The sequence below is a fragment of the Petromyzon marinus genome, chromosome 30 (assembly GCF_048934315.1).
Source record: "Petromyzon marinus isolate PM22_M1 ecotype Great Lakes invasive population chromosome 30, UKy_Petmar_22M1.pri1.0, whole genome shotgun sequence".
NCBI lineage: Eukaryota > Metazoa > Chordata > Hyperoartia > Petromyzontiformes > Petromyzontidae > Petromyzon > Petromyzon marinus.
Window position 1 is genome coordinate 4,917,966 of NC_133696.1, and position 256,853 is coordinate 5,174,818.

At 46.6% G+C, this 256,853-nt stretch overlaps 4 protein-coding genes across 6 annotated transcripts; 2 read left to right on the top strand and 2 right to left on the bottom strand.

Annotated features, from left to right (window-relative positions):
• The first annotated feature begins 35,620 nt into the window (after positions 1-35,620).
• Positions 35,621-181,844, top strand: LOC116947499 (synapsin-2-like). The gene is made up of 14 exons (XM_032963314.2): positions 35,621-36,421; positions 64,718-64,775; positions 82,985-83,076; positions 89,738-89,888; positions 93,502-93,591; positions 133,271-133,333; positions 136,791-136,933; positions 144,855-144,929; positions 155,011-155,113; positions 169,861-169,995; positions 171,124-171,199; positions 171,850-171,948; positions 174,745-175,078; positions 176,438-181,844. The coding sequence occupies exons 1-14, from the start codon at positions 36,078-36,080 to the stop codon at positions 176,568-176,570; spliced, it is 1,896 nt and encodes a 631-aa protein (XP_032819205.1). The 5' UTR covers positions 35,621-36,077; the 3' UTR covers positions 176,571-181,844.
• LOC116947500 (metalloproteinase inhibitor 3-like) lies at positions 97,830-120,567 on the bottom strand. Its single transcript, XM_032963316.2, has 6 exons — positions 120,484-120,567; positions 120,118-120,302; positions 107,077-107,180; positions 102,435-102,546; positions 100,527-100,648; positions 97,830-98,821 (listed from the first exon to the last, which is right to left on the bottom strand). Exons 2-6 carry the CDS (start codon positions 120,248-120,250, stop codon positions 98,624-98,626), a joined length of 669 nt encoding a protein of 222 aa, XP_032819207.1. The 5' UTR covers positions 120,251-120,302; positions 120,484-120,567; the 3' UTR covers positions 97,830-98,623.
• A 7,437-nt stretch (positions 181,845-189,281) lies between the features above and the next one.
• PPARD (peroxisome proliferator activated receptor delta) lies at positions 189,282-213,140 on the top strand. Of its 2 annotated transcripts, none has more exons than XM_032963317.2 (7): positions 189,282-189,843; positions 196,579-196,817; positions 198,132-198,270; positions 203,031-203,233; positions 204,115-204,306; positions 206,164-206,407; positions 207,509-213,140. In XM_032963317.2, exons 1-7 carry the CDS (start codon positions 189,609-189,611, stop codon positions 207,754-207,756), a joined length of 1,500 nt encoding a protein of 499 aa, XP_032819208.1. In that variant the 5' UTR covers positions 189,282-189,608; the 3' UTR covers positions 207,757-213,140. The 2 variants fall into 2 exon arrangements, with proteins under 2 accessions (XP_032819208.1, XP_075926751.1); XM_076070636.1 differs by having other exon boundaries at positions 189,282-189,827.
• Positions 213,141-222,786: 9,646 nt separating this feature from the next.
• Positions 222,787-254,227, bottom strand: LOC116947503 (serine/threonine-protein kinase B-raf-like). 2 transcript variants are annotated; one of them, XM_032963318.2, is made up of 18 exons: positions 254,083-254,227; positions 246,848-246,949; positions 246,174-246,455; positions 244,487-244,590; positions 240,876-240,978; positions 239,468-239,616; positions 238,455-238,574; positions 237,355-237,529; positions 235,797-235,839; positions 234,833-234,966; positions 234,114-234,231; positions 233,534-233,618; positions 232,451-232,627; positions 231,256-231,302; positions 230,097-230,215; positions 228,785-229,051; positions 228,162-228,302; positions 222,787-227,194 (listed from the first exon to the last, which is right to left on the bottom strand). In XM_032963318.2, the coding sequence occupies exons 1-18, from the start codon at positions 254,152-254,154 to the stop codon at positions 226,937-226,939; spliced, it is 2,496 nt and encodes an 831-aa protein (XP_032819209.1). In that variant the 5' UTR covers positions 254,155-254,227; the 3' UTR covers positions 222,787-226,936. The 2 variants fall into 2 exon arrangements, with proteins under 2 accessions (XP_032819209.1, XP_032819210.1); XM_032963319.2 differs by having other exon boundaries at positions 227,039-227,194; positions 228,149-228,302.
• Between the last annotated feature and the right edge of the window lie 2,626 nt (positions 254,228-256,853).

The window sequence follows — 256,853 nt, forward strand, 5'->3', positions numbered from 1 at the left end:
CAAGCAACCCCGACGACCAACATCGCGTCGAGCGGCATTCATCCAGCAATGGATTAACAGAGAGCTGTGCATTATTATTTGTATCAACCACATAGTCGTCTCTGCATACCACTGCGTCTTAAGTGAGACATCACTGCAGGGATTCATCTTCTTGGTTCTTTCGGTAAAGTCACGTAGAATGGAAAAAAAAATATAGAATCTTATTTTATTATGTTTATTTTTATTATTTTATTTCCATCATACGTGACTTTTTCCGAAAGAACCAAGAAGATGAGACATCACTGTCAGATAATGGCAGCAAGATGCCCTCTAGTGGCATGGGAGAGTTAACGCAGCGAATAAATATCCACTGCCTGTGCGGTGTCGACATTTGAAGTTGAAGGTACATTTCTCATCAAATCCTCTGGAATAATATTGAAAATAATTATTGTGCCAATGCACGCAGGTGGGAAATTAAAACAAATCATGTTTAATTTTCTTACAATATATATCTTGTGGATGACACTTTCGTCATTTGGCCACATGGCCTCCCAGCTTTTAACCTTTTCCTAGACCACATCAATTCCAGACACCCTTCCATTAAATTCACCATGGAAGTGGAGAAAGATGGCAAGCTGCCATTCTTGGATGTCCTGTTTGAGAGAAGGCCTGATGGCTCTTTGGGACATTCTGTTTACAGGAAGCCCACCCACACAGACTCCTACTTGAGACCTGATTCCCACCACCACCCGACTCAGAAGAATTATCTCATCAAAACGTTAATCCATAGGGCTCATTGCATTTCTGACAAACACCACCTGACCAGTGAATTAAAACATGTACATATGGCCCTCAAGATGAACGTCTACTCTGGCAGTACCATCCGCCAAGCTGTTTCTCCCACCACACAGAAACAACCACTTGACACTCCGATCAAAAGCATCACGTTACCATACATATCAGGCGTTACTAAAAATATTTCCAAAATTCTAAACAAACACAAGATCCAGGTCCGGTTCAACACAGTGCACAAAATCCGCGATCTTATCCCGTCAGTAAAGGATGTGATTCCTGACCTACAGTACCCCGGTGTTTACAAATTGAGTTGTACCTGCGGGGACTGCTATATCGGGGAGACGAAACGACATGTCTCTGACCGAATCCGCGAGCACAAATCAGATTTGAAACACGGCAGAACGAATTCTTCTGCCGTAGCTGATCATTGTTACAACGCTGTGGGTGATCATGATATTGTCTTCTCCGACACCAAGGTGCTCTGCACACCTACGGGCTATTATCAGAGATTTGTCCACGAGGCCATCCAGATTTACAAACACAGACACAATTTCAACCGAGAGGATGGTTTCAAATTTAGTAATCACTGGAAAGATGTTCTAAATCAAGTCAAACGTTAGCTGCTTTTCAATATTTTGTACAGCCATTCCTCAGTGGTTGTATATCATAGTGCCCTTTGATCGCGTTCACAGAAAGCTCGCATCGGGGAGCCCTTTGATGTGAGCTCGCACCGGGGGACCCTTTGATGTGAGCCCACATCGGGGGGCCCTTTGATGTGAGCTCTGAGAAGTGGGTGTTACCCGCAGCATTCTATCAAAAGGCTGCTTAGCCCAGCCCTCCCACCCACCCACGCCCCCTTGCTGACTCCTCCCCCCTCCTTTAACCTGTATATAATCCAAGGTCGTCTCTGAACTGTGCTCCTGACACAGATATTCTGCGTTGACTTTTCCACCTGAAGACGGAAGCTTGTGTTGCCTCTGAAACGTCGTGATTTAATTGTTTTATTATTATTATTTTTATCTACGTGACTTTACCGAATAAAACCAAAGAGTATGAATCCTTGCAGTCACGAAAGCTTCAAATCTAGACTATATATATCTTGCCGGTTATTTTGTTTGTTTACATTAACATCAGGTAAGATTTGCCGTTACATCGTTTAACCTGACGATGGCACTCTTTGAATCCAGTAAAAAAAAAGGATGGAAAATATAGACGAGGGAGGGAATGGGAGCATAGAAATAAAAAATGGAATGGATGATGTTTTTTAACGAAAGCACGGATATACACTGAAAGGTCGAAACTAAAATCCCGATGTTTTTTCATCGTTATCAAAACATTTAAAGGAAAGAACAGTGTAAATACGCAAAAGCTCAGTTTTTATTCTTCACGAAATGAATACGTAATAAAATAGTTTTTTTTTAAGTACAAAGAATGAAAAGGCTGTTGTTACAGCACCGAGGCTCGACACAGACGTACGTTACATTCCAGATATGCTGTAAAAAAAATAATACTGATCAATAATTTGATACAATGGCCCATTGCTGGGTCAATACTCAGCAAAGAGCAAGCTTGTGTCTACAATCGAAGAATATTAGCTTCATCCTATCCACAGTACTGTATACGCAACTGTCATTGACTTTTGTAGAGCGACCAAGTTTGCATTTTTATCAGTGAGCTGGAAAAAAATTGTCTGCCTTATTTTCTGCGTGAAAAAACACACAACTTGGAAGGGAAATCACAGAAATTACCGATGTAGCGACGTTTTATGCACATCCCGAACACATTGCCGTGCAAACGGAGCGATGGAATCATCTCGCGTGATGGTTGCATAGCGCGCCCCTGAGAAACGGAAATGGCATGGTAATTCTTCATCCAGCAGTGGACAAATGATGACCATCGTCCCTTCCAGCAACGTGTGTTGCCTAAGCCCGCTGACTTTTCTAAACAGTGAATATGATGTCTGGAACTTGTGTACGTTCTCCAAATCCATGTGCTCCTATATCTCTTAGTGCAATTACTAGCATGCGCCATGCTCGTGTGCCCGCTTTTCAGCTCTCAGTTCCATCCTCTTTGTCAACGGAGAGCGGATATGTGTACGTGACATTTTGTAAGAGTACTTATTGCCGCTGCCTCGTCCACAGTGGCCGGTTGGTGGCTCAAATATCTAGCAGCAGCGGACTTGTCGAATTGGGATTATTAATCTGTAGGTGAAGGGAGCTTGGGGTGCTTTTAGACAGGTGAACTTGATAATGAAAAGAATACATAGCAATGAGGCTAAATAATTAAGTGTATATTCAGTGTGTGCCATCTGCTTTTGACATGTTTCCGAAAAATATCAAGCTTAACAGTGCACAACAAGGCTTGCAATTACACTGAGAGAAAGAGGAAAACGTGGATAAGAGGACATACACAATTTCATGGCATCGTTCAAACTGTTAACAAAAGTGGGTCCCGAAACGACGTTGTCATTGCCATAAGCTGATGGTCAAAAATAACCGCGGTGTGCCAAGCCAAAGAATAGAACGTGTCCATGACGTTCACCGAGAAGGAGCAATAAAGTCAGTCAAGTGACAGGATTTTGAGAAGTGACAACGGATTGGCGAGGCCTTCATCCAGGAGTGCATTGGCCATGGCTGATCGCTGATATTAAACTTTTTGTTACGTCCACCAAGGACATGGTGTGATGAAATCAACTCGTGTGCAGGTCCTAGGCGGATTTCATCAGGAGAGATGGGTGGCAGCTTCGGGAGCCCTGTGTCTCGAAGTGCATTAATCGTGGCTGATGTCTCCACATCAAAAAGGTGGGCCTGGTTTTGTGGTGTTTGTTTAATACAAAGAGCAATTGATTCTGTAAATCGGTTTCGTATGTCCTTCCGTTTGTACCCATAATCTAGGTTTTCATGCTTGAATTTGCTAAAAAATATACGTTTTAGACTTAGTGGTTTTAATGCCATTTTCTAACAAAACTGCCCTCGTGGCTAGAAATGCTGTTGTACCACTTTCACAGCATGTTTTTGTTGAAGTTTGTTCTGAATTTACGTAAAACTACCGTTTGCCAGTAAAAACGTTGAATAACCGGTTTAAAGGCGTGAATTCCTGGGAAAAAAATTGTTCTTAATGAAAGAGCGCCCCTAGCGGCGAGAGGGCGCCCTCTGGTGGTGAGATAGTAAACAACACGTGAAAAATATTTTTTTTCCCTGCCACTTCATTGGTCCTTGTCACATCCATTTCACTTTGTCTCGTGGGTCTCCTTTGCGTCTTTCCATTTTTCTACATCAAGGTCTCTCCATCTCCAGGTGTCTGGCCTCCATCAATGGGCCCTGTCCCCACGAGTCTAGCTTTGTTATTCATTCACTTGCCGTTAAAAACCAGGATTCGCCCTCTCATCGTTCTGAGCCACCGTGGCTTCACTTAGACTTATGGGTCCTCTGTGTGGTGTAGAGATTGCACTGTGGGCACTGTATAAAACAAATCACACGCACTTTTGAAAATAATATTATGAAAGCAATAACGGGATTTGAACCCAGGCCACTTGCTGCAGAGACAATCACACTAACCAATGCTCTGGTTATTACTTCATTGCCCTGTTCAGTATTGTTGATGACAATTATTATTTTCACATGCATTTTGAAAAAAATAAGTAAATTGTTACCGCTTATTTTTTTTCTATTGTCATTGCGTTCATTTGCAAAAATAATAATTGAGAATAATGTTGGGTTTGAATTGGTGGCGCCATGACTAGCAGCCCCACATTCTCTCCACTAAACTACAGGGTTGGTGACGTCACTCGGCTTTGTTGCCCATGAAGTTGCAACAATAAATTGCCGGAAAATTCCTACAGAACATTCAAGAGGAACACTTTCAGAATAATTTTCTTCGGAGAGAATCTAAAACGAATCTATATATATATTTTTGTTTACTTTTACCAGGTAAGGCCCACGGCTATATAGCTCTTTTTCAGAAGCTACCTGGCTGTCACAAATGATAGCTCAACGAAGTGGCAGCTTACGTGGAAATTTATGAGAGCCGAATAATGTTTCTAAATGTGGAAGGGGAATAAACCGAAACGACCCGGAGACAAAATCCACGCGACCACGGGGGGCGGGGGGGGTGAGAGACGCACGAAAACTCCAAATATACAGCAGGCGTCGGGATGGAACCCACGACCTCCTGTGTACCAGGTCGCGGTAGTCAACATCTCGCCAACGTGAGATCACTCAACGCAGAGTCCCGATTGTCACGTAATTGTTGTATTGTGCTTTGCTGTACTGCACTCTGTGGGTGGGCCGTTTGGATAGATTGGGCATGGGGAGGCCTTTATCCTGCCAAATCATAATCAATGTCGTATAGAACGATTTCAACTCGTAACGCACCGACGCACAGTATTCACTCGCTCACAAGGCGAGAGAACCAGAGACGAGCCAGGAAATGAGCCAACACCAAATCTCCCCCTCCAAGCTCTGCGGTCCTCTAAATACAGCGTGCTTCAAAAAGAAGTTAACACTTACATGGGACTATCGTTTATAATGGAAAAATAACGGATAAGTCACTGTAACATGATAACGAATGTAATGTTAATAGCTTCAAAGAGTCTCCCACTTGTTCGCCATCATTGTCAACGCGTGGCCTGGAATCTTCTCCAGGTGGTCTCCAGAGCCAGGAGGAGGCAGCACATGTCACGTGGTGTTGTTGCAGTCTTTTTAAGCACCCTGTATGTATGAAGGTGTTGTCGGCCGATGAACGAGTGTTTAACTTGTGAGAGGCAACATGAGCGCCCCGAGAAAACCCACCCAACGCTGTCCCATACAGCATGCACAGCTGATATTAGTCCACACTTACCGTACTACCTCTACTACCTCAATGCACATGTGAAGGGAGTTTTACCGCATCTGTGTTTATCCACCAAATGACCTCACACCAACGATGGATTACAGGTGCGCATAGCCACCACTGGTCGACTAAACATAATACAGTATAATGCAACCCCCCCAAAGCCACAAGTGGTCACTGCATTCACCACAATATTGTACTATCCGTACATATATCAAATTGTAATTAATCATGACAATTGAATCACAGTTGCCCAGAATCGGGTATAGTGACTCACATCACACCTCTCAGTCAGCCATAGTTTCTTCCACAGTGGCCGAAGTGTATTTTAAAGTGTTGCACTTCTTTCGCACCGTACGTAGACAACCGTGCTAATCGGAGGTGATGGACGAGAGGCGACACGAACATTCTGGGTCCAATCCTTTGGCCTCCACGGTGCTCCTTGTAAATTTAATTTCAACGCTCATTTCCCGTTAGCTGCTCACAGATTCCCCATCGCCTTTGCCACGCACACCAATGCTCGAAACCCGGGCTCACCAGCAGAAGCTAGATCGAAACTAGCTGCGCAACAAAACAAGAAAAATCGTTTCACATATTCGTAGCTTGAATGCGATGAGTCTAACACGTATGCTTTCGCGACCAATGTCATCCATAATACGGGGGGGGGGGGGGGGGGTTTAGGTTAGATCGCGTAAACCCGCCACCACCCGACATTGGCTGTGTCGGGTGGTGGCGGCCATAACGACACTTTTATATATTTACGCGACCTAGCCCCCAAATAAAACCTGTGTTAATGAGACTAAATAATAATAACGCTTTCACAGCCCTTCGTCGGTCCACTGCTGGATGAGGGCCCTCCCTCCCCCACAGTGTCTCGGTCACGGGGCTTGTTGCTCAGTGCGGGGTTGGTTGATGCTCAAGGCCGGTGAAGGCATCACTCGCCACTGATGTTGGCCGTGCCCGGCAACGGAACTTATTGCTGCCGGGCTCATCGTGCGGTGTGCTGAACCACCGTACCACCACTGCTCCATGTGCATCCTTTTGTCAATGCACTGCTGGACGAGGGCCCTCCCCCCACGCCTTGCGGGTCGTGTAGATTATTTGACCAAACTTCACCACGGTGGTCATTGAGAGCTGTGGGTAGCATAGATATTGGAGGATGGTACAGTACAATAACAGATTATTATTCAGCAATGCGTTCTGGTAACAACGTAGCCACGAAGAAATGAGATCAGAGTTGAGAAAAAAAATCCGTAATGCAACAAGTCTAATGGTAAGTGGTGCCACTGCTACACGAGTGGTAAAGTGCCCTCATTCCCACAGCATGGCAAGGACATCACTGCAATTTGTGCAAAAAAGAAACCGAGATCAATCTCTCGGTCTCGTTTATTTCAATTCCTCCATTAGCGAGCGAGAGATAGAGTCTCACCCTCCAAGTGCTCTTAATGCCCGAGGGCCTATGCCGGGTTAACGATGATGACATTTCCTTTGTTTTTGTCGAGCGGCTTTTTCCATCACCGACTGAGATGCGATCCTGGCTGCCGTGTGCCCCGATCATCGCCAAATTTGCTGCAATTTCACGGCCGCCCCTTGCATTTGCTCCGGTGACCGGCGGCGCGATTCACGAGGCATATATGTGGAAGAACAGCCACACAACTGCTTGTTCTGCCCTGCGCATGATGGAGGCGGGCGAATGATCGGCAAATGTTTTATCTGCTCGTGTCGAGGTTGGTGGACGAGCAAGTGGGTTGCTTCGGGGCTAGCCTGGCGAACGTTTGATGCGGGGCAGCGGTGTGCTGCGTAGTTTATAGCTTTGAGATTTAAACTCGTCTGGAGATTCATAGATTTACGCAGAGATCCACAGACTTGCATTGACACCCATATGCTCACGAGGACGATTCTTCTTTCGTATGACAGCAGTGTAATGAATGCCCCCCTCCACCTGATGAAGAATTATCCCAGCAAATGCTCGAAGTGGACAGTGGTATACTATGCGATCCATGGTTTGAGATTTGTGAATGATACGGCGTGCTGAACATATTTGTAATAATTCAGTTATGACCATTGACACCTCCTCCTGACCTGCGCCCCTTGGACAAGGTCCAATTGCTAATGGGAAGGGGCAAGACATTTTGGAAAAAATGACAGCTTCGAATTCAAGGTGACGCCACTGAAAAGCATCGTATGATTACCGCAAGGACAGGATGTCTCATTCGCTGTATAATTCCTCCTAAAAGTCATTATACAAGGCGCGCAACCCTTATTAAGACCTGAAAAAGGTCAACGCTAATTACACGGGGCGTCGAGCGGTGCCGTTAATTTTCTCTGTCTGAAATAAGCTCTTTTTGTTTTATGGGGACTCGGTAATGAAAGTGCGAAACCGTGTAATTTGTGGTCGCGTGACACGGTGATGAGTGGCCATCTCTCGGTGAGCTCCAATGCACCTGCTTCGTTAGCGCAACGGATGGTTGTCTTCGCAGGGGGTAGAACATTTAACATCGAGTGTCCCGTGCCGCACGTTCCTCAACGGACATGGAGATCAGGTCAAGGCAGGGCAAGCTGAAGCTTGAGAATTGACAAGACCAGACGTGACCATTCCAACATAGTAAATACATGCACTTGCATAAAATACAACAATCTTGCTGATCCGAGTCTAAATTTTGATTTAAAGATTTCGTGACTGCAGGGATTCATATTCTTGGTTCTTTCGGTAAAGTCACTGAGAAGGGAAACAATGAAATAATAAAAATATAAAACAATAAAATTCTCACGACGTTTCGACTGCGACACAAGCAACCATCATCAGGTGTGAAAACCACAGCAAGGAAATTTTGTGGAAAAAAAATGATTGCTTGTGTTGCAGTCGAAACGTCGTGAGAATTTAATTGTTTAATATTTTTATTGTTTCCCTTCTACGTGATTTTACCGAAAGAACCAAGAATATGGATCCGAGTCTAGTTATATTCAATTGCGCTTTTGATCGACTTACACCTGCCACAGGAATGTGTAGTTTCCATTAATGGCGCAGTTGATAATTACATTGTTAAAAAAAAAATCCTGATAACCAGCTTAAATAGCCATATGAATAGTTACTTAAGAGTGGTTATTGAGTAGCATGCAGACTTCAATCATCAAACGGTATTGATAATGTAATTTATATAAAAAATAAAATGATAAAATGTGGCCTGCACATTGCATTGTGGGAAGGTTTGTTCTTATCCACCGGATTTTAAGACGTTTTCCCTGTATTTTAAAGACAGCCTTGGGAGTTTGTCTTATAATCTGGAGAATAAGGTAATAAGTGTTGCCTTGTGTCTAAAATCTAGTGGTAAAAGGGACATTTTTAAGAGTCCTAATGACACGCTTACCAGGCTCGCTTATTTTTAAATCCAACCTCGTAGTTCTCAGAAGAGTATTGTTGTGTGTGGCGCAGAGCCTTTAATGTGGCCTGCATTTTTGTGAGCTTTGAACAAATCCCCGTCCCACTTGCAGTAACGCATATCGTACAGCTGTGGATGTGCGACAGAGCCCAAGTCAAAGCTATCTTGTTGACAGAGTCAATATTGAGCACTGTTTTGCAGAGGGGATAGCTATTGCTGCCGGCAAACAGGCTTTTCGACTTAGGATACAATTGATTTGAAACCGAGTAAGCTTCACAAAACCTACAATGAAAAACCCACACACATACGGAAGGAGAGAGGGTGTGGATGGATTGGTGCAAATATCGGCAGTTTGTCTTTTGAAAAATATCGTGGCCGAGTTGTGACTAAAGTTCAGTTTGCACAGACGCACTACCAACTGCATTTTAATTTGGTCCTTTGAGTGAGCCAATAGGCCACGCATTGCTGTGCTCGGGAAATATTTCGTCCATGGGTCTCTCTGTCCGTCCGTTCATATTAAACAATAATGCAAAACCCCGATACCAAGTGCTACCAAACCGAGCACTCAGCTCAACAATAATCATTCCCAGATCCGTACGTTTTTGTTGGGGCATTGGCGAATTAAAACATGAGCACGCGAGCCTCAGCTTGCGGAGCACCTTTTACGGACCCGAGGCTCACTTAAGGCCTTGCCAGCTTGTTGAAACCTAAAAAATGCAATCGCACATCGGCGCTTTGCTAATTGGGATAATCCGTCACGAAACTGCTCATTCACCTCCACCACTCAGGGTCTTTGATGAATGTTTCAGATGCTTATGAACTCGCTGCCCGGCGGCTTCAAGCAAATAGCAAAACATTTATTACGGAACGAACTGTACGAACGGATGCTACACCACGACAATTAAACAGGGTTTTGGATCCGGCAGCCACGCATCAACCAGTCCATCGCTCCGTGCGCGTCCGTGTTGCTGGGGGCATATCGCTTCTTTATTTTTTTCGTTTAACTCGGTTAATATTTCTTCCACTTTCAATCACTTTTGCACGCAAAAAAAAGTTAATTATTCCATTGCCTGCCCAAAAAAAATGTGCGCATTAATCACAACGGGTGGAGGCATAGCGCTCACCGCACGGTGCGTGCCGAGAGGATGGGGGGGGGAGGGTGCAACCCCGCCTGGCCGTGCGCGCGTGTGGAACGCGCACCATGCCCTCCCCCGCTGCTGTAGATCCACGTGGCGGCAGATTCTCGCAGCCGCGTTCTAAATCAGCCTCATTCATTGCGAAAGCGCCCGGGGCCTCTCCCTGCCGTCCGTACAGAAAGCCGCTGGGGCTTTAAATGCGACCTCACCCGATGGGCGGCTGGATTTTAAAAAAATAATAATTTTAAACGTTTGGGTTTTTTTGTTTGTAGAGTGTGGACGTGCGGCGTTATTTATTGCATACATGTTGTTGTCGCTGATGATGGGATATATTAGCAACTTTTCGCGTTGAATATTCGCTTGAAAATGTATGCATCTCGGTGTGCGCTTCCGTGCGTGGTAGCTGTTGACGCAGAGCCAAACGAACGATAGCTGCACTTTTTTTTGTGTTGCCGTTGCGAGCGAAAGCAATTTCCTTCGTAAAAATTATTCCAACATCGAGACACTTAAGCATTCCTCAAACCTAGCGGGCAATGTGTTGATACGGGGGGGGGGGGGAGGGTACCGACGACAATTGTTCGTCGTGATGTGAATGTCCATCGTCGGTTCCCAACTGCAGCGCCTTAAATATTCCCTTCGCAGCTCTCCCACGTCCCAACTAATTTTTTTGTCTCTCGTGAAGCAAATTTCATCGGCTTGCGCAAACCCTATTTTTATATTTTTTTGTATTTCGTGTGCAGTCCCTCTCTCTCGCTCGACATAGCGGATGGTTGTTCATTGCCGAGTCGGGCAAGTGCCAACACGCGTTCGCTTCTCTTACGCACGTAACTTAACCCACCACCACCACGGCAGCATGTTCATTGAGTCGGTTTAAATAGAAAACAACAATAATGATGATGATGATCTTAGAATAGCAAAAGCTGTTTCGGTAATGGTAAGATTATGGAGAGAAGGGGGCGGGATGAGTAATGGTGGTGGTAGGATGTTGTCAATGAGCGGGGCGGGGGATATGAGCTTAGTATGCCTACTATAATCACCCAGGAATGTTTAACACGCAGGCTTTCATATTTACTTAAGAATGTCTGTGTCCCGCGCGTGACGTCACTCCACGTCGACCAGCCCCCCTATAATAATCATAAACAGTATATTCTTAGCTCTTTCGGTAAAGTCACGTTGAAGGGAAACAAAATAATAAAATATATATAAAACAATATTTTTATATTTTATTATATTATTGTTTCCCTTCAACGTGATTTTACCGAAAGAGCTAAGAATATGAATTACTGCAGTCACGAAAGCTTTAAATCAAAATCATAAACAGGTTACGTCCTCCACATGGACACCCCCCCCCCTCATTAATAATCATGAGCAGGTGACGTCACTCCACATGGAGCACCCTACCCCCTCATTAATAATCATGAGCAGGTAACGTCACTCAACATCGAACAGCCCCTCAATAATTACTGTAAGGCGACGTCCTCCAAATGGACACCCATCCATTAATAATAATTAGCGACTGACGTCACTCCACATGGGGGGGGGCGAGGCGCCTCCTCCCCCCTCATCGGCGTCAACTCACAACCCTCACTACAAAGGCAGAACCCTCACGTCACGTGATCTCCGTAACGCTGTTGAGACAAAGTAAAAAGGACGTCATGATGAACAAGGGATTATAACCTAAAAATGAAATGGGGCCGTCCATAAATGACGTCACACACCTGGGGGGTTTGAGAAATGTGACGTCACATCAAAATGCGCAACTTTAAATAGACACGTTCTAAATTTTGATTTAAAGCTTTCGTCACTGCAGTAATCCATATTCTTAGCTCTTTCGGTAAAGTCACGTTGAAGGGAAACAATAAAATAATAAAATATATAAAACAATAAAAATTCTCACGTTTCCAAAAATTATCACGACGTTTCGAAACGTCGTGAGACTTTTTATTGTTATATATTATTATTTTATTGTTTCCCTTCAACGTGACTTTACCGAAAGAGCTAATAATATAGACACGTTCTGCTTAATTAAATAGACTTAATAAATGTTTTCTCCTACAACATCAGAGTGCAGCGCCACATTAAATACGCACTACAATGACAATAGTTTAAAGCGATTTGAAGCACGTTTTATTTTTTGGGGTTGGAGGCAGAGCTTTGACGTCATCTTTGGGGGGGGGGTCTGACTTTGTGACGCCGTGTGACTAGGGGGGGGGGGGGGGCAAAAATCGTCCAAAATCGCGTGACGTCATTTATCGACGGCCCCAATAAATAGGTCTGTGTCACCGCGCCCTTACAAATTGCACACGCATTGATGCAGTGAATATCACGTCGCGGTCTGCTTTTCGCTTGCAAGTTTCAGATTTACTGCAATACACCCGCGTCCTTGGACGGGCAAAAGGCGAATTCTTCAGACCGAGGCTTTCCGCATTCCCGCTGTTACGTAAGGAACAGAGCCAGGCGACGTAAAATCTATCGCTTTGTGGCCAAGCGAGATTTACTGTGCCGCATGCACTGAACGTGTTTGTACCGACCGGTGTCTGAATATCAAGACCAGATTTAAATGCCTTTAAATCCGGTCAATGTTGCATTCGCCTTCGCGCATGATGCGATCCCTGAGAGAAGAGGAAGGAGGCTGTGGTGGAAGGGACGCCTGTGGAGGATGGAGAGGGGGCAGGGTTTACTCTCGGTCGTCAGTGGACTGTGGCGGGGGGGGGGGGGGACAGAGATCGAGAGGAAGCCCTAAAGCCGGATGGTGGCAATGATGAGACTGCACGCGCGGTGCTTCGAGGACAGGTGCATTGACTTCTCTAATGAGGGGAGCACCTCGCACCAAACCACGGGGCACTCCACCAAGAGGAGGAGGAGGAAGCGATTTTGAGGTGTGGTGGCATCGACCGCGTTGCCGTGATGACCTTTTGACCTTGACACGTAAAATTTGGAGTGGTTCTGATATTGCATAGAGGTATATTCAGGTGTGTGGGGGGGAGTTATCGAGTGCCCTGTTTTAACGACTGAATGCTTGAGATTTGAAAATAACAGTTTAAAAAAAGCTATCAGCCCAGTGACCTACGACCATTTGAATGCCGTCTATAACCTATAACATGATAATAACCACGTGTAATTTGGGTTTTCACTTAACTTGGCTAAACTGTCTCGTGGAATTTTAACTATCGGTCTGACTTACATGCGACGAACGTGTCTCTGCAAGTGCGTGTGGGAGAGGGCAGCTCTATAAGGAATCCCAGAAGCCTGTCTGATATCGCCTGGGTTGAAGGGAATTCATCAGCAGTTCTATGATATCATTCTTCTTCTTCCGTTCTGTGGCATGTGGTCACGCAGATTTTTCGAGCCAGCTCGGAGTGGACACTTCCATCCCGCGACGTCAACGCTGACAGCACAATTGGAAGAACAAAACTGGGGAGTGGGCGGGACAGACGAAATTTTGCGAACCGATTAACCCGACTCAAAGCTTGCATTACGGTCCGTTCTTCCCTCAATCCACGAAATTTTGTTGCATTTAAGTGTTCGTCCTGGGAGTAGCAGTTTTCATTTACTTTTACGAGCTCTTCTGGCCTCATTCGGTGGCGCACAATTTCACAGAAGTTCAACACATCATTAAATTACAGAGAGCAATCCAACACCCAACATCGAAACTTTGTTTTAAATGGGCTAATGCTGCATCCGAGAGTAACGATCGGGCCACTGGCAGATTTAATCTGCCACGGAGAAGGAAGCGAGCAAAACGGCATTCACTCTCCTCTTTTTAGTGTGTGCATTCTGGTAAAATCGCTCTGCTTGTAAAACTCACCGGTATTGTGTGCAACTTAATTGTCGTGAGCTTTGGAGCACTAAAATGCAAATGGAGCCACTCGGCTTGAACAACAGTTCCCTCCAGCATACACACCGTATACCCATGCTCGTATCCACGACGTCTGTGGAGTGTTTCGTTTCATCCGTTGCGCCGTTGATCATAGGAATCGGCGGATACATAAAAAATATATATATAGGAAAGTACGGCCCTTTTGTCAATCTACTACTGGTGGACGAAGGGCACCCCATAACATGACGGTCGTGGCGATTGTTTGACCATACTTCACCACGCTGGTCAGTGCCGGCGAGTGATAGGAGGTGGGGGAGGGGGCATTTCGGACATTACTCACCCCTGATGTTAGCAGTGGCATAAAAAAAAAGTATTGATTCAGTTACACTGTGGCGTTGCAGCTTGCACCGAATGTTTCAAAATAAGTATGAGCTAAAGAGCTGTCAGTTCAGGAGACTGGGTGGCTCAGAGGTCAGGGGTCACGGAGCACGAGTGTCACTGGTCGCCAGAGAAATAGCACACCGTGCAAACCACTGCGCCGTCACTCCGCTCGCAAACAGGTAGACAAATCTCACATCAGAACTCCCCCCTCGCCGCCGTGTGGTGCAAGGTGTGTTTTTTATATTTAGGCGTTATGGCTGTTCTATAAACGTGAGAATATAAAAAGGTTGCATTTGATGACCGCTATTGCGGAATTGTGAAATCAGTTTGTTTTGCAGTAATGTTTCAAATTACTTGCAATAACCCTATGGTTTAGACGGAAAAGCCTCACGGAATTGTAAGACTCTTTCAATGGTCAATTCCATTATCGAGTGTTTGACTTGCAAGAGGAAACCGCGTTTCCATGAATATGAGGGGGGTGGAGTGACACTCAACATTGCCATTTCCTGACCAACTCAGAGCCTCACAGTTACAGCACCTGGGCAAGCCCTGGTGATCGCCCATCTAATTACGAGAGAGGCTTCTGAGATATCAGATATAATCAGACTAAGTGCACCGAGGGTGATTTGGTCGTAGGCAATGTTGTGATCATATTGGAGCGTGATGGCAAACAGCACAAATGAGGCATCTTCAGGGACTTGCTTCAGGGTATTTTGCATGCAGAAAAATGCACGGCAACACTAAATTGCAACCTGTAATTCCCTAGCTATCCATACCATTAGTCAGCAATTCACATTCTCATAACGTTCTAGTAGGTGTGAAATGCAAGATATGATTGAAATGGGAAACTGAGTTGTCATGTAGCCTTTTTTCATTTATTATAAAAACTGATTTATATATGTATAAGCAGAATCCATGATATGGCTCTCCATAAAAATATATACTTAATCCATGGTTTATTGGCTCTGCAGACCAATGTTAATATTATAGCCTTTTTAAAATTAAAATGAATTCACAAATATATCCAGTATCTATATGTACATAAAAAATATTATTTTACATTATGTTGTTACAACAAAATTAATTACTGTAAACTATACATGCAAGTCTAAGCCATGCAAACGTACGCAAATCCACATATGTACGCAAACGGATCGATACAAAAAAAAAACATTTAGTCCTCGCATGAGAGTGCCCTGCACGCTCCGCGTCCTTTGTATTTATGCCCGGTATTCATAGATGCCGTGGGCACGTGGGCATTCAGCACAAATGGAAATATTGGCGGTGGTGTTGGTGGCGGCGGCGGCGATGCTACTGTGTGCTGTCTTGAGCGCGGGCAGCGCCGGTTTGCAACTGTGAAGGCATCATCATCTGGCATCGCTTTTTCCCCCAACGCTTCCAAGTTGATTGCTTTATCGATCCAACGCACTCGCAAGCCGTTACAAAGGCCATGAATGTATCCACCGTACCGCTGGACAGAGGCCGTCTCTCCTCTGAGCCGAGGGTTGGCAGATCACGAGCGGAATAGGTCTACGCCTGATGTTGCCGTTTGCGCGGATTGCTTAACTGTGGAGCACTCCATGATGGTTTCCAGATTGGGCCGAGTGCTGATGATGTCTCCTTACTTGATAGCAAACGAACAAAAAAAAAATCAATGAATACATTTCTCTCCCATCCCACGAGATGTGTAATGATTTTAAGTCACTGCAGAGTAACCCCGCGCGGCGATTTTGACCAGCGGTGGAAACTCACCGCCGTGAATATTTCACTGCTTATATTTGTTGCCGCCGGTTGGAGAGGCGGTGGTTTTTTTTTTATTTGCGCGCTCATAATGAATTACTTAACGAACGTCAAACGCTTTAAGGCAAACGTTGATGCTACAGTGCTACTCACGAAGAACGTCCACTGCCAGCAACACCAGCGTGTTGTACATTTTAAGGCCGTTCCAATTTACAAAACGTGGACGAATGTGGCAAGTCTGATTTTCGCTTCTATATACTGCTGCCAGTGTGAAGCCCTCAACTTTTTGGTCAGTATTCATCTTCTCTTCGTATTCTCTTACAATAGCGCTTCACTCTTTTCCTTTCGCTCTACAATGTGGAGTCTGATCACTGACCACTCGCCGAAAGCTAAGCAATGAATGCTATGACACAAACAAAAAATAAAAAACCGGACTGGCCATTAACACGGCCCTTAAAACAGACTAACATAAAGAGTTAATCAAGATTATTATATTACGTGGATACAGAGGCTCAAAGCTAACCATCAATGGCCTTCCTTAAATCTTATCCGAGGTAGCCACGGCAGGTGCAGTCGCCCTTTCCACACGTGACATTTGAAGAATCGCCCAAATTGATGCTGCGTCACAACGCCGCCAGCATTCCCCGGACAGCACGTGTGCTTATCCTCGTAAGCTAGAAGCTGGATTCACAACTTGGACATCGATTTCTAGTTTTGCCACTCCATTCATATCCAAACGAAAGTGCGCGGCAGAGGCAGAGTGCATAGCGCACTTCGTTATGCACCTGACGACATCAATTCGATTCGCGGTTAAAGCTCAGCTTCTGTGGCGAGTGACATCTGACCCAGTCTCAGGTCCCGTCCAAATCTGCACCGATCAGCGTGGTGCAGTGTACCGAGACAACTTCCACGACCAACAAAGGCAAGTCTTTTATCCAGCTGTGGATTAAATTATTAACGTGTCCTCCTTTTAGAGACCTCAGCAGCAGTGTGATAACATCTTGAGCGAGGTAATCTTTCTCACCAGGTTTTTAACGCGTCAGACAATCTCCCTCCGGAGCACAGAGATGGCAAATATGTGTTCACTGGTTCACAATTGGAGATCCATGTGCGGAGTCGCTGTGGTCACCTCCAGAGTCGTTTCACTCGCGGGCCAGAGCCGTTCCATTCGTGGACCAAGCACACTTGAAGTTTGTATTTTTTTTTAAACGCAATTAATATTTTTATGGCCATTGGATCTATCGTCTGTTGCAGGGCTAAATCAGACGTTGTTATATTGCTCTTAAAAGCACTTTAAGTGAAAGGTCATATTCCGTATTTATTTTGGCACTGATATGTAGAACGCGCCATGAAGTGCAGCACTTAAACTGCGCCAGCGTCCAGCCTCGATCAGACGAGACATCATAAGGACAAAATATTCACCGTTTGTTAACACAAAGGGTGGCCTAACAGTCAGGACACATCGGCTTATTTCATTTATTTTCACACTGGCATTAAAACATTTAAACTATTTATTCTTGAATATTTTTTTTATCTATTATCATTATTCATGTTTTTTTGCTACTTCCTGACCAAGAACTCGACCAGGAACCCCGAATGAATTGAGACACCACGTAATTAAAGTTCTAAGATTACCCATGTAACTAAAATATAATTCATGCACGCATTAACATGAATTTAAGTCAGTTCGAACATTTGTTAAAATAAAATCGCCATGCATGGGCCACGCTGTATATACACACACACAATCTACTTATCACTGGATGTGGAATGTTACCATGTCTGCACTCGTGTATTTACGTGACATGCTCCTCCAGTAAGTCTGGGCCAGCATGGAAGAGTAGACCAAATATGGGAGGGGGGGGGGGGAGGCTCAAATATGTAATTACAGGGCTGCACCTTTGTCACATTATAGAAACTAAACTATACGAAACTGTTTTTTTTACCAATATTTAGCCACTTGTTTATTTAACCAGGTCAGGGCCACCGAGCTATACAGCTCTTTTTCAGAAGTGACCTGGCCACAAATGACAGCTCAACGAAGCCAGAGGTGGCTACTGCATGGTGAAGGCCTTCATCTAACAGTGGATAGATCACGGCTGCTGATGCTGATGGCGGTGATGATTATATAATAAAGTAATACATTCAACAGGACGGGAATATCAGCAGCATTTGTAAGTGTAGTTGTAACAGCACATTTATAAACATTGAAGAAATTATTCCAGGCAGGGTAGAACCACTGCCCTTTTCTCTTGTAATTAGCGTATAGATATGTGCATCATTAAACCAGAATGAAAAAACATTTCCACTATGCTTACGTTAATGAATATCTTATTAATCCTGTCCCAACAACTTCATATCATAGCGAATGGCCTGAAAACAAATCTATTGTATTTCAATGAAGACAAGTGTGAATTAAGAATGTCCATTGCATTCTTAATTATGTTGCCCTGGAAACTGCGTACATATAAAGCAGAAACCTCACGTGAACCTATTGCATACGAAATAATATTTTGGAGGGGGAAAAAAATGTACATTAATTCTTAAACATTATGAATATGCATTGCTCGAATATTTCCTGCAGCTCATTCCCATTAGGCATTATATCGACTGTCATCAACAAATCCGAGGTGGTTAATGTTTAATTATTTTTAAAAAATGATGGTAATGGTGATACATTGTGATATGTCGACTATGGTGATTGTTTGCGCATATATCATTAGACCTCCTTTGCCAGTACCAAAATGTAATAGGGGTTTTCCCCTTTTTTCTGGCAACAAAACTGAAACCTTTTTACAAGGATTCATGTCTGCATTAACCATAATACCTGCAGTCAAAATGCAAACAAAAAAATGCAGACATGAATCCTTGTAAAAAAGGTTTACGTTTTGTTGCCAGAAAAAAGGGGAAAAACCCTATTATTACTGTTTGCGCATACTTCACCAGGCTGATCAGTGCGAGTTAATGATATAAGCAGTGGCCAGGAATCGACAATCTCAACTATTTTAATTACCAGTTAAAGCCCACCGAGCGATTCGCTCTTTTTCAGAGACGACCTGGCCACACGTGATGATAGCTCACCATCATATGTAGGAATTTATATCCGCCCCCAAATAATCTAAACTGGACGATTCTAAATGTGGAAGGGAAAAAACCGGAGGGACCCGGAGAAAAATCCACTCGACCACGGGCAGAGAGAACATTCAAAACTCCAAGATATTATCCATCTGGATGTCATATCGTAGCGCGTGACCAACCACTACCACCCCACCATCACCCAGGTTCAGTCGATAGATAATAGAGCGGTAAAAATTGCGTTGGGGTAGGGTGGCGATGGTCTAGAGTTACTCGGCCACGTCAACACGAGCGCACAAGCGAGCACGAAGAGCTAAACGGCAGCAGCTAAATATGACGTGGAGCAACAGGTGGTTGCATTGCGCAGCGTAAATCGGCGTTGTGAATTTGTTGGACTGTCCTGCAGTTAAATTTCGATTTAAAGCTTTCGTGACTGCAAGGATGATTCATCTTCTTTGGTTCTTTCGGTAAAGTCACGTAGAATGAGAATAAAATAATTGATAAAATAAAACAATAAAATTCTCACGACGTTTCGGCCACAACACAAGCGGCCTTCATCATGTGTTGCGGCCGAAACGTCGTGAGAATTTTATTGCGTTATTTTATTTTATCAATTGATTATTTTATTCTCATTCTACGTGACTTTACCGAAAGAACCAAAGAAGATGTCCTGCAGTTGTGAAATTTTTCCGCAGAATTCTTTTTTGCGGGTCCCTGGTATGACTGCAGTAGGTGGCACGTGACCGCTATTTTAGTCACAGCCATAGCGAGCGGGTGTACTGGATGTGGCGTGCCGTGCGCATAAACGTTTTCCCGAGTTGTGGACCAAGAGGCCCAGCCGAGTCCCGGGCGATCCACAAGTCCCGGCGATCCATCCAGCTTTGGAAAATTGTGGGCCCTGGTTAAAACTCGGAGTTATGAGCGTGAACTGTCGTGGCCTCGGATCGCATTTCCCTTGACGCTTCAGAATCGGGATCCGGAGGCAACAGTCACCATATTTCGGCTTTGTGCTCTCGCCATGAAAACATTTTAATTACTTCGAGGATTGCCCGTAGTGTGTGCATGGAGCGGTGGTGTAGCGGCTCGCGCGTTGTGCTACCAACCCATCGACCCGGGTTCGATTCCCACTCGCGGCTTAAAGGAGTGACGATTATCTGAACCCTTCCTGGGACTCCCCTAGGTCGACTCAACCTTAAATGATTACCTGGCACGATGTATAAACATCACCACTAGGAAGACAAAGGCGGCCAGGTGTGGTGCTGGCCCGCCACCCCTGGTGCGCTAAGATCACATGCCACAAATAGCTGTGAAGTCAACGATGGGGGATCATCGTCCCATGTTTTGCCATGCGGTTGGCAATGAATTATGAATTTACCCAATGCTGTTTGCGGTACGAACAGATGTTGGTGGTAGTCTGCATTCTGAAGGGTTACAAAAAAAATGTCCGTTGTTTAAATTGTTCATGATACTTTATCCTCGTCCAATTGAGTTTCATATCTTTGGCGATTTCATCCTGCTTCACCACCCACTCCACCCACATTTTTTAGTGGTTTTTTAAATATATTTTTGGGTCTCACTTGCAGTTCGGTTCACCCCGTTATCCCTGAACGTTCCATTCACGGACTAATTCGCGCAATATTAAGCGATCCCTTCTCACACGCACGACTCCATACGCATCACAAGAACCGAATGCAATCAATGCCTGCCTGGCCGCGATTCCCCAACGCGAGCGAAGCCTCGGTGGAACAGCGGCGTCTATCGATTGCGATCGAGTCGAGGACTCGCCCTGTGGATTTGGTTTGCCCCCCCCCCCCCCCACGTCATCTCAGCGCAGTTCGGCGCTCGCGACACGCAACCGCAAGGGGTCCTCAACAATTCGTCACGCGTGACCTTTGTGTGGGCGTCAACGCCGTGCGTGCTAATTCAACCGCCGCGTTGCCAGGCCCCCGACAAGGAAGACCTGGCTGGGCGACACAATGGCGAGACGTTAAATAGCTCGCCCGTTATGCAGGTGATCAGTGGGTTCGATCCCACACCCTTACGCCTGTATATTTGGAGTTTGCATGTTCTCTCTCCCCGTGTGGTCACGTGGGTTTTTTTTGTGGATACTTCCAGTTTTTCCCTCCACATTTAGAAACTTGCGTTCAGAGTATTTGGCTGTACTCTTTGGTTTTTTTTCGGTAAAGTCACGTAGAAATAAGAAATAATAAAATTACATAATAGCATACGACGTTTCGATTGCAACGCAAGCAATCATCATCAGGCATAGAAGAGCTACATTTAAGAGAGAGAGGAAACACAGAACTGCAGATATATATACAGACACCTAAGTAGAGGGAGTTAACACAGAGACACAAAGAGAGAGACAACGTATGGAGCACAGAGAGATAGGGTCTCTGTGCCGAGGCCTTAGCATGTAGGGGAGACAGATGGAGAAGCACATCAAATCGAACAAGATTTATTAAAATTTGGAAACAATATAATGCAAAGAGGGTCGGTCAAAACACAATTAAGGCATGGTCTGGCTGATTACGTTATTTCAAAGATTGCTAAATTATAGGTGAAGAGTGATAGAGTACAGATCGCAGACACGTATATAGACATCTAAGCAGAGAGAGAGTTAGCACAGAGACACACAGAGAGAGACACACATGCTCTTATGTAATTTTATTATTTCTTATTTTTATTTCTTATTTCTACGTGACTTTACCGAAAAAAACAAAGAGTAATTCCTGCAGTCACGAAAGTGCCAAATCATATTTGGCTGTACTTACATTTCCACTTGATGATAAGCCACTTTGTTGAGCTCTCATTTGTGGCCAGGTCACTTCTGAAAAACAGCTATATAGCTCAGTGGGCCTTACCTGCTAAAATAAAAACTCATAATTCATAATAAAGGTTTTTGGGTTAGATCGCGTTATTTATGTGTCGTAACTCTCCACCACCTGACACGGCCAAACAGTAAAATATGTGTCACGTTTACAAAGGACAAAAGTTCACTACTTTAGCCCACCGGTGTGTTGAAGAGTGAATCAACATCATTTAAAATTTGAGTACCACGTTTCGCTGGTAATTACATCCAGCACCATCGGGCAATTCGCCAGAATGGTAAAGCCCTCACTTGCTCCCGGTCTTAAATAGAGCAGCAGGGTGACGTCATCAAATATTAGCTCTAACGAAGCAAAAGCCTTAAGAGAGCTCCGTGTAAATAAAGATATCCAAATCCTGACAGCTGATAAAGGCCGCACTACTGTAGTGATATCATGAGCCAATTATGATTATAGAATTAGAAATTTACTATAGGAAAGTACCTACATTAAAATGAAACGAGATCCAACTAATACTTTAGAACGTAAGACTTCTGCAATAATTGCAAATTCATTAATCCCTAAGAATGAGCAATACCAAATTAAGCCAAGGGCCTCAAAACCACCTAAACTGAATGGGCTACCAAAGATTCATAAAATCGGCATCCCTTTACGACCCATAGTCAGTACAATTGGCTCTTCCACATATAAATTAGCAAAATATATAACCAAACAAATACAGCCCTACATCGGTAGGACATCTTCATTCATAAGAAATTCAGAACATCTTGTGAATGTGATTAAAGATATTAAACTTTATCCTAATGATATTCTGGTAAGTTTTGATGTGATTTCTCTATTCACTAAGGTTCCAGTGAACGAATCGCTTAAATTACTTGATACACTAGTCAAGAATGCAGGTTTACCAAAAGATATTCCAAAACTTGCTGACCATTGTTTAAATAACACTTACTTATGGAGAGGGGATTTCTTTAAACAAAAGGAAGGAGCAGCAATGGGGTCTCCTTTATCTCCTGCTATAGCAAATCTGCAATAGAGCACTTGCCTCGAGCACATTAAAACCATCTTTTTGGTTTAGATATGTGGATGACACTTTGGTTGTCTGGCCACATGCCAAAGATACTTAATAATTTTCTAAATCATCTCAATGCACAAAACCCGGCCATCCAGTTCACCATGGAAATGGAGGTGAATAACACTCCCATTCCTAGATATTTTGCTTGGACATGGCCTAAACGGTAAAATAACACAGCATTTACAGAAAGCAAACGCACACTGATGCCTATCTGAATGCAGATTCGCATCATCATCCAGCTCAGAAGTCCTCTCTTATCAAGAGGCTCATACATCAGGCTAAACGTGTCAGATGGTGAATGTCTAGTAAGAGAGATCAAACATGTTAAAGAAGCATTACGACAGAATGGCTATATTAATACTCAAATTAACAGAGCACTGAATGCCAAATCACGATCGCAAAGCAACACTGCTGAAAGCGATCAGATTGTTAAAACAATTAAAAGTCCATATATCTCAGGAGTAACTGACAAATTAGCCCGTGTTTTGCAAAAGCAAAACATTACAGTAATATTTGGTACAGTGCACAAAATTCAAAACCTAGTATCTTGCACTAAAGACGAATTACCTAAATTATCAACAGAAGGTGTATATCGGATTAATTGTTTATGTGGCAGATGCTATATTGGACAGACGGGACGTAACATCGGCATAAGATTAAAAGAACAAAGAAATATTAAATTATCTCAAACACAACTGTCGGCAGTGGCAGAACATGTTTGTCAACAAGGACACTCAATTGATTTTGATAACGTAGAAGTGTTGTGTAAAACTAATTATTACTGGCAAAGACTAATTAGAGAATCCATTGAAATTGAGAAAAATAACTTTAATCGCTCTGACAGCTACAGGCTTAGTGAGGCTTGGAAGCGTATTATCAAATAATACATACTACAATTCCTTATAGGGGAAACATACTAATTAACGGATTACTAACGTAGCATATAATCACAATAACACACATTACAACTAATTACTAATCTACAACTCATTACTAATAATAACCATTGACTGATTATATAATTACAACACCCCCCCCCCGGACGCCCCCCGGGGCTCGCGTTTGGCCGGTGGGGTGGCGCCCATCGTGTCGATCGCCGCCTGCTGCTGGCGCTTGTTGTTGGCGCGAACAGGGGCCACGTGCAGGAATGAACAGCAGCCCTGGCGGGGTCCGTCCGGTGTCCTTGCAGGATCACGAGTGGGCGGACTGAAAAATAACTGACCTGATTTTTGCGGGACCCTAGGGTCCCGCCAAATTATTCAATTGAGAAATGGTACAGTGTGGGTTGGTGAAGATGGGGAAGCCAAGGACCGGTTCAGATATCACTCACCACCGATGTTAGTCAGTCGCGGCCAGGAATCGAGCTCACGTCGCAGATTCCATAGCGCAGCGCACTAACCACGGCTCCCGCCACTCCACCCAATAATGTTAGAAAACAGAACATGTGTTTCTCGTGTATGTATTGATGTTTCAGTTATTTACGTGCTTAGGCACGTCCGCACGTGTTCACGCCTCTCGAAATGTTCAATTGTGGGGTTTTTTTATATTTCCACACACTGCCCCTATTTCATTTTATCTTTTATCCACCACTCATCAATCCACGCAGCTCGCGCTTTAGGGGCAATTCAATTCGAGGTGCATTAACCATCCTCAGCCTCACCTCGTGCAGGAGAACTCACGCTGACTTTGTCCAGTCCATTATTTGCTGCTGCTGCTCGTAAAGCAAAGCAGTTATTTTTTCTCTGCAGCGCCGGATAATGAACGCTTCCAAGCAAACGCTCGCGCCCCCTCCTCCCCACCAGCCAGAGAGAAACTAGATTTTTTTTTAAACCAATAAAGGTAACAAGAAATAATTGTTGAACAACATATCACATGTGATGTACCTCACACGGGCAAGCCTTCGCGTTTTTAAAAATGTGCTTGTGTTGAAAATGGAAGCAGAAGCTTTATGTTTTGTAATAACAATAATACGTTATGGCCTCTCCATAGCTGCTTGGTGTGGGATGGTGAGGGGGTTGGGGTAGCGTTGGTTCAGGCATCAGTTGAGACTTATTTTTACATGGCCAGGGACTGAACGGAGGTCTCTGGTTCCATATCGTAGCGCCTAAAAATTCGCCACCACTCTCCACCTTACAGTCCAGTCGCTAGATACTAATGAGACGATTTAGAAAATGATTTACGCCCTTTGTCAATCCACTGCCAGATGAAGACCTCAAAACGCTGTGTCGGTTGTGAGGGTTGCTGGACCATACTTCACCACGTCTGGTAAGTGGCTGGTAGGGGTGATGTTCCGGTTCAGACAACTGGATTCATAGTCCAGTGTGCAAACCACTGCACCACTACTCTCCACTCACATTTTTTATGGATTTTAAATTCCAAACTTTTTTCTCTCAGATGTCATTCAAAAATTAATGAGTTTTATTTTAAATGAGAATTAAGGATTATTTAAGGCATGAATAGCATGCCGACACAAAACCCACCAACAATGTAGCATCTGCCACATTCCTTTATGCAAATCATCTAAGGGCCTTCATTTTCTTCCATCCCGGTGTGAAAATGATACCATTCTCGTCAAAATTACATGAGACCAAGTTCGCACGTCATGGAAATGATTCCATCTTGAAAATCTACACCTGCTCTTTTAAATGCTTATTGTAGTAATTTCGACTAGTATTTCTGAACGAGCTATTATCATATCTATCTGTATTGCAAATTGGGTTGAGCGATTCCACAGTATGATTCGATTTGTTAAACCAAGGAAGGTGAATCGATTATTTTAGAAGAGTGGGTTTGCCCACCGTGAAAAGGAGTTTTGTAAAACGCATCCGTATGAGGTGGATCTACACCTAGACTGCATCGTCACGGACGATCTGTCGTTAATAAGGAGGTTCACAAATAGGGGGGGGGGGGTCTGCAAGCATCCCCCGGAGGACACGGGGCGCATTCAAGGGGGCCTTCAATAAAATACTGAGGAGTCTTCTGGGGGTCAGCAGAGTGTAGGTGATCGGAGGATGGAGGATTCATGAAGACCGAGGCCAATGAAGGTTGTTGCTCGAGAAAAGTCCTTTGTATTGAAAGGGTTGAGAATCACCGCTGCAATTCATTATATATATAAACCTTTCACATCTCACCGGGGTTTGCGCTGAAGTTTTAGAGCAGCTCAGCATTTTGCGCAGGTGAAGAAGCGATTGCGCGAAGCGGGTGGCTGTGCGACCGGCGATGCTGATAGCAGCAGCAGCAGCAGCGTTGTCGATGCATTGCCACACATCGCCACGTGCAGCCCATAAGCATCAACCAACGCCCCCTGCAAAATGTACAGCGGCTCCTCCAGAGCGGCCAGTTGGCTCAGAGGTCAGGGGCATCGAGCTGGGAACGGTGGAGGTGGTGTGTTCCAATACAGGTTAGCGCCGCCAAACATTTAGAAGCGTTTTATTTTATTCCATTTGATTACCGATACCAAGCTGAAAAGATAACTCTTATCAGATCTATGTGTTTTAAAGGGGCCCTCTAAAGGACTATCAAGTGGTAGTGGTCTCAGCCTGGTCACCAACGACCACGCGAAAAAAAATCCTCACCACTTTAATTTGGGTTCTTCACTTAATTCGGCTAAATTCCAGCAATGAGAACGACAAATATTGGCTTGTTATGAAAATACAATCCTCGAGCAGTGTGTGTGGGAGAGTATTTGTAAAATAACAAACACTAAAAAAATTGATGGGGAGATTTCAAAAAATATTCAAATAAAAGATAATTGAAATAATCATAAAATAAAACATCAATTTAAAGATGTATCCTTTTGGAATAAGTCCCAAAACATTATCTTCCGTACCTGTAAAACGTAGACTCGGGGCGATTCGCTGCTGTGAGATTTCCGAATGGATTCTTTCACATCACAAGATGCGCATAGAAATGGGAGAAAAATACTAAAACAACGTATTATATATATTTTTTAAACGCATGTAATTATCCATTTACAGAAAGCGAATCGATGACAAAAGGAATTGAGTAGGGCATACTTGCTCACATTAAAACCTGCTTCCTCCCCTTGTGTTATGCCTCCACAGTCAAGTGTATCTAGTATCGGGCTCATGATGACGATGTGGGCCGGGCTGTAACCCTGGAAAGGTCCTCCACGATGAACGGGCTTCCTCCAGGAGTCGACAGATCAACAGACTCTCCATGGTGTGTGTACCTCACCGCAGTCACACGTGCCAGTGTCGTTCGTGTGCAGTATGTCAAGAGGAGCTCATCAAGCTAAAGATGTTAGCACACTGCCGTCGATGAAGGCCTCCCTCAGACTTCGCCGAGCTAATCAAATATGCTTTGGAGAAGGGGAAGTGCCCGGGACCAATTTTAGATTTCACTCGCCACCGACTTGAGCCGAGGCCAGGAATCAAACTCGGGTCGCCGGGTTCGTAGCGACGTGCAATGAACCTACAGTGCGCGGCTGCGTTGCTCCCTATATTACACGAGAACCAACAGCATGGAATCCTGTAATGCTTTCCAACATGCATTCGTCCTCGGCAGTGTTTCATCGTTGATAACAGCGACTCCAGACGTAATGACGTCATTGGGAGCGGAGGTTTGGCAGATGACGTGCGATGACGTCACAGAATCGACCGAGGCTGCTTGGCCCCTCCCCCCCCCCCCCCATTATACGTGGTTAGCCATCACCAAGTTATTTTTTTTATCCCTTGATCAATTTGTTCAGTTTTCTCCAGCGTAAGCCCCTAAGAACAAGGCAACGTTATAGGAATATTTCATTTAACATTGGATTGTCTTGTACAGTGAGGGAAAAAAGTATTTGATCCCCTGCTGATTTTGTACGTTTGCCCACTGACAAAGAAATGGTCAGTCTATAATTTTAATGGTAGGTTTATTTGAATAGTGAGACAGAATGACAACAAAAAAATCCATAAAAACGCATGTCAAAAATTGTATAAATTGATTTGCATTTTAATAAGGGAAATACGTATTTGACCCTCTCTCAATCAGAAAGATTTCTGGCTCCCAGGTGTCTTTAATACAGGTAACGAGCTGAGATTAGGGGCACTCTTAAAGGGAGTGCTCCTAATCTCAGCTTTTTACCTGTATAAAAGACACCTGTCCACAGACGCAATCAATCAAATTCCAAACTCTCCACCATGGCCAAGACGAAAGAGCTCTCCAAGGATGTCAGGGACAAGATTGTAGACCTACACAAGGCTGGAATGGGCTACAAGACCATTGCCAAGCAGCTTGGTGAGAAGGTGACAGTTGGTGCGATTATTCGCAAATGGAAGAAACACAAAAGAACTGTCAATCTCCCTCAGCCTGGGGCTCCATGCAAGATCTCACCTCGTGGAGTTGCAATGATCATGAGAACGGTGAGGAATCAGCCCAGAATTAAACGGGAGGATCTTGTCAATGATCTCAAGGCAGCTGGGACCAGTCACCAAGAAAATAATTGGTAACACACTAACGCCGTGAAGGACTGAAATCCTGCATCGCCCGCAAGGTCCCCCTGCTCAAGAAAGCACATATACATGCCCGTCTGAAGTTTGCCAATGAACATCTGAATGATTCAGAGGACAACTGGGTGAAAGTGTTGTGGTGAGATGAGACCAAAATGGAGCTCTTTGGCATGAACTCAACTCGCCGCGTTTGGAGGAGGAGGAATGCTGCCTATGACCCCAAGAACACCATCCCCACCGTCAAACATGGAGGTGGAAACATTATGCTTTGGGGGTGTTTTTCTGCTAAGGGGACAGGACAACTTCACCGCATCAAAGGGACGACGGACGGTGCCATGTACCGTCAAATCTTGGGTGAGAACCTCCTTCCCTCAGCCAGGGCATTGAAAATGGGTCGTGGATGGGTATTCCAGCATGACAATGACCCATAACACATGGCCAAGGCAACAAAGGAGTGGCTCAAGAAGAAGCACATTAAGGTCCTGGAGTGGCCTAGCCAGTCTCCAGACCTTAATCCCATAGAAAATCTGTGGAGGGAGCTGAAGGTTCAAGTTGCCAAACGTCGGCCTCGAAACCTTAATGACTTGGAGAAGATCTGCAAAGAGGAGTGGGACAAAATCCCTCCTAAGATGTGTGCAAACCTGGTGGCCAACTACAGGAAACGTCTGACCTCTGTGATTGCCAACAAGGGTTTTGCCACCATGTACCAAGTCATGTTTTTCAGAGGGGTCAAATACTTATTTCCCTCACTAAAATGCAAATCAATTTATCAAATTTTTGAAATGCGTTTTTCTGAATTTTGTTGTTGTTATTCTATCTCTCATTTTTCGATTTAAAGCTTTCGTGCCTGCAAGGATTCGTCTTCTTTGGTTCTTTCGGTAAAGTCACGTAGAATGAGAATAAAATAATAAATTAATTAATAATTAATTCGATATGATGAAGGCCACTTGTGTTGTGGCCGAAACGTCGTGAGAATTTTATTGTGTTATTTTATTTTATTAATGTATTATTTTATTCTCATTCTAGCTGTCTCTCATTGTTCAAATAAACCTACCATTAAAATTATAGCCTGATCATTTCTTTGTCAGTGGGCAAACGTACAAAATCAGCAGGGGATCAAATACTTTTTTCCCCTCGCTGTACAAGAGCTATCGTTACCCCCATGTTACAGACCGACACAAGGCAGACTGATAGATGGACAGAGCTAATGTGCGAAAGGAAAAGCTATGGCGACTTTGGGTTGAGGTTGTTTCGTCAGCCGTAGAAACGAAAGGGACGATAACTCAAAGAGTTGTCATATTTTACACAACAATGTGCCTTCGCCATGAGAAACATAATTTTTTTTATCTATTTTGTTTCCCATCTTTAAACCACCCCCCCCCCCCGATCTCAGTGTTGTGCTAAGACTACAAAACAGCGTTCAACATTGCTACCTTGAAGTGCTTCGCTCGTTACAAATAAGCACCGATCTTGTTGAGAAAACCGCCGCATTTTTGTTGCTTTTCAAGTCTAATTACTTGGATTCATTATTCTGCTCTTTTACACTCTTGGAATTCATTTAACAATGGGGAAATGATTTTGACCTATGTTGTCACACCTTGTGATTAATCCGAGTGGCTTTTTCCTAATATTTGGCGTTTATATATTCTCTAAAAATGCTTACGAATCATAACTCGGTAAAGATTGTAATTGTTTAATTTTAAATGGAACGCGAGGTGAAGAACTATATTTGTTTACAAACAAAATAAATAATAGCCACTGGTAATAGAATATCTACGACTAATTTTCTAAAATTAAAACAATTCTCATCACGGTAATGGTTACAATTAATTACGGAACTAATTTGTTTTCATATTTTACCATTCACCCGAACGCTGTTGATGCAAATTGTGCCGAATGAAATGTCCATTCCGTCTTCATTAATTCTCCACTGCGCAAACATTAGACAGTTTAAAACGAGTGCCAATTCTTCCGCGGCAGGGTTACTGTATTGCATATTGTGTTAGCTTTGTGAATAATTTATCAGCGACTAAGACGGCAGGCATAGACGAAAATACAGTCTCTTTGTAGGCCCGTTAAGCGAACACTGTAACGTTGAAAGATTCCTTTTATGATGATTCAAAATGTCAACTACAATGCAGCTCTGAATCACAGAGCAGCGAGGCAGGGTTTTGTAGCGTCTATCTATGGAACATGTATTGTTCTCGTATAGCACTGGCACTAAGATGATAACATTGCATTCGTCTTTAAATGTTAAAAAAATCAATTAATTCTGTGCATCTTTAAATGTTCGAGGTGGAGTGGCGGCAGTGGTTAGCGCATTGCTACGCAATCCCGGCGATCTGAAATTTGATTCCTGGCCATTGGCGTGTAATAACCGAGTGCCCTGCTTTATCGACCCGTACCGATAAGCGTGGTGCAGTGTGATCGAACTACCACCACGATCCACATGATATGGGGGGTGGGGGGGGGGGAGGCCTTAATCCAGCAGTGGATTTGGCAAGGGGCTGCAGAGTTTTTGAATCTCAGTATTACTGGCGCGCAAGGACAAATTGAAATGTCACTACGCGGCTTCACACATCCATTGCAAATGCGCATATATAACATCATTTAAATTTCGTTTGCAAATGTAAAAAACACATTTGAGGAAAACATTTCCGATTCAGGTTATGGCCATTGATATCCGAGCGTAGTGTACCTGTTTGTCTGTGATCTAGAGACTGTGGAGCTGGGGGTTGGTGGATCACGGAGACTGTATAAGCAAAACACCCACTTACCTGCAGGACAGCCTGTATACGGCAGCAGAGCAAATAAGGTTGATCATCCATCTGTGTGCCGTTGGGAGTTCTCCTTCTTGTATGTATCGGTTATAAACACGGTACTCCAATTATATCACCAACACACACATTTTGAATTTCTCAAATATTTGAATCAAGCCTCTCCTGCAAACAGTTATCCACAAATACTCGAATACATTTGGTAACACCCCCCCCCCCCCCACTTTGGCTTCGAAGCAACGCTTGGCAATCTACTATATCACCCCCCCCCCGCCCCGATGGCTGCACAAATGAACTTCGTAATCCGTTTACTTCAGCCACTTAATCCGACGACTGTCAACAACAAAAACCCCTGCTTTTCTTGGACCATGACAGTTTTGCGTTGCTTCGGCAGCATGTTGTTCTTGTTTCCCTGTGCAATGCCATCTCTCGATCCGCAATTTTCCTCTATCAGCCATTACGTAATGTTGCTCTTCAGCTCCGTGGCATCGCTTATCGAACGTGTGTGCAGGCGGTGCAATTTCACGGGTGGAGCTGAGGATCTGAGAGGGCCAATGTGCCGGGCTAGGAAGAGGGAGACAATTGGACAGGGGGGAGGAGGGGGGGGGGCACTCCATTGAATTCCTTGCACCAGGGCCATGCCAAACGGCGGATGTCTAATTATTCGATAAGGTCGGTGCTATTTTAGGGGCCCTGTTATGTTAACTAGCCGTTTACAACAACACAAACGGACCCACCTAGACCGCGTGATCATTCTTTGGCGGTTGTTGGTTTCACACAGGCTTCACAGCGTGGAAGAAGCGTCAAAAGCAGTTTCGGTGAAATGTTGTCCTACGTTGGTGTTGAAAGCGCAGGAATGGAACGTTTTAAGCCCCCCCCACCCACCTCCTCCGTGTGGGTGCCTAATTGGTCAATTTGATCAATACGTATGAATAATATCTTTGTAAACGAGACAAGATTCTCCAGTGGTGGAGGGTTCGCGACAAGAATTTTAGCATGGAATGTACTTTGCGGCCCAATCCGAAAATAAATGTGAACCGTAGAATGGGCGAGTAAAAACCCCGACGTTCCAATTCGTTTACAACTCACTGCTTCGGCTTCAGATGCACGAGCTGCAAGTAGTCCACGGAGCAACTTAAGATTAAGTGAGGAGTCAGATTTTCCCCCACTGTCCGTTCCAGGAGCCACCGTGTGGAACATTCACGTGCTCGGTGGGGAGAAGCTTGTTCCGAGCAGTGACGTCACTCGGTGGAACCAAAACTTAAAAAAAACTTTTTTAAACAAAAAGCTCCACCGCGTCAAGCTACACGAATTTATTCGTCAAGATTCGAGCCAGCTGGCCAGGGTTAGGCAGAGACGTTGCCCGCGACCTTTGTATGCACGATGCACTTCTACACCGCGAGTAGGCCATACGTGCTAAATCGGAAGCAGCCTTTAGCAAGAGATGAGAAGGAGAATGAAAACTAAACCCTATCAAAATATTAAACAGTTCCATCATCAGCGCGCGCCGTGCGAGGCCCCCTTGTAACCACCGCGAGCACGGGGGTTGTGCCGGTGCCATGGTCAATCCTCGTGGAGGGGATTCGGGGATCGCAGCGGCGTGCGCTAGGCGGCTCCGACGGCGGGGAATGAATTTGTTTAATAAGCACAGAGCCTCGACGCGGGGCCGTGCTACTGGACGGATTGTGTCGGCCTCCCTTCCGCCCAAGCTGTCTCTCTCCATCTCTTTGCATGGCGTTATCCGTGGGTTATGGCCTGCCTTTCATTAGAATGGTGCCACACATTTAAACGGTGGTAAAAAATATATATATACGCCTTTTGATATCGGAACGGGCTGCACGGCTGCCGAAATGACGTTTCACGCACCCCCCCCGCCTCCCCGTTTTTAAACTTCCTCCGACGTCGGAATCCAATTGTGTGCCGGGCTGGAGGGCAAAATCCCTTCCTGCCAAATCTGGGTGGGACGGCCACGGATGAACGGAGGTCACCCTTTCAATGCACAGTGCTTGTCATCCCAATGTGAACACGTGCAGGGCACCTGGTTTTACTGCCAGAAAGGGGAAAACCTATTCTTATTTTTCATACTTTTGATTCTGGCAAAGAGGTCCCATGACATAGCTGCTCACCCCGAGCGAAAAAATGCTCCGATACGTGCATTGTCTTTGTACTGTTCGCCTTTTGGCGTTCTCTGGTCTGTCACGGGTGAGACAAGGCCATATATAGAAGGCTCTCTCTGGTGGAGGTCAATCAGTTAAGGACAAAGTAAATATTATTAGAGCATCTTTGTTTGCATGTTCACCACAGGTACGTGTGGTTGATGTAGACTTGATTCCTTGCAAAAGTATCTATTTGGTGTTTGAACATCTTAACACACGTTTTATTGCCAGAAAGGCTAAAACTCATTCTTATTTTTCATACTTGGAGGGCAGCGAGCAGTCTTGGACCCAATCCGCACGATGCATTGTGCCGTCCGCTACATCCAAGCAAATAGGCACGTAAAAGTGCTGACGATAGAAGCTGTGTACCACTTACAATTACTGCGAATTCGTGTTTGGGGAACATAAAATAAAAATTCAGTGTTGTGTGTGATTCCATGTTGCTTGCTGGGATTGAGAGAGACTCTCGGTTGAAAGTGTGTCTGTTTGTAAATCTGAGAGGATGGTTTCAAATTAAGCAATCATTGGAAACATGTTCTAAATCAAACATTAAACAAATTTTCAATGGTACAGTATATTTTTTCAAGTAGTGGTATCCCAAACTCACAGCTGCTTATTTCTCTCCACACCAACATTATGTAAACTCCCCCCCCCCCCCGCGCCTGGTCCATCATGGTCCCCCCCCCCCCCGCACCTGGTCCATCATGGTCCATCATGTACCTCCTACGTACATCATGCTCATTTTTATGCCAATTCTTTTGTCAAAGCGTTTTGTTTCCTCCCACACAGCTTCAAGGACGCGACCTGGGCTTGGCTGTTTTCACTCCAACGCTGTCCTCATGACAGCACGGCCCCTTCACCTGATGAAGGCCACTTGTGTTGTGGCCGCAACGTCGTGATTTTTGTTGTTTTATTTTTTACCTACGTGACTTTACCGAATAGAACCAAAGAGTATGGATTCTTGCAGTCACGAAAGCTTCAAATCTAGAACATCTATTACTTATCCACTCCATATATATTTTATATATTATTTATATGTTTTATATATATATACGAATGGCGCACATGCATAATGGTATTTTAAATTAAAACGGGGCAAGAGAGAGTCAGGCCCATTGTGAAATTAATAGGACTCGGTATGAATTATACTTCAGGACAAATCCCAGGGGGTTATTACAAGCAACACTTTAAAAAAACACACACACACAATGGAACATTATTGCAAATGAGTAATGGACAAAACTGCAGTCATCGTTTAAGATTTTTTTAACGAGCTGCACCAGGAGAATGTTACACAGCTCCCTTCCCCTTAGAGTCTGTCCTCCTATAATGCGTGTTGTTTTGACAACGCAAATTGGATAGAACGCAGTGTATTAGAAAACACATTTTGTTATAGCGCGGATGCAAATTAGATATAACGCGATCGAGCGAACAGAACGATGCCGCACGAGTAGGAACCAAGCGGTTGCAGCGGCTGACTCGGCGTAGCGCCACACAGGGCACTGGGATACTGCTGGATGCTTCTAGATGCTGCCCACGCGCCTCGGTCTTTGTTCAGCCTGCGTACGCACCTCACGTGTTATCGCGGGCTGTGCTTCACCCGATATTATTTACTATAAAACACGATTTTTTTTCTAGAACGCGGCGTTCTTCAGGAACGTAACTACTACCGCGTTATAAGAGAGCACACTGTACTTGTTAAAAAGAAGAAGGATCAACGAGACCTCTGCCAAAGGTGAAGCATAACGAGCAATTGGCCCTCTCATGTGCGCCCATTTTTCGTCGTGGCCCAAAACCAGATGCGCACTAATGGAGTGGAGGAAGTGGGTCCCTTTAATTTAATTTAACAGCGGATTAGCAAGGCGAGCGGGCGACTGGCGCGATAGCAGGCGGTGCTACTGCTGGCACGGCAGAGAGATTTGCCGAGCGGCGGGGCAGCAGACGTTTGCTATCGGAAACGGGGTGGGTGGGGATGTGGGGGGGAAAAGAAATGAGAGAGAGAGAGAGCGAGGAGGAGCCACCACCCCAGGCACCGCTGGCGATTGGACGCAAGAGCGCCGAGCGAGTGGCAGTCGATACGGATCTTTGCGCTGCGTGCGTGGGGTGCGTGCGCGCCCTGTAGTGAATGGTGCTCGGAGGTGGGAGGGCTGGAGAGAGAGAGGGAAGGAAGAGAGAGGGAGGGAGGGAGGGCTGGCTGAAAGTGGGTGTGGGTGATTGCAGGAGAGCAGCTGGTGCTCTGCTCGGCATTGAAAATCAACTGCTCGTGGCAGAGCGAGACAGCAGAACGCAGGACTCGAGCAGGAGGGAGGTGGCAGAGGACAAATCCGGGTCTCCGAGAGCCGAGACATTTCTGAAGAATCGAGGACTACTCCCGAGGCTTGCCCGGCTGCTGTGACTTCCTAAAGCCATACATAATTCATCCCTAACGCAAAGTATTTTTTTTTTCTAAGCAACCTTACATTTTCAATACTCCTCTTTGCATCTACGCCAAAACCCGATAGAAGGCTTTTGCCACCGTCACCACCCGTCGTCCTTTGGCGATATCTTCACCACAACGTCGTCCGTCTTGACGTCGTCACGCTCTCAACAAATTGCACTGTCGCCGACGCCGCCTCTGTCCCCGCGTCAAAAAAAAATCCCACGAGAGCAAACATGAATTTCCTCCGCCGCCGCCTCTCCGACAGCAACTTCATGACCAACCTCCCCAACGGATACATGATGGACCTGCAACGGCCCGACGGCACCACCGCCACCGGCGCCGCCGCCGCCGCCACCGCCACCTCCACCGCGACCTCGCCCGCCCCCGAGCGCCGGCAGTCCATGCAGACCGTCCCGTCCGCCTCCATGGCTCCGCCGGTGACCGGCAGCGGCGGTGGCTTTTTCAGTTCGCTGTCTCAGGCGGTGAAGCAGACGACCGGGCTGGGAGACCAGTCCTCATCTCACGCGGCCAAGCGGCCCAAGGTCCTGCTCGTCATCGACGATCGGCACACGGACTGGTAAGAAGCGACGCCTCGTTCTCCCGAGCGCTCTCCCCGTGCCGTTTCTCCGTTTGAACGTTTCAACACGAAGGGGGCTCCCCCCCCCCCCCCCATCACAACCGCCAACCCCTGGCGCACAGGAGACAACGCGCACGCACGAGCGAACGCACGGACGCGTATGTTGCGAACCTCTGCCGTGCACCACTATTTTTTCGTCCTTGCCACAATCCTCGTTAGTAGATTTCGTGAGCGCTTCCATGATGGGATTAAAGTAAACGTATTAGTCGTAGGAAACAAATTAAACGTCCGAGTGCCTCGAAGCAGCGTGGTCTGCCTTACCTAATGTGCAGCGCACGATATTAGCAGTGGGATGATTGGCTCTCCTGATGCCAGCATGTGTCTTTATTTTCCCAAATTTATGTAATTATCGAATGCTTTCTGAAATCCTTTTTTAAAAATCTGGCACTCATCTACAGAAGGTCTTGCCTCTCGTCTTCCACTGGTCGCAAACTTTTTCCCGCAAACTTTTGCCAACGAAGCGATTTTTTCAGACCCAATTGGGACATTTTGTTGGACTCGTTAGGCCAAGCGAGCATTGCGATTCCAACTAAAAACTTGTTGCCATCGTGTCAGACCGCCACCAATGCCTCCCATTATTCTGCTGTTGTACAGCAAAGGAGGGCGGTTGATCGGCAGTGGTGGTCATTAATGTCGAGACATGTGGAGTATGTACGGAGAACTCCTTTCGCACCGTACTCAGCCAGCCGTGCTAACCGGCCGTGCAGGGAAGGTGGCTGCAGAGGCGATGATGCTGGGTATCTGTGCTGTTCAATGGTCATTGCAGAGGAATGCATTTTTGATTATTTGGGCCATAGTTTGGCTCTTGTACACGGTCACAACGTGGGCTCTTTAATATTCCACCTGTGGTGCAGGAGATGGGGCGGCATCTACCTTGCGATGTTTGGACACGGTCGGTGTGGACGACATGCCTGCGATCATTTGTGCTAGCACTGGAGATGCGTCCACAGCGAAATACAAAGAGGGGGAGATTTACACGGCAACGATGAAAACTCCAGTCGCCGTTCACTTGGGTCGAATTAACGCACAGCAGTATAAATGATTTAGCGATGCGAGTGCGACCTCCAATATACCCTCCACTGCGGTAATGGGTTTCATTTTTAGCTTTAGATGCTGTGAGCAAGCGCTCCTTTTGTGCATTCGGCTCCGGTCAGCGGGCCTGCAGTGGGTGCCGTGGTGACGAGATGTTAACTACCTCGCCTGGTATACAAGGGGTTGCGGGTTTGGTCCCAACCCTGACGGTCGTGTATTTGAAGTGTGCGTGTGTGTCTCTCCCCGTGGTCGCTTGGGATTTTTTTTTTCGGGTCGCCTGGTTTTTCCCTCCACGTAATTAAATTTCCCCATCGTAAGCTACTTATAGTTGAGCTATCATTTGTGGCCAGGTCACTTCTGAAAAAGAGTTTATAGCTCTGTGGCCCTGACCTGGTTGAATAAACAAGTGGCTAAATATTGTTTTAAATACAACAGGTGGTGAAACACCACTTGCATGCATACATAACTTATTTCTCACCGTACGCAGCCAACCGTGCCCATCGGAGGCAGAAGCATCTCTCTAGACGGTATCTTCGGTCACACCTGGCAAGGGACCGCACACCACATTTGGGCTGCGGGGAAGAGCTTTGGTCAACCATGACTCTCTCTCTCTCGTGCCCCGAGAGCCCCGTGGATGACAAATTGACAGCGAAGGAGCCATTGGCGTTAACATTAATAGACTGCCGCCATTATTTTCGGAAACAAGCGTGACCTTTGGTCGTTACATCGGTGGTTCATTACAATAAGTGCCAGATTTCATGAAATGCTTTTGTTTTTTTGAGTTGCGTACAATTAACGTCGCACAAGACCGTTAGAGATAGCAATATATAAAGTGTGCCCCCTTTGTAAGCGCTGTGCACGATTGACGTCGCAAATGACAGTGGCTTTCGAAGTCTCCATCCAGCAGTGGGTAGGACCATGGCTAATGATGATCGTGGCCGATGATGATTTTGATATACACCTCAGTTCATATTACTGGTAGGAACCTCCTGGTTCCACCAGCCCACAGGGGATTATTGTGTCCGTCCGTGGTGCATCCAAAAATGGGAAGGGTGGGGCTGGGTGGAGAGGGAGGGTGGGGTGTGGGCTGGGTGGAGAGGGAGGGGCTGGGTGGGGAAGGCGGCCACGCACACACGAAGGGGTGGGTGGCCACCAACCACGTCCGGCCATCTTCACGACATTTTTCCCTCTACGTGGAGAAGCAACAACATGCGTTCCGGAGTATGCGGCTGCTCTCAATGTCTACATTATAAGCCGCAAAGCCCGCACTCAGTCGGGCATATTGTGCGGAATACACCACGTGGTGCCGCCGTTGACCCTGGCCATTGACCGAGCAACCCAACGTTCCTACTACCAGCTCCCTCCGCAGGAATGTGGTTTTTTTTTCTCAATGGGTGCCAGTGCATGATGGCAAGATCTCTCTGGGTCGGGCAAATTGCACGCAAGCGTATTAAAAATGAATACGCAGATACCCTGTGCCTGTAACAGAACGTGGCTCAACGGGCGTGTAGAGGCTTAGCCATGGTTCAGTTTTGTTTGGTGTTTAAGATCCCGAATGAAGATGAACACATTAATTGTGTCGTTAATCGCACACAGAGAGCGTACTGAATATTTATGAGTGCTTTGAATTATTCTGAGACAGGAAAAAGGAGCGGATGGATCTGAGCACATATCGACGGTTGTGGGCAGGACACACCATCGCTGGAAGAGACGATGGGGCGCAGTACGACTGAGAGCACGTTCACCCGCAGAGATAGAGCGATCAAATCAGACGGCGTATTACATCACGGTATTGCGAAATATTAGCAACGGCCCGGGGCAGCTTTCGTCCAACAGCGGATTGATCACGGTCGATGAGGATTATGACGATGCGAATTAGGCATCGTCACAATTCCACGGTCTCGGAATTACAGCAAAGACCCCGATGATCGCCGAATGTGACACGCGCCGCATTTGGGCTCCGTTAGCTTCTCAACGCTCTCGCACAGTGGGGAGGTGCGATGTGTTAAAATAACCGATCCCGTTGCTCACAATACGTTTGATATTCCCGCATTGTCCTTGTGATAGCTTTAAGGTGCAATCACCCTCGTGGTTAAACGAGTTACATCGCCAGCATCGTAATTGGTTGCTGTGTTGGGCCTTGTCGTAACTCGATTCGCGTCGGGGGGAAAAAAAGAAACAAACTTGAGAACCCGATTCTGTGCACCTGGTGTGCAGAGTCCCCATTAATATTTCATCCCAAACGAAGCAATGCGACTTCGCCCAGCCCAGGAGATAAGCTGCTCTTTTTAAATAGAAAAACAGGAGGCATTAAAACCATACCCCCCCACCCCCCTACGCCACCCCAAAACAAGATATTCATATTCGGGGTAAACATGCAAGGAGAAACGATTACAACAAATGTTTCGCCATTTATACATCACGACATGTACGTGAACGTTAAAGGTCCTGTTTAGCCACGTGCCTCGGCATGAGGGGGAGCAGCTCACAAGCCAAAGGGGTTGCAGGTTAAGAAGGTTAAGATCCTGGTTGGTGGGGGTTGAGTCCGCCCATCATCTCGTCTCCGGGGGGGGGGGGGGTCAACAAAATGACTACAACTTTGTGGACAAGTCTACCTTGGTTGTCCCAATCGAACGACTTGCCCCCTGCCCATTCGAACGGGGAATTTCCACCGACTCAGGCCTGTGTGCAGATGAGATGAGCAGTCTCTTGGTGCTCATTTGAGCAGGAAATCGCTTTGACTGCAGCTTCTTGTAAGGATGTTTATTAAAATCACGTACTACGACTTTCACGACCAATGTTATCCAGAGGGTTTTGGGTTAGATCACGTCAATATAGTTGTCGTTAAACCCACCACCACCCAACGCGACCAATTAAGGTCTGTGACGTAAACAAAATGTGCCAAAGTTACAAATTCACACCTGTGTGTTGGAGAGTAAATTGTAAATGTTGTGGGTTTACTCTCCAACACACCGGTGTGCTGAAACAGTAACCAATTGGCATGTTTCGTTTACATGACAAACCTTACTAATTGGCTGTGTCGGGTGGTGGCAGGTTTAACGACACATTTATATTTACGCGATCCAAGTCTAAACCCTCTATTCTTGTAAGGATGCTGGTAGCACAATCCAACTGGCCGACGCGGAACCTGGCAGTATCGAGATCACAGCGACGACCGAGAGAGACTTCACAGCGCCGACTCGTGCACCGTGCCAGTCTTGGCACGGTGCTAAGGGTGAACAGATGTCTCTGCCTTTGGTGTGACCTCTTAAAAAAAAACTAAAACACGAACAACGCCTACAGAAGCATGGAGGAAATCCACATTGCTTGGAATTACACCGGAGAGACGGGAAGAGGAAGGCGCGAACGAGAGAGCGCACGCGCTGGCTAGAAGACATTTCGACGGGTCAAGGAACGCTTGGGCAGGAGACGTCACTCGAAGGGGACGAGTGCTGCTGGTCGAGAGCAAAGGTGGAATGGCAGGCAAGGGAGGGGAACGCGCCCGCCGCCAAGGTGGAGTGATGAAATCCGGCTCGCGCGAAGGTACGGGCCGATGGCGATGGCCGGGTGGTGGGGAGTGGGGGGGCAGTTGGAGGGGGGGGGGCAGTTGGAGGGGGTGGGGGCCTTCATCCAGCAGTGAATTGCTCAAGGTAATTGTCGACCTCACCGTCGCCACACGCTCAGTCTGTGCCCCCCTCCCCTTTTGCATGGACACCCGACTGCGTGTTGTCGACGACACAAAATTGTTTTTTTGCCGTTGCTTCGACGAACATCGTCATTCATTTTCAACCGGCACAGGGGGGGGGGGGGGGTGGTTGAATTCCTCGACCAATTCGCTCGCGACGTTGGCGGACCACATTACTCTCACTGCTCGACGCGCAAGTCGCCGGCACGGTGATCAAATCAAAGCGGTACAATTTTGTGATGAAACATTAGACTTGTTTCCAGGGCGGCGGCGGCGGGATCAGGACAAGCCAGTCCATTGAAGGAGTCTGAATTTTATTGGGAGGATCCAATTTGCACGAATAAACCGTGTGCACAAAAAAATATATACACGCAGAGAGAGATGAACGCTAGGCAAGCGAGCTTACACATTCTTATTCGTGGTCACATTCTTACCCAAACTGGCACAGCAGTATATTACGTTTCTTTAAATAAATGAACGCTTCGAGTAACGGTATTGTTGCCGAAAGGTGGCCCAAGATTACAGATCGGGGTCATTTATGTTGGCAAGCTGGAAGGCGGAACGAATCCCGGATCTTTTCCCATCCCAGGCACTAGCCAGGCTAGTGCCTGGGATGGCTAACCGTGCATAACAGGTGTTATAGGCATCTGCTGCCGCGCTAAATGTTATGCAGCACGAGTCATTTTGGCTGCGATTGGCTCGGGAGTTTCGCCATTTTCAAGACGACAACGCGAAGCAGTCTTCAGATGGACGGACGCAATCCGCTCCTCCAAGCGTTGCTGTTGGCAGCCCCACTCGCTCCGATGAACACTGGCACAGCCGATAGACGATTACAGTTTGCGCCGTCTGCGTTGCTCCGAGCGCGAAGCTACGCGAGCCACTTTCTGGCGCGTGATTTAAAAAAAAAATAACTCGATCCCCTGCATTGCGACGCCGATTCTTTGTCCTTTTTTTTTTAAAAAGCACCAACGCTCACCAACCTCACGCCAAAAGACACTCCCCCGTGCGCCACGCCAGTCGGATTATCAAGAGCTGCGATCCACACCCCCCCCCCCCACCAGGGAAATTACATCAAGACAAGGTGTGAGAAATGTTATCCTTCAACAAAGAGGCATTGCGTGCGGAGGTGCAAAACATCGTGCTCCTCTCTAGTCCACGAGTCCCTCCGCGTCGTCGTTCACGTGCCACGCCGCCCTCCCACCCAATCCACCCCCCTCAACCCCCCCACCAACCCCCCCCCCCACCAATCCACCCCCCAACCCCTCCCAACCTCCCCCCTACTGGTTGGTAGATTTCAGTAGGTGGTGGACGTACGACTGTTAGTAGCGGCAGCCATAAATAAAAGGTATACCTGATGTGGTGTACCGGGTGCAGAGAAATGCCAGGCCGCTGGTAGACCGAGTACGTGGCACTTAACTCATTCCACAGCCGTAGATATTATGGATGTAGTATGCCGAGTGTGAAAATACTTTCCGTGTCGCCAGCCCGAAGGAAAATGAAAGCCCAGGTTGCGCCGCTGGTGTTGAAGCCATGCTGTGCGACAGTTCCGAGATCACAGCTATTAAAGTTTAACGTCCGTTTTAAATTGTATTTTGCTGTGCTCTTTAAATTAAAATGCTTCAGTGCCAGCTGCCCACCGTTGGTATCACTTCTTGGGTTAGACGTGAGAAATAATCACTTGTAGCGAGTACGGGGATGGAATAATGCATTGTTTTATCAATTAGTATGGATTTTTGTTTAATGAATCCATCAACGAGCACGTGGGAATACTGACAGCTGGCCTTAAATGGTGCCCATCAACTCGCTGCACGAGAGAACCCAGTGTAATCACAGGCCAGACTGCTCAAGATTCGAATCCAGGATCTTGGCGGCACCATATCAGCACGCTCCGACCTTGGGAGAGACAACCAATCCTCGGAACATGGATTTTTAAATCTCAAGACGCATGCATCACCTTGTGCGCGTACGTGTGTGCGTAAGAATCGATGCGTTTCTAAGTCGTGCGTATTTGTGGGCAGCATCAAGCAGGAAATTGATTTCAACAAGTATGACACGTTTGGTCCAATAGTCGCTTGGCCCTTTAGGGCTGCTAGGGACACTGCTTCGCTCAATCCATTGCCTCGTCTTTAAAAAAAAAACGCAGCTTCCAATCCTACCATTTGTCACTTCCAGAATGGTATATACTCTCCATGTAATTCATGGGCATGCCGTGGGTTTATTCTGCACCGGTGGGGTATTGTGGGGAAATAACATGCTCGGAGTAAAAAAAGTGCCACAGTAATATTTCGCTTATTTTTATATCCCATTATTTTCTCTACCTGTAATAAAAATGGTTAAGGGTCAAGAGGTCACTAGGACTGATTTTGTCGATGCCCCAGAACCTCGCTGTCACTTCCTTCTTCTCGATTTTATTACTGTAAAAAGGTTCCAGTTTAACCTCCAAAATCCACTTTACAATTCCATCACCACCATTCGGTCCAGGTTGTTGCAATTGATGCATCCTTCAAAAACGGGACACTTAACGGCCACCGTGGTCCCCGCACTATATCTTCTCTTGCATTGCCAACACCTCTGGGTGTATACGGTTGAATGTATTTGATTTTAGGGGGCAACTAATAAAATAGTGGACAGCATACTAAATAAAACACCCCCCCCCCCATATGATTGTATCGGAGAAGCAGACCCTGAAGGGCCCTCGATTGGGCTGCCAAACATTGTTAGGAGGCTGTGGGGGTATGTGGGCCAGCATCGACGACATCACATTACTTGTATGCTGCACCATCTATGCTCCCCCCATCACCAACACGCATCCAGTAGTGGCTTGAAAAAGGTCCTACACATTTTACACAGATAAATGCATATTATTTATGTGCACATCTTCCAGCCAGGTTCGTACTCTCGTGATCGAACCTTTAAACTGGCTGGCGCACGGCGACATTGTGGCAATTCCGTTTCCAGGGACCTCCGCCCTGAGCTGCGCCAATTAAAAAGCTGTCACCATCCATCATGCAAATGCCCCATTTCTGAACGGATGGCAAATTTAATGACAAAAACGACAGACGCTAATCAGCGTCTCTGCACTTTGGTGCCGCTCTGGATAGTAGGATCTGCTTTGTTTCCCCACTGTACTTTGGAGTCAACCACAGCAAATGTAATGTAGATTACTTAAAAAAGAAGTCAGGATCTGCAACCAGGGCCAGATTAATCTTGAGGGAAGCCCAGGGCTCTTGTAGTTTGGAGTGTCCACCTTTTGTTTAGTCAATTACTTCCCTACATAAATTGTACCAATAGGCCGTGCCAGATGGCAAACTCCACTATTGCAATTTTGGTTGCCAAAATGTGAGCCACAAATTCTTACAACTAAAACTAAACCCAATCAACCGGCTTCAATCCCAGCATGCCTGCTACCCATGACGATTGTCACCTTATTACTTTGTAGGGTTTAGGAACTCCACTAGTGCATCATGTTAAAAAATATTAGAGAGAAATCGGTTCTCCAGATATGTTTGTGGAGTCCATCAAAATCCAAGGCACTAGGGCCACAAACCGCGTTAATTTAGCTCTACCCACAAGATAAGAGTCCGCAGCTGTTGAGTAATAGCTCAACTGCAGACAACTTGTAATGTTTGCAGACCTACCTGGGGCCCAATCTCTCACCTCGCGAAGCCGCTCACCAACCCCCCTGTTCTTGCAACCCGTTTTTTTGGCTCCGCTGCCAATCTCATACTCTCCACCAACGAGAGGCTCTGGTTGGCTCAAGACACATTCACTTTTAATTCGACTATAGGTGTAATAATGGTGTAATAATCCAGGGTTGAGAGTGGGAAACTCGGGTGGTCTGTCTGTTTTGTAGACAAGGCAACCGTGGAGGGTTTCCCAACGGTGAATAAAGTTTAAGGGCGAGCAGAAGGTATGCACCACAATTAAATGAAACTCAAACACACACTGCACCCTAGCACATTCCCAAACTCACATCCGACAGACACGAGGTTGCCTCGCCCACTACGGCTGTTTTGGAATGGCTGCCGGATGTGCGTGGGGAGGTGGGGGGAAGAGGTCTCCCGCTACCCATAAAATTCGCAACACGCCGGGGTTTTACAACGCTCGTTATATTTTTCGGGTTCTGGAGTTCCATGTGGAGCCCTCGAGCTCACTTGCTACCCTCAAACCAGATCAGCTGTGACCACCCCAGCCACCCACAATGCAGCACAGAGGTGGCCCACACTGATAACAACAAAACAACTCACCATCCAGCAGTACTCCAAACCCCAGTCCACAGCACATTTGTTCCGTTTCGTAAGTTCGGAAGCACATTCTTTTTTTTTTGGCCACAGTCTTCGTGCAGTGAACTCCACGCTGCTCCACACTTGACCGGACTCTATTGACTGCCACTGCAATTCAGTGCGTTCCGAGTAAAATACCTCCAAAATCCCTGGCCTGGTGTACAGCGTATCAAACGACTATACGGTGTAGTATTGTATATGGGGGGGGGGGGGGGGGTCTCGGCGTAAAGCATAGCAGTTTCCAAATGGGTTGGGTGGGCCAGGAACTCCACTCACTTTTAGCCCTCACTGCTGCTGTCAATACTACTGGTAGCAAGGGCGCAGCTATGGGGGGGGGGGGGGGAAGATTGTTAAGCAGCATATGCGAAGCATAGGGGCCCCCGTCGGCCATAAGGTTGGGGGGGGGGGGGCGAATCAGTTAAGCAACATTTTATTTTAAAAAGTACTCATTAAAAAGTTACCCGTGGACCAAACCCGATTAACGCATCTAGCAATCGTTTCACTGGAGCATCATGAAGTTAGGCGATCCACCCACTTTAAAAAAAATCCGAGATAGATGGGCCGTCATGAACGAAAGACGCACGATAAATTAACTTCGAGTATTGTACATTTAAATATTATGTTTTATTAATACCGTCACCGAGACAGTCTTCCTCTAAACACAATACAACTAAAATAATATATTTATAGCCTACATATTGCATACGGGTTACAAACACCCGTGGCTCTTTCAGTAAAAGTGAGCTGAGACTGCACCCCTGACTGCTAACACCGCTCCCCTCCACCGAAATGAAAGCGATTACTTGTGCCTCCCAAACACCTGCTTTCGCAGGACTCTGAACGTTCCTTTTATAGACAGCTCCTATCCATCCCCAACCAATGGGAGAGTATCCCCCCCCCCACGCATAAGCCATCGCACCTGGCTGCCTGCATAATTGCTCCGAATCAGATCTCTGCGCGCGGTTTTCAGACAATCAGCCGCTTGATTTGATAAACATGCCAAATCAACCGATGTTGAGCAACAAATTGATCACCTGCTGGGGAGGCGAGTCATTCCCTCCGCCGTACGCGTCAAATCCCCACCGATCACTCGGCGAGGCGGTCGTGCCGCCGCTAACACGCGCGATCAACCACTTTCCCGCACGTGCTGGCTAAGCCAATTACAGCTCGGTCACACGCGCCTCGAACCCAATGGGTGCTGCGACCGCGCGACGGACGGATGCTCAGCCGTGGCCTCATCGAAGCAGTGGCGATGCGCAAGAGACAATTCGAGGCCACACAATGGCCCACGTCGACGGGCGCCTTGATCTGTGATCTCGATTGCAACGCCGTTCACCTCATCCGCGTCTGTCGTGGCGCACAGTCCACAGGATTCGTTGGCGAGTGTGAATTTCAGAAATCGGAACCTTTATTTTTTGTTGTGTTGGGACACATAAAAGAACAATGACCAACGTGAAATTTGCCCGAAACGTAAAACTAGCACGGCGTATGCGGGACTTGCAATCCAGAGGTCGCCGGTGGAATCCCCCGGCTCTGTAAGTGACACGGCGGCCCAAACTTCTCGTAACCACCCCTCACTCACCTCGCCTGTGCGCTCAGATAGGTACAGTGATTGAGGACACCACAGTTCGTCGATCGGCAAGTCGCCTGCGGTGGGGTAAAGTGTTGGGTACTGCCATATGTTTACATTATGAGACCTCCTTTGCCAGTAACAAGATATAGTAATAGGTTTTACCCTTTTAACTGGCACAAATACTGACACCTTTATTCAAGGCATCATGTTTTCAATAACCACAACAAAAGCAGTCAAAATGCAAACAAAAGAGACAACTGTGATAATAATATGCACTGTCCTTGAATTTGATTGGTACACACCCGAGACGGCTTTTCTTGCAAACATGATGCCTTGAATAAAGGTGTCAGTTTTTGTGCCAGTTAAAAGGGTAAAACCTATTACTATACTGCCATATATTTCAAGGTGTCTGGCAGCATGGAAGAGTAGGCCAAAACACCCCTTCGTAGAGGGGCTCCCGAGGGCTCCCTCTGGTGTAGGCCTTGCTGTGATGTGAACAATTGCAGGGCTGCGCCCGTACCACGTTTACCTTTTCAACCACGTGGTCCAATGTGTGAATCATCTCTACATTGTGTGCGTGTTCCCTAACAACCATTCGTCTCTTACAATGGAACACTTCTGCAGAAATTAAAATGGATTATGCGAGCAAAGATTGCCATTTGTATTCGTGTGGCTGCCGGCTACAATAAGGTAAAAAAAGTCATTTTTATCAGACCTTTTTCTGCCGCCATTGCAAATCTGATTGATTCAAATGGATTATCTTTCCTTGCGAAGATTCTCGTTAACGCGTCGCTGGAGCGATGTTGCGGGGGTAGGGGGAGATGTTTAGAACCTTGAGGCTTTTGCATTATAAGGTCCAAATGTGATCCGGTGGTGTTACATTTTCCCCGCAAGTTCTGTGCAAATGAAACGTTGCCTCGAAGCAAACAACAATATTTACATTTGAAAAAAGCGCCTGCGCGCATGTCCTATGCAGTGTCTTGTGAGCGGTAATATTAAATACGAGAGCACAAACAGCTTATATTAATCTAGCACAGACGCTTTTTTATCACGGGAATGCACTTAAAACGCGTGAGTTAAACAGAAGAGGTGGAACGATTCACCTTCTTGGCAATTCGATGAATTGTCGCGACCCATAGAGTCCATCGTGTTTCGATTCAACGGTCAAATCTTTGCAACGAATGGCGGCACCACTGGTGGCTACAGGACCCACGCAAAACCCCATTACATACAAGATCTGTGAATCGAAATTTTTAGATGCGTAACACGTCATTTGATGTGCGTATCACGAGACTGGGCATCGACATCAATCATTAATCCATCGTTAAACCCGTACGAAACAGAGGCGTTACGTTACCTCTTGTTTCTGCTGGCTTTTGGGAAGGCGCGTCGCTTACAGCCCGGGATGAAGGCCAGTGGTCTAGAATAACAACGGAGAGTTAGCCAGAGGAGGGAAAGACTCTTGAAACCAAGACGATCCATCCTACCGCGAGAGATGGTGGTGACTTGGGGAGGCCTTCGTTCAGCAGTGGGTGGATTATGGCTGATGATTATGATCGAGTAGTCGGGGTATCTGTATTGCAAGTCTGCTTTTAAACGAAATTGCCCGTTCTGTTGTTGTGTTGGGCCCTACCCGGTTACCGTATTCTCTGGATTACGAAGTCACGCGATTGGGGGTCTGTCTTACAATCCAGTAGGTGTGTGTGAGAGAGAGAGAGGCCAGATTTATCTAACTCTGTAGTCACCGAGCACAAGTTTGGGGAGAGTGTTACTTCCCGGAGGATCTTATAATCCAGAGAATACGCCATTTCCCCACCTTGTACCTCAATAGCACTGGCAGGAAAATATTTTATTTCCCCCTCGAAATGAGAATTTGCGTGAAAATTAATCACATGCTACCACAGAGGCGCGAGAGTTTGCAATTCCACCTGTCGGTCACTCACATATTTCACGTTTGTTGTTTTTGTGTTTAACGTGAGTGCGTTTGATGTACTGACGGGTGTCTCTTCCGTTGCCCCGCGAATGCCTCTCTTGTATTGGCGGCTCAACGTGGCGCCCCCACGCGCACGTTCTTTTTTTTAAGATGAATGGAATTTCAAAAGACAGCAATTGTGGAAGTGAATAAAGTGTCCTCTTGATCATTATTGCATGGGGGGGGGGGGGGGGGCTTTGATGTTGCAATGGTGAAACGTTCGCTTTAGACTTTGAAGAGAAATCGTCAAAAAATAATGGGAGTGATCATCATGACGCTGCTGCGGCGGTTGTAACCGTTAGCCCGCTGGACTTGCAATGCCCAAGGTCGCCGGTTCGATCGTACGGCGCGGCAGTTGAAACAACGGTGCAGGGTGATTGAAATCCCCACCCCCCCCCCCCCTGCAGCCCCCCCCCCACCCGTAGTACCCAGCAGCATAAATGTGGGTAAAACCACAGTCGACCAGGCAGGTCACGCAATGTGAGGTTTATGTTTGGCCATTTCCACCTCCTTCAAAGACGTCTGGGCCAGTGTGGAAGAGTGAGCGAAAAATGCCCTCTATAAGGGCTCTCTCTCGTGGAGCTCCATCCGCCAGCAGTTGCGTCAGCGGGCAATTGCAGGGATGCGCCTTTTCTTGATGCAGTATTTCACTATTTATAGGGCGAGTTGGCACTGCACTACAAATATCCGACAAAATAATTCCGCGTAAATAATAACAGTCGTGTTGGATTGCACAGCGTGAACAGCTTGATATTTTACACTTAAGAGTGGTTTACAAATTATCCAAAGCACACAGTGAAGATCCAAAACACCGATGCCAGACACCAAGACAAAGAACCACCGTATAGCCTTAACAGACTGGAGGGGCAAGTGCTGTTATCGAGCACCTCTGACGACCGGCACGGCACACGAAGGGGTGGGAGGCCAGCACCACGCCCAACCGCCTTTGTCTCCCAAGTGGTGATGTTTACACACCACACCAGGTACTAATTTGAGGCCGAATCGACCTAGGGGAAGCCCAGGACAGCTTTAAATAATCGTCACTCGTGTTCGCCGTGAGTGGGTATCGAACTCGGATCGCCGGGTTCTTAACGCAGCACCCTAACCGCTCCACCACCGCTACCCACAAGACTCCTCAACCACAACCGTTAACCGAGACCACGTCACCCCAAAAAACTCCGGGTCCCTCCACTGGCTCCCAACGCAATCTCTGATCAACTCCACGATCATAACCCTTCGTGGACTTGCCGCCGCCTAGCTCTTCCCTCTCGTCTCACTCTACTCGCCTCCAGACGCATTACGCTCCATCTATACCCAAAGGCTTTCGGCTAGCGGCTGCCCAAGTTAATCTCCTTCGCTCGGTGTGGGCCCTTGTCGGCTGTAACTCTCCTCTTCCCAGCCCCCCCCCACGCCTTTGACTGCCCGCCCCACTGTTCGAGTCCAAGCCTTACCTCGTCTCCTCTGCCTGTGACTCGCCGTCTCATCTCTTAAAACACTGCACATATATAGTACGCGTACCATTCACGCCTCCTTTGTAACCCATGGTAGACACGCTCCACTCTCCTCTCCAGCATATTGAGATGTAGTTTGTATTCTAGGCGCTATATGAATCCACATGGTGTTCGTGCAGCGGCGACGTGATTCGTGCACTGCACCAATACGTCAGCAACCCAGGTTCGATTCCTCACAATTCATAATAATAACAGCAACTGCAATCTGTATGTATGTATGTGGAACGTCATTCGCACCGTACGTAGTCAACCAAGCTAATCGGAGGTGCAGGGGAAGGACAGCAAGCGAAACCCAAAAGCCGATCCCGGTGTGCGCCTCCTCTAGATTGACTCGGCCTCAACAATATACTACAAGTAGTGTGTGTGTCAGTATTAGCTCTGGAGAGTGGATAGTACCAGAACCCGGCACTTGCTAACAGCGCTTGTCCAAAACGAGCTGTTGAAATGCTTCACGGGGATCTTTGTCTGTCTAATTGTGCACATCCTTTGAATGCAACCCCGCCCCCCGTCTTCTCTGCTCTGAAACATTAATGAATTTCTATTTTTTATTCGAATTCCATTTTATTTTCTCAGTGGGAAATGGGTTAGCCTTCGGATGCAGCCGGCAAGTCAATGGCTAAGGAACTGGAGCATTGGCGCTGCCCGGACAGATTACGAATGTGCGTCGTGCGTCGCTGGAATTGAATTTTGCCTTCCCGCCCATTGCGGTTTCCTGTCCCTCCGTTGCAGCGGAGATTGAGAGGAACATGTTTCTCATTGAAATCGACGTTTGCACCCCTTGTAATTTTGTGTGGTAAGCATGCATGATGACGTGTGCGTGGGCGTGCAAGCGAGATGTGTGCGTGGGGTGCGGTGGCGTAGCGGTTAGCGCGCTGCGCTATGAACTCGGTGCCTCGAGTTCGATTCCCGCTCACAGCCAACACCGGTGACGATTATCTGGAACCGGTCATGGGTCGACGCAGCCTCGCTAACAGCACTTGCCCCCCCAAAAAAAACATCTGTAAAGGCTATATGGGGGATCGTTTCCTTTGTTGTAAGAGGAACGATGATGGTACGACCTCGGCGATCCGAGTTCGATTTCCCCGCTCATGCTCAACATGAGCGATGAATATCTGAACCGGTCCTGGGGCCTCCCCTAGGTCGACTCAGCCTCAAACGAGTACCTGGTGTAATGTATCTTGTGCCGGCCTTCATATGTGCTCGCTCTCAGCATCATTTGCCCCCAGCGGCTTGTTGTCTTGGCGTGCGTGTACACATGCACGCGTGTACGCCAATTTTGAAGCTTAATGCCACACACACACACGAGTCTCAGTGTCTGACAGCCGACAGTGCGCAGTCAATTAGCGCAAACCTTATTAAAACCATGTGCACTCATGTCGCAAGCCATTGCATGATAAGATGGTATCCTATTATCTCTGTGACTGTGCACAATTACTACTGGGAAAGAAGCCTACAAATTGCAACTGGCAGCAACTACCACCGTATGGAGAAAAAAAATCCCAATGGTATCCAACTTTAAAAAAATCCCAAGAATAAAAAGAATGTTTGCATTATATGCACAGCGTTTAAACTGTATTTACAATGCCACCAACGTATTCTGCATGAAAATAACTGCAAATCAAATTAATTTGATGCACTATTGAATAAAGATTGATTTTCCACGTGTCAGTCATAATATTATGAATGTATTCATATACTCTACTCTATTTATAACTGGATGAGGGTGCATTGACAATGACCATCTCTTTCTTAAGAAAAAGGAAAGACGTGGGCTAAAATATATATCGCAATGCAGTGAACGAGCGATAAGAGGTCACCAGCAACAGTGCACGGATCTTCACTCAATTATCATCCACGATCAGTCCACTGCTGGATGAAGGTTATACCAAAGCCAACTGCCATCTCTCACAAATCTCGCGATGTTAATAATCCACCTGCAGAACCTGCACACGAGTTGATTCGTCCTCGTTCCTACTCGGTCGGTGGGCGCTCTCTTGGACGCGCTTCGTTACCTTTGGCTGCTGATCCGTTTATTATTCGTGGGCGTCGGGCATCATCACAAGCGTGTCCTCCCCAAGCCAGATGCCAGTGGCGTACTAACGGCCCCTGAACAAACCGTATATGTCAGATGTAAAAAAAGAGATATTGTCACAACAGAGTTTATCCTTTCTGGCAATAGAACGGTAAGATGTTCAAACACCAAACAGATACCCGTTGCAAGGCATCACGTCTGCACTAACCACGCTTGCTTGTGGCAAAACGTGCAAAAACACACGTGGCTCTGATCATAGATGGGCATTGTCTTTGAACTGATTGGCCTACACCATTACAGCAGCCTTCTTCATGGCCTTGTTTCAACAATGTTAGACTGGAGAACCCCAAAAGGTGAAACACCTGTTTTGATTGTCAGATAGGGGAAAGACTTTTTTTTTATATATATATACTCGCAGAAAAAGTCCCATGGATATGTCGGACGTGTTTAGCTGCCAAGAAAAAAAAGTCGACTCTATCCTTGACCATGGCCCACCGCTTGGTATTCATCCGAAGGACAGGTAACAATGTCAGTTATTTACCCAGCCTCACCGAGTCTCAAGACTTCCTTTTCCACGAGGGTCCTGCCTCGCAATGTATGGCCAATTCCAACTCTGAGCGTTTGGCACGCAGGGCGGGGGAGAAACTGTAGAACCCAAAATACAACCGACCACTGCCACACCTACAGCACCTGGCAAGCGCTAACCAAGCTCAACACCGCTTAGCTTGGAAGTTTCCAAAACCATTACGCACTCTACCGGTGATTAAGTAATGGGAAATGAGCTGAGGCAGGTCAAATTAAGTGTAAACATAAATTCGTGTGACGTGTGGTTTTTCTCGTGTTGTTATTAATGACTGCACGGAGACCATTAACTCTCTACACTTGAAAAACTGTCTTAATCACGGGTCACTGCTCGGCTTTGAACCCACGGCTTCAGCAGTGCTGGCTCATTTCTAGGATAGAATTAAAATCCCCCCGAGCCAGCCAGCTACCCATTGATAATCTATGGCTAATCTATGGCTTAACGATCGTGAACGCGGTGAGCACTATCCGTCCTGCTGATGCTGCCGTCTTCAAGCACGGCGCACCAACTCACGGCAAACCGGCCGTGTGGCTCACCGGGAGAGCGGAGTGGCTCGCAGTCGGAAGGTTGCGAGTTCACATCCTAGTTTGGGTGGGAGTGGACGGAGGGGTCGACTCAACCCGTCAACTCTTCGAGGTGGATAAAATGAACAGCGCTCTGTGGGAAAGTCAACAGCGGTCGTCCCATTTGGATAGACTCGTCGCCACCGTGGAATGTGGAATTTGCACAACCGCGGCGACACGAACCGCCTCAATGCTCGCTCGAGTTAAAGACGTCACAATACATCGCTTTGACTTTTTTTTAACAAATGGCAACGTGTGCCCGTGCTCAAGTATCACACGTCCCTTAACCGCTAATCATCTCCCCAACACCACCCCCCTTCCCATGTCAGGGGTACACCTCCTCGTCCTCCCCCGTTGTAACGCCCCACGGAAGACACCATCAGACCTCACGGAGCTCACTCACAGGTTACCCTGACCACACGTCGGCTAATGCGGAAACGTCGGTCGGTTGGACCCCCCCGCCCCGCCTCGCCCCGCCCGCATCGATGTATGCGTCGGAAATATGAACCCACCACCACCACAGCAGTGCGTTGTAACGGGCCTTCCGAGTTGTTGAAATAAATTGAAATAAATAAACGAATAAAAAGTATACTCTTTGGTTCTTTCGGTAAAGTCACGTAGGTAGAAAAATAATAGATCACGACGTTTCGATCGCAACACAAGCAATCGTCATCAGGTGGGACAACCACGGCAATACAAAATAAACTGCCTAAGTAGGCGAGAGATCTGCCGTGGCACGAGGTTATATCGTAGACCTCGGCAGTAAGGAGGGAAAGAGAAGGAGGGGGGGCAGAAATTGGACCCCGCAGCACATCCACACCAACGGCCCTAAAATTATCTACGGGGAGGGTTTTCACACATCTGTTAGTCAACAATTGTTGCTTGCTGTGGTTGTCCCACCTGATGACGGACGCTTGTGTTGCGCCTGAAACGTCGTGATTTAATTTATTTCATTTTATACCTACGTGACTTTACCGAAAGAACTTAGGGCTTCTATTATTTATCTACCGTGTGCACGTGTCCCTCAAGGCAAGCCACTTGAATTCTGACAGATGTCCCTTTTGTCTTTTTTTTTCATCTATTCACATCGGTGGGTCTCGGTCTCGACGATTACACCGCACGACGCTGAGCGTGGAGGTCACGGAGGGTTGTGAAGGAGATTGTGCACTATATTAGTATCGGGGTTTTGCAAAGCTGCGCGCAATTTGTTTCAGCCAGAATGAATGTAATGAGTGCAAATATGAAAACAGTTGCGATCAACCTTTCCTGGTGAATTTCTGTGTGTGTATCTATATACACGCTTGAATAACAATGTATTTCAATGGCAAGTGACGCAGTGAACTTCTAAACAGATTGAATTGTGCCATTCATCTAATGTATGTCTATCCCATGCATTCTCGCTTGATTGACACACAAAGATAAAAAAAACAATCCCCCCCTCCTCCCTGGCCAGATAGACTATTGTGGCTGGATGCTGTTGGCGAGCAGCTATTTAAGCCCTCTCTATATCGCATTCAAGTGGCTGATGTTGCTGCCAGCAGCACGCCCAACTACATTGATTTCCTTTTCTGCGTATGTGCACGCCATGGAGAAAGTCCCCCAGTTAAGGCTGACTAAACCCAGGAATGTCCAGGACAAGTTCGAATGCCGCTCACCACTCATTTTAGACATGGCCGAGAAATTGAAATCACGCGTTTCATAGCATAACGCTTCTAACCACAGCACCACCGCTCCACATGCACGACACTTACATAAATACACAGATGCACGCGGAGGCCCACATGCACACAACCGCGTCCGCACAAACCTTGGCAGATGCCGATACCTGATGCACGAATGGAAACTTGAAAACTCTCCAGCGTGCGACTGATTTCATCCAGAACACACATTACAACTCATAACGACCTAACGACCGATCCACAAGTAACGAAGGAGACATCACAGCGACGATACAACTCCGCTGATCCTCACGTGGTTATCTGGCTTGATCATCTGAATGCGAAATTGAAGTTGTTGCTCTGCATCTACATCAGCAGTCGTACGAAAGAAAAAGAAAGAAAACTGAGACGCATCCGTGAACTCAGGTTAGGAGGTCATGTCATGTGAGATTGATGAATAGAAGGGCTGGCATCAAATTTAACCACTGGACCAAACATTTGGGAATTCACGGGGCCAAACACGATTGTACTTGTTTCAATCTCAGCTGAAAGCAGAGTGATAGAGTTAATATTGGTGTCAGGTTAATATTTTATGGCAGCGTTTTTCAACTCCAGTCCTCATGGCGCCATCAGCCCCCCCCCCCCCTGCACAGAAAGGGTTGAGCCCAGATAGTGCTTGGATCGATGACCACCATTGGCGTTATAAGGCTGCTGCAGGGCAATATGATGGGCAGCATAGGGCAGTGCAGCAACATCCACTGCTTTACTGTACCCATGTTCCCACGTCCGTGCTCCCCGTCTTAACCAATCCCAGACTGACCCGCGTGGTGAATTGTGGCCAAATAACTCCGACGATTCACAGGGCATGGGGTGGCCCTCGTCCAGCAGTGAGATTGACAAAAAAAGGCTGTGCGTGAAAGAATTGTAATCACTCAAAAATTATTGTAAAAAAAAAATGTGACACCCCCCAAGTGGGTCAGAACACGGCCACGGAATAAATTGGGTCCGTGCGACACGTACAGAATCAGAATCGTTATTTACACTTGAGGAATCCGATGAGCTATGAAGCTCTTATCACATGTCCAGTAATAGGGGTGTGAACCCATATGCCTGCTCGAATTCAAGCTTGACAATTGTCGTTGAGGCCACCAACTCAACCGCTTTGAAAATACAGCCGCAGTGCCACGCCAGTAGGTCAGCGGCACCGCTGTGGATGCCGGATCCGTGGGACGCCGATGTAACACTTCGACTTTTGGTGTGTGCAGCAGGAGGCAGCATGCAGCCGTCTTTCAGGTTCATTTGGGCCGGCTGCACTGCATTCCGTAGCAGCTTCACTCCGGCGGGGGGTGGCGACTCAATCTCGGTGTTTGCATTGGCCAGTCCCATCCCTCGGTCTAAGACAGATGCTGCCGTGCCTACATTAGGTGTACGCTGGGGCAGATGACCCAAATGACATGAGAACAATTGTATTTCTTCAAACAGCAAGAGAGCCTTTATCCACTCCTGCGTAAACTTTTCACGGTCGTTCTGGGTAGTTCTGACGTTCCACTCCGCGCGCTTCGCCGCACCACCGATCAGCACAGCTGGCAACGTGCGGTGCCAGAGAAGTTCAACATGCAATGCGAAATGCCGAACAACATGCGGCACAACGCGAACACATCAGGGGGCCTTGTCCACTCTTATGTCTGGACCGTGAGAAAAAAACAAAAACCTAGCAAGAATATTTATTCAGTTTGAGTTTACAAATCAATTTTCTGCTCTCTTGAGTGTAACTGCAATGTCAACCATGTGTGATTTGGCCATGACAGTGTTAAAATAATTATCTTACTTCATTAAAGGTGAAGTGTGCGCGCGTGTGTGTGTCTGGTTGTGTGTGTGTGGGTAGCAATGGTGTAGCGGTCAGCGCGCCGCGCTACGAAACCGGCGACCCGAGTTCAATCGCCGGTCACACCGGTGACGATTATCCGAACCGGTCCTAGACCTCCCCTAGGTCGACTCAACCTCAAATGGGTACCTGGTGCGTTGTGTAAACATCGCCAACTGGGGAGACAAAGGCGGCCCAACGTGTGCCCCAACAGTCTGTTAAAGCTATGCAGGGAATCCCTGTCTTTGTGCACTTTCCTATGCGTGTGTTCAGGCGCGCACATATCGGGGTCAAAATAAAGGGACGGAGAGACTGGAAGTTGTGATCTTTCCGTAAAAGCCATTGGAAGCAGTTCACAGGATGAGGTCGGCGACCAGCACCACGCCTGGCCACCTTTGTAAAGTAAAGAGCCGTTCAATACTAGCGGTGAAGGAAAATGTTGTACCGTTCGGCCTGGAATGAATCGGAGTACAATCTTAAAACGATAAACTAAACTATTATTTATTTATTTCATTTGACGGGGTAAGGCCCACTGAGCTACGTAGCTTCTTTTTCCAGAAGCGACCTGGCTATCACAAATGATAGCTCAACAAAGTGTGGAAATGTATAGCAGACAGATACTCTCAACGCGTGTTGCTAAATGTGGAAGGAAAATCCTGGAGGACCCTGAGAAAATCGAAGAGACCACAGGGAGAGAGACACGCAAACTCCAAATATACAGCAGGTGTCGGGGTCGGGATCGAACCCACGACCTCCAGTATACCAGGCGAGATAGCAAACATCTCACCACGGGGCAGTCTTGCTCACGTGACCCTGTACACACGCATTAGTTGGAATGTGAACGTGTACATTATTTATCAAATGTGTGGCAAGGAGAAGCTGCGATCTGACCTCATCAAATTCGAGATTGACTTGCAGATCCACATGATTTTACAAGTATATTTCTCTTCTTGTTCTGGATTGCGCTTTATATTGGAGGACTCATAGCATCACGGTGCCAAGGCTCCCACATCCACTACAATGCCTGTGTTACGTGACTACTGAGCCTACATACCCGACCGCGATGGTTCTCTCAGTTATCTCACGCAGACATCTGATATAATTCACGTTCCGAATAAAAATGTCATGGCAGCGACAGGCCGTTTTTATTGCCACGTTTGAGTTCTGCTGGTCGACGTATTACGCGAGTTGGTGAGCGTGATTTGGCCTGTTGGCCATAGTGTTTTCATCCCTGATCTGGACAGACCGATGGACAGGATAACTGTGTGACCGTATGGCCTAGTGGGACAGCGCTCTTGCCAAGAAGACGATTTCACATATACTGGTATAGTCTAGTCACCTATAACGCGTGTTGTTTTCATGACATTCATTGGGACGCGATTAATGTATCAGGGAACACTTTTTTTATATATATAACGCGGATGCGAATTGCATATAACGCGATCGAGTGAACAGAACTACGTTGTGTGAGCAGTAATATGCGGTCGTACGGCTGCCTCGGCGTAGCGTCGCACAGGGCGGGATGTTGCTGGATGCTTCTAGACGCTACCCACGCACCTCGGTCTTTGTTCTGCATGTGTACGCGTCTCACAGGTCATCGCGGACTATGCTTCACCCTATATTATTTATTATAACGCGATTGTTCCATAATGCGGTGGTCTTTCAGAACGCAACTACCGCGTTATAGGAGAACAGGCTGTAGTAGTTTGGGGTCCCACCACAGAGAGAGCCTAGTACGTTGTGATTGGTTAAGGCCGTAATAGTCTATGAACAAGCCCAAATGGAAAATGATTCTCAACTAAATCATACAAATAACTGTCCTTTCGTGATTTAAATGATAATAATATATTTTAAAATGGGGTGGAGTAGTAGCGTAGTCGCTGATAACATTGGGTGTCATCAAAGTTCGATTCCTTGACAGTGGAAAGTGATATCTGAACAAGTCCTCCTGGCTGGCCGGGCAACCCGTTCACCCTCGCCAAATGTTGCCTCACTGGATGAGCATGTTGGAAGTACAGCACAAAACACTAGTGACTGCTACGGTGTGATGTTGGCCTTCGCCCACCAGCGGCTGCAAACGAATTAATATTGCATTAATATTAATTATCACTTGAATTAAAATCACTTGGACCTCTTTCAAAAGAGACGCAAAATCCCCGTGGCTCTCAGCGAGTTGCACATCACACATTGAATCGATTCGAATTGAAACTCGCGTGGATAGGTGGGTCGCGATCCTCGCCCCAATTCAAATCCCCACCAACCAGGGAGATGGAGGCGGGGCGCGAGGAATGTCGCTGTCGGTCGAGGTCGGGGCGACTTCAAAAGCCCCCCGCGCCGTTATCAATCTCTTGCCGCCCACACGGCTGGGCGACATTCCGAGCGGGTTGTGGCTCGCGCGGCGCCGCGATATCTCAGCGGAAAGGGCTCGCCGCCGATGGGGCAACGACCGCGGTGCCGCTGGGGGTGACACGGGTGGTGGCGCGGGTGGTGGCACGGGTGGTGGCGCGGGTGGTGGCACGGGTGGCGCGGGTGGCGCCGCTGGGGGTGGCACGGGTGGTGGCGCGGGTGGTGGCACGGGTGGCGCGGGTGGTGCCGCTGGGGGTGGCACGGGTGGTGCCGCTGGTGGTGGCACGGGTGATGCCGCTGGTGGTGGCACGGGTGGTGGTGCGGGTGGTGGCGTGGGAGCGGCGCAGCAGCGGTTGACACCGCTGCTGCGCCGCGAACCCCCCCGACGTCGCGATTCCCGTTCGCGGGCCAATTTGGATGGCGGTTTATCTGAACCGGTTCTGCGCCACCCTTAGGTCGACTCGGCCTCAAATGAGAACCTGGTTTCCGGTGTGTTGTGCCAACTTTCAAAGGTGCTCGCTAAAAGCACTTGGCCCAACGGTCTGCTGAAGGCTATTCGGGGGATCTTTGTCTTTGGTGTCGGTGGGTGGTGGGCAAGTGGTGAGGCTTTCACGGCGCCGAGGCTTGTGGAGGGCGGTAGTGTCGTGGTTACGAATCCAAGTTGGTTTCCCTCTCGCGGCAAACGTCAGTGATGAATATCTGAACTGAACCATTCCTGGGCTTCTCCTGTGTCGGCGCAGCCGTAAAAGTGTGCCTGGTGCCAGTGTGTGTGTGTGTGAGCAACAGCGCTGAGGAACCATAGGCGGATAGGGCATCGTGTTGGCCCCTATCCCTTCGTGTCGTTCCAGCCTTCATAGGTGCTCGCTAACAGCGCAGCGTGTAGGACTACAGCGAGGTCGAAATGTGTATGTGTGTTGAACTTCTTTCGCACCAGGTGCGGGGGTACGAGGTAATTCGCGTCATTTGGGTGACGAGGAGCGCGAGTGCGGCTGCTACGTCGACCCGGGCATAGCTTACAGAGCTTAACAACTGTCGTGGATGTTTGCGCACAAACCATCTATGTGCTTCGTTGCTCTAGAATGCGCATTCAGATCAATCGGTGTGTTGTTGCAACGATCCGTATGGAAAAAAAAACGTTGCACACTTTGGCACCTCATTAAAATCCGCGCTTCTGATCAATGTCAACCAAATTGGTCGGTCTGCTTCTTTTTTTTTACTGAACGTTAAGTGAGTAGCGGTGAGAAAAAAATACGAGAGCATGTCGATATGGGCAAGAGTAATTCTCTGGTGCTGACAAGCTAGTGTATATATGTATGCTGAACTTCTTTTCCCACCCTACGTAGCCAGCCATGCTAATCAGAGGCGTGGGGGAAGGCAAAACAAATGAAACACAAAAAGCAGTTCTAAAGAATTGAGTTTTCAATCTAGATTTTAAAAGTGCATTGCCACAGCGGCTTCCTATTATCGGAAGGAAGAGCGTTCCAGACAGCCATAGAAGCGCATCTGAAAGCGCGGTGCAGTGAACGTCTTTGTTCGATGGCTAGCCAAAAGCTGCTTCGAGGATGACCGGAGTTCACCCAATGGTGTTTGTTCCTTGTTTGATGATCATGATGACATGCTTATTAGTTCACATTGAACGTATCGGAAGAGCGTTCTAGGTGGCCCGATTCCAGGTGACTCATCGCTTGATGTAAAAAAACACATCACATTTGTTATGGTGTTCTTTCCAGTTGTGTGGGTGGCTTGGAAGCTGCCTTAGTTTAGTGAGGAGCGATGGTGTAGCGGTTAGCGCTACGCTGCGCTACGAACCTGACGACTCTAGTTCGATTCCCGCTCACGGCCAAAATCAGTGACGATTATCTGAACCGGTCCTCGGCCTCCCTTAGGTCGACTGAGCCTCAAATGAGTACCTGGTGCGGTATGTAAACATCGCCACTGGGGAGACAAAGGCGGCCGGGCGTGGTGCAGGCCACCCACCCCTCGCGTGCCGTTCTGGTCTTCATAGGTGCTCGCTAACATCACTTGCCCCAACAGTCTGTTACAGGCTATACAGGGGATCTTTGTCTTTTTTGCCTCTGTGTAACTCGCCACTCGAGCGCCTGTCTCTGTGTGTGCTCGTATCGAGCATGGGGAGCGCTACTGTGGCGGTCAGAGCGCTGGACTCCATACCTGGAGGCCGGAGTTCGATTCCCATTCACGGACCAACGCCGGTGACGATTATCTGAACCCGACCTGGGCCTCCCCTACGTCGACTCAGCCTCAAATGAGTACCTGGTGCACTGTGTAAATGTGGTCACTGGAGAGACAAAGGCGGTCGGGCCTGGTGCTGGCCACCCACCACCTCGTGTGCCGTGCCGGCCTTCATAGGTGGTCGCTAATAACACTTGCCCCAACAGTCTGTTAAGGCTATGCTGGAGATCTTTGTCTTTAACTAGCATAAGGATAGCATTTGCCATTGGGGAAGAGGCCATGCTTGTAGTGAGTCATGGGTCTTTCGAGGGAAAGTGAAATCACAGTCCACAAAGTACTCCAGGTGTAATGGTGAACCACTACTTGAGGACATTCTTTTCGTAAAAAATTTAAGAAATCAGTCATCTTGTATGTATGCTCCACATAATGTTCCACATAAATGCATGAGCTATACGGTATTGTGTTTTGCATTGAACAGGACCCCCGTCGAAACGTCGTGAGAATTTTATTGTTTTATATATATTTCATTATTTTATTGTTTCCCTTCAACGTGACTTTACCGAAAGAACCAAGAATATTAATATATAGGACCCCGTAGTTAAAGATTACTTGCCAAAAACACCTGATAACCCAGAAAATTGTTTAACAAGCCTAGCTCTGCTAATGAGACACAGAAGGTCAAAATAGGTCCATAGGTTGCTCACTTACACAAGTGATGCTGAATAATATTGGATGATATTGGTCTGCAAAGCCCATAGGTCGATGGACTAAAACGTATTTGTATGGTTGTGTGGAGATACAGAACGGAGTTCTGTTTTTATATGCGTCTATGCAAATGTTTTGTGCGGTCGTCATTATCTAGACAAAACACAATGAGGATACATATTGACTAAAGCACTATCTGCCTCGTTTGTCTCTCTATGAGAATCAATACAATACCCCAATGTTATGAATGTGAATGATGTCCTAACGTTACCGTCGGCGATTTAGACACAAGCTCAGCATTTCTGCTGCTGAGCCAAATATGGTCGAGTGGAACAAAACGACCCCAAAAGAGACATAAAACAAATCTGTTTGGTGTGCCCTCAATTTTCTTTAAGGCACACACAAGAGTTCACTCCTTCACACTGTGCGAATCGTTGTTCCACTCACACATCTGTTGATAAACGTGGCTTTAAATGCACCCGATGCTGCTTGGTCGTGGAAGCTTAGCAGGATTGAGCCTGGCTCAGTATCAGGATGGGAGAGTGCCTGGGAAGACGAGGCAGTGTATTCGCGTGCTGCAAGGTGGCCACAAAATGTCAGTACAGGACAGCGATGGTGCGGCCCTTTGAGTATTGTTTCCGTCATGTGTGTGGGGTTTCTCCAGCCCCTCTGGTTCCCGTCCAACAAACCAAATAATGCAGTGTCTAGAATTGATCAGTAATCCCGAGACAGGAGCTGACACAAAAAAGAGAGTCGTGAGACTCAGTGAGTGAGGCTTCTTTGTATAAATGAAAGTCTTATTTATGTGTGCCCCTATATATTTATTTATCTGCCTTTATTTATTTATTTCAAGCTGCTCACAGTGGGATAGGCTGGGCCAAACGGCATAAAAACCCGTATTCAAAGATGTATAATTTATTTTGTGCAGTCATCGATGACTGAGACACAAAGACTCCATTTCTCGGATGGCAGATCAGGCCTCATCCGTAGAATATCCATGCCGGTGATGGCTTGGCAATCTCACACAACCCTTTCATCCCTCTGAGATACTCGGGAAAATTTGCTGGTGCCTTCTTTTTTATTCCTCCCGACGGTGCACGTTGGGAAAGTCGCCGACCTTTGCCAGTGCCATAACACACAAAAAAAACACACACGGCAACACACGTGTAGCCGATGTACACAGGGCGGTCCAAGATGTTTTGTGAACCCCATTTTAATTCCATAAAAAAACGTAATAGTAAGGTTTATTTGATACTTAAATTAATATGCAAAGGCACAAAAATGCTAGGGGTCAACACAGAAGCCTTGAAAGCACATCGTGAGTGTGTGTTAATGCATTGAACAAAGTCCTGAGTTCATTTTCCTTGCATCCATTATTAAAGAACCACATTTTTCCCTCGGCCGGATCTGCCAGTAGGCCCAGATCCCATGGCCCCGTGCTCTATTGACACGAAGTGCCACACTATTACACGTGGATTATTAAATGCACCCGTCATGGCACAGAACGGGAGCCCGCAGGGGTTTAATAACTGTGATAGCACAGACGCTGCTGGTAAAGTGTAGCGGCTAAATCAAAATCAGTCAGGTCGGCGTTCTGTTTTCTTTCGCATTTCAAGTCCATACATGACAACTTTGAAGCGCGATCCATGCGGTTGTTTTCGTCGCCTTGTTTTGCACCGTCTCGTGTCCTATTTCTCATTGGCTCTGTCTCGTGCGTACACTTTTTAATGCGACGTGAGTCTGAAGGTAACGTTTGCGTATAACTTGCGGAAGTCCTAAGTAAATGTGACAGGCACAGGCCAAGTCAATACGTGAATTCTATGCGTAACAATCTATTTCAACAATTGAATCCATTCAGGGCACATTAAATTATAATCTTTAAGTGCTTCGTTGTGTATAATTGTTTTTTTATCTGTTCAAGGCTATATTTTTATAAAGCACCGGATTCTCAACAAGTACAAAAAGGCCACGATTTTAATGAGCTTCCATTTGAATATCAATATAATAATGTTCGATAAGTACGAAAACAAATTGTGTTGCCATCAAAATGCTACTTGCCATGAATTAATGTACTCTACATGTATTTACGTTTTTTTTATATTTCTCTTCAGGGAGACTTCACTGCCGTATGCCCCGGGGTAGTTTGGACTCCGGCAGTGAACTTTCAAATTCTCCAGCAGTGGCTTTAACGTGACTTTTTTTTTTTAAATCCACTTTTACATGTCCTTGCCTTTCGCAGGGCCAAGTTCTTCAAAGGCAAGAAGATACACGGAGAATACGACATCAAGGTGGAACAGGTGAGAATAAAGAGAACACACCCGGGGATTTCACCGCCGTAGCGAGGAGTTCGTTCTCACGGGAATTTGCGTGGGGACAATTTTGGTCGGGTGCAAATCAGCGCGCCGCTTCTAGTCCGGATGTGGGTGGCCTCTTCCAGCTCCATGTGACTACGGGTAAAGTTACGGCGACCAATTATTTGCGGCTTCTCCCCGTGGCCCTGTTTTCGCGTGGAACTCATCCACAGGATCTGTCGTCTGCTACGCACGTCACATACATCTGCCGGCAAAGGAAACGAGGGGGGTGGGGGGGGGGGAAGTGTGGAGAAAAGCCTCGTATGTGTTAATCACCACCTCGTCCTCGTGGCGCCTTTTGGAGAGCGCCCTCAGATGTGTCCCGTTTGAGACGAGTTTTGGGAATGCGACGGTGCGCCGTGCTTTCTTCAAGGGCTTGTGCACGGAGGGTTGTGATGACAGCTGGCCCGAGAGAGAAGCGTTTTCTTTTGAAGCGCGTTGGAGAGGAAGTCAAGAGCAACGTCATTTACTTTGACGTTTATTGTCTCTTTCCAACCAACTTTATCCCGATTATGATATCGCTATGATGTCAAACCGATATATTTGCTCATTACAGTTGGAAATTCAACCAATTTGATGCAGAACCGAATTTAATATGATTGGAGTTCTTTTTTTTCTGAGACATATCAACTCACTACACTTGAGAAATCACTTTAGAAACTGGGGCAGCTGCCTGGACCTCACAAATGTTATTTTAAAACTAGTAATTATAAACGTCATGCCGTTTTGTACTTCATACGTATTGCTGGAGCAAAGGCAGAAACTCATTGTTTTCACCATAATTATTATCCATCACAATATGCGCCTCTGTGTGACAGCAAAATGATTCTCCTTTTAAAGAGTTTGTCAAAAATGTATTGTAATTGCTATTAATAAAACATTTTTTTACGAAGTTTCAACCTAATTACTAGGGGCATAACTATTCACTCCCCTTGCGATGCAATGATTTGTTGCGTATTTCAATAATCTATTCCTTAACACTGTGGGCAATGTAGCAGCTTCTAGTGGCTGAGGTGGGTCAGGTGTAACACGTACGAATTGAAAAACGTCAATTCTTAGACAACACGGTTCATGCATTTATCCGTGCGCTTAAGAATCCATATTAATCGATTAATTATTACACCTCTGATAATTCCCTCTGTGCATTATCAGCGATGTTTATGGCTTTGGTGGTTCCCTTAGGATATTGTCGTGGCTGTTGGGAGAAGCAGTGGCGTAAACTAAACTATTTAAACGAAACTAATGTTTAATTTTACTAGGTAAGGCCCACTGAGCGACCTGGCTATCACAAATGATAAGCTGAACGAAGTGGCTTACCGTGTGGAAATGTATAGGGGCCAATTACTCTGAAGCGCGCGCCTATAAATATGGAGGCAAAAACCGGAGGACCCTTAGAAAAATCCACGCCACCACGGGAAGCGAGGGACACACAAACTCCAAATATACAGGTGTGACATCACATCGACAGCACAGTCGGGATAAATGTTTTATTTAAAACGTTTCATATATGAACACATAAAAGAAGAAACGTATAATGTGGTCCAAAAATGATTACACAACCACTGCCCTGTGAATCTGCTCACAATGCCACAGCCATGTGAACGGCCGACGTGTCACGGGCTCTGGGATTATGTGGCTTTGAGTGGCATTGTTGCCATACGCTTTGACCTTGAGCAGTACGAGCATTCGCTGGGGCAGAGGTCACAGTGCGCATTGCTTGCTTTTCAGTTGCTAACATAGTGGGCCCATGAAACATTTCATCCATCGCCATGCCAAGCCAGTGGTAGAGATTCCCTACGGCCAATTACAAAACGTGAAGTGCCTCTTGCCGTCCAGCTCTGATAATACTTACAGATACAGTACAAATACAAGGTGAGCAGTGACTTGTTTATTCCACTGCTGGCAGAAGGGCCTTCACCGGAGGGAGCTTTGTAGAGCTCCTGTCGATGGTATTTGGCCTACTCTTCCATACTGGTCAGATATCTTGTAAAAGGTGGGAGTACCAATGCACCATTTGCCACCACCGCAGGCAATTTGCCCCACCACAAGCAACGTGACGATCGACTAATAGTGGTGTACTCAAATTCTAAATGTTGTAGATTCACTCTTAAAACACACCGGTGTGCTGAAGAAGTAACTAATTGGCGTTTTGTTAACGGGACACATATATTTTACTGATTGGCCATGTCGAATGGTGGAGGGTTGCGACGCATTCATGCTTACGCGATCGAATCCGAAAGCCTTTATTATGAGTGGTGTACTCATTTATACGGTTGGCTGGACAGAGATTCGAGGAGATTTGAGAAACTTGCTCAATGTATTCAACTGCCGCACTGGGATATTGAACCGGAGATAAGCGAATTGCCGTTCCAGTCTGCGAGCTGTTACATCACAGCAGCAGCGCAGTTTAATACTAATTCGAGATTCAGTTGTGCTCGTGGTTTATTTTAAATGTTACGTAATTCGTAGTCGCTTGCCAATTATTCATAATTGATAGCCATTTGTCAATCGACCGAGGGACGAATGCTTCCAAAAACCATGTCTTTTGAGGGCAATGGTTGACCACACTTCACCACGCTGACCTGTGTGGGTTGTTGAAAAGGGCGAGCGCCCAGGATCGGTTCAGGTGTCAATCGCCACTGATGTTAGCCGTGCTCGGCAATGAAACTCATAGGTTAATCGTGCAGTGCACTAACCGCCACACCACCGCCCCACCCCACGTGATCCAATTATACAATTATAATGTACTGCACAGTGCCCTTCAGAGATAAATATGGCCGCAAAATTAAGTATACTCTTCATGCGATCAATTCTCCAAGCCTGCGTCTCCATCGATTTTATTTTAATGTTAAGCAGCATAGGCAATTACACACAATGTCACGAGTCCTGGGAGGTCTCTCGTTCAAGTAAAAAAGAATGAATGCCCTTCGACTAGCGGGGTAACTATTCACCCGCCCCAACGCGCACCCCCAGTCGGTAAATGAATGGTCACGCATCGCAGGGTCGGAATTTGATTTAAGAATGTATTCTTTCCTCTTTTCAGGGCCGCAATTTGATTTAAGAATGTATTATTCCCTTTTTTTAGCATTGAGTTGAATGTAGCGGCCTCCAGTGTCTGCAGGGATAGCGCGAACCCTTCACATACCAAATATTTCAGTTGAAAAACGTGCATTGTTACACGTGTGAGTCAATGCACGTATTGTTTAGCTTCATAATCAGTACGCAATTACACGCCTGCATTCAACCTTTCTAATTTTTCACAAGGATAATTAGATAAACTGATAAGTTCAATGTAAACGAATAAGCACAGCGTCATGATTATCAGACGTGATGTATCTACTGCTGGATGAAGGTCTTCTCAAACCACTACCATCTTCTGTGACCCCACGGTGTAACAATGCACCCAGAACCTGAACACCCAACACCTGCACACCCAACACCTGCACATCCCAACACCTGCACACCCAACACCTGAACACCAAACACCTGCACACCCAACACCTGAACACCCAATACCTGAACACCCAACACCTGAACACACAACACCTGCACACCCAACACCTGCACACACAACACGTGCACACACAACACCTGCACACCCAACACCTGAACACCCAACACCTGAACACCCAACACCTGCACACTCAACACCTGAACACCCAACACCTGCACACCCAACACCTGCACACCCAACACCTGCACACCCAACACCTGAACACCAAACACCTGCACACACAACACGTGCACACACAACACCTGCACACCCAACACCTGCACACCCAACACCTGAACACCAAACACCTGCACACCCAACACCTGAACACCCAATACCTGAACACCCAACACCTGAACACACAACACCTGCACACCCAACACCTGCACACACAACACGTGCACACACAACACCTGCACACCCAACACCTGCACACCCAACACCTGAACACCCAACACCTGCACACTCAACACCTGAACACCCAACACCTGCACACCCAACACCTGCACACCCAACACCTGCACACCCAACACCTGAACACCAAACACCTGCACACACAACACGTGCACACACAACACCTGCACACCCAACACCTGCACACCCAACACCTGAACACACAACACCTGAACACACAACACCTGCACACCCAACACCTGCACACCCAACACCTGCACACACAACACCTGAACACCCAACACCTACACACACAACACCTGCACACCCAACACCTGCACACCCAACACCTGCACACACAACACCTGAACACCCAACACCTACACACACAACACCTGTACACCCAACACCTAAACACACAACACCTAAACACACAACGCCTGCACCCCTAACACCTGCACACCCAACACCTGCACACCCCACACCTGCACATCCAACACCTGCACACCCAACACCTGCACCCCTAACACTACACGCTCAACACCTGCACACCCAACACCTGCACACACAACACGTGCACACACAACACCTGCACACCCAACACCTGCACACCCAATACCTGCACACACAACACCTACACACCCAACACCACCTGCACATCCAACACTTCAGGCACATACAGTGAGGGAACAAATTATTTGATCCCCTGCTGATTTTGTACGTTTGCCCACGGACAAAGAAATGATCAGTCTATAATTTTAATGGTAGGTTTATTTGAACAGTGAGAGACAGAATAACAACAACAAAATCCAGAAAAACACATGTCAAAAATGTTCTAAATTGATTTGTATTTTAATGAGGGAAATAAGTATTTGACCCCCTCTCAATCAGATTTCTGGCTCCCAGGTGTCTTTTATACAGGTAACGAGCTGAGATTAGGAGCACACTCTTAAAGGGAGTGCTCCTAATCTCAGCTTGTTACGTATATAAAATACACCTGTCCACAGAAGCAATCAATCAATCAGATTCCAAACTCTCCACCATGGCCAAGACCAAAGAGCTCTCCAAGGATGTCAGGGACAAGATTGTAGACCCACACAAGGCTGGAATGGGCTACAAGACCATTGCCAAGCAGCTTGGTGAGAAGGTGACAACAGTTGTTGCGATTATTCGCAAATGGAAGAAACACAAACGAACTGTCAATCTCCCTCAGCCTGGTGCTCCATGCAAGATCTCACCTCGTGGAGTTGCAATGATTATGAGAACGGTGATGAATCAGCCCAGAACTACACGGGAGGATCTTGTCAATGATTTCAAGGCAGCTGGGACAATAGTCACCAAGAAAACAATTGGTAACACACTACGCCATGAAGGACTGAAATCCTGCAGCGCCCGCAAGGTCCCCCTGCTCAAGAAAGCACATATACATGCCCGTCTGAAGTTTGTCAATGAACATCTGAATGATTCAGAGGACAACTGGGTGAAAGTGTTGTGGTGAGATGAGAACAAAATGGAGCTCTTTGGCATGAACTCAACTCGCCGTGTTTGGAGGAGGAGGAATGCTGCCTATGACCCCAAGAACACCATCCCCACCGTCAAACATGGAGGTGGAAACATGCTTTGGGGGTGTTTTTCTGCTAAGGGGACAGGACAACTTCACCGCATCAAAGGGACGATGGACGGGGCCATGTACCGTCAAATCTTGGGTGAGAACCTCCTTCCCTCAGCCAGGGTATTGAAAATTGGTCGTGGATGGGTATTCCAGCATGACAATGACCCAAAACACACGGCCAAGGCAACAAAGGAGTGGCTCAAAAAGAAGCACATTAAGGTCCTGGAGTGGCCTAGCCAGTCTCCAGACCTTAATCCCATAGAAAATCTGTGGAGGGAGCTAAAGGTTCGAGTTGCCAAACGTCAGCCTCGGAACCTTAATGACTTGGAAAAGATCTGCAAAGAGGAGTGGGACAAAATCCCTTCTGAGATGTGTGCAAACCTGGTGGCCAACTACAAGAAAGGTCTGACCTCTGTGATCGCCAACAAGGGTTTTGCCACCAAGTACTAAGTCAGAAGGGTCAAATACTTTTTTCCCTCATGAAAATGCAAATCAATTTATAACATTTTTTGACATGCGTTTGTCTGGATTTTGTTGTTGTTATTCTGTCTCTCACTGTTCAAATAAACCTACCATTAAAATTATAGACTGATCATTTCTTTGTCCGTGGGCAAACGTACAAAATCAGCAGGGGATCAAATACTGTTATCCCTCACTGTACACCACACTCCGTTCCACGGGAACAGAAAGACTTGCACAGCCCAGGGATTGTTCACCCAACGCAGTGGGGACGAAGCCTTCTTGAGCGCAGCCCCAAAAAATCTGGAGCTCCCCACTTGCCTGCCACCGGGCATCCGAAATGCACCGAGTGTCTCTCAATTCCGTGGTCTGGGCTAGACTCACCTACTCAGACTTGCCTTCCCATACAATCAAACAATGATTAAATAAAAACGGTCTCTTTAACTTTTCATTTATTTTATTTAATTTATGTTAATTTACTACTCATCTCTCTCATGCTATTCGTTGCGCGCTGTTGCACTTTATTTTGCGCGCGGTTGCAATTCACTCTGCTCGGTCGGTGCTAGCCGCAGAGGTCGCGGCGGGTTTCTTGATGGCATTCCTGTGGCTCCGTGCCCCCTGTGCAGTTCCCGTTCCGCTGCAATGTGCACCGATGCTTACTTTATTGAGGGCGATATTTGCCGAGTAAAATAAAGATCGATCCATTATCCTCTTCGTCGCCTCGGTGGACACCGATTGGACGCGTTCTACTCCTTGACCGCCACTCCAATCATTTGTCTTGGCCTTCGGCTGTCGTCCCTTCTCGTGACGGGATCCTGCCCATGCCCACTCACCTCTGTTTTAACAGTTTGAATGATGTCTTTAACGTGCATATGTTCTCTCGCCAATGGATTATTGTTTCCGTCTGTCTTTCAATGTACGTATTCTAAGCACGCAGCTGTCCGTGGGTTAAGAGTGTTTTTCGTTTAAAACAAGAATCACAATTTAGACGGTAAGGCATAAGTTACTTTAAAGAACGTTGATTTAATCGGGGAGCCTCACTGAGTCTCAAGTTGCTTTTTTCAAGATGGTTCTGCATTGCAATGTTCGACAAAACAACATGTTACCTAAAATAGGGCCCCACATATGGGACTTGAAATTGAAAAACACAAACTTTGCAACGCGCAGCATGTTTGAATGTTCTGCCTCTGCCAATGATCCAAAACTAAACAAACACCCCTGTGGGTTCGATGCCTCTGCATTTTGACTTTTGGGATTTATACATCACCAGATGCAGCTCTGTTTAATATCTTTTAAGTAGCTTTTTCATTTAAAGTCCAGGTGGCAGAGCTGATCAGCAGTGAATGCTGATCCGTATCGGGCTTTGGGGCAGCACCTCAGCAACGTATATGTTTAGATGTTTTAGATATGTTTTGAAAACATTCTGATATAATCCATTTAGCTTTGGATCTACATATTGAATGCTAGGGCCTAACCTCCACAATGAGATGGATATTTCCCTAATCCCATTGGCCAATTCCAGCTTCTCCCACGGAGTACCAGAGTACAAGAAGCCAGGATAAATCTCATTTTGCAAGAGTGACCCGAGTCACGAATTATCACGTGAGAAAACTCAAACAAAATTAAGTACCGTATGGCAACGAAGCAAAAATAACGACTGAGCGAAAGGAGAGCGAATTAATTTTAATCAAGCCGCCTTTCCAATAACAATGACAAGCTGCTGTGGCCAGGTGAGTTGGAAATGTTGAGTTTCCCCAGGGTTCGATTCCTGGATGACTAAAACCAGATTCCCATGTGCAGCGAGGTGACGGTCTCAGCCTGGTTACCAACGACAGGACTGCATTAAACATTTCAGATTTCCATATCATATAATTCCACCTCTTGTAAACACATTTTTTACTTGTGTTCGTAATTATCACGAGGATGACTTCTTTTTTTGTTATGTAAAGGATGGTTATGCTACCCATGCTTCATTCCGGTTGGCTTTCGTGAAAATGAAAACTAATCATCTCCAGATTTTGGATTTGTCTCATTTACATCCATTTAGAGCTAGATGACAATATGTCTTGCACAATAGAAATAATGTCGACGGAGAAAACAGAACGGTGATAATTGACCGCTACGTACAATCAGCTCTGGGCTACGTTGTTGTTCTTCTTAATGCTCCACAATAAGTAAAAATAACAAATGTCACCATAATTCGATCAAGATTGCGTGTTCTCTCGACACAACCCAACTTGGCCTTTTGCCTAACCGCCGAGTCATCTGACTTTCTTTAAGACTGTGTGGCCAACGTGATCACGTGAGACTGTGTGGCCAACGTGATCACGTGAGTGTTTGCGGTCGGCGCAGTGACAGCATGCCGAGGTCGATTCCCCGCCTGGGCGAACATTATTGATGATACGCTATGTTAACAGTGGTCACGTTTAAAAACTAAACAAAAAAACAAATATGCCTTATATAAAGGACGATGCCACGGTGGAACGGTTAGCACACCGGACTTGCAATCCAGAGGTCAGTTCAGTTTCCCCGCACAGCAGTCAAAGCATTCCTTAAATCCCCCTGGGCATCTTGGAAGAGCAGGACAACGTACCTCCGAGAAGAGCTCCCTCTTCCTGGAGGGCCCTTTCCACCAGCAGTGGTTGTGAGCCAGCGATTGTAGTTGCTGAAATGCTGTACCTTTGTTTTTGTAGGTTTTTTTTTACACGAAGTCAAACGGTACAACGTCAACAATTGCTACGCTCTCGACAACCCCTTTTTTTGATTGGTTCACGGAACTGGTGTGACCTGCCGCGCGCACGATCCGCATGTGATAATGGGCTCCCTCCTCGCCACGGTAGCAGCAGGCTGCAAGGTTTATTCTTGCCGTGAAGTTGCCACGACTGTTGTGTGTTTGTGTGTGTTACAACCACCAACAATCCCGCAGCGTGAACAACCAACCCCTCAATCCTCCCCAGCCCCCACCCCGGAATCGCCCCGCGTACTAGTTGTGATATAAGCAAACTCCCCCCCCCCCCAACACCACACAGATTTGTTCTAACGTGGGAAACGAGAGAGAGGGGGCGGGGGGGGCGTAGCAGTTGCTGGTAAAGTGGCACGGGCTGTGAGGAGCGCGTGATGCCGTCCAGAAGGACGGACGGGCTGATGTTGTGGACGCGTTGCGTTTGTAAGGGGGAAGCCGGGTGGTGTAGCGGTGAGCGCGCTGCGCTACGAACCCGGCGACACGAGTTCGACTCCAGCTTCACGGCCAACGTCGGCACCGGCGATGATTCTCTGAACCGGTTCTGGGCCTTACCCAAGGTCGACTCGGCCTCAAATGAGTAGCTGGTGCCATGTGTAAACATCACCACGAGGGAGGCAAAGGCGGCCGGGCGTGGTGCTGGCCACCCACCCCCTCGTGTGTGCTGTGCCGGCCTTCATAGGTGCTGCTCACTAACAGCACTTGCCCCAATATTCTGGTAAGGCTATACGGGGGATCTTTGTTTTTGGGGTTAGGGGTCGTGGTCGCGAGGATGGGTAGAAGATACGGGGTACAGATTGTCCCTCGGTTAACGATATTAATTGGTTCCACGAAAACCATCGTGAATTTAATGTATCGTTCATCGAATATAGGAAATACATGTTACGGGCTTAATGTGTTCCCAGACGAACGGAAGTTGACCTTTGTCGCCCTAAAAACACATAGTTTTCATATTTAAACACGCAATATTAATAAATAAACATTATAAGGACATATTAAAGCATTCAATTTAAGAGAAACATGGATAAGTAATGAATAAATAAAGCATTCAAATAAAAAGTATTATAATAATAGGGTTTTCCCCCTTTTTTCTGGCAACAAACTGAAACCTTTCACAAGGAATCATGCGTGCATTAGCCACAATACTTGTGGTCAAAATGCAAACAAAAAACATACGATGAAATGTATCGTTGATTCTTTAAAGGAAGCCGTCCCTGGTGTGGACTAAACAGTTTCAAGGACAATGCATATATTATCAGAGTGTGTCTTTTGTTTTGTATTTTGACCACAAGTATTGTGGTTAATGCACGCATGATTCCTTGTAAAAGGTTTCAGTTTTGATGCCAGAAAAAAGGGGAAAAACCCTATTATTACATTTTGGTACTGGCAAAGGAGGTCTTATGATAAAAAAAAGTATTACATTAGGCGAAGAAAATAAATGGCTTAAGCCAGTCAACTGCTCTCAAAACCGCGCATAAAACCGCTGTTCGCTGATTGGCTGATGTCTGCTGCTGAGTCCACTTATAGAAGCGCTACGATTGGCCGAAATTGGTGGGTCCGCATGATATCGTTAAACATCGTTAATCGAAAATGTATCGTTAATTGAAACAATGGGGACCCCTCTATGGGAGGCGGATCGTTCATTGAAATATCGTCAATTGATGGCATTGTAAACCGAGGGACCACTGAATAGGGTTTACCACCTGCCCTGTGTTTTCTCACGATGTTCCTTTCTCTTTGAGGTACTACTGTCTTCTCCAAGTTGTAAGACGTTGCGGAAAGTAAGGGGCCGTTCATAAATGACGTCACGCGATTTTGGACGATTTTTGACCCCCGCCCCCCCCCCCCCCCATCGTTACATGGCATCAAAAAAAAGTCAGACCCCCCCTCAAATATGACGTCACACAGCTCTGTCCCCCCCCCCCCCCAAAAAAAAATATATAAAATAACCTTCAAATCGTTTTAAACTATTGTCATTGTAGTGCGTATTTAATGTGACGCTGCACTCTGATGTTGTAGGATAAAACATTTATTAAAAATTTAGATTTACAGCTTTCATGACTGCAGGGATTCATATTCTTGGTTCTTGGTTCTTTCGGTAAAGTTACCGAAAGAACCAAGAATATTTATTAAAAAGTCTAGTTAATTAAGTAGAACGTGTTTATATTTATTTTGTTTTGATGTGACGTCACATTTCTCAAACCCCCTCCCCCCCCCTTTGTCACACATCGTCACAAATGTCTGACCCCCCCCTTCCCCCCGCTAGGTGCGTGACGTCATTTATGGACGGCCCCAAAGACGAACCCTTAAGAGTTGCGTACGGCGTTCATAAAGTTACGTAAAAATGCGTCGCAATATCCGTGTTTGCTACTTGTGTGTGTCACTGGACACCCATTGCCAATTGAGATGTTCCATCTTACGGTATTATCTATCTTGACTTAAAGCTTTTGTGACTGCAGCAATTCATATTATTTTGGTCTTTCGGTAAAATCACGTAGATCGGTTCTGAAGACGACCGCTTGTGTTGCGATCGAAACGTAGTTTTGGTTTTTTTGGAATTTTTTTAGTTATTATAGGTATTATCTATGTTAGATGTTGTAATATTTAAATCAATACAATAATAAACATGCACACACCGAACACACTTTAAGATGCACCCCCAACTATTGCTTTAAAACACAGAGGGGGGGAAACTCCCATCTTATCATCTGGAGAACACGCTAAGAGGCGCCACGGTGGCTAGGAGATGTTAACTACCTTGCCTGGTATACAGGAGGTCGTGGATTCAATCCCAACCCTGATGCCTGTAAGAATAGAGTTTGAATGCTTACCCCCTGGTCGCGTGGATGTTTTTCTCCGTGTCCTGCTGTTTTTCCCTCCACATTTAGAATCAACGTGCGTTAAGAATATTTGGCTGCTGATATTCATTTCCACATGATGAGCCACTTCGTTGACCTATCATTTGTGATGGGCAGGTCGCTTCTGAAAAAGAGCTAGATAGATCAGTGAGCCTTACCCGGTCAAATAAAATACAAACAGTTTAAAATCCACCACGCACATTAAGAGGGTGACACTTGGCAATGTCATCTTTGGGCCACCTGGCAGATCCCATGCCTACATCACGTGGCAAATCCTGATGAGAGAGGAGGGCTGGGTTATGGTTTGAGAGGCGGTGTTTTCTTCTGTTGTTTGACTTTATTTAGTGAGCTGAGGCAGACGGAGATCGCTGGGTTTCCGGCAAAGATGTTATTATAGTGGTGAATTTAGGCAGGCGAGCTAGAAATAAGTACGTGTAAATGCCACTTTCCTGCTGCCCGTGAGTGGTTTACACGTTTTGAGAACGACATCACTAAAGTTGGGGGTAAATTAATGATTCGTTTGCACCGAAACCTCACCCCCTCTGATGTCAATCAATCAGTTGCAGGGCCCAGCTGTCTATTATGAGACATTTGCCAGGTAGCCCTGCCGTCTGCTCCCAACGCCACGCCGAGTGCACATCCTCTCTCTCTCTCTGACATGCAAGTCACAAAGGTGTAATCATGCGAATAATGGCATTTATTTACCAGGGGAAGTTTCACTGTGGCTCAAGACTCTGTATTATTTTCACCCCCCCCCCCCCCAGGAGGATACCGCATTGGAGATGTTTGACCAATTGCATCGATCGGCGATTGGCACGTGGCAGGAAACCGGGATTAATCCAGAGACAACTCTGTGTTATAACAATCAAGGGGGTTTTCACACTCACATCTCCGCACGGCTCGAGTCGATTCATTGCAACTGCAATCTCCTCGCCACCTCGCAACCAAAACCTACAGACACCTGGTATCCCCCAGACAGTCTCCATTCCCAGTGCTCAGCCAGTTTATCTCGCGCAAAGGCCTATTGAGTTAAGAAGTTCTTCTTCAAAGGCGACCCTGCCCAAAAAGGCTGATGCGGTAACAAACCGCCGGGCTCAACGCAGCTGCTTCCCGAGACGTGACGAGAATCGTGAGCATGCCGAGTGATATCGTCGTACGCGTAGGCATAATAGGTGCACTGATGCCGGTGATAACGGTAAAAAAATATATATAACGTAATGAGCATGAATTTGCACGTACTTTGGATAAGCCATTCTCAGCAATGTTTTGTCTGCCTCCGTGCAAACCCAAGCGGCGCGAGAGTGTTTGAGAAAAAGACAAAACATTTAAGGACAAGAACGCCGTGCAGAGCGTGGGCTTGATGATATTTTGATTGCAGTCTGAGTTTATTTTTACAGCTTGATTATTTTTAAATGGACCAGTGAAGACTTGCTTGTGTTAGCGTCAGCTGCCTTGAAAAAAAGAACACAAAGCAATTGCTTGAATACCTCCGGTCAGTGGTAGAGACGTAGCAATTGAATATGCACCGATATCGAGTCATTGTTAATTCATCTGTGGGAGTTTTATTATTGGTTTTAAGTCGTAACTGAGTGTTTTTTTTTTCCAGACACATCATCCGGTGGGTGATGGCTATAGTGGCAGCTTTCAAAAATCCACTTGCCACCCCTTTTGGCAGAGGTGACCAAAACATCTCATAAATTATACATTGGTAGCATTTGAGCATGCATGGACAGACGTAAGGGATCGGTGCGTCTTTCGTGTATATTTCATGATGTGTTTATTTTATTTATCGTGGCTTTGCGCGCGCGCGTGTGTGTACATAGGAAGCTGTGGTGTAGTTGTGAGTGCACTGCACTATGAACCCAGCGACCTGACATCAGTTCCCAGCTACTCGGCCTTAAATGTGTATCTGATTCGGTGTGTAGACATCAGCACTTGGGGCCCGTTTGTGGTGCTCGCCACACCACCCCCTCTCGTGTGATGCATGTGCCTTAATATGTGCTCGCTAACAGCACTTGCCCCAACAGTCTGTTAAGTCAATACGTGGGGTCTTTGTCTTTGCTTGAGAGCGAGAGAGGTACAATCACAATGCGTTACACTGAGAAACAGGCAGAGGAGGACACGGATGAGAGAACACACCCAAGTTGACCATTCATCCCGAACGTTGCCCCTACGTGTGTAAGGGGGCAGTGAGCCTAATCGCTCTTCCCTCCCCAGGCCTCGGGCTTTTCGTCTGCGGAATATCCGTACCGCTTTCCCCAAGCGCTCGTGCTTTTGTAATGGGCCAACCGTGCTAATCGGAGGTGTGGGAGCGAAAGACAACAAACTAAACACTAAAAAGCAGTTCTACAGGAATGAGTTTTCAAACTTGTTCAATACAAAAATAAAAAAAAAATTACGTGGGGTTTGCACAGGACACGTCGCTACAAAGGTTCGATGGCCGGTGGTCGAGACGTACGACGGAGTCACAGGCGAAGAAGGGATTGTACCCGAAAGGGCGTGCACCGCAGAGATGGAACAATAAAATCAGCTCATGTGCAAGTACTGCATGTAATTTTCGCATCACAAGTCCGTGAGAAATGGCAACAACTCGGGGCTCATAGCTGATGATGATGGTGATGAGGAGTGTAATAACCTGCGTTATGGCCAAGGGTGTAACCAAAGTATGGCAGATGCGCTGCACAGGATACTTAATCCTTGTGAATTTACCCCCCTGAATGCCAACAGGCTGAATGCCTCCCACTGTTTGTACACGCAAAATAAGATTAGCTATATGTAGACTACATATTATATATACCGCTCCGTATGCTAGGATGTTTGTTGTTGAACCTAAATGAAAATATGTAAACGCTTACATTGCCAAGCACGACGCTATTTGTACGTGTCAGCTGTAAGTGTGTGGGCTGCAAACACCATCTCCTGTTTTAATTGTACGCCGTAGGTGCATTGGAATCATCTCGGAGTATTTTATGGCAACGCGCAGTGACATATTTGCTCCGCTGCAAAAAAAAAGGATCAACGCCTTTGGCGGAAGCCCAGTTTGGCCATCCACATCCCCCTGCTGCTCTTCGCTGTGGTGTAGCGTGGTTGGCATGCGCCCTAGCACAAGAAATAAAAATTCCCCCCCCCCTGCCCCATCCTGTCCAATTCTAATTCGCTTCATAGCCTGGCCCCTGCGTTCCTTTACAGGGCAGCCCAGATGTTTCTGGAAGCTCAGGGCTGGAGGGTCGGGGAAGAATTCCACATGGGGTCATCTTATTTATGAGCGACGAAAAAAAACCAGGCCCGTATGTTGGGCCCTCTTTTGTGTAAGTCCCGGAAGAAAATGTCCCTCTCCCCCTTCCTCTGGGTGGACCTGGCCCTCTGATCTGTGGGGCCCCAATGCAGTTGCACTGCCTACACACTTGATCTTGGATGGAGAGAAAAAAAACCCAAAACGAACATGGTGCATTTTGTTCCCCAGAGAAAGTGCCACGTGAAGTTACTGGGCAAGCGATGCACAGCTCATCAGTACATTCCTTTCAATAAACCAGTGCTAGGACTAAATTGTGATTTAAAGCTTTCGTGACGGCAGGGATTCATATTCTTGGTTCTTTCGGTAAAGTCACCACGTAGAAGGGAAACAATAAAAAAAATAAAAATATAAAACAATAAAATTCTCACCACGTTTCGACTGCAACACAAGCAATCATCACCAGGTGTGAAAACCACAACAAGAACATTTTCTTGTTCTTCTACGTGACTTTCTTCCCTTCTAAGTGACTTTACCGAAAGAACCAAGAATACAGTGCTAGGACTGTGAGCCATAAAATCCACCCGTAACGCGTTCAGACGCCTGGTTGAATGATGGCCGTAACAGTCGGTGCAGGGTATCGTAAATAACCCTGCTGGCCAATGGGTGAAGATTTACATTCAATTTTTATGCCAACACGTGCTTTTTTAAGTTTTTTTATGATAATCAGATATTGAAAAAACATCTATTTATCTCTTCGCATTTTCTACTCTTTCAGTTGCTTTCGGTAGAGCAACGTAGCTGCGTTTTTTTCCCTGAAAAATAATTGGGTGTGACTGGAAAAAGTAAGCAACTGCAATGGTATGGGTACACGAACCATGAATGAAAATCGTCAAAATGTTCCAAATGCATTAGAATGGTCCAGTTTTCTCACAGTCCCCAAGTATAAAGTGTGATCTCCAACAATGCCCTCTCTCTCTCGCTGTGCTCTGACGAAGAGCATTTGCGTGAAATATCAACCGACTTTATATTTGAGTTTTTTGTTGTAACGAACATATCCACGAACACCTGATGAAGGCCGCTTGTGTTGTGGCCGAAACGTCGTGATTTTTTGTTATTTTATTTTCACCTACGTGACTTTACCCAATAGAACCAAAGAGTATGTAACGAACATACTCGATTGTTCACTCGTAATAATGTTTCAAAACAATTAGCAATTCGAGGTTCAATGCCAGTACATTGGCTCCGATGACATTCTCCCATCCTTTGGAGGGCCACTAAAAACTCTCGTTTCTAAGCAACCACATCCGGTAACGAAATTTTCACATTCATGCTCAGGGTCAATGTCAAGAGGTCAACAGGGCCAATGCCGTTGATGCCATCACACCTCGTCATCGTTGCCCCTCCTCCGCTAGATTCCACAGCTCTTGCAAAGTCGACATCCGAACTCCCAAGGTCTGTCAGAAATCTTTCTTCTTCCCCCCCCCCCGGCCCCCCTCCCCCCAACCATACTCACCTGAGTAACCCAAAGGAGCTCGAGTGTTGGACTGTGGGCAACTGAGTGTAGAACGACGACCGACGAGGCAGATGGCTATCTAAGTAGATTGGTGACAGATTGAGACCATCACTCCGCGAGCAGACCTGGTTTAATCACGGGCAGATGCCTGGAAACAACCCACAGCACTCTGACCTCTGAGAAACACCCGGCCACCTTGTGCATTGTGTGTACTTTTTGATTTGTTTATAACCCACAACTAGAACATTTGCTTCTCGAAATTAAAATGGGCGTCTGCACCACGCCAATCATGGGCGCATTATCACAAATGAGCTTTGTAACAGCGACCACAAATTCATACTCCTCCAGCACCCATGGCGTGGGAATACACCACATGTGTTTGTTGTGGTCAAACAGCTGGCCTCAATGGAACCCCGAGTCCCAGAACAGCCCAAGTATTCGGTGCACGTGAAACAAGCCGAAGTGAGTGAATGTGCTCGCTCATTGGCATGCCTTGGAGTCATCCTTGAGCACGTGTACAGAACCTCCGTAGTGTTTTTAATCTTTAGTCATGTATCGTTAATGGAGGGCACAACTCGAAGGAATTTGTTTCAAAGCGATGTTATCTCTTTTATTGTTATTCTTGGTTCTTTCTTATTGTTTTATTATTTTTATATAAATTGTATTGTTTGATATTTTTATTATTTTATTGCTTCCCTTCTACGTGACTTTACCGAAAGAACCAAGAATATGAATCCCTGCAGTCACGAAAGCTTTAAATCAAAATCTTTTATTGTTGTTACACAACTGGTTCTATCTCAGGAGGTATTGTGCGTGCACTTGTGTGTGGATTTATTTTGTTTTGATTGCAACAACTTAAAAGCCAACTGCAAGCTGTTACTCTGACTAACGAGGCAGTGATGGCGACACTGTGTTCATGAGTTCTAATAAGGATGATACCGGTGTACTATTGCCTTGTTGTCCTGCTTCTGTGTAACACGAAGAGGCCACACTTTAAGCTCTCACGAACTGTCGCGACTAATTTTTTTTAATTAAGGTTGTATAGGTTAGGTAGCGTACAAATATATATGTCGTTAATCCACCACCACCCGACACAGCCAATTAGTAAGTTTCGTCACGTAAACAAAACGTGTCAATTAGTTACTACTTCAGCACACCGGTGTGTTGGAGGGTAAACCCACAACGTTTACAATTTGAGTACTGTGACGTTTCTTTAGAACTCCTGGCCAACGCAGGCTGTGTACAGATAATAATTGCAAGAATGGCGATGTAACCCTGACATGCAGAGCATGCTGGGAATTTGTGTTGTTCATTTGCTTTCTGAAACACCTGTTTGCATGTATGACTATTAATTTTAAAAACGTCCTAGCCCGATAAGTTTACAAATCTGCATTCATCGTCGTCACGACCTATCAACTGTTGGATGAAGGCCTCTCCCAAGGTTTCGGCCGTCTCTCTCACGGTCGCACGATGCAATGCAATAAAAAAATATATTCGCAATGACTCAGCCCAGTTTTTTTGGTGGCTGTTTCAGTGGCTTTACCGAAAGAACAAAGAGTAATTCCTGCAGTCACGAAAGATCCAAATCAAGTTTAAAGATACATCCCTGCAACGGCTCACAACACTGCTGGCCCCCCGCTAGAGGGAACTCTGAAGAATTCCCTCTTCAGGGTATGTGGCCTACTCTTGCATGCTAGCCGGGCAACTTCGAAGAGGTGGGGAGTATCCACACCAAACTCCCGATGCACGCGACCTGCCGATCGACGGGCTGTTTCAACGATAGTCGCATTACAGGCCATGCAAACAATTTCTAAACTTGTATATATATTTTTTTTGGCGTTTTCCACTGCAGGCGGAGTTTTCTGAGATCAACCTGGCCGCTTACACGGAGACTGGCTGTATGGTGGACATGCAGCTCATGAGGAACGGCACCAAGGTAGTGAGGTAAGCCACGATACCTACCACACATTCCTCACCCAGTAAATCCTCACCGAATTGTATGTATGAACTTATTTCGCACGTACGTAGCCAACCGTGCAAATCGGAGGTGCAGGGAAGGACACCAAACTAAACGCAAAAAAGCAGTTCTAAAGAAATTAATTTTCAATAAAGATGATGTAAAAGTGCAAAGCTCCAGTGGCTTCCTAATATCGGAAGAGCATTCCAGACGGCCACAGAAGCGTATCTGAAAACGCGCGGTGCAGTGACCGCCTTTGTTCGATGGATAGCCACAAGCCGGAGTGAGGATGAACGGAGTTCGTGTTGTGGTTTACACTCCTTGACGAGATTGTGAAGTAAAAAAAAAACATGAGAGATGGCTTGATTTTTTTTTATGCCTGCCGAAGCACTCACCCACACGCACACAGATACGGTCCAATCCGGGTTTATCGCTCAGCCAGAAAGGATGTCACGAACGTGGCAACAATTGACCATAGCTGGTGGAACGTTTGTCTGTTCCTTATTCTTCCCTGACAATCGTTCGTTTTTCGAATCGACGCTTCAATGATACTTTTATACAGAGTCGATATAATGATTTAAACTTTGTAACGCGCACAGGATTATTCGCTCACTCTTGTAGAGAAATAACGACTCGGAGACGCAAGGAACCAGACAAGCGGGAAAGGCTGCCACGTGGTGAGCCGGTGCCAAACTACCCCCCAACCTCCCCCCTCCCAGCCCCAAGCTCTGCAGTCCTCTATATATTACGGTGTTATTGGCCAGTTATTGATTGTTTACAATGTGGAAGGAAACCGGAGCACCTGAAAAGAAAGCCGTCCCTTGGTGTGGACCAATCAGTTTCAAGGACAATGCATATATTATCATAGTATGTTTTTTGTTTGCATTTTGACTGCAGGTATTGTGGTTAATGCAGACATGATTCCTAGTAAAAAGGTTTCAGTTTTGTTGCCAGAAAAAAGGGGAAAACCCCTATTATTACATTTTGGTACTGGCAAAGGAGGTCTAATGATGAAACATTTGTGTGATTCACCAACCCTTGCTTCCACAGTACTAAATTACAGGCATACGCCACCACCATTTAAATAAACTAAACTAAGCTTTTTATTTTACCAGGTAAGGTCCATTGAGTTATACAGCTCTTTTTCAAAAGTGGCTTGGCTGCAAATAATAACTCAACGAAGTGGCTTATCATGTGGCAGACTATACCAGACAAATACTCGAAACGTATGTTGCTAAATGTGGAAGGAAAGAAATCGGGGGACCCAGAGAAACCCGCACGTGATCATGATTACAATACGCAAATTCCAAATTTACAGGCATCAGCGTCGGGATCGAACACACGACCTCCTCTATACCAGGAAAGGTAGTTCACATCTCGCCACCGTGCCACCTATGATCAGTACGACTGACATACAAAAACTAAACAAAGGCTTGTATAGGGCTGTCAAAGACTGTTGGGGGTTGAATGCTGCCAGCGATCACCGATTAAGGCTGGCACGGCGCCCGAGTGGGAGTGGTGTGCCCGGCACCCACAACCAATCGCTGCCTCTGTCCCCCCTCGCTCCTGGTGCACCAGGTGCTCATGTTCGGCTGACTTTACTTAGAGGAGGACCAGATCATGTTCGCCACTGCTGTCAGCTGTGGTTGAGAATCGAACTCTAATTTCCAGGCTCATAGCGGCAGCGCGCTAACCGCTATTCCACCGCTCTCCATTTCCACCGCAATGCCACAAAATCACACGCGAGCGCACACAAAAATAAGCGCTTTTATTATTAGACACTTATTTTATATTCTTTGGACAGGCACACGGCCATACTTATGAAAGTAAATATACGCTCGCTCTGTGGGAATATTATTGGATTTGACGTTTGTTCTTTTTTGTGTGTGGGGGGGGGAGGGGGCGGGAATCGAAAAATTATTCGGAATTGAATTAAAAACGCCAGAGGGGAGAATCGTTCGGAAAAATAACCGCCCCCCCCACCATGTTTAACAACACAGGTGTGTTGTCAACAACAGCGACAACGCTCAGAGTGTGATGCTGGACAGATTGTGATGAATTGCATTGGCCATGTTTCACTTTAAACAAGTCGGTGTTTCGAGCCATTTCCGCGGTGAAATGTCTCGTGTAATTTTTTTTTAAACGACCGCGGGTGCTGTCCTGAAGACTGCGTTCAATTGTTTTTTTTAATTGAAGCGTCACTGCCTGGGGGATTGTTGGTATCCGTATTTACTTATGTTTATACGTATCGTTTAGGGATGCTTCATGGCGAAAACGATTGCTGTCGATGTAATGTCCAATACATTGGCACTTTGTACCTGCTATCTGCGTGTCCCTTGGGTAACATTAAAGCACGCACGTCCCGATAAAGTACGTTGGGAATGTGTTGTGTCCATTGCTTGGTCGTTATGAATGTAATTTATTTTGAGCTATACCCTGTGCCGGAGATAAAATGTGTCTCAGATGATAATTAATTCTGGATCATTGTTGTTTACTGTTAATGTATTGTTTTCCCCCTCTTGGGAAGCAGACTCGGTTTACATGAAGGATAAACATCTACATATCTAGCGAAAAGAAGAACGGTTTTAATCAGTTAATCAGAGCATACTGCCTGCTATGAAATGTGTGTCTTGGAGTCTACGTATGGTTTCTTGATGGGAGCCAACACAATTTGTGTTTATATAACGTCTGCATGCGACTGCATCTCACGATACTGTACACATAAACAGTGGCGATGTTTATCTTTCGATATAAAGAGGCAGTCATAAGCTCAAGGAAAGAAAGCCGTAAGCCTTGATTTTAACAGGCGCAGGGAGACCACAGCACGGATTACTTTGGAAAGGGAGTTTCTGGACTCCTATCCACAGAGCTTCCCGCTGTAGTTATCTCATGGCTGTTTCCCGCACCTTGGATTAACACGGGTGGCTACGTACGGTGCGAAAAAAGTTCAACATAATTGGGCGCCGCGGTGGTGAGATGTTAATTACCTCGCCTGGTATACAGGATGTCATGGGCTCGATCCCGACCCTGACACCTGCTGTATATTTGGAGTATGTGTGTCTCTCTCCGTGGTCGCGTGGATTTTTCTCCGGGTCCTCCGTTTTCCCTCCACAATTAGAATCAACGTGCGTTTAGAGTATTTGGCTGCTATAAATTTCCACCTGATAAGCCACTCCGTTGAGCTATCATGTGTGCCCAGATCGCTTCTGAAATAGAGCTATAGAGCTCAGTCGGTCTTACCTGGTAAAATAAAACAATTTATATTCTTAGTTTTTTCGGTAAAGTCACGTTGAAGAGAAACAACAAAATAACAAAATATATATAAAACAATAAAACATTCTCACGACGTTTCGACCATAACTCAAACGGTCATCATCACACCTGATGATGACCGTTTATTGTTTTATATATATATTTTGTTATTTTGTTGTTTCTCTTCAACGTGACTTTACCGAAAAAACTAAGAATATGAATTACTGCAGTCACGAAAGCTTTAAATCAAAAAATAAAACAATTTGTTTAGTTTTTAGTTTTAAGTGGCGGTGAAGTCACCACGGCGCTTGTGCCAGGCTATGTGCCCTTTTAGGCATATGCATATGTGCACACGATTGTGAAAGGAATAAAAACGTGCTCCGAGAGCCCTCTGGGTATGTTGGCCGTGGCACCTAAGGCACTAAAACGCAGCGTTGCGATAACGAGGCTGCGTTCAAGTTGATGCCGGCTTGGATTTCCCACACTGCACTGTGCTGGGTTTTTTTTTTGCGCGAACCATAGCGCTTTAGAAAATGTAAACACGCGAAGATAACAGCAGGTTCGGAGTTTAAAGGCGCGCTTATTTATTTGTACATCTCAAAAAGAATGTTTCCTAAACTTGCGTTAACAAAAAAAAACTTAGCCGCGATTGTTTCGGAAGACTGCTCGTTAGGCAAGCTGTCAATGTACAAGGCTCTCTCTTTGCAGCGCTTAGACTGTGAAAAATATATTATGCACACATCATAAACACATTGTCTTGCATTCTGCATCTCCAGATAAAAAAAAATATGAAATGTGTGTTTAGTCCACAGCCCGACTGACCTCGCAGACCTATACTTTAATCCCAGGAGCGCGTGGTTCAAGCGAACCGTTGCTGAACAGGCTTTTTTTCCATCTGAGTGAACTGATGCTATTGGTGAGTGCACTCCCTCTGTACGATGAGGCCATTTCATCAGGTGAAAAAAATACTCGTGGCAAAAAAAGAACATGAGTTTGGGGTCTCATTGAGCAAACTCTGACCCTGCCGAGAAGACCCTGATGTGCAATGCCAGTCCATACTTTTCCTTACCAAATGCTCCAGGAAATAAAAAAAAATATCAGAAAGTCCAATCAGTTGAGACACTGAACAATATTAGATGTTTATGTCAGGATAAAGACCTGACGCACGTTTATATAATTATTTAGTTTTACGGGGTCGCAGGAGAGAGCTCCATAAATAGTTTGCTAGTTTGTGTATCGCTAACACGCACGCCTTTTTTCACTACAGGTTGCGTAAAAGTATATTTGCGCTGTTTAAATTCAACCTACAAACTAGTGTGTCGTGACTCGCCCGAAATAAAGTCCCGCAGCATGACGAGGTTTTGTTTTGCTTTTTTTTAAGTCGAAAATGATCGTCAATCGTGAGCTCTGCTGCAATCAGGTGATTCACCGCTCCGTGTGACTTTTCAATTATCTCTTGAATGCTCTTGCGGTTCTAACGGCACCCACGTCGCCTTTAAGTGCAGAGTTGCCGGGCTGCCTCGGATCAACGCCCTACCACGAAATTCCCTCTCCCGTCCCTTAGGGTTTGAAACGGTGGCTTGCCAGGGGGCCACTGTGGCATGTGATGTTAGAAAATTAAACAACAATGAGAATCGCCTGAGAATATCATGCTGAACTCTTCACCTCTGCAAGCCTGGTCGATGTTAAAAAGGACTATACTGTATGAATTAATTTAATCGATTAATCGGTGCATCATTACATGCTTCATATGCAGGAGGATTGTATATCAATGCATCAACATGCATCCCCCCCCCCCCCCCAATTTCTATCCTGATTGTGCGATTCGCACCAAGAGCAGTCAGTGCAACCCTTCATTTTTTGTGAAAGGCCGATGGAAGCAGATATCACAGAACTACCTCTGAGATACGTTAAAACGACCTCTGGTCCACACACAGCAGTGCAACCCCGTGTGAGAATGGCCCGCACAAGCAGGTGTCACTGAACTACTTCCGAACGATATATTTCAGTGACCTCGTATCCACATTCACTGCTATTGACGAATGTTCGTCACGTCATATAATATTTTTACTTCGCAGAGCTGGAGGTTAACCGGATTAAGTACAGAACCACATTTGTATTTAATTGGTGACCTGGCTGACACCGTCAGCTCACCCACGGGCGGCTGCCTGGGTTCGAACCCAAGATCTACAAAGTACCACCCCAGCGCTGTGGCCTCTGAGCCAGCCAGCCGACAGGCAGCCAATAATTTTGTGTATGCAGGTCGGATAACCCAGATGACCTCTCGCGCGCGTAAATTCACCCTTGTCAATTATGATCACTTGCAAGTACAATTACGATAATTGCAATATCGTGTCGTGTTTGCTTTGCTCGTAAATACAGAAACCCACGGCAGATAACACGATAAATTAAAAGCCATGGAAAAGGCCAGACTGGGTGAAGAACTAAATATCTCATCCATGTCGTATAACCACAACGCTGGGATTATAATTTAGTGGCATTTTTATAAAATGAAGTATCATGTACTGCCAACGTGTTGCTCTAAATCTGTCACTCAGGGGTGTATTTCTGCACCTAGTACTTCACATTTTTTTTGTCTCTTCTTCACCTTAAATGACTTGTCCTTTTGGGGACCCCCCCCCCATCCTCTGCTATTTAGCAGGCATGTGGAGTTGTACAAAGCGGCTATTGTACGCGTGCACTTCAAAGATTAAAGAGGCAAAAAAATACTTATTTTAGTCACACTGAGAAGAACTGAACACTTTTGCAAGTCTAGCGGGGGTTTTTTTTTATCTTGAAATAAAATAATCTCAGCAGTGTAACTTTGTGAAATTACCGGGCACGTCACGATGCAATTCTAGTCTCTTCTTGCGTGCGATGGCAGCAATGTGTGTGTTCAGAAGCTAAATGCCAATGCCGAGGTCTGCTCACCACGAGAGGGCTTCAGGAGAGAGTTCGTGTAGTTTTGCTATTCAATTCCTCCGTTGCAATTGATTTGAAATGTATTGCTACGTTCGATAAATGTTGCATCACACCATACGTGTGAGAATAGATAACTTATAATGTTTGCAATTAATATGTTAATCGCCAATTTTGTCAATTGGAGAAAACATAATTGGCATCATCATCAGCTATGGTCAATTCACTGCTGATTGAAGGCCTCCAAAGCCACCACCACCTCTCACAATCCCCCGATGTAACAATCCAACGAGCACGGGCTGATTTCATCGCTCCATCTCCTCTCGGAACGCGTCCGAGCGGACACCCAGAACTGTAATCTTGCTCGTTCCTCCTTGCACGCGGACCCCCCCCCCCCAACGCCCCCGTATCCCAAAAACCCCCTCGGCCCTCCGTCCACCGCGCGGCCTCTCCCCTCCCCTGCTGCACGACGGACAGATCGTTCAAGCCGGACTTCGTGCTGGTCCGGCAGCCGGCGCGCGGCACGGGCGAAGATTTCCGGACGCTGCTCGTGGGCCTGGAGTACGGCGGCGTTCCGGCCGTCAACCCCCTCTCCTCCGTGCACGCCTTCTGCGACAAGCCGTGGGTGGTGGGTCGAAAATTTTCCGCATGGCAATTAAAAAAAATTCCACACGCACCCGATCTGTGTTGTGTTTGGCCGGAGCGTCGGAGCAGCGGTTGAACGCACTACCACTACGAATCCGGCGAGTTCAACTCCCGGCCACGGCTAACATCGCTGGCGAATGATATCTCGACCGGCCGTGGCACCACCACCCCCCTCCCCCCCAACACTACCCACACCACCCCACCCCCCCCTTCAGCGACCTGCACAGACGAACGTGTTGAAGCGTGCTCAAACAACCCCCATGACCGACACGGCGTGGGGAGGCCCCCATCCGGCATCACCGCAAGGGATGGCTGCTGGTGGTTATCATTCAGTAGCCTTTCTGGGCTGGTACAGTTGAGTCAGAAGAACGTGACTTCAAATCCCGGTCGGGGGTTGACCCACGCATTCATCTCTCTGTGGTTGACAAAAAGGAGTACCACTTTGCGTGAAAGTCAATCGTAGTTGCCCTTTGGATAAACCTGTCTCTGTTATAGGAATGTGGAATTTTCACCACTGGCTCACGGCTCTAAACAAGAGATGAACACCACTCCAGCTACAATTGATCGGGAAACCACTTAGACTTTTCTTGTACTTATCTTCCTGAGCCCCAGGATTCTTTGCAGGATGATGCGTCACTCTGCAAGGCATTCTTCTAAGACCCCTTCCTTTTGAAACGTTAACTCTGCAATAATCACTCGCATTGAAACATGTCAGCAGCTAGCATGATCCATCTGCGGTGCCAACCCTTTGTTAGCGGGAGCCTCAAATCCCCGTGACGACAAACCATTCAAAAACACGTAAACCCCCCGTGCTACCTGTGCCCGCTGAAGCCGCTGCCAGTGGGGGGGGGGGGGGGGAAGGCTGGAAACTAATGGGGAAAAGAATCCAAATGATCAAGATTCCTTCAGTCTGACCTACGTCATTGAGGAGGCCCGCGTAGGACGACCCATCGCAGTGGCAAGCATTAGTATTGAGAATTAAAATACACAGACAGGGGCCCCAAGGCCATGAGCGTGGTAGGCCCCTGCCATGCGTGTCCATTCTGTTTGGGGAGTGAAAGTGTGGTGTAGTTTGCTGCATGTTAGGGCCACTGCGGCTGTCAAAATAAGGCATGTATCAACAGCTCTTGGTCATCTTCTTGGTTCTTTCGGTAAAGTTACGTAGAATGGAAATAAAATAATAAAAATATTGTTTTATTTTAATTTTTATTATTTTATTTTCATTCTACGTGACTTTACCGAAAGAACCAAGTAGATGAATCCCTGCAGTCACGAAAGCTCTTGGTCAATCCTCTGCTGGATGAAGGCCTTGCCACACTGTGTCAGTTATGGTGGTTTTTGACCATACTTTACCAGGCTGGTCTGCCCGGGTTAGTGAAAGGGGGGGGGGGTAATAACCGCAACCCCTATCACACAAATTTAAATCGGTTTAATATAACTGTTGAAAGTCACTGAGATTTATTGTCTCTTTTGAAAGAGATCCAAGCTATTTTATTTAAAGTAAAATTAATGTTCGTACAATAGTAATCAGTTGACAGCCACTGGTGGGCAAAGGCTAACCCCACGCCGTATCAATCTTGGGCGTTGTTTGGCCATACCTGCAATACGCTCATCACTGTGAGGGTTGAATAGGTTGAATAGATATCACTCGCCACTAAGGTTGGTCGGGTGCATACCGCAGTGCACTAATCACTGTGCAACCACTCCACCCCATTTTTTTATATATATAAAATGACAAATTTTCTTCATGTGTTAAAGAGGGGCCTACTTGTGATGGATGGAACATTTCATTTTGGGTAATTTTTTTGTCTTGTTTTTCCAAAATGTATTCCTACTATGCTATTGGCATAATACCATGTGACAAGGAGTCCAGTAGGAAAAATCTCACAAATAAGTGCATACCACGTTTGTTACAGGATGGCCCACAAAACCAAACATTCCAAATCCCCTCTAGTCCCCTTGAGATCCCTTAAAATGACATTTTTATTCATACACTCGAGGCCACACATTCCCACGTGTCTGTCTACGGAGAACCACTCATCACGTGACAGTCAAACCGGTACTTTTATTTCTCAGAGCTGAAATGTCAAATGAAATGAAAAAAAAAACGCATTCAGCGTGAAGTTTTGCGCTGAATTATTGGTAACTTGGCTGAGACCATCAATTATCTCCACTTGAGAACCCATTTACTTATGATTGAGGATCGAAGCGGTTGCCTGCTCAGTCGTTCAGCAGATGACTTGTCAGACTTTCAGAATTAATTCTATCACATCTGCTTCTGTGGTCCATATTCTTAACACACTGTGTTGTGCTGCTCCGCGACATTTCCAAATGGACACTTAATCTCATGACATACGCCGATAGGATAATTGGAACTTGATTGCGGAAAAGACAATTGTTTTTTTACGATGATGATGTTGATGGTAATGATTATTACTTTATCCGGTCCCATACAGTACTTGGGGCACCACATTGGGCACACATCTGACCAACAAATGAGGCAGCTGCTGGGGGAATGCTGATCGCCACAGTGCGTCACCGTCGCCATTTGCACACTCACAATGGGGCCCTGGGTCATCAATCCTCGTGCTTTCGTAAACAACAATGGGAGGTGTGTTCGGGCAGCACACTAGGCACACTCCCAAATACATTTGGGTGGATTCGGTAAACTTAATCGTGGCCTCGGTATATTTTATATTTAATCAAAATGCATTCGTGGATTTATTTGGTTGATATTATAACGCAGAGAATGCTTCTGAAGGATTTTTTTTTATCAATGAGAATAATGAAAATTTCCCCATGCAAGGCTGGCCGTTTATTTGTTTGTTAATTAAGTTTGTTAAATGTAGTTTCTCTTCGCATGTTGCGTTTTTTTTAAGTCACGAGCCTTTTATAAAAGCTGTTTGGGGTTCATGAATTTTGTACATTCTACAATGTCTCACTTTAATCTTTCAAATCACAGAAATATTTGCTCATCAAATATTTAAACACCTTATCTATGAGTAAATGCCTTTAGGTAGCAATCCTAGGTCTTAGAAAGTGCACGTATGGTATACTTTACTGATCTTTGTGAGCAATAATTGGGGTATGGATTTGCAATGCATTTGTATCTACATTTTTCGTATAAATAATCGATTGCGGTGTCTGGGATTTTAATATATATCACATCAACATACATAACGCATGGCAGGAGATGATTGCGCTGGTTTGACGTGCGTTGGAGATGTATACTCACTCGTTCGCTCGCAGGCCGTGAGTTTTATTCACCAGAATGGGCCATTAATTGGAGATTCAGATGGTGTGCAAGTGCCGGGCACACGGGGTAGGGCTTCGTCGCTACTTATACAGAGCCTCTTCTTATTTTTTGAGCTCTGCTCTCGCTCGGAACAAAAGTGAAAATACCTCCTGTCGACCGACACCCATTCCCTTCTCCCCCCCCCCCCCCAAGATCCCTCAAGTTTCCCGGCCACAACGCACACTGCCCCCCCCCCCACCCGCTCCCACTCATCGGACCCCCCTCCATCACAACCTCCCCTTTCGCTCTGTCTCACAGCCTGCTTTTTTTTCTGTTCAGCTCTCTTGTCTCTCTCTTCCAGTTCTCGCAGCTGATCAGAATACGCAAGAACCTGGGGAGCAAAAGGTTCCCATTGATCGAGCAGTCCTTCTTTGCCGACCACCGTGAGATGGTAAGTCTACACCCCAGTGGGGGGGGCGGGTGGCAAGGGGGGGGGGTGGTAAGGGGGGGTGGCAATGGGGGGGCCCTAAACAGAAATATATTTTGGAGCCCTGCCATTCAATTTATAAACCCCTTGGTGGGATGAAAAATATATCGAGGTCCAGATGAACCCTAGTGTAAGATGCGGGAAGAGAATGTAGGCAAGATGGAGATGGGATAGATTTAGATTTGTTGAATGTTACAGTCATTATCTTGATGTTTATTTAAGATTTGAATTTGAGCCGATGTTTGATGCACCCCCTATATATTTAATGGATTGGCAGTGGTCCACTAGCACAAATACGAAAGACACAACACATCCGTAAATAACACTGCTCTGAATCAGAAACACACACACATATATAATCAGCAACTTTGTAGCAGGCAGAATTGTTTTTTTTGTTCCATGAAACCGGGGCCCCTCTTTTGAGCTGATGCTTGATTTGCTTGGGCCTAGCGCAGCCACTGTGTCCCCTGGAACCAAAAGTGGCGCAACCACAATTTCGCAACAGTGCTGCAGATCGCCTTGTCGTCGTCGCCGTCTGCAGGGGAATGTTTACGTATTGGTAAATGTTGGCAAGACCGAGTGCGTTTCTGTCCATGGCTCACGATCCCTACTCGTCCACTCCACGTGGGTTATTTTGTATCATGTATCTCTCCCTTTACCCCCGTGTGTTGTATTTCGTCGATCTGTGAGCAGCTTCCAACGGAGGGTGGGTAAAAAAAAAAACAAAAGCGATCGGGCTTCCGCTCACGATATCCAAAACTTTTAATTCAAAGTAAAAAAGATCAAACTAAAATGACGCAGTGTCCCAACACCTACACAAGCATCCGGCGGTACCCACCTCGATTGGGTGTTCCTCGGCCAGGAGTGGAATTTCCACATTCTTGCCAGCGGCAGGTCTGTCCACTGGACAACCAATTGTGATGACCTACCAAGTGACGCAGTGGCACTCACTTGAGCAACCACAGAGGGTTGAGGATCAGAATCTTTGTTTAGACTGGAGGAATACCATGAGCTATGAAGCTGTTTTTCACAGACGTCCGGTATGTTGACAGATGTCCAGTTTGATAATATACATGTATATGTGTGTGTATCCACTCTTGGATGAAGGCCTCCTCACACCACGCAGGTTATGGTGGTAAATTGACCATACATCATCACGCTGGCCAGTGGGGTTGGTGATGGGTGGAAATTTAACTCTTAATATCATGAATGCGATCCCTGCTGTTCTATACCCTGGTCTGTACAACCGAGTAATCAGACTCAATCAACTACAATGAACATGGCATCCTTTGATACTAATAATAACAAAGGCATAGTCGATTTGAAGCTTTTGTGACTGCAGGAATTACTCTATGGTTCTTTCGGTAAAGTCACGTAGAAAATGTATTTTCTTTCTACGTGACTTTACCGAAAGAACCAAAGAGTAAAGACATAGTCCCTTCATATAGTACACCAGCTCATTTTATTTAATAGTAACATACAAAACAGGACTAGGCAATCGCGCTGTCATCACATTAATAATATCTCTGACACGTGGGGTCAATTGCTGCTGTCGAATTGGGGCGTAGTTTTGGTCGCAAATTTTGGAATAAAGGCCGTGTTGTCACGGCCTGCATGCGAGTTGATAAAACCAAGCAACCTTGTTGTTGTTGTTGAACTGTCATGGCAGTTTTCTATATCTTCTTATCTTTTCTCCAGTGTTCTTTAAATTTCGCGCTTTCGGCAATCGTGGCCCGAGACCCGAGTGTGCTCGTCACCGTGGGGTTAGAGGAAGGCCTGGCAGAAGGAAATATCCACAGAACTCCCATCTGAGATCCGTTCAAGCGACCTTTAATGTATCCATACATTTGGCGGTATTGTGCTTTGCCGCACGTAACCCGCTACAAATACATTTTCGTCGCGTGGCAGTCAAACCGACATTTATAACATTCTCAGAGCTTAAACTTAGCCGAATTAAGTGAGAGGAAAAAAAAACTAATTTGATTTGATGACTTTCACGTGCAGTCACTGGTGGCCAGGCGGAGACCATAAATTCAACCACCACTTGAGAATTTGTTTTCATCAAGGGTGGCAGAAATCCGGATTCAAACCCAGCATCTCAGCACGTGCCCTGACACCCCAAGCCACCCGGAAAAAAAAACAACTCAATAATGGCAGAATTATCAAAAGTTAAGAGAATGCAAAGCGTACACTGTTGTTATACTCTCGGAGCAAGGAAATAATTAAAATAGTGTTAATATATTTTTTGATGAAGTAACATATGCTTAATAAGAGCATTGGTTTATTATAAACGATGAACATTTGTAGAACAAGTTACAGTTACACGGTTGTACATTCTGTGTTCATGCTTCAGGAAGTATTGTCAGGGATGAATGTGAGCATTCCCCCTCATGACTCGGGCATACTGGTATTTGACTCCATTAAATACTTTTAAAGATATTGGAATAATAACGAAGCATTAACTGTGAATGTTTCATTTTGTTTTACAAGTTGATATTGTATAATGTATACAAAAATGGTACACTTTGGTACTTTAACCCCTTGGCTCTGTGATAGGCTGACTTGAGGTCACATGGGGTTTGACCATCATTTGTATATTGCCAGCGACAATACTAGGGCTCTAAAAACACGTTTAGGCCTATCATTTCTAACCATAACTTTATTTATGCAAACTTGTTTTCATCTTTATCGAGAAACACAAAAATACCTTTCTTATTTCAAAGGATCTTGGGTCATCAACCTAAGCTGGACATCTGGATAACTTAATGGAATTACTGGACCTTGGATAGATCAGGGCCTCTGGCCAATTGCATGGAACATCTTAAGTGATCTTCTCCCTTGTCACGGATTTAAATAGGAGCTAAGGGAATCATGTGCTTAAGTATATTTATGCAACCGACCCCCGACTCCCTGCGTCGTTACGATAAATGACGTGCTGGTATGGCTGGAAGCGAGCGAGGAGAAAGTGGAGTGTCTGGTGCATGCACATCCCATTTGTCAGCCACTGCTGGCCAAGGGTCTTCGCACACCTTGTGGGCCACGAGGGGATATCTGACCATACTGCACCACACTGGTCAGTGCTGGTTGGTGAAGGTTAGGGAGGAGTGCACGACAACAATGGATTTTGCTGGACAGCTCTGTCCTGCCCAACATCCCTACTACACATGTCGTTTGTGCGTGGTGGTGGTGGTGGTGGTGATTGTGGTGATGGTCACCCATCCGAGCACTATCCAGGCTCAATTGTGCTTAGCGTCTGATGTCTGGGTGATGGGTGATTTGGTCATAGGCAAGGTCTAGTACTGCGCTGCATTATAAAAAAAAATAAAAAAGAACCACAACGATATTTGTCAAATGTGTTTAACGATGAAGTCCAGCAGCATTAAACATTACAAAAAGTTACAAACCACATAAAAGACCATTCCTGCTGAGACTTTAAGCTGAATATATGCTATAATTCCCATAAAAGCAGAGTAATGGGTTGTCCATGCAGTGCAGTGACAAATTTACCAGCTCCAAAAGAAGTCCCCCCCCCCCCACCATGAATAAAAAATAACCAAAGAAACGAATAATATGGCATGAATGGATCTCAGCAAAAGAATACATTGTCCACGAAACATTCTGATCTTTAAAAGTTATATTCGGCCATATAATGTTATACAAATGCCATTACATATGTGTGGGTGCACCCTTGAGGTCCCGTTTTTTAGATTTCACGTCACCAAAAAAAGGACCACATTCTCTCAAGCATCCTAATAGGAGCACATCAAGGCTCGCTGGTCCAAAATGAAACAATAAGAAAACATAACATACGAGTATTGTGTAAGTTTTTTTTTCTTCCTCCTAAGAATATTAAATTTTCTTGCATCATTTCACGTTAAGAGACACTGAACACAGCAAACTAAACAAACTGTACAACGGAGTCCTTTAATTGGCTGAACGAGGTGTTTTAGGCCTCCTTTCATTCTGTGAGCAGCAGGGCACGGTGACGGTGTCCACAAGGGATTGGCAGCCCCAGGCCATGTGCTTATAACACAGCGGGATGTTTGTTTTTTTTCATTTGCCCGAGCTGAAAGCGAACCCAGAAATTTTACCGCCGCCAATATGGCCTGGAGTTTTGTTCATCCCCCTTCTGCACTTCCGAGCACATCTACGAGATTGTCCGAAGTAAAAAAAAAATGAAAAAATAACAACGAAAAAACGCACACGCTCCAAAAATATATATATTTCCCATCCGTGCTACAACAAAATAATATTTCAGTTATATATTGATAGTGGGGCCTACGAGAATATATCTAAAATAAATTATTTACAACAAAAAAACACTTCATAGATAAGACTATTATTACTCTTCAGGAGCCCCCCCGATGCAACTAATGGTCACGGCGACCTTGGGGTTTTAACCGAGCCAAACGGAAGTGCCCTCTCAAATCACTCGACACCACTTTCTGTGTCATTTCCCCACTCGTTTAATGAACCCACACATGTTGGTGGGGAGACAGTGGGGGGGGGGGGGGGGCATTTGCAATGGACAGTGAGCGACAGCAAGGGACAACAGCGACAGACAGATACAAGCACGTTTCAACAGACCTCTCCTTTGTGTCTTCACATGTAAAAAATATATATTTTAGTCCATCGGCCGTTCAGCTTTCCTAGCTCGACATTATCCGGCAGCATTCGTGTAAGCAAGCAAACCTTGGACCAGTTTCGACCTTCTGGGTCTCATTAGCAGAGCTAGGATCGTTAAACAAATGCTGATAGGTTACCAGATGTAATTGGCAAGAGCGCTCCCGTCTAACACTATGCGGCCCTGTTCGATGCAAAAAGAGAACAGCAATGTTCTATACAAACTCATTAGAGAATCAATACATGTCAAATTAAAAGGTCTGGCTGTTAAGAAGGGGCTAAAAAAATAAAATACAAAATAGATGCGCCTTTTCATTTTTTAAGACGAAACCAAACAAACATTGAACGTAACGAACGAACGTGGCGAGCCAGATCAGGGTTCCACGGCGTTGTGGAAGTCCTTTTCGGGAGGTGGCCCCCCACGGTACCAGGTGCACGAGCCATCCTTGCGCTTGATGCACGAGTAGTGTTTGGCCTGGTGGCCCGTCATCTTGCGCTCGATGAGCCAGTCGGTCCACAGGCACTCGCTCTCGTCCGTCACAGCGCACGGCAGGCTGTTGCAGTTCTTGATCTGCACACGCGCGCACGTGCACAAGGTGCGCATAACACGGGAAGGGATGAGTTTTGGATTCAGATTTTTTTTTGGGGGGGGGGGGGGGGTTGTTTCAGATAAAAAAAAATTAAAGATCATTTTGTAAGAAACATTTTTTTTAAATCCACTACGAGATGAGGGACTCCCCATGACATGCCGGGGTATTTGACCTTGCTTTGCCAACACTGGTCAGTTTGGGTTTGGTTGAAGGCAGGAAGAATATATGTGGGAGCATAAAAGCACCGTAAAACAGGTGATCTTGCTGCACTGCTCTAAAAATGAATAACTTAACTTTCAATGACATTAGTATCTGGGGATTTTGCAGGGTTGCTGAACTCAATCTATATAACTCTGTTTTGTGGGTACATTTTACAAGCGTGTAATGCTAAAGCCAATAGAAAGTAGGTAGAGCCTGCAAGAGAAAATAAACGATGGTGCAGTCACTTCAGAAAGCTTGCGTTTGTTATTGTATAGATTATTTGTTGGCAATACTGATATACAGTGACAGTTCATGGTATCGGTTTATGTGGCTCACAATGATAACCTTAGGTTATTCCACTTTCAAGTACCACAAAAGTGTGCACTTTAATGGAATAATCGCAATGTGTCAACAATTGCTCCATGGAGTTCCCTCCATCAGACAACAGCGTGACCTCCGTGCGGCCTCAGCAGGAACGAACACCCTCGTAAGCCACGAGTGTTGCGTTCAGAAATTCCCACCAAGGTGCAGCGACGAGGACGGGTTTGATTTTTGGAAGGACAAAGGTCACGATATAATCTCCAGGGCATCTTAAATCGATACGGGGGCAGCAGACAAAAAGGGGCAGCACGTTTTTTATTTATTTTACGTAAGTAGCTGCACTCCCTCGCCCACCCCCTCCAAATACAACCGCTACACCGCGACCAACATTTCAGAATGCCCTAAAGCCATTTGCTCTCTCTTGACTCGTCATGTCTCTCATGCATAATAACGTTGATGATGACGATGATGCAGGAAGGTTTCTTGAAAACACTGTTTGGGCCTAATGGAGCACAGCGAGAACCGCAGGGGATCGATAGCGACGTGAGCGAGTGAAGGCGTCCCCCCCCCCCACCACCGATGGGGGAGGGGGGGGGCATGACGTCACCGTGTCGCCCGTTTAATAATTCACGTCCCTTCGACCCCCGCGCGCCTTTTGTTTTCGTCGGGAGATTCCGACCGTAAAACAAAAAAGCTCCGCCCGCGGCCAGCCAGGAGGTCAGGGCTCTATCGCTGCCCTAAAGGTCAGCTCGGCAGGCCGCTGCCGGGTTTCCCGCGGACGTGAAGATAAATCAAAATAACGTCAGGGACAAAACACACGCTTACACATGCATTGTGTAACGCTGTCCAACCGTAAGCGGCTGTCGGGGCAAAACACTATTGCGAATTTGCATTAGTCCCCTTTTTTGCTGTGGTTGGTATATGCAAGTTTTGGGAAATCCGTTGATTAATTGGGCCAATTTTCAAGAGGGTATGTCCCTAATAGCGACATGGTTACATATACTAAAGGTTGGATCATAATTGGATCATCTTCACCAGAGTCATCGTGCCCTCCCGATGTTTTGGACAGACAGAGCAAACAGACAAACGCTTTCGGCTTTAGTTGAAAAGCGTTGCTTTTTTTTTTTAAAGCGCACACGTGCGCACACACACGAGCGACCTCACCCTGCAGTCGCATCCCATCTGGTATCTGTGGTTGAGGCTCTTCTTCTGCGACAGCGTGAGGGCATCCCACGTCATGATGAGGCCGCAGAGCCCGATGTGCAGCTTCCCGTCCCTGATGGAGCCTGTGAGCGGCACGCGCACCACCACCACGTCATCGAAGGGGACGTCGACTCGTCCCAACGGTCAAATTCACCCGGAATTGCCGCCGGTTTCGTCGGATCTTCCGAGCTATGGCAGATTTGAGCTGGGTTAGTGCTTGGATAGCAGGCTGCTTGGGAATACCAGGCGTCACAGGCTGGAGCTGTAAGCTGCCCCACGTAGTCTGGAAGTCTCTTCCTCCAGCCACCTGTACTGTTGTCTCCCTGTCTCTATACAAGTGCAGGATCAAGACATTCATTTATTACCTCTACCTATGACTGATTACTCGACAAGATAAATACGCTTTATTTCTGTAGAGTATCTTGAGACAGGGTCACATTTAGAGGCTCTAAAGATCCCTGTTGAATTGCGTCGTGGAATCTATCTGTACGGGTCTTGGGAGTGTTACACCCTTGGCTCTGGGTACTCAAATATGCCAAACATCCCAACGCAGGGCCTTAGCGAAACTTAGTGAGGATATCGTGGATAAGCAACATTATTCTTATTGAGCAGAGGTTCCATGTAACGTTATTATTATAATTATGTTACTGTACCCTTTGCAGTTGTGTGATGTTATTTTTTTTAATGTAATTCAGAATATGTTTATATTGGCAGAGTAGCATTGAACTTAGTTCATGCTGATAATTTCTAAAGCAATGCCTGCAAAGGCCAGATGTTGCACCATTAATTAATGGTTAGTAATTTAATTGGGGGTTCCTTTAATTACATCGTCAATTGAGAACGCTAAGCAACGTAATTAATACACCACATTCATTATCTCTGAACCGGGGCTGCCGTCTTCATACCGTTTAATTTCGAGGTAACTGGTACTTCAGTTGGGTTTGACGTACGGCCTGTGAGGTGAGTGTCAGGATGGTCTGTGGCAGTGGTGGGGGGTCGGGGTGTGGGGGGTGTAGGGGGGGCGGGGGGGTGGGGGCGGGGCATGAAGCAAACCAAGGCCCCAAGTAGAGCAAAAGCCCCCCCCCCCCCCCCCCCGGGATTCATGTACGGAATGGGGGTGCATCAAATATCAGCTGAAAATGAAATCCCAATAAACATAACTTGGCAGTTCGTGTGAAAAGGAGCCAATTAATCCCTCTTAGTCTACATGTATCTTGTCGGCGTCACTCTTCTGCCATCTCACGACCTACCTCGATTTTTAGTCTGCATTTGTTATATCATGTACTGCGTCTATATCTCTGCATCTCTTGTCCATGTCTCTCTGTTCACATCACTGGGAATTTATACATTCAATGGGCAGCCAACAATAATTTCTTATATTTTTTTTATATGTACAGTAATTTACGATCACAATATGTCCCTAAAAGTCTCTCTTATTATGAAGCCGTTGGGGCTTTGTACTTTTACATAATCGCGATTGAAAATTAATTTCTTTAGAACAATTTGTCGTGCGTTTAGTGTGTTGTCCTTCCCCCGCACTTCCGATTTGCACGGTTGGCTACGTAACGGTGCGAAAGAAGTTCAACATACGTACATACCATCGCTATTATGGTCGTAGTATTGCTGATCATACGTCAACAAAACCAAAAGAGAGAGAGAGTTCCCATTGACAACGACGTCCACCGTGGCTGTGTACGCACCCAGCCCTTCGATTGCTCGCTCATGACACTGCCGGTGAAACGTCTCTACCCCAGGGACCCCCAAAATCTAAATCGGCCCGCGCCGCCGCCGCCGTTTCTGGCGCGATCGATCAAATGGGGGGGGGGGGGGTGCGTTTGGGTTCGTTATGCGCGACAAACGAGCACTCACCTCCCAGCACATACTGGACGTTGTTGACCTGCAGCCGCACACCGCACAGGCTGTCGTGCAGCGGCGTGTAGACGTACTTGACCTCGGACATCTTGTCGAACCCGCGGAACATCTGCAGGGTCGCGCGGACAGGCGACACGCGGCGAAACGCGGACGTAGCCGGGTTAAACGCGACGCGTCTGCGCGTTTTTTTTGGTGTGTTTTGCGCGGAAGAAAGTTTTTATTATTATTATTAATCTTTTGGCTTGCCGTGGCGTACGTATCAGACACGAAGGACGTATGTGTGCATGTTGAAGTTCTTTCGCGCCGTACGTCGCCGACCGTGCTGATCGGGGGTGCGGGAGTCGATGGGCGTTGACGAAGAAACTGACGTTAAAACGGAAAAGTGCGCAAGGAAGCGTGGAGAAATGGATGCTCGCAATTGCAATGAGAGACAAAGCGGTAGTACAGTAGGGGGGGGGCATTAATTCCACGATTTCAGGCTGAGCCTACCTAAATAAAGCCCAGACCAGGTTAACATTTTCATTTTTTAATTGGTGTACACACCCTGGTTGCCAGGATAGCGCATACACCACACACCGCTTTATCTGTGCGTCATGCCATCCTTAATTGGTGCTCGCTCATACCCCTTAATCCCATCAGCCTATGAGGCTGCTGCTTAATGATGGGTCTGTATTGCTTTCCGCTTGCGTAATGCAGTACAGATGGGCGGAGGGCTGTAATGAATACCCTCGAGTACCCACAACCGGTTCTGGAATTACTGCCTTCTCTGTGGTCACCACGGCAGGATTTGAAACTTCGCACGTGTTGGGTAATTAGTGGCAGACAGCGGCTCTCCCGTCTTTTCAGGGATTTCTTGCACCTCCTAGTTGAAACCGGTGAGCACAGGGTGCTCCAGACGTCTTGTGACTCCCGCTTAATTGACTCCCTTCTTTTTTATCCTTCGCATATTAACTTCTGTTTCGAATAAACCTTCTTTCGCACCGTACGTAGCCAACCATGCTGGTCGAAGGTGCGTTGACGATAGGTAAAGCGGTAATTGGGCAGCCATTGAATTGCTTGCTCACAGCACCGCTGGAGGAAAGGCCTCCCCATTCGAGGGAGCTCTGCAGAACATCTCTACAGAGAGCATTTGGTCTCCTCTTCCTTAGCTGGCCAGACGTCTTGGGAGAGGTGGGAGTAGCCACGCTTTGCCTCACCGCACGTAACCTGGCGATTGACTAACTGTGGTGTTCCCTATTTATACTGCTGGAAACCAGTGACCTCTACATTGCAAGCCCAGGATGTTTACTATTAAATAGACTTCAGTCCATACTCTTTGGTTCTTTCGGTAAAGTTACGTAGGTATAAAATAAAATAAATCACGACGTTTCGGACGCATGTGTTGCGCCCGAAACGTCGTGATTTATTTTATTTATACCTACGTGACTTTACCGAAAGAACCAAAGACTATGGATTCCTGCAGTCAAGGAAGCTTCAAATCAAGATTAGACTTTAGCCCATCTCTCCACATTAAATTTGAGTGCTTTTTGTAATCCACCAGCCTATTGGCCATCCAGATATCGTTGTCCAACACAATTTCTTCTGTTTAAGCAAAACAACCTGTTATTGGTTTTGTCCTGCTGGGTCTCATCAGCAGAGTCTGGGTCTAAATATACACTGCTGTGGTTGAAAGATGTTGTAGGCAAGAGCCATCCAATTAAGTGATGGGGCCCATCAGCACAAAAATCAATGTTATTGAAATAAAAAGCAGTCGGATAATAAATTACTTGAACATGAATCCACGTGTCTCTTCACATAAAAAATAAAATATTGCTTATAATCCATTAGCCGATGGGTCTCCGGAGCAGCAATCTGAGACAAAAACTTATCAATACACACGTGTGTGTGCTGGCAACCATTGATATTACCGTATTCGTCGTAAATATGAGTCCAGACTCCTATTTATGAGGCATCTAAACCCTAGGATGTTTTGTTCAATGCCATTCTGAAGAGTTTGGCTTCACGCGAAAAGAAACTGGAGATTCTGGAGAAGACTCGCCGTGTTTACGAGGGGATAACACTCAATAATGCCATCACCTGGCCACCTCACAAGCTGCTAGTTTGCAGGCTCTACATTGCACGTGGGCTACTCAGTGCCGGATTACCCTCGTAGCAAAAGTAGCTCCATATGCTACGTGCCTCGCACCTTCAAGGGCCCAGCGCTAAATGCTTTCAAGCTGTCAATTCCGGTTCAGTGATTCTGCACTTGCTCTATTACTATAGTATTATACTACCTTAATTTTTTCTACGAACGGCTGGGTGTTTAAGGCTAGCGATTTGTCGTATTATCTGGCTGTATAGCAATTGAAAAAAATACAATTACTTTACTATGCAAGTTCAAAAATCTGTGTTTTAATATTTGTGGGGTTTTTTTTTTATTTGGGACCACTTTAAAACATATGTTACAGGCCCCGCACTAGCTTCATCCGGCCCTGGGGCTACTCTACTAATATCACAGCACATATTGCACAATCGCGGGCGAAATCTGTCTCAACATTATTTGTGCAAGTATCCAAATGCAGAGCAAATGTAGCAATGAATGTGCATCGTGTTTTAGTCGGTCTATATGTATTTAAGGGACCACGCGAGAAGTTCACCACGCTCGTTATTCGACGAAGTGTCAATATTTGGAGTCACAATTCTATTTTAGAAATCACCATCTACTTTTTTTTTTCCTCGCTTGTGTTGTTTGTCCTGTCTGGTGTGTTCTGTTGCTGCTGCTGTCTTGTTACATCCATCTAATCAGTTCAAACTGCGCTGTGGCATTTGTACCGTTCGCCTCGTTTGTTCTCTGACGTTTACTCCAGTAGCCAAGAGTCATCAGTTGCCATACCTGTGTGACTTGCAGCACACTGGGATTTTTGCTCACAGCGTTGTAATACGGTGGGGTTTTTTTTCAGGAAGATTTGCTGGTTTATCCCAGGATGTTTCTGTTGCGCGTCGTCGCTTTAAGATGTTTCTCCGTTTATATTTTTGCACCCGACCTCAAGAGCTTGAAACTCAGAAGGTTTAACCCGTATTCTTGTACAGGGAAATTGAGTTGTCAGGTCCATACGGCGTACAGCCGTTTCAATAGGGGCAAAAAAATAATGTCTATTTGTTTGTGTTTCTCCCTTGTGAAGGGACTTTGTAGGATGAACGTTGAGATTTATAAGGACACGGGGTGACCAATAAGGTCTGAATTGGTCTGTAATAAGGTAGGGGACTAATAAGGGGTTGACAGGTATGAGTTGTATGAGTTGTTTATAATTAGCGAACAATTTGCATCAACCGTAAATAATCAAGTTGAACATACACGAATCGATGCACATGTCATGCACGTGTAGGGGTGCTATGGGGAAGAAACACACGGTGTGGGAAGGTGAGGCACAACCACACCTTGGTGGCTACAACCACGTCCGCTATGGCTCCACCCTCAGTGGGGTATGGGTATAAAGGGCGGGGAGCCAGAGAGCTCGGGGCAGTGTTTTGGGGCCAAGAATGAAAAGCCAGTGAAGAAGGAAGGCCGGCTAGGATAGACCCTGGGACTCCAGTGACCGCTGTCCTTTTCAGGGCTGGCACGGCAAGCCGGCGGTGCGGCCCCAAAGCCCCAGAGCCGGAGTCCTTTTAAGGGCCGGTCTGGTGGGTGGGGTGCCGAGACCTGTGTCTGACCAGGGCCAGATCAGATAGCCTCCTCTAGCGCCTATAGTCAGAGGAATCGGGAGCCTAGGGCTTAGGCTAGATAGCCTGGGGTTATCCCCGAGTGGATACGGGTGAAGGGGCCGCTACCCCTTCCAGTGTGACCCCTTGTTCAATAAATAGTGCTGCCTCTACTCTGCCGTCTCCGTGTCCTGGGAACCCACTACACACGTAAAACTCGGTTTTAATCGATGCATCTATGGATTGTTGCATGCGGTGCTCGTCGTTTTATTTCTCTACGCGTACCTTTAAATACGTTTCCACTACAGGTGCCACTTTAGTCTGAATGAACGTGCTCATTTTGTTTTAACCCTGAATAAAATTGTCACTTACGGTCTTATTTTATTTGACTTAAAAAAAAACCCTCAAATCTCTTTAGCTCGTTATTATACTTGCAATCACAGAGTTTGATATATCCATTTGTAATCCTGCTTTTTTTGTTTTTACTATCATTGAAAGCCTGCAAGCCCCAAGCCTCTGGGGACCTCCATTAAAGTTAGGCTAAAAATACGGAGCCGCACATCAATAATTCAGATTTGGCAATGACACCGTGGTGGTGGTGGCCGCGGCGGCGGCGGCGGGTCGGCAAATGGTATAAACGGAGACTGATCGCCGTATGTGGTGGCAACCATTGTACATACCGAGATGTTAACTACCTCGCCTGGTATACAGGAGGTCGTGGGTTCAATCCCGACCCTGAAGCCTGTTGTATATTTAGAGTTTGCATGGCTGTCGCCCCGTGGTCACTTGGGTTTTTCCCCGGGTCCTCCTGTTTTCCCCTCCACATTTAGAAACAAAATGCTGTTTCGAGTATTTGGCTATCATTTGTGGCCAGGTCGCTTCTGAAAACAGCTATATAGCTCAGTGGGCCTTACCTGGTTCAATAAAACAGAGTTTAGTTAAGCGTCTGCGTCCACCTCACCTTCACTTGCTTCACTTCGTACTGGATCGTGGAGAAGGGATCATGTCCACCTTCGTTTCCATCTCCTCCCAGTATCTTCTCACCGACCACTTTAGCCCGAATGACTGCAAGCGGTAGAGGGACAGAGACAGGGGGCGAGAGATGGAGATGGCAAAACGTTACAAACTTTCCGCTGCCTTCCTTCATCTGCATTCGAGAATGTATCGTGAAAGAAAGAGCGTAATAATTCAACACCAAATTCATTCGGCAATCCCAGACACCATTGAATGGCTTTCCTCAAACTCGGCGTACAGTTATCAACTCAATCCGTTGATTTTAAATGCATACGACAGAGAGAGAAGATCAAGACAACACAACCAAATTTTGTATTGCTTTGTGACTACGGGTGGACAAGCAACTTCCTGTGATCTCAGCACTTCCTGTTGATATCATCATTTCCTAATTGATCATGGCTGTGTATTAATTGAGGTATGGGGAAAATGGAGAGTGATCATGGAAGAGCTCCAGATGATGAGATCAAGGTCCTGATCTAGCTTCCGAATCGTGTCTGAGCTGTATTTGGAAGCTCCCCATTACTCTCCAGTCTGACAACATCTTCTAACTGCTCATGGGAGTCCACTTTCATCCTGAAATTCATGCCAGGCCAAGTGCAGTTTACACAATTTCGATGCACAAAGGAGTCTAAAGTTGCATCTCAAGACAGTCCAAATAGTGGGGGCATACAAATGGTGAGGGGGGCACGGAAGGGATGAGGGATATTTTTTGTTACTATCATTTGGCGGTGATAAGAAGCTGCAGGGTATATTTTAAACCATACTGGATCTCAATGTGTCCTCGTCTAGCCTTAAACAACGGGCACCGACGTGAATGTGACTGTTAAGATAAGTATCAATAGGTTACCAAAATAAATCATGCCTCCTTCCCACATTTTTTCTCTTCACCAAAAAACGTATAGTTTTTACACAACCCATCGGCGGATAACGCCATCTGAAGGGACATCTTAACAGCAACATTGGTTCCATACGCGCACAGGTGAGAGCCCACTGAAACCCCAAAAAGTCCCAGTTAGCAAGGGAGACAAATGGGGTTGAGACAAAAAAAAAGTTGGCTCGGCAACGACACATCACTTAGCTGCGGGGACCGATGGCTGACGGCCACAAGGCAGGTGACGGAATGGCAGCCATTTTGACTAATTGACAGCGCCATTAATTACTGAGCAGCAGGCAAAGTGACACTTCACCCTCTCCCACCGCCTATCCCCTCACCGTTTATGGCCTCGTAACCAATCCCCATTTATGCTCCCCCCCCCCCCCTAGACATCCACCCTATAGTTGGCAGGTATTTTACTCCCCGATTAACTGGCTGCAGAGTAAAACGCGCGCATGGGTTGCTAATTGTCCCCGTACATCGAACGCTGCGATCCTCTGCTGGCTTTTGAAAGGGCTTTGCTGGCAGCAACAACAACAACAAGAAGCGAGCTTGTTTTTCTCCTGCATTGAAATGTTTAATCTTTTGGCAACCCCCTCCACGTGTGTGTGTGTGGAATCTTAAATAATAGCGGTAGAATACTGTTCTGGACTTAAACCTACTACCAAATGGTAACAGGGATTGTAGGTCTGCTGTGGTACTATGAAAATTAGTATTGACAATGGCAAGGCACATACGCGATTTCCATTTTACCGCGTTTATTGACCTCCCTTCGGCAATACACCGATGTGATTCATGGGGAGTTTGTTTAACCATAACTTCACCTGGTTGTCGTAGGTTTGGTGAATGGCATGGGGGCTAGGACTCTATGCACGTATGTTGAACTTCTTTCGACTGGTTCAGATATCGCTCGTCACTCCTGTTAGCTGGGGCTGAGGATTGAACTCGGCTGAGCCAGGTTCATGGCGCAACGTGCTCACCACAGCACAATCGTTCCAACCCCACGTTGCTAAAACGTATAGCTATTGATGCAATTCGGTGCGTCAGCCTGTAAAATTAGATTATTAAAAAACACAAATCTTGTTTTACACGTTTGCTCATATTGATGAAGAAGAATGATGTAAATCGTTGTTTTCGGTTTAATCCCATGAGCGTTTAAATCGATTGGTTCGTCATAACTCTCAATTAAGGATTTAACTCTTTACCCCCCCCCCCCCCCCCCCCCACAGTTATGCAATGAATTGTCACGACGTGGGTTTGTGATTCGATTCCAACATCGAATCGTATTTTGGCTTACTTGCACCATCTCGTTTGTATAGTCTCACGAAATTTCTAATGTCTACAGTTTTTCTCGCTCTATTGGCCTCAATGTAATGTGAGCGTGTCATTTGCGTAGCCCTGTAAAATCATATATTATTACCTGCATGGTTCAACGCAAGCATCGACAGCATAAGAATAGATTTTATTTATGACTCAATCCACTGTTGCATGCGGACTCAAAATGCATGCATGATGTGACGTTACGATTGTGGATCTTGCGTGATTCACTTGTGCACACTATTTATGAGTGGTACTCAAACGCTATTGGGCTTTAAGTCCATGGACCAAAGCAGAAATCAGTAGCAACTGAGGTGGCTAAAGTTTACTCGTACTGATTTTTATTTTATATGGCCAACAAATGTTACGTATGTGATAATCCACCACATAATGCACGTGTATTTGCCAAAAACATAAATTGGTGCCACTGAAGTTTATCCACCTTAAGCAAGAAAATCGTAAAACTGTTTTTTATTTATCTGGGTCTCATCAGCAGAGTCAGACTTGTGAAACAAATCCGCTTGGGTTGCCAAATGTTCTGGTAAAACAGCCACACATCTAAAACATGGGTGGCTCCTTTGCACTGTTGAGGAGGGTTATGGATAATAACATAACATAAATAAGCATATCTACAATTAAAATAGATGTTTTCATCCATCAGACTTAACTTATCGCCTCTGGTCATTGGATCTGTGGTCTAAACCAGATATATCTGGTTTGGACCCACCAACTAAATGCATGTTGGGAGTATTCATAGCAACAGGTGTTGAACCAACAGAGAGGACCATTGCCTCAGCCTGCTGCTCTGAAAATAGCCAGTTTCCCAATATGCTGAGACATTGCTGGCATATAAATAGTACATAAGATAGGCGTGGTCATTTAAGCAACTTAAACTATGACACGATCTTTGATGGAACCCAACAATCTCCACCTGTCTCAGCTAACAAAATAAAGTAAAACAACAGTAGACAACACCGCCTCTCAAACCATAAACCACCACTCCTCTATAATCAGGATTTGCCACGTGGTGTAGGCATGGAGCTGCCAGGTGGCTAAATTATGACAGTGCCGAGTGTCACCGTCCTGATATGCGTGGTGGATTTAAAAAAAAACATTTTACCAGGTAAGGCCCACTGAGCTATATAGCTATTTTTAAGAAGTGACCTAGCCACAAATGATAACCCATAGAAGTGCCTTATAATGCGGAAATGTATAGCAGCCAAATAATTATTTTCTCCAGGTTACTCCAGTTTCCTCCCACATTAAGCCAAAACTCCCATTCACGGTGTTGGCCCAACGTACTACAAAAAGACTCTCCTGAAACAGAGTCTTGAGACTCAATGAGTCCTTCCTACGTAAATAATAATTGTCATTATTGTCGTTAACAATCGTTGGCAATAAAACGGGTAAACTAGCACTCGTGTTTATTGAACCATTCACTCAGCCTTGTGACCATGTGCGCTCGAATTATTTTTTTCGTGAGGCCCGTCGAAAATCGGCACTGCAACGTTTGGCAGCGAGAAGGTGCCACGGTGTTTTTTGTTTTTTCAAGGTGGTCCCTCTTCCCACACCGCTCCCCCCGCCCATCTCACTCTCTCTCTCTCTCCCTCTCCACTGGCCCTGAAGGAGCCTGCCTGCCCAGCTGCAAGTTCCAGGCCATATTTGCACATTGCGTCGCCAACATCGCTGAGTGAGCGTGCCTTTATATGGAAGAAATTCCGCACAATAAAAAAATCCATTTCGGGCGAGAGAAATTGCGGTGTTCCAATCTGGCTATCAAGCGAGAAGGGCGGCGTATTTCTTTTATTCATTATTTGGCAGGGGTTGGAGAGAAAAAAAAGTGTTCCTGTCGCGAGAAAGATTTGGGAATACGGTGATTAAAACGTAATTATAGGCAACGTTTTATACGCAGCTAAATTTAATCCGACACCCCCCCCGCCCCCCGCGCGCCGCCGCCGCCCCGTTCCCTCCGCGCGACGTTCCGTTCGCTCGCACGCCGTTGCGCGTACGCGCCGCTGGGGTCGGATCACGCCGCTCACTTGTCGCGAAAGAGTTTCTAGCAGCGGAGCAATTTACGAGCAACGCCTCCTCAACCCGAGCAATAAAAAGCATCAGCCCAGAAATGCAATCTACAGCGGTGCCCGATTTCGGTTTAATTAAAATGTGCAATTTCACACACGCACACTTGGCCGAAGACCAAGGGTGTAATTCATCTCCACCCAAAAAACTACTTAACGAGTCGCTCTCCGAGACTTTATAATCCCGGCTTCGCTGAAGAATTGGGTGCGCTTCCTGCCACCTCCTCCCTTCCCGTGAACTTTGAGGTCGTCGGCCAGTAGTTCGAGCAGCACTCGCGAGACTATTGATTTTTTTTTTAAATCGCACACGCGTGCAAAGATTCGCGTGGCGGAGTTATTTTTGTTTTGTATCCTCGTTCCGCATGCAGGGGTCAGAATAGCCAGTGTGTGTGTGCGTGTGTCTTTCCCGCCAACCGGTGCCCATCTCTGGTGACGGGTATGAGCCGGTTGTGGGAAACATCCACATTCCTATGGCGGCGGCCAGGTCGTCCAAAGGACTTGTCACTCGGCGAGTGACGGCATATCGACTTGACGTACGAAATCAATTCTCCGTCTTGTGATGCCTGCATTGAATCGTGTTTTGTGAGAAACTCTTGTCATATATTATTTATATACAAGTGATATACTAATGTTATGTTTAGGCTAGTGGAGAGAATACTACGTTGTTCTTTCCATTAGTCCATGAGCCAAATATAAGTAAGAAGCAATACAAACAAGATAACCGAAGGGAGATTTAAAAAAAAAACGATTCTCGAATCACGAGCCTGAATGATGAAAATTCTTCAAATTGCCGGGAATTCAGGGAGAGAGGATATGTTATACTCCTGCTTTTTACCAAGTGGTAGAGCCTCACCAGATGGGGCTCGATTTAGCCACCGAAGAGAAATGATGATGGTGATTTGGGAGCCCTGATGCTCTACAAACAGAGGCTGACTACAGGCGAGAACCAGTTTCAATGCCAATGTGGAACTTTAGATTACAATAAGCACAAGCTGTGCTTTAGGCCCTGTCGCATAAAATTTGGTTAGATAACCAGAGTATAATTATTTTATTTCTAAATTTCACTTTTGGAGGTTACCCCGATTACAGAAATAGTGCCGTCTTCTCGACAGCTCTTTCCTGTAGGCCGCTCGATGGCGTTAGCGTTGACAGACTCAATAATCAAAGCATGAAAACCCAATCACTGTGTAATGAGCTGCAGCACAAATGAGCACCATGCATATTTAAAAAACCCTCTGCAAATCATGATAAATGAATGAGTATATATATAAAAAATTTGGTTCAAACTTTCTTTTATGAAAAAAAAAGTACTATAATTGTAAAACTGCAAAAAAAATACTTTGGCGCTCAAGAAGAATATGTTTAAAGGCTGCATGCACTTGACTAATCTAGAAAATGCAGTCCGTTAGTTAAGCTCGTTAGCTGCAACTTTTATTCAAATATTTAACAAAGCACCGCCCTCACAGCAACGACCAAAACCCCTTTTACAATTACGCCTGCCAACAATCCTCAAGTCCACCTAACTCTGTTTGCAGAACGCGAAGAGATGTACGCGCGCGCGTGCAACTCTGCATACGCGAACCGTTTGGGCGTTTTGCCAACAACGTGCCTCGTTCTAACGTCACACCCCTTTCCGCGTAACGGGAGGGCCCACGGGCGGGGAGGGCCCACGGGAGGGCCCACGGGAGGGCCCACGGGCCCACCCAGGAGAGAGGGTGGAGGGCCCACCCCCCCCCCCCCCCCCTTTTACGCGACGCTCCCCAATAAAATTCATCGTTCGCCTTCTACGGGTGCGCCTTTTGCCCAGAACCCCCCGCGTCCACCACCGGTGCCCGGCGCGAACTGGCTTTGTGCGTGCGAGCGCAAGCTCCCGAATTTGGCACGGGGCGTCCGTCCCACCCCATGCGCTTGGCGACGCGCGCCGCGGCGCGTTCCTGCGCGGCGCCAGATTAGCATAACCTTGTGCGAAAGCATTGTTCTTCGTGGGGATGGATTTTTTTTTATCTCGCTGCTGGGAGTTTTGTTTTGTTTTCCGATTTCCTCCCCCCCCCGTCCACCCCTCCTTCGCCCCCGCTTCAACGTTCGTGTTCTCGCGCGGCCGTGAACGAGCGCATCTTTAATAGCGTCGGGGTTCCTTTACGCGGGGATGCTCCGTCCCTGAACACCTCCGCTGGCCGCGCTGAATCAAAACCCAACCGCGAGCATCGCCCGAATGTAAAAAAAAATCCGAATTTGTTTTGTTTTTCTTTCGCGAACGAAGGATAGGTGCGAGCATGCTTCGCAGTACGGATGCTTAAGTGGTGTAAGGGTTAACACAGTGGGACTCGCTATCCAGAGGTCACCGGTTCGATTCGATCTCCCGGTAACTGCAGTTTAAACGATGGCGCAAGTTTTCCTAAAACGTCTCCCCGCCTCTGTCCACCCAGAGGTGTACATGGGCACACCACTGCTCTGCAGGTCGCGTGTGGTGGGGTAAGGTGTGGGTCCTCCCCCATCTTACAAGACATTCAGGCCAGGCCATAAGAGGTTTTTGTTAGGGTTTAGATCGCGTAAATGTACGCGATCCAATCCCAAACAAAACCTCTTATGGATGATATTGGTCGCGAAAGCCTCCGTGTTAAACATTGAGGCCAGTGTTGGAAAGTAGGCCAAAATATTCTCACAGAGGACACACTTTCATCAGCAGTGGCGGGAAACATGCGAATTGCAGGGCTGCGACTTTACCACCACCTATAGGCTCGCAGCGGGCTCGTCAGTTCTCCCGTTAAGCCCAGCAGCACATCCGATTTAGAAGTTGGCCTTAAGCCAAATCTGCTGAAGAATGGGCTAAGTGAGCATTTTTGACAGACGATATGCGACGGGAAGGAGGGGAGGGGTGGTCCTGCTATACGAGACCCCTCTCTTCAAGCCCTCTTTGTGGGGACTCCTGGAATGGGGTGAGGTGGGCATGTTGTACCAGCACAGCTGCATCACTCTCAAGAGTGACCGAACACACGCAGGACAACGCGACGATGCAACCTGGGTCGAGATGCTATCCACGTGTCTACATTTGACCGGATCTCAAGACGCTGTACGTGTTTAAATTATAGAAAGAGGCAGTCAGACATAGGTGTTAACTACCTCGCTTGGTATACATGAAGGTCGTAGGTTCGAACCCGATCCAGACGCCTGTATATTTTGAGTTTACATGTTCTCCCGGTGGTCGTATGGATTTTTCTGCGGGTCCTCCGGTTTTCGACCTCCATATTTAGAAACGTGCGTTTAAGAGTTAGTTTGGTTGCTATACATTTCCACGTGATAAGCCACTTCGGTAAGCTGTAATTTGTGGCCAGGTCGTTTCTGGAAAGGAGCTACATAGCTCAGTGGGCCTTACCTAGTAAAAACAAATCTATTTTTTTTTAACTTAATAAGGACGGTCTTGAACCTGGACTTGAATAGGGGCTAGGGAGTTGACAGTATGGATGGCTGGAGAAAAAGAGTTTACAGCCAATAGGAGCAGCAGAGGAGAATGAGCGACCTCTCACTGAGCGAACGTTGACTGCGCAGCTCACATCGAGGGGCTTGGTCACGAGAGTAGAAAGTGCTTGGGAGGGGAGTCGAGTGAAAAGATTGGAGTGAGGGAGACGAGGGGCTGACTCCATGGAATATCTTTCAGAATAGCAGCTACTAAATTATCACTATCTATACAATGAACGTGCCAATTATTTACCAAGAAAATAATCAAGACTCTTTTTCCAGGCTGGTCCCCTCCACTGGGGCATAATGGCCAATAGCATTAATGAATGTTTGAACTTGTGGTGAGGAACCGAAGTATTGTACTGGGAGAAAAAACTCACCACGAGAGGGGTAACAACTCCAGGGCTGCCATCTCCTAGCCACATCTCACAGCCTCCCACACCGACAAACTTGGTAAGCCTGTGCCTGGCTCCCATCCAAGTGCTGACCAGACTCAACTCCCTCTACTTAGCTCCAACGATGCAGTGAGATTGGCCGCATTTATAGGGCGATCCGATCATAAATAAACCGTTCAGAATATTTACATGATAAAAATTTATGAGCATACATTTGGGTGGCCCTCGGCGGAGTTGGAAGCCATGGGAGGGGCTGGAGTCGCGGGAGTGATGATGCTGCTGCTGCTGCTGAAAAAGGGGCCGCCACCTGGCCCTGATTACGCGATTGTAGCGACAGAAAAGTACACCACATTCCCCGCGGGACTCTTGGGCAAGCGCAGTGGGGCACAGAGGAGGGGTGTGTGGGGGGAAGAGGTGGTGTAGTGGTTAGCGCGCTGCGCTACGGACCCGGAGACCCGAGTTCAAATCCCGCTCACGGCCAACGCCAGTGGCGATTTTATGAACGGTTTGGGGCCTCCCCTAGGTCGACTCAGCCTCAAATGAGTACCTGGTGCGGTGTGTATACATCGCCACTGGGGAGACAAAGGCGGTCCGGCGTGGTGCTGGCCACCCACCCCCTCGTGTGCCGTGCCGGCCTTCAAAAGGTGCTCGCTAACACAACACTTGCCCCAACAGTCTGTTAAGGCTATACGGGGGATCTTTATCTTTGTGGGGGGTAGGTGCTTCGGGGGCTCGGGAGCGGTGGGGGGGTCCTCTGTGGTGGACTATGTACTGTGAGGTGCGTGTGGTGGGGTTCGTAAGGTGTGTAGCGTTGGGTGTGGCGTTGTCAGATGTGGTGTGCGCGGTGCAGCGTATTCGGTGTGGGGCTAGGCGCTGTGTCCATGGTGTACTGTGTAGACTGTGTGGCGTGTGGAGCAGGGTGTGGTGTGTGGAATTATCGAGGACGTGCTAGGCGGTGATGGCCCTGTGTTGTGTGATAGAGGGGGTGTGGCGCGTGGGTTAGGGTCTGTGTGATATGTGTGGTGAAGGGTGTGGTGCGTGGGTGAGGCCCTGCGCGATGTGTGGTGTGTGGATTAAGAGGTACATCATGTGTGGTGCCGACTGTGTGGTGTGTGTCTGTCTGTCTGTTTGTCTGAGTCTGTTGTGTGCGGTGTTGGCTGTGTTGGTGCTACTTCACGAGATGAGTGCCCTGTACTCAAGTTTCCTCTCCGACCCATCAGCCTGTGCGTTCAAGCACAACACATTGGGCACCATACCACCCAGGAGTACCCACAACTTAAATCTTGACTTAAAGCTTTCGTGGCTGCAGGAAGTCATTTTCTTTGGGTCTTTCGGTGAAGTCACGTAGATGGGTACAAATTAATAAAAATAAAACATTAAATCAACAAAAAACCACGACGTTTCTATTACAACACAAGCGATCGTCATCCTCCTGATAGCGACCGCTTGTATTGTGATCGAAACATCGTAATTTTTGGTTTATTTTATATTTATTATTTTTATTAATTTGTACCTATCTACGTGACTTTACCGAAAGACCCAAAGAATATGAACACCCACAACTTGCCCGTGGTTTTACCGCACAATCAGAGAGCAATTTGATAGAGTGGTGCGTCACCTAAATACCAAATACGTTACAGAATTATATGCGTGTGTATTTCAACAACGAAGGTCACGTGCACTTCAATACAATATACCCCATGATATTCGAAAACAAACATATTCGTGAACAAAAGCTAACGTTCATTGTAAAGGTTATTGGGTTAGATCGCGTAAGTATAACTGTGTCGTAACCCTGCACCACCCGACACAGCCAGTAATGTTTGTCACGTAAAGAAAACGCGCCGATTAGTTTACTACTTCAGCCCACCGGTGTGTTGGAGAGTAAATCCACAACATTCACAATTTGAGTAGTACGACGTTTCGCTGGTAATGACATCCAGCATCATTTGACAATTTTGTTTACGTGACAATCCTCGCTGGCTGTGTCGGCTGGTGGCGGGTTACGACACATTTATACTTACGCGATTTAACCCCAATTTTTTTTTTCTATATACATGAATAATATTGGTCGCGAAAAAGCCTACGTTGTCATAAAGCTAACGCGTAAATGTAATCGTTATACTTGCACGGTGGGCCCGTGTATACCTGAAGACGATAGGAGCCTAGCTGCATTGGGGTGAGTTAGCCAGTGTGAGTATATAAATAACTGAGGTGAGGGAATGACCGCTGACCATAGGAGGCCAAGGCGGGCCTGGTGCTCGAGTGTTGATTTATATTTGAAGGCTGAGTTAGGCAGCGATATAGTTTCAAACTGTGCGCTGCGGCCGCATATCGAAGCGACCTCGCATTGTCGCAGAGGTTCGAAGGGGGCACTGCAGAAGAGTTCCTGCTCACCACGTTTCATGAGAAACGTTTCATGAGAGAAACGTGGTCCGTTTTTGGTGCCTTCTAGACAGACGGCTTACACCAAAGAGACGTAACAACCTGTAAGTCTGGGTGTGGTCTTCGCACACACCTGCACTGCCAGTGGCGCGCAGGAAAACGTTTTGTGGATCGCACAGAAACGTCGTCAGACTTCCAAACCCACTGGGCTGCGTGGCTGCCAGGAGTAAGGCAGTACAGCAAGTAGGCTGTGCTCACATCTGGCAACAAGTCTCGAGATTAGGCGAGCCTCGCCTGGATAAGTCAATTGGAATATAATTTTTAAAAAAAACTGCTATCTCCCCTCTTTATTGTATTTCATCTCCGTAAAAGACATTTCGTTTTTTTGTTCAAAGGATGTCGTCTGATTACCACAGGCACTGTTGGTTCCCGCAGACAACCAGCGTTTTAAACATCAAAGGCAACAGACGGTGGTAACCAAAGCGCTTCTCAGAAAACTAGCGAGCCAGATGGTAACATAATGAGCACCAGGACAGGGCTTGCCGCAGCTGCAGGTGAAAGAGTCTCTGACCGGGGAAAGAGGCGAAAACCTAACGGGTGTCGAGACACCCCACCCCTCGGCATAATGGCACATCCCACAATTAAGTCCTCACACTTGCATTGGTCTGTGAGGGCTTTGACATGTCAGCAGGACGTACCATTTCCCGTGGAGGGGGGGGGGGGTGTTACGCTTGTCCCCTCACCCTTTAGACACGCCACTGATGGACAATGAGAACGGCCCGGTCCTTTTTTTGTCTTCTTTTAAGAACCCTGTGACCCTGATTAATGCTGTTGCTGCTGCCTGTCCACAGTACAAACATTGTCTCTGAAAGCTTTTTTTGATGCCTCGTCCCAAGATGACATCACTGAGCAGTTTTTTTCTACGAAAAAATGGCCCAACAAATCTGCTTCATGGCGTGGTTTAAACCTCCGATGGTCCAACACGCAGCAGCAGCAGAGAGAGATAGAGCAAGCTGTATAAATGCGTTTGAATTTATAATCCGCACACACGGCATTCTTATTACATGCTGCTTCTCGCTAACGATCATCTCACATACCACGTTTAAAGTTTGCGTGTTGGCATGGTCTTAGGAATAAAATGTTCAGAGTTATACTTACCCCCCCCCCCTGCCGCCGCCAACAAAAAAAAGTTTAAACTTTTTAAACGTGGGTCATGTATTCATTTTAGCAGGCTCCACGCGTCTGCTGCTGCTGCTGCAGGAGAAGCAATGACGTGACTTTTTGTTGTTGCTGCTGCTGCTGCAAATAACTTGGACGGCGTCGGTACAACCGTTCTCGAGTTTGCAGCGAGCCGCAAACTGTACTGGGCTCCCGTGAGCTCATGCCCTTTGTTTTACAGTGGCGCAAAAGAGAGAATTTGGACGTTCAAATTGACCAAACCTTTTTTTTTACAGAGTTAGAAAAAACTGGAAAGATAATTTTTCGCCACCAAGATCTTGGATTGTGGTGGCGCGGTTGGTTTTGTGCGCACGCAGTGCCTGCGGGTGACCTTCCCGAGTCTCGATTTCTGGCCACGGCTATGTCAGTGGCGAGAAAAAAAATATCTGAACCGATTCTCCTTGACCAACCGGCATCAACGATTGTAGTGAAGTATGGTCAACCCCCCCGCCCCCCCCCCGGAACCAAACAGAGCATGGGGAGATGTTGGTACAGCAGGGGATTTGGCAAATCGATGGACATTTTTATAATGCCTGTATGTGATACATTGCTAACCAAAGCTAGCAATGTATCACATGGAAATTACGACTGTCTCCATTATTGTAATGTTGCACAATTATATTGAAGAACATTTACATAGACGGAGAGCAGTCACGTAGGGTCTTGTCTGGCAGTTTAAACCTTGCACTTCAAAGTGGCGCTGTGAGTCCCGTCCTGATATTGATGCTCACGTGTAGAGCAGTACCCGCACTAATCCTCCACATTGAGAAGCCGCCCTTTTACACTGGGAAAATACTGCTCGTGGAAAGCACGGGGGGGGGGGGGGGGTTGATGTGGCCAGATTTATTTGTTTCTCTCAATGCTGATGTCCCTAACAACTGCAGCAAGTCCTTATTTTAGTCCGAGTCAAACTAGGGGAAGACCAGGCAAAGTAAAAAAATATAATTATCACTGGTGTTGTTCGTGGCCAGGAATTTAACTCGAGGTCCAGGATCATTAAGCAATTTTCTGGGCATCACACCACTGCTACCCACCCACACACAGATGTGCACTCACCCACTTCCAACTTAATTACTCACGCAACCCCACCCACGCACTCAATCACATCGTAAATCACTCACTTATCTGCTCACTCAACAGCTCACTCACTCAACTTACCCGTGAATTCACTCACCCCACTCACTTACCCCTTTTTGCTCACGAACTCACTCACTCGTTCACTCACCCGCGTGGTCACCGTGTCTCAACTCGTGCCTTTTACTCACCGACTTCGGAGCCACAGAACAGCTCCTGCGGGTGGCCCATCATGCAGGAGCAGGCGTCGACCACCGACTTGCAGAGCGACAGCACGGCCAGGCACAGGAGAGGGCCCATCGCACCCTTGACGTGACCTCTCATGTCTGCACTGAAATCCTCTAACGTCCCAACGAGATTTTAAAAAAAACGAAAACTAAAGCAGACGGAGGGAGGAGGTGGGGGGGGGTAAAAGACAAAGATAGTTTAAACTTTTTTTCTCTCTCTCTCTCTGCAGCGTTAGGAATGTTCAGGAATCGTCGCACGTGGGGTGGGGGAAGGCTTGCCCACTGCGAGTGACGTATGCCGAATAACGTGCCGCACACCACTCGACCCACCGGCTGACTTGCCCGTTGCTGCTGACGGGGAGGAACTAAAAACAAAGTTTTGCGATTCTCTCTCTCTCTTCACGGGGTGCGGCGGTTTTTAAACACCACGGCAGACACCGCCCACACGCGTCGCCGGCCAATGGGAAGGTAAAGGAAATTTTTGGTCATTGCCCTCTCGATCGCAACGCCACCCGCGGATGCGCGCGCTTCGCGGCCACGAAACGTGCCCAAGTGCGTGTCGCGACGGGAACCGACTCATCGTCACACCGCAAACTTTCTTGATTTTGCAATTCTGGTGGTGTTGGGGGCAGTAGGTGAGTGTGGGGGGAGGTTGTAACACCCCCGCTCTCTCTCCTTAAAGAAAATACCGGAATATAAAAAAACGAGTGACTTTGTGTCAATTAAAAAAATAGTTATTTTGTGGTCGTTCGCAAGACATCAATGTGTTCGCTTGTGAAAATATTCTAATCCCGAAATAGTACGAATGACCAAATGAATGACTGACGTTAACGTTCCGTTTAATATGGCAAATGTGAATGCATAAGTGAGAGAGAAAAACGTGGGTAAACTTCATTAGCCTTTTAGAGTTTTCAAAAGTCAACTTTGAAAGGAACTAGTTTCCAGATTCAAGAGTGTACGTGTGAGCTATCAGTGAGTGCAAGAAAAATATTAATCGTGGTTCATTAGTTAAAATGAAAGTGACTTCATTAGCACACATAGGCACCATAATTGCGAACCTCAAATAAATGCAGAGCACCAAAATTAAATCGAAGGTGGGACATTGGGTGACTGCAAAGTTCAGTGGCAAAACTCTGCACCTCTATTGCTGATCAAATGAATCTAAAGCGTTTGAATACTCAGCAGACGTCTGCAAGATTCACTTCTGATTTGAAACGCTCCGCTAATGCGCGCATGGGAAATCAAACAAAGGTCGATAGCCGCATGAAACCCACGTGCCTGTAAGGATTTTCTATTCCGCAAACTAAACCAAAATTCATTTTGAGCATTCTGGGGTAAACTTTTCATGATGCTCGTATTGACTTGTGGGTAAAATGACAGCGTGCATTATATGGTTATAGCAATTAATTACTACAGGGCCACTGCAAGATAAAGGCCTCCCCATGCCATGCTGGGCATAGGGATTGTCTGACCATGCTTCACTCTGCCGGTCGGTATGAGTTGGTGAAAGGGACGAGGACAGGACAAGTTCGGATATCACTCGCCACTGGTGTTGGCCATGGCTGGGAATTGAACTCCCGCAACTCCGATTAGCACGGTTGGCTACGTATGGTGCGAAAGACGTTCAACATACATACATACAACCTGGGGTCACTGGGTTCAAATCGCAATGCACTAACCACTGTGACAAAGCTACAGTCTCCTCTTCCTTAGGCACCTTCATTTCAACCCCCCGGCGATGCCCCCATTTAAAATATGCGCTCGGACAACATTGGCACATTTCTGTGCTCGAGCCAGCCAGCGGTGGCCTTAGCACAGATGGGAGGGGGGGGGGGGGTGAATCGCTCCAAGTCAACATTTAAACCATTTCGCTGTGCATTCAGAATGTGGAAATCATGCACCAGGGGTGTAGTAGTAGCGGCACGGTGGTTCCATGACCGGCCTGGGCTAACAGAAGTGGTGCGTGATATCTGCACCAGTTCCAGGCCTCACCCCTTCACCAACCCACACTGAACAGCATGGTGAAGTATGGTTAAATAATTCCGATGACTGAAATGATATTGGGGGGCTTTAATCTAGAAGAAGATTGACAAACGGCTCTATAATATTTGTGATGATATGGTGGCCAACCGTCAAAATTAATAACAGAGTGGTAGCCGAGTAATGGAACGCGTCCGAGAGGACAACCACTCTAGAGAAAGTGCTGGGTGGATTGTTACAGGGCAGGGATCACAAGAGTGGGTGACGGGGCTTGGTGAGCGGATTGAACATGGCTGATGACACATAATGTACCATGATGCTTCCCATAAATTATTTTGGCGAGTGACGTCACTTCCCTTGCATTCCATTTTCCTCCTGCACATTCCAGCCTAATTAACTGATTGGAACGGGCCATCATTATTACAGGGTCCTAACAGCCCAGTCACGCCACCCACCATCCCACCCTCGGACCACCATCAGGCACCCGATCCTCACCTCTTAACATTTGAACTGCAGTACACTGACGAATTAATGAATCATTCTTTAAATGAAACGTTCTGCTGGGGTCAAACGTTTTTAATTAACTAGAACACGACTGTGAAATGATTCCCAACTTCCAACTAAGAAATTAGAGGAATGGGAAGAATGTTGAGAAATGTCTAAACGCCCATAGGGTTAGCACGATTACACATTTAGTTTAAGCTTGTTTTAAACATACATCAGAGGTCGTAGGTCATGCTTGTCTCGTAAACAATGCCACAAGTTCTTGATTTCTTCTGGTCAGAAGGGACCCTGGCTTGATTCTGTGTGGAAATGCAATACTCGACTGATGTGACTCGCAGAGAGGGAAATTTAGCTTGTTGTTTTCAAATAATAAATCATATAATTGATAAGATGGTTGACAAATATGATACGTTCTTAAAATTATTTTGTAAATGCAATAAGTCCCTATTGATTTATTTGTAAAACTTAGGACTCAATTTTAAATCACGTTGCACAAAGTCTGTATCTTTTACAATACATTACTTAAAATTAGAGCTGATGAGCTTAATTTGTCCACGTGCATGAAGTTAAAATTGTTGTTCGTGCAATAAAACAAAAGTGTATTAACTATATACGTGCAAATCACCTACAGGCAATGTATAATATACATGTTATTTGACCGATGGTAAATTGTCAGGTTTTCAAAAAGACCGCTGAAGATTTTAATTTTTGGAATAAATTTAGAATTAATACAAAATAAAGGTCACACTTCAAGCTCCATTAGCTAATCAATGTAGCTATCTTTTTTGCAAATCAGTGTTGGCGGCTTTCCCGCACAGATCACAGATTTTTCAGAACCGTGCTTCATGTCCATTGCTTGCGACTGATCACATCCTCCCCGTTACTCGAAATCTTGCTCATCTCTGCAGTCATTAAGCCACGTCTCATCCACTTGCAGTCATTAGCAACACCACACACAGCCCAGGCTTGGCTCCTTGAGACCCAGTCCCTGAGTAAGGTTGCCCCCTGTCCTGGTTTTCCCAGGATCGTCTTCAGGTAGCTAACCTGGGAAATCTGTTTGCCATTAAAAGTACTGGGGTTTTTTTGACAGTGCTGTATCTTTCTTCCCAAGATATCCCCAGAGATGGCTTGGGGACATTGTCTCAGCTCCCGTGCTCCACCTTGGTCTTGAGGGTGTGGCCTCAGTCCTAGAACTTGGCTAGGAGGCACCAGCCTTGACACTGGCCACTGCCTCAGCCATGGGGCCTCACGATGCAGTGGAAGCCAATGGAAGGGACTCACCAAAAAGGATGTCCACCACAGAGATAGCGATAGCATCAGCTCACGTGCAAGGTGGATTGTTGCAATGCGAAACCGTGAGTAGATGATGGATAGCATCAGCCTGTGCAGGCTTTCATCCAGCGTGCCAAATATCGTGGCCGATGATGAGGACGCTTACGTGCAAAGTGCCACCCTTCCCAGAATGGAAGTGGCGGAATACGGTGTGGGACAGACATCATTCGGACAATTGCACAAGCGCGACGCTACGTCGTGGCTCATTTGCACTTCGTCCCCCCCCCCTCCTTCATCGGTTCCAGGGTCTCCCGTGGGCGTGTGCGCCAGGGCCGTGGTAAACAAGCGCGCGATTCTGCGTCGCGGTGAAACGCTCCACTGTGCACGCCCGCGCACATGACGCGCTGTGACCCGTCGCTGGGTCGTTACAACGCCCCCCGCCCCGCCCCCGCTCATTCGTACAGCTGGCCACTTCTTCGAGACGGACTTGTTCTGTAAAAAAAAATTCCGCAAGCACGTGACGTCTCCCGGTGAAATGCGTCGCCGCGGGACGTGCGGTATCGCATGCGTTTTTATTCGTGCGTCACGTGTAGGTCACTGCCTCTTTTCCCGATACTCGGCCCACTTTACGGAGATTTGCAACGTGCAGGCCCCATCAGGACAACAGTGGTGCCTGAGCTTGTATGAGAAGCAAAGCCGGGGTCTCATGAAGCGAAGTCGTTGAATGAATGAGTCCTCTTTGAGCGTGTTCAAAAGTCTCTTTCCCCGAACCTCGGCCCACCTTCCGTTGAAATTTTCAACGTGCAGGCCCCTTCAGGTCAAGAGTGGTGACTGAGCTTTTTATGGGAAGCTAAGCCAGCGCTTGATAGAGTGAAGTCGCTAAATAGACCTAGTCCCCTTTTTAGCGCGTTCACATGTACACAAAAAAACATCGGTGCGTTCATGCACGCGCGACAAAGGTGACACGAGTAGCATCGCGCTGCTCTGGCAATGTCGACGGCAGCGAATATAGCCGCGTAGGGTCTCAACAAAGCCGTTTTTCATTACCAGCAAAGCAAAGTGAGATAGCAGGAAGCCAGCTGAGCACGTGCCATATGATTAATCACGATCGATAACGTGTGGTACCAGACACAAACATCAAATGTGCAGTATTCGTGGTATCAGATCTCAGGAACTCCCCAGTTCAAATATTCTGATAAGAGACCTGCACCTCCAAAGCAGCAACGCCCCAGCCTCAGATAAATTTTAAATGAGGGAATTCATTAATCCAGGGGTAGTCTTGAGGTTTTTTTTGTTTAGGGGTGTGGGGGGGCACCCAGTGGGAAACATTCATGATGCCCCAGGCCATAGATATATCGATTTTGTTTACTTCAGCAGGAAGGGCACAAATACGATTTAAGGGGTTTTTTCAGACAGTACCATAGGGTCTCCTGCAGCCACTGCTCTGGCGATAAGCATCTAAACGAAAAAGGAACACGCCAGGGTGGTGACCTACGCCATTAAACAGAATAGCCAAATATGGGTCTTAAATTACCTTGGCAGCTCAGTAAGTTGTACTAATGGTGAATTTAGTGATGGAGATAGCGGTGGTGATGATGATGATGATAATAATTTTAATGGCCTTAATGACCATGATAATTATAATTATGTAAATAATTATATCGATGGTGGTGATGATGGCGATGTTGAAGTGATTAATCCATGGGTCACCGTACAGAATTTGGGGAAGGTCCCGCTGTTATTGTGGCTTCTGAGCCAAGTGTATTCTTCGTTCACAGCTGATTATGCAAGATATGGTCACGCCTTCCCTTTGTGGTTTTTGTGAAAGCGACGCAATGAGCGCCTTGGTGTGGTCTGGCTGCCGCTGGGAGCCCAGAGGTTGTTGTGCAAGCATTGTATTCGGTTCCATCTAGGAAAGTCAGTTTTGTAATGTTTTGATCACGGAATGTTCCAGAAATCACCGATGACCTCTCGTGCTATTTCACCACAGCGAAAGTAATTTTAGAAAATATATAATGCCCTCTTTATGGGAACGTCTCATTGAGTTTTAGAAGCCTCCCTTTCAGGGAAAGGATCCTCTGACATTGGGAAGCTTTTTTCCAATTCCACAAAAAAGTATTTGGCATACTTTGCAGCCGTTTGTCAGTACACTGCTAGATGAAGGACTACCCCGCACCATGTGAGTCATGGGCCTTGTTTGACCATACTTCACCATGCTGTGCCGATGCTTCATCCCAAGAGTGTTTGGGGTTGCAGCTGTGGGGGGGGGGGGGAGATGAGTGCTTGGCTGTTTGGAAGGAAACTGCATTATCCAGAGAAAACCCACACGCTTATGGGGGGGGGGGGGGGGTTGACATTCAAAGTTTCGCAATGAGAGGTTAAATAATCCATTGCTGAATTCCATCTCCTAGTATTTGTGGTCCCGCCTACAGCACCTGGTATTCAAACTAACAAAACCATTTCCTTTGACACAAATGTTTCCGTTACATTCCACATGTGCTTTAATATATGTGTTATTCACGAATAAAATATATAACGACGAATTACAAATTCAAATATTTCTTGAGTAAAAATTATGCAAAAAATGAACGAAATGGTGTTTGTGTAGGTGTACATTGACATATTAAACTGTTTTTTTTTTGTAGGACGTGAGACATTACTGGCAGCTTGCCATTGCCAGCCATACATTTCAACCGTGTGATTTTTTTTATTCACTCTAGAGGACTACATTTATTTGTAATTTGTTTTTAATAACGCACACTTTTCCGTATAAACACACAGGTTTAATTTCGAGAAATGATTCATGGTGGATGGGGAAGCATTTAGTGAAATATACGTGGCTATAAAAAAAATTGCCTGTAAGTAAAACATTTCTTTTTTTTAAATGACAGCAGCCTTATTTCCGGGTGGAGTTTTCCGTCACGCAGGATGTACTTCTCTAAATTTAAAATATGCTCTGGAATTAACTCGGCTCACGTATTGCCTGCACCCTCCTCTGCCCAAACTTCATCCTGACGGTGCTCTCAGTGTGGTGTTCACGAAATGACGTATCCTTGCGGATGTCACGCCGAGCGGCTGGACGCTTCGTGTTAAACTAAACCGTTAAAACTATCCATAATACAGGGGTTTTTTTTTTTGGTTAGATCACATAAATATATAAATCTGTCATTAAACCAGCCGCCACCCGACACAGCCAATTATTAAGGTTTGTCATGTAAACATGCCAGTTCGTTACTAGTACAGCACACCGGTGTGTTAGAGAGCAAAGCCACAACATTTACAATCTGGCTGTGTCTGTTGGTGGCGGGTTTCACGACATGTTTATATATTTACACGCTCTAACCCCAAAAACCTGTATTATGGATGATATTAGTCGCGAAAGCTTACGCGTTAAACTGTTCAAACTTTTTATTTTATTTTACCAGGTAAGGTCCACTGAGCTACGTAGCTCTTTTTCAGAAGCGACCTGGCCACAAATGATAGCTCAACGAAGTGGCTTATCACGTGGAAATGTATAGCAGCCAAAATACTCCCAACGCATATTTCTAAAACCGGAGGACCTGGAAAAAAATCCACGCGACCACGGGGAGAACATGCAAACTCCAAATATACAGCAGGCGTCGTCGGCGTCGGGATCGAACCCACAACCTCCTGCATACCAGGCGAGGGAGTTAACACCTCACCAAGAACAGCCCGTGGAAGTTCACATCACAGAGCTACCTTTAAGTCGCCACCGGCCAATGAAGAAAAGGGGGCGACACTTTCCCACTCGCACTGCACGTGGCAGTGATGACCGTTGCAAGACAGTCAACCCGACGTTTCATATCTCAGAGCTAGAATTGAGCCAACTTAACTCTGTAACCAAATTAGATGCCATGGGAGCAGGGGGGGGGAGATTTGTTTGTATGTATATATGTTGAACTTCTTTCGCACTGTATGTAGCCAACCGTGCTAAACAGAGGTGTGAGGCGGGGGGTAGGAATAGAGTCATTGGTGACCAGACAGAGATCGTCAACTCAATACACTCGAGACCCAGGCAATCCAAGCACTCTGACCTCTGAGCCAACAAGGCCACCTTGACAAAGTTATATCTTTGAGCCCAAAACTTTTTGACGTCCGAACCACCGCTCAATTGTCTTTCTTCCCATTAAATAAATACGGGACTAAATACTTAGTTGTTACAATAACTGTCGGTAATGATCACTTACTATCATTAAGCACCATTAACTCATCACTGTTGTCAACATCATTCAGTCATCACTGTCATCGCCATCATCGGCGCTAGCAAAACATTAATTAGCGCGCAGCCTTCTCTGATCGTCTCTTAGGCGGCGATGGGAGGCATTGATTTCGGCGCAGTGCTGTCCAATATATATCTCTCAAATCGATACCGCAATTGATTCTGGAAACTGGGAGTGGCAATAACCAATACTGGGATCTCGTTTTACATCACTTGCTCTCATGGTCACCCCAAAGCAAATCTCGTCAATAGTTCTACGTAGGAACCTCTCTATATATGGATCTATCTAAACGGTCCCTCCTGATTGCATTTCCTTTCATAGTTGATTGCTTCTTTCTCATACGGTCGTTCTAAAATCTATTCAGATTGTCACGTCATGGACAAAATCACTCGGAAATGCCCCCTACCTCATCATATAGCGGTAACTAAGCAGGGTTGAGACCGAATAGTCCTTGGCTGGGCATTCCACCGTACATCACAAATATTATCGGCTGTGAGGTTATGTGATGGGCAGCAGAGAGGAACGCAGCAAAATTCCATTGTTGTACTGTGTTTCCATGCTCCCATGTCCAGTTGCCCGTATTCACACTCTCTTAGTGACCAGTGTGAATATGATGAAAGAAACAAATTTAAAAAAAACATTCGGTACTCTCCAAGTGCAGCGCATTTTCACACCTAACAGAGCTAGGCCCTGCGGAAACAGAATCTCTTCGAACTGCATCTGGAATATCTTCAAGTGAGTCCTTTTTTTTTGTTTAAATCAGCACCGTGTCTCCTGTCAGCTTCGTTAGCCGGGATCCTGTCTGTTTCATTCACAGCCCTGCCTCTTGTTACTGGGAAGCGTTGTTACAGACGGGGCATCATTAAGGAAGCATCCCGTCAGCGGCACACAAGTTGCTTGTGTGTGTTGGATAACATCGATCCCTCCGCCAAGGGGATTTGGTAAATCGTCATTATTTGGTCACGATTCGATTTGATAAATTATCACAATTTTTGTTCGTTTTCCCTGTCTCACTTGTATCGCCAGCCTTCCATGTTTTGTCTCATTCATACTCTTATCCTAAAGGTGAGATTTGCATACACAGTAGACGTATAGTATACATATTAGTATACATACGTATACATATTGCATCCCGTGATTTCACAAATGCTTCAATTATCGTATCGTGATCATAATCGTACATTTTAACGAAGAAACGATCAATTGCTACGTGCCTGGCGTGTATGTTTTGACAAATGAATACCGTTGTTGAGGGATTTGTACCAACTGCAAAGCCCGCGGCTACAAGATGGCGGGATGCCGGTGGACTCATTGCTCATTGGAACACAGAGGCAGCGAGTGGTGATGGTGGCGGTGATGATGGTGGTGGGGATGATGGTGGTGGGGATGCTGAACCAGTGTTGGGCTCACACCAGACCGGGCACCAGTCTGTTGGCGAAAGTGCTGACGATGAAGCCACTGCCAGTGGCATTCCTGTCGATGAGTCTCTGCGTGAGTCTATAGGTCGCTACTGTATGTAAATCTATGGGTGTGCATGTGAGCATTCCTGTTTATGGGTTTCTGTGGCAATGTATAGACCTATATGCAAGTCCGTTTGGGCTATGTGTGAATCTATGGGGTCTCTGTGTGAGTCTATAGGTCGCCACTATACGTAAATATATGGGTTTCAATTTGAGCCTCTAGCTCTCTGTGTGAGAAGGCTCTGAAGGTGAAGCCACTGCCAGGGCATTCCAGTTTCTCAATGAAATCCACTTGCACGCGTTTTCACGTGACACTGGAAATACCGGGGCGGAGTTTATAGCCTCATCAACTCTTGGAGCTCGGACCACCAGAGAACTGAACCCACAAGTTCTTCTTCTAACTACCGGGGTGGGGAACCTTTTTTTCTGCCAAGGGCCATTTGGAAAATTATCAACTTAAAAATTAGCCTGTTATTGAATTTCGAGTCCCGCCTGCGGTTGCCTTGGCAGGGCCAGACCAAATGATTTCGTGGGCCTCATACGGCCCGCGGGCCGGACGTTCCCCAACCCTGAATATAATCCCTCGGAACTTTGGGCCGTTGGGGCATGACCTTGAAAGAAAAAAGAGTTTTACAACTCATCCGATTCCTGCGGTACAAATAAAAAAAATTATCGTTTAAAACTGAGAAGACAGCTTCCATCCCCGCCAGTGATTGATGTTTGACGTTTGGTCTTCCCCCTGCGCCTTAGAACGTTCCCTCCACCACCACCCTTTGCAGCCAGTCATCATTCACCCTGATTACATGGACAGGAGTGGATGGACCAAGGGCTGTAAAGTATTACTATATATGATTATTAATGCAGTATATATTTTAAATAATTTGCCACTGGCAGACTGTTTCAAAGGACTTCTCATTACAATTTGACCCTTTTGTTTTCACAAAAAAAATATATGTTTTCAATTTAGATCACACGCTAATGTGCTCGGCTGCCTGCAGATTTGTTTTTTTACCTCTTGACCCCCCCCCCCCCTCCGGGGCCCCCCGCCGCCATCCCCCCCCGCCATCCCGTGAGTGAATCATTTAATTTGGCACATGGCGCACGGCAGTCTGTTTTGTTTCCTTCGACATTGATGCAGCTGGCTTGTCATGCGTTCGGAATTCGCTAATTGAGTCCTGAGCGAGACTTCCGGCACATGAACGAATAGACCCCCGTGTGTCCCCTCCGCCCAGCGCCGTGCCCATCGTCCGTCAGAGTCTCGTCGATCGTCAACATTTCCCTGCGTCGCAGAAGCACCCAGACAGATAGACAGCGCGATCGGAGCGAGCCGCGCCCACGCAGCTCGTGGTGCCCGGGGAGCGTGCAGGGAGGAGATTGAAGACAAACGAGGCCTCGTGAGAGAGAAGAGAGAGAGACAAGTGCTGGGGCGTAGTTTGCTTCTTTTTTTTCCCACGAACGGTTGTCCAGCGGGCACAATTTGCGCCAGCGTTCGGTGTCTGTGAGGGGTGAGATAGCTGGAAAATTAATGAAACTCTGTTTTTATTTTATGTTTCGTTTCGCCCAGGCTTCCACTTGCAGAAACGATGAGCCGTAGCGCTTTAACCTTCGCCTTGTCCGCAGCTGTGCCCGTAAATGAGCGGTCATGTAACTTCTCCACGCTCAAGGTGGTGTGCCACGTAATTGCCTCACAGCGATTTCGCTATTTCCCCCCCCCCACCCCCGAAGCGTTTTTGGTCTGGACGTGGTTGCACTCTCGTTGACCTCTGTTGCGCACTGCTGCTTGGAAGCAAACAAAAAACGACGCACGGGCAATTGGCTTCGGCCGAAGGTGAATGCGTTAGCCCGTCAAATGACCTTCCCCCTTTGCTGTAGCATGACTCAGCGTTGTGTCATGCTGGCATTTCTCAAACACAGAAGTGGATGTTAAACCGTATGGAACTTACGCATGGGCACGTGAGTGGGTGTACATGTGTGTGAAGTTCGTGGGCGTATGGTAGTGCGGGTTTGATGCAATGCGTTCCCGACGAAAGCCGGGTTCCACGTCTAGTGTGGACTTCCATCGTGGTATATATATATATTTTTACAGCCCTTCATGACTCACCAATCCATAGCGATATGCACGCTCTGAGAATTACACCGAGAATCAAGAAGGGGACCACATGAATTCGATAACTCTTTAAACCTTTCCTGTTCCGAGACGACTGCAAGTTGCAGGGTGGGTCCCATTCACCACTGAATCTCGGAAGGCGCAAGTGGTTCGCATTAATTTTATTTAGCGAGCCGTAGCGCCATTGTTTTTAAAGACATTTTACTCACCGAAGAGAACTGTAGCGACACGACCGCACTCTATGATAGCCGGCGACAAACTGTGCCACACGCCTCTCGCATGGCCTTGTAGGAGCCTCGGTAGTGATAAAGTTATTTTATTTTAGTTTTTCTTTCAGTTCCGTCCCGTGCCGATGACGTACACGTATGTACACGTATGTGTAGGTCATCGGAACGGGAAGGGGTTATGCAGGACAAGTCATTGGAAGGGATGATGGCTGGTGGTTGAGACTAACGTTGGAGTGTCAGACAAAGGAGAAAACACTCCCATGAAGACGTCTAGAGTGGAGATGGAGTGGTAAGATCAGCTCGTGCACAGGTGCCAGGTGGATTGTTTACATTGCAAGACTGTGAGAACCGGTGGTGGTTGCTTGGGAGGCATTTATCTAGCAGTGGATAGAACATGGATATTTAGAAATGTGTCGTAACCCTCCACCACCCGACACGGCCAATCAGCAAAAAATGTGCCACCTTGGCAAAAGACAAATAGTTCACTACTTTAGCCCACCTGTGTGTTGAAGAGTGAATCCACAACATTTACAAAAAAAATTGAGTACGACGTTTTGCTGGTAATTACATCCAGCATTGCCCGATGATGCTGGATGTAATTACCAGCGAAACGTCGTACTAAATAAAAATGGAAAATGTTGTGGATTCACGCTTCAACACACCGGTGGACTAACGTAGTGAACTATTTTGTCTTTTGTCAACGTGACACATCTTTTGCTGATTGGCCATGTCGGGTGGTGGAGGGTTACGATACATTTATAAATTACGCGATCTAACCCAAAAACGTTCATTATGAAAAACATGGCTACCGATAATCAATTGCTCTTCTTTATCTTTTTCAAATATTGTTATATAACTTAAAATAATGCTACACATCGAAAATAAACCGTGAAACGTTGGTTAAATTCGGCATTTTTTTGTTATAAAAGAGCTCAGCCTATCATCCCTTGGGGATCATCAAAATGAGTTCCAGTTTTTGCATCAACAATATTTTGTCCCATGGAGAGACTCTCACCTTCGCCAAAGGAATGTGGAATTTCCACCACTGGCTTTCTGCATGAGCAGGGAGTCACGGCACCCTTCGACTTGAGTTTACGAGAACCTTCATATGGAGTTGCCTGTGATGTGCAGAGGCGCCGTCGGCGGGCATGGAGGGACCCTGAAGCGTCGACATGCCTCGGAGCAAGAGACGTTACAACAAAGAATGCTTAAGGCCGTGATACTAATCTCTAGTCTCTGTGACAATGTTTATGCGTTCTGCGGTTCCGCTGGTGATTTATTTGTTTATGTTTTTTTTTGTTGTGTGTCTCTATGCCGCTGCTGTAGCTGACTGCGTCCACCTTCCCGGTCGTGGTTAAGATCGGCCACGCTCACTCTGGCATGGGCAAGGTGCGTCCTCTGCATCTTACACCGGGGCTCCCGCTGATCGACACCGGCTTGGCGCACGCGCTTGCAAAGTGTATAGATACTTTTAGATTTTTAAAAACGTGCCGCCGATGCCCAACCTGGGTGGGACAGTGAAGCTCAACTTCTCCAGCTCCTAATATTTCGAGGGGGGGCATGGATTTTGGAATATTTGTCCGGCGAGTTTCTGTGCCCCTTCCTCGCACATCGCGGTTTATGCTCTGCATGGGGCTCTGGTTGAAGGAAAATGTTTAAATAAACATGCCACCGATAAAAATCGGAACAATTTGAAAGGCGTCACTCGACGGCATCGAGACCGCTATCACCCCCGAGCAACAACAACAAAAAAAAACTCGACGTCCGGGGGAATGTTCGGCGCAAGCGAACGCGGTGTCCCGCTGAGACAACTGGCGTGGGGTCGGTGCCGTCACCGGTCGCAGCACCTGAGGCGGCGATGGGAAACCCCACGCCGGGAGATCTCCACATGTAAGGCAACAAACGGGAGGATTTACACAGAAGTGAAACTCTAAAGTCAACTATTTTTTTTATATTTTTTTTTTTTACCAGGAAAGGCCCACTGAGGTGTGTAGTTCTCTTCCAAAAGCGACCTGGTCACAAATGATAGCTGAACGAAGTGGCTTATCATGTGGAAATTTCTAGCAGCCAAATACTCTAAACTGCACGTTGTTTCTAAATGTGGAGGAAAAAAAGCGGAGGACTCGGAGAAAAATCCGGGGAGAACATGCAAACTCCAAATATCCAGCAGGCTTCAGGGTCGGGATCAAACCCACGACCTCCTGTATACCAGGCGAGGAATTTTTACATCTGGCCCGCGTGGCGCCCCGGTTTATGCTCTGTATCGGGTTCTCGTTGAAAGAAAAAAGTAACTAATTTACAGAGCTCAGAGGGTGGATTGATGATTATAATTGGGGATATGAACTTGCAGACACCCTCCAGACCACTGCGGTGCTCAGCCAAAGCAGGGGAGCAGAATAGTGACGCAGCGCTTGATCAAGTTACACACAGGGCATGTAAACTTATACCTTTCTAGTATCAGTGAGCATTAAGATGGATTGGGTTTTATTTAATGAGTCAACATCGTTCGGTCCTTGGTCCGAAAACTCCGTGAGTTTCTCTGCTATCCATATTCTGTTACGTGTTTATCTGTGGCATTGATGTCAATTAGTTAGCCATGCATGTGGGAATTAACTGGAATACCTAGGAGGGGGGGGGGACCCAGATGTATTCGATGGGATTCACAGTCAAACTCTTGCACAGATGGATTAAATTAAAAAAAAAACGGACTCAGTCCAGTGAGCGGACACAAATCTATCAGTGGGTTGCTATCCATTTCCGCAAGTGCACTCTCCACAACACCTGAAAGCCCTCACACCCACAGTATGCCGAAAACACCTGGTGTGCAGCACCACAGTGCCACATGCTCAAGATTTGGCAATGCCAACGCCAGAAGCGGATATTGGGGAAAGATCGTACAGGTTGGACAGAAGGCACGACGGAGAAGAAGACCTGGTGTGCACTGATGATCAGCCGTCCAAGTAATGAACAGGCTTTAATGCTGCCTAGCTTCTGAGATCTGACAAGCTCCGGCACATTAAGGGTGACTTAGGTCATCGCAAAGACATTCCCATTAAAAAAAAAAACTCCTCTGGGATGGAGTCCCGAGGAGGCCATAACTGCCATCACATGTTTTATTGCCACGAGGCAGAAAAAAAGCGACTATCGACTCAACGAGCCGAGTCGACAGTCGTAATGATTTCCTGCTCAAATGAGCATTGCGGTGAATCTTTATTTCCAATTTACAGCCCCTGAGCCAGAAAGTGGAAAATCCACGTTCCTATAACGGGGGCGAGTATATCCATGGGAAAACGACTGTTGACTTCCCCACAATGTGGTACTTATACGTTCGACATCCCCGGAGGGATGTTGACGATATTAAAACATATATATCACGTTGGACCTTGACATCCGTGACTTTGAAGATAAAAGATCCCACCCGGAGAACAGAGCGGGTCATTCATTGAAGAGTGCCACGGATTCATAACTGAGTGACCAAGACAAACCTTGGACTTTGATTGCAAGAACGCAGGAGCCAGAGGAGGTTATGTAACACACATTCAAGATGTTCTGCGGGGCAGATTTTTTAGGTTTGCCTCCTCTCGCTCGCCCCTGGACTCACTCAGCCACTACACTACCCAATTTCTCTCTCCCTCTCTCTCTTACTCCCTGTTTGGCTTTCTGCTAACAGTCAATCAGCCTTGACACGGCAGCCAATGCGGTCACCGGCTTTTTATGTGGGCAAATCTATGGAAGGCGGAAGAGTGTGTCAATATTGTGCCCACGATAACGTTATCCCTTAGGGGCTTGTCCATCTTAGCTGATGTACCGCGTAGGGTATTCTTCTCCCACCATCGCAGACAGAGCACAGCAACGGAAACACAATGGAAAACATACGGAGATGTGGCAGTGGTTAGCGCAGTGCGCGTGAACCTGGCAATCCGAGTTCGATTCCCAGCGATGGCAAAACGTGAGTGGTAAACGATGTCTGTTCTGGAACGTAACTTGTCACCCCACCCCCGTTCACCAATTTGCACTGACGAGTGTGGGAAAGTATAGTCAAACAACCCTCGTGACCAGCAGCATATGGGGAGGGCCTTTGCGATATAAATTAGCCCGTAAATGATCGTGATTATTAATGCGTATGCCATGTAGAGTACCGTGACAATTCTAGACTCTCAACCTAAGAGAGGTCCACAAATTGGTTAACGAAACATTCCGCTGGCCCTGCGCATGGCATAAAACGCCTCCAAAGTGAACGTTGTCCCATTACCCAGGGAATATTTGTCTTGAATATACATATACAGGGTGAATTCAAGAAAATGCGAATTCTTATTATGGGACCATCGTTTTTCATGAAAAAACAAAACGGACAATACACTGTAACATGATAACAAATGTATGTTAATAGCTTCAAAAAGTCAAGGAGTCTCCACTTGCTTCGCCATCGTTGTGAACACGTGGCCTGGAATCTTCTCCAGGTGGTCTCCAGAGCCCGGAGGCAGCACATGTCTTGTGGTATTGTTACAAATTCTCAGAAGTGTTAAAATATTTTCAGCACCCTACATATAGAATGTATACTTGTGATGAACACAAAAAATACCTGCATAGATCTCTATTGGCACGCACAGAGTGATAGAACATTAAGTACGCAGCAGGTGACGCAAGTGTCGCGGTGTCGTGAGACGAAGATTTTTCCACTCGGATCAAATGCGTGTTTACCCCCCAGAAAATTCCACTTGACCTAAGTTACAGACTTATTCAAATGCCTCTCTACTTCTTGAAACGCCATCGGGATATGCACACAGACGTAAAGATTCACATCGTTTGCCACCTCGGGCGTTTGATTTTTTGTACGTGCCTCCAGGTGAAGGTGGAGAACCATTACGACTTCCAGGACATGGCCGGCGTGGTCGCCATGGCCCAGACCTACGCCACCTGTGAGCCTTTCATCGACTCGAAATATGACATCCGCGTCCAGAAGATAGGCGCCAACTACAAGGCCTACATGTGAGTCTCCTGCCACTGGGCAATTTGGCGAGCGGTGTAGCTTTTGACTGTGCAGTCAGTAAAAATTGCACTGAGGCCCACGGTAGCCTGATGAGGCCCAGGCTTTGGCCTACAGAAGAAGGGGGCTGGGGGGGGGAATTAGACAGGAGGCCATCCCATTTTAATTTCTTGCAGCAAAACCCATGTAAATCACGCTGTGGCACTGGAGTTGGTTTCGGGGAACCTGCCGACACGAACTGTGGTCGCACCAGAGATCCTGATCTGATGAAATGGCCGGTTGATCAGAACACATCTAAGCACTTTGTAACGTTTTTGTAACGTGCATTTTTACATTATATTCTTGAATGCACGCATGGTGCGCCTGAGAATTTATATCAATCTGCAGAGAGAGAGGTTGCGCCACCTTTGTTACTGGTGGACTAAACTCAATTGCAGGCGGGTACTGCAAACACCTTTGTGCCGCATGGGGGCAGCTTCTGCTTGGGGTTCCCCTTGGCCAGACTGCAGCGGGGAATCAGAATTTCTGAGATGACATTTGATGTAAGGTGCTTTGAGTTGCTGAAGTATTCAAGCAAGTGCCCTATAAATGCAAGTCATTATCCTTGAGCTCACTTGGCACGACTCGGTGTCCTAAGCGGAACATAACAGTCTAAGAACACACCACAGGCTCCCCCTTTCTTAATGCATAAGGTCACCTTGCAGAGAAGCTGCCACTCCCTGGGCTACAGCGGCAATCATTTTCGCCAACTTGTTATTTTGTTTGTTTGTTTTTGCCATCCGCCCACGGAGCGGGGCACAGCTGCACTCGGCCTAGCTGTGGATTTTTTTTCTCTTTCGCACGAGCTGAGTCATGTGCAAAAGCCAGCATGTGTTCGAGGCAACGCGCCTCAACTCTGCCACCAGGCTGGCCTCGAGCCACGCGGGGAGAGAGATTTTTGCAGAACCATGTTGTTGTTGTTGTTGTTCCTGGTGTGAGCGGCGGTTGCAGCCACACTTTGAACGTTTTGAGGTGCGGGGACGTCCAAAGGAGGTGGGAAAAGGGGCGATGCAACCCTGGCACTCGCTGATGGGCCATGGTTTGCTTGTTGCTCATGAATAAGGAGGCCCCCAAGTGGCATTCATTGGCGACGGACCAATAAGCTCTAATAAACCCACTTAAGCCAAACTGCCTAAAGATAGTCATTGTTATTCTTAGCTCTTTCGGTAAAGTCAACGTGACTTTACCGAAAGAGCTAAGAATATAAATTACTGCAGTCACGAAAGCTTTAAATACAAATTTATAGTCATTGTTATTCTTGGTTCTCTCGGTAAAGTCACGTAGAAGGGAAACAATAAAATAATAAAAATATAAAACAATAAAATTCTCACGACGTTTCGACTGCAACACAAGCAATGATCATCAGGTGTGAAAACCACAGAAATAAAAAATGTTCTCATTTTTTTCTAATTTTCTTGCTGTGGTTTTCACACCTGATGATGATTGCTTGTGTTGCAGTCGAAACGTCGTGAGAATTTTATTGTTTTATATTTTTATTATTTTATTGTTTCCCTTCGACGTGACTTTACCGAAAGAACCAAGAATATGAATCCCTGCAGTCACGAAAGCTTTAAATAAAAATGTATAGTCATTGTTGTTGTGTGACGACGATGATGATGCAGATGATGATGATAGCAATAATGATGATGATCACGATGTGATGGTATCCAAGTGGATCATGTAATTACCCACAGGCAATTAACACTTGTTGGTGAAACACACAGGACACGGTGGCCCGTTGAACTTTATCGCTGCATTTGCATAATCCTGAGATGCCAAGCTGGGCACTTCAAGCAGCGCGGGCACATTTCCACAGAGGATGCTTTCAAACATATACAATTAAATGAAGCGTTGCTTTACCATTGAAGTGGTCTAAAATTATCTACCCAATTTCTCTGGGAAATTAGAAACCCATGATAGAACGGACAATAACAAGTGCGTCTTAGGGACGGGTGGAATACAACTTCAAGTGCAAATTATCGACGGGTTTCAGAAAAGCAGGGCTGCTGGCCAGAGCTTAAACTCGGATTTTTTTTTTTTAAAGAGAGGCTTTTATTTTAAGGGAGCTTTTACGGCCGTGTCGCTACTGCCAATGGCTTGGTGGTCTTTACGTGCATGCCAAGCAGCCGTTCCTTCATAAGCGCTTAATTATTTTTGCTTCGAATGATTTGCGGCTTCAATGGTGTTTAGATCACGCCGTTTATTCTTGTGACGTAAGTATGCATGTATGTTGAACTTCGTTTGCACCGTCCGTAGCCAACCGTGCTAATTGGAGGTGCAGTGTTAAGTCTATTGGCAGTGTTGAGTCTAAACTTCAAGTGCAAATTGTTGAGTCTATGGGCAGTGTTGAGTCTATGGGCAGTGTTAGTCTATGGGCAGTGTTGAGTCTTTGGTTAGTGTTAGTCTATGGGCAGTGTTGAGTCTATGGGTAGTCTTGAGTCTATGGGCAGTGTTGAGTCTATGGGTAGTGTTAGTCTATGGGCAGTGTTGAGTCTATGGGTAGTGTTAGTCTATGGGTAGTGTTAGTCTATGGGTAGTGTTGAGTCTATGGGCAGTGTTGAGTCTATGGGTAGTGTTAGTCTATGGGCAGTGCTAGTCTATGGGTAGTGTTAGTCTATGGGCAGTGTTGAGTCTATGGGTAGTGTTAGTCTATGGGCAGTGCTAGTCTATGGGTAGTGTTAGTCTATGGGCAGCGTTGAGTCTATGGGTAGTGTTAGTCTATGGTCAGTGTTGAGTCTATGGGTAGTATTAGTCTATGGGCAGTGTTGAGTCTATGGGTAGTGTTAGTCTATGGGCAGTGTTGAGTCTATGGGTAGTGTTAGTCTATGGGCAGTGTTGAGTCTATGGGTAGTGTTAGTCTATGGGCAGTGTTGAGTCTATGGGCAGTGTTGAGTTTATGGGTAGTGTTAGTCTATGGGTAGTGATAGTCTATGGGCAGCGTTGAGTCTATGGGTAGTGTTAGTCTATGGTCAGTGTTGAGTCTATGGGTAGTATTAGTCTATGGGCAGTGTTGAGTCTATGGGTAGTGTTAGTCTATGGGCAGTGTTGAGTCTATGGGTAGTGTTAGTCTATGGGCAGTGTTGAGTCTATGGGTAGTGTTAGTCTATGGGCAGTGTTGAGTCTATGGGCAGTGTTGAGTTTATGGGTAGTGTTAGTCTATGGGTAGTGTTAGTCTATGGGCAGTGTTGAGTCTATGGGTAGTGTTAGTCTATGGGCAGTGTTGAGTCTATGGGCAGTGTTGAGTTTATGGGTAGTGTTAGTCTATGGGTAGTGATAGTCTATGGGCAATGTTAGTCTATGGGTAGTGTTAGTCTATGGGCAGTGTTGAATCTATGGGTAGTGTTAGTCTATGGGTAGTGTTGAGTCTATGGGTAGTGTTGAGTGTATGGGTAGTGTTAGTCTATGGGTAGTGTTAGCCTATGGGCAGTGTTGAGTCTATGGTTAGTGTTAGTCTATGGGCAGTGTTGAGTATATGGTTAGTGTTAGTCTATGGGCAGTGTTGAGTCTATGGGTAGTGTTAGTCTATGGGCAGTGTTGAGTCTATGGGTAGTGTTAGTCTATGGGCAGTGTTGAGTCTATGGGTAGTGTTAGCCTATGGGCAGTGTTGAGTCTATGGGTAGTGTTAGTCTATGGGCAGTGTTGAGTCTATGGGTAGTGTTAGTCTATGGGCAGTGTTGAGTCTATGGGTAGTGTTAGTCTATGGGAAGTGTTGAGTCTATGGGCAGTGTTGAGTTTATGGGTAGTGTTAGTCTATGGGTAGTGATAGTCTATGGGCAATGTTAGTCTATGGGTAGTGTTAGTCTATGGGCAGTGTTGAATCTATGGGTAGTGTTAGTCTATGGGTAGTGTTGAGTCTATGGGTAGTGTTAGTCTATGGGCAGTGTTGAGTCTATGGGTAGTATTAGTCTATGGGTAGTGTTGTGTCTATGGGTAGTGTTAGTCGATAGGCAGTATGTATGTTGAACCTCTTTCGCACCGCACGTAGCCAACCGTGCTAATCGGAGGTGCCAGGGGTTGGTTTGATGATCTATCATTGTTGTTTTGCCTTCACGTACAGCTAATTTAATTAATGTATCCGAAGACATTCCCCCCTCCCCAAAATGTGAATGAGTGATGGATAAAGTGACAGACCGGGACTGGTATGGCAGTGCTGTAGAGGAAAAGCTTGAAATACTGCACCACTGACAAAACTCACAAACATTGGCTCAAAATGCAAATATACAGGGTGATTCAAAATAATTGACCCGATTTGAAATCCCTATATCTCTGCAACCACGAATGGCCCATGAATGAAACTCTTACCACTTGAAAGGGTGGGGCATAGAGTTTCAAATGATTACCGCTAGATGCCTCTCCCAGCGCACAAATAGCCCCTAGTCATTCGCAAGACAACACTGCCTCAACGTTGGACTGGTCGCACGGGACCCCAAGACCTGGCGCTACACTCTTGGCCCCCAAGATCACCCCCAGACATCACCACACCCTGCGAGTTTGTCTTGTGGTGATATGTCAAAGACCGTGTTTTTGTGCCACCATTAGCGACCCATCTGGATGACCTCAAAAACAGAATGACGGCAGCGGTGACTTCAGTGGAAGAAGACTTCACTTTGAGAGGCGTTTGGGACGAATTCAACTATCGTCTCGATGTTGTCCGTACAGCAGGTGGAGGGCACGTAGAGCATTTATAAAATCGTTAGTAAAACTTGATAATTTATTAAACCGTTTGTAACTTTTTGTGTAATTGTAACATGTTGCCATCGTGAAATATAGTGCTTTGAAATTGGGTCACCCTGTATATTCGATAGTGTTTGGAGCAATGGAAGAATAACCAATGGTAAAAAAAATATACAGAGATAGATAAACACAGCAGATATATGTATTTTGTTAGTAATCATTACTGAATTGTCATCCATATCACCATCATGGGACATTGGCTATCCACTGCTGAAGGCCTACCCAGGCCTTCATCTCAGTTCTGCGCACGAGTTAATGTCATCCCTCTATCCCTCTGTGTCAGTGCTTCTTAACATGGGGGTTCACGCACCCCCTGGGGGTGAGAGACATGGCCAGATTTTTATAAAGAAGGTAAATAATCGAAACGCAAATGAAGCACGGTCACCTAAGTATGACTTTGTTTCATCAACCCCTATGTATGTATGAGTATTGTACATGTGTATGTTTTAATGATTGAGAACCAAAGGGTGGCAAGGCTGCAGTAAAGGTTAAGAACCACTGCTCCATGTCATCCCTTTCACACCCCTCTATGTCATCCCTCCATCTCCGTGGCGGCCGTCCGCTCGGGACGCATTCTCTCCTTTTGGCCGCTATTCCATCACCCGTTTCGCCCATCAATGCTGCCTCATCCACCTCGTGACGTCCCCTGGCCCAAGCCCGCTTAACTTTTCGTAACAGTCAATGTGGTCTCTCTAGCACGCATTTGTTCACTGGACCACGCCGTTTACTCTTTCAGGTCCGAGTAAAATTCCCAGCGTGCACCTCTCCGTTAACGCTTCCTTTGAGCAGCACTTCTCGACATTCGTTCAACTTTGTCCGTCTCCATGTTTCTGATCCAAACATCATAGCGGGAGTTATAACGCTGATTAGCAACCGTCTTCATTGGGCACCTCCCGATTCGCACGGTTGGCTACGTACGGTGCGAAAGAAGTTAATCTTACATACACACATTGGCATTACTTACGTTCAGTTTTTCAAAAGCACTTCAGCCTGCTCTAATTTACCTCATTATTTCATTTTTGATCCCAATGTGATTTTGCCACGCAACAAAAGACATTGAAGCATTTTTTCCTCACGACAACATTTTTTGTTCGTGCCAATTTTTTTACGCTTCATTTCTACAAGGCCATACGTGCATTAGTCATCGCGCATGCACGCGGACACATTTTAATTTACACTCTGAAATAAAACGACGGGAAAACCAGCTTCAGCACAACAGGGCAGCCGTGCCACTGGGCCATGCGTCATCGTAGCAATAAAAGAAAAGCGCATTCTTCCACGCGCATTCCGCCCACCCAAGACCTACACATTGCAAACATTTTTGTCGGATTGCTGGCAAGCCATTCCACATTGGGAGGGGAAAAATACACTTTACAGTAAGCCAGAGCATATTTTTTTTGGTACTTATTGGTACGTGGGATGCTGCCGTGGTGCAGTGGTTCACACACTGGCCTTGAAACCCACTGGCCTTGAAACCCAGAGGTCACGGTGCAATGGTTCACACACTGGCCTTGAAACCCAGAGGTCACGGTGCAATGGTTCACACACTGGCCTTGAAACCCAGAGGTCACGGTGCAATGGTTCACACACTGGCCTTGAAACCCAGAGGTCACGGTGCAATGGTCCGCACACCGGCCTTGAAACCCAGAGGTCACGGTGCAATGGTTCACACACTGGCCTTGAAACCCAGAGGTCACGGTGCAATGGTTCGCACACTGGCCTTGAAACCCAGAGGTCACGGTGCAATGGTCCGCACACTGGCCTTGAAACCCAGAGGTCACGGTGCCATGGTTCACACACTGGCCTTGAAACCCAGAGGTCACGGTACAATGGTTCACACAGTGGCCTTGAAACCCAGAGGTCACGGTGCAATGGTTCACACACTGGCCTTGAAACCCAGAGGTCACGGTACAATGGTTCACACAGTGGCCTTGAAACCCAGAGGTCACGGTGCAATGGTTCACACACTGGCCTTGAAACCCAGAGGTCACGGTGCAATGGTCCGCACACCGGCCTTGAAACCCAGAGGTCACGGTGCAATGGTCCGCACACCGGCCTTGAAACCCAGAGGTCGCCGCCGTTTTTAATCCATCGCTCGACACAGCGGTTGAAACAACGGCATGAGTTTCTTAACCAGCGCCCCTCCCCCACTGCCTCTGTCCAACCAGAAATGTAAATGGGTTCAACCACAGATAGTTGATCGGTAGGTCATGTGCGGTGCAGTAACGTGTGGCTAACTTCCACGTCTTCCACGACGCCTGGCCTGCGTGGAAGAGTAGACCAAATACCTTCTCGAGGGGGATCTCAAGAGCTCCATCTAGTGGCGGTCCTTCCACCAGCAGTGGTGTGAGCGAGCAATGACAGCGCTACGCCTTTACCAACAATGCTCCCGTAGATATGCCCCGTGGTGCTTTTTAATGTGCGGGGAAATATTTATGAAGAATTTGCATATAGACTCAAGATCTGCTGTTTGCTGTATGTAATTAGTGTTAAAAGAGGCTTAGCTGTTGTTTCAAACAAAAAATATACCTAATTGCGATACTAAATATACTAGATAAGATGTGTAATCGGGGTAGTGTCAACAACAGCAATGCTGCTGTTATATGCTGGTAACATAAATGTGACTTATTACATCTGATTTTAAACGAGCAAAACCTCTCTGTATGTATGTATGCACTTTTAAATCTAGATTGAAAACTCAATTCTTTAGAACTGCTTTTTGTGTTAAGTTTGTTGTCTTTCCCCCGCACCTCCGATTCGCACGGTTGGCTACATACGGTGAGAAAGAAGTTCAACATACATACAGTGCTGTGAGGAGATGGAGGTGGCTTGGGAAGGCCCATTCATTCATCAATGGATTGATCATTATTGACGATGATCTTCTCTTCCAAAGTAATTGTTTTGTAATGTTGCACCATACTTCACTGCCGTCCCTCGTGCTGTGTATGTGAATGTCTGCGCGGCATTACTTTGCTTTAGTTTGGCTGTCCGAACCTTCGATGGGGTTGGTCGGGGGGGGGGGGGTGGTCACTTACAGAATCCCCAAGAATCCCAACCAACGATCTGCGCGTCGTCACCGTGTTAACGAACGAACGAACGAACTGGGACTTGAGTGAGTGAAAACAGCTGACCCCGTGTCTTTTTGCCCAGGAGGACCTCCATCTCGGGGAACTGGAAGGCCAACACGGGCTCGGCAATGCTGGAACAAATCGCCATGACGGAGAAGTGAGTGAACTTTGCAAACGCTCGCTGGAGGAGGGGGGGGGTGGTGGGACGCGCGGCACGATGAGCTCACTCACGGGGAGCAATCTCGTCCGCTTGTTTGATGAGCTCACTCACGGGGAGCAATCTCGTCCGCTTGTTTTTTCGCAACCGACGATGCCAAAAAAACCGGCGGAGTGAGGGCGGCCGAATTGGCGCTCGCAAAGCAGGAAAAAAACGTTAAACGGCCGGAAGGAGCCTGAACAAAAAAAAAACACGGCGCCGTCTGTGTGCGCGTGGCACCTAGGGGTTTTTTTTTTAACTTAAGTCTTTACTTTTTATGTTGTCGCAGATGCTAAACACAGACCCTCAAGATGGGCAATGCGAAGATGCCACCGGCCGAGAGCATTACATTATAGTACAGCAGACAAAGAAACTAGCACGCAGTTCATGAACTCAGCAAGGCTATAGGAGCGTGCACGTCATCGGAACGGAATCGTGAAGAAAACATAAAATAAAAATAACTTTATTGGTACCGAGGCTCCCACAAGGCCACGCAGCAGCCGGGCGTGAGGCACAGTTTGGCGCCAGCTATATCATAGAATGCGGTCGTGTCGCTACTTTTCTCTGTGGCGAGCGAGTACGATGTCTTTAAAAACAACGGCGCTACGCCTCCCTAAATAAAATTAATGCCGAACCGCTTGCGCGTTCCGAGATTCGGCGGCGAACGGGACACCCACCCTGCAACTTGCAGACACTTGGGAACGGGTTAAATTACTCAGCATGTGCCCAAGCTCAGAAGCTACGCAGGTTTGAGTCCAGACAGTGCTTGGATGACATGGGACCTTTCTTGACAGTGTTAAAGTATAAGAAGAGATTTTACCCTTTCTGACAATAAAACAGGTGTTAAGATGTTGAAACACCAAACAGAATCCTTTTGCAAGCAGTCATGTCTGCATTAACCACACACAGTACTTGTGGTGAACGTGCAAACAAAAACATGCTCCGGTAGTATATGATGATGCATTGTCTTTGAAACTAAATGGACGACACCAGAGACAGCCTTCTTTAGGGCCTAGTCTCAATCAGTGTTAGACCAGAGGACGCCAAAAGGCGTACACAGCACAAAGACATTGCCACTATCAGGGCATTCATAGCTCGGGGTGAGCAGCTACAACGTGTTGTAGGTTAATGCAGGCATGACTCCTTGCAAAAAGCGTCTGTTTGGTGTTTGAACATCTTAACACCTACATTTTGATTTAAAGCTTTCGTGACTGCAGGGATTCATATTCTTGTTTTTTTCGGTAAAGTCACGTAGAAGGGAAACAATCAAATAATAAAAATATAAAACAATACAATTTATTGTTTTTTATTATTGTATTGTTTCCCTTCTATGTGACTGTACCAAAAGAACCAAGAATATCTTAACACCTGTTTTATTGCCAGAAAGGGCAAAAAAAACCTATTCTTAAAGTGCGTGGATGGTTGACCAGCCTGTATTAACAAAAGGTGTTATAGGCTGCTACGGGACTATGTTGTCAGCTGAGTGCAGTGCAGAAAAATCTGTTGTTTTACTGTACTTTCTGTGCGCAAACATCTCTACGCATCCCCATCTTCACCAATCCACATCGACCAGCGTCGTGTAGTGTGGTCAACTATCCCCGGCGGCCTGTACGGCATGGGGAGGTCCTCATCAACACAGTATGTCGAACTTCCTTCGCACCGTACGTAGCCAGCCGTGCTAACCGTGACGTTGCTTTTTGCCTCGGCATATTATGTCACCAAATTAGGACTGTAATTCCACTTTTTTTGTATTTTGACACCTTTTCTTGACAGGGGAGTAAATGCCGATAGAAAACGGTCGATGCATTACCGACTCACTTGAACCGAATTTATTTTCTTATCCGCATTGGGGGATGGCGGAGATTGGCACATTCAGTTTCACGCGACAGTATTTGTCGAAACCATTAAACCTGTGCCACAAATGAGCCAGCCCGTAGCTTCTGAAGCCACGTGGATAATGATCTTGAAAATTACACCTCCCGGTACGATTTTGAGAAAGTTGACGGTGGGGTGGCCCAAATATTCAGAAATATCCTTTGGCACGGCTGCTGTATTCTCGCGCACGTAACTGCAGACGGGAATCGCGTAGCAAAATAAAACCCCAACGCATCCGTCGTTAGCAAACGCTGCCTTACAAATAACTGCCTCTCTGTGTCTCTGCTGCTCCGATTGAGCCATTTCCTGTAATCAGTAACCTGCTCTAGATGTGCCGCTATTGCGAGGCTGTTGTTATTGAGGAGTGTGCGTCTTTCGCTCTGCACCACTGCGTAGCGACAGGTGGGCCCGTACGCTGGCACTTACGCGTTTAATTGGACGAACCGAGACACATATTTAAATGCAAATAGATATCTGAGCAGAGCAATACAATATGGATTTGTAAACATCTGAGTGCAATCGCATCTCCAGAAAGCTGTGGGGCATTATGAGAGATAGGATGCGTATTTATTCATGAATAGATTACGTTTTTCTCGTTTTTGTACAATAAAATACCACTGTGTATCCACCGCTGGATGAAGGCCTTCCCAAGCCGTCGGCATATCTTGCGGTTTCGCGCTGCAACAATCCGCGCAGCTCCTGCACACGAGCCGATTCCATCACTCCATCTCCGTTGGAGGACCTCCACTCGCTTGTGCTCACACCGCCGGTCCACCGTTAGTCTCCACCATCGTCCCATCGGGCGACGCGTCCTGCCCGAGCCCACTTTAGTTTTGTCAACGGTCCCACGTAATTATTAACATTCCATAAAAATGGAAACAAATGATGATATACAGTTGCAATAGAAACACCGCACATTTTTTCATATTCCACTTCCACTTTCCTTTTCCTGCAAATCCTTAACATAATTGTGAAATGACGCGCGTTACACATTTATGTACGTCGCTTGGCGCTTGAAAAACGACGATGATGGCATTGCGCTCATTGTCACGTGTGTCGTGTGGACAGTCCGGACGAAACGTGCGTGTGTTGGCGGCCCAAGTTCAATTCCCGCTCGTGGACAACACCGGTGACGATTATCTCAGCCGGTCCTGGGCCTCCCCTAGGTCGACTCAGCCTCAAATGAGCACCTGGTGCGGTGTGTCAACATCGCCACTGGGGAGACAAAAGCGGCCGGGTGCGGTGTTGGCCACCCGCCCCCTCGTGCAGTGTGCCGGCACTCCACAGGTGCTCGCTAACAGCACTTGCCCCTGCAGTCTGCGAAGGCTACACGGGGAATCTTTTGTCTTGCTTGCTGTAGAATTAGGGGAATCTGAGGGCTTTCCCCCGTGTCAAGCAAAGACAGCGTCGCTGTCCCCCACATCGATACCTACAAGCGCACGCACGCGTTGAGATTGCAACAACAAAAAAAACACGCGCAGGTCGGCTCGTTAGCGATGCACGGGTATTTTTTTTTTGCCGGGTCGTTACCGCGATATCAATCGCAAGGAGCCGGCCAGGCCGCTGTTGCTGGTGCACGCGCGTGCCCCTAATTACAGAATCCCCAGCCACCAATGTTCGCACACTCAATCTCAGTCCTCTGGCAGGTCCACCAGGTGTGTGAGCCATTATTAGCGCGTCGTTTGTGGGTGGAGACCCATGTGTGGGGGATGCTTTCGTGGTGTAACGGTTACCACACCGGACTCGCACATTAAACTGCATTTATTTGACCAGGTAAGGCCCCCACTAAGCTGTTTACTGTAGCTCTTTCTCAGAAGCTAACCCGGTCACAAATGAAAAGCCCAACAGAATGGCTTTATCACGTGGACATTTTTTGTTGCATGATCTACCCCCGTGGTCGCGTGGATCTTTCTCCGGGTCCTCTGATTTTTCCCTCCACATTTGGAAACATGCGTTTAGAGTATTTGGCTGACATACATTGCCACGTGATAAGCCACTTTGTTAAGCTATCATTTGTGGCCAGGTCGCTTCTGAATATAAGCTATACAGCTCAGTGGGCCTTACCTGGTGAAATAAAAAAAATTCCCGGCATGGCAGATGAAACAACGGTGAGCGTTTTTCTCAAATGCCCCCGTCTCGTCTGTCCACCCAGCAGTCTGAATGGGTTCACCAGAGTGAGTCGATCGGCAGGTGGCATGTGGTGGGGTAGACCCGCCTCTTACAATAATTTTTTTTGGCCAGCATGGAAGAGTAGGCAAAAATAACCCTGTGGATGTACTCTCGAGAGCTCTCTCTAGCAGAGGTCCTTCCAGCAGCAGTGCCATGAGGAAGTCATTTCAAGGCTGCACCTTTACGTATGCATAATGATATTCTTTCCCACTGTACATAGCGAACTGTGCTCTCATTATTTCTCACTCAAGTGATTGGGTATTTTACATTTTTTTGTGAGGGATTTCCGAATAATCAATGACCTCTCTCTCTCTGCTGCATTCCTCTGCCACCGGTGGCAACACAAATCCTCTTGGGCTCTCCGGCTCTCCACCGCGCTACAGCATTCCCCCCAGCAAGGCATTAGGAAAATCAATACGAATAAATCTCGCGACACCGCTGCCGTAAAAAAAAACTCTGGCGTATATGCGAGGGACATCACTGGCATTCACACTGCTCTGGAGCGCGGATCAGTATTCATTCCCATGTCCCGTCTTTCCCCCGTGTGGCGATGCAGTGGTGGTGCCTGTCCAATAGGGGCCCGAAGCATAATATATATTTGGGGGTCCCACTTTCAATTTACAAACTCCTGGTGAGATGACAGAAGAGATATAGATATGAGCTTACTGATGCAGTCCTCTTTTATTGTATGGGGAAGGGGGGAAAGGTGGGTGGGGGAAGAGCGGTGATCAGCAACGGGTCGATCTTAATGTCATAAATGTAAGTGAGATTTAAGACATCTACAAAACAAATTGAAAATGAGATGAGAGAAGAGAGATGCAGACAAGAGAGGGCAGAAAGAGATAAATTGGCTTTTGAATGTTATTGGCTTGTGATATTTATTATACTTTGAACTTAAGCTGATATTTTTTCACGAATCACGGGTTGCTTCATCTGCCTTTGAGACGCTCCACCTTGGCTCATTTTGTTTAACGCCTCACGCAGCCAACTTGGCTGTGTCCCGAGTAGCCACCCCGCCACCAACCTCCCCGCTCCTCCCGCTGTTTGTCATTTAGCTCCTTCGCCGAAGCGTCCTCAAAGCCGCCGTAACTTTTAACGCTCGCGGGGGGAGGGCTGCACGCGGAGTGGGCAACGCTTTGACGGCACCGTGCCATTTTAATTTGGCGGATCGTGGATTTGTCAACGAGCAAAAAAAAAAAAAAGAAACTCTGGGGAGTTAACGCAAGCGTCGCCTGCCCCTTAACTCAGCGAGACATTTATCTGACGTGGCGAGCATTCTGCTCTGAGCACGAGGGCCGAGCAACTTTGATCCCCACGATCTGACGGAGGAATCGTGGAGGTCGCTAACGGACTCTGGGATGGGGGAGCATGGGGGGGGGGGGGTGGTGGGTGTTGGGGGCCATGAAGAGGAATGAGGGAAAGTCGTGCTAGATGGCAAGCAGCAACAAGGCAGCGTGTCTACATGAAGGTGCTGCGGCCAATAGGAGATAGAAGATGAGGAACCCTCGAGCGACGGGGGTTTGAATCTTTGCTTCACTTTTACCCGTGGAAAGGCCGTTCACGTGCCGAAAGATGGGCAGAAGCGCGCATTTGGACGCACCGTTTTTAGACGCTTGAAAGATGTGCGCAATGGTCGGTATAACAAGGATGTGGCAGTTTAATGCGGTAGTACGTCAACCAATTAAGACGGTGATTCAGATATAAATGATTTGTCCACCTTTCATGGTAAGGCAGAAATGCTCGTAACATACTGCTGTGTTAGATTGATGACCAGATGGCCATGGTATATTCAGCTTAATGTACGCGTCAAACCATTGACTTATTCCGTAAATAAACCATATTTAAAAAGCCATACATCACTGTAGATCGCAGACCTGAACATTGGCATTTAGCTTGTGAACGTATTGCCAAGAATAGGAGTGTATATAGCTTCAAATCAAAATAGTATACAGATAATGAATAACGTGAAAATAGCACCTCGTATTTATTTGAAGCATTATTCGTGAAGTGTTGCATGATGCTTTGCCTCATTTTCGGAGCTGCCTCGGTATTATTTTAAAGTTCGCATTCATGATACACACGCACATTTTACTGTGAGGACCTAAAACTTAGTGGGGAGGCTAAAGTCGATAGTTTTCCCCCACTAGTTTGCCAAACGACGGGGATAGCAATATACCTTTCCCGCCCCTCCTTTGGCATCACCGATTTCATTTTTGTGTGTGCTTTGGTTTGTCGTTCTTCCCCCGCACCGCCGATTGGCACGGGTTGGCGACGTACGGTGCGAAAGAAGTCCAACGTGCATACACACACACGGGACGGTGCGGTTTTGCGTTGCTTCCTGCCGCAAACAGAGAAACACCGTGGAACGGTTTTATCGCAAATTAAAAATGTTGTCGGGAAGCCAGCGGCGGCTCGGGAAACGTCAGAGAGCAAAAAGTCTCGCAGAGTGGATCATCCTTCCCCACGTCCCCGAGTCACTTTGTTTGTCCCCCGCACTCGCGCGGATGTAGACAGGGCCGGCCATTGTGTGGCTCCCCTGAACGAGGCGAAGGGAGAAAAGCGAAAGGGAGAGAAAAAAAACTTGATCGACGTTCCGGCTTTTTTTTGGCTCCCCCCCCCCCCCCCTCAAATCACCGGAATCTTTCAAACGTCCTCTGTTACGATTGTGCACGAGACATTTGCCGAGATTCAGAAGAAAAATGTCAGGAGTGCACAAGAGTTCTGGGCAGTATGTCTTCTTCTTCTTCTAAGAATAGTGGCGTGATGCGATGTGCTCCAATCTGCTCAACAGAGGCCCACTGTGCAAGGGAGACGTGACGCTCTGCCCCAGTGCTCGTGCGCTGCATTTAACCCTTGACACATTACGGCATTCTGTCTTCCCCTTTTAGCAAGGCGAAAAAGTGCCCCCCGCGTGCGCCAAGCCGTGCGTTGAAATTTAATAGACTTGGTACCCACTGCGTGCCAATCTGCGGTGCGTTTCGGGGCTTTGACAACGTGCGCTGTTCGGCGTCATGCTCCACGTCCTGCTCCGCGACCTGGGGACCTTTGAGAAAGGAGCTGAAGAAGTCTCCCAGCACGTGGCGCGAAACGTCGGACACCGTGCCGAACAGCACGCGGCACGACCCGCAAAAAAATACACCTGGCATTGCAGTGGAGTTCATTAAAAATATATAATAAGAATGCTTTCGTTTTGCATAGCGTCAGTCATGCCAACAGTATCCCACAACGATGTACACAAATTATAATATAAGGGCGAAATCCCATATAAGCGGTTGGCTACGTACGGCACGAAAGAAGGCCAACACACACGTACACACCAAGCAAGTGGAGACCCTGCTACCAATCAAAATCTAAAATGAATAAACAAGGGAAGAAATGGCATCATTATAAAGAACACTTAGAATGATTTTAAGATTTTTAAATCACACCAATACTATCCCTGCAGATCCAGTGGCCTTTATAAAGAAAAAAAGATTTAGTGTTTCATTTTGCGAAATAAACTGCCAACAGTTCATCTTCACAATGCAGGAGCCCTTGTAGTCACGAGGGGCCCCTTACATTTTGATTTGGGGGGAAGCTGTGTTCGGACTAAAACGATCAATCACGTGGCAAATTAAAGTACTTTACGTTTGAACTCTTACTGCACACCTTGGTAGTTGATTTATCTGCAGCTTCCATTCAATATGTAAAATTGGGGAATAACATTTCGTGCCTCTGCGCCCGTGCCAGCAATCAAGACAATTCCTGAATAATTTTACAGCCAAGCGGGGGTTCGAAGGTTACCAAATATAACGACCGGCTTACTCTTTTCTTAACATGACATTGAATACTGTCAAAGCAATGGCTGTACATTACAGAGCAGAGGGAGCTAAATAATGCAACGAGTGCATTTTAGATCGGTGGGAGACGTGTAGAGGTTCTGAAACAAAATGTTTTATCTGTGTGTGTGTGAATATAGACATATTTGTGTATTATACATTTCTCCCCATTACCAATAGCTGTTGACGCATGTGCAAAGTTGGTCACACAGAATCGTAGGTTTGGGAACTCGTTAAAAATTAAGTTTGTTTTCCATCCCCCCCCCCCCCCCCCCCGTGTGTATTAAACGTTAAATAGGCTGGAAGCATGCAGAAGCTTTAATTCTCCGCAAGCTAATTGTATTTTTCTTCCCCCCCCCCCCCCACCACCGTTGTTTGCGATGGGATCCACGCCGCTGACTCGTGACGCGAAACCAACATTCCGTGTTTCTGAAGAGCCCAGAACAAATTCGCATTGCGAATTTCCACCAGACGAGTCAATATCACCCAAGGGGCTTTTGTGCGTGCCGGGCCCATTCAGCCGCCGAAACTCTTGGGCAGGAAACGAATCCAAGCATGGCCACGGTTCACGCTCCTCTCCGTCTGCTCATGAATTGTGTTCATGTTTATTATGATTATCACTTTATGTGCGGCATAAGCCGCCGGCCAGCAACTCCGATCAGCACGGTTGGCTACGTACGGTGCGAAAGAAGTTCGACGTACAGGCAATGACAGTGATTTTTTGTTATTTTATTTTCACCCACGTGACTTTACCCAATAGAACCAAAGAGTAATGACAGGATTGCCCGGCAATGCGGTCGGTCTCGTCACATCTCGAGAAGCTAAAAGCCTGGACAGGGTTTCTGCCCTGTAGCCCCTGACCGTGCCGTTAGCGAGCACCTGTGAAGGCCGGTAACGGCACACGTTGGCGGTGGTGTGGCCAGCACTGTGCCCCAGCCACCGTTGTCTCCCCATTACCAATATTTACACATCACATCAGGTACCCATATTTAAGGCCGTGTCAACCTCGGGCAGGCCAGGACCAGTTCATTCGTTCACCACCGGGGTTAGTCGCGGCTGGGAATCGAACTTAGGTGGCAAGAATCACAGCGCAGTGCGCAAATGAACCATCGCGCAACCAGTTCCCACGAGCCTCCGTCTTTGGATGTGTGACGCCGAAAGACAAAGATCTCCCGGATAGCCTTGAACAGACTGTTGGAGCAAGTGCTGTTAGCGAGTACCTAATAATGTCAGCATGGCACACAAGGGGATGAGTGGACAACACCAGGGCCTGACCGCCTTTGTCTGCCTAGTGCTAAAGTTTACACATCACACCAGGTTAAATTTCGATTTAAAGCTTTCGTGACTGCAATGATTCATCTTCTTTGGTTCTTTCGGTAAAGTCACGTAGAATGAGAATAAAATAATAAATTGATAAAATAAAATAACACAATAATATTCTCACGACGTTTCGGCCACAACACAAGCGGCCTTCATCAGGTGAAGGGGGCGAGACTGTCTGGTAGGACAGCGCTGGAGCGCTGTCCTACTGGAGCGCTGTCCTACCAGACAGTCTCGCCCCCTTCACCTGATGAAGGCCGCTTGTGTTGTGGCCGAAACGTCGTGAGAATATTATTGTGTTATTTTATTTTATCAATTTATTATTTTATTCTCATTCTACGTGACTTTACCGAAAGAACCAAAGAAGATCACACCAGGTACTTATTTTTAAGGCTGAGTCGACCTAGGGGAGGCCGAAAAACGGTACAGATATTCGTCACCAATGTTGTCCGGGTTCGTTGCAGTGCGCCAATCACTGTGCTACCGCTTCTCGTGTGACACATGTACAGTATATGTGTTGAACTTTTTTCGCACCATACGTAGCCAACCGTGCTAATCGAAGGTGCGGGGACAGGACAACAAACTAAACACAAAAATAATTTCTAAAGAAATGAGTTTTCAAGCAATATTTAAAAGTGCATCGCTCCAGTGGCTTCCTAATATCAGAATGCAGACCATTCCAGACGGCCGCAGAAGCGCACCTGTACATACATACACACACAAGCGACATGATTCCTAGCTCAAAAACACAGGTAAAAATAAGAAAAGGTACTTTGAGAAACACACATGAGCAGGGTGAACACCCCCCACATTGTCCCCCCTCTCGTAATTCTAAAACGCCATCTGCTCCCGCTCCGCAGGTACCAGCTGTGGGTGGACGCGTGCGCCGAGATGTTTGGCGGCCTGGACATCTGCGCGGTGAAGGCCGTCCACGGGAAAGACGGGCAGGACTACATCATTGAGGTACGGCGTTCCCCAACCTACACCGGCCACCGCCACCGTGACGGTGGTGCCCAGCACGTGATTGATTGCGAAGGCAATCTGCGTTTACATCACCTGTGCACCGCGCGGCGTGATGGAGAGGGAGAGTCGGCTGGAGGTATGGGGGTGCAACCGAGGCCCACGGATGATTATAACATCAATATTGCTTTATTTATTTCGCTTCGACGTGCATTTGTCAAACTTACCCTTTGCATTCGCGCGAGTCCCGAGTCGTGGGTTTAGTTCCGGAGGGGGGGGGGGAGGACGCAGCTGCCTCGTTCCTTACCTACGTTAAGTGCGGCCAGCTGTCCTGGAGGTCAGAGGCTCAGAGTGCTCAGCTGGCGCCGCCGAGATCCTGGGTTCGAGCCGAGGCGGCAGCCAGTGATTGAACCAGGTTCTCAAGCGGAGTGAGTTCATGGTCTCAGCCCGGACAGCAGTAATTAGTCCCCCCCCGCCCCCCAGAAAAAAAATTCATCGCATTAAAACATGTTTCTGTACTTAATTTGGCTAAATTCCACAACTCTAGGAATTAAAATGATCAGGGTGACTGTCATACGACAAAACATTATTCTCATGTGACAGGGCTGGTGGGAATATGCTCCCGCCTGCTGTGTAAATCAGAGGTCACTTGAAGTGTTCTCAGAAGCAGTTCTGAGCTCTGTGATAGCCACTTCTGCGGCCGCTCTCTAACAAGAAGGGCTCTGCAAGAGATCCAGTTGGATGTTTCGCCTCGAGACATGACACCGATTGCACAATCGGGATCAAATCGGAGAAAATTACAACAGAGGTATGTATGTTCATATTCTTGGTTCTTTCGGTAAAGTCACCACGTAAAAGGGACACAATAAAATAGTAAAAATATAAAACAATACAATTATCACGACGTTTCGACTGCAACACAAGCAATCGTCATCAGGTGTGAAAACCACAGCAAGAAAATTTGAAAAAAGTGGCGGTTATTTTTAACGTTTGAAAAAAGTGGCGGTTATTTTTAACGTTAGCACCACCGAGAGCGACGTTAAAAATAACCGCCACTTTTTTCAAATTTTCTTGCTGTGGTTTTCACACCTGATGATGATTGCTTGTGTTGCAGTCAAAACGTCGTGAGAATTTTATTGTTTTATATTTTTATTATTTTATTGTTTCCCTTCTACGTGACTTTACCGAAAGAACCAAGAATATGAATCCCTGCAGTCACGAAAGCTTTAAATCAAAAGAGGTATGTATGTTGAACTTCTTTCGTACCGTACGTAGCCAACCCTGATAATCAGAGGTGCAGGTGAAAGACAACAAACTAAACACAAAAAAGCAGGTAACAGGAGGCTGTGTGGCCCAAGTGATGAGTGCAATCATTCAGATCCCACTGTCGCCCAGGAATATGTGAGGAATTATAACGGCACATCATCTGCCGGAAAGGCGACGTTGGAGGTCCCCTGATGACACGAGTTGTATATTCATGCCATCAAGTGACTCAACTAAAATTATCGAAGTTGGGACATGAGTTGTGAATTGTGCAAAATATAAGTTCGTTTTCACGATGATGGTGATGATGATGTTATCCCTACACATTGGACAACTTTAACAATCCACAACCCCGTGACAAACATTCTTTGTAGAAAGTGGTCAACATTTCATTTGTTAGAGATGCAACCCGTGATACATTGGGATGTGCGGGTGCAGTTATGATCAGGTCATCTTGCCCATCGCGCACCACAATGTAAGCATGTGGCTGCATTAAACTGGATGACGATGATGCCAAGAAATTATCACGTGATATGAGTCATTCCTGTAGGCCACGCACTGTGGAAATTAAATTACCTGCGTTAAATGTGTACATTCCCACTCTGGTGCATGCATACACTGGACATATATGTGTTCAAATAATAATACTAAAATAGTAATCATTTACAGCACTTTGTCGATCCATTTCTGTACAACGCCTCCCCGCACCATGTTGGTCATGGGGTTTGTTTGATAAAAAAATACTTTTAAAATATTTTTGGACTGTCAAAATAACTTATGCTAAAAAGTGTTTAAGACCACAAAACCCCAACAGCATGTCTCAACATGCGTTCCACGTGATTTTGACGAGACAATATGCTAAAAATGCTGGGCATGCCTGTAATATTTTATGATACAATATACCTTCTTGCACATACATACATAATAACTAGAATTCGTTTCTGGCCTGCACACATTTCACATTCGCCTACATAAGACGCTTGAAATGTATTTTTGAACTTACGTGAACAAAATGTTATTTTGCCCCTTAGTTACGGGGGTTCAAACCCAGGCTAACAAAGATTTCTCACTGCGTCCGATTGTCACGTGTTGCCACCTCCTGCCCCACAGAGTCAGCCAAGCAGCTCTGCGGTATCGCGACGTTCGCTTATCCTGTCCGTCTCAATAACAGCGCGAGAAAAGCAAAAACATGAGTTTGGCCCATCCAATTGTGCGTGTCACAAATGATAAATGGCAGTAATCAAGCCAAGTGTAGGTTAAACCGGGGCAGGGCTAAAATTTTGATTAATGCTCTGCTGCCTGGTCCGGTTAGGAAGAGCCATTAAGTTGTGACGGTTACACGTCCTGGGAATCTAATAAATACCGCACATTTATCAAAAGGCATTACGGATCAACGGTGTGAATGCCGTACAGGCGCGCACGTTACATTGCGTGCATGGAGAATGTACGGCATGTTACAACGCGTGGGTGATTGTGGGGGTTAGCACACCGGCGCTTATGAACCTGACGAACCCAAGTTCGAGTCCTGGACGTGGCTAATATTAGTGGTGAGTGATGCTTGAACTGGCCCTGGGCTACGCCGCTACGAAAGACCACACTGGCCAGGGCGGTGAGGCAGAGCCAAACGACTCCCATGACTGACAAGGCATGGAGAGTTATTTATCCAAAAAGAGTGGATTGACAGGAGGCTATAAATTATGATTATTGTGATTATAGCGCACACTATACACAGTTTAGCGTTAAACCGTGGGAAACTATGGGAGGTCCATAAGCAGTTTTAAAATGTGCCACCGGTGGAGGGCATGGCTACGATTTCAGCCCAGGTCACTGAGATTGTAATGCAGGGCCCTGGCCGTCACGTCAGAGGGGATCTCGGGTGGGGAGTCGACAACAATCAGATGAAAACAGAATATCCACCAGCGCGTGAATTGTGTTCCAAGTGTACCTTGTAACCCAGACAACCTCCGTTACATTGTATATTACGACGACTAGATATTACGCCGTTTGAAGTGAGGCCGGCCATTAACGGCCACTAACTACACTGCGTACAGCGTTTTGGCCATTCACAAACACGGCTGGGCTTCCTCTTGGTCAGTGCCGGATTATCCCAGTAGCAAAAGTAGCTACATAGGTAGCTATGGGCCCCGCACTTTCAAGGGCCCCGCGCTAAATTATTTCAAGATATCAATTCTGGTTCAGTGATTCTGCACTTGCTCTATTACCATAGTACTATACCGCCTTCAACTTTTATGAACGACTTGGTGTTTAAGGTTAGCGATTTGTCGTATTATCTGGCTGTATAGCAAATGAAAAAATACAATTACTTTACTATGCAAGTTAAAAATTTGTGTTTTCATATTTACAATAAAATATTGCTACAGGCCCCGCACTAGCTTAATCCGACACTGCTCTTGGTAAGAGCGTCACCCGGAAGATCGGTGTTCTCACGCGAGTCGTTACGAAGGCCACTATTGTCCTCACCCTGACCGCCCTCGCCGCTTCCTCGGATTACTTTGTTTGACAAGAGGGGACGAGCGCGGGGCTCTGCCCTTCCATTTGCCGCACGACGTTTTTTTTTTGTGTGTCTGTATTCTGGTGGCATCGTCGCTGACCGGAGCGCACAGGGGCCGAAATTTAAGGATGGGCGGTTGGGGGATTGGATTTCGTTGGTTTCAGACCTTCAGTAAGAAACGAAGAGGCGGAACAGCGGGAACGCTTTTGCCTCGCAGCAAGAATCACCTGGGTTTCGATTCCAGACTCGGGTGCCTTTCTGCGTGTTCTTTCTTGAGTTTCCTTCAGGTTCTCCGTTGTTTTCCTCCCATAGCAAAACAAAAACTTCAGAATTGTAAAGTGCTATAAATGTCTATTTGTGGCCAGGTCGCTTCTGAAAAATAAGTTAAAACCTCAGTGGGCTTTGCCTGGTAGAATGGGGATGCTTTAGTTTAATTTGTATACTCTTTGGTTCTATTCGGTAAAGTCACGTAGGTAAAAAAATTAAATAACAAAAAATCACGACGTTTCGGCCACAACACAAGTGGCCTTCATCAGGTGAAGGGACCGGACTGTCCAGAGGACAGCGTTGGAGTGAAGACAGCCAAGGACGCAGGTCGCGTCCTTGTCCTCTGGACAGTCCGGTCCCTTCACCTGATGAAGGCCACTTGTGTTGTGGCCGAAACGTCGTGATTTTTTTTTTTACCTAAGTGACTTTACCGAATAGAACCAAAGAGTATGGATCCTTGCAGTCACGAAAGCTTCAAATCTAGAATTTAATTTGTATGTTTTTGGTTAATTCGTTTACCTTTCTTGTACGTTGCACTTCTATTGTGTCTGTACTGTTTGTTGTGGTAACGTTCTCACCCACCTCTAGTGGCCATCTGTGAAAAAGAGCTTTACAGCTCGTCGGGTTCCTCCAGTGTAAATATATATTCTGTTTCTGATTTTGGCTAATACATCCTAATGCAGACAGACTACTTGCAAATTACTGACTTGGGATTACATGTAAGAATGTCAAACCCCACTGAGAAAATTTGGCAGGACCCTCCTCAAAATTATAATTGAGGCTTTCCTGGGAAAACAATTGTAGTAATAATGACAATGAATAGCATTGCTGCGATCTAATTATTCGTGGTGAGGTACGGTATAATTATAACAATAATGTTCACGATGTGACAATGTTTTTTATTTTATTTCTGTTATATTATTTTATACCTACAGTGAGGGAAAAAAATATTTGATCCCCTGCTGATTTTGTACGTTTGCCTACTTACAAAGAAATGATCAGTCTATAATTTTAATGGCAGGTTTATTTGAACAGTGAGAGACAGAATAACAACAAAAAAATCCAGAAAAACGCATGTCAAAAAAATGTATTTGCATTTTAATGAGGGAAATAAGTATTTGACCCCTCTGCAAAACATTACTTAGTACTTGGTGGCAAAACCTTTGTTGGCAATCACAGAGGTCAGACGTTTCTTGTAGTTGGCCACCAGGTTTGCACACATCTCAGGAGGGATTTTGTCCCACTCCTCTTTGCAGATCTTCTCCAAGTCATTAAGGTTTCGAGGCTGACGTTTGGCAACTCGAACCTTCAGCTCCCTCCACAGATTTTCCATGGGATTAAGGTCTGGAGACTGGCTAGGCCACTCCAGGACCTTAATGTGCTTCTTCTTGAGCCACTCCTTTGTTGCATTGGCCGTGTGTTTTGGGTCATTGTCATGCTGGAATACCCATCCAGGACCCATTTTCAATGCCCTGGCTGAGGGAAGGAAGTTCTCACCCAAGATTTGACGGTACATGGCCACGTCCATCGTCCCTTTTATGCGGTGAAGTTGTCCTGTCCGCTTAGCAGAAAAACACCCCCAAAGCATAATGTTTCCACCTCCATGTTTGACGGTAGGGATGGTGTTCTTGGGGTCATAGGCAGCATTCCTCCTCCTCCAAACACGGCGAGTTGAGTTGATGCCAAAGAGCTCCATTTTGGTCTCATCTCACCACAACACTTTCACCCAGTTGTCCTCTGAATCATTCAGATGTTCATTGGCAAACTTCAGACTGGCATGTATATGTGCTTTCTTGAGCAGGGGGACCTTGCGGGCGCTGCAAGATTTCAGTCCTTCACGGCGTAGTGTGTTACCAATTGTTTTCTTGGTGACTATGGTCCCAGCTGCCTTGAGATCATTGAGAAGATCCTCCCGTGTAGTTCTGGGCTGATTCCTCACCGTTCTCATGATCATTGCAACTCCACGAGGTGAGATCTTGCATGGAGCCCCAAGCCGAGGGAGATTGACAGTTCTTTTGTGTTTCTTCCATTTGCGAATAATCGCACCAACTGTTGTCACCTTCTCACCAAGCTGCTTGGCAATGGTCTTGTAGCCCATTCCAGCCTAGTGTAGGTCTACAATCTTGTCCCTGACATCCTTGGAGAGCTCTTTGGTCTTGGCCATGGTGGAGAGTTTGGAATCTGGTTGATTGATTGCTTCTGTGGACAGGTGTCTTTTATACAGGTAACAAGCTGAGATTAGGATCACTCCCTTTAAGAGTGTGCTCCTAATCTCAGCTCGTTACCTGTATAAAAGACACCTGGGAGCCAGAAATCTTTCTGATTGAGAGGGGGTCAAATACTTATTTCCCTCAATAAAATGCAAATTAATTTATAACATTTTTGACATGTGTTTTTCTGGATTTTTTTGTTGTTATTCTGTCTCTCACTGTTCAAATAAACCTACCATTAAAATTATAGACTGATAATTTCTTTGTCAGTGGGAAAACGTACAAAATCAGCAGGGGATCATATACTTTTTTCCCTCACTGTACGTGACTTTACCGAAAGAACCAAAGAATATGTGACAATTATCGCAATACTGTATGAGTTTCCCGTAATGTAACCGTCTTTCACATTTTTATTGCATCGCTTTTGTGCCTTCTACTGCAGTTCACTCAACGGCGAGTCTTCCATTCGTCTTAGAATCATTGCAAATTTACAATGCTTATAACGCACGAGCTGTTGGTCACAGGTGAAACAAAACCATTTGATCAAATTAAAAACGAAGACGATTTCAACCGCTATGCATTTTGTAAAAGCCCCGATGTGATGGATAACAGGTGTTTATTTGAAACTTTAACCATTGTGTTTCTTCTTGCATTGGAAATAAAAGAAACATTTAAAATGAACAACGATAACTATTTTATACTAGGGCGTTCATGGCCCAATGCTGTATTATGATTCGTAATTAGTTTATGTTGGGTTAGATCGTGTCGGTATAATGCTAACTATATTTGACACTACCTGTATGATGTAACCCAAGAGAAACGAATTCCCAGGCGTAGCGAGCTTTTGGTCAACAGTAGCCCACAGGTTCGACTGTAGTCACCAGTCTCAAAGTGCTGACCACGGGGCAGCTTCGAACCTTCACCTGCAGACATTTCAGATGTTCACCAGGCTCCTTCTGGAACCGCCCACCGGGCTCCAACCCGCCAACCTCGGTGTGAACCTTGAAAACTCCTGCTCATCAACTCCACCATACCCCCGCAATACGAGGAAGGAACTCAACGAAAAATAATTAGGCAAACTAATTCCAGCTCCGAGAGTTTAAAATATATCTGTAGGTTTCACCGTGACGTGACGACAAATTTCTCCGCAGCGGAGCGAGTGGGAAGGTGCAGCCCTCGTGAGTGTACAGATTGACTAAAAAAAGGTTCTCTTGAAGAGATACGTTCGTTAGATGTTGTGTTCAGCTACACATTTCCACGTGATGAGCCACTTCGTTGAGCGATCATTTGTGGCCAGGTCGCTTCTGAAAAAAGAGCTACACAGATCGGTGGTCGTCACCTGGTAAAATAAAAAAATATATAGATCTCAGAAGTAGCTCTGTGATAACTCCTTTAATTGATCATTGGCTAACGGGGTGGGGGGGGGCGCACTGCTGTCTGGGAGAGAGAGCACGAGATGGACGTCCTCTTCATCACGTGACAAAAACGACGAGAGCACAAACGGAAATAAAAAAAACATCACTAAAAAAGACAAAAAAACTACAACAAAAAAAAACCACGCCACAGACGAGAGGGTATATTTTTGTAGATTAACAGCAGTTTAACTTGGATGGGATCCGACTCGGAAGAATGCTGATCCAGAGGGGGATTGGTTCAGTAGCAATGAAAACAACGTGTCCACGCGCGTGAGCCATCGCAGCCCGGCGGTGGTGTCTGCGTGTGCGCGCCGCACACCACGGAGCCTCAAGAATTCTAGCAATGCCTGGGAGCTAAGGGTGGCCGATGTCAAGTCTACAGATGTTTGAGTACGGGCTTTTCTCCCCGAACAAAGCGATCTTGTTCCAATAATCAAGATCAGCCCGACTGCGGCTATGTGCCAGCGGGCACTCAAACAGACGGGCGACTTTGGCACAGGTGGCACACGTGGTCGTGATAGGTTTGTTCATTGTGTTAACAACGATTCGCAAAAATTCTTGAATCCGAGTAATTAAAAATACACTAAAGTATAAACGATTTCGTACCATTTTTTTTTCAATCCACTGCTGGATGAAGGCCTCCCCCGTGCTGTGCCGGTAGTGGCGGTTGTTTCACCGTGGTCTCGTAATTAATCTCGCTGAGTCTCAGGAATCTTTTTTCAGGGGACTCCTGCATTGGGATGTTTGGTCAAATTCCATCACCGGGGTGCAATGGTGGCGATTTGTTAACTGCTTTGCCCGGTATACAGGAGGTCGTGGGTTCAATTCTGACCCTGATGTCTGTATATTTGGAGTTTACGTGTTCTCCCCGTGGTTGCGTGGATTTTTCCCTGGGTTTTCCCTCCACATTTAGGAACACGCGTTAAGAGTAGAGTATTTGGCTGCTATCAATGTCCACGTGTAAGCAACTTCGTTGAGCAATAATTTGTGGCTAGGTCGCTTCTGAAAAATAGCTATATATCTCAGTCGGCCTTACCTGGTAAAATAAACAGGAGTTTAGCTTTTGTTTAGTTTGGCTTACATGAGAGGAAAATGGATAAAATCCACCTCACATACTAGGAGATAACACTAAAATCTCTGCACATACATACTCACTAATCCTTCACTGTACCGTCATCTCCTCGCTACCTCACAAACCAAGCCGACACTACCTGGTATTTCCTGGTCCGTCTGATATCCAACTATCGATTGACCAAGTCCAACCCGGCAAAAATGTCTAAGATCGGGGATATTCAGGGTGGTTCAAAGTGCTTGTCTACTCAAATGAGCAGGGGGGGGACCGCTCATGTGATGGAAATTACACATTACTTTATATTTGGGATCGTATGCACTTATGTACGTTAAACTGCTTTAGCACCGTACGTAGCCAACCGTGCCATGGGAGTCTATCCAGGGGATAGCTACTGGTGATGTATGCCAAAGTGGTCGTAATTTAATTGTACAATGGAGAAATGAAGGAGCGAGTTGACCCCTCACCAGGAATTGAACTCGTGACCTTCTGACCACTGGGTCACCTAGCCAGACAGCAGTGAGGGACTTGAACGTTGTAGTTATTTTACGACGCAGTCATCACATTCACGACACCTCGCCTACATTTTGCGACGCTATGGAATCTGTTTTTGGTTTATTTTATGTTATTGTGTTTTGCTCGTCATTTCGTTTCTTTTTGTAATCTCTGTTTAATTACTCTAATTGTTTAATTACTTTAATTGTTATTTGTAATTGTTTAATTGTTATTTTTACATACAATGTGTAATTTTTTCCTTCTTGGAGTGTAATTTTTTTTTCTTCAGATTTGCCATTTCCCCCCCCCGGGTTAAAGCCGCAGAATCTTCCCTTTATGCGTTACCTCGGTTTATTTGTCGAATGCTTTTAGACGGGATTCGAGAAATTCCAACAGGCTTTGCTTGTTTGCACAGATTACTGCTTATTTTAATACGTGGCGGCTAATTTAGCTGTGACAGCTGCATGCTGTGACCCGGCGTTTCAAAGGCAACTCGTTGGATCTGCAGCGGCTGGATACGAATGTGAATATATATATGCACACGCACAGTGCCTTGTCAGTGCACTGCCGGACGAAGGCCTCTGCCCGTAACCGCGCGGGTCGTAGGGGTCATTTATCTGACCGTACGTCACCACGGCTGAACGGGTGCAGGTGGGCGATACCGGGAGCATGGACGTGGATGTGAACAGGACGAGGTGCGTGATTTGAGCTGCGGGCTCGCGGCGGAAAGCTCCGGAGCCGTTTGACCGAAATTGCCGGGCTCAAAGTGGTGAACTCCTTTAACTCAAGTTTTCAAGCTTGCAGACCCAAGAGGTTAAAACCATTTTACAGCGTGACTCGCCCACGCTAAAGCAGGGTATGAGTCGGTGCAGAAGATGGTGGGGCAATTAAACATTTCCGTCATTTTGCTGTCCATTAGTCATCCATTCTGTTCCAGTATAACCGGGCCCCTTATTTTGCCCATTAAGGCTGGATGGCATCCAACTTGTGAATTTGCGAAGGAACACAAAAAGTTACTAAGACTACGCAATACTTTCTGGCCATGCTGCTGGCTCACTCCACTTCAAACCTCCCCTCCCTGTTCTTCCCCTGGGTCTCACAACCACGGGGTAGCTCATGTGTCTGGAATTGACATTCGGATACAATTTTTTCCACTAAGCCGCTCCAGATAAAATAAAATGGGTAATGGTGGGGGTGGCGGTGGTATGTATCTGTACGTATGTTGAACTTCTTTGGCACCATACGTAGCCAACCGTGCGAATCGGAGATGCGGCGGAAGGACAACACACTAAAACACAAAAAAGCAATTCTAATTAAATTAGTTTTCGATCTGGATTTAAAAGTGCGTAGCTCCAGCAGCTTCGTAATGTCGGAAGAAATAGCATTCCAGACGGCCGCGGAAGCGAATATGAAAGCGCGCGATGCGATGACCGCCTTTGTTCATTGGCCAAGCCAAAATCCGCTTTTGCGAGGATGACAGGAGTTCACGTGATGATGGTTTATGGTGGTGGTCGTCAGAGGAGGAGGAAGATTTAAAAACAAAAAAAACCTTAGAGGAGATTGTAACCCTGAATGTCCTCTTCACCTGCGGAGGAAGTGAATGTGATTGGAATTTGGATTGGAGTGTACGCAAGAACGAGCACACGCGGGTGGGGGGTCTGTGTGGAGCATGTGGGTTACGTGACCATACTTCACCTCACGACAACAATCGATGTGGTATCTGAACCGGTCCTGTCCCCCCTCGCTCCTGTCCCCCCTCGCTCCTTTCACTCCCCACACCTCCCCACTGACCGGTGTTATGAATGACATATCATGGGGTGGGGGGGGGGGGGCTTTATCCAGCAGTGGATTGACAAAAGGCTGTGAAATAACTCTATTAGCCAGGCACAGTGGCTCGCAGCTGAGATCCAGCACTTGGAGGCAATTGTTGGTGGACTGTGCCGCAGTTTCACATTTAGGAGATGGCATTGCATTGATCTCCCAAGGACTTCAGTATCCTCTAAAGGATGCGGGACAGATATCCCAGAGCAGGCTGCTCCTGAAGGAGTCTCGAGACTCATGGAGGAGGCTTTCCTGCAGCGATAAATAATTACCACTACTTTTATGATCTACCCAGGATTGTCGTTAGGTCTAATTCATGATGCGCACATTGGATTCTATTTAGGCAGCTCCCCTTGCTCGTGGCTAACGATCGCCAGGATTGAATTGCACAGGTTCCCCATGAGCTACATTGCCCGCCGGTGGCTGATGTATTCTATATATAATATGTTAGGACAGCGTTCTTCACTAGTTTTCACAGGGGTGGCCACTTTCGCCGATAAGACATCAGTGTGAGGTCCGCCACACCGCCTGCAAGGGGTGGCCCCCAGGCCTTGCAATGAAGAACACCAAGTTCGGCCCTTAAGGCCGCCTGGCACCTTGCGTTCCGAGATCCTCTGGATTGGCACTGCTCTCCATCCCTAGACGTCGGCCTGGAAGGGAACCGGGGGTCGTGACCTTCTCAGTGGCAATACCGGAGGACTCTGGCGGCTGAGATGCGTCACTATTCCACTTCGTAAGGCTTCAGGCAACAACGAAATAGTTTTCTGTTTACCCATTGCTTTAGGCTCTCGGAGCTCAAGATTGTTTTGCTACAACTTATGTGTGGCGCGTCGAGCAATGGGCATTGTAAATAGATGTAAATAATAAGTGAATAATGTGTCCGTTCAATGATTCCTCCCCGAATCTGGAGACATTTTTTTGGGTGAGGTCTTGTCTAGGATGTGCGGAACAATCCCCCGTTGAGCATTTTTTTTGTTTGCACGTGGGAGGAAACCAGCGTGGGTAGAGGACAAAGAAATATATCCACGCACGAGGCGCAACAGTCAAAGCGAACCGATGACGGCCAACAGCAACGCACTTCGCACCTACGTGGCCGTGAACTTCGTGCGTCCGCCTGTGAGCGAGTCTGCCCATTGCGCAATGTTCAAACCGTGCAGCAAAGGTAGCGGGTTCGTTCGCCCGCTAGGCGGTTGGTGGTGGCTGCCGTGGGCGTCGTCTGTGAGGGTTGGCGGATTTGCGCAAATGTTGTGAAACTCCCTTCCCGTGGGCTTCGGGGTGATGCCTATACCCTGGCTCGCCAGGAAAAAGCAGAATAGGAACATACGCGGCGTCTCTACTTATTTCGCCCGATTGGTATGGGGGGGGGGTTGCCCCCCTCACACATGTGAACACGCGTTAATTGGCCGATAACAATCTTGATTTGAAGCTCCCCTTGACTCGCAGGAATCCATACTCGTTGGTTCTTGCGGGAAAATTCACGCGGGAAAGCTTTCCCATCTGATGACGGACGCTTGTGTTGTTGCGCCCGAAACGTCGTGATTTATTTTATTTTATACCTACGTGACTTTACCGAAAGTACCAAAGAGTACGGCCGCTAACACCTTAATATATAGAGGACCGCGGAGATTGCCTGTAGTTTCTAGCGCACCTCCGAGTCGTTCTCTTTGAGATGTTCGAAGATATGTGACGGATCAAAACGTCGCAACAAATATGATGGTGTAGTATATGTCGACTTCAGAATCGGAATCTTTATGGGGGAGAAATCCGATGAGCTATGAAGCTAGTGTCTTCACAGACTCAACTACCCCCCCCCCCCCCAGAAGAAGTGGGGCTTGAGTTGACAATCTGCGGCTTGTTAAAGGACTGCCTCATGACATTATTATTATTATTACATACTCTGGTTCTGACTTTACCGAAATAACCAGAGAGTATGGATTCCTGCAGTCACGAAAGCTTCAAATCAAGGTTGTTATTATTATACTGGTAGGAAACGTAGTGGACTGGAAGCCCAACCGGGATTAATTCACAGGAGGCAGGGGATTAATTGTGTATGTCTGTGGATGTCTGTCCACGTGGGAGGGGTGGGGCTGGGTGGAGAGGGCAGGGTAGGGAGGGGCTGGGTGGGGAGGGGAGGGTGGGGAGGGGCTGGATGGGGAGGGTGGGGCTGAGTGGGGGGTGGGAGGGGTGGGGCTGGGTGGGGAGGGGCTGGTCACCCCGTGGTGCCCTTATAAAACTCAACGTTTAACCTACTCACGCCGGCTTGTGCCCGCCCTTACAGTCGGGCATATTTGCGGAATACACCACGTGGTGCCGCCGTGTGACCCTGGCCATTGACCGAACAACCCAACGTTCCTACCAGCCCCCTCCGCAGGAATGTGTTTATTCACGTGCTTTGCGCCTCTTGAAACATTGCTGTGTTTATTTAAATTTATTTTTTACCCCTGGGCTTAGGGGGAATGTTTTGAAATCTCGAGCTGTGGATGGAGCGCCACCACGTGGCCGCAAACAGCCACGGCGCCGCAGCCTCGGGGTTTGAGTGATCGCATCAAACCTCAGTCGGACACCGCTTGGTAGCGACAGATTGTAACCAGTTCAGCTTCAACATTTTAGCTGTAACTTTTATCAGCTCATAACGGTATAATTTCACGTCCAACAGATTTTTACAGCTAAAATTGTATCTTTCTAGCCCTTCTGAAACATTACAATATCCACCAACGAGTCGTAATAGTTGAAATGTGCTGCTATACGTAATTTATTTATACAGGTAATTTAATATACATTACAATTGTAATTCGTATACAAGGGTATTTTGTTACAGTCCCGAGGATATGGTTATAAGCAAAGTCGTGTGCAGTTCTAATTAAATTAATTTTCAATCTAGATGATGATTTCAAAGTGCACAGCTGCCAGTGGCTTCCTAATATCGGAAGGAAGAACGTTCCAGACGTCCGCAGAAACGCGTCTGAAAGTGCGCGATGCGGGGTGACCGCCGTCTTTGTCTGACGGCAAGCAGCCAAAAAGCCGCCGTGGCAGCACATCACAATTGCACCGCGAGGAAGTCCATTTCATCCCTTGCACCTGGGCTCATGATTCCATTTCACTCCTCGTGGTATGGACTCCAAATGCGGCACTTCTTGGATACAGTTGATTGTCCTCAACAACAACGTCCAGTGTCCACCACCAGCCAAAGATAACTCCCTTCGTTTAAAAAAAAAACCCTTACATAATGTACGATTTTGTTCGCCAGTGTTAAACTGACAGCTCTCTTGCTTTTCCACTCCCCTCCGCACCCTGATCCCTTCCCTTTTATCCTCTTCTCTCTCCCACCTCTCCCATCTCCGCACGTCCCTTTCCTTCTAATCAACCCCCCACTGCTCCCCTTCTAAGAGCCTCCAACGGAGAGCCCCCCCCCCCTTTCCCCCTCCCCAGTCTTGCCCCTTTCAAATATCCCAGCCATCGCCCCCTTTAGAACCTTTCAACCAATCGCCCGTCACAGCTATCCTTGTGCAGTGGCGCCCCCTCGTGGCGATGATGGTGTTGACGATATCCGCGCCAACCCCCCCCCTCCCCCCTCCCGTGTCCTCCAAAGGACGCAATCCAAAGGATGTCTGACATCCTTCGACTTGCAACCTTGGCCCATGAACGGCCTCTTAGCGCGGCCGCTGCTGCCGCTGCACGCTCCTCGTGTCTCCCACTAGGCGATGGACAGCACCATGCCGCTGATTGGCGAGCACCAGGACGAGGACCGGCAGCTGGTGACCGAGCTGGTGGCCACTCGCATGGACCTGCTGCTGCCCAAGGCCGAGGAGCTCGCCGCTCAGAGGGCGGCGCAGGCAAGGGTCCTCAGTCCGCGGCCGCTGCTGTTTGTTGGCCTCCGTTTCGATTGTGCCGCGCGGTCAGGCCAAGGGAGTCTACTGCTGGGTCTCGATGCCGGAGGACGTTTTCTCACGTCTCGATCTTGACCTTTGGGTGTCCGAGGACTTGAAGGACTTGGGTCGTGTTTTCAAAATCACCCCCTTTCCCCCGTCATGAAACTTTTCACAATTATAACTTTCTTAAAATGTCTAAATATTGACCGATTGCGATTTTTTTCTTTCTGGACAGCAAAAAGAAGTTCACCCGACATTTAATCGACAGGAGGATAATGCTTCAAGGTGTTTTGGAAGTTTTCATACTTCAACACGAACTTTGTTCAATCAAGGCTGGCTGATCAAGCAAGCCTCGAGGTTCAGGCCATGATTGGCCTTGTGGCCTTGACCTAAAAGGCCCCTGGCCTCACCCGTGGCGTATGGAGTTCCCAGCCTTCAATACAAGACTGTAGTCGTGATGTCCTCCCTCTGGCTGTCCACACTGACGATTGTCTTGCCCTCGTTGAAGTCCAGCCTCAAATTCCCACCTCTTTTCCTTTTGACGACTGACGTTCTCCCCACGAAGTGCGTTTATTCTCAATGCTATCGTTGCTATCATCTCGTCTCTCTCAAGACTGCACCTTGAGATACGCCCGCATGGCATTTCCCATTCTGCCCTCTGAAAATGTAAATCTTGAGGAAATTCCGATCATTAAATTTCCTCTCACTCGTACAATCTCTTGAGATGCAATTACACGTGGATGCTCTTTATAAGTCTAAATTGCTCTGTGTAGGTTATGAATAATAAAATATATCCCTGCTATAAACATGCTCTTCTGTTGGGATCTAAAAATTGGGTTCTTAGTTTTTGACAAGACCACGTGAACAAAAATATATTAAAAATACAATTTGTATGCACGGAGCGTACATGAATATTTGTCAACCACGTCTTAAGAATCTGATCCAAGTCCAGCTCTGCGTGGATCACACGGTGCATTTTTTTTTTCAAAAGCAGGCACAATCACTTCACCAAATCCACACACGGCTTCGCCGCGTGTATGCGTCTCCCCTGTCGAGCTTGTCATTTTTTATTTTATGTTGTCTCCTTCTTAGGCAAGCGGAGCTCCGTGTCTTCCACCGCAGCAGGGATGTCTGCAGTATATTCTCGACTGCAATGGCAGCACGCCAGGTACTGTGCTCCGTGGGGCCGCAAGGAGTAGTCGTGCGAACGTGCCAGTTCGCGACGTCGCCTGTACGGGACATACACCCACCCCGCTGGCACCTCCGTGGAACTCCGTAAGCTGCCCCCCATGTAAGCCCTGGACATCCCGAGACCACATTCGCAGCTGTCCCTTGCAGCGGGAGTGAAATATCCCGTATCCACCATCCTATTTATACGCGTGCCCCTATTGTCGGCACCAGGGTTTGTCGCGACATAATTTATCACGTGACAGCACTCAACTGTAACGGTTTTTTTTTATTTCACGAAGGTTATCGCGATATCACTTTCCCCGAAAATGTGTAATTGTACATCGCACGTATTTTGTAACATTGTTTCGTTTTTGTGCCGCTCTCTAACATTTCTGAATGTTCATCTCATGACACGGCACCAGTGGCAAAGTTGGAATGAAATGTGTGGGAGGGAATAAATACACGACGGAGTGATAAGACGACGCTTCCTCGTCGAAAATGCAACAATTTCTGTAACATCTTCATATTGCAAAACAAAGCATCGCACCAGGTGGCCTGCTTCCTGTGCCTGCTCGTGCCTGAGAGCTCATCGCCAGCATTCCTCTGCCACTGAAATGTAACCTCCTCCCCTCTCCTCGTCGCTCACAGGCAGTCCCCAGCAGCCAGCACCGAGCTCGAGTGTCGCTCAGAAACAGCCAACGCCGACAGTTCTACAGCGCAGCGCGTCCACCGACAAGGCCCCCACGGGTTCGTCTTCTTTCACGTCAAAACCAAAACGGCAGGCCGAACAAAACTTGTCAGATGCACTTTGACACGTCGTAGGCTTCCGCGACCAATGTCGTCCACGATGGAGGGGTTTGTTTTTTTTTGGGTTAGATCGCGTAGATATAAATGTGTTGTGAAACCAGCCACCGCCCGACATCATCCAATTAGCAAGCTTTGTCACGTAAACAAAAATATGCCGATTAGTTACTAGTTCAGCACACCGGTGTGTTGGAGAGTAAACCCACGACATTTACAATTGGAGTATACCGCGACATTTTGCCGTCTGTTACGACCAGCATCATCAGGTGACAGCCAGAGTTGTGGAGAATTCCTCCCGTTTCGGTCTTAAACACAGCTACGGCTCTCCGGTGTGTCTTCGGGTTGCACCGCGTGTTGGTTAACATTTCGTCCCACGTTGCTGGGAGTTTCTTCGAATTCAGCCTCCGAATAAGCTCCCAGCGCGCGGTGGGGTGAATCACGCCGAACAGCAACGCGATGCGACCTGAAAACCGAGAGATCTACGGCACGGCGGTGGAAACCTACGCAGCAGCAAGTGCAGATAACCGCTCCATCACCCATGGGGAGGGTTATCCGGGTAGCAACTTAACCGTGATTGCGAAAAAAATATGCAATCATGCATTTTTACACCTGCTGGTTTAACCGAATAGCTGCTATCGTAGAGAGGTTAGTGACTCGGTGTTCATGTGACCGCGATCGTGTCGGCAAACTAACCGATTACTTATTCCCTGGGTCTTTCGGCAAAGTCACGGGGGTAGGTTTCAAAGAAAATAACCCAAAAAATTACAGAAAACTCTTCTCTTTGAACCTGTCCACGTGACTTTACCGGAAGACCCAAAGAATCTGAATTCCTGCAGTCGCGAAAGCTTCAAGTCAAGATTTAACCGAATACTTTGCCACGCATTCCACGTCTTTTACGACGATTCTTGCGTAGGTTACAAATGAATCAGAATATTTATTTATCCTGGAGGAATCCGATGAGCTATGAAGCTCTTTTTCACAGATGTCCAGTAGGGGTGGGTCAGACCTTTACAAAAACAATACATAAACTGATATGAGTGCAAAGTATAGGAAAGGTAAGTCACTAAAAAAATGTTTTTTTTTTATCGCCTAACCTCCGCGTCTTTTGCATCCTCCGTTTTTGTGCTTTTATCCGGGCCACCCCTCGCTCTTAATCGAAAGTTGACAGTGCCGCCCCATGACTTTGTGCACAGGGAGTAGCCAGGTAACGACGCATCGATTCGTCTATCGCATCAACTCTTACCCCCAGGATATATATATGCGAAAAAGTTTATGCGTGGGAAACTAACATTTACGACGCATGTGAATTATATGTAACAAAAAATATATAATTCGGCAATGGAGCAAACACAACTGTACGTAGGAGAAGGAAAAAAACAAGATGTGATACAAACTAGATGGTAACAAGACAAATAATAATTTAAAAATTAAACATTGCGACCTCGAGGGGAGTGAATCATAACACGCTGAAGAAGACATCCAAACTGCTTTGCAGTGCAGTTTGTGCCATGGTGCCCACAGGTGCCTTATTGGCCACGGAGACGGTTGTTATAGTTTGCAATGAAATTCCTAAATGTTCGACGTTACCCTGAACGTCTAGACAAGTCTCACGTTGCTCCAGTGCTGACTGCTGACTGGATTATTATTATAATAGTTTTTATTGGATTTTATTTCACTAAATTAATAGAGCTCAATTTCCAGGCGCAATTGCCTTTTGTTTTTCCTCAAATTCTTGGAATAGGAATATGAATTCAAGTTTAAAAAAAAAATCACTTAGCAGTGTCTCAGTCGAAACTTTTGTCTCCGAAAGTTCAGTCGGGTTTTTTTGTTTTGTTTGACCAATGTTTAAAAGTAAGCATCTGACATATCCAGCATAACGATAACACTTCCCCTGTCATAAAAAAATAAACACTGAGGAACACACGAACGTGAAGGATTAAATGGGCATGTAACCTGGTGGGCAGAACGGTGGTGCAGCGGTAAGTGCACCGCGCTAGAAACCAGCGACTTGAATTCCATACCTGGGGACGGCGAATATCAGCGGCAAGTGATAATTTAACCAGTGCTGGGCACCGTCCGTTCACCAACTCGTACTCAACCAGTGTGGTGAAATATGGTTAAACAAATGCCATCACCGACGCGGCATGGGGAGCCCCTGATTTCAACAATGGATGCACAATGGGCTGTGGTATATATTTTTTTTGTTATTTTCTTTAAACCTATCTACGTGACTTTACCGAAAGACCCAAGAAAGCTTTAAGTCAAGATTTGTGATATATTTATCTGGTATACTTCAAATCAAGGTGAGCGGTATTTATGTATAAACATCACTCATTGTGAAGCACTAATTGCATCAACAACACTGCGACCAAGAATTTAAAAAAAAAAATAAGAAAATGACGACGACGATGATGATGATTATGGTGATTATGGTGATGTTGGTGATGTTCACCACTCTACTCCAATTAGCAAGACAAAGATCCCACCGATAGCCTCAACAGACTCTTGGGGCAAGTGCTGTTAGCGAGGGGGTGGGTGGCCAGCACCACGCCGGGGCACTTTTATCTCCCTAGTGACGATATTTAAAGACCTCACCAACTACTCATTTGAGTCTCAGTCGACCTAGGGGAAGCTCAGGACCACTTAAAATAATCGTCACTGCTATTGGCCCACCGCATCACGCCAACCGCTGCGCCTCCGCTCCCCACTGACACACACTAAAACAAACACACCCTCCAGCTCTGCAGCAGCAAAAGTCTGGTCCAGCAGCGGCCGCGGCGGCGGCGGCGGCGGCGAGCGGAGGAGCCAAGCCAAAGTCTGGAGGAAACCCCCAGACCCAGCAACCGCGGCCCAGCGCTCCGGGCCAGCCAGTGCCGCCAGACAGGCAGGGGGCGGCAGGGCCCACCGGGAGTACGACCAAACACTCGCAGCAGCGGACGTCGGCATCGTCGGCATCGTCGGCTTCGTCGTCCTCTGCCAGCAGTCCTGCTGATGCCGCTGCAGCAGCATCTGCAGCAGCTGCCACCCCCGCTGCATCGACCAAGCCGGAGCAGAAGCCGCACCCGCAGCTCAAGTAGGTGCCCGGCCCGTTTTCTGTCGCGCTCGCAAACACGGGAGCGGCTTCGGCCTCGCTTCGAGTCACCGTGGCATTCGATCGCAGATTGAAAAAAAAAACATCCCTTTAATGCTGCCTTTTTGTGTTCAGTTTGTTGTCATTTTCCGCGCACTTACGATTAGCACGGTTAGCTACGTGCGGTGCGAAAGAAGTTCAACATACATACACACGTACGTACATTTTGTGGAATAATTACCGAGTAAGCTTCACCGACGCCTGTTCTGCAGCGAGACCTCGAAGCTCGATATACCACGTCCCGCACGTCGATTCGATCGATCGTTCCGTCTCTAGCCTTTCCTCGATCCGAGGGCTGGCCGCAAGAGATGGGCTATCCTACACCGCACCGCAGAGCCCTGTCTTTGGGAGTTTTTGCGAATTTTCCCACACTGAGTTCTAGGTTGACCTCAGCCTCACTTTCCTGGCAGTCCCTGGGTTTCCTTATAATTCTTTTGCTTTTTCCTCCCCAATTCTTACCACGTCATGCTTGAATAGGTCACCGTATCCACACTTGGGGTGCCGCCTTTCATATTCCCGACAAACAGTGTCCATTGAGCATCAAACCAAAATGTTGATTTCTCAGAGCTGGAGTAAAACCAACTTCGGTGAGATTTTTAATTCATGATGATTGCTGTGTTTTTTGTAGTAACCGGGCTCCACTTGAGGCCCTGCTTTAACGACCGATGGCACCCCGGATTCGAACACATGCTTCTCTACGGTGACGGCTCGCTGCTCCGAACCCCGAGCCAAATGCTGACCTGGCCACCACTTGGGCAGCCCCACGCTGAACCCAAAGCAATCTAAATTCTGCTCGGTTGTTAGAATAGCGACAGAGCCCCACATAAAGAGTCCACACACCCCGCTCGCGGTCCCCACTCGGTGGGGACCGCGAGAAAAATCTCCTCCCTCATCTGAATCCAGGAGCAGAGCGTTCAGGACTAAGTCTGCGGAGTTTATGTACCAACCCCGCCCTCACTCCCCCACGCCGCGGTTTGTGCTCTGTGCCAGACTCCTACTGAAATGTAATGAAACATTTTTTTTTTAAATAGCAACACAAGAAATGTGGATGACAATGACATTGTCACGACATTATCGATGGCATCCACATTTCTTGTGTTGCTATTTTTTTCCAACCAAGACGTAGTCGACCAAGACTTAGTCGACCAAGACGTTGTCGACCATGATGTAGTCAACCGAGACGTAGGTGACCGCTACGTCGCAGCCTTGCGTGTTTTTGTTTGTACGTCTCAGCAATTCGTTGGGCTAAACCAACCGCGTTACTTTTTTACCCCCCCCCCCCCACGTGTCCCCGACCAACAGCAAGTCGCGGTCGGTGTCGGGCACGATGGGCGGCGGGGACGGCGCCGGCAAGGCCGGTTCCGGCGAGGAGGAGGCCAAAGCCGAGACGATCCGGACGCTGCGCAAGTCGTTCGCAAGCCTCTTCTCCGACTAAGGCCCACGGTCGATGACTCGCGCTCCGCGACACGCCAATTTCTCGCTGCGTCGCCGGTGGCTCGCTCGCAATGCTCGCTCACGTGGCTCGCGTGGCTCACTCGTGTGGCTCACGTGGCTCACTCACGTGACTCACTCACGTGGCTCACTCGTGTGGCTCACTCGTGTGGCTCACGTGGATCGCTCACGTGGCTCACTCGCGTGGCTCACGTGGCTCACTCACGTGGCTCACTCGCGTGGCTCACTCGTGTGGCTCACGTGGCTCACTCGTGTGGCTCACGTGGCTCACTCGCGTGGCTCACTCACGTGGCTCACTCGCGTGGCTCACTCACGTGGCTCACTCGTGTGGCTCACTCACGTGGCTCACTCGCGTGGCTCACTCACGTGGCTCACTCGTGTGGCTCGCGTGGCTCACTCGTGTGGCTCACTCGTGTGGCTCGCGTGGCTCACGTGGGTCACTCGTGTGGCTCGCGTGGCTCACTCGCGTGGCTCACTCACGTGGCTCACTCGTGTGGCTCACTCGTGTGGCTCACGTGACTCACTCACGTGGCTCACTCGTGTGGCTCGCGTGGCTCACTCACGTGGCTCACTCGTGTGGCTCACTCACGTGGCTCACTCACGTGGCTCACTCGTATGGCTCACGTGATCACGCTGAATGTCTCAACATTCAAGCTTTCTTCTGCTTAAGTTTCCATCAGTTAACGGATATTGTCTTTGGTGTGAACCAGGTTTAAAGCAGGGCTCGGATATTCGATTGTTTAATAAACGGATCAGTCTAATGGTCAGTTACTGGACTGTATGGATAAGATGGAAATAGTTGGGGGGGGGGGGGGGGAAGTCTCATCTCCGTTCCCACGTGTGCCGCTGAACGGGAGGTGATAGGCGAGACTTTGGTGACGTCGTCGGCATCAACAGCTGCGTCACGCTGGGCGTGGCTTATGGGGGGTTTCCCTCCTTCAGGAAACAACGGGGGGGGGGGGCAGCCGCCATTTTTTCACGGGCCCAAGTGATTGTGTAAATTAGTTGATTGCAATATTTAATTGGTTCATCGGCGAATCGTCCCAACTCTGGTTTAAAATCTCGTTCACGGTGTGGCTGGTTCTAAACTGAAAATAAATAACTCAAAACGTTTGTTAATAACACTGCCTTTAAGGAAAAAAAATTGGCAATGTTTAGGGCAATTACTCTTTGTCCTAGTACATTAATAGAGCAGAACCATTTCCCAAAAACATCGACGAGTATATAATTTATTTTTAAGGCCACAGTATCATTGACATACGTGTTGAGTTGTTGTTGTTGTTGCTAACTGTGCGTTTGCACCACTGCCAACGCAGCAACAGCGTCACCAACATAATCTGGTTCTCGAATCAGTTCTGCAGCACAACGCGAGTCCAGGATGGGGAACACTGCCCCTTGTTAGTTTGGGCTGCGTCCCGTTGAAGGTCGGCCTCTGCCCATATCATCGGCTAGCCCAAATGAGACTTCGTTAACGAGACGCAGCCAAAGACACCACAAGATCACTTGGTTAAACGAATGCTGCCAGGACGCGTTAATCTGGAAGGCCTTTCAGCAGGATGGCAAAATATTATCTTATACTGCAAATTACTTGGTGCACACTTAAAATTGATTTTACAATTTACAGCTGAAGGTGGCGAGGGTGGGTGTTTTTTGTTCAGTAGCGAACCGATGTTACTTCTAAGTAGGGCTTCAGTTCACATGGAGCTGTCCCGGGCTGAGCTCTGATAAATATTTCTAGGGGTTAGGGGGTTAAGGGCCCCGGGGAAAACATTCCATGAAAAATGAAGCCCTGCCTTTTAAGCGTTAAGTGTGAGTGAAGGACCAATCTGTGCTTGTTCTGCACAGGCCTCATCCCAGCCCTCGCCTCCTATTCCTTTGCCGCCCTCTCAAACGTGACCACAAACCGTGGCTCAGACCGAGTGCATTTCGCTTAAATTAACTTAAAGCCACCGAAACGGTTCAATGCTTTTCCGTCCTATATTCTGTCAGATATCGTATGAACTCGATGAAGCTAAAGGTATACTGCTACAATCAAGAGTTATGTCCAGATTGTGGTTTGCTTGTCGATTTATTTTCAATAACATACTCGGTAACTTCAGGACCCGAGTCTATACATGTTTGCTAAGTAGAAATAAGTAAATACGCGGCAATCGATAACCTGAGATGGAGTTTCAGTTCGTTGCTACATAAATCCTAATTATATCGCATGCTAACTCAAGGTATCATCCGCAATTATGTGGAGGGTTATTTAATTTGCACGGGGTTTTGGTTATAGAATAATCTGCGTCATTTTAACATCATACTAGTCCAATGAGACTGAATTCCGTGGGTTCAAATAAAAAGTGATTTAGACGGGTCCAAACACTGAGTAGAATTCGATAGTGGGAGGCGTTATCCGGGGGTATTTTAACGTTGAGATATCTGCTTGCAGTGCGTTTTTACGACAGCAGACCTTGGGGACCCCACCACCACATGAGCAACTTGGGCGCGTTCGCTCTTAGAGCCCCTCCAGTTTGACAAAACCCTTCCCTGCCGCCAATGTCCGCATCCCTCTTCGAAAACGGTTGCCGAGCATGACGGACGTGTGAATGGTGTGGCGTTAGACAACAAAAAACAAAACCCCATTCGTTCTTTGCCGACCCGTTGTTTTTTGTGTGCGGCCTGAGCGATGCGAGTAGAGCAGGGCGGTCGTTTCATTCCCTCTGTGCCCCGCGCTTCTCCCTGCATGGGTCACATTCGTATTGGTCCACCGCATCAGCTGCACGTGCGGTCGTCCTCGTTCTAGAGAGGGCGGGGGGGGGCGGTGGCGGAGACCAAGAGCATGTCATTTGGAAAATGTGCACGCCAATGGCAAACTCGGCCCGGTTTTCCCAGGATCTTCTTTTTGAGATAGCTATTCTGGGTAACCTGTAAGTCTATGTCAGTGCACTACAAAAGTAATCATAATAATAATACACCACTCGGGACAATTCGTGCACACGTAGTTCTCTCCTCTTGCCAGTATTTGCCAGATATTATTCTCCCCGTGATATGTCCAGGCGTTTTCGTCGCTCAAGAGGTAGGCAAACACCCGGCAGCTGCAGGCGCATTCCAATTTCTTCCAACTTGTGTTGTCGCCGCCAGGACGGAGCGGTGGTGCAGCGGTGCGCGTGCACCGCCTACGCGCTCCATAGCTACGTCACTGACCTCTCCTCTCGCGATTGTCCTTCCCGTATGTGTCCGCATGGGCCAGCGCTGTCCCCTCCCAGCGTCGTCGTCCCCCGTGCCACGTCGCTTGCATGTCGGAGGCGCCCCGCTTCGCGCACGGCCCTGCGCTCGCCGTCCGCGTCCATCCCGCGCGGCGTCGGGACGATGGGCCTCGATCGAATCAGCCGACCTACAAACCCCGGAGTGGCCACTGAACCTCGCTCGTTGTTTTGCCCGAATCGACACCACGCGCAAAGGTTAAGATTGATAAGTAGATGGAAAGTATTTATACTCCTGTGTGTCGTTTGAAAAAAGGGGGGCGGGGGGAGGTGTGTGTACGTGCAATTCGTGGCTTGAATTTGATCGAATTTCAAGGAAGCTTCGATTTACATTTCACTTGTCGTCGTAAATCTCTATCGGCTGTCGGCGAACCTTTCCGGGCAGTTGTTTTGGCTCGGCGGTATTTGTCTTCCTTGGGGGGGGGGGGGGGGGGCACACACACACGTGAAGAAAGTTGTCTCGACCGCTTCACGCCGCAGGATGTGTTAAAGGAGAGCCCAACGACACCTTCCGGGAAAGGCTTGGCTGTGAATGAGTGCAGCGGGACCGTTTCAGGTGCTCAGCAGCGGTCCCGCGAGGGATCTTTAGCACTTTCTCCGCTTGCAACCCGAGAACGAGGATGAGCATTGTGCGCAAAATCGGAGGAAGAAAAGTTGTCTTCTCAAAACGCAAGTCAGCGTTTTTTAGAGGATGTAACCTGACCTGGAGAGTGAACAAAAGCGTTTAACAGATGATCTGTTTGGTTTTGATTGCCATGCTTTCAACGGGTGGCTCAATTCCAATCTCCTACATTATTATCATCATATTATTACGAATGTATGGAAAGATGTGTGTTTTCGTCACCATCATCATCTGCCACCATCACCATTATCATAATTTGACTCTTCACAATTGATTTTTCGCTTTAGGCCATGGAGCGAACTGGCCAGAGTTTGTCGTAAATATCTCTACACCACGATATTGCTGTTCACCATGGTGGCGAGATATTGACTCTCTCGCCTGATAAGCAGAGGTCGTGGGTTCGATCCAAACCCTGATGCCTGTATATGTGGAGTTTGCATGCTCTCCTCGTGGTCACGTGGATTTTTCTCCAGGTCCTCCGGTTTTTCCCTCGACGTTCAGAGTCAACGTGTTTTGATTCTAAATATGGAACACGCGTCAAGAGTGCACTATTCGCCTGCTGTTAATTTCCACGTGACAAGCCACCTCGTTGAGCCATCATTTGTGATCGTCAGGTCGCTTCTGAAAGAGAGCTACACAGCTCAGTGGGCATTATCTGGTAACGTAACAAAAAAAGTAATTGCTTGTAGTGTACAGAGATATATCAATCGTTCCAGTTCTAACTCAACAACCGAGCAGAGCACAAATGACGAGCCCCCTCCTGTGCACGCGGCCGCTCGACTATTGAGAATTTCGATCATCTCGGCACCGCGACGACGAAAACAAGTCGGGGGGGGGGGGGGGGGATTGCGCCGAATGCCGTGGGCCTGAACTCTTCCCTGCACTGCCGAGGCAAAGGCTTTCCCGTCGAAGGTGTCGTCGATGAGTCCATCGCTAATTGTGCTGCAAAAGAGCGTGCCCCTTTTACTGACATCAGTTGGGGGGGGGGGGGTTGTCGTTTCCAGCGGTCAGCCCACCTCTTTCATTTGCGAGTAAAGTCTGTAAGTTATTCGTGTTTTTTGCTGCTTGCTAAATTACCGAGAGGAGGAGGAGGAGAAGGAGGAGAACGTATTTGATTCAAATGTCCACCGTTTTTAATTCGGTGAATATTTTCACGGTATTCATGGTGGGGGTGGCGGCGGGGCGGGGGGAGGGCGAAGAGGGACATTCCGCGTTTGATTTCGGGAGGACGCGGAGTGAGCGGAAAGACGACGTGTGTTTAGTTTGCCGTGCGTTTCAAATGGACAGTCATTGCTTGCCGTCTCGTAAACGTGTGGGCTGCCAGTGTTTGTAAATGTGAAGTCGATGCGTTTGAACAACAAACAAAAAACGTAATAAAAATGAAAGTGTCTGTGTGTCGCTGAGTTTTATTATTCCCGTTGTGAATAATATTTATGTTAAAAGCGTAACGAGTATTCAACGTCACGTGCGGGCTCTATCAATTCGTTTCAATTCTATCCAGAGCTGAGATTAAAACTTTCTTCTCCACTCTCATGCCACTTTTTTGAGGATCAGAATCACAAAATCCGATGAGCTATAAAGCTATTTTTCACATATGTCCAGTAGGGGCGGGTAAGAACGTTACAACAAAAAGCAGTATAAAAAGCATGATAGTCGTGCAAAGTACAGGAAATGTAAACAAGCCATTAATGCCACGTTTCCGCAACCATTAAATAAGTGCACCCAGTGACTCGGGAGCAGCCCTGGGCCGTTGCTGCAGAGCTCATATTTTGTCTAAACACTCCACAAAGCACGCGGATCCATGGACTGGACCCATCCCACTTCATCTTCCCTGCAAGCTTGCCCTGCCCTGACCGAAGAAAGCCATTGTAAAAAAAAAAAATGTTGTTTATAACAGGAATAGCTTTTATCGCAGGCTTTGGCTAGGTTAGCCCAGGGGTCGTGCTACCTGCGGCTTCAGCGCCGCATGCGGCTCTTTAAAGGCAGCTTCGTGAGGTTATTTATTAAGGACCCAAGAATGCGTTCCAGTTGGCCTTCACGCTTGTTGTATATTTTGAGTTTGCATGTTCTCTCTCCCCGTGGTCGCGTGGATTTTTCTCCGGGTCCTCCGGTTTTTCCCTCCACATTCACAAATATGCGTTTAGAATATTTGGCTGCTATACATTTGTGGCCAGGTCGCTTCTGAAAAAGAGTTATATAGCTTAGTGGGCCTTACCGGGTAAAATAAAATAAAAAAAAATAGTTAAGTTTAAAGGAACAATCCACCGAGCACCTGCACTGGTGTTGATTTCATCGCCACCAGCTCCTCGGCAGACGTCCTTTCAAAGAAGATTTCCATTCCATGGCTGTCCCCCCCAAATGACGACTATCATCCCTTCCAGGGTGAGTATCACCGTCTCATGAGCCACCAATCCCGCATTCAAGTCTCTTGTTCAACACGTATGGCCATGAACAAATGTAGCGTTTGTAAGTATCGTACAGGAGAGATGCCTCAAATGTGTGTACAGTCATTCCCTCGCTATTCGCGAACTTGATCGCGGTGTTGGCTATCCGCGAATCGCATCTGGAACTCTACACGACTACTGCATCGAGAGAGAGAGAGGGAAAGTGATGAGATGAAGTGACGAAAGTGATGAGAGATAAAGTGATGAGAGAGAGAGAGTGTGTGATGTAAGACAGTGATAACATTGAGTTATGAGAGAGAAAGTGATTAGATAAAGAGGTGTCTTCTGATAATTGTCATGCATTTCATAGCCTAATTACGTATTTATTTAAGGTAACTTATTTTTAAAAAGGGCAATATCATTATCCGCAAAATTTTGCTATTCGCCAGCATCTCAAGGAACGTATCCCGCGCGAATAACGAGTTAACCCTGTAAACATGTTTTCAACAACTCGTGCATTGGTGATCGCTGGCGGCAGCCGCCGGCACACGTTCGGTGGACGACGTGGGCACACACAACGCAAGCGGCTGCGCGGTGATAATCGTCACGCGAAACCCCACGTTGCAACACAACGTAGCGGCTCATCTTCCCAAGCCCGGCGCGTTAATATCGGAGCCGGGGTGTACGGTGACGGATTTCATGAAACCCTCGGCAAGGTTACAAACAGCGCCATCGGTGCGGTTACGTGCTATGCAATTGAGTTGGGTTGAGTGGCTGGATGAGTAACCCGGCTGCGTGACCCTTGGCACATTTGGCTCATTGTGAACTCCCCGAGCCAGTCACCCACCCCCCAACCCCGCCGCCCCCCTAGGATCGAGCGAAGCAGTTTTTCGTGAGTTATTTATGAACACAGCGTGCCCACCACCGGACACACCCTGCGTCTGCGTGGGTTTCGAACACCTTCCCCCACCCAGTGCTTGCGAACGCCAGAAACAACAACGTTGAATAGAAAAGTGAGTGGGGTCTTGGGGAAGAGGGTAATGTGAGGTTACGGGCCGGGCCGGTGAGTCAACCGGTACTAAGGTGGTGGATGTGATAGCTGGTTAGTATTACGGTAAGTGCTTTGAATAGTAGTGGAATGGTGCACTATTTGTTTTATGCCGTAAAAAGTTCATTGTTGTACCGTACTTATAAACTATTTTTGTTTTATTTTACCAGGTGAGGCCCACTGACCTATATAGCTATTTTTCAGAAGCGATCTGGCTATGACAAATTATAGCTCAATGAAGTGGCAAATAACGTGGGAATTCTAAATGTGGAGGGAAAATCCGGGGGATCCGGAAGACAATCCACGCGACTACAGTGAAAACATACAAACTCTAAATATACACCAGGTGTCAGCATCGGGATCAAACCCAAGACCTCCTGCATACCAGGCAGAGACACCGTGGCGTCTCTGCCCCGGCTTTCACAAATCTGCACCGACCAGCGTGGTGAAGTATGGTCAAATGACCCCCACGACCTGTACGGCATGGGGAGGCGCTCGTCAGAAGTGTATTTACAAAGGGCTGTAAGTTTTGTTCCTATTACAGATAATTCCAGTTTGTTTCGATATTCTGTGTTATCCATTTACTTATTTTTAAAGGTTTATAATTCTGTTATTTACAGTGTTCTATTTAGAGTATGCTGTTATTCTTGATCATGGAGTAAAACAAATGTCATCAAATGTTCACGTGATCATCATGGAGTCACACAGGTCCACCAAGGAAAACTGGAAGAATAACTCCAAGGTCTGAAACCTGGCTAATTGTAAACTTATGAGATAAATATAATTAGATAATAATGCAGTCCTTTTATCAATCCTCTACTGGATGAAGAGGGCCTCTCCACACCTTGTCAGTCATGGGCGTTACGTGACCATACTTCACCACGCTGGTCAGTGCAAGTCCGTGAAGGGTGCGGCTCTGTCCAGGTCCTGGTATCACTCACCACGAGGGTTGCTACCTATCCTGGTTTTCCTAGGATTGCCCTCTTTTTGAAGTACAATAGCTGTCCTTAGTCGAAATGTGTAAACCTCCCCGGGACATTAATAGTCCCAGTTTGTCAGTTACCTCGTATATAATAATACACCACTCAAGACGATGCATTTGAAATTCCAGAACTTCACTATTCCTACATTGAGATCTTCTTCTTCTTCCGATATATGTTTTGTACCTCAAGAGGTAGCGGCATCCCTGCCTCGCCACTGCTGTTAGCCGTGGCCGGAAGCCAAACTCACGGCCCATTGCGTGAATCACTCCACTGCGCCTCCCCAAGCTCCTCCTCTTGTGGGACATATTGCGGCAAAAAAAACAATCTGTAAATATTAAAACGAACACTCATCATTCGCGACAAACATTCCACTATTTCGGTGCAATGTCCATACTTTGGGTGATGAAAAAAAAACAACCACAAAGCGCTGGGCTTGTCACCAGCCTGCGAAGAAACTTCTAGTTCAATTGCCCCGCCACGTGCAAGTTAGTTGTGCTGTCGTCAGCAATTTTTTTTATATCCATTCATCAATGGCACCTTGTCAACAAGTAAACAGCCTGAACCGCCGTCACAGCAAGTCAGAGCCACCGCACATGACACGTGGGCACGGCACTTCGCCTCCCCTGATTAGGGTAAGCGACGTTCGAGAACACAACGGAGAAACGAGAGACGCGCTCACGTTCAAGGACGAGTCACCCTAAGGGGCGCGGTGGTAGCGGTGGGGGTGGTGGCCACAAACCAAGGAATCTGACGCCCCACCGGGTTTTCCAGGTTGCCGTCCGTGCATGGACCTCGGCATTGAACCCGTGCCGTGGCCGTGGTGAGTGGGCGGGTGGCTGGGCGAGTGAGTGCCGGGGTGCCCGGTTGAGTGACTCTTGCCCCACTTGGCTGAACGAACGAGAGACGTGGGCCGACGTGGCCCCAGCTTCTTGTGTTTTCGCGAGTTATTTATGAGCACAACGTGCCCCGAAAGACCCTCCCCTCCACCCACCCCGAGTGTGTGTATGGCCGGGCGTGGTTGCTGGCCACGCAACACCCCCCCCCCCTCCTCGTGTGCCATTGGCGACCTTCATAAGTGCTCTTGCTCGCGAACAGCCCTTGCAACCAACACAGTTTGTTGAGACTACACTGGGGGGATGGGGGGGTCTTTGTTGTACGGGTGTATCGGTGCTGGTTATCGTCTCTAAGCTGTTGCAAGTGACACACACAACCCCGCATACATCTCACGCGTGCTTCACACACCAGGCGTGCATCACCGCACTTGGCTCCGGTAGACGGTGTGGATGTGTCTCTCGCTCGCACTCCTGCTCGGGATCATGTCTATAATAATAACAACAACAACATGTTGTTATAAACATGGTCCCACTGAGGTGTTCACTTCTTTTTCAGAAGCGACCTGGCCACAAATGATAGCCTCAACAATTGTGGCTCATCGTGTGGAAATGTATTGCAGTAGAATCTAAATGCACGATATAGAGGCGACCTGGCCACACATAATAGCTCATCGCAGTGGCTGACAATCGCGTGGGAATTTATAATAATATCAGAATAAATTAATCTCAAAGCGCGTTGTTTCTAAATGTGCAGGGCAAAACCTGATAACACAGAGAAATAAATCCACGCGATCACAGGAAGAACGGTGAGCACTCCAAATATACAGGTGTCAGGGTCAGGATTGGGATCGAACCCACGACCCTCCATGTCTCGCCTGCGTCCATGTCTCTCTACATTGGCTTCCAGTTCAAATTCGCATTGAGTTTGGGATTCTCCTATTTGTGTTCGAGGCTTTTTTCAATGGGCCTGCTCCGCCAAACATCCAGGACTTTGATTCAGCAACACATTCCACTGAGATCTCAGAGATACTCCGATCGGGCCCTCTCCTACTCGGTGTAACTGCACTCCAGGCTTTCGAATCTGGGGTGACCAGAAGGCCCTTTTATTTCTATGGCGCCGAGGCTCTGAAATTACCCTCCCCTTGGAGGTCAAGAACTCATAATCTTGGGTTCTTTCGGTAAAGTCACGACGAAAGAACCGAAGAGTATGGGATCCCTGCAGTCACGAAAACTTCAAATCTAGTTCAATAACTGAGTTGATGGGAGACGTTTAAATCCCAGCTGAAGATCCCATCACCGGTTACTTCTCGCTTATTTTCCTTGTTTAAATGCCTGGCGCTCTGTGATCCATTGTTTAAGGGCTCCATTGTTTAAACTGCCACGCCTGGAGATGGGAACGAACCGGTTCCCTCTGTGTGTTGACCATACATTACACGGTAGCAGCACGGACCGGGGGTGGGGGGGGGCGATCATGCAGTACAGGATATTCAGTTCAGTGTATACAGTACAGTATGTGCAGTACAGGATATTGAGTTCAGTATATACAGTAAAGTATATGCAGTACAGTATGTTGAGTTCAGTATATACAGTACATGCAGTACAGTATATTGAGTTCAGTATATACAGTACAGTACATGCGGTACTAAAAACCACACTGCCGGTGTATGACCGTGCAGCACACTTCAAAAGATGAACTCGAAGACAAAATGGAACAGTAAACAAACGACGTAATTTTCTCTCTTAAAAGCAGGCATGTTGGATTGTAACCCTCCCCACACCCACATCAATCCTCTAATACGCCTCCAAAAATTACAACATCGCTGGGATTCCAGGAGGAAATGGGTTTAAATCATTCAAGTTATCCAAATAAACATTGCATTGTTTTTTTTATTTGAATAAGCCGGATAACTCTGGGTTTGTTCTCTCTATAATGGGACCTCATCGTGTCAATTACTCGTGTTAATGCCTTATTTGGTCTTGAATGTAACTGGACAGAAGCCATCGCGTTTTGCTTAGTTTTAGATCGTGGAGTAAAATCAAAGACAATATTTTATACGATCAATCGTGGCGTCACAAAATCCACCGTGGAAGCTTGGCAAATTAATTGTTGTCTCGTAATCATCAGCTGTAACCGATCCACTGCTGGATGCAAGCGTCCCCAAAGCCACCTCCATCCGCCTAGCTCCTGCACACGAGTGGAAACACAATCGCTTGCGTACGAAATGCATGTGTCTGTATCTGTATGTTGAGCTTCTTTCGCAGCTGTACGTATCCAACCGTGCTAGTCGGACATAGACGTTTTAACGCCGTTTGCAAGCAAGGTGCGGTTTTTTTGGAAGGACGTATTTATATTTTGATTTAAAGCTTTCGTGACTGCAGGGATTCATATTCTTGGTTCTTTCGGTAAAGTCACGTAGAAGGGAAACAATAAAATAATAAAACATAAAATAATACAAATTCTCACGACGTTTCGACTGCAACACAAGCAATCATCATCAGGTGTGAAAACCACACCAAGAAAATTGGATTGTTACCACCCCCCCCCCCCACCAGTATCAATCCTCTAATACGCCTCCAAAAAATACAACATCACTGGGATTCCATTAGGAAATGGGTTTAAATCTGATGATGATTGCTTGTGTTGCAGTCGAAACGTCGTGAGAATTTTATTGTTTTATATTTGTATTATTTTATTGTTTCCCTTCTACGTGACTTTACCGAAAGAACCAAGAAGACGTATTTATAGTTAAATGTGTTTTTTATCCACCCTACCAATTTTCCAAAAAAAAAAACGCATGCTTATGGAATGAAACAGCACTTGTTCAAATGCAAAGGCTGCTGAAACTAAAAAAAATCTAGCAACATATAACGGTGCTTGCCTCGATGCCACAAGTAATGTCCTTTTGGCCAGTGCATGATTCACCGCAGCGTGCGTTCATCAATCAGCGGCGCTAACAAAATACACGACTCCAGGACTGTATGTGGCACTCACCGATTCCAACTCGAAGCTCGTGTGATTTTGAAGTTGGCCTACCACAATCGCACCCGCTAGAGGCGCTCTAATTACACACGCGAAAGCGCTTGCCACAAATTCACCAAAAATACCTCGCTTATGTCATCAAAGGCCATAAAACATCATCGCCGCGACCTGGGATCATCCTCGCAGCGGCGGCTTTTTGCTAAACATCGAACAAAGACGGGCGCTTTCAGATGCGCATCTGCGGCCGTCTGGAATGCTCTCTGCCTTCCGATTTTAGGAAGCCACTGGAGCTATGCACTTTTAAGTCATCTAGATTGAAAACTCATTATTATTATTTTTAGAACTGCTTTTTGTGTTTTAATTTGTTTTTGACTTAAAACTTTGGTGACTGCAGGGATTCATATTCTTGGTTCTTTCGGTAAAGGCACGTAAATAGAAAATAAAAATAATAAATTTTTAATTTAAAAAAATATCTTTATTTTTTTTATTTTAGTTCGTTGTTTTTCTCGCGCACCTCCGATTAGCACGGTTGACTACTTGGGAAAAAGGTTCAACATACAATCACACCACCGCTATCCCTGCCCTTAACAAATATCCATGTCCCCAAGTGGAAACCGAATCTCACAACATTTCAGTCTCGCGTAGTCCAAAACAGATGTTCCATCTTTCTTAATGTTTTTATTTAATTCCAGCTTTTCTCGCTGCCATAAATCAAGTCCGGATTGCCGCTACGCCCACGACGACGATGATGATGATGTTGTTGCTGATGACGGGGATGTTCTGGATCCAATTCCCACCCACACGCACGCAGGCTGCCCTCCTCCCTCCCCTCCCTCCCCTCCCATTGCCGACAGCGCAGCTTCAACACAGTCCCCGTGGGATAATAGCAGTAAATAAAACAACAACACAAAACGGTGGGTGGGTGTATGCTCACGCAGAGCTGTTGTCTGTCGCGAGTCCACTCACTCCGCCCGCCTGCCGTGTACCTCGTCGCAGTCGCCCTCAATCGTCGACAGCACCGCGAAGATCCGCGGCTTCAACAACTCGCTCGGCGGCGGCGTTTGGTTTTTGCTTTTGTGCGTTGCTTCGCCTGCCCAAAACAACTTTCCTCCGACTGCCGGAGTCTTCACGTCGTCTCCACGAAGGCGAGAGAGAGAGAAAGTAAAGTGACGGCGGGAGAGTCGGGCGTGCGTGATCAGGCAAGGGGTTGGGGATGGGGAATAACTTTTACGCATATTTGCGGTTGTGGGTGTGTTTGTCGTATGGACTGTCGGCTTATTTGCCGGATTAACACATCATTCCTGCCTCCCGCTATTCACAAAGTGTCTGTGAACTTGTCTCAATAATCTAACGGCAGTTTAAGGCGTTACGTGTTAGTTTCGCATGGTTAGTTTCTCGTCAAAGAGGCGAGAATGTCCACAAGGTTTCTGCCGACTGACTTTCAATATATACAGGGTGGCCCAAAAGTCTGGACACATAGGGTTATTATATTATAACAAATCGCATAGGATGATTTCATTTACTTTAACAAATGTCTAAACTGACTTCCAATAACATTAATGCATGCATGAATTATCTTTTGAATTAAATTTAGGACTTTTTTAATATTACAGCTGCCTTCATGAGCATACATTTAAAAAACTAATTTTATTTCATTTTCAGTCAAATTTTGTTCCAATTGTAAATTTCATCTGAAAAGGGAGAAAATGTCATATTAGTATTCGTAATGATTCAATCTTTTCTTTAATAAAACTCAATTATGTTTGAATACCAGTGTTAAAATAAATCAAATAACCCGATGTGTCCTGACTTTTGGGCCACCCTGTTAATACTGAAATAATTCTACTGTGAAGTATAATGTTGCCATGTACTTTAGGGGTAAGAGCGCTGAGCCAGGACCTGCCGACACCCTGAGTTGGCGTCCAGGCAGCGAAATGTAACTAAACTGAGTTCTCAAGTGGCAGTGAATTAGCTTAGGGTCTCAACCCAGTCACCAACGACTGACTGCACGCATAAAACACACGTTATACATTTTGATTGGCACTTAAGCCGGGTACCAGCTATGAGAATTGTAAATATAATATACGTTGACTGGCAGGCGACACTTTCATAGCCAGAGTGTTCGGGGAAGTGGGTTGCTCCCTAAGTGTTTGTTGTGTTTTTATTATTATCACACGATTTCTCAAATCTTGTAACTCCATTTTAACCAACTTCCCAATGTGGTATCGACTGCAAACTTGGTATACTCATGTCATACTGATGACAATACTATATTCTATCATAAAAAAATGTTTTAACAATCTTTTGTATATGATATGTTTCGCCTTGGGTCTATTTGTCCACAGTCAACTGACGTTGGCTGTAAACCACCACGGTCCCCTTACGTTGTGGCAAGCTTCGGGGCCACTTCCTGGAGTCGTGGGGGTTCTTACATTACTAGTCGGGTATATTTCATTAAAGCGTGTTTTTTTTTAAAGTTGTTTTAAATATTACTTATTTTTGGATAAAAGAGGCCACTTGAAGGATTTTTCAGATGTCCCGTGAAGGTTGATCCTGCGGGGCGTTCTCGGAGACATGGCACTCGCTGCTCTTGAGAGATTTCCGAATGAATCTTACATCGATTGACGTGACGCCGATAGCACTACTGTATTAGAATGCAAAGTGCGGAGGGAAATTCAAGACGCTTCTAAGTTATCCCGGAAACAATGGGGCATGGGCTTTGGGTGATGCTATTGATGTTTAAGACTTAAAATATACACCTCGGGGTGGTAGAGAAGCGGTAGAACATGAACCCGGCCACCTGAGTTGGATTCCTGGCACACGGATAACATCTGTTTGTGAGTGATAAATAAAGTCATACCCTGCCCCCCCTCTCTCTTCACCAAGCCACACTGACCAGCATGGTGAAGTATTTGTCAAACAGCCTCCGAGGCCAAAACGGATGTGGGGGGAGAGCCTTCATCCAGCAGTGGATTGACAACGGGCAATATGTTATCATTTCGAAACCTCATTATGTCGAGTGAAAGTGAAAATAACATTGATATGTTATTTTAGAATGAGCCTTTTATTTTTACTAATTATATTTGAAAACAATACAATCAGAATGGCAATCGTCTTCCGGCTGCTCAAATAACGATCGTTGTAAATGTTCTCGGTGTTTATGGAGCTGCAACTGACTTCAACGATTGCCAGAGTTAGCCAAATGTGTGTGCACGCTCCAGTGTTGTTACAATAACGTGCGGGTCGATGATATAAGCATAGTTTCATAATCCGCAGCATGGCCAGCCGCATTCACTTGAGCCATTATTTGCGGCGTGTGTTGTGTGTTTGTGGTGGAATGTTTCATGGAGCTTTTGACTCTAAAATTACACACGAGAGATAAATCACGGGCATGTGTCGGGCGCTCTTGTGGGCATTATTGCTGGCTGTAAGTTGCAGACTGAAACTACATTATCAACAACATCATTCACAAGCGTGCCTCGTGAACTAACACATTTAACATTGCATTGCATTCCTAGTATAAAGGTTACTAACATAAATAAGGGCTCGAGAGGTCTAAACAAAAAAAAAGTGAGCCTCTTTTACACGACTGTACAATGATAGAAACAGATTTCATCCTTTTTAATTAAATCCACTGCTGGATGAATGCCTCCTCGTGTTTTGTCGGTCATGGGGGGTGGTTTGACCATCCGTCGCCACGCTGGTCAGTGCTGGCCGGTGAAAGGGCAGAGGTTCTGCGCAGATGTTGGTTGGAGGCGCAGATGTTGGTTGGAGGCACCAGAAGTTGGTTGGAGGCACAGATGTTGGTTGGAGGCCCAGAAGTTGGTTGGAGGCACAGATGTTGGTTGGAGGCCCAGATGTTGGTTGGAGGCCCAGATGTTGGTTGGAGCCGAATATCGAACTGAGGTCGCCGCGATCCGTGGCACAGTATCACTGACCAACCACTAACTTTAGCAGCACTCTATATATCTCTCTGTCGATGTCACGTTGGATAAAAGGCGGTGTTTGTCAACATTGGACAGATTACTTTGGGCACAGGAGTGATGAGTCTGTAGGGACACACCGTGCCAAACGCATACTCGCAGAAAATGTCGGCACGAATTTGGATACGCTGGAGCGCCAAGAGAGGAGAAGCTGCTTGACTCACGTGCTCCTGCGTTAGGGTTGGCGAGAAACGTCGGAAGACATCGTTCCGAACAACATGCGGAACAAACGCGATGCCACGTGAGAGGTGGATTGAAAGCTAATTTCTTTAGAACTGCTTTTTAGGATTATTTGGGTCTTTCGGTAAAGTCACGTAGATAGGTTCAAAGAAGTCCAACATGTATACTGTACGTACAGAGAACAGCAAGCTAATTATTTTCAAGGTTGAAATAAGGGTTCCTTACAAAGGGCATATTTCATCGCTGTTTTGTGACTTTTGGTTTAATACTCCCAAACCGCCGGGTGAACACTGGACCAATGTTCTGTTTGCTCTATTGAGTGTGTTGTGCTCGTGATTTATCAGCGATATTACAATAGCCGCGATAAGAGACGCGGTATCTGCGATGCTTTGTGTTTACCGCTCAAAAAATGGCAAAAACAGATCGATCCGTGGTAGATGTCCCAATGTCTGCGGGCGTGTTTACCGCGCCTCGTGCTGTCGGAGCAGAAGCGAGCGAACCAGCGAGCGGGTGACCCATCCGTGCGTCCGCTCCTGTGGCCGAATTCAATTTCTCCGCAGGACAAATTAAACAGCGTTGGTGAAACTAGGCGCGGGTAGGACTAGGCTCGTTGTAGATACTAGGTTCGTTGTAAGTACTAGGCTCGGGTAGGACACATTGCTCACACTATCAACGGTGATGGCCGGTGGTCGAGGCTAACCAAGGAACAGCATCATCCAATGAAGTGGATCCCCACCTGGGTAGATGCGTGACATCAACAGGTCCTGCTGGGTGGATTGTTGCCTCCCCCCCGCACCTCCGATTAGCACGGTTGGCCACGTACGGTGCGAACGAAGTTCAACGCACATAAGTTCGACGAGTGAGGTTCCAGAGGTCTGTTCGTAAGTCGATTTGTTCGTAAGTCCAACTTTACCCCTGTTGATTCCAAACATGTACGGCATGCACACTAAACAGGGAAAATGGCTTTAAACGTTATATAATCTCATCTATATGTAGGTGTCACTGGTTCTTCACGTTCTGCAACTGCAGATGCCACTGGTTCTTCACGTTCTGCAACTGCAGATGCCACTGGTTCTTCACGTTCTAAAGATGTAGATGTCACTGGTTCTTCACGTTCTGCAGATGTAGATGTCCCTGGTTCTTCACTTTCTGCAGATGTAGATGCCACTGGTTCTTCACGTTCTGCAGATGTCGATGCCACTGGTTCTTCACGTTCTGCAGATGTCGATGTCACTGGTTCTTCACGTTCTGCAGATGGAGATTCCGCTGGTTCTTCATGTTCTGCAGATGTAGATGTCACTGGTTCTTCACGTTCTGCAGATGTAGATGCCACTGGTTCTTCGTGTTATGCAGTGGTAGATGCCACTGGCTCTTCATGTTCTTCAGATGTAGATGTCACTGGTTCTTCAAGTTCTGCAGATGGAGATTCCGCTGATTCTTCATGTTCTGCAGATGGAGATGTCACTGGTTCTTCACGTTCTGCAGATGTAGATGTCACTGGTTCTTCACGTTTTGCAGATGTAGATGTCACCACCGCCATCTATTGCGCGGTTGTTGAACTTTTAACTCTCGATCCGAACAGGCAACTGGACATACGGACGGGTTTGTTCGTATCTCTGAAAGTTCTTAAGTAGATGAGTCCTTGTACATACATGCATACAAGTCCGTGAGAGCTGGCGACGACTTTGAATCAGAATGCTCAGAAGTTTATTTCCCTTCGAGTAAAGCCCATTGAGCTGTAAAGCTCTTTTTCAATGGCAACTCGGCCTGCAGAGATCAGCAGCGCTGTCCTCCGAAACGTCGTGAGAATAGTATTGTGTTATTTTATTTTATCAATTTATTATTTTATTTGTCTTTGTGCGCATTGCCAATGCAGTGCCCTTATGTCTTTGGCGAGTGTTTGGTGGCCTCTTGTGCCAAACTCCAAAATAGTTTTTTGTTCCCTTCTCGCTCCCCGTCCCCAAGTATGACCTTCTCTCTTTGTCGCTTTCCTCTTCTGACATTCACGGCACACATTTACAAGTAGGGAGGTGCATCTTTGCAGACCTTCTCACATTCTATGTGCACCAACAGCTCGGTCTTACAAAATCGCGTGTGTGAACCCACCTACCCCCTTTACGAATGAAACTCTCTCCCACATAATAGGTGATTCTTGTTTGGGGTTAGATCGCGTAAATATAAATGTGTCGTTAAATCCGCCACCACCCGACACAGGCCAATTTAGTAAGGTTTGTCACGTCAAACAAAACGTGCCAATTCGTGACGAGTTCAGCACACCGGTGTGTTGCAGAGTGAACCCACGACATTTACCATTCGATTACCGTGACATTTCGCCAGTAATTACAACCGGCCTCATCAGGCGACAAGCGATCCATAAGTCCACCTCAAGACTTTTCATTCGCACCTGTAAACAAAGACCACATCACCCACAATAGTAACATCCCTCCACTGGCTCCCAATCCAGGTCCGGATCAACTGCAAGATCCTCCGTGGACCTGTTAACGTCTCCCCTCTCATCTCGCTCTACTCCCCTCCGACTAAAGTGATTAAAATGTGGTTCAAGATTTGAAGCTTTCGTGACTGCAATGATTCATACTCTTTGTTTTTTTCGGTAAAGTCACGTAGGTAAAATAAAATAAATGAAAACAACTCGATTAAATCACAATTTGATTTAATTTAATTGATTTAATTTAGTTCTTTTCATTTATTTTATTTTACCTTTGTGACTTTACCGAAAAAAACCAAAGAGTATAAAATGTGGTTATTCATTCAAGAAAAAACGATGCTCAAGTCGTAGGACTCTCTCTTTAAAGGCAGATCCTGTTTTAGTTTTTTTTATTTTAAGATGTTTTCAGCAAGTTAATTATTAGTGTTTATGCAACTAATTCCACCCCTAGTCTTGTTAGCATTGTGTTCTCAGTTACAGCTTAACGCAGCTTTGATTGCTCATGGCTGGTGATGATGGCACAGGGCCCTACCCAGTGGCGTGGTGACGACATTATCAGCGGCTCCTCTTGCCAAATCATTTAACACTGTAGGGACGGTCTGTCGCCGCAAAATGCAGCCACGACAGCTTCCTCGTGCCTCTTTGCAATATAATTGACGTGTATCTAATGCAATAAATGTCCCAGAAACGAAGATCTATTGCCAATGTTCTTCAGCTCAAGTTAGGTCATTCAAAGACAAGTACGTTTCGTTACGTTACATTACGTTTCGTTAAGGTACAACAAAACTGTGTTACTTCCAATACTAAACTGTTTAAAACAAATCTCACTGTGGTTGTCAAGGGGAGCTCAAACCGGTAGCTTTGGCCACCGGGGGGACCAAGCCCCCCCCCCCCTGCCCCCATGCTCGTTACGCAACTTCCCCAACTCCCCATGATGAGACCTCAAAAATTATATTCCACTCACGTAGGGCCGGACAGAGAGGAAGACCTAAGAGAGGATGCCTTGCCGACGATATAAGATATTGGTGCCAGAAAGCTGTGGCACACTACTTGAGCATGTTGGCACGGGACAGAGGAACGTGGAAACAAATAACGGAACGTGCAGTGGACACCATCGGGCAATCTGCCCGTGGATCGTGATGATGATGAGGGCCGTCTTAAAAATCTTGACATTTCTGGACTTCCCAACTACCCCCCCCCCCCCACCCCCCTCCATCATTGACGGTCCATCTACGACTACTGGCTGGATTGGTGGCATCCCATAACTGCCTCAACTTTCGTCCCCAGGGGCAAGCAGGCGGGGAGCCTTGGCGGCGATCGTCACGACGATGCCCGTGGTTCCGCCGTGCGGCGACGTGGCCCTGCGGGAGCTGCCCTCAGCGGCCCCCGCCGTCGCCGCATCCGCTGCGGCAACGGCGGCGGCGTCCTCGGTGCCCGTGGAGGCGCCGCTCTCCATGGAGTGCCGCGTGTGCGGGGACCGCGCCTCGGGCTTCCACTACGGGGTGCACGCGTGCGAAGGCTGCAAGGTTGCCCGTTCACCACACAAACAAAGATTACCGCCCCCACCCCGCCCCGCCGCGTAGCATTAACAAGCTGTTGAGGGGCAAGCGCCGTGAGCGAGCAGCACCCTGTGAAGGAAGGGCTGGCATGGGCACGCGAGCGTGCTGAGTGGGTGGGTGGGTGGGTGGCCAGTACCGCGCCCCGGCCTCCGTTGTCTCCCCAGTGGCGATGTTTGCTACGCGCCGCACCAGGTACTCAGTTGAGGCCGAGGCGACCTATTTTTTCACCCCGGCCACTCGCTCACCTCCGGCGTGGTCAGTCGCCTCCTGGTCACTGAGTGACACAAAGCTTGAAACGGAATGCCCATCGGCTACAATGGAGATAACGGAATGCCCATCGGCTACAATGGAGATAACGGAATGCCCATCGGCTACAATGGGGATAACGGAATGCCCATCGGCTACAATGGGGATAACGGAATGCCCATCGGCTACAATGGGGATAACGGAATGCCCATCGGCTACCAGATGAGCTGTTATTCCTTACCCCCCATTGTGCCCAGGGGCAATCCGTTTTCCGTCATTAACTTTCGTCGCGGCCTGTTTCCTACCGCTACAACCATGGGGTAATTTTCCCATGGACGCAAACTCGGTCTACCAAACTGTTCCATCTCATCCGCACGCTCTCTGTCTATTGTTCTGTAGGTCAAGATACAGTACAGTGGTCCATATGTCTTGCGACCCCCACACCCCCCATTGAATTCTCTTAAACGTAAGGTTGATTTAAAACAGAAATGAACATCATAACGATCCATGGGCAGAGGGTCCCGTAGGTGTCCACTGCACATCGTGTCACTTCTGCCCATATGCTCGTGGCCACGTCTTTCTGGCACCGATCTCTTCATGTCGTCGCCATCAAGGCGTTATCTCTCTCTGTTACGTCTTCCTGTCTTTCCGGCTCCTTCCATTTTTCCAAACACCACACTTTACATTGTCCTGTTGTTATCCATCCTACATACGTGTCAAAAAAAAGTCCCAGTTTCCTTCCAATCACTGCCTGCATCATCAGACGAATATGCGAAGGAAATTTTAAAAAATGTAGGGGTCAGTACATTTTTTTTTGGTGGGAGGGGGGTGGGGGTGGGGAGAGGTCACAAGACATCTGGACCCTGGTGATGTCATTACGCGTGAACGTCATCTCTTGACATCCGTACCACGCGTCGTTGGGCGACATCATCTCGTTGTGCGTTATTGGCAAACGAAATCCCGTGCGCGTGCGTGATTTTGTATTTCTCTCTCTCTCTCCCCCGTTTTTTTCCGTCTTCGCGTTCTCGGCGGCAGGGGTTCTTCAGGCGCACCATTCGCATGAAGCTCGAGTACGGGAACTGCGGCCTCAACTGCAAGATTCAGAAGAAGAACCGCAACAAGTGCCAGTTCTGTCGTTTCCAGAAGTGCCTGAGCGTGGGCATGTCGCACAGCGGTACGGGACCTCGCAGTGCACCACACGACCCCTGAGACATACACCCCGAGAAGCCACGCTTACCACACGTCGCACACGCTGAGGTGGGGTGGACGAGCGGTGGTGGAGTGGTTACCGCACTGCGTGGTGAACCTACCCTGCCCGACTTGAGTTTCGTTTGCCTGGCAGCCACGGCTGACATCAGTGGTCTTGGCTCGGTCGCCAAGGACAGCATCAACATTCAAACGATTGGCTACATTTTCTCTCTTGAGAATTTAAAGACAAAAATGGTGGGGGGTTTTTTTTCCTGTCACGTGGTGAACATGTCTCTCAGGCGCAGGAGTGGGTGAGAAAGTGCTGTGTGGGGAGCGGTAGTGTAATGGTTAGCACGCTGAGAATAGGTTTTCCCCTTTTTTCTGGCAACAAAACAGGTGTTAAATTGTTAAAACACCAAACTGAAACCTTTTACAAGTGTTGTGGCATAAACTTCGAGGAGACGTCTTCTTAGGGGCAACGCGTTTATTTCAGATCAACAATAACAATAGCTGTAACACTAAGGAGTATGGCCCCTGTAACACTAAGGGGAGCGGCCCCTTCACCCGATAATCTAAGGGAGGTACAGCCTTCCTTCTAGCGGGGCCCTACAGACTCGGGGCTACGCGGGTCCTCCGCTACGGGAGCTCGTGGAGGGACCCGACCTAGCCAGAGTGTATGGGTCTCACCGCTGGTCCGCTACAACCCGGCTCTTACAAGAGCCTCGGTTGAGGGTCCCAGGGTGCTGGTCTAGTCTTCCGATGTCTTCGGGTCTTGAGTGGACGAACACTGCCGGCCCCGTTGAAGAGGACCGGCTTCTATACACAAGTTGGGGCTTACCCCGCCCATAACCACGCCTCCCCTCTCGACCCTTCCAGAAGGTTCTGAATGAACCGTTAGCCCACAGCCCCCACCCCTTGGGGGTCTGAGGTCTCCACCTCCGGTCACGAGATACGCCGGGGGGGTTACGTTCGGTTTGCCACTACACATCCCGCTCAATCTCCCGGCTGCCCCCTATCGGCCTGTGAGGGTGGTGGCGAGTAAAGTAACAGCGCCCTGGTAACGGCGAAACACAAGGATTCATGTCTGCATTAACCACAATACTTGTGGTCAGAATGCAAACAAAAAAGTACTCTGATAATATATGCATTGTCTTTGAAACTGATTGGTCCACACCAGAGACGGCTTTCTTTTGAGCCTAGTCTCAAACAGTGTTAGACCAGAAGATGTCAAAAGGCCAGAAAAAGGGGAAAACCTATTCTCATTTTGGTACTGGCAAAGAAGGTCCCATGGGATTAGCACGTGGGGCTACGAACCCGGCGACCCGAGTTCCATTTCCTCTCGCGATCAACACCAGTGGCAATTATCTGAACCGGTCCTGGGCCTCCCCTAGGTCGACTTAGCCTCAAATGAGTACCTCGCCACTGGGGAGACAAAGATGGCCGGGCGTGGTGGTGGCCACCCACCCCCGTGTGTGCTGTGCCGGCCTTCATAGGTGCAGCTCGCTAACAGCACTTGCCCCTACAGTCTAAGGCTATACGGGGGATTTTTTTCTTTTTTTGTGGAACAGAGATTGCACGGTCGTTTTTGCCCACTGCACTACGAGCGTGGCAAACCAGAGTTTAATTCCCAGCCATGAGTAACATCGGTAGTAAGTGATCTCTGAACCGATCCCTGGTTCACCGCGACTTTAAAAGTACAACCACCATAAACTAAAGTCAACAGCCCCTGTGACGAGCACAGCATGGGGATTGGCCTTAATCCCACAGAGCGATTGAATAACGGCTGTAAATTGTAACGTGGGTGGGGAGGGGGGGAGTTCATGCTGACGTTGGCATCACGGCTTACATTAGGTAATTTCACAGCCGCTCTGTCTCTGCAGGTATATTTTCTTATCGTAGCGCTGAAAAAGCGGCATTTAGCGAGCGCGTCGGCGTACGATCGTCGTCGCTTCATCGGGGAAAATAGCAACCGGCAATAATTTGCTTCATGAAAAAAAAAACGGAACGACTGCCATGTGGACTAAAGTGCACGGTTGTCTTGCAGAGACAATTAAATTGCAATAATCGCTATACGACTTCTATATATAGACTGTAGTGGATGTTGCCTAGGAGATATGTAAACATTGATTGTTGCATAACACGTAGGGGGTTTTTTTTCTGTTGCAGCCAATGGGTTAGGCCACGTAATGATCAGACCACGTCGGCTATTGCCTACACAAAGCTGTCAACCCGTACGGTTTGCCCCGCTATTCTTGTACAGGGAAATTGAGTTTTCAGGTCCATACGGCCAACAGCCGTTTCAACACGGGGCAAAAACATTTTGTGTTGTCTGTGTGTTTGTGTTTCTCCCTTGTGATGGGACTTTGTAGGATGAACGTTGAGATTTATAAGGGGCACGGGGTGACCGATAATTTCTGAATTGGTCTGTAATGGTGGGCACTGATAAGGGATTGACAGGTGTGCCCGCTTGTTAACTCTCAAACACAGCGGTGTGCTGAAGTAGTAACACATTTGGACATTTCGTTCACGTGGAAAACCTCACTAATTGGCTTTGTCGGGTGGTGCTGGGCTAACGACACATTTATATTTACGCGATCTAACCACACAAGAAACCTTTATAATGAAACCCCATCATATCAGATTTAGTTTGCTATTTATTTTGGCTTATTCCAACTCTGAGAATGAAACGTTGGGTTTTTTCGTGACGTGTGACAAGGGTCGTTTGAATCCTCGTCTTCCCCGGGTCATTCTCTGACACGGTGATAACACCGCCACAGCCGTAGAGTTGCGAATGTGAACATCTTCATGTCGTGACACGTTACCGACAGCACGATCGGAATTTTCACTGGGGAATTCAAGCAAATGGCCAAAGAAATAAGACAACGCAATGTACCGAGTATCCTTTCCGCAGGACCTCACGTTCAGTGAAACATTTTGTTCCCATCCAAATTCAGTAGCCTCGACTATACAATGGACGGCCCCCGACATTTCGCTGACGAAGCGGGACGACTAATTAAACACAGCTCACTCTCAGCTGCATAATGGCGCGGGCCCATTTATTTGTGTTCGCAGGGAGAGCCGTGTGATTTTTTTTTTTTTGCGAAAGGGGCGACGTGTTAGTGATCACATTGGTGACGATGGGGCCGCCACCACGGTGTTACCCGTTTGGCACGCTGGTCTCTCAATCTGGAGGTCGCCGGTTGATCAATGTCGCCGGCGCAGCGGTTGAACCAACGGTCAAGTTCCTTAACCGCCTCGATCCACCCGGCGGGTACACAATGGGCACACACCGCGCTTAGTCGATCCGCAGGCCGCTCGTGGTGGGGTGAGGTGCTGCCACCGCTTTCAAGGCGTCTGACTCAGCGTCGGTAGAGTAGGTCCAAAATAACCTGGAGAGGGAACCTAAAGAGTTACCTCTCTGTCGGCAGGGGGTTGAGCCAGCAATTGCAGGGCTGCACTTTTCAACACCGGTGACGACCCCTGGCGTTGCTACGATACGTTGGGACAGTGATCCAGCTGGAACGGCTGATTAGAATCAGAAATCATAATCTTTATTTAGACTGGAGGAGGAATCCGATGAGCTATGAAGCTCTTTTTCACAGATGTCCAGTATGGGCGGATCAGCAAGTTGTTGTCCTTCCCCCGCACCTCCGAGTAGCACGGTTGGCTACATACGGCGCGAAAGAAGTTCAACATACGTACATATATTTCAACGGCAAACAATACAAATAAAACCGATAGGAGTGCACAATTGGGAAAATGGTAAGCAAGTCACTAAATATAAATGAATAGTAAATAAAACGGGATCTCGAGGTCACATTCCAGTCACCAATGATTGCACAGCAAGAAGCATTGCATTAGATCTGGTTCTGCACTTGATTTGGCCAAATAATGAATACAAAAACACGGGTTTAACCGTCGTGTGATGACCGCTGCTCTCTTGCGCAGAGCAGGTGGGAAAGGGCTGCGCTTCACTGTGTGGAGCAGAGTTCACTTGAAGGGATCACGGAGGTATCTCTGTGATGTTCACTTCTTCCGTAGGCTGTTCTCGAACGCGGAGGGTCACACCACTCTGCGATTGTGGAATTCCCTTCCTCTGTCCATTTGCAGGGCTGCACCTTTCCCTCTCACCTCCGATTAGCACGGTTGGCTACGTACGGTGCAAAAGAAGTTTAACATACGTAGATTTGTGAATCTGAGTCTGTTGCACTTTTTAAATCGCACCTTAAAACTCAGACGGTTTTACACCAGGCTTTCTCCAGAACTTGCGATTCACGTAGAGCACTTTTTAGCCTTTGTGCGAATTGCCAAATTATAGAAATCAGAGTTGTTTTATATTACTCTGTGGGTACCTCTTCACGTAGCACCAGACCAATTGCAAAATGGAACTAACATTGGAGCGCTGGTGGTGGTGGCGGCGAGCAGGGTGGTGGGCACGGGCAGGGTAGTCATAATTTAAATATCTCGTTAAACCCGCCACCACCCGACACAGCTAATTAGTAAGGTTTGTCACGTAAACAGAACATGCCAATTTGTTATTAGTACAGCACACCGGTGTGTTGGAGAGCAAATTCACAACATTTGCATTCTGAGCACGACGTTTCTCCAGTAATTACAACTGTCTCGTTCCTTAAACAGAGGGATAGATGTGGTGACGTCACCCGCGAGCCCTTCACGTGTAGTCATCAAATAAAAACACGGCACGTGCCCTGCCGTTGGTCCGCTGTCGTCTCTCTTCCCGCGCAGCCATCCGCTTTGGCCGAATGCCCGCGGCCGAGAAGGAGAGGCTCAAGGCGGAGCTGGGCGCGACGCCGGCCGGCGGGGAGCGGAGCCCACACGACACGACGCTGCTGGGCCTCGCGCACCTCGTGTACGCCGCGTACCTGCGCAACTTCACGCTCACCAAGGAGAAGGCCCGGGCCGTCCTCACGGGAAGGTCCGTGCATTCGGTGAGGGACTCTCTTACCGCCCGGTTTCGGGGTGGGGGGGGGGCAAGGTCACGCCAACGCCGCCACCCCTGGCTCTGCTTGGCCCCGAGCGATATTCACACATCTTGCGAGGCCAACGCATCACGATTTTTGTTCCGGTTTGTTGTGCACGGAATATAGCCAGCGGAAAACCAACGTAGCTTGAAGGGCCCCGTGCTGGCCCGTTTCGGTTGTGCCATTGGAGCGTATATACGTTGAACTTCTCTCGCACCGTACGTAGCCAACCGTGCTAATCGGAGGAACGGAGGTTGTCGTGTCTTTTCTTCTCGCGCCGTAGAGAGAGGGGGAGGGGGCAAGTGGCGTTGTTGGCCGGGTGTCATCTAAATAAGTCCTTGCCAATCACAATTGTTGGACAAAAATGGTTCGACAAAGGGCCGTTTGATTAACCCTTTCCCGGTCCCGTGACGGACGTGTACGTCATCAAAATGAATTCGGAAGGAAAACTAAAATAAAATAACTTTATCAGTACCAAGGCTCAGTTTGTCGGCAGCTATCATAGAGTGCGGCGGTCGTGTCGCTACGGTTCTCCGCGGTGAGTGCAAACGTCTTTAAAAACAGCGGCGCCGCTACTACGCCTCTCTAAATAAAATTGACGCCTAGCCGCTTGCGCGAGATTCAGAGGCGAACGGAGACACCCACCCTGCAACTTGCAGCCGTCCCGGAACATCAAAGTGGTTGACAATACCGTTGCACGAAACGGCCACGCAAAACGCACGCGATGCATCCCCCCCCCCTCCCCCCCCTCCCCAATGCACGCTCGTTGAGAAAGAAAAAAAAAACGCGAAACGTCTCGAACGGCAAAGCCGGCCGTGTGTGACCTGAGGTTGTGCCGGCGCCGGCAGCCCGTGGTGATCCACGACATGGAGTCGCTGCAGAGCGCACAGTCCACGCTGCACGGCCGCGCGCGGGACGGCCGCGCCGCCGAGGTCCTCGTGTTCAACCGCTACCAGCACCGCTCGGTCGAGGCCATCCGCGAGGTCACGGAGTTCGCCAAGTGCATCCCGGGCTTCCTGGCGCTCAACCTCAATGACCAGGTAGGGGTTAGGTCGTGACGCTCGATCGGTGAAGATGCGTAGCGCCCGAAGCCAAGCGGCTACGTTAAACCCTAACCGCTTCCGTATGTATCCATAATAGCGGGGGCGGAGCCAGGATTTTCAGCGCCGGGGGTGACATTCAACAAATTTTAATTTCAAGAATGATTCGAGAGTCGGGCTGTTGAACTGGACGCCATCGGTTGGCGACACACTCTGACAATGCAGTTGCACGGGGTTCGCCAGACCGAGTGTCGTTCACTTACACGCAGAATGTTTCAGATTTTCGATTTTTTCTTTTTTTTCGGGGGTGACAATTGTCTACCCTGTCACCCCCCTGGCTCCGCCCCTGCATAATAGAGGTTGTTTTTTGTTTTGTTAGGTCGCGTAAATATAAATGTGTCGTTAAACCCACCACCACATGACACAGCCAATTAGTTAGGTTAGTTAGCTACTACTTCAGCACACCGGTGTGTTACGGAGTAAACCCGCAACATTTACAATTGGAGTACAACGTTTCGCTGGTGATTACAACCAACCTCATCAGGCAACAGCCAGAATTTGTGGAGAAAACCTGCCGTATCCGGATGAGAGAATCAGGTGCGAAGACCAGAGGGGAGTTAATGTGGTCATATACATTAAATAGAAAAAAACACTTTTCTGCAATTTTAGCACCTCCGATTAGCACGGTTGGCTATGTACGGTGCGAAAAAAATTCAACATACATACGTACAATTGTGCGGATCGGATTAACATATCTGTTATTGCAGCTGTTGGCATTTAAATACTACCCATAATATGTCCTGACCACACAAATATAGCCGTGTCGTCATAATTCTAATCTTAGCCAGCGCGCTTGTAATGGCTTGCCATGCTACGATATTGAGGAAATTGTAATTGTTATTCAATATCGCTATAACCGCGCCTATAAAGATGCTCGTTGCCATGCCGCTTGAGTTATAAAATCAATTCTGATTGGCCTATATTTAAGCCAATATTTTTTTTCAAGGCTGCGAACAGGTATTATTATACAGGTTGTTCTTCCAGTACAAATATAAAGTAGACCAAAAATACCCGGCTTCCTCGGAGCTCATTCTCGTCTATGCCCCTTCACCAGAAGTGTTATGAGCCAGCAATTGAAGGGCTGCATCTGTACCTTTTATACAGCATGTATTATGAGGATGATTTTGTAAGTTTCACCTTGACGTGGGTGCATTTTCAGAGCTGCCGATTTCAAAATTCATATAGGATAAAGATGTTTTTGTTATTTTACCAGGTAAGGCCCACTGAGCTATATAGCTCTTTTTCAGAAGCGACCTGGCCACAAATAATAGCTCAACGAAGTGGCTTATCTAAATGCTCTAAACGCGCGTTGATTCTAAATGTGAAGGGGAAAAACCGCAGGATCCGGAGACAAATCCACATGACCACCACAGGGAGAGAGAGAACACGCAAACCCCAAATATACAACATGTGTCAGGGTAGGAAATGAACCCAAGACCTTCTGTATACCAGGCGAGGGAATTACCATCTCGCCACCGTAGGTTAATCTTCTTCTTTTCCAACATAGGGCTGATGTTGACTTAGAGCAACAACTTTACTTTCACAGCAAGTTGGTTCGGCATTTGACCTGAGCGCATTCAACCAGGTCCTGGATTAAAGGATGCTCAACCACCACGCCCTGTCCACCACCGTGGCCCCCCAAGTCGGTGAACTTTAGCATTCATTTCAAAGGATTTTCCTTTCCGGTGGCTGGGAGTAAAAATTGGGCAATCACCGGCACATGCGCGCACGCACGCACGCACGCACGTGGCACCTCCGCCGTTCACCACGGGCCCCCTCCCCCCCGGACCGCTGCAGGTGACGCTGCTCAAGTACGGCGTGCACGAGGCCATGTTCACGCTGTGGTCGGCCTACATGAACAAGGACGGCATCCTGGTGGCGCACAGCAACAGCTTCGTGACGCGCGAGTTCCTCAAGTCGCTGCGGCAGCCGTACAGCGGCGTCATTGAGCCCAAGTTCCAGTTCGCGATGCGGTTCAACACGCTCGACCTGGACGACGCCGACCTCGCGCTCTTCGTCGCCGCGATCGTCCTGTGTGGTGGTGAGGAGGGGACGCGCGGGCTGGGACGGTGTGTGCGGGTGGATTCTTGGTTCGTCGCTTCATTCCATCTGTTCGCGCCGCGCCCGGTTAGGTGACACGGCCCAGCGGCAGGGGAGCGGCGTTCGCCGCTTGTTGTCACGGAGGTTCGCGGTTCGACCCCACCTGATTAACACCGGACATCTGCCGGACATCCGTGAAATAGAGCTTCCTAGCTCATTGGGTTCCTCCAGTATGAATGAATTTTCTGATTTTTAATACGACGGGCAAGTTAGCCGTACTGAAGGCACGCCGTCCACTTCACAGTGGACGGCGTTTAAAGTTCCCCTCGACGTCATTTGCGAGAGTAAAACCATCGCGTCGGCTCGTCACACTTAGAAATGTGAGACATTACGCCCGCAAATTACTCAATTCAATCGATCGATCTTTATTTTACGTGCCAAATGGCGTGGAACGGGAAGCGGTACAGGGTGCACGGAGCAACAGGAATAAAAAATCAATAAGAATCCCGTCACAACCTCAGTGGCTCACACTGACTCAGCAGAGTAAATTTGCAAACCGCGCGCAAAATAAAATGCAACCTTGCGCAACAAACTGGGATCATTGCACAGCAGCCATCGCCCCCTACTCGTGCATATTTGGCAGGACCCTCCTGAAAGAGAGTTCGCGACCTGAGTTCGATTCCCGCTCACGGCCAACACCGGTGACGATTATCTGAACCGGTTCTGGGCCTCCCCTAGGTCGACTCATCCTCAAATGAGTACCTGGTGCGGTGTGTAAACATCGCCACTGGGGAAACAAAGGCGGCCGGGTGTGGTGCTGGCCACCCACCCCCTCGTGTGCTGTGCCGGCCTTCATAGGTGCTCGCTAACAGCACTTGCCTCAACAGTTTGTTCAGCCTATAAGGGGGATCTTTGTCTTTCTGCATGCGCGTGCGTGCGCACGTGCACGTACATACGTTTTACTTCTTTGGCACCGTATATCGCCAACTGTGCCAATCGGAGGTGCGCGCGGGGTAGGGGGGGGGGGACAACAACAAACTAAAACACAACAAAAAGCAGCTCTAAAGAAACGCGTTCCGTGTGGTCGACGTGCGCCCGCTAGACCGCCCGGGGCTGTCGGATGCCCGCAGCGTGGAGGACCTGCAGGACCACGTGCTGCAGGCGTTCGCGCTGCAGCTGCGCCTGGGCCACCCGCACGCTCCGCGCCTCTTCGCGCGCAGCCTCCAGAAGATGGCCGATCTGCGGCAGCTGGTGACGGAGCACGCCGACGTGGTGCAAGCCATCCGCCGAGACGACGCCGGCATGGCCCTGCACCCGCTCCTCCAGGAGATCTACGAGGACATGTACTGATGGAGCGGACGGGCCCAGCGGCCGTGGAGGACGGAAGAGGGACAGACGGAGGGGAACGTCGGCCCGACGGTTGGGCGGTAGGGCGGCCGGCCCGTCCGGCCTGGCTTTTTTCGCCGTCTCCTGGAGGCGGTTGTGGTTTTTTTATATATATTCGCGACTCTTGGTGTTCAAACTGTTGGGAAAAGTTTGGTGGGATTTGGGGAGAACGTGTCGCTCCAAGGGATGGTTGGGGATGGTCAAGAATAACGATTGAAGTGGCGGCAGATAAATGGAACGCGTTCGAGAGGACGTTCGACGGGAGGAGATGGAGCGATGAAAATCAGCTCGTGTGCAGGCGTTTGGTGGACTGTTGCATCCCAGGATAATGAGAGATGGCAGCGGGTTTGGCAAGGCCTTCATCCAGCAGTGTGTTGACCAAGGCTGATAATGAAGATGTTTGTGAGTAGAATACGTTTTTTTGGAAGAGAAATACATTTTTATCTGTCCTATAAAATTTCCAAATAAGACTTTATTTAAAAAAGTCACTTTTTCTCATAAAAACGAGGGATACGCAGAGGAGATATATGAGGACATGTACCGACAGAGCGAGGGGGGTCCGTGGGGAATGGGTGGACAGGAATATCCATCCAAGATGCAGCAAAGAAAGCAGATTGACAGGAGGTGCTTGGGTAGCTTCGGGGGATAACAGTGTCAGAGAGCTGAACTGTCACCACTGAGGTCCTGGGGCTCCAATCTGGGGTCAAGCCACCTGTGATGAGACTGGGTTCTCATTCGTATTGAATGTCTCATTACAGTCACACAATGACCGCGCAGAAGCTCATGATCATAAACGTATCACTTCATTAGTCCAATTCACGATTAGTTTGATCGCCAAAGATGAAGCACCTCTTTAGCAGGGAGTGTAAGACGGGTACAACACCACCCATTGTGGATAAGAGGGCATTGAATGGACCTCGGAAGTAGTAGTTACCTTCCAGGGATATTTTTTATGAGGGCTCAGGATCCGTATTTCAGCTCCTCGTGATGTGACTCTGATAGCAAATTTGTACTCTTTGGTTCTATTCGGTAAAGTCATGTAGGAAAAAAAATAAAACAACAAAAATCACGACGTTTCGGCCACAACACAAGTAGCGTGATTTTTGTTGTTTTATTTTTTTACCTACATGACTTTACCGAATAGAACCAAAGAGTATGGATCCTTGCAGTCACGAAAGCTTAAAATCTAGAAGCAAATTTGTAGTCGAGGGAGAATGAGTGTAAACTAAGAAAGAGCTTTAAAAACGACAGCTTTATCAATCATACGATTTTTACCAACTCGCAATCCAAATATTGATATTCTTTTGCGAGATACGCACACTAAGACATGGCTCCCCAGCAATGCACACACGGGTGACGTGACTGGTGTCACCACACAATTAATGTATGGTGAACATAAGAAAACATGAATATTCCATGATATACGATTAACTGCAGTGTGTATTCGTAAAGCATCAGAACACAGTTTCCGCCATAAATGTCGACTGGAAAGCAGAAAGTAAATGTTAAAAATTATGCCTTACCTATCCAAAATACCAGACGCGTCTGCGACTTACAAGCGTGAAGTATACTCCGAGTAAATGGGTGGACCTCACCAATGCAGTACTCTGTTGAAAACGTCTCGTTACATGGCGAGATTTTCCACGGATTGAGATTCGCAGACCCCTGTGTGCATGGGTTACTGAACGGCATCTCACGGGCCAAAAGTTCCAGCGCGTGAAACCCATTCCAGAGCCAAGATTTTGGTTCAATTTTGTTTCCATTTGTGTGCATATTTACAGCTCTTGTCAATCCACACTGCTGGATGAAGAGGTGCCCTCGTGGTGAGATGTTAACTGCCTCGCCTGGTATACAGGAGGTCGTGGGTTCGATCCCGGTCCCTGTCACCTGTATATTTGGAGTTTGCGAGTGTCTCTCTCCCCGTGGTCGCGTGGATTTTTCTCCGGGTCCTCCAGTTTTTCCCACCACATGCATTTAGAGTATTTGGCTGCAATAAATGTCCACATGATAAGCTGAGCTATCGTTTGTGGCCAGGTCGCCTCTGAAAAAGTGCTAAGTAACTCAGTGGGTCTTAGCTGGTAAAATAGAAAATCGTTTAATTTTGAAGGCCTCTGCCACCCTGTCTCAGTCATGGGGGTTATTTTAACCATCCTCCAGGGCGCTGCATGTAATTAGAAAGATGGTGGACACGGACAAGGAAGATACCAAAATGATTAATAGCACACAGAGAAGCATGGGGTAGATGTGTGCTGGGAATTACACTGAGAGACAGGAAGAGGAGCATACGGATCAGGAAACAAACGCAATCGTAACTGACTCTTAATAAAAGCAAGTGGGGTTGGGCAAGGCACGTGCCACTCGAAGGGATGATAGCCGATGGACAAGCCCAGCGACGCAATGGCATCCAAAAGGGGTGAATTATGCCTAAATGTGAGACCACTGCAACATCGAGCAATGAGATGAAGTCCATGTGCAGCGGGGGCGAGAGATGGACTGTGGCATCGCAGGACCTTGAGGGATGGTGGCGGAACGTGGAGGGCCTTCGCCCAGCAGTGGATAGACCATGCCCCTTGACGACGATGAGTGTGTGTGACACAAGCGTCGTGGTGACGTCACCGCCACTTAGTGGCGAATGCCGGTTATTGTTGTTGTTGATATCCACAATACGTCTTACTATACAACACGCACTTGCTGACGCAAGGTTCGGTAAAACCTCGATAAAAAGGCTTTTCAGGTGATTGGCCAAGGTGAATGTGAGTTGTGGGGAAATCATTAAACCTGGGAACATTGACTGCAATTGAGTCAATGGGGAATGCTTTTGGGGAGTCCTTTGCGAACGTTATGTTAGATGCAGGATTATGCAAAAAGTGGGTTCGGTGCTTTTTTTGTTTCCTATAAAACATTTTTACTGCGCGTCAGACCGCAGGTTCTGGCTGCCGAGTATTAACAACTGTCGCCGTTACGTAACGTTAATAAAAAAACACAATGGCTTATAGTGTGTTTTTTTACACAGCCACGCTGCATTCGTAATGAGCAGTTTTGCTACGTTAAACTGGTTTACATATTTCGATTTAAAGCTTTCGTGACTGCAATGATTCATCTTCTTTGGTTCTTTCGGTAAAGTCACATAGAATGAGAATAAAATAATAAATTGATAAAATAAAATAACACAATAATATTCTCACGACGTTTCGGCCACAACACAAGCGGCCTTCATCAGGTGAAGGGACGAGACTGTCTGGTAGGACAGCGCTGGAGTCTCGTCCCTTCACCTGATGAAGGCCGCTTGTGTTGTGGCCGAAACGTCGTGAGAATATTGTGTTATTTTATTTGATCAATTTATTATTTTATTCTCATTCTACGTGACTTTACCGAAAGAACCAAAGAAGATGGTTTACATATATCAAGCCGATACAGAAAGCGTAAAAGTGAGAAATGTTTAAAAAGTAACAAAGCGATGACTTCGGGCAGGGGCTGAGGAAGCCCTTTCCCCGAGCGAGGGCCAAATGGGAATCTCGCCTTCGTTTCGCGGGGACACCCGTTTTTATGATGTTAATAATCATGATAATGAGATGACTTGTAACTGCACGCACGTTCGGAAATGTACTCAAGTTCGAGCACGACCCGGAGGAGTTTACGTCGCTGCAAGAGGCCCTTCAGTTTCACAGCAGCGGTTGAGCGCGTGGAAATTACCACCAAATGTTGTTGCCAGCTCGAACAAAGAAAGATTTCCCTCTGGTACCCGATTAGTGCAGCCCGATCCATAAAAACGAAGGAGACATCACGGCGATTATACACTTCACTGCTCCTGAAGCGGTTATCTGGCTTGACCCACCTTGAATGTGAAATTGTCGTTGTTGCTCTGAATCTACATCAGCAGCCATACGAAAGGATAAGAAGTGCAGCTAAGATGCTTCCAGTTATGGATGCATGTCACTTGTGGATCGCTTCAAAGTGGTGTGGATACATCTCGCACCTGTGGTCTATTATAGAGGTTATCCAGCCCTGGCATAGTACGGCACTGCAGGACGGTTCCGTGTCCTGGCAAATTTGAAGGGGGTTGGAAAATGACAGAGAGGGATTTCAGAAGCAGGGCTGAGCAATTGGTTAAAGCACATGGCAAGATTTCTCCGATGGATGCGATTTTCTGTATCTCCACCGTCAAGGGGATAAAACGTCTAAACAAAAAAAATCCACCACATTCGTGAGATTTTAACCGACTACCGTTAAAGTTAACCTAGCCCCGTTCAAGCAGGCAAACATAGCATTCTATTATTTTGCTTCTATTGCAGTGACTTAACTCGTAACTGTAACTCCTGAACATTGGAGCTCTGGTAAATGCCATATGTAAATATATATTAAGAATGCTTCTCACTGTTGGCAATCTAAAGATTTACCCCACCATCTCACAATTAAGATTTTATTTTTTTGGGATCATGATTGGATTTAACCGTATACTCTGTCCGGTTGTGTCCCGTGTGTTCTGTTGGCCTAAACGCACATTCGCATTACGTTAAGGTGACCGCTTGTCAGACATACGGTTTCATTTGGATGCGCCGTGATCGTGAGATCCATTTGAATGAATCCCTGTAGCGCGCAGAGATTTATTGCACTAAAACGTCACAGGGAGGCTTCTGAATACACACTCGAGGATAAGACGCAGGGGGCTGATGAAATACGAGTGTTACATTGGAGGTTATTGGGAGCGAATTAAAAAGTGTACTGACGAAACGAGAAACTACTGCAAACCGAGACGGTTAAATAAATAAAAAGACGAAAATTCATCCATTCTGGAATCGAATTCCCACCCTGAATGGTGCAGATTCGTGGGATCCTGGGGACAGCAGGGGGGGGGGGGGGAGGGGGAGCGGGATAAATAAAATTGTTTATCTCAGTTAACGCGAATGGCTACCGCTGTAAGAGCCGTGTGTCAAAGTGAAATCGATTGACGTCAAATGAACGACTACCACAGTTCTGCCACCTTCTCAGTGAGCCCCCCCGCCCTCTCCCCGGCGCTGCTCGTCAGCAATGTGTGCGCCGGATCTGGGAGTCCCCCACGTGTCTGTTTTGCTCTCTCTCCGAATAACGCTGTGAAAGTTTTTTTTTGTCTGGGGATAGTTGCGCGTAAATGTCAACGCGCTGCCTCGCATTGTACAAATCGCGAGCCAAATCTTTGAAGTTGAGATTACTACCAAATCGTTTACATTAAATTGCACTGATTTTTCATTTGTTTGTGTAAATGTGCCCGAATTCGGACGTGCGCAAATGGCTCGATTTTATAGAATGCGGTTCCGTGTTATGCATAAAAATGTTTCTATTAAAAGAAAATAAACATACAATAATCTCGATTCAGGCGTGCATCGGGATCTTTATTTTCGTAAGCATTTGTGTGGCTTAATTGTGATGCCAATGCAGAGGTGTGGCTATGGGGATGTACGGGACCTCGAGGCACGACCCTGGAGACCCTGGAGTGTGAGAGCATCTTACGGCCAGAGCAACGCACCTTACGTCACCCAAGAAATAAATAACCGTAATCTTGTATATATCTACACGAAAAATTTGTCTTAAAACTTTCATGACTGCAGGAATTCATATTCTTGGTTCTTTCGGTAAAGTCGCGTGGATGGAAAATTAAATAAAAATCGAAACGTGGGTTTTTTGCTCAATGTATTATTTTTATTCTAAATTTTTTTAATTCTACGTGTCTTTACCGAAAGAACCAAGAATATGAATACCTACATAGGTTTGTGAATGTTGTGGGTTTACTTTCCAAGACACCGGTGTGCTGAAGTGGTCACTAATTAGCATGTTTTTATTTTGATTTAAAGCTTTCGTGACTGCAGTAATTCATATTCTTAGTTCTTTCGGTAAAGTCACGTTGAAGGGAAACAATAAAATAATAAAATATATATAAAACAATAAAAAATTCTCACGACGTTTCGACCATAACACAAACGGTCGTCATCAGGTGTGTCGGTTTGCATATTTTGTTTACGTGGCAGAGCTTACTAATTGGCTGTGGCGAGTTTAACGGCACATTTATATTTACGCGATCTAACCCAAAAAAACATTATGACTAACATTGGTCGTAAAATCCGACGTGTTAAACCTACCAAGGTTGCGTGTCCTCAGCTGTTCCAACAGAAGGTTTTAAGTTTCAATAACAATATAAATTTATATAGCGTCTAAACGTGACTGTACCTCACGGTGCTGTTTTGAAACAGTAAAAATATATATTTCACTCAAGAGAGAGAGAACAGAAAAAAAAGTTTATATAAGTCCTGTGAACACGAGTCATTCCAAGGCATTTTATAATCTCAACTGAAAACAAAACTCCTACAACTATAAACTTACACGCACCGTTGAGAAAACATAAAATTAAAAAAAAATAACTCGAGCTATGCAGGAAACCAAAAGCAAGTTTCTCAAGGCCTCGGCAAGGTCAAGGGCGCACACGCGGAGGGAAAGCGTAACTTTTTGGCTCGCCGTGTAAGATGGAGGTAACCGAGCGGTCAGCGTTATATCTGGCTGCATGTCGCCTTTCTGCCTTCCCAGTGTCATCGCAAGCACTGGCCAAGGCCCGCGTCTGAGGTCAGCGTGACTTGGAAGAGGGCTTTGCACACGCCCATCTGCTTATCTGTTTTGAAATTGAACAAACAAGTGTTTTGCCCCACTTGCTCCCAAGATTTAACGGGCAGCGGAGTTGCAAAGGGCGGGGGTGGGTGGGGGGGGTCCCGTTGGACGCCAATACGACCACCGCATCGCCGCTCAACTCCCAACGCAAGCACACCGGAGCGCGTGTGACGAATTTGGCGAATTTTTCGAGTTGGACAAAGGCGGCGTTTTGGGAATAATAAATCGCGCGTAAGAGCGACGTCCCTCGGTAGTAAAATGGACATTTTTCATCAAGCTAACGCGTGGTGCCTTCCACAGTCACGTGTCCGATCGGATGATTTGTGATGCTGGCACCCACGGGGAGAACGATGAGAGAGTGCGAATGCAAGCGTTGACTTGTCAAGGGCCGCAAACTGCAGGACATTTTTGGGGCTTAGTTAAGATGCATTTTGTGCAAAGTTTCAAAGCTCACCTCTTTTAATAAATCTAGATATAAAAAGCGAAATGGAAACAAACAAAGACAGGTTAACAAAGAACGTTTTATGTATTTCTGTAAAAGGGTGTAGATACATTTAACGCACAGCCCTTTTAAATCCACCGTTGGATGAAGGCCTCTCACCACACCGTGTCGATAATGGAGTTTGTTTGACCACTCTTTGTGACGCTGATCATTGCATGTTGGTGAAGGCGGGGGGGGGAGTCGGTAAGGACTTGTTCAGATCACTCCCTACTGACGTGGGCTACGGTTGGGAATCAAACCCAGGCCACCACGTTCGTAACGCAGTGCGCTAACCACTGCGCCACCGCTCCGCGTACACGTGGGACAAAATCAATCCCATGGCCCTACTGCCACATTGGGCGACCTTTTTTTTTAACCCAACCAACCCCGCCGACGGCCGCCTTGCCCTCTCAAGATTGAACAATGCTTTCCCAGGCTCACGAGTTCATTCCACGCGGCGGTAACGGGAGTCAACACAACCAGTGGGGAATATCGCGGCCACTTCGGCGGTGGGGGGAACAAACGACTTGGAAAAACTGCCCATTGTGACGGACGCACGTTTCACTCGCTCGTGTTGCTGGCTACGGGCCCTGCCGTGTTGGTGCCATGGACCACAAAGGTCCCCTTCGAAGCTCGGGCTGAACGATTAATCGATTTCAAATCGAAATCGCAAATTCAAACAATGCGATTAGCAAATCGCAAAGGCTGCGATTTTTTTTGCGATTTGAAAAGTCCTATTACGTGCTTATTGGAATTGTTTTTTTATTTTTATTATTATTATAGCTTTATTTATTTAACTGAACAATTGTTATATGTTTGATTGTTCTATTTCAATTAAAATATTTTAATAAATACATGTTGGAAGCAATTAATAGCTTTTAAGTTCTCATCCTTGCATTAGAATATATAGAGCAGTTCATATGTTGATGGTATCATGTGGTAACGCTCCACCACGTGTTTTAAATCTATTACACAGTGAATATTGAACTGAAGCTTTACCTAAAACATCTCCTTTGCCTGATGACGACCGCTTGTGCTGCGATCGAAACGTCGTGATTTGTTTTATTTTATTTCATTTCTACCTACCACGTGGCTTTACCGAAAGAGCCAAAGAGTATGGATACCTGCAGTCACGAAAGCTTCAAATCAAGATTAAAACAAATGTAATCGCAAATCAAATCGCAATCCCAAATATCTGTCAGAAAAGTCGCAATTAGATATTTTCCCCAAATAGTTCAGCCCTAAATTTCGATTTCAAGCTTTCGTGACTGCAAGGATTCATCTTCTTTGGTTCTTTCGGTAAAGTCACGTAGAATGAGAATAAAATAATAAAATAAAACAATAAAATTCTCACGACGTTTCGGCCACAACACAAGTGGCCTTTTCTAGATTTAAAGCATTCGTGACTGCAAGGATCCATACTCTTTGGTTCTATTCGGTAAAGTCGAAACGTCGTGATTTTTGTTGTTTTATTTTTTACCTACGTGACTTTACCGAATAGAACCAAAGAGTACAAGTGGCCTTCTTCAGGTGAAAGGAACAACCTGTCGTGAGAATTGTATTGTTTTATTGTATTATTTTATTCTCATTCTACGTGACTTTACCGAAAGAACCAAAGAAGACGTTCAGCCCTACTTCGAACTACGCAAGGCGGTGGTCGTTGGCAGGTTGGGGGGGGGAGGGGGCTCGCGAGTTGTCGCCTTTTGGCTATTGCTTGGCAGAGACTCAAAAGGCCCCCGTGGACGGTAGCTCATTTTTAATGTGGGAGAGAAGCTTGAGAGGTGTTCCCATCATTTTTCTCTCCTATGCAATTCCTTCCAAATGTTTTTTTTATATATATAGGATACCAATGCGGATTTTTTTTCGTTGTTGTTTGATAACCGTGCTTTACGACAATAACCCGAGCTAGAATGCAATGGATTTCAACAAGATTTGGGATGTCTTAACCATGCCCTTGATTCCGTTGTGCACGATTGACACGCTTTGCACAAGGGCGCGGACCGGCTGTGGCGGATAATAATTTCGTGACACCAGAGTACTACAATCAAGGCACGAATGTTCAATTACCCCCCCCCCCCCCCATTATCACAACTTATAAATAACTTGCTTTTTTGCCCATCTAATGACGGGTGTATATTGCAGTAAATCTGAAATATTAAATCGAAAAATTGTTCAGATCATGATTTTAGTAATAAGGGGGGGGGGGGGGGGGGGTGCCCCATGTGGAGTGACGTCACCCGCTAATAGTTATTAGTAAAGAATACAGGTTTACCAAAAGATATTCCGAAACTTGCTGACCATTGTTTAAATAACACTTACTTCTTATGGAGAGGGGATTTCTTTAAACAAAAGGAAGGAGCAGCAATGGGCTCTCCTTTATCCCCTGCTATAGCAAATTTGTACATGGAAAACTTTGAAATAAGAGCACTTGCCTCGAGCACATTAAAACCATCTTTTTGGTTTAGATATGTGGATGACACTTTGGTTGTCTGGCCACATGGTAAAGATACACTTAATGATTTTCTAAAAAAATCTCAATGCACAAAACCCGGCCATCCAGTTCACCATGGAAATGGAGGTGAATAACACTCCCGTTCCTAGATATTTTGCTTGGACATGGCCTAAACGGTAAAATAACACACAGCGTTTACAGAAAGCAAACGCACACTGATGCCTATCTGAATGCAGATTCGCATCATCATCCAGCTCATAAATCCTCTCTTATCAAGACGCTCATACATCGGGCTAAAACAATGTCAGATGGTGAAAGTCTAGTGAGAGAAATCAAACACGTTAAAGAAGCACTACGACAGAATGGCTACACTAATGCTCAAATTAACAGAGCACTGAATGCCAAATCACGATCGCAAAGCAATACTGCTGAAAGCGATCAGATTGTTAAAACAATAAAAATTCCATATATCTCAGGAGTAACTGACAAATTAGCCCGTGTTTTGCAAAAGCAAAACATTACAGTAAGATTTGGTACAGTACACAAAATTCAAAAACTAGTATCTTGCACTAAAGACGCATTACCTAAATTATCAACAGAAGGTGTATATCGGATTAATTGTTTATGTGGCAGATGCTATATTGGACAGACGGGACGTAACATCAGCATAAGACTAAAAGAACATCAAAGAAATATTAAATTATCTCAAACACAACTGTCGGCAGTGGCAAAACATGCTTGTCAACAAGGACACTCAATTGATTTTGATAACGTTGAAGTGTTGTGTAAAACTAATTATTACTGGCAAAGACTAATTAGAGAATCCATTAAAATTGAGAGGAATAGAAATAACTTTAATCGCTCTGACAGCTACAGGCTTAGTGCGGCTTGGAAGCGTATTATTACATAATACATATTACAATTCCTTATAGGGGAAACACATACTAATTAACGGATTACTAACGTAGCATATAATCACAATAACACACATTACAACTAATTACTAATCTACAACTCATTACTAATCATAACCATTGACTGATTACCAATCAATTATATAATTACAATACCCCCCCTCCGCCTCAAATCACTGCACCTGAAATGAGTTAAATGATGACGTCACCCTGCTGCTCTATTTAAGACCGGGAGCAAGTGAGGGCTTTACCATTCTGGCGAATTGCCCAATGATGCTGGATGTAATTACCAGCGAAACGTCGTACTCAAACTGTAAATGTTGTGGATTCACTCTTCAACACACTGGTGGGCTAAAGTAGTGAATTATTTGTCTTTTGTCAACGTGACACTTTTTTGCTGATTGGCCGTGTCGGGTGGTGGAGGGTTACGACACATTTATAAATAACGCGATCAAACCCCAAAAACATTTATTATGAATAATATTGGTCACGAAAGCGTACATGTTAAACTGAGGGGTGCGGCATGTGGAGTGACGTCACTGGCTCATGATTATTAATGAGGGAAGGAGTGCGGCATGTGAAGTGCGCGACCTTGTGCGTTCGTGCAAATTTCCACGTGGGTATGAATATTAATGAAGGGGGGGGGGCTCTTTTGCAGTGACGTCACGCACGGATGTAGTACTGTGCTGCGTAGATTTATTTTCTACCGTCACTTTCTGTAAAGAAACGTCATATTTGAAGCGACTTTGCGTAATAATTTTTTTTTATTCAGCTTCACCTTCCTCTGCGTTAGTGTAAAAAATCCACCCACTCATGAATATTAATGAGGGGGGGAGGTGCCTCATGTGGCGTGACGTCAGGCGGGGGGTGGGCCTCACGTGGAGTGACGTCACGTGCGGGATGGACAGACATTTCTGGGCGATTATCGTCGGTAATAATCACGCGCGAGGTTTAGGACCTCCAACACGGAAACACATTCCTGCGGAGGGGGCTGGTAGGAAATTTTGAAGTCATTATGAAGTAATTATGTATGGATATTTAAGCCAAACTTGTTAGGGTCGTGCGCAGAAGAAAGCAAAATAAAAAGTGAGCAGAATTATAAAACGACGCCAGAAAGTGCAGTGTATAATCCCCTACCTCCTGTGAATTAATCCCGGTTGGGCTTCCAGTCCATATAAGGGCACAATGGGGTGACCAGCCCCTCCCCACCCAGCTCCACCCCCCCCCCCACCTAGCCCCACCCAGCCCCTCCCCAGCCCACCCAGCCCCTCCCTACCCTCCCCTCTCCACCCAGCCCCACCCCTCCGACGTGGACAGACATCCACAGACATACACAATTAATCCCCTGCCTCCTGTGAATTAATCCCGGTTGGGCTTCCAGTCCACTACGTTTCCTACCAGTATAATCGACAACAACACTTTACCGCCACCGAGTGCACAAGAAGAGCTGCTGTTGTCGTCAACACAGCGACAAAACAAGGGGATGATGATGATGATGATGATTTTTTTTATTTTGCATGGACACTCGGGCGAGTACTTGCCGAATTCGACAAGACCAAACTCATCGAAACTTGTCGGGGCGACACACAAGCCCCTTGAACGTTCTTGTTGTGGTTTTCACACCTGATGATGATTGCTTGTGTTGCAGTCAAAACGTCGTGAGAATTGTATTGTTTTATATTTTTATTATTTTATTGTTTCCCTTCCACGTGACTTTCCTGAAAGAACCAAGAATAACAATGAGCTGGTGACGTTACTCCACATGGGGCAACCACCCCCTAATTAATAATCATGAGCTGAACAATTTTTCTATTGAATATTTACGATTTACTGCAATATACACCCGTCATTGGACGGGCAAAGAAAGCTGGTGAGGATGTAATCTCGGAAGCGCACCAACAAAACGGGAGGCTCGCGTAACGTATCGCCTTGCCAGCTGCTTAAAGAGCTGCAACACTGCGACTTTTGACAAGGAGGCCCCGACCAAGACAACCACTTGATTTTGTTTTAGATGGCAATCTTTGTTTACACTGGACTGATTACGACCCGAGCTCGTTGAAAAAAAAGTAGTGTCGTCTTATCTTTAAGTCCGCCATGGTGTCAAAAAAAAGTAACTTGGGGCATTAACTAAAGCAATCCTTCTGTAGTAGTAGTTTATGTATTCGTCATCAACAACCATGATCAATCCACTGCTGTGTGAAGGCCTCCACACAATGGTCAATGCGCACGATCCTGCGAAGTACAAATGCACTTGGCACATCCACGAGTTGATTTCATCCCCCCCCCCCCCAAACCCCTGCCGCCGGATATCCTTTCTTTGAATTGATCGTACAGGAATTTCACAAGAGGAGGACCTCCCAACACCCCCCCCCCCCCACTCTGACACGAGTGGAGACTACGCGTGTGTCACGCTCCCAAAGATAGGGTAATTGATGGCAAGGACACATCCGGGACTCGCACTCGGTCCTTGAGGAGCGCGCAAGGATGTGGTAGGATCGTGCGTTCCAAGACCTTCTTCCGAGAGAACGTCATCTCCCCGAGGAGGCGTTAGGGAAATAGAAGCGCCGAGGTCGGGTTCGAGGCACCGCCGCGTGACCTGGTTCACCTTCCCGGTGAGGTTTATCCTTCTGCCTTAAGAATCGGTGGTTCTGTCAAAACAGGAATTATCATTTTTTTTCTTCCTGTATTGTTTCTGGGTGGAGTAGCCAGGGGTTTTCGGGGGGGGGAGGGGAGGGTTGACTGCGAGAGAACAGCGCGTTTCTTTTTACAATGTTATGCTAAGAATATAACGGTGTGTGAATATGAAAACAAATAATGTTACGCGCATATTTCAGTTCGCTTTTTTTGGCCACGTTGCCGGGACACAATGGACGGTTTGAGAATCGTCGTGGGACGCTTAATTTTTTTTATGGCTCAAATCGCCGGGGGGATGTTGAGACGGACACTCGAGTTGATGAACCCTGATAAAGCAAGGCCAGGAAAAGTGTGGAGCACGCCAACACCGCGTTTGATGGGGCCGTGCTGAACACAAAATCCACGATCTTTGTGGTTCTTGCGGTAAAGTCACGTAGGTATAAAATAAAATAAATCACCGCTTCAATTTATTATTTATTTTATTATAAATGTAATTAAGAACCAAAGAGTATGGATCCCTGCAGTCACGAAAACTTCAAATCTAGATTGACAAAATCCACGGTCACATTCGCCTGTTTAAATCGTTTCAATTCAATACAACCCAATATGCACGTGAATTCTCCTTTGGCCAGGCGAACCAAGCGCGATGCCTGCAAATCAAATCACCTTCGATGCACCCAATTTTGTCCGATTTCCAAAGCTAAGGGTTGAGCGTCCATAGCACCTCCGATTAGCACGGTTGGCGACTTACGCACGGTTCAACATAGTGTACATACGCAATAAACTACGGAGGTAATGTCCTCCTCAGCAGATGGCAGAGCAGCAACACCCACCACAGCTGCAACGTGTGTGGTATGACCGACTGGTTTAATGGTCCTCACCTTCAGAACCCGCACCGACCAGCGTGGTGAATTATGGTAAAAAAAAAACCTCCCACACGCAACCCGCACAGAATGGCAGAGCCCTCGGCCAGCAGTGGCAAGATGTTAACTGCCTCGCCTCGTGTACAGGAGGTCGTGGGTTGGATCCCAACGCTGCTGATGCCTGTGTATTTGGAGTTTGCATGTTCACGTGGCTTTTTATGCGGATCCTCCGCTTTTTTTATTACTACACGCTTTTATTTAACTCAGTCTGTTGTATCCTCAAATCTTGTAACTCAATTTTAACCCACTTCCCAATGTCGTATCGACTGCAAACTTGGTAAACGTATGTCATACTGATGACAATACTATATTCTATGATTAAAATATATTTTTTTAACAATCTTTTTTTTATTATGTTTCGGCTTGGGTCTAATTGTCCACGCTCAACTAACGTTGGCTGTAAATCACCACACAGTCCCCTTACGTTATGGCAAGCTTCGGGGCCTCTTCCTCGAGTCGTGGAGTTCTGCCATTACTCCTACGGTACATTTCATTAAAGCGTGTTTTTAAAAAAAGCATTTTTAAATATTACTTATTCCCTCCACATTTATAATCAACGTTTCAGTTGATTTATTTTGGTATAGCCCTGTGAGCCATTCGGCTCTTGAATCGGGTGCAACCACAACAAACAAAAACATGAACAACGTGCGTTTAGAGCACTTGACCGAGATCAATTTCCACACAATGAGCCCACACCGTTGAGCTGTCATTTGTGGCCAGGTCGCTCCTGAAAAAGAGCTATCTATACCAGCTCAGTGGGCCTTACCTGTTAAAATAAAAAGTTTAGTTTAGGATTGATAAAGAGGGCTATGAATGTATATTTATCGGCCGAGCGTTAACCGCGTGAAGTGGCCGCGGTGTGTATCAATCATTTTCAGGTAACACGCAAAGGTCGTCTCGTTCGCAACCTCCTTCTCATGAACGCTGAACACAAGGGAGGGGGGCAGCAGTCAGCAATACATGCATCTCTTTTATTGAAGCATGTTTCCAATAAATCTTCGCTAACACATCCAAGGTCTCCGTTTTAAATCAAATGTACAGTACACACAGTATGTATGCATTACATTGCTCGTCACAGCTATCAAAAACCTCCGCGTTGTGCACGCACAAATTGTACAACTACATACAGCCCAGAGAACCGAAGAGAAAGGAGGAAATGGTGCGCCTTAAAGGGATGGTTGGTGTACGCGTGTGTGGTTAACGGGAGAAACCAAACGTGAAGCCTACAAAACGAGTGAGCACAGCAGTTGGATTAAATCGTACGTGCTTGCCATTTGTACGGTGTTTTAATAGGAAAGAGGGTGGATTCGTTTCCCATGCGTTACACAAGAGAGGTTGCGTGACTTTGTAAAGTGTGCAGGAATTACATGTACGTTCGGAGAACAGCGATGCATGGCTGCAGACGTGGCCAAAGCGTTAACTGGGCACTGCGATGTAGGGACTTAGTTAACGTGGATGAAAAATCTGGACTTAAAGCTTTCGTCACTGCAGGAATTCATATTCTTTGGGTCTTTCGGTAAAAATAATAAAATTATTATCATATAATAAAATTATTTTTATTTTTAATATAATAATACAATTATTATTAGTTTTCTATCTACGTGGCTTTACCAAAATACCCAAAGAATGTGGATGCTAAAGTACGCACCCAAAACACATTTTTAAATGTTCTAATTTTGTTTCAAGTAAACTCAAACGTACAGGTTATATCAACCGTCCGTAGCATGCGCCAGTGTATGGTATCACCAAGAAATAAAAACTAAATCAGATCAACATTGAAAACTTTACGAACCTGAAATGATAAAACATCACACTGTATTCTTTCAAAATACAAAACGCGAACATGATACAAATGTAAAAAATATATATATAATGCTCAAATAAGTGTATTATTAATTTAAGTTTAAGAAGCACAGTGAAAACAAATCACATGATGTAAACTATCTTAGCAAAAAAGCTTCTCACTTCCCAACTCCCAACCCCCCCCCCCAATAAAATATTACTGCAGAAGGCATCTCAAATGACAAGTGCCTGCGGCCAGAACCAGAACAGTTGAAGAGATGAGCGAGAGATGGACAGGAGGAGCAACATGTCGCCACATTGCCGGAATCATACGACTCGAAACTTGGCTCCAGGAAAGCGCAACATGAGGTTTCATACCGACAAATGGGGCTCGGAAAGTAATGTGATCGCAGTCATGTGACCACCAGTTGTGGTAACACGTTCCCCCATTGTTTTAGTAATCTCGGCAAGGGTGGAAAGTTTTTGTTAGCTTGTTATTTAGTCACAATGGTCAAATGATGAACAATTCTAAATGAGGTCATTTACCGAAGTTTTGCCTGCAGTGAGACCCAGTGCTGTGAGATATACAAACGTGTTGTTGAACCGAAAATGGTTGTTGTGGGCCAAAATTGTCCTTCTTGCTTGACAGAAGAAATCCCTGACTGTGGCAGTAGCGGATTCATGTGCAACGGTTATCTAATTGTATGATCTTCCCCATTCACACTTAACCTGCAGTAGTAATGCCTCACCATTGGTTAAATTTAAATTATTAAATAAACGGTCTTATATCAAACTACAGATATGTAAAACGATCAACAACATTTAATGACCGAAGTCTGGTCTCATTTGAATGAAAACCAAAACTTTAAAACAACAATAAAGCACCAACTATTTTAGTAAGAGCCCACGATTGACTTGATCAACATCCAAACATATTTCCTTCGTCAAAATTGCCAATTATTTGCCTTGCTTATATTTTCCACCTCGGTAGGGTGATACCCGTGTAGATTTGCAACGCACTACCGAGCTGCTTGTGTCAAATATTCCTTGACGTCAGGTCTACACTGCGGTCGTATCACAAGGGCCGTTCCATCCAAAGATTTGCATGACAAATTGGGCTCAACAATGAGCACAAAGGAACGCGAGCACAAAGATGTCCCCAACTACACTTGAAGCGAAATCCATGATCCATAACTTATGAGATTTTTTTTTTTGGTAAAATATCGATGACATCCTTTTCTGGTCATGAGCTGATCGTAATTTACAAGACATTAAATATTTTTAAAAGGGAGCAATAACTTAAATACATATAGACTGCAAATAAAAATACTTAAAAGGCATTTATGAACAAAACAATCATCGTGAAATGCTCGCAAGCAAAACCTGGATTCTCGAACGTTCCATACCAAATAATTTCAATATACATTACATGGTAAACCAAGGAATGGACATATAAATTAATTGTGCAGATATAACTACGTATATGAAATGTTTATCGTATAGTTACAGTAAACTATTTGCATTGTACACGAAGTGGCTATATTTACTTTTTTTTTTAAATCGGCCCTATTCAATGATGTTAGCTCATAAAATATGACCCATCGAATAGACTATGCCCTCCCATCCGCATCGTCTATATATCGGCAATCTGGCACAGGCCTGCTTAGCTATACACAGTGACCTTAAAAACACACACAGACTGCAAAAAAATATAAAATAAACGTTCTGAAAAATAAAAAAAGCTAAATAAATACGTATATAATATATTAAAGAATAGAGATAGTAGCTACTTTTGTGTATTCAAACAAAATAAGATTTTTCTGATGTAAAAATTGTGCAAACCACAACCTGCTCCTCTTCTTCCATTCGCGAGTATATATTTTTTCTTTTTTTTTTGCGTTCCAGCAAGATAAAGGTTAAGATAATAACACAAGACAACTTCACATTATCGTCATGTAGCGGAACAAGCGACGATGCAGACTATGGCTGTAAATAAAGTGCTTGGAATATTTACAAGCGCTCCAATAGGGTTTTAGGGAAACTGGCGATCAGAAACTCCACGCTCGTTTCTTGTTGAACAAAGTGCCTTTTTTGACAAAACGTATGCTTACATGTGCACGAGGGTTCACACTCTTATTTTCAAGTTAAATTATCACGCCGAATTTGTCGCGAACAGACATTTGTTTTTGAAATACTCTACTAGAAAATAGCGTTGCTTTGAGTCACATTACGGGGAAACTTTTCCGAAACACGCCAAATAAATTGGTTACATATTAGAGTACAAAATAAATGTCATTCTTTTCTTACCGAGTTGGATGCCGAATCGTTGCTGATCATCAGCAACGATTATGATCATCATACGTTGCCGATCATCATACGTTGCCGATCATCATACGTGACTGAACGCGACACTGCAAAGGCAGGCCAGTTCACAAACCCAACATCCACATGTTGCATTGGATAGGAAGCGTTCCACATCCAGTGAACCTCACAATTTAAACCTTTGCTCATCCCGATCCCAACATTGGGCTTAAGTCACCAGGAATCTAGAACATGTCGAGAGCAATCCTCCACGTCTGGGAAGACTGCGACCGACATTAAATCGGGACATTAACACACCGAGGCTACGTAGAACTGACTGCATGTATAGGATTGAATGTAAACAAAACTGCACAGAAAATAAACTCTAAAGGCTAAGTTGTGTTTTTCCTTTTTGACAATGAAAACAAAAAAATATTGCCTTATCTGACTTTTAAATACATTCATCCCAGACACCCACACATCATCGTCACTAGCACAATAAGCTTCCGACATGCATTTTTTTTTTTGCTACAGTTAGGAAATTTACAGAAAAAAATATGAAGAAACTATAGGCTAGATGCAAAGTGCAGTTAAATCACGAGTCCAATCTCCCTGTAAGTTTGACAACATTGACCTATACATAATTTATATATATTTTAATATACTATCTTTAAATTAAACCTTTTTAAAGTTATTAAAGACATCAATGGCAGAAATAAAATAAAAACCCTGTTAATTATTGCATTAACTAAGTGAATGGAAATTAATGTACCATTACTTAAAGACCTCACTTAACACGTCACCTTAAATAAATATATAAAAATATCACCTGTGATTGAATTGCTGATAAACATGCTATCCATTTCCAGGATCCACTAGGTTATAAAAACAAAACAAAAATGTTAACTCCCAACATTCATAAATATGTAACAGTGACATCATTGGGATATTGGACATCTGGACCCATACCACACTTTACACAGCCTAGAGACCACCCACTAGCAACTAAAAACCTCACGTAGCTTCAGATGATGTGGTCTGCTTTAGCCGAGCTGAGACTCGGCGGGTTGTTAATCGTGCCGGCTCTCCTGAGCCCCGTTTCCCGTCTTCGATTGACGGCCCTCACCTCCGGCCCCTGACCTCCGGTCCCATGACCCTTGCCCTCCCTCCCCTGCTCGACACACCAGTCCCAGGGCAGCAGAGCGGGGGAGCGCTGCGTGCGGTGGCGGTGCCTCTCCGTCTGCCGGCGAAGGGGCCATTCACTTGAAAGCCGCAAACTCTCCTGTGGAGGTTTTAGCGAACAGAACAGGGGGGGAAGGAAGGCAAAGCGGATATTTTAGATGGCGCACGAATGCATAGATTAAAATCGACTACATAGGCTGGATCGTGCAAGTGAGAATCGACGCTTCTCAAATCACGTCTTGTTTTGAAAACGGTTCAATATGACCGCTTCTGCCACTAGAACTAGCTACGTTCCCCACAACGAAAAAATATTCTTCAAATCAAAGTTTAGCCTCAAGTCATAATTCAATTAATTGGAAAGGGGTCAAATGTTCAAAGATTATAACCAACTTTAATTACAAGCGCACAGTGAGTTGCAGTGACAACAAGACTTTTGGTGCCAGGACCCCAGATAATTGAGCTCCTGGTCCCTTGAGCCGTTTGTTGCAATAACTGTGATGTCAGAGCATTACCACTGTGTAGGGTAGGAGGATATGCATTCTCATCTCAGTGTGCAATCGTAAAATCAGGTGGGAGAGGGGGAGCAACAAGGTATGAAAATAGAGCTGGTGATTTTACTTATCGGCACAAACAGGAGCTGTTAAAATGTTTTTTTTTTTACATTTGTATCTCCTTAGTGTTTTAAATCCACATTCGATAAAGATTATTAGAATCAGCTTCACTTAACGCAGCTTTACAATTACTCCTTTATTCAAATCACACGAAACTTTACTTCCATTGCGCTTGCCAAACCTGATTACGCACGTGCTCGCTCACTGCAAAGGGTAAAACAAAAGGACGGGGAGAGAATTAATAACGCCAAGGCAAAAGTTGGTCCCGTGTGCGAAAGCGGCGCAAGCAGAGGGGTCGCTGCGGTGAGCGCGCTTGCGCGGAGACAGGGAAGCCAGGGCAGCGCCTATCGGCCACCGAGGCCTCCCGCAGGCCCCGTTGCGGCCCCAGCCGTGGAAGCTGAGGCCGAGGGGGCACTGCGGCACGAGTGTACGACTGCGCTGACCGTATCCGCCCGCCTGGATCGGGGTCCTCGGAGAAGCGCACGTGTAGGAGCTGAAGTCGTCCGTCTGGAAGCCGGCGCGGTTGAGCGACGGCTCCGACGCGCTGCGGTGGATCTTGGGCAGCGACCGCGCCAGCTGTTCGATGGATGCCAAAATCTGCGACGGTGGGAGAAAAAGTGGGGGGGGGGGGCGGTTTTGGTGAGGGCAGACCGGTTGTGGGGTCAAGGATGATAGTTCAAGTCAAGTTTGTCAGCATGGCAGTCTGTCAGTGTCACTACATGAGTACTGCCTGGTGCAAACCACACATTGCAAAGCCAACGTAGATTTTTTTTCCTTCCAAGAACAAACTAGGCCACGTCGGTGAATATATACGGGAATTTTCTGCAAAGTAGATCTGCATAAAATTCCTGCACTCATTCTATCTCTATCGTGCGTCTAAAAAGAGAAATAGTGCTTAGATGGTCGGAGATTGAGAGTAAAAATTGAGTGGTAGCCCAAGGAGGGGACACGCTGGAGAGAATGTCCCCCGACATGGGGCTATGGCGTCAGACAAAGAAGAGCTCTCCTCTACGTGAACCACCGAAACTTGCCTCCAAAGCCCCGCATTACTGGCGCGTGTGTGCCACTACAAAACGCACCTGTGGGAAGAGCGGGCGGTCTTCGCGCTTCTTCTTCAAGCAGTCGATCATGAGCCGCTTCATCGTTTTGGGGCAGTTGCTGCGCACCTTGCTGAGGTCGGGCGAGAGGTATCCGCGCCCCACCATGAAGATGATCTGGTCACGGTTGTTGATGCTGCAGTAGGGCAGCTGGCAGGACATGAGCTCGAACAGGACGATGCCGAATGCATACACATCCGACTGGAAGCTGTAAGGATTCCGCTCCTTCATTCGTATCACCTCCGGTGCCTGCCAGGTGGGGATTATAGTGAATAATATTGTAGTGAATAATATTGTTTATTTTCAATGACGAATGCAATGACGATTCAATTGTTACTAGTGAAATGGGGTGCGGCGGAGGTGCAGCGGTTAACGCACTGCACCAAAGTTCAGTGGTGAGTTATACATGATCCAAGCCTGGGTACACCCCCCCCCCCATCACCAACCTGAATAGACAAGCGTGGTAAACTGTGGTCAAACCCCATGACCAAGAGGTGTGTGTGGGGGAGGCATTCGTCCAGCAGTGCATTGATACAGGGATGAGCATTACATTACTCGTGAAGTTACGGTGATGAAACTGATGTGTACAGGAACATCATCAAGAAATTATATCGGCAAATGTACGGTGCTGTACTCGCAGCAGTGCAGACTTGCGCATGCTATTGTGAATTATGATCTTGTGCTGTTTGACAAATTGGGAGCATTGTGCAGTGGTAAAGTGTGCGCTGTACACACTGTATGTGCAGTGGTGCGGTGTGTGAAGTCTTGTTGCATGGTGATACGCTACATGTGGTGGTTCCCCTTATAATATTGCACTTCATTCGTGCGACACTGCGTGTTTGTACAGCGTGATCGGAAGTGCAGGTGGTGACATCAGTCTCGCGTGTAGCTGATAGTGCGAGTTGTAATGGGGCTGCTGGTGCTTTTGGTGGTGGTATTATAGGGAGCGGTAGTGTGGTGGTTAGTGCGCTGCTCTATGAACCCAGCGGCCCGAGTTCGATTCCCGCCCACGACCAACACCAGTGACCATTATCTGAACCAGTTCTGGGCCTCCCCTCGGTCGACTCGGTCTCAAATGAGTACCTGGTGTGGTGTGTAAACATCGCCACTAGGGAGAAAAAGGGTGGCCCGGGTGTGGTGCTGGCCACCCACTGCCTCGTGTGCCGTTGCCAGCCTTCAGGAGGTGCTCGCCAACAGCACTTGCCCCAGCAGTCTGCTCAGACTATACGGGGGATCTTTGTCTTTTTGTTTGGTATTGGTGGTGCCAGTGGTGCTGGTAGTGAAGTAGTGCTACCATCCAAAGGATGGACCCAGACGGCTGCTCCAGCTGGTGAGAGCCGCTCCACCGAGCCTTCACTGTGGCCAGGCCAAAGTCTCCAATCTTCACCGTCAAGTCGTCGTGCAGGAAGATGTCTGTTCGGCACATCATGGAAAAGCCCACTATTTTGCGACAGGGGGAGTTCAGCACCACCGTACTGTGCACTCTTCTTACACGGTGACACTGGCAAAAGTGGCAACAGCAACTCTCGGGACTCTTTTGCTGCTGGCTAGTGCGACACAGAAATATCCAATACCCATTTAAAATGTGTGCATTGTAAGAGGTCACAGGTGGCTTCGAGGTCAGACGGATCAGGGGACCTCACCGAGATCCTGGACTAAAATCTGGGCAGACGCCCATTGCGCACCTCCAATTAGCACGGTTGGCTACATACGGTGCGAAAGAAGTTCAACATAATACGTACATACAGCGTACTCCCATATGTGCTTTATGATCTCAAACATCACATTACATGTAATTTTGAACTAAATTTGATGAAGTTTCAGCTCTGGGAATTAAACATATCAGTTTGGCTGTCATGCGATGAACATCTCCGTGTAGCGTGGTGTGGGGGGACGTGCTGCCCCCCCCTAGTCTGTGGATAAGAGGTCACCTGCATAATTCCGAAGCAGTTCTGAAATCTCGTTCTGCGAACCGCTGTGTAACACGGCGTCAAGTACCACTCTCCAAGCGTTCCGATGGGATATTCGCGTCATGCCACCATTACAACTTCATAATTGGAATAAAATTGGTTAAAAAAAGAGACTAAAAACTAAATATGTAAGTGTGTGTATTACAACGTGCAACTTCGTTACATTCGTAGAAGAAAAAAACGTTGCCACTTAACCTACTACCACCACCTGGTGGCAAAACCCTCGCACAAACAAATATAATAAATGACACATTTGCATTAACAAACCAGATTTCTTGTAGTGCAGGTTAAACAGTGAATGTCTGGTCTACTCGGGAACTGGTTAAAATAAAACATGTCTTGAGTCCAGCCTCAAAGGTACACACAGTCAGTAAGTTCACGTGACCTTTAAAATGTCCAGCAAGGTCCCTGCTTAAACACAAATTCAGACTTAAGTCAGTACATAGATCTCTAATATTCAATGCATCATTACAGAAAGGATACTATTCGACTTCAAATCTCGGTGGATGATGGATTTTGCGTGCAAATAACTGGGAAAAAAGAACACACGCACATAATTATTACTATTCCAAAACAAGCATTCATATAAAATCCTTTTCAAGGACCTATTTATGTTTATAACTGATAATTGGGGCATTATTTCAAAAACGACAAGAATAAGCCACACTCTATAGCTCGTGTGCAGGTGTGAGTTACATCGCAGGATGGTGAGAGATGGCACTTGCTGGGGAATGATGCCTTCAGCAGTAGATTGTGATCAATGCTGATGGTGATCATGATGACTACAGCAGCTCAGTTACAATGTTATAGCAAGGCTTCAATTGTGCATTGCTATCAGCAAGTCTTTTATTTAAAGTCTTGCAGCTCGCTCCTCCATGAAGAGGATAAAAACAATATTTCTGAACGATTGTTCACCGCCCCCAAGTGTAACCCAACGTGTGGTTTTACGGTGAGTCCTCGCTTACCGCGTGGTGTTCACACGACGCGTTGTCGCTATAATGCGGTGCTTCCATTGGGGAACACTTTTCGCAAAACGCGGAACGCGCACCGTTATGACGCGGATTCTGCACGGTCGGCGATGAACTACTACTTTCGTGAGCTACACGGCCGAGTGGTGCGATACAGTACGCGGCGGTGCACATTCATACGAGTTCTATGTCCCTCCATGGGATGACTGCAAAGGCTGATTTTATCGCGCAAATGTGACTACAAATTTGCACTGTATTTATTTATGCCCCGTAATGTATGTGCAGTAATACCTCGCGTGATATGGCACTTTGCAGGAATGCATCGAGGGTGTAAAAACGAGGAATAACTGTACGTGTGGCGAGAAGTTAACTACCTCGCCTGGTATACAAGAGGTCGTGGATCCCCACCCTGTCGCCTGTATATTTGGAGTTAAGCATGTTCTCCCCGTGGTTGCGTGGCTTTGCCTCCGAGTTCTCCGGTTTTCCCTTCACTTTTAGAAACATGCGTTCAGAGTATATGGCTGCTATAAATTTCCACGTGATAAGCCACTTCGTTGGGCAATCTTTTGTGGCCAGGTCACTTCTGAAAAGAGTTATATAGCTCAGTGGGCCTTACTTGGTAAAATACAAAGTGTATTATTTTATTTTCGTATCGTATGTACAAGGCCATTTCCCCCCCGCCACTTTCCCCCAACACATGCCGCACTTACTCCATGCCCTGGGCCGTCTGGCGAGCGATGTCAATGAGCTGGAAGATCTCAAACTTAGTCTCGAGGATGTGCAGGTGGCGGTAGAGGCTCGAGCCCTCGCACCACTGCGTCACGATGGCCAGCTGTGGCTTGGTGGTATAGCCCATGAAGAGCAGAATGTTGACGTGGCGAGTTTTTCTGCCATTAGACCAACAACAACAATGTACGCATGTTGGGCTTCTTTTCCACCGTACGTAACCAACCGCGCTAATCGGAGGGTGCAGGGGAAGAGCACACTAAACACAAAAAGCAGCGGTAAAGAAATGAGTTTTCAATGGACAAAAGTCATTGCGGCATTCTGTCTCGCGATTGCAAGGTTATTTGAGACATGTAACAATGGCAACAATTAATCATTGAAATTGATTTGTAAGCTTGTGGTAAATCATAAATGTAATAAGGGATTATGCTATTTGTAATTGTATTTCATTTGTTTATATTAACCATGCAACTAATAGTAGAGGAAGTACATTCACCACAATGAATATAAATAATCAGTTCTGGAATTCAATAGTGGTTAACCCCAAATCGTTATTTGCCAACATTTAAAAAAAATGTTCTTAAAAAATATTTCTACACCACATTCCTACATTTGATATAAATGTATCTGAATTTTCTGCAAAACTGCTCCAGATGTTGATCTGAAATAAAGCTGAATTACAATTCAAGTGATACACGTTTTTATTACCAGCGAAATAGAAGGGAATATATGTATTTATGTTGAACTTCTTTTGCAGCGTACGTAGCCAACCGTGCTAATCGAAGGTGCGGGGTGGGGGGGGGTCAACAAGCCAGTTTAACACGTATTAGCCATTCTCGACCAAATATTACCCATACGGTTTTTTTTGGATTAGATGGCGTCAACTCAACAACAACAACAAAAAACCCCATATTATGGACAACCAAGTAAACGTAAAAAAAGCAGGGAAACAAATCCGATGCACACGTGGGCAAACTCTTAATTGGTCACGCCCACGACGTGTGCTGGCACGTAACTCTCCAACGAGCGACCGCGGTTGCGTTTTATGCATTCCGCGGGAGACCCACCGAAGCACGCCGACCTCGTTCTTGAAGGCCTGCAGCTGCTGCGGGGTCGGGTCGGTGACGTTGAGCATCTTCACCGCGACGTCTCCTGCAAGCACGGCACAACCGCGGCACAGCGCACGGTTGCTTCCCCGTTTACCCCCAAGGTTCGCTCTTCCATCCTTAAAAACATTGATGGTAAAATTTACGTGCTGTGCCCAGCCGATGCGAGCCGGTTTCTCGATGCCGACAGCAATGAAGATAATGTGGCTAAAGATACGATAAGGGTTGTCCTTTATTAAGCTAGGTGCGAGCTCAAAAAGATGTATCATCACGCTTGCCAAGGGCCTGGCTCGTATAGAAGTAATTTAACTTTTGCACGTGGCTTTTGTAGGCAAATTCTAGTCAAAGATGTTACTTGGTGGTTCTTGTAACACCCACTTTGCAGAAGGCACTTTGGTTCATTCCCCACAATAAAATACCGACCCGACACAGCAGTCGAAACTGCTGACCGTGTACAAATTGACTTTGGGGAGGGGGATGGAGATGGTTTGAACCGCTGGGGCCATCCAGATTTTACCGTTACGACATTCCATCCTCTCACCGTGCCACTTTCCCTTGTAGACCGTTCCAAAGGAGCCGGAGCCTATCCTCTGCCCAGCAGTGATCTGTCCCTCTGGGATCTCCCAGTCGTCGCTGGAGTCACGCCGCCCTATCTGTTTCTGCAGGGCCCCAAAACAAAAGTGGAGGACAAAAAGTAGAGCGCACTCCCAAGGTCAGCGACAAAAAACAACGCGTTCCCTCGCCGAACATTCGCGCGCGCAATCGCACATCCAACGTTGGTGCCACGACAAAATCTAATTGTAAGGAAATCTATTTTTAAAATTCCGTATTTTTTTATAGAAACCGACTCCGCGAAACTTGCACTGGCTGAGAAGGCACACATTAACAATAGAACAATAGTAAAATAATATATATTTGAAAGCGTTGCCTGCTACACGTTATTTTTTGTTTATAAAAACCACAAGGTTGAGTTACCTGCAATGTGATTGGCTGCGTGGCCTTATTCAGAGGCCAGTAACCTTAGTCAAGTAAAACAACCAATACAATTCATAATTTCTAAATCAAAATCTAAAATAAATACTTAAGTATATCTTAAGAAAATGAACTTTATTAAATAAACCGCATGCTCATTTTTTTAATACAAAATTATTCAATATATATTTTTTTTAGCAACTTTTGCTGGCACCAGCTAAGGTTAACATTTTGATCGTACAAACAACAATGGGAGCGCCGAGGGTCACTAACGACGCCAGCTCGTACCATCCTGGCTCGGTCCTCCGAGGACGCCGAGGGCTTCCTCTCTCGAGGCAGTGACTTGGAGGGGGGCTTGGGCATGGCGATGCTGCCGGGCAGCGTGGCAGGAGGGGTGGCGGACAAGCCCGCACCTGCGTGCGCTGGCGAGGGAGTGCAGTATGGCAGGTGGGGGTAGGTACAGGGAGGCGTGTGAGAGGGCGGTAAGAGTCCAATTATTTGCATGGGGGCCGGCTGCTCAGATTTTATTTTTCCAGCGCAATTCTATTTTGCGCTTCACATTCACTGTCGGTACACAGAGACCCATACACTTACTGACCTACAAACTTGCACACGCTTACATGATCCGTATATTTACATAAATAAACCATAGGCTTGCATAGAAACCCACCATAGGTTCCTCTTCTACTATATTCACAGCCACAACCCTCATATCTCGTTTAACCACATCCGCTCGTCACACCCCCAGGCTCCCTCTACTCCTTCTTCCCTGCAGCAGCAGCAGCATCTTTGGTAATCATGAGTGGGGTAATGTCATCGTTTTGAAACATCCGCACACTTGCACCACCGACACCGTGTGTGGGTATTTCAGAAAGTCAGTCTAGATAGAGGCAGGCCGCAAATCATACTGATTTACATTACCTCTGTTTTACCCACTTCTATGGGCCGTTCTAACAGACAAAGGGCTGTACTGCTCTGCAAGTAATCTCAAGTTGAAGTTCATTTGTTTAATCTGTTTAAACAGGTGAGAAATCAAGAGACTACCAGGGAAGTCTAATTTGCAAGAGTGACCTGGGTTAGCAAAATACAAAGACAAAACAAACAATATAATGTACAGTCACTCCATCACATGACATAACATCAATAGAGCACATGGGATATTGGCGAAAAAGACAAAAACTAAACAAATTAAAATGTTGCTATCAGTTGAGTCCCACCAAAGAGGCAGACTTGTGTGGCGTGCATGTTTCACCTGAGCCAGTGCCTTGTGGTGCGTTCTGGCCCCTCCGCAGGTCCTAGGGTGAAGAACAACATTGGCTTAAAAAAAACAACAACCAACGTGCAACCTGCTAGAACAACGGTCAAAGTTGGAAGCAAGAGCTTCAAGGTGACCAGGATATGGCAGGATAGTAAATGGTTACATGAGCCCAGCTGCACACGTCTTTGAGTGATATCCGTTTGTATTCATGGGTATTTACAAATGTAAAAACTCTCCTTAAAATAGAATAACCCAAACACCCTAATGTGGAGCACTCGTACAAAAAAAGTCTGGAATCTCGGCAATGATTTACTGAACAAATTAGACACTATGAGAAATTCTCTGCCACAATTGTAAACTTGGCATAGTGCGTGATAATTAAGTTGATGATGAAATGGCAAGCAAGTTTTAGAAAACCATGCATCCATTTGTCTTTGTACTTGCTCTGCAGAACGGAAGCTGACCTGTAAGCTAGACAAAAATGCATTTGAACTTTTCCAAATAGTTTTGTTTGCTCTGGTTTGCATCTTCAAAGTCTTGGGAAACTTTGATACATTTAACCGGTTTTCAAAAGGAAAAGTCCCCATTGACAACACAACTTTATCCCACGAGATATTTCATTATTGAATAATCTTTACAAGAGTTTAGGTCCCACCCGTTAAGGGAAAAAAACAAAACGAAAAACAGATATAATGCATAAACACTTTCAACCTTAATTCTAGTTTTGTAGTTTTCGTGACTGCAAGGATCCATACTCTTTGGTTCTTTCGGTAAAGTCACGTAGATGAAAAATAAAAATGAAAATAGACCATGCTTTCCCACCTGATGACAGACGCTTGTGTTACGCCCGAAACATCGTGATTTAATTTAGTTATTTTCATTTTATTATTTTCATTATTATTTTTCATCTTTCATCTACGTGACTTTACCGAAAGAGCCAAAGAGTAACTCTTTGGTTTTTTCGGTAAAGTCACGTATAAATAAGAAATAATAAAATAACATTATTTCTTATTTATACGTGACTTTACCGAAAAAAACAAAGAGTAATTCCTGCAGTCACAAAAGCTTCGAATCAAGTCTGAACCAAAGAGTACTTTCAACCTTAGTTGGAAAGTGTTAGAAACTACAAAAGTAGTCTGCCAATTATAAGATGCTCCGGAAATAAAGATGCACCCAAAATATGATCCTGCTGTATGTATGCATGTTGAACGTCCTTTCGCACTTGACGTGCGGGGGAAGGAGAACAAACTAAACACAAAAATCAGTTCTAAAGAAATTAGTTTGGAATTTAAAAGTGCATCGCTACAGAGGCTTCCTAATATCGGAAGGAAGAGCAATCCAGACATCCGCAGAAGCGCATCTGAAAGCGCACGATGCGGTGGCCGCCTTTGTTTGAGGGTTTGGCAACAGTGGCTGCTGTGACAATGACCGGAGTTTTGCGTGATGGCTTATGCTCCTTCACGAGATCAAGCAAGGTATCACAGTTCACTTGTGGCAAGCACTTTGTGTGTAACGAGCGCGACCTCATTCCGCCACCGATTGTGTGCCCGACCTCGATGAGGCTGCTGTCGACGGGCCCGACCGTGCTGTTGATGTGCACGTTGGGTGCGGAGGTGGAGCGCTCGCGTGGGGTGAACTGGCCACGGTGGTCCTCCTCCCCGGCCGGCCGGCACGGCTGCGGGATCGGGATGGAGTGCGACGGCGACATTGGCGGCTTTGCCACGGGACTGCGGGGCGAGATCGTTGCAGGGTGGGTGGGTGGGGGGCAGTGGGAGGCGGGGTACGAAAAGGAAAGGGGACGTGAAACAATGACAGTGGTGGAAAGAGCACAGCAGTAAAGCGAGTAGGTTTGTGAACCCACCTGAACCGAGTTAAGGGCAATGGAGTTTGAAATGCATGAGATGTACACGTACAGCCGTTTTGTTTGTCCATTTACTGGGCATCTGGGAAAAAAAGCTTCATAGCTCGTCAGATTCCTCCAGTCTAAATAAAGATTCTGATTCAGAATTAAGACCTCCCCACACCGTGTGGGTCGTGGTAGTTTGTTGGACAATACTTGACCACGCTGGTCAGTGCATATTGATGAAGTCATGGAGCATAGATGTGGGAACTTAGCACAGTACAACATTAACTGGTGGCCCGCGGGCCAAGTGCAGGCTGCAAAGGCAAGCTATGGCTCACGAATAGCTGATGGATCAGCGAGACATAACGAGCTCAACATAGTTATCCTCTGTGAAGATAAGAATTGGACTGTGGGATTCTGCATGTGCGTATGTCGGAACTTCTTTCGCACCGTACGTAGCCAACTGTGCTCATCGGAGGTGTGGTGGAAGGACAAACTAAACACAAAAAGCAGTTCTAAAGAAGTAATTTTACAATTTAGATTTCAAACTAGATAGCTACAATGGCCTCCTAATATCGGAACAGCGTTCCAGACGGCGACAGAAGCGTACCTGAAAGCAGACGATGCAGCGACTGTCTTTCATTCCATGGTCAGCCAAAACCAGCTGCTAGCGAGGATGACCGGAGTTCGCGCGATGATGGTTTATGCTCCTTGACAAGCGCTTTTTGTGTTTAACGAGCGCGACCGTACAAGTTGACAGTGGAGCAAGAGGAGAGCGGAAGGGGACAAGTACGAGGGAAGACCGCCACCTTGTAGACGTCGCCAGAGCAGAGCTGGGCGCTGCCCCGGACGCAACGTGGTGGGGCGACACCGGTGTGGCGCTACCAGATGAGCCCTCTTCTGGAGCCACCGGCACAGTCTCCAAGAACCTGGGACACAGCACATGGGTACCCCGGTAAGACAACACCATCATTGATGAGTTACCCTTAACATAAACTAGGGGGTGTTCGAGTGGTAGCCCATGGGTCAGACGACTCTATGTTAGCCACTGAGGTCGTTACGGGTTTCTTTTATCATTCCTGTTTGCTCCGTGCCTCCTGTACCGTTCCTGTCCTGCTGTAATGTGAACCATTTTTTTATTTTACCAGATAAGGCCCACTGAGCTATATAGCTCTTTTTGAGAAGCGACCTAGCCATAAATGATAGCTCAAGAAGTGGCTTATCAATGTGGAAATTTATACCGGCCAAATACTCTAAATACATGTTTCTAAAGGAGGGGGGGAAAACCGAAGAATCTGAAAAAAAATCCATGCGACTATGGGGAGAACATGCACACTCCAAATATACAAGTGTCAGTCGGTATCAAAGTGCACTGATGCCTACTTTATTGAGGGTGATATTAGCAAATTACATAAAGATTGAAAGGCTCTTTAAATGGCCAGTTGTGATATTAAACTAGACAGGTTTGTAAGATGAAAGCTAAATAAGGGATATATATGAGTGAGCTGGAGATAAGCAATAACAATTAGTTAGTTGAAAGAGCTAAACAGAATCAGAATCTTTATTTATACTGCAGGATGAGCTCTACAGCTATTTTCACAGATGTCCAAGAGATGATAGACCTGGAGGAAATAAATACAAATTATTCGCGGCTGGTAGATCCATCCCCTCTGCTATTCTCTCACCTCGGCAGCCCAGCCCCGAGATCATAGCAGGGGATCTATACAGGACAAAAAAATGTAAACAAACAGGCAAAAGACTTATCACCATGAAAACCTGGTACCAATGCGAGCGTTGAATAGTGAACCCTAAAACAACTCACTCGAGGCGGTCGATGTTAACGCACATCATGGGCACCTCGGTGCTGCAGCGCTGGTGGAACTTGTAGCCACACGTTTGGCAGCGGAAACCTTGGAACAGCAGCTTCCGGCAGAAATCACAGAAGGCCAGCGTGAAGTACGTCTTGCGTACCTAAGTGCACGACAATCGCAGCGGGCAGGAAAACGATCACCTCGTGCAGCAATCACAAACGATATCCTGTAAGGGAGGAGTTGTTCAACTATATTTTCGTGCTTTCCATCAGGTCACATGACATAATTATCCGGTGTACAGACGTCATAACGGCTGTACATGTGACCGCTAATCAGTACCTCTCCTCTATAGATCTTTTGTTTATCTTACTTTCATCTTAGCCATCTTTATCTCAAGTGCGCAGCTACACTCTCTCTTGTTTATCTCTCATCTGACTAATCTGTTTCACCTTGTCGTTTGACAATCCATGTCTCTAGGTGGGCTATATATCCGGCAGCCGACGCAAGAGTCTTACATGGGTCAGATGTGGCCTTGCGGATGTGGACAAGAGAAAAACACGTGGACGTGTGAGCTCACAGTCATCATTGCAGTGCTCGCAGAATGCGGAATATGCACCAAACAGACGGTAAATAAGCATGCTCGGCATGGGAAGAAATGACCTCACGTGAGCCACTTTACATCAATGGTGGGTCGAGTTATTTGAGCAGCTGGCACACTGTAACCCTGTGCTACAAAAAGTCTCGTTCATAATGATAAACTATACACTACTCTCAATTGCACAAATAATATTATACTAATATTATATAACGCATATATCTGCACGCTACTCTCCCACTTTTAATATCACAATGCTAACTAAACACAGCACCACAAATATTCCCTAACATTATATACTTGCTAACAATGGACACCAATCAAATATACGACCAAATATAAATGTATGCATTTGTGTAACGATATTATGACCACGACAAAGCATTGCAAAGGAGTATAAGGGACGTTAGTTTGTTACCGTAGACCAGGGATGGGGGGGGGGGAACCCATGACCCATGGCTGGATATGACCAACGACTTCATGTCTTACGGTTCCGGCCACACACGGACCGGGGCCTACCACTTCGGGAACGGCCTGCAAAAACGGCGTTTATCCACCACTCCGTGCATCTTAGCCACGCCGATCGGGTAACTAGAGGGGAAACTAATGGACCCGGTGACACCGTTTTCCGAATACTCCTGCCTCGATGTTAAGAAGCGGCCCGCAAAAAAAGGTATTTAAAAGTCTTATTCGGCTCGGTCTGGAAAAAAAGGTTCCTTCATCCCTGGCGTAGACAGATGGGGGCATCACCATAACTCCATCCCACGCAGAGACCCGCAGTGACAGAGAGGTGGTGGTGGGGGGGGGGGGGGCTCCGCACTTACGAAATTGTGCGTGGTCAGTGGCACGTGCTCCAGGACCTCCACGGTGAGCTCCTCCCCGATGAGCCACGACATGTCAGTGTTCCAATCTATGAGCAGCTTCTGGCTGCAGGAGCGCACAGCACAAGAAGGCAACGACGTGAGTCTCGCAACGTCTAGCAGGGGTGCTAACATTTTTGAACGCTCATCGACGCGTTCCATCGGCCTGAAATGCAGTCTTGTACGTTGCCCGCGACGCTTAGGCTCGTTTGGAACAACTAGGCAATGAGCGGGCACGTGCGGCTGATGAAGAGTTACGTGTGGGTAGGGAGAGCCGCTGAATCTCAGTGGGATTTCCAGGTGATAAGTCAAGCGGGTTGATGGCTTGTGAGTGCTGAATGTCTGACAAGGGTCAGTTGAGTGCCATGTGCCGTAAGACAAGCTTGCCCACTCGTATAAAATAAAGCAATGAGAGTGCAAATTGTCAATAGTACAGAGGGATAATTTGTAGATACCCCCACTGACTTCCTAACAACTGTCTTAACAACAGGTGAGGGGTTTGTATCCTAGAGAAGAGTGATAAGGGATTGAATGGATGTATTGAGATCTGTGCAAGACAGAGTTTTGAAATAAAATGTTGTCTTTCCACGTAAACTTTCTCTATTATTTTAGTGGGTGTCTATAAATGGATCATCTTGAATGTCTGCTTTACAGTGGGGCAAATAAGGTGACGTAACCTGTGGGATAACCCTTGCACATTTGTACGTCACATGCGCTATATATTTGTGTTTTAAATTAAGCTACAGCTCAATACCTGAACACGTAATCGCACACCCATTTAGAGCATTTTCACGTCCACTTGGGACTTAAGGTGACAGGCGTGTCGTCCCCCGCAGTTTGGCCGAAGCATGAAAGCGGACGGCCACATCAGTATCAAACGCACACTCGGGAGAGCCCCACTGAGGAGCAGCGGGCAGCGTTTCATCCCGCTGGGAGGAATACTGCGCTCCGTACAACCGGGTAAACCAGTTCGCAACTGGCCACATTGAGAGGCAGTCTATCCACTTTGTGAGTCATTGGTTACTGTCAGAATGTAACCACATTGAGAGGCAGTCCACTTTGCAAGTCATTGATTACTGATGGTATGTAACGTTCAGCCCTGTTGTCAATCCACCAGCTGTATGAAGACCTACCTATGCCGTGCGCGTCATGCTAGCGATTGGACGCTGCTCAAAGTGGGTTTACTGAAACTGGAAAGCTAAGACATGGGCGTATGGCAGTGCAGTGCAACAATATATTTCGCTGCATTGCCCCCTGCTGACCACCCAGTAAGCACAACCCATTATCCACCTATAACAACCAAGTGTGCATGGTAGTCACTTCCCCACTATTCAGGCACAACTGTGCTTAGCTTCTGATATCGCTGGAGATGGAGCATTCCAGGTGATTTAGTGGTAGGCTTTTACCTGCTATTAATAAAAGGAATTTTATTCTATTGCATTGTTAGTGTTGAATTGGAACAAGGTTTAGAAGCTGCACAAGATATTGGCTAATGGTTATTATAAATTATATGGTTGTCATGCAACTTTTAATAAAGATAAGGTTTTTTAAAATAAAATTTTGAGGCCAACAACATCTGACTGCTAAAAACAAAATGCTACAAATTTACAGATATCGGGGGCAGGGGGGGATGAAACGTTATTTTAAATTTGTTAATAAACAGCTTTGAAATAAAAGTAACCCTACTTTTACATTTGTGTAACGCAATGCATTAACAGCAACAATGGCATATTAAAATTGTTCCGTGGATGGCATTTTAGGTATCTGAGCACATTGCTGCCCTAACACTGTGCTAATTGAAGGACATTCTGTGACTATGCATATACTGTTCTTTAGAGCTGTGCCAACATTACACCTACGGGTGGTCTGGAGCTGTTTTTTGCGCAAAACAGCAGCGGCGGCCGTATGTTGGAAACTTGCCAAAGTCAGGCAAACACATTCCTGCGGAGGGAGCTGGTAGGAACGTTGGGTTGCTCGGTCAATGGCCAGGGTCAACGGCGGCGTGGTGTATTCCGCAAATATGCCCGACTGTGAGGGCGGGCACAAGCCGGCGTGAGTAGGTTAAACGTTGAGTTTTATAAGGGCACCACGGGGTGACCAGCCCCTCCCCACCCAGCCCCACCCAGCCCCACCTTCCTCACCCAGCCCCTCCCCACCCTCCCCACCCAGCCCCACCCTCCCCACCCAGCCCCTCCCCACCCTCCCCACTCAGCCCCACCCCTCCCATTTTTGGATGCACGATGGACGGACACAATAATCCCCTGTGGGCTGGTGTAACCAGGAGGTTCCTACCAGTATTAAACGGGGCAATAACTCCGCATCGTGCTCCAGCATCAAACAGATTATGGAGTCGTCTGTAGTGAGACTCAAGGCTGCGCTGTATCATCACTCGCAATCCACTCAGAGGAAGACGGGCTATATTAAGTTTGCATTGGAGTATAAGCATGTCACGCTTGGCGTTGGAACTAAACACCATTTAATACAAACATACATAATTTAACAGATACTGAGCGGGGCACATCGAGCAATTTGCTCAACATAATTAACATATTTAAATACTTTATTGAGTGTCTGGTTTTGAAGGTAGCATGGAACAAAATCATGATCAATGCGTAGAGGGCAATCAAAAATGCCATCCTTAGTTCTAAAGTTATGTGCTTTCACAAGAATGTTATACATTTTAAATATGCCATAAAATGAGCAAACGTGCACAAGTTTTCCAACATTTACATTTCAAGGTTGACATGTACATTCTGTTCATACTTTTGTATTTCATCATGAAAATGTTGCCAACATTTCTTCAGGAACTTGTAAACCCCCCTCAATTGTTATCTCTTTCTTATCCATGTTTTTACATTATTTCAAATGTCTTGACTTACATTTTTTTACAATAAACTTTGAAAAAAACACCCATTTCAGATTGTTACCTTTATCTCAAGACCCTTAAAGTCTACCAGAAATCTTTGGACCACAAACACTCGTTGTTTCTTTAGATTCATATTGTCTTCCCAGATGGTGCCTCATCTCCCACCAAATAACACGTTTTGGACTACAGTGAGCATTTGTATTGAAAGAACAACTGTAAACACATCTGTGGGGGAACAGCATAGCAGCAGTTAGTGCACAGAACTATACACCTGGCAAACCTGTGTTTGATTTCTGGCCACGGCTCACACTAGTGTCGAGCGATATCTAAACCAGTCCCGTTCCACCAGCACAACACCCACCCCCATCTTCACCAACTCAACCGTCACAGCCTTCACCAACCCACACTGACCAATGTGGTAACGTATGGTCAAACAATCCCAAATGACCTGACACAACTGGAGGCCTTGATCCAGCAATGGAATGACAAAGGGCCTGCAAATGTATACATATATATGCATTTGTTTCCCCACATACATTACTTTAAAATCAAGGGACTTTCTTGTGAGTATATTTTGCACGCAAGCACATTTCCGTATGCCAGTAAACCGGTGGTCACAGGGTACCTTATTAATTACCCTGTACGTGCTTTCAGCCTGGACGCTTCGGACAACGTCTAAAAGTTTTCGCTTGGCGCGAGCGAGACATACTTCCCCTGCATGCGATGCACGGCGCAGCACTCTGCCGTGAGACCTCGCATCTTCAGCGCCTTGGCCAGGCTGTTCAGCACCGTCACGCCATTACGGGCAGGCACCTTCGCGATTAAACAAAAATCATTTTTAGCAACACGCGCAAACGCAACGGCAAGGACACGACACACCGACGTGTATTATTACACGTGTTTAAAGACAGCGCTCATGTCACCACACTTTAATTTCGCTTTTGGCGACGACCATCTCGGTTGACGGTCAGCCCATGGTGGAAATTAGACATCCCACGGTCGGGACCAGTCTTTTCTTGGGAAAACTACTGCCGAGTTCCCACAAAGGAGTACATATTTTTTTCAGACCCAGCAAAGATTTCGAGACCCACTCCACCCCCCAATCAGGATTTAAAGTCGTGACGTTCTACTTTAACAAATACCCGTGCCATGGTCATATTTTTTTTTACATTAACAGGCATATAAGCTAATGAAACTTAATGCATCTTAATTATTTTTCTGTTTTATCATGCAACGTGGTAAAGTCCTGCCAACAAATTGTGCAACGATGCCGCTACACTATGCGGTCGCTACGCACGACCCGTCCAGGCAAGCCGCGCTACCTGGTATGCAAGCCATCCCCCATACAGGGCAACATGGCCTTTGTATAGTTTTCTTTGCAGAAAAAGAATTAAGCTTTTCATTCTGGTGAGCAGAAATTCCTTTATCTTACATTCTGGTGAAGAAAAAAGGATCGAGGTTTCACCAATCAGTAATAGTGGGCCAAATGAAGGGAACCACGGAAGAAATTAATTCAGCCCCATCAACACCAATGGGCTGACGGACGGGAGAGATGATGATAGCTATTATGGTCACATGGAAGTCCTCGGAGTACCCACACTTTAATCCAACCACGTGACCTATCAACTGAAAATAAACCTTCTACTTTTCAGCTTGGAACTGCAAAACTTTACTACCGCAAAGTAATTCTGCTTACTCGTGCAGGAGGCCTGCCCAGTCACGAGCGTCGCGAGCATAGGCGTTTCATAATATTCCACGTTATTTAATTATTACCGTTACACAACCAATTTGGGCGTGGAGCGGTGACGCAGTGGTAAGTGCAATGCGCTATGAAACTAGCAACCCGAGCTTGACTCTCGCCCATGGCCAGCATCAGTGGCATGTAACACATGAACTAGTCACCAAAACGCGATGACCAACACGCTGAGAACATTATCAAAGAACACCGATGAATAACAGCACGCAGAGGCCTTTATACTGTAGTTGACTGACAAATGATGGTAAATAACGCGAAATCAAATTCAAGCATAGGCATGGATTATGTAATGATGCATTTCTCCTCAAAAATATTTAATCAAACGATGATAATGGCAGCGACGAAACCAGTACATCTGTAGGCCACGATGAGACGGTGGGCTCGGAAAACTGCTCTGCCGGGGCAGGAGCGCGTAACTATATTATAAATTTGGCAGGTTTTCTCAAATAACAGCGACACAACTTTATTATAAAGTTTCGTTCCATACTGGATGATAGTATAAAAGAGTTAGCGTGCCACACCATTTTATAGGTGGACGGACGGACAATCAGAAAGACAGAGCTGATGCAACACAATGCTTGCGATCGAAAGTCAGAAAGCGCACGCGCGAGCAAAAAAACCTCGAGTGGGACAAACCTACCACGGTCCTCTGCTTGTTGGGGAGAAACACGCGCACCACATGTCGTTGCGGGGACCTGGGCCCGGAACCCGAAGCCCCCTCGGGGTGGCCGGCGGACTGCCCGAATCCTTGCGACTGCGAGGAGGAGGAGGAGGAGGAGGGCAGCGACGGGTCGCCCGCCGAGCCGGGGGTCTGCTGGTCCTCGGAGCAGATGCTCTCGGGTCGGCTGTTGCCCATGGACTCGAGCAGCTCTTGTTCCCGCTGCTGCAGCGCGTCCAGCTTGTTAGTGTACTCCTCGTACGCCTGCCACGCACGGGTGGGGAGGTATGTAAAGAACTCCAACTCGTTCCAACTCCGCCATGGTAGCAGGTAGCACCTTCAGTGTGGAGCCGGTAGTTGGAACTACAGTACTCTAGTGAGACACCATAGGATGATCTAGCGTACAACTAAATCACCCTGAACAATCTCAATCGAACTCAGAAGCTACGCGGGGTTAGTACTTTAGTAAGAGGCTCCCTGAGCTGCAAGGTGGTCAGGAGTTATCAGTATAGCAATGGATTCCTGAATCTGTCTATATGTCCGTACAAATTAGAGACTCCACATTGTTTAGCGAACGCAGTGCACGCTTTACAGACACGTCGCTCGTCTGGATATCACAAGCACGAGACAGCGGCAGCAAGGGGGCAATCACACACCTCGAGGTAGATCGAGGGAGGATTGTGCTCGCCGCCAAACTTGTCCAGCAGAGCCGTCAGGTGCTCCTGCGTGAGCTTGATCATCTGCTGCAGGTTCCATACCTGGCAAAGGTAAACATCGATGCACCAACTTCAGCCAAATTACAGGCCAGCTCAGACATTTTAACGAAATCCAAAATAAATGTACGTAGGTATGTGGAACTTCTTTCGCACCGTACGTAGCCAACCGTGCTAATCGGAGGTACAGGGGAAGGACAATAAACTAAACACAAAAAGCAGTTCTAAAGAAATGAGTTTTCAATCTAGGTTTAAAAGTACATAGCTCCAGTGGCTTCCTAATATCGTCATACATTTTATAATTCTAAATTATGCTTAACCTGTCAAAGAAAAAAAGCAAGCTTCCACGTCTCGTTCACTCTCACACCATAAGGCGATTGAGCATGTAAATCCCCCCACAAATCTGCTTTGCCGCGCGCGCTACAGCGATGCGTGCACAAGTCGGCCCGCAAGCCGCACTCCATTTGACAGAAGCAGATGGGAATTCCTAATCCGCTTGCTCTCTTGGTGTACCAAAAACCGGACCGGTACTGCCCTCCAGACCTGGAACAAAATCGAATACGGCCAAACAAAACAAACAAAAATAATCAACTCTTAAGCCCCCCCCCCCTTCCATGGAAATGAGATCAAACGACGCGGCCTGCAGCCAACTGATTACCATGAGCTTATCCAATTACTACAGACACAAAATCCTGCTATTTATAACGAAGCTGCAAACAAGCTGGCATACAAGTTGGATGGTTGTCTCAACGGCAGCGTGCGGCCTAATTTGTAACATAACTTCACAATAACTCAAACACGACTCCCAGTGTAAACACAGCGGCTTTGTTTATACAAATAGCAATACAGTGTTGCATATGCTGTACGTGGCATTTGTGTAAGTATATAGAGAATTGAACACGTCGGTTGATATATAAAGATCGTTTAAAAATGTATAACCGGCTGCGCACACACAGGTGGTGGATGTTTAATTGTGGAAAAAAAACGTACAGCCTGCGCCTCGGGCACGTGACGACTCGTCAATCAGAATCGACTTGTTGCCTTCACGGCATATTCATCAAATAAAGCATGCATGAAACGATTATTGATTAACCATGCAGATTTTTTTTCCGATTAGCTCGGCTGGCTACGTACGTTGCGGAAGAAGTTCAATGTATATACATGCGTACAAATGATGGAATTATAAGGGCTATACAGGCGTCACCGGTGCACAGCAGAAAGGTGTAGAGCGAAACCGAGGGTGAAACGGAAGAATGTGGTGGATCGAGACACGATGAAGATAGTGGATGCAAATTACTATAAACTATTTTTTATTTAACCAGGTAAGGCCCACTGAGCCATATAGCTCTTTTTCAGCAGCAACCCAGCCACAAATGATAGCTCAATGAAGTAGCTTATCACGTGCAAATTTACAGGAGCAAATACTCTAAAAGCATGTTTGCAAATGTGGAGGGGAAACCCGGAGGACCCAGAGAAAAATCCACGCAACCACGGTGAGAACATGGATACTCCAAATATACAGGCATCGGAGTCTGGATCAAACCCACCAGGCAACAAAGTTAAAATCTAGCCAACGCAGAGCATAGAAGGGCATGGTAAAATAAAATCCGATCAGCTGACCCAATGCAAGAAGAAGAACAATAAACAAGAGACAGCACAAATGTCACGATACAAATGGGAGACAAGTGATAGATTAGACCCTGAATCGTGGCAATTCATCGAATCGCAAAGAAGTGTGAATTGTTAGATGCCCGCCAGGTCCCATTGTGCACTCAAGGCAACAAAAGCACCTATGGAAATAGGATTCTTTGTTTACACATCTTCCTTGACTTTTTAAACATCAACAGGCAAAAGAACGCAAATGTAATATTACACCAACACTAAAACAGTAATAACATCTAACATGTTTCTAAATGTAGTCAGAAGTAAAACAAAGACCTCGAAAAAGTCTAAGAAGGGGTTAGAAGGTTCTTCATCACTTGTGGGATAACGCTGCATGCACACGCACACATTTACAAGCACTGAACAATTATTTTAAAAATTACAACTCAGACGCAACAGTTGGTAGTTAGCATAATAAATTAACCTTATGGCGGGACGCCAGGGTCCCATAAGCCCCCGGCTCTCGCATAAACTGCGTTGCGACGTCATTTTATGTCTGTTGAAGGCGAACAGTACGGCAGTCTATTCCTCTCGACGAACTCTACGCGATGCGCTAATCAAAGTCTAAACGTTTTGTTTATGACTACGGCAATTTTGGCAATAACGGGTGCTTGGTGAAGAACGAGAGGATTTGATTTCTGGTGGGTCGTGGCTTTTATGTGCTCGTTGGGACGGAGTCGCCAAACATTTTTTTTATATTAATTACGATTTTGACTTCCGTTTATTCGGGACGCCGGGGTCCCGACATAAGGTTAACTTATCACCGAGTATAAGTAATACCCCATTAGGCATGATAATGTCCCTAATTAATCGATAACTGCAGCATACGAGTTTTGAAAATTGACCCTAGGTGTGCAATAAAATGTAATTGCAAACAGCTTTTACAACAGAATGGATATCCAATATTGAATTAAATTCCTTTATTATACCAGGTAAAAGGCCATAAAGATCAGAAGTCAAATTTTCCAAAGGATTCCTGGAAGAAATTAATACACTATAATACCAAAGTTTATCATGGAATCATTTCAAATTCAGAACTGAATATGATGTGCATCTAACAAACTTGTAAGAAGGATGCACTATATTAAATTAAAGTACAGTTCACATTTCTATAGAGATAAGCGATGAATATCAATTTCAAGATGTTTTTGTTTAATTATGCGAAACCGCAAGAATAATTTTTTTAGTTGTATTTGTATATATTTTTTTATTATTAGTTTACCTTTCCTATACTTTGCACTCCTATCGTGTATTTGTATTGTTGTTTTACGTTCTGACACGCCCCTCCTGGACACCTGTAAAAAAGAGAGCTGTATAGCTCACCGATTCCTAAAGTATAGAAAATATTATAATTCAGATATGCAAGAGTTAACGTGTTGCATTCGTATACCAGTAGGGGGAAATGATTGCTACGTATCTCAATTGAGTCATTTGCGGTGTTACTTTTATAATTTGGCCAAATTTGGACCCTCACGGCAGCACACAATGGCCTAACTCTTGCGAATGAACTGTGCGAGATCTTTAATGCATTACGGTGATTACACCCGCGGTCGTAATCAGGGTGGCCCTTGGAATCGAACCGTGAACCTCTGCAACACAGCGGCGAATATTAACTACCGATTCCCTTAAGAGGTTTATGGGAAAACTTTAAGAGCTCGACTCTTCTTCATCTAACACATTCACGCAGAATGCTTTCGAAAAAAATATAACTCCATATTAATGCTAGACATCTTGTTACATAATGTACGATGGAAATTCTCTATGACGAAAAATGCATAGGTTATTAACTGCGTAAACAAACCAAAAACCAACCAAAATCAGGCTTATTTTATTTTATGCGAAAATCACACAGTCTAATTAAGAACCGGCATTGTACAACCCACTCACATTGTCCCACATCCATCATCATTAGTAATGATCTACACACTGCTGAATGAAGACCTCCCCACACCACCATCGTCTTAAACAGAAATGTGATGTAACAATGCACCCAGCTTATTGCTCCATCTCCACAGAATACATGTTGGGGTGTGTTTCCCCATTTGGCTGCTGCTACATCGTTAGCCTCAACCACCGGATATCATCCCTTCTATGTCTGGCACAGGCCCACTTACATTTGTTTAAGTCACTACGTCTCCGACTTACATATCTTCTCTAATCCACGTGTTGCTTTTTTCGCCTCTCGGTTTAATTTCAGCATGAACTTCTCCATGCTTTTCTTGCGTGGACTTTTTTAACTCGCGCAAATATACACACACACACAGACTTCAGGTGATTTTTTTTTTAGTTGAGACGCCCCATGCAGTCTTGCAGGCCTTAAGTCCAATCTCACACACAGCTATTCAACATGCTACCCAAATTCTTCAATGCTACCCAAAAGAGCACCGTCACATTTTGAATGTAACATTTCTAATTCCTGCACATTTATGGCGATAATTATCAAATGAGTCACACTGTGCATTACACCATAGATGCAGAAGCTAATATTTACTCACAACACTTAACTATGCAAATAAAAGCAATTACAGCACTGTAAAATAAACAGCTGCACTTAATATATAGACTCAAATGAAAATTAGGTTTATGTTGAGTTTGTGGTGGAGTAGTGGCACAGTGGTTCACGCAACTTCGCTATGAACCTGGCAACCTGAGCCATGTCTAACATCAGTGGCTGCTCCATCGTTAGCCTTGTTATATATCAATAAATCCTGGGGCTCCCTTCATTCAGCAGTGCATTGACATTGAATCATTATTTTACTCAATGTTGAATTCATTTTAGTGGCATGTGAATGGATAAATGACAATGTTCATACCTTATGTAAAAAAAAAATCACTTTTTTTTATTTCAGCAAAAAGGCAGTGGCCTTCTACAGCAACAAAGCCACAAGTGCGCCTACGAACACATCACTTAACCGCTTGTGTCAATGTAATAAACAGCGAGCTGTATGCCAAGTTGGAAGACGAGCAATGCACACACAACTCACAGGTAAAGGTGACACGGTGAGAACAGTATATTTTGTCGAATGACTTTACCCGTGCGGGTTACTCACACAAATGCCTTCTGCCGGCGGTTTCCTTCACGGAACAATTTGAATAATTTTATACTCGCAGTTGTCGTGGTTTGTTTTAAAATATTCTCACGGTTAAAAGATGTGCGTGAAAACAATTACAATTTCTCACGTACGACTAATTACCTGTCTGCTACATCGCAGACAATTTGAGAGAAATCTGTTCAAGCATCTGTTCAACGTGTTGACTCGTTAAGTCATTTGCGGTGAAAGCAATCCTTTCTGATCCAAATGCTTCCTCGCACAATTGATCTGGATTACGTTGTGAAGTGCATACGTTATTCCTCGCACAATTGATCTGGATTACGTTGTGAAGTGCATACGTTATTCCTCAACAACTTTCAAGACAATGGTTGACTTGAACTGATGCGGATCACATTTGCGTATCACAGGTGAGGGCATTAGATCAAATTCTGAATCTGCTTTTTTAAGACTATTATACAGTGGTACTGACGCTGAACATGAGCTCAATTTACTTCTCAATGGAAAATACCGTTCCCTCGACTCCATTATGTACCGTGGTTTGTTTTGTTTTTAGTGAGGAATAATGATACTGGAAAATGAAATAATATAGTTGCAGACCAGGAATTAATCTTGGGCCTCTACGGCAAAGCGATACACAATGTGTGCAGTAATTTGCCTAGTGATACAATATTATCATTGTTGGTTTAACTCCCTGCGAATGGTCAAAGATATTTGCAGTTAAAGAGGGTCGGCTCAACTCCGCTTCGTCGATGATTCAAAAATAATTATCAAAATATCACATATAATAATACAGTATATATAATGTACAAGCCTATGCATTGGGGCATTATTTCAAGATCAACAAAGTGTCCCACGCATGTTACCGCACCGCTAAATAACCTTTAGAATCAGGCCTGTAGCGGAACATCGCAAGAGGTATTAGCAGCACGCAAGGGAAAGGTGTCAATCATGTAGGCAGACGTGAATGCAAACATCTCCTGCGGTGAGGATTGCAAGCACCTGGTGTACGTCGTGCCTGCACGCGTATTTATGTACATACTCATGTGTTTATGCGGGTATATAAGCGTGTATATTTGTACACATGAGTACGTGTGTGTGCAGATGTGTATGTGCCGATGTGTATGTGCCGATGTGTATGTGCCGATGTGTGTGTGTGTGCGGGAGCAGGAGTGAAGTGGTTAACGAGCTGCGCTACGAACCCGGCGACCCGAGTTCAATTTCCGCTCACGGCCAACACCGGTGACGATTATCTGAACCGGTCCTGGGCCTCCCCTAGGTCGACTCAGCCTTAAAATTAGTACCTGGTGCGGGGCGTAGTAAACATCGCCACTGGGGAGACAAAGGCGGTCGGGCGTGGTGCTGGCCACCCACCCTCTCGCCTCGTGTATCGTGCCGGCCTTCATAGGTGCTCGCTAACAGCACTTGCCCCAAAAATCCGTTACAGGCTATACGGGGGATCTTTGTCTTTGTATGTGTGTGCGTGCAGATGTGTGTGTGTGTGCGTGCAGATGTGTGTGTGCGTGCAGATGTGTGTGTGTACGTATGTGTGTGTGTACGTGCAGATGTGTGTGTGTACGTGTGTGTGTACGTGTGTGTGTACGTATGTGTGTGTGTGCGTGCAGATGTGTGTACGTGTGTGTGTACGTATGTGTGTGTGTGCGTTCAGATGTGTGTGTGTGTACGTGCAGATGTGTGTGTGTATGTGTGCGTGCAGATGTTGTGTCCCCCCCCCCCCTTGTGTGCGCATGCGTATGTGTTGCAGATTTGTGTATGCGTGTGTACGTGTGTACGTGTGTGCAGATGCGTTTGTGTATGCGTGTACGTGTGGTTACGTATGTGCATACGTGCACGCATATGTGAGTGCATGCATACGCGCGTGTGAGGTGCAATACAAATGACAGCATTGCATAACTATAATGATACAAACATGTCAAGGAAAGGGCACGTATCATTGTTAACCGTTGCAATCGCATTGGTAGTTATAAACAAAAACAGGAGCAACCATAAGATTGCCTCGCATAAACAAAAGCCCATAGAGCAGCGTCTGACAATCGCGTCTCATGAGGCAGCCGCAACGCTGTCTTTAAAAAAAAAACAACACCCCAGACCAACACGTTTCGCTTGCAAACGTTTTAAAAATAACAACAAAAACAACACACAGCGACACGATTTACGCATTTACGCGTGAGCACAGCGAGCCTCAACCACCCCCCCCCCCCCCGTCGAAGACCGACTAGGCCGCACTGAAGCCTACGGTCTCGCTTGAACGCTCAGCGGGGTCGAGTAAGACGAGGGACGGGGGGGCCCGAGGGAGCCCGCGGGGGGAGTGGTGGTGGTGATGGTGGTAGGTGGTCACCTTGTACTGCGACCCGGCGTCGGGAGCCCTCGGAAGGGCACCCGCCGGTTCGGGTCATCGTTACCGTGGGGTGTTTATCGTATGCGCAGAGTGCGGTCGGGCCTCACCTCCTCGGTGATCTGCGAGTCCTGCAGACCGCCGTTCCCGTTCACTCCAGCTTGCGGTATGACTGTAGCCATTTTTTCGCCTCCAGCCCCCTTGGTCACGTGGGTCTTGGTGGAGCGAAGTGGAGGAGAGTGGCGGGGCGGGGAGGGGGGGCAGTGGACCACGAGCTTCTGTTTGTGGGAAGGAGAAAATGTGGGGAGGAGCGGGGGTGGTGGTGGCGCGCGCGCGTGCGTGCGCTGAATGGACCTAAACGCCAGCCAGCCGCCGGGAATCTTTGCAGACAGAGGTGATGATGGGCGCATGTCAATAGGCGTTGCGTTGCGGAGGCTTGGACGTTGAAAAGGCATACAGGTGTTGTTGATTACAAAGAGTCGACGAGATTTGGGTCTTCTTCACGTGGGCGTCGTGCAAACGCGATATCGACGTTAATGCAACGGCCAATCGATTTTTAACGCTCACGACCCCGAGCGTGAATTTGAAGGGATAACAAATGATTGTTCCGCGTTGCGTTGAAAGTCAGCAAAGTGGGACGTCGCTAATAAAAAAAACAAATCAGGTTAATTTGTCGAACAATAACGGAGACGGTTCTTAACGAGATGCTAAAAACAACACAAATCGATCGATCCGTGGAGCACGATTGCAACGCGAACCGTTGCACTTAGTCGAATCGCGGGGGTCAAATGCATCGTTTGCGTGGTGACTGTTCAATACTAGCCGTGCACTAATGCATCGGTTCATGGATTGGCTTGGAATCTTACACTCACAAAGCACGCATTGTGCGACAACCGATTGATAACGTATGCAAATTTTATGTTTAAAAAAATACGCAATTTGTAGAAGGCTAAACGACCAAAGATTATTGAATGGGATCGCGTACCCTTACAGTTGAAGACAATTCGGCTAATCGCTTGGGTTGGTGGAAGGCTGGAATGTTTCGTTTAGCGTATTTGGCTGCGACTATATATTTCCACATGATAAGCCACACTTCTTCGTGGAACTATCATTTGTAATGGCTTCTGAAAAATAGCTAAATAGAGCAGTGGGCTTTACCTGGTAAAATAATACGTTTGAGTTTCCTTTACGATCAATTATCCATTCACCTCTGCTGGTAGGTCCAAGTCTGCAACTCCCCTTCCCCCTAGCCGTCCATGCTGTCGACTTCCTGCTAATGGTTCGGGCTACTTTCTCCCCTCTGCATGACCGACTGCCTCGCTCGACAAAATAATTGTCCACCGCTTCTGTTGAGTCTTGAGATGAGGTCACGGTTGCCCATGTTGTTGGTCTACATCGGACACGTGCAGTCACTGTTCGTGTTTTCACCCAGTGGTCCAGCTTCACTCAAGTTGCTGCTGGTGCCAATGACCCCAGCAGGGAGGTCACCAGATGGCTCAAGACCCTGCCCGAGTTTGAATTCTGGCAGCCGCCCGCGATGAAACCCGGATTCTCAAGTGCAGTTCGCTGGGTCTCTGGGGCCAGTCGCCAATGACTGCAAATAAATATCGCGTTTCATTTGGTGTTGAGCTTGGTCCGGCTCAATTTGTTGCTCCGAGAATGATAAATATTTTGACAAAGAACACGTGGCCCCATACTGTTTAAGCCAAGAGGTCACTTAAAAGAAGTAGCTCTCTTGGTATCTGCTTTCGTGTGACATTTACATAAAGGGAAGCACTGTTGCGAGGAATCCAAAATGATAACTTCGTATCATGACTTAACAGCAATAGCGGTACAATGGGGTTAGACAACATGAACATTATTTACCCCAGAATGATGGCGTGTTGTTGGAAGGGATCCTGAGCACGATTTTAAAACTAAAACTCTTTGAAGAGTGCTCTGTTGTTCCACTAAACCAATCTGTATCCTGGGTAAAGATAATTTTAAAACACACAATGATTAAACAGTGCTTGGCTCCATTGGTGGTCTCCGAGTTTAGTGGTGTAACCTGTCATTTAACCAAAAGCTTTGCGCAGGAGACGGGGCGTTCCGTCTGCTGCGGAACTACAGCCTCATCATGATACTCGAATAAGGTTCTGGATGGGGAAGGGGCCCAGCCACAAGTCCACAAGGGAAAGCAAACCCGTATCAATGTTTGGATGGATTCTAAGTTTTAATATTAAAAACAACACCGCACACACAGCATTTTGTAATTTCAGGCATCATCATACCTAACCATGCAAGAGAAATGTGAAAACTGGGAATGGGGCAAGAGGCAATGACTGTATGGCACCGATAATTCCGAATAAGGGATAACACCGTTATGCTGCATTCCTTATGTCATTGCCCTGCTGCTGTCAAATAATGTGCACAAATTTGGGAAGTCCAAAACAGGACTTGGTACATTACACATGCAGTACGGTGAGGCCGCGTGACACACAATGCACGATGATTGTAAGGACTTTCATTTATCAGGCACTTAAATACCCCTGAATTTCAGAGAACCTTGTATCAACATATCAAAATGACAATGGCAATTGTTTAATTTTATCCGAGGTGATCCTCTGCCACGCAACAATGCATCGGAGCAATCTTGGGTCATAAATGTGCCTTTTGTGTAGCTCTTGTCGAATGCAAATAATACTAAGACAGTCTGTTCTCCAATGTCGCATGTTTTCATAACACGAATTGAATATAACACAATGTATTAGGGATTTTTTTTGTTCATATCACAGATGCAAAATGTATATAACGCGATTGAATGAAAATTTAACGTCGTGCGAGTAGGCATAATCGGTTGTACGGCTGCCTTTGAGCAGCATCACAAGGCACCTCAATCTTT

Excerpts from the sequence above, each read along its gene's own strand:
- LOC116947499 (XM_032963314.2), top strand. The coding sequence starts at position 36,078 with ATGAATTTCCTCCGCCGCCGCCTCTCCGACAGCAACTTCATGACCAAC. Across the intron at positions 133,334-136,790 it reads CTCACTCTGGCATGGGCAAG|GTGAAGGTGGAGAACCATTA; the intron begins GTGCGTCCTCTG and ends ACGTGCCTCCAG. Across the intron at positions 155,114-169,860 it reads GGCAGGACTACATCATTGAG|GCGATGGACAGCACCATGCC; the intron begins GTACGGCGTTCC and ends GTCTCCCACTAG.
- PPARD (XM_076070636.1), top strand. The coding sequence starts at position 189,428 with ATGATGATGATGTTGTTGCTGATGACGGGGATGTTCTGGATCCAATTC. Across the intron at positions 189,828-196,578 it reads TTCACGTCGTCTCCACGAAG|GGGCAAGCAGGCGGGGAGCC; the intron begins GCGAGAGAGAGA and ends TTTCGTCCCCAG. Across the intron at positions 204,307-206,163 it reads CGCTCAACCTCAATGACCAG|GTGACGCTGCTCAAGTACGG; the intron begins GTAGGGGTTAGG and ends GGACCGCTGCAG.
- LOC116947503 (XM_032963318.2), bottom strand. The coding sequence starts at position 254,154 with ATGGCTACAGTCATACCGCAAGCTGGAGTGAACGGGAACGGCGGTCTG. Across the intron at positions 246,950-254,082 it reads ACTCGCAGATCACCGAGGAG|GTATGGAACCTGCAGCAGAT; the intron begins GTGAGGCCCGAC and ends TACCTTTGCCAG. Across the intron at positions 234,967-235,796 it reads ACCACAAGGCACTGGCTCAG|CGCACGCAGGTGCGGGCTTG; the intron begins GTGAAACATGCA and ends CTCCCTCGCCAG.
- LOC116947500 (XM_032963316.2), bottom strand. The coding sequence starts at position 120,250 with ATGAGAGGTCACGTCAAGGGTGCGATGGGCCCTCTCCTGTGCCTGGCC. Across the intron at positions 107,181-120,117 it reads GTTCTGTGGCTCCGAAGTCG|TCATTCGGGCTAAAGTGGTC; the intron begins GTGAGTAAAAGG and ends TACCGCTTGCAG. Across the intron at positions 102,547-107,076 it reads ACGAAGTGAAGCAAGTGAAG|ATGTTCCGCGGGTTCGACAA; the intron begins GTGAGGTGGACG and ends GCGACCCTGCAG.